At 39.7% G+C, this 288,358-nt stretch overlaps 3 protein-coding genes across 6 annotated transcripts; 1 reads left to right on the top strand and 2 right to left on the bottom strand.

The window, feature by feature from the left end:
- Positions 1-1,736: 1,736 nt before the first annotated feature.
- Positions 1,737-26,015, bottom strand: smap2 (small ArfGAP2). Its single transcript, XM_017693144.2, has 11 exons — positions 25,839-26,015; positions 25,338-25,516; positions 9,744-9,877; positions 7,177-7,262; positions 7,001-7,079; positions 6,846-6,905; positions 6,637-6,712; positions 5,963-6,072; positions 4,619-4,802; positions 4,112-4,410; positions 1,737-2,256 (listed from the first exon to the last, which is right to left on the bottom strand). The coding sequence occupies exons 2-11, from the start codon at positions 25,438-25,440 to the stop codon at positions 2,131-2,133; spliced, it is 1,257 nt and encodes a 418-aa protein (XP_017548633.1). The 5' UTR covers positions 25,441-25,516; positions 25,839-26,015; the 3' UTR covers positions 1,737-2,130.
- col9a2 (procollagen, type IX, alpha 2) lies at positions 24,275-60,566 on the top strand. Of its 2 annotated transcripts, XM_017693133.2 has the most exons (33): positions 24,275-24,337; positions 27,423-27,674; positions 28,977-29,051; positions 30,052-30,087; positions 30,265-30,327; positions 30,848-30,901; positions 33,216-33,251; positions 33,552-33,575; positions 33,664-33,717; positions 35,431-35,484; positions 37,149-37,199; positions 38,183-38,239; positions 38,403-38,456; positions 44,699-44,752; positions 44,865-44,918; positions 46,251-46,304; positions 46,388-46,441; positions 46,533-46,586; positions 46,755-46,808; positions 48,181-48,234; positions 48,773-48,817; positions 49,010-49,063; positions 49,235-49,288; positions 50,052-50,105; positions 50,249-50,320; positions 51,762-51,797; positions 51,916-51,960; positions 52,058-52,090; positions 53,149-53,295; positions 54,720-54,774; positions 55,478-55,666; positions 57,569-57,646; positions 59,348-59,553. In XM_017693133.2, the coding sequence occupies exons 2-33, from the start codon at positions 27,612-27,614 to the stop codon at positions 59,551-59,553; spliced, it is 2,067 nt and encodes a 688-aa protein (XP_017548622.1). In that variant the 5' UTR covers positions 24,275-24,337; positions 27,423-27,611. The 2 variants fall into 2 exon arrangements, with proteins under 2 accessions (XP_017548622.1, XP_017548613.1); XM_017693124.2 differs by lacking the exon at positions 24,275-24,337 and having other exon boundaries at positions 27,348-27,674; positions 59,348-60,566.
- A 1,464-nt stretch (positions 60,567-62,030) lies between these two features.
- col16a1 (collagen, type XVI, alpha 1) lies at positions 62,031-202,670 on the bottom strand. Of its 3 annotated transcripts, XM_017693156.2 has the most exons (71): positions 202,461-202,670; positions 195,149-195,246; positions 181,626-181,694; positions 179,309-179,426; positions 165,198-165,321; positions 164,550-164,831; positions 160,436-160,516; positions 157,650-157,724; positions 140,612-140,644; positions 137,629-137,664; positions 132,774-132,830; positions 131,697-131,732; positions 131,512-131,556; positions 131,340-131,378; positions 129,157-129,219; positions 128,378-128,422; positions 128,171-128,266; positions 126,859-126,897; positions 126,620-126,664; positions 126,308-126,343; positions 123,981-124,103; positions 123,008-123,043; positions 120,415-120,450; positions 118,560-118,652; positions 118,219-118,263; positions 117,011-117,046; positions 116,870-116,923; positions 116,319-116,354; positions 115,903-116,061; positions 114,377-114,412; positions 114,164-114,271; positions 109,292-109,414; positions 109,039-109,092; positions 107,821-107,862; positions 107,333-107,368; positions 107,110-107,163; positions 106,949-107,017; positions 103,633-103,686; positions 101,746-101,772; positions 99,767-99,817; positions 98,846-98,875; positions 96,857-96,928; positions 95,739-95,789; positions 92,693-92,737; positions 87,187-87,306; positions 86,837-86,884; positions 86,622-86,699; positions 85,131-85,175; positions 84,504-84,548; positions 81,892-81,945; positions 81,658-81,711; positions 79,159-79,212; positions 79,013-79,057; positions 78,783-78,836; positions 78,501-78,536; positions 78,358-78,420; positions 76,793-76,864; positions 76,401-76,454; positions 75,762-75,806; positions 75,481-75,525; positions 75,278-75,331; positions 73,793-73,846; positions 73,651-73,701; positions 73,462-73,551; positions 73,302-73,337; positions 73,075-73,119; positions 69,570-69,767; positions 69,310-69,373; positions 66,353-66,529; positions 66,182-66,259; positions 62,031-65,267 (listed from the first exon to the last, which is right to left on the bottom strand). In XM_017693156.2, exons 2-71 carry the CDS (start codon positions 195,222-195,224, stop codon positions 65,071-65,073), a joined length of 4,821 nt encoding a protein of 1,606 aa, XP_017548645.2. In that variant the 5' UTR covers positions 195,225-195,246; positions 202,461-202,670; the 3' UTR covers positions 62,031-65,070. The 3 variants fall into 3 exon arrangements, with proteins under 3 accessions (XP_017548645.2, XP_017548654.2, XP_037391330.1); XM_017693165.2 differs by lacking the exon at positions 137,629-137,664; XM_037535433.1 differs by lacking the exon at positions 95,739-95,789.
- Between the last annotated feature and the right edge of the window lie 85,688 nt (positions 202,671-288,358).

Below are 288,358 nucleotides of genomic sequence, written 5' to 3' on the forward strand. Positions count from 1 at the left end.
TGTCCTGAAGCTCCTCTGCCACGAGGGGGCAGTGATATGTCAAAAAAAAAAAAAAAAAGAGAGAGAGAGAGCTATGTACGAGAGAGAGAGATAGATAGAGAGAGAGACATACTCTGTTCTGTTAGCTCTGTATGAAAGAGAGATAGAGAGATATAGAGAGAGATAGAGATAGAGACATACTCTGTTCCATTAGCTATGTATGAAAGAGAGAGAGAGAGAGATAGATAGAGAGAGGGAGAGAGAAGGAGAAGGAGAGAGAGAGAGGGAGAGAGAGGGAGAGAGAGAGAGGGAGAGAGAGAGGGAGGGAAGAGAGAGAGAGAGAGAGAGAGGGAGGGAAGAGAGAGAGAGAGAGATAGATAGAGAGAGGGAGAGAGAAGGAGAAGGAGAGAGAGAGAGGGAGAGAGAGAGGGAGGGAAGAGAGAGAGAGAGAGAGAGAGAGAGAGGGAGGGAAGAGAGAGAGAGAGAGAGAGAGGGAGGGAAGAGAGAGAGAGAGAGAGAGAGAGAGAGAGAGGGAGGGAGGGAGGGAGGGAGGGAGGGAGGGAGGAGAGAGAGAGGGACGTATTCTGTTCCGTTAGTCGAAAGAAAAGAAATGACTTGAGCCTTGAGCAACCGATGCGTTTGTCACAGATGTCACAGTGGAAACTAATCAAATATTGCCAAACCTATTTGTAGCAGCACAGTTTCATAGTGGGCTGCTTTCGCATACCACGCTTGTCATGTTCTTCCTGCATAATCCCGTTTACCTGTACATGCAGTCACTAGGCATACATCTCTACAGCTATGCATGACATCTCATACATCCACACAAACAGTTCCAGACGAGTCTGTAGCTGCTCTATGAAAGAGTCATAAATGCTCTTAGTGCTTTTAGTGAGCCAAGTCTCACTGCCGTGGTCCAGACACATTAGTGCATGCAGTATGGCCCACTCCTTCGATCTGAAATAACTTCCCCCAGGGACAATGCAAAAACTGCTGCAAGATGCAGAGGAGCATGTGAGAGAGACATTCAACTGGTCTCCATACAGACTGAAACAGAGAGGTACTGGTGATCTATTAAAAACCCTGCAGTTAGTCAATTAAAAAGTCCTACCTTCAGCTATTACAGAGCACTACTGCACCACACCGTGAGGGAAGAAAACAGTGCTCAGTTCATACAATCAAAGGTGGTATTGAGCGCTTGTGAGACTTGGATACAATCAGATATAAATCACAGGACTAATTAATACCTCCTAAACATGTAATAATTCTTTGTGCAAACATCTAAACTCGTTATAGATTTAAGCTAGTTCGTCAAACATAACTTCTGTAAATCTTTGGCTAAGACAGATTTCTCTCATTTGAACTTTCAATACCAGCTTGACACGAGATCCCTCGCCTTCCCCTGCTTGTGAAACTCCTGAGTTGAGAGAGAGAGTAGGAGGAGAAGCAGAGGGTAGATCCACTACAGTTCCACAGCAGTACCCTGGGTTACACAGGAAGAAAGGGCCAATATACTCCAATCATCTTCTGCAGGCTTCAACATCCACAACAACAGCAGCCAACAGACAACTCGGACAGCAGCAACACATTACTTAAGGTTGAAACTCTACATACCTATCAAATGCTCTCCTTTTCACCTTATAAATCACCTTTACAATCGCATGCATGTTCATGGGTGATTACAAGTGCTCCCCACTAAGTAATATGTTACAAGCATTAAAGATAGTGACTCTGATGAAAGGAAACACACACAAAGCTTATCTCAGAAAGTATTCATGACCCAACTACTGAGGTACATCTTCCCTCCCACATGCAACCAAAAGATATAGCTAATGTGAGTCAAGGGAACTGAAACTGTTGCTGTGGGTTGGGTGTAGCTGAAGAGAGCAGTGAGGCCCAGAATAACATGTTACAGATAAAAGCCGGACATATGGGCCACATCACACCTGGGCATCAAACAAGAAAATGGCTATAACAAGGGGGGAGGTAGAGACTCTTCCTCTTAATTCTCTCAAACAGCGTTCCCTCTTCATCATGGACACAAGTCTCTGAATGTTTGATGAAGAGTGTGTGCAGACTTCCCACCATTCTCTTACAGTTTATTGCGCAGCCCCCGAGCCCACCCATTCTGACTTCACGACTTGCTTACACTCATTTCCATACATGTGAGCCAAGCACATGATTGGTGTTGGGAGCAGATGCCCCTCCCATGGGCTGCCCGTATCCCATTACGTTGTTGGCACCGTAAAAGTTCATGCCTGCCATGTGGTGAGTCATCTGAGGAGAAACACAAATAACCAGCCTTGTAAAATAAGTCTGTATTCTCTTAGTGTCTTTTATTGCATTAACGACAGGTGAACTTCACTAACTGCCCATCTTTCAGTAAGGTCTGTTCCATGCATTGTTATTCAAACATATGGATATTCATGGACATATGAATTAGTGTTGGTTAATTTTGGCTATAAATATCAAACCTGTCAAAATTGGGAATTTCCTTTACAAAAGGGATTTCTTGTATCATGTTAGGGCTACGCAAACAGTGGTACATGTGGACATTATTCTTTGTTCCAGATTAAACACTGACATTTGAAGTATGTGAAAGACCCTCCATACATTTGTTTTGAAGCTTGTAGCAGACATTAGCACACACTATATTTCCAAAAGTATTCAGTCACCCATCCAAATAATTCAATTTGGGCATTGCAATCACTTAAATGGCCACAAGTGTATAAAACCAAGCACTTAGGCCTGCAGACTGCTTCCACAAACATTTGTGAAAGAATGGGTCGCTCTCAGGAACTCAGTGAATTTCAGCATGGTACCATGATAGTGTCCAGTCCAGTCGTGAAATTTCCTCGCTACTAAATTTTCCACAGTCATCTGTCAGTGGGATTATAACAAAGTGGAAGCGATTGGGAACGACAGCAACTCAGCCACGAAGTGGTCGGCCACATAAAATGACAGTGTGGGGTCAGCGGATGCTGAAGGGCATAGTGCACAGAGGTCACCGACTTTCTGCAGAGTCAATCACTACAGACCTGAAGTCCTGACCTCAACCTGACAGAACACCTTTGGGATGAATTAGAGCAGAGACTGCGAGGCAGTCCTTGTTGTCCAACATCAGCAGAAGAATGGTCAAAAATTCCCATGAACACACTCCATAGATGCCACCCATTCCAGAGCTTCTTCCCACAAGCAGTTAAAATATTACACAAAAACAATTCCAGCTTCAAACTGCATTTAAAAAAAATATATATATAGTATATAGTAATAACATATAGTATAAGTTCAACTCCATCCTCTGGACCTGCCGTCTCAAACCAGTATTTATTCTCCAACTTACTTGCAATATTTCTCCACTTATCTGACTGTCACCTCATTGATCCCTTTCTCTGCCACTATACACCCTTTAACTATACACTGTGAGCTCCTGTAACCAAAATCAAATTCCTTGTATGCGTAGCATACCTGGCCAATAAAGCTTGATTCTGATTCTGATTCTAACCCTTGTGGAAAGCGTTCCCAGAAGAGCTGAAGCTGTTATAGCTGCAAAGGGTGGACCAATATCATACTAAACCCTATGGATTAAGAACAGGAGCTCCCTCAATTTCATTTGCATGTGAAGGCAGACGAGTGAATACATTTGGAAATATAGGGTGTATTTCACCTCGGTCAGGTTCACAGTGACTCCTTCACTACACTACGCCACAATAGTCTCACGTGGTGTACTGGTATAAGTGTTTATAGATGTTTATTTAGGTTTATGTCAGCTGTCATGAAGGGCTTATGCAGGGGTCATGTAACCTTATGAACACTGTCCTATAGAAAAGTGTTGTATTTATTAGCTCCCAGAAATCATTAGGTCTTCTCTGAAGGCCTAGAAGGTCCTGAGGTCCTCTGGTTTATTCGCTCTGGGTATTTGAATAAGTATGTGAAGAGCAGTAGTTTTGAATGAAATATAAATTAAATAGTGTATTGTCTTGCAATTATTGCAATTAAAAATATGTTTTTGACTGATCATGTAACATAGAACAATATAAAAAATATCATTGGGAAATTCATCTCATAATCCACATATTCAAATAGAAAAAGCATTACAAAGCCCATCCCTAGCACTGCATGTTGGTTTTACCTGTGCAATGTTCCACTGCAGCTGCTGGGCCTGGTGCACTGCATATGGTTGCTGGGGCAGTGGCCCTACACCCCCCATCACGCCACTCTGAACTCCCATCATGCCCCCCTGCACTCCCCCCATGTAAGGAGTAGGGGCAGCCACTGCTGACTGTGCCATGATGCCTGGCTGTCCCATCATGTTCACTTGTGGGGCCATCATGGTTCCCATCATGCCTTGCTGAGTGGCCAGAGCCTGGTAATGTCCGTACCCAGCAGCAGGGGCATAGCCCATTGGGGCTGCTCCCATGTACATTCCAGCTGCAGACAAAATACGCACACAAAAGGTACATCTTGAGGCAGCATGTTTCCCAATCCTACCTCTGGAATAACACTAGCTTTGCACATCTGAGTGTTGTAATCACGTAATAATGTCATGCATTTTTCAAAGTATTGTAATGCATTTTTTTTGAAGGAATTGTTACTGGAAAAAGTAACTGAAGACGAATTCTTAAGACTGGATTCTTACCATGAGCAGCCATGTTAGTCTGAGGTGTTACGCTGCTATATAGAGACAAGATGGAGTCTTTGGACATTTTCTTGCTGTTCTCCTCACTTTTGGCAGGTGGGTCCAGGAAAAGACTGAGGTTCTCTGGTACTGATGCTGCTACCCGGCCTTTGGGCATGGAGCTGGAAACGGAGCCAGATGCAGGCTGCAGGAGGACAAAATACTCCTTTGTTAGAGATGTAAAGATCGATTATCAGTATCGGCTGATTTTCAGCCTACATATGCAATTCAGCCAAAAATGCAATTTCTCTAACATAGCCAGTCCTGAGAGCTGATCAGTGATGAAAAACATATGATCCATATTTCACCTCAGGCACCAGAATGTAACTGCTGCACTATTAAAGGTGGAATGGTAAATTTAAACAAGAAGCTGGCAAATGGGTAGCCAACTCCAGCCTTGCATAACATTATATTACACATTTGGCTCCTATTTCACTGTAAAGTCTCTGTGTGAATGGATTCAGCTGTAATTAACATGGTGTGTTGTCAAAGCACTGAGGATTCGTTTCTGTTCAGCATGAACGATAATTACACTGTACTAGGCTTTATGACCTACAGCTCTGGCAGGGACTGAAAATAAAAATGTACAACTAAAACCGATCAGTTGTCAGTCCTTTCAGCCTTTTCAGTACATTTAAAAACCCATCCAGGAAGCAGGAATTGTTCTTTTAACTGCTGCACCATTTAAGGTGGAAGGGAAAATTCTAACAAGTAGCCGGTGAAAAAGATGCTGACTAAAGCTTCATGGAAAGTTGAAAGGCATGAACATGATGCTGCTCTGTGTCAACTGGACAGACGGGTAACATTAACTCATTTTTGCTGTTTCACAGAATCAATAGTTGTCCCGTTGGCTAATTTTTGTAGTTAGCATCGCAGCAGCAACTGCAGTGATTTCGCTAACCTACAACCTAGCTAACGTTAGTTACATTACTTGCGATGTTGCTGTTTGCAATGTTATCAATTACTACATCAACAATATCAGTTATAACAATAGCATTTGACTGTTTGTTTGCAAAAGGCTTTATGGCCACAAAGAAAGTGTTGTTTAACTTGGCAATGCACATCCATGAATTTGGAGGGGCAGAGCTTGTCTTGCTGTTAAGGCTTACTTATGCACCTTTAAATATGGTATTCAGCCCCTCCCTAGATCGACACTGGCCATTAGCTGATGGTATTGATAATCTTTTACCAGAGTAAAGTCCCATTTATTGATAAACATGACTAAATTAAACTTGTTTATCAGGTCAAATCTTGGCTTATAAAAAGTTTTGCCTCAGATCCTGTACAGACAAGTAGAACCCTTACTGTACTCTTGGCAGAGTTTGAGTTGGCAGCAGGCAAGGAACTGAACAAATCCAACGCTGGGCTCTGCTCAGGACTGGCCTTTCCATTTGCCACAGGCACTGGAGGAGCATCTATGAAAGAGATATCCATTTAGAGTCAAATTGGTGGAGATAGATGCAGCCATAGTTGTGATAGGCTCTGGTGTTTCACAGTAAAACTGAATGAAGAAATTGTACAGCAACAATAAATAAACAGATTCATGCAGAGGAACATCTACATGGCCTAGACAGAGACCTGACTGAAATCATGAGTGAAATAATGTGGTTTGATATGAAGCAGTCCATTCTATAATTTATGCAGAGGAATGTCCCAAAATGCCTTCTACCACAATCATTGGACTGATTAGCAATGTATGGTTGAGGAAATTTCTAATAAAGGAAATTCCACTAGTTATTAAATATGAAGATTGGGCCTATTTCCCATCAATAACCTTGACTTTTTAGACCACTAATTTAATAAAGACGTGATGATACAAAATACTGTGTGTTTGTTAAATAAGGCTGCCTTTGATTATAATTATGACTTACATGAAGATCACAACATGTTCAAGACTCATCCTGAAAAAACTGTTTAAAGCTTAACGCTTTAAACCTTTTTCTTACAACCATAAATACGTATCAATGTCAAAATGTTACCTAGTCCTAAAAGGTCATTTACAGAGTGGGACTGCTTCTTTGGAGTGCTCTTGAACTGCTGAGGCTCCTCCCTCTTCTACAAGACAAGACAAGAAGACACAATTAGAGATATATTACGTTTGCTCTAACAGATCTACTATAATCTTCTTTTAAAACTGAAAGTAAGAGAATGTCTGATACATTCTTCAAACTAAACAAACATAACTAACCAGCTTCATCTTCTCAAAAACAACAGGCGCCTCTTTTGTTATTGCCTCACTCTTCTCTTTCTGGAAATTGTGAATGGGAAGACAACAGACATATTTAATTAATTAACATTAACATAAAACAAGAAACTTTTTTTATATAAAGATTGTGGACTCACTCGAAAGGCTTGGATATCAATGCATTTGTCCATATATTTCTTCTTTTCATACTTGTCCCGGATGAATACCTCTGCAGCTCTATACAAAAGTGTTTAAAGAAAACAGTGGCATCGGAATGTTAAGTGTCCGAGTTCATATAATTGATACTACACAAAGGATTAACAGAGAAGGATACTGGTCTGTCTCCGGACGCTGGAAGCACTCAGGTAAAAAAGCCTCATAGAGCCGCCGTGCCTTGGCATTCCCCATTTCCTGCACACACTAAATAGAAACAACACCATCCAGCAGCATTCATACATTAGCATGAGGCATATCCTATACAGAACATGCAAAGAAAGAAAGAAAAATACAAACGTCCAACAGTCCCCAAAAGCAGCATCCTATGTTATCTTGCAAAAAGTCTATATGCAAGACATTGCTCTGGTCTGTCTAAGAAAACCTAACACTGCAGATTTCTTGCATTGTATGTTATTTTGCCATGCATTTGAATTGAATGACAGTAAAAAAGTGCTAAAAAAAATAGATGTTCCAAAGTAGATGTTTTTCCCCATGCATGTCACAGGATTATGAGGTTGAAATACAATTAGTGCTACATACATGCTACAACTAAGCCAACAATCCTGAGTATTGAAAAGACTTGACATTGGAGATGCACCGATCCCAGTTTTTCTCTTCCGGTCCTGATTCCGATACCTGAACAAAATATTGATTTCAATTCTGTATACCTCATGGTGTCTAACCCAAGGGCCTAACTAGAAGAGTAATACAAATGAAAATGAATGAAAAGGATAAAATAAACAGTAATTATCATTCCAGTGTAAACTTTTGAGTGCAACAAAAATTGTAACATCTAAAAATTCAAAGAAATTGAGTTTAGCCCTCACAACTCTTGCTTTACAAGTATTACAAGCTGCTGTGCTACTTGCAGCTGTGTCAGAAGTAAAATACCTCTAAATTACAGAAGTTGGCCAGCATGAGTCATGTTGCTTGTTTTGTTAGCTGACCTATAAATTGAGTATATTTAAACTGATGCAAACATTATTATTCATTTCATATTTAACCACATTACTCAAATCTAAGTATAATTTTTAGCCTACATGAAAATTGATAAAAATGCAAGCGTAAGAAACAGGTTTTCGCTCATGAAGCGATACAGTACATGGACAAGTTCTTGCATGGGGCTTTTGTACTGATGCTTAGAGTAACAACCGAGGCAGTATTCATGCTTCCTATTCATTTATTTCCTTAAACAAAGGAAATTTGATCATTAATAATTATTACATGTATTTTTTTTGTTCTGTTAATAAAAACAGAAAATGCTGCTGATGCTGAGAAGGATTTGGAATAATACACTTTAAGCAAAGAGCAACCGCGACTAATGCTGCAAATCATGTTTGAAAAAAGCATCATTCCACCTTACGCACCTGACAGCGGCATGAAGTTACACAAACATTCCGCAAGCCGTCAGACTTCTCAACTTCCACGGACCCCCACACACACATACATAACACCCATATGGACCCACACACACATATACATAACATATGACAACTCACTCCCCACTACTTACAGTTCCAAATTATGGAACATTCTAAAAATATAGTTACTGCATTTCACTGAAACACTTAATCTATACACTTTTTAAGCTGCTGGAATTACTGTATAAGCCAAATACTGTATACTGTATATTGCTGCTCTGGTTGATACCTCAGTGACTACTATGCTCGTATATGCTAGACTATCTGCTAAGCTGCTAATATGTCATAGTATGTTACATCCTCCTTTGCACAACTCCACATGCTCTCAGTACTGTGTACTGCCTGTGTTCTGTTGTGTATTTATTGTCAGTCTTTGTTTTTATTGCACTGTACTGTCTGCACTGTGTATATTGTATTGTCTCGCACTTGTGTTCCTGTGTTGGTCTTGGAGAAATGTTGTTTCGTTTCACTGTGTACTTGTATATATAGCTGAAATGACAACAAAGCCTGACTTGACATGGTGACTACGCTGCCAGTGAAAATGGACGAAAATCAGAGGAGGACTTTAGCAGTATAGATTGTTTATTTCAGGGTTCACTGTGCTCTTTTATTTTTGTTGTGTAACACCGAGTTTATCTGGAATTCAACAATGAGATGTTTGGTGTCTATGGCTCCCCCAAAAACCTACATCTGGTTTACTCCACTGCTGCAGTCAAAGATAAAAGTTGGGAAAACTGCGGTATGTGGAACGTTTTAGCTGGCAGTGGATCAATTTTCCATCGCGGTTCTATTATCAGCATTGCTGCGTCACTACTTGACATCACATGAAAGCATTTACTCAAATTGTAAGCTCCTACTGTCAAAATCACTTAGTTGACAGAACTTGCTGGTTTGCACTGGGTGTTTCTTGATGTTATTAGTCTAATATCATCAATTCATTGCGCATGAGTTTTAGCTTTCATGTAACAATATTCGTATTTCAACCCTGTAATTCAGAGGCTCCAATGACAATGTACACCTCTTCACAAGGTATTTCCTTGGTCTGCCTGCCAAAACTAACATTACAGACCTGAGTGAGCACATCATTTTGCACAAATAAGGAATTATGGGTCTAAATTTACACTCACACTGCTAGGAAACGTGACCTGTATCTGATCATCTTTATACATGGCACAGCTTTGTTTTTCATTAATCTGAGCACGTTTTTTCTGACTGTTACAAATACCCATATTCGATCTAAGTCTAGTGCCCTGGCTCTAGATACCTGAATTTGCTCCTGGGTCCACTGGTCCAGGTTAACAGACTTGACACGTGATATGTGTACACCGAGATTCCGGTGTATTCCTGCACATCGGATACAGATAAAGATTCCCAAATTCCAGGATGCCCATCTTGGACCTGATGAAAGATAAGAAGCAAGAAGAAGGACATAAGAGAAAAATAAAAGTATTTGGGATGACTCAAACGCAACTATTTTTGGCTCAAAAAAGAAGCACGATTACCCAGTGCAAAGTACACTGTCGCTGTCTACAGATAAACATGCACCTTCAGTTTTCCAGATTTTTACTTTTCTACATTATTCGAGCATGGCGGAAGTCCTTTACACAGTGTAGAAAAACTACCTGGAATAAAATCTCTTTAAAATAACTTACATTGAAAGTAAATACTGTTTTTGCTCTCTTCTGTAAAGTTACTATTTTGCAGATACTTATTTTTCTTTGGACAGAAATGATAATCATAGACAGGAAGGCAGGAGTCTGTCACGCTTTCTATCATACACACCGAGGCAAATATAGAAATTATGGAGAACAGTGAGTGAGTGAGAATGAATGTCACGATTTTGCTAAAGTCTGGCTCTTCCTCTCTCACTCAATCCACATGGCACAGCGAACTGAGTGACTCTTCACAGGCTTGTAGGAGGACCACTGCGTTCCACTCTATCCTCAGCCCCAGTGTGAGCCGTGACTCAGACCGAGCTGTGGGTTTGTGTGGGGCTTACACAGTGCATCTGTCTACTGAGGGTGCGCTGGGAACGCCAGCTGCTCGAGGGAAGAATAATGATCAGTTTCTCTTTTCCTTATTTGCCCCCTAAAACAAATTATGTAACTGTCCTGTTCCAGGACATGAGGAGGCTTCAAAGAGAATGCTGGAGCTCGTCTCTTTCTGAGTGGGATTTGCAAAGCTCCTCAGCCCTGGCGGCAGAGCAGTGGTAGTGGCCATTAGGTGGCAGCACTATGTAACTCATTATTTTGTTGAAGGGAACACAATGCACCAGAGTTTTGTCTTATGACGGGTGATGTCACAATTCCTTGAGTGTTGTGGCAACAATATTGTTTGTTGGTCTTTTTGTGAAGAGAGACATTAAGCACACTGGGCCAGCATAACAAGACTAGTGCTTAAACAGATTTGCTCTTTTTCTTTCATGTCTGCCAAGTAGGCAAATATAGACACACATATACATAGACAGACAGATATGTACATATCTCTCTCTCATCCATCCACCCACCTTCCTACCTACTTACCTATATACAGCAGAAGGAAAAAACATGCTTTACTTCTAATGCAAGGCAATGGAACCAGAGTCACCCCCCCCCCAAAAAAAAAATTATAATAAAGAAAACCAGTGGCCAAATCATGATAGGCATCATGATAAACAGCCGCTCATAGCAATTTTGTGACAAGAAATTTCTATAAATAAATAAATAGTTATAATATAACAAACATTTGCTATCCCCCCATACCATTACCTCTTTCTCCCAGAATACCTTAAAACTGTAAAACTAGGCATCTACATTTTGTCAAGTTCATAACACTGAAATCTACACTGTATGAGTTGGTAAGAAGCTGAATAAAAATTTAAATACTTTACAAGTGAACCCAAACTTTTTGAGAGGTAGTGGATATGCAGTCATACACAAAAGTTTAAACACTTGTCATCAAAATACATATTTAACAGATTTTATAAGTACTTAATTGAAAATAAGCACTGGTCTATATCAAAACACACAAAAGTGTATTGCCTGTAGAGGATGTGTAATTAATTTCACTTAGAAAAACATAGCGATGCAAAAATAACTCCTAGCTGAGGCTTGACTGCTTATCGTAAAGATTATATATACAGTGGGGCAAAAAAGTATTTAGTCAGCCACTGATTCTCCTGCTTAGAAAGATGAGAGAGGTCTGTAATTTTCATCATAGGTACACTTCAACTATAAGAGACAAAATGAGAAAAAAAATCACCTTGTAGGATTTTTAAAGAATTTATTTGTAAATTATGGTGGAAAATAATTATTTGGTCACCCACAAACAAGCAAGATTTCTGGCTCTCACAGACCTGATACTTCTTTAAGAAGCTCTTCTGTCCTCCACTCCTTACCTGTATTAATGGCACCTGTTTGACTCGTTATCTGTATAAAAGACACCTGTCCACAGCCTGAAACAGTCAGACTCCAAACTCAACCATGGCCAAGACCAAAGAGCTGTCAAAGGACACCAGGAAGAAAATTGTAGACCTGCACCAGGCTGGGAAGAGTGAATCTACAGTAGGCAAGCAGGTTGGTGTGAATAAATCAACTGTGGGAGCAACTGTAAGAAAATGGAAGACATACAAGACCATTGATAATCTCCCTCGATCTGGGGTCCCAGGCAAGATCTCATCCCATGGGGTCAAAATGATCATGAGAACGGTGGGCAAAAATCCCAGAACTACACGGAGGGACCTGATGAATGACCTGCAGAGAGCTGGGACCAAAGTAACAAAGGCTACCCTCAGTAACACACGACGCCGAGAGGGACTCAGATCCTGCAGTGCCAGGCGTGTCCACCTGCTTAAGCCAGTACATGTCCAGGCCCGTCTGAAGTTTGCCAGAGAGCATAGGGATGATCCAGAAGAGGACTGGGAGAATATCACGTCGTCAGATGAAATCAAAATAGAACTTTTTGGTAAAAACTCAACTCGTCGTGTTTGGAGGAAGAAGAATGCTGAGTTGCAACCATACCTACTGTGAAGAATGGGGTTGGAAACATCAGGCTTTGGGGCTGTTTTTCTGCAAAGGGGACAGGATGACTGATCCGTGTTAAGGGAAGAATGAACGGGGCCGTGTATCGTGAGATTTTAAGTCAAAACCTCCTTTCATCAGTGAGAGCATTGAAGATGGAACGTGGCTGGGTCTTCCAGCATGACAATGATCCCAGCTCGCGGCAACGAAGGAGTGGCTCCGTAACAAGCATTTCAAGGTCCTGGAGTGGCCTAGCCAGTCTCCAACCCCATAGAAAATTTGCGGAGAGAGTTGAAAGTCCATGTTACCCAGCGACAGCACCAAAACATCACTGCTCTAGAGGAGATCTGCAGGAGGAATGGGCCAAAATACCAGCTACAGTGTGCAAACCTGGTGAAGACTTACAGGAAACGTTTGACCTCTGTCACTGCCAACAAAGTTTATGTTACAAAGTATTGAGTTGAACTTTTTTTATTGACCAAACACTTAGTTTCCACTATAATTTACAAATAAATTATTTAAAAATCCTACAAATGTGATTTCCTGGATTTTTTTTCTCATATTGTCTCTCATATTTGAAGTGTACCTATGATGAAAATTACAGACCTCTCTCATCTTTCTAAGTAGGAGAACTTGCACAATCAGTGGCTGACTAAATACTTTTTTGCCCCACTGTGTGTGTGTGTGTGTGTATATATATATATACACACACACACACACACACACACACACATCTTTCCTATATTGCTCAGATCAAGCTGTTAATGTGACAGGGCACAGAACAATTACAGAGGGAGAAACCCCCGAACGGACACAGACTGCTGGCAAGGTCTAACCCAGAGAGAGCTCTTCCTCCTCCTATCCCATTTCTATCTCTCTGACCCTTGCTTGTGGCCCAGGGTAATCAGCTTGTAGGGCATTACTGAAGGCTATTGGCTGGAAGATGGTGACATGCGAGGCAGTGTTAGTGAGAACGTGTGTCTCTGTGTGTTTATTTACTGGAGGAAGGCAGAGACTGCCAGGAAAGAGTTGTTGGACAGAACATGTGAGCCTGTGATCAACTCCCACGTGGATTCCAGCAGGTTTTCGGCTGACTCACGGATCAGCACAAGCATCACACAGCACTCAGGAACACTGGCATGAGATGCAACACACCGTGCTTGTTATCAGCATGTGGACTGTATTAGTGAGCACCAAGAAGAGATTCAACTCAGCAACCCAACACCTTTCAGAACATTCTTTCACTTTAATGAATAAGGGAACTCTGAGCTTAGAACGTCCAATACAGCCACCAGAAAGAGTAGCAGGGCAGCTATCGATGATAATTTTGATAATCAACCACTCTCTTAATTACTGCTGTCAGTTAAATTTAAGTTATAAATATAATTAAAAGTTTACAGTGTGAAACTTTACTGGAATTCCTACACAACTACAAAAACATTTAATAAACATCATCCTTAAACAAATACCAACACATTTGAACATTAAAAAAAAGGAGCTGCCAGAAAGTATAAACAGTAACAAAGATGAAAAATTAATTAACAGAAATTATAATTTAGAAACAGCTCTTCTCATAAAAAAAATAAAATAAAAAAAAAAAAAAAAAAAAAAAAAAAAAATATATATATATATATATCTCATTATAGATGCACCTTTCTGAAACATAATCAAGCCAAATTACAGACATGTTTATTTCAATCATGGTTGCATTAGAGACATGTCCGAAGTCCTGCTGGTGACATCCCAAATAAATAAAAACAATGCGTGGCCAGGCTATATTAATATGTGGTAACGAGATACTAACGCGTGGCCATGACTTCGTAAGGCATGGGAAACAGATCATGCCTTATAAAGCTGTGGTCAATCTCATTTCCACACCTTACTAAGTGATGGCCTTGCATTAGGATCTTGTTCCTATGCCTTACTAAGTCATGGCCACTGATTATTTTTATTTATGTGGGCTTTCACCAGCAGGGCTCTGTAGATGTGCATTCATCACATAAAAGACCATTTACTGGCAATGAAAAATGCTAAAATGTGAATTCTCATAACAGGATTCGAACGTCAGCCGTCATAATTAAGCCTTTGAATATCTTGTTCTGCCATTATAAAGTCCTTCAAATTCCTATAAATAGGAATTTCTATGCACTTGAATCAAAACTACAAAACCATGAATCACCTTGAGACATGCATGCTTAACACTTACAAGTCAACCTTCTAAAAACTATTTTGTAAGTATCATAAACTCATATTCCAAGGCTTCCCACAGACTTTCTTAGTAATGATTTTCAGAAGTTTAGGAAACTATGAGTAAAAATAAATATAGATGATAGATAACTGTGCCCTATGTTGTATGTGCTCCTTTCTCTATAGCTGCTCAAGACTCTCTGCTATACATGTCGCTGTTGTCGGAGCAAAACCTTGCATCTCCAAAATGGTAACTTTACAGAAGAAGGAAAAAAACCTACTTTACTTATAATGTCCGTCAATGGAACCAGACGTTTCGGGTCATTTAGTTTGGGCCATTCATCATGAAATGTACACACAATATAAAGGGCAAAAGGCATTTTCAAATTATGTAAAAAACCCTGAAAAACGACAAAAATGGAAATACGAGGTTTTGTTCTGACAACAGTGATATATTTATTTCAATCAGGGTTGCATCACTTCCCACGGGTGTAGCTTCTGTCTTGCACATTTTCCTTCCTTCAATGAAGTTCCACAGCAAACTGGTCAAACATCCATTGCCTGCTTTTTTTTTGTTGTCAATGTTGTCAGTGTCATTGATTAGTTGATTCAACTCTACAGTAGGTTGTGGTGCTGTTGCAACAGAGGCTTTTAAATATTACTGAAAGACTAAATTGTGTTAATGGTCATGGTGCTGTACTGAGAACTGAACGGGAAATCTTTTTTGGCACTTTCCACACACTGCAGTTGATTTGATTTGAGCAATCTAGTGAGTGACTTCCTCTTTTTGCCCTGGTGAGGGAGGTTTATGGTCTGTGGAAATTCTGAGGCAATTCACTGCAACAACCAGAAGTCATAATACTGCAGCACTGAAAACCGAATGGTCGTTCACTGATGCTCAGAAACTGCTGATATGCTGTCAGTAGGACTTCTGCAAATGCTAATTCAGCAACAGGTTGCTATAAACCCACAGGATCAAATAAGAGGATGAAACCGGAAAAAAGAACAATGGATATATGGGCTTCCTATTTTATTTATCTGTAAAATTAATCAGGCATGGCATTACGAACTTATCCTTATTAAAATGGCTACCTGACTAAATAAAGGAAGAGACAAGAAAATGGAAGTAAACCAGGATGGACTTTAGTAGTTGTTCTCCGTTCACCTGCTGTGATTCAGAGACAATGTGTGCTCAACAAACAGTGACCTTCACAAACACACACACACACACACACACACACACACACACACACACACTACTGTTTAAATAGCCTAAGCCCTGTTTCCAAGAGATGGATACACACATAAAGACTCAGCGCAACTCACTTTGGCCACGTTCACATTACTACAGAGCCCCTAAGGGGCTGTGGTTATTAATTAATTAATAAATAAATAAATAAATAAATAAATAGATAAATAGATAGATAGATAGATAGATAGATAGATAGATAGATAGATAGATAGATAGATAGATAGATAGATAGATAGATAGATAGATAGATAGATAGATAGATAGATAGATAGATAGATAGACAGACATCATGTTCCCTCACAAATGTTTTGCATTACAAAGCAACGGTTTGCATCCACTTACAAAAGCTGTGCTTTGCAAAAGCTCAGCCATGAAGCAGCTCATTGAATTTTATGTTGATCTTGGATTGAAATATAAAGACATAATATCGCTTTCCAAAATCAAACTTCATTATGTTATTAGTGACCACAAACTGCAACTGAGACCGAGTGTCCTTGTGCAGTAACAGCTACATTTACAGAGACTGCAGAGGACAATTGCTGAATGAACTCCGAAGATTTCCGAAGCAGGAAAAACAGCTTTTGACGTTAGCTGTCCTAAAAACAAAGCTCTAATGTAGCCAAAGTTGTTGGGCACCTCTGGTGCCATGTTTGCTTGCTGTCTGCTGAGTGTATATTTTGCAAGGGAATGCAAAACATTTGCGAGAGAACAAACCCACCCCCTCCCCCGCCCCCCCACCCCACAGCACCTCAGGGCCTCCGTACATTACCAGGTTGAAGTGGCACAAATCCAATTTTTCGCCCTAATGTGTCTCAGATCTGATGTTTTCAGGGCTGTGTGGACAAATCTGACCTTTTCAAATTTGACCTTAGCCACTTTCATATGTGGTCCTACATCGGATACGTATCTCATTGGTCTCCATGCGACCCTAACGTGAACATTCAGATCAGAATTAATTTACCAAGTATGAAAGAGTCTGTATTTTCAAACATTTCAGCAGTCAAACAGCAGCAAAAAGGAAATGACCATGAGGACCCTCAAATTCACTACAGACAGGCAAAGTTTATCTGTCCAGTCTACTAAAGCAGAAACTCTACCGCAGCCATGAACAGGCTGCCCCATCGCAATTCATTTCCACAGTCATTAGACTTAAATATATTGTCGTAACAAACAATGTGAATTGGGTGTGTATTCACCGGTGCATTTGAGACAAATAAATAAGAAGGCAAGAAACACTTTTGCTGACAAATATTTAACTAGTTTACATCACATTTAGAGGACAGCACTCGGGAATGTTTTTCCTCTAAATGTGATATAACCTAGTTAAACATATAGCTCTACATAACTGTAGACATTTGGGAGTGTGTATTGTGCTGTACAGTTTGTGTTACAACAACACAGTATTCCCTGCAAAGCCAAGACAGTTTGGAAGCAAGATCACTAATAATTAGCCTATTTGACCACTTCAGACTTGCACTTTAATGGTTGCAACTCAAGAACGAAAAAAAAATTTATTTATATGGAAATTAATCAGATAAAATTGACTGTGACAGGCCTAGCTACCACATGCTGCATGAGAATCTGCAGAGCTGACAGTACAGTGAGCAGCTATAGCACACAGGAAGCAGTGCAGAAAAGTGACAATGAACAAGCTCAAGATCATTTAACACTCTACTTGTGTAGATTTAATGGAAAGAAACTTTCAACAATGTCTAATGAACTTATCAGGTTTGGCACCAGCTAACAAGCTCTTCATAGACTCACTGTTTTCTAGCTACAAAGCACCAAACAGAGACTTGGCTTATAATGTTAGCAGAGGTAAAAGCAAAAAAAACTGCACTTATCTGCTCATCTAGAAGACTTTTGGTGCCCTTCTTTAAATTTGAAGCCATGTCTCACCTGCTATTAGTCTGTCATTTGGGTGTAATGACAATTATAGCGATGCTGCATCTCGTTCATCATGTTTCATTAAAACAGCCATTTTTATTACAACGTTTTTACAAGACATGCCAATATTGTCCAAGAGTCCAGATCCCACGAGGCTTTCAAAACTCACCTCCACAGGATCAAACCATGGGCACGCACAGACACCTGCTTGCAATACGCATTAACCCATTTCCCACCAGGCTCAACAGGTCAGCACATGCACAGCCATGAGATAATGCCAGTAATAATCCCAGTGGCCCTGCAATCTAGACAAGAGACAGCAAAGGAGTCATGAACTGCAGGCCCAGTTTCTCTAACTGGGCTGAGAGATCCTCATACTTCACTTGATATTCTGCCAACCGTTATCTCTGTGCCAAAGGGGTTCTCCAATCTAGAAATAACCAGAGGACAGAAAATGACCCAGAACAAAACAGCATGCATCCTGAGTAGCAGATGGACTTCATGGTTTATTCATAATAATAAAAAAAACAAATAAAAACCCCCACATAGTTAAGAAAGTGCCTAAATTATGTAAACATATGCTGGCTATTTACCATCAAGCCTGAGCCTGTGAGGAGGGCAGCGTATGGATTTGTCCTGCAGCCAGAGCTAAGCCAGTGATCAGACTGTGCTCTCCATGACGCTAATCTCCAAAGCTGCTATGACACCTGGACACCACCACCGGTCATATCTCTGTTATGACATCTCTTCAGCAGTGGCAATCTGCCAGAGCTATGGACTTGCCCGCTGCCCACTTCTACTGTATTCTTGTCAGTACAGCACTGTAACAATCATTAACATCAGCTCTGTTTGCATCTTAAAAATATCTTTGCAACTTTTACTCAGCAAAATCTATTTAAATATTCCAACAATAAATATTTTTGTATTATGCCATTCATGCATAAAACTCTACAAACCTAGCACAGCCTACACCAACACAAAAAACTGGACGATAGCCAAGTTAGTTCATGACTTTTTAATTTGTCGGTCATAGAAACATTGGCTGGCTGTGCACTAAATTATACAGTAGGTTTAATGTAGAAACCCTCACTTATAAGTAGTGATGCATCAAAACCATTATTTTCAGACCTGCCAATACCGATTCCAATACCATGCTGAGTAACCGGTTTAAAATTAAGTAGCTGTTAGTGGGGGGTGGGCGATATTGCAAAAATACTTTATATCTTAGGGCTTCAAGACGTTTTCACAATATTTAGTTTTAAACAGAATTTGTAGTTCCACTCTGTACATACGATAATAAAAATACATCTACATCTACAAATGATTTGTATTCATTGATGCACTGCACCAATTCCAATTAAACAAACCTAATTATGCTTTGTAATGAAACATAATTAGTCAGTGCTCTTTATGTATTAACAATATCCATGATATATAACATCATTTATGACAACAAGAAGATATACTCAAATGGTCCACCCCTATTTGGGAGAGTAAATGAGTGCAATGTACCTTACAGTTAAATAGTTTAATTTTAGCTGGTTTAATGAAGAGTATTGCTATATCAGTTACTTTGTATTGAGCAGCACTGCAGTGGAGAACAGTGGGTTTTGTTCCACATCATAAAAGCCTGTACAGCTGTAAGTAAAATACATTTCATAGTTTTGATCCTATGCTCCTCATCTATACCCTTCAACAAGTACAATGACAGCAGGAAACACATCCGAGTTAGGAATCACATCCGAGACAGGAATCACATTTGAGGAGCTCACTTGCTGAGGTTTCCTGTTGGAGTCTTTTGTTTAGATGGTTGAGCTGTAGTGAAATGTCTTCTAAAGGCAGGCGTACACTGTGCGATTTTAGTAATCTTGTTCTTTGGGGTCTTGTTCTTAGTATCCATTTGAAAAGACCATCACGTAAAACAAAAAAGACAATTTACAGTGCTGTGAGAAGTATTTGCCCCTTCACAATTTCTTCTATTTTGCGCATATTGGTCACAAACAAATGTTTCAGATCATCAAAATACTTATAATATTAGACAAAGATAATTCATGTAAACACAACATGTTCTTAAGTGATCAATTCATTTATTGAAGGAAAAATGCTGTTCAGTCCTAACTGGCCCTATGTGAAAAAATAATTGTCCCTTTAGCTACTAAATCAACCAGTTAATCAATTTCAACCAACTACTGGGTTCAGTTTCAATATCCACACAAAGGCATGATTACTGCCAGACCTGTTGATTCTAAACATCACTTAAAAAGAATTTCTCTGGCAATGTGAAGCCGGCTATGTCTCTAAAAGCAGCACAAGATGTCACAATCTAAAGAGATTCAAATGCAGATGTGAAACAAAGTCTTTGACATGTACCAGTCTGGAAAGGGTTTACAAAGCCATTGCTAAATGCTCTGGGACTCCAGCGAACCATAGCAAGAGACATTATCCACAAATGGAGAAAACAAAGTTTTGTCTCGCATTTGCCAAAAAAATCTAGATCACATCTAGATGACCCCCAAGACTCTGGAGATAATATTCTGTGGATTAATGAGTCAAAAGTGGAACTTTTTGGAAGACATGGGTCCTGTTACATCTGCGTTCCACCACAAGAACATCATAACAACAGTCAAACATGGTGGTGGTAGAGTGATGGGCTGGGGCTGCTTTGCTTCTGCAGAACCTGGATGATTTGTCATAACTGATTGAACCATCAATTCCGCTCTCAGAAACTCCTGAAGGAGAATGCCTGCCTGCAAGTTTGTTCATGAAATATTACTAAAGGAGCCTGTTAGCCAATTAGCCGTTTGCCAAGCAGGTGGATAAGCAAAAAAATGATGTAATGTAGGTTTAGTATGGTTTCAGGCCTTTCGCTCCATACAAGCTGTAAGAAATGTCTTCCTCTGTCCCTGTCTGAACCCACCTTGAGCTCTTTCTCTGGTTATTCTCCATCAGAGCTCTGGGAGTGCTCAAGAAGCAAAGACACACACACATACACACACACACACACACACACGTGCATCAAAGTTCCAAGACACACTCATTTATTTTGGAATGGAAGGGCCTTTTTATACACTTGGCAGTTGATCAGTATAGAGATAAACAAAATTTCTAAAAACAATAATCAAATGACATGTGAAAGAAACAGGAAACCATGGCAAGACGTGGCTGCCAAGAAATGTACTTGCAGATCAAGATGTTCTGTCCTGACACAGACAGATGATGATTAATTTAATGAACTTGGTGTGCTTGTAGAACAGCTTTGTACAAAAAAAGATTCTCCTTTTAAGAAAATCTATGGAATTTCCTTTGACTACAAACAGTCCATTCTCTGCTCTTTTACACTGCATACTCAGTCAAAAGCTGTGTAAAAATGATAAATACTCTATTTATTCCATTTTATTCCAAACTACATGTCTTATTCGAACACTCGATTAGGCAAGACGCATATTAAAAGGAGTTTGGATTACTACGCCCATCCCTACACTGCACAGACCTGCATTTGAATAGCTCCATGAGGAAGACAGAGAAGGGGCAGCAGCACCGTCCCCTCCTCATCCTCATTACGCCCTCCGCTCACTCCTCAGCCTGCAGGGTGATATCTCCATGACAACCATGGAACAAGAGAATGCAAATGAGCATCCATGCTGAGGTGTACTGGCAGGAAAGGTCAACTGCAAAACCACTTCCTTCTTCCTAATGTCTGTTTCACTTTGAATACAGATGCACTGCCTCAATGCTGAGAATCAGTGAAAAAGGGGAAGAGCAAAATAACAGCAGCAGCACTTTAGAAACAGCTGAGACAGGGAAAGCTCAGCTAAACACAACTTCCCACTCATAAATTTTACTATGTATGCCTACATACATCAACAAAGCCAGGGCACCAAGCTTATTCTAAATGGTGAACTAAAGAAGATTTAGTAGAGGTACTCTGGGAGAACTCTGTAGTCCTGGGTTAGACATATAGAAGTTAAGCACACCTAATAAAGGCGATAAACAAGCTGAATGGCACATCAACTCACTACAAAGCCAGTTTGCCCAATGATTAAAAACTCTCTGACCAAAGTTGGTTTGTTCCAATTTGACCAATGACACTAACCCTGGCAACACAGGACGATGCTTAGGTTACATTCCTTCCTCCGTACAGGCTATGCGCTTCCCACAGCATCCCTGCCATGACAAAGCACGGTGTACAGAAAGGAAGAAATTAATGGCATCTCCACCTCGCAGCATAACACCTCGCAGTACGATTTGCTAATCAGGTTCAAGGGCGGGGTGATGCTATAGTAACGCTGCCAAAGCAGAGGCGCAAAGACATAATACTACTGCAAAGCTTCTTTCACAAAAAACCCAGAAAAGCGATATTTCAACTGCATACAAATAGGCCTAGTTAGGCTGAACCCTATCTGAGGTCAACTCCTGGTGTCTAGATGCCTGCAGATTGCCTAATACCACTGGATTTGGCACCACAAACTTAATTAAAAATTCAAACATAGGCTTTGCAGTCACCATTCATCTTTATTCTTCCCTGAAAGCTTCTATTGTACCTATATAGGAAATTGAAGCCTGAGTTTTGCATTGAAGTGACCGGTCTAATCCTTCTCCGATTGCAATGTAATTGTTTTTCCTCTGACCTTATGCATGGGACTAGATCCCAACCTGATCACACATGGTGTCTCAACCACAGGCATGTAATTTGCAAAGTAGCATCAGTTCACATCTGCTCTCGTTCTGATCTGCTTGGCTTCTGGGCCTCATCATACTTCAAGAAGGCCTAACGCAAAACGTGTGTTGCACTTGGGCTGCACAACTTTGTATTGTATTCCTTTGCATTTACACAGAACTGGTAATCAGTAAGTATTGATAGACAATGTAATTATTTCACCACTGGAGTTAAACTGATATTGCATTACATTAATTGAAACCTTTCAATGAACCTCTCATATTTCTTTATAACCACAATAATCAACAACAATTACATTAAATATTAAATTAACAGATGAGGGAATCAGATTATAACTGTTTAAAAGAGTTGCACATGTTTTGAAAGGAGACTGTAACAGCAGGCTTGTTTCCTTCTACCATCTGATCAGTCATAGTCTTACTGACATATCAGAATTGCTATCATTTGAAACAGCAGGGGTAAATGGATTTGCACTGACCAATAGAGCCAAGAAGCCAATTAACCCTCTTGCCAAAATTAAGATTCTGTGGCCATAACAGTTAGATTTGTTCAGGACATATGAACCTTATTTCACTTAGAAAATCAACAAAACATGGAATTTACAGTTGTACAAACTTTTGCACATCAAGGTCATTATATTTATATGGACATAAGGCATACCAAAAAACAGTTAAGTGCTGCTTTGAAAAGCAAACATTTGTCAAAAACTTTACAGTAAATTGCCTCGGTGGTCTCTGTGATGGTCCCTCCAGCTACGTCTGCCTGACATCATTTAGCTTACTCAATTATAGCACTAGCATATTTAATACCTTATTTTATTTAAGCCTTTACGTCATATTAATATTAGTCCATGGAAAACTAGCAAAGATGCCAGACAGACCAACTCAGCAGGTGGGACAACCATAGTCAGACTGCCACTTCAGCTATCGTGGTGATTACGGTTAAAGAGCTCTGACAAAATCTGAACTAAAGACGTCTAAAAACTAAACACGTCTTCTAAAAGTGAAAAGTAAGGCTAGAAACCTCAAAGGCTCAAAATATCAAATCTCAAAGTCTAGTGGCCACTGCAGTAGTAATAGATAATGTCTACTCTTGGGAAATTGGAAGACTGTTCTCGCCATTCTTACTGTCCCATTCATCTAACAATCTTAGATCCCCTTGATTAATGTTCTGTGATGTTCTCAATGCCAGAATGAAATTACACAAATTTTCAACGCCATTACAGAAGTTATCGTGTCTGAAATGTGTTTAGACTCTGCAAGGGACGACCCTATGGTTTTCCCAACTGCAGTTGGTTGCATAGCTGTGCTGGTACTTGGCACTCTCTCCTAAAGGCCCGCGGTCATTGTGCACATGGCCCAAGGACTGTTGAGGACACGAGGGGTGCACACAGTGTCCTAAACTTAAGTGAGCACATGGCCTGTCATGCCCCAAGGCCAACAGAGGACTTTACTCAGTCTACCAAACAGGGAGCTGAGCTAGCAGTTTGACAGGACCTGAATGTTAAGAAAAGTTACAGCTGAAACTACTAGACTCAAACAGTACTGTTTACAGGCCGTTTGCGTATTGTGTTCAAACTGATACCAAGAGTTTGGCTCAGTCAAAAGATTTGCAAAAAAAAAAAGCACATTATTGTGGTCCTTGTTCTCAGAGGTGCTTTTTCATGTCATGTATTGTGCAACAGCCTGTGCTTGAGTTGAGTTTTAGTATTGCTTTTCTCTCTAGAGCTTACTTTCATAAAACATCGCAAGTGCAATGACGACACTGCTCATCTGAAGTAAACAGGATGTGGGCTGTGAAAGGAAGTCTCAAAGAAGTTATGCCATTGATTCTACACGGTTTCTTCTGAAATCAAGGTAATTAATAGAGAGTCTGCCCCATTATTGCAGCAGTAACAACCTCTGCTCTTGTGGGAAAGCTCCACACTAGATGTTGTAACATTGCTGTGGGGGCCTGATTGCATAATTCAGTCACAAGAGTGTTAGTGAGCTCAGGTACTGATTATGGATGATTAGTTCTGGATCGCGTCACTTCAACTCATCCCAGAGGCACCGGATGGGGCTCTATTTCTCCAGAGAACGCAGTTCCACTGCTCCACAGCTGAGTGCCACGGGGCTTTATACCCCTCAAGCTGTCGCCTGGCACTGGGCATGATGATCTCATACACAGCTGCTCCAGAGGCCCATTCTATAGGCAAGGTTTTTCTATGGAGATCTGGAGGGTTGTGTGTGTGTGTTTAACTGAATGCAATATGGCAATGGGTGCCCCTTAAAGTAGCTACAGTCATTAATCAGACAAAGTGCTGGGATACGTCTGGACATACACTGCACCTACAAACTGCAAAAGACTAAATTCACAAATGTTACAAACTGGGTTCTGCTTATCCCGGCTTGGTCTGATTATCTCAGCCAGTCCTTCCACTCAATTAGTACAAATTCACATATGTTCCTACTTGGGATCTGACTGTCTTAGCCTATTAGGCACATTAGACGCAGCTGTTTTCCCAGTCAAAAAGGCTTAGCTCGGGTGAAGCATTAAAAAAAAACTTTCGTTCTTGCAGACATTTTATTGATTATACACTGGATCGATTTCCCTCAGCAGGTCATCCAAAGATGAGCAAAGCACCTGCACGGGAAACGACGCAGCAGCGTTACTTCCTTCATGCATCACATCCCTTCAACAACATCTGGCCAGTTCATCATGTAACTTACCTGCTAAGGCCTATATTTCACCTATATTTTATGTAATGAGTTTCATATCCGCATGTGGATGTGCACACAGGGGAAAACAGCCCATTAAGCCTACTGTGGTCAGTTTTATTTGGCTGCCGGGGGTGTAATGCCAGGTTTCACTCACCTTTGGCTCGGCAGTCAGCACAGAACTTGTTCTCCTCCAAGGCGAGCAGGGACGTGAGGACAGCCTGGTAGCGGTCAACGTCTTTCACAGATTTGCCCGTCATTCTCAAGCCAGCCGAATTACTTCTCCTCTCCTCAAATCCCACGGAAACTCCTCTCTCGTTGGTTTCAGTCGCAGCTCTTCGTGTAGGAAAGAGAGAAAGTCCAGTTTTATGAGGCGCTGTCAGCGTAAACAGCTGATTCTGTTGGTCGGTTGGGAGATTTCCAAATTAGCTACGAGCGGCTAGCAAGTAAAGCAGCAGAGCGGAGGAAAACCGTTATGTGGACTTTGTTAGTTAGCTTCAGCAAACAAAAGGCTCCCAAACAAGCGATACTATGAATGCCAAGAGGACATTATTCGGCGTTAAAGTGGCCGTTCCTTGCGGTTCACCCTAACGTTGCTACTTCACAGCGCCGAATTACAAACGCCTCACAGCGGCTTTCTCTCACACACACAACCAACCGTCTTCCTGTTTCCGCTGACAGCCACAGCACAGCAGCCCTTCAGTTTTCTCCGTTAGTCTTCGGCGCTGTGCGCTTCTCCCGAACCACTCGGAGAAGTAATAAGACCCACAGCTTATAGCAGAACACATATGATTCACAGTAGTAGCTAAATGACTGATTTAAGACGTCTAATGTCAATGTGTTTCTGAAATTGGAGAAATTGGGCCATCTGCCGGAGAGACTGTGTAGTGCAGAGAACCATGGCTTAACTTGCCTTGAGTGGTTTTGTTAAAACGGTTTATATTTCTAAACGCTTCGTGACAACTTTCATTTCATGTGACGCTTGTTATTATTACTTCTTGAAACTAGCTCGGTTCTGTTCCCAACTTTTCAGCGATGAAATGTGCCAAGGCGAATATTTGTCGCAAAAATACTACAACACCCATGTTGCATTGCGCCCATAGCTAGCGTTTTACCTGTTGAACACTATGGCTCAAATGATTTATGAAAATGTTATTTTATCATGTTAAAACATTATATAATTTTATATTACACAATAAATGATAACTTTATGAAAATATTAAAATGTAAAAAATAAAACTCAAGAGCCTTTCCGTCACAGTGGTCATTATTGGACAGGAGTGGGAAAAAAACACTGGGCCTCATTCACTAACCGTTCTTAAGAAGTAATTTCTTCTTAAAAGAAACGCAGTTTTTACTCTGACAGATTCTGACATTGACCAGTGTTTTCTTATTTGGGATATGTTCACGCACAAAGGTGCAAACAGTTCTGTGGTTTAAGAACATGTCAGAAATCCTACATAAACCTTTTAAAGAAGTAATTTAAGAACAAACTTGGCAAGATATTGGTAAATGAGCCCTGATAAAATGACACCTTTTCTCGATGTCATACTAAATTAAAAATAGACGTATGAAGTAAAAAAAAAATACTTGAGTGAAAGTTTTAAAAAACGACATTTAAACACACAAAAGTGAAAAGTAAACGTTTTAACAGCACATTTTTATTGTTTGGTGTGAGGTTCCTAAAAGTTAGCAAAGTTGTGTGCAGTTTTATTTTACAGTGATATCAATATAGTTGGATATTTTAATAAAAACAATACATTCAAATGCACAGGAACTCTTTGGCTGATTAGCAAGAGAAAAATATTGGCCTTTGAGACCGAGTCCTTTGCAGGCCTTCATGAAAACATGAAGATTATAAAGAATGTGTTTTTATTTCCTCTGGAAAAAGAGATTCAGAGAATTTAAGTGTAGTAACTAAGTACAGGTTCCCAAGTGTTTTCCAACTGTTTTGTTCAATTAATAAACTGTTTAAAAAATAAAAATAAATAAATAAATTGCTTAGCAGAAGCTGCAGTCAGCCTTTCACTCTTTTCTGATATATATTTTTTATTGGTGAAGCAATTAGTTTCCCAGTGTTCTTTTAGTTGTTTAATATTCATGAGAATGATAATTAGACGAATGCTCCACCCCCTCAGGGGTCCTCAGGTCTGTCCGGTTCTCACAGTGCTGAGCTCTGAGCTCCCTGAGTTCTCAGGGGCTGGCTGTACAGTTGGGTTACACCTCTCATCCCCCCTCTCAGGTCCCTGCAACTGTGTTTTTTCTCTTCCGCTCTGGGCACCAAATACTCTCGCACACATACGAGCACCTTTCTCTTGGCCGGAACCCTTCCGTCCTGGGCTCAGAGGCCAGGAGAGGAGAGGAAAGGCAAGGAGCAGACCCAGGGAGCAGTGTTTCCGAAGGAGAAAGGAGCCAGAAGTGAGCCATCACCATGGCTGGGCACTTTACCATCCTGGTCCTGCTGCAGATGCTGTGCCTGGCTTTGGCTCAAGTGGTGAGTGAGGCTGAAGATAACTGTTCTTTGCTGATGGTACTGGATGGCTTGCATGGTCTGAGGTTGGCAAAAAGAGAGAGAGGGAGGGAGGATAGTGCATTACTTTGAGCTTTAAAGCTCAAAATAAACATTATATTATCATTAGAGTCATTTTACTGCTGGATTCAGCAGATGGTTCACCACACAAACTAGCAACAGTTAGATTGCTGCATTGTTGGTGCTGGTATTATTTTCATGTTTACAGTCATTAGACACTTCAACAGTACATTTTCTTTAGCTTACACTACAGCTTACTCTTCAGCTTTCCAGCAATGCATTCCTGTTGCTGTTCTTCAATAAACAGTTCGACGTCAACACTAGGATAAGCAATCTCACATAGGACTGCATTGAGTGAGATGAAATGGAGGATCAGTATGTGGCCTCGACAAAGATGGAATGTGGTGGGAACAGTCAACAAGGACCCCTTTCAGGCTTTCTGTTAGCAGTTACTAACCTGAAGGTGCTCACAGAGAATCACACCTACATGGGAATATTAGAAAAGCAGCAGAGACACAACATATGGATTTGGACATTGAGAGACCTTGTATTTTTGTTGTCTAACTTATGGATTCCTAAAGGTATATGATTCAAGTCATTGTTGTAGTCATTATACACGAATGTCTGCTGCTAAACTGAATCAAACTGAATTCTGTAAAGGGGGGTGGGGGTGTGAGGCCTTGGTAAACATCACCCTCCCCCATCACCACACTGTCCCACCAAAACGAGTTTTTTAATTGTAGTCTACATTGCTGCACCAAGATATATGTTTTTTTTAAATACATTGAAAATCAAATAAATGATTAAAAGAAATTTGATATCCATTGCAATTAAACTATACAAACAATATTAAGTTATATTGTATTTTGAAGCAGATGTGAGGTTCACAGGAGCTTATCTTTTTGTTGACACTGAATACCTTTATTGGGTTTGATAAATAAGTTGGAATCTAGATCTTGATCATGTTGAGTTAGTGCAATTAATTTTGATACTGTGTTCACGTTCAGAGTGTCTCATTGTTAGTGATAATTGTTGATATATAGAATACTGTCAATTTGTACAGTCTGGAAACTCTACATAACTGTAATGTCCTGTTTCTCTTTAAAGATTTATAGTCATGAAACATTGATTTATAAGACACTCTATCTATATAAATTCCTTGAATGCCCATCTTCAGGCTGTTATTAAGTGTATTAAGGCCACGAATGCTGTGGGTTTTTAAAAGGCTGAAGCTGAGAGTATCTGTTTTACTGTGTTTAATTTCAGAACGGTCCACAAGGACCACAGGGCCCGCTTGGCCCCCCTGGCCCTTCAGGTACCCCCGGAGCCGACGGCATTGATGTGAGTATTGGAGCCGCTCTGTGGTGCCACAAGTCCGAGCCGTACAAAGACAGTCATTGTGTGCTCAGTTACACGGAGAGGGCTTCCACTTGCAATGGCACAATTTTCTCAACAGAGGGCGCCAGAAATGAAAACAAGTGTACAATAGAGTCCTGTTAGTGCAGAGAACTAGCTTTACAAGGTAAAGCTGTGAGGAGGCCACTAGGTAAGAATCTGGCAATTTGATACTCACTGGGCTAAGAGTGGTAGTGGACTTGCACTAAAGGAGTCTAAAAGAGACCAAATTTGATATGTTATTGTGTGCTGATGATTAGCAGTGACCTTAGTGCAGTAATCAGCAGTGACCTTAGCACAGTGTAATTATCATATGCATCTCTAGATGACGAGGTCTAATCTAATGAGGGAGAATGGTGATCATTATTATGTTGTATGCCTAAGCATAAATGAATCAAGACTGTGGAAGACTCACCTGGGTATAGACTAGAGCTCATTTTCAAATGACAGCTTGAATATAAAGCCAAATACAGGGAGGTCTCTATCTGAGGGAGGAGCGTGTTGGTGGGAGGAGTCATTCAACACATAAATAATGATACATGATGAAGTAGATGACCCTGCTACACCCCTCATTCAGTGTGCACTTTTTAAAAGGGAACTGAATCCACTTTAGAATCATGTTATATAGTATTTTGTAGTGCTTAATTAATATGTTACACTATAAAAAGTGTTATTGTTCCTCGGTTTGCACCATATAACCATAAATTAGTTTTTATTTTAGCATTAATAGAACATTTGACAGTTTCCAAGTGTTTCACTGTTGACTATATGTCAGATACAGACATCTTGGGTGGTTAAATATGATATTTATAGTTAGTATACTAAATAGGACTGTTAATATTCTAAAATATAATATATTGATTAAAATATTCATATTCTGTCTGTTATTTCTTATTGGAAATAAGGTTTGATCTGTTCTGATATTTTCTCTGATTGCTTTTTTCAGGGTGAAAAGGGACCCCCAGGGCCTCCTGGACCAATTGTAAGTAACTATCAAAGAGAAATGGTAATGTAATTCCTGCAGAAGCTCCTTCTGAAACATTTTTTAATTTAACTATCATTTTTACTTTTCTAGCCGCCAGTCTGCTTAATATAACTTCTGCACAAGATATAGCAAATCAATTTTTTTTCAAATTTATAACTATAATTCACTTTCCAGGGTCAAAAGGGGGAACCAGGCGAGCCGGGTACAGACGGGCCTCCTGGGGAGGATGGAATAGACGTGAGTTCACCTCTAATCTTAAACTGCTCTGGTTCCATAGTCAGTATTCTGATATAGCAAGAATGGTAAAAAAAAGATTACAGTGCCTTTTCTCACATTGTGCAAGCTGATGGATCTCTTTCATTGATTTCTTGGTGCCTGTCCTAGTGTATCATGGGTACTTTATGCATTTATTCACTGTCCAGCTCAGTGGTCACAGATGCAGGTCTTGCTGGCCTGGCCTTTTCCCAGTCACATGCTAAGTATCACAGCAATACCGCAGGGATTTTGTCAGATAATCCGCTTTGGAATGTCAGTCCAATGTTGTCTTGCTCAAAACTGCCAAAATTGGTCAAATGTGAATTGTTGGTCTTGTTATGGTGTCAAAAAAGAAAGAGAACTGGCGGCATGTTGATGTGTTTTCTGAAGCTGTTACAGCATTTGCGTAGAGCCTTACGTGAGCTTTGAAATTGCAGCCAAATTTCACGAACCTTCTGCAGATGATTTGTCTAACACTCTTCTCTCATTTTCCCTTTTGAAGGGGCTGATTGGAGGAAAAGGTGAAAGGGGTCCTGTTGGACGTCCTGGAGCAAAGGTTAGTAAATAGACAAATCCAGTAACAAATGAAGTGTTAAACTAAACGTGTCATTGATTTGCTTCACTCTGACGGTCGAGAACAACATGTACAGGTGCTGCAATGCACCATTAATCCTTAAAAGTCTGTTAGAGTTGTTTTGCTATGTATATGTTTTCCATTACATAATTAGTCATATATAAATGCATAATTACATACTTAAATACAGACTTATGTTAATTACATTCACATTTATTTGACATTCTGTATAGACTTGTTCAAGTCTATGCTGCTGTTCGTTTGTTCCAGTGGAAAAAAATAACAAAAAACACAAAATTGTGAAGAAGATTCTTTTCAGCAAAGCCAGACTGTACATACTTGAGCACCCCACCCCACCAAACTTCACTCCCCAAATACATTGATGGCCAGCCAAGTACATTTTGTACCATTTTACTCTCGGGGAGTAACCAATTGCAATTTTAGCCCATTTGAACAATTTCAAACAAGAAAACATTTTATATATTTATATTTTTGTTACAAATAAATGTAACACACAGCGTCATTGATGCTAAGGATCACACCTTTCTCCATCATTTCCACAACCTACACTTTCAGCTTAAAAGAAGCTTCTGTTCATCTGATTTCATTGTTGTGATAATGCTAATTGTGGATATCATAATATTTGAAATAGCCCCCAATCCAAGGTACTTAACCCCAGGCTTGTTTCGGAATGCTGGGAAAATGCTGCAAGTTTAATAATCTCATTTTCTAATTGCAAACAAAAAAGTGGTATTTAATAAAAAAAATGTTTTTGTAAAACCAGCAGGGTTAAAAAACAAAGACCACTTATTTGCTGTTGCAAAATCAAACAGCCAACAACGAAAACCATAATTTGGGCACTAAACCTTTTATGAAGCCTGTACAACTAACAGTATTTACAGGTGCTTTTTTGATTGTAACTCTTCTTGTAGGTGATTTTTACTTTACTCAAGAATTATTGAACCTGAATGTCGTCATTGTCCAGTGAAAAACATGTATCTCCTTTTTTTAATTATTTATTTTTTAATTTTTCACTTTTCTGCATCATTCGAGCTCAGCAGCTCTTTACATTGTGTGATATCTTGATGATTGGACCAATAAGAATCCTCCAAAATTGCATAGACTAAAACCTCATTCCTTTAACTTACATTGAAAGTAAAGAATGTTTTAGTTCCTGTGAAGTTACTGTTTTGGAGATACTTGCTTTTCCTTGGACACGACAATATGTGTTTTCCTACTCAATTACATATCAAGTAGAAGAAAAATATTTTTTTACTACTTACATTTTCCTTTAAAATGAATTGCTACAAATGTCAAAACAATTTGATCCTTTTTCTTTTGCCAAGAGAACATTTGTCTTCAAATTCATGTAAATTCACAACTGTGCCAGTTGCACTACACTATGTACTGCCAGTCACCACACTACACACATGGTTGGTTAAAAAGCGGTGGATTTATTAGTCTGTTACACAGCTTGTAATCAGCATAAGAATTGCATATTCTGATTCTTAGTTTTATGTGTAAGACCATTAAACCTTTATGTTTTTATGCTTAAATATGTTTAAATGTAATATGTTAGCTCAGTATTGTGAGTGACGATTGTGACAAAGTACTCAGAGTGAATTGGGAAACATAGTGTGTTTTTCTGCATCAGGGAGTGCGTCCGAGCTAGCTGAGTGTTTCTTCTTGCTGATAGGTGGGGGTGTTGAGTACAAGGTGCAATGCGATGTTAGTATATTATAATAATATTATTTTTCCTACAAGTGGCACAATCAAAATCTTTAAAGATGGGAAAAGTCACATTTAGTCTTTTAAAAGACTTAACATGATGAATCCTGCTTAATAATATGATTAGGAACTAACAAGGTAACATGTTTTGATTTCAGCTTGACTTTAATTGTAGTTTTTTCTACTGTACTTTTTCCACTCCTGCTTGCATTTACATTTATGGCATTTGGCTGACGCTCTTATCCAGAGCGACTTACAATTTGATCATTTTACACAGGCAGGCCAAGGCGATGTTAGGAGTCTTGCCCAAGGACTCTTATTGGTATAGTGTAGGGTGTTTGCCCAGGTGGGGATTGAACCCCAGTCTACAGTGTAGAAGGCAGAGGTGTTACCCACTACACTATCCCAACCTGCTTCTTCTTCAATAGTCTTTCCACCACAGAACTCTTCTCATCTACTACTGACAGCACAAGAACTAAGAAGGAACTGGAATTAAAGTAATGTTTGGTGTATATTAATGTATGGAACTGCTCTATTTGAACAAAGTCACTCTCTCTTGTTTTCACAGGGTCAACTAGGGCCTACTGGTCCAACAGGACAACCTGTGAGTGAAATATTAATGTATATTTAGCATTTATTTGATGTTGATACAAAAGCATCAATGGTGTGCATCATGGACATTAGTCTTTCTTGTATTATGCAAAACTGGAATGAAGCGCCTACGAGTCAGTCTGGTCTATGGGTGATCTAGAAAGATTTCTGTTGTATACAATTTACTTTGTAATTTTAGGGATGTACTTTAAATCATGTATTAAATGACCTAATATGCTAGAAATTGTTTTGTTTCAATAAATAAGACACATTTCTACATTGTTGTGACATCTTTCTCTAATTATTCCTATAGGGCATTGGGCTTCCTGGACTACCTGTAAGTACTAATCATTTCTAATCAAGCCTTGACTCTAGATGTTATTCTCACGGAAACAGTACATCTTTACTCTGTTTTCTGTCTACAGGGAGCATTTGGCACGATCGGGCTTCCAGGGCAAATTGGAACAACTGGACCAAAGGTTAGTCATACTCGTTTACCATGAGGATTTATCATTACAACTTGACTTGACGTGACAGCGATACATTATCATTCCATGTATTCCCTTGTTTTAAGCAATAGACTATAATTGCTGCCATGTACTGCAGGATAAAGATTAACATAGCCTTGATTAGTTTCAGGCAACTAAAGCTCCTGAAGAAGGCACAGCTATAGAATCAGCTCTCCCGTTTTGGGATGCAGAGCATGTTTTCAGGAACAAGCCAGTCATTTTGTTCTGTCATATGCGACGAGGCAGGATTTACTGCCTTCTGTCTTGTGTGCATCCAATCAGAATTTTACTCTCCTCAATTCCATAGTCAAATTAAAGTGCTGGTGCCTCGGCAGAATTCACATTGGCCCCTATTAAAGGGGAGTTCTACTGTTTTTCATCATCTCTGCACAATTCAGTTGTTGAAATGTGAACATTTAGAGTGCAAGTCATGCAGAAAAATCTGATAATAAATGGTCTGATTGATGAGTCTGATTTCTTTACAGTGGTAGTGATAGGAAGCAGGGATCACAACATCTACGATACAAATATAGTCATTTATTTACTATCCAAAATGACCAGTAAAGCTATGAGTGTCTTCTGTTTTTTTGTATGTGCTGGTAATAATTGTAAAATAGTGATAACTCTGAAAATGATGTTTTATTAGGATACTATTTTACATGAACCTGCCTTACATGAACCACTCTGCTAGCAATAGATTTAAAATAATTATGTTTTAGGCCAAAAGCTGATCTAAGAACTTTCGTAAAACAATGTCTCAAGCATTAGGAAATATTTCTAGCCTTTTAATGCAAAAACTGCCTGTAAAGTAGCTTTTAGAGGCAGTAAACTACGCAGATGTCTGGTTGTTATCACCATCACTACGAACAGTTCTGACTGGTGATTTTTTCAGATTAGCACATTTCATACAAATCCACTCACAAAATCGAATTAAGCAGAAATCAGAACATCATTATAATGCAGAGAAATGTGAAAAGTCAGGGAAATTCCCAGTTTAACTACTGTCCCAAAGTATCCAGAGACCCCTCTTGATTAGTGAATTCAGCCACTTTAGGCTACTGACAGAGCTCTACAGTCACAACTTCTATAGTCTCCATAGAAATGGGGTGCTCTGTTGCTGCCACACATGAGCCTAAGGTCACCATGCCCAATGCCAGGCATCAGCTAGAAGGGTATAAATTCCCCCAGCATTCTCTGTAGGGATGGGCCTCCATCCAACACCTCTGGGATGATCTGGAGTAGAGGTTGTGATCCAGTACTAATTATCCAACATCAGTACCTGATTTCACTGATACTCTTTTGACTGAATGATATCAAATCCTTACAGCAATGTTCCAACACCTAGTGTAAAGTCTTCCCAGGTTAGATGGGGATAACTTCCCAGTTAGCAGGTGGATAACTTTTGGATGTATAGCGTGTTATAGTGTGTAAAGCAAAGAGACATACTATTCTTCCTGTAAGATAATGAAAAGGAAATGATCATTAAAGGAATAACTTGGCCAAACATGGTAAAATGGGGGCATTTAATGTAAGCTAGTAGTCTGTCATTTGCATAATGTTAGTTGGTATTACTATTCACCTGCATTCATTGCTCGCAACATTAGCTTTTTTTAAACGTTTCCTGTCCCCTAGACACATTTCACAAAGGCCTTTTCTTAGTAATCTCTGTAATGTCCTTTTCAGGGAGTGATGGGACCACCTGGACCTCCAGGATTGCCAGGACCTCCAGGGAAGCCTGTAAGTCAGTCAGAACAGGACAATGCGTCTAATGTACTAGCATGTTAAGACACTGGAACAGGCTAACTAAAGGGTTTACAGGTTGTTTGTTTTGTAAACTCATGTTGGGACAGGACACAACCTAACATGGGTTAAAATGGACTTTTATATGGTCAAAGAAGTGGAAGATGCTTTTAGTCACTTACCTGAATTCTCAGAACATTAACTTCATGAATTCTGACTGTCATTGGACAGATATTTCTCAATATTCACCTTGAAGACTTTTTTTTGTTTGTTTGTTTGTTTACCAGAAATATAACTTTTTTCATAAAGCTTTTTTTTAAACAATTGAATTGTGAATATTAGTCACAGAACATTTTATTCATCTTGGTGTTTAACATGGCACCATTTTAAAGCATATACACAATTAACAGTGAGAGCTAGCCAGAATAAGACCTCCGAATAAGATTTCACAACCATTGACCAAATGTATTCACACTCTTAGGAATTTGACCTCTGCATGTAACTCACACTAGTGAACGCACACACTAGGGGTGGGCACCCCTGTCCATAGCGCCCATGGAGCAATTGAAGCTCAAGGGCACTTCAGACATTTTTTTGGGGGTTCAAACCAGTGATCATCCTGTCACAAGGCTGATTCCTAACATCCAGCCTATGACTGCCCACATAGCAGGGTTAGTTGTAATATAGTGTTACAACTAATCCACCCGAAAGTCCATATTTCCCTATATAAATTACAAAGGTAATTTTATACAGATTTATCTGAAGTGTCTCAAATAAAATTTGCATGTATCTGCCACAGCCCTTTTTCAGTAATCATATTTATTTTTACATATATCGCTGCTGTCGGAACAAAACCTTTGGTCTCCGTTTTTGTCGGTTTTCAGTTTTTGACATAATTTGAAAATGCCTGCTGTCCTTTACATTGTTTGTACATTTCATGACAAATGGACCAAAAGAAATGGCCCAAAATGACTTGGAAAAAAGTCTGGTTCCATTGACTTACATTAGAAGTACAGCTGGTTTTTTCCTTCTCATGTAAAGTTACCATTTTGGAGATACAAGGTTTTGTTCTGACAACAGCGATATATTTTTATGTATTTAGGATAAAAAGCTTGTCTGGTTTAAATAACACAAAACTATATTAAAAAAGTTGTGTTTGCATTGATTTCAGGCTTTTTTTATGACTTTCACGACTGGTTCCTCCATCTGTTACAATTAACCCCACCTATGGGGTAACCATGGCACTTGGGCTGCTTTCAGCTTAATTGTTTCAAATGTTAGTTGCTCAGAACAAAGTTTATATTTGTGTTTGTAGCAGAAATGTACATGTATAACACAATTATTAATTTTGCTTAGGTATTTAAAGAAATAAGTTTAGGAAAAAACAAAACTCCTCGCTCATAAATAGTAAAAGACATTCAGTTTGAGGAGATTCATTTGAGTAGATATCATTATGAAATACCTAAATATAGGTTACATCAGTCATGCAAGCATTTCTGTGCTTTGAATTGTAAAAGCTGAATAGCTGGTTTACCTTGGTTTCTCAAAAGACATCACTTTTTAAACCAATGCTCCACAGTAAGCAGCATGTGATTATATCGTCCCTGTCGCTCTCACTGTGCGTCTCCTTTTCAATTTCATTATCTGCTTGTCATATTCAGGGTCCGCCTGGAAAGTTCCTGGGTGGAGAAGAAGGCAGTGCTGACTTGCAGGTGAGATGATACTGGAGATAAAGCTGCCTCAATTTCCACAATATATCTACACCATGACAGAGTGTCAGAGGCAGTGTAAATAATATAACCTTCATTCTTTGCTATGTCACCAGGCTTTTATTATGGGCTACACAGTTCATATTACTGCTTATGTAGCTCATACACTTTAGAGAACTTCTCTGTGGTCAAACTTACCCATGTAAGTTCACTTTATATGGAGCATGGCAAACTTTTGCTGTACTCCTTCACCCTCTGTGCCTCTTACTAGGCTGTTTCTTGCTCTTATTGATCTTAGAGTTCATGGATTTCCTTAATGAGCTCCATTAAACGATTTTCATCAAAGTCTTGTGCCCATTAGCACCCACTTGGATTCAGGTCCATGGCTGGATTCAGGGCAGTGAAGCTCAAGCTAACTTGCCAAGAGTTTAAGAGCAAATGATTGTTACTGAAGGTAGTCTAGAGGTTCATCTTCACTGCTGTTCCTCACCAGAGCCCCCTAGAGTCTCAATCTAACTTCATCTTTCTTTTAATTACTTGCTGGGGCTCTGATGGGGATGTGGGAGGCAAGAAGAACTAAGTTCAAAGAGAAAGACAGAGAAATGCGTGGGTCCTCCTTTAACCACTCATAGATTCTTTCATTCATTATGTCATTGTATATTTATATTGAACATCAGTTGAGATACAAACTGCTGAGTTAGTGTAAAAGTATTTTAGCAACAATAGCAAAATAATTCAATACAATATACATGTAATATAGGTCACTACTATAGGACTAGACCCACATAGAAAAGTAATATATTAAAAACTCACATACTATTTTACATTTATACTTTGGAGTATATGTCAACTATATTAACTATATATATATAATAATGGAGGGGGGGTGTGTTTGACAACATCTGTTGTAAAAAGCGCTATATAAATAAATTTTGCTTGCTTGCTTTAAAGTTTGAGAGTAGTGAAGCACATGTTTTCTGTTGTAGTGCCCAATCAACTGTCCACCTGGCCCTAAAGGTCCCCAAGGACTGCATGGAGTCAAGGTGAGTTCATCATCAATATGAAGAGAAAGCTTTGCAAGTTTGTTCACTTTTACCTCACCTAGTGTAGTTCATGATAACACAGGTGATGTGGCATTACTTTGAATTTTGTCAAAGCATTAGTTCACTGCATGGTTGAAAGATGTGATGGATTGGTTTCTTACAGGGACATAAAGGTCGTGTTGGGGTGCTGGGAGATCCTGGAAGTATTGGAACGACGGTACAGAAAGTCTTTCATTTTCTTTTCTGCCGTGTTATTTGATCAGCTCTTTGGCAAGTAGTAGTCCACTTTGGCTCATATAATAAAAGAACAAACTGGAGGCAGACAATATAATGGAAACACTTGGCAAATACTTGTGAGCTGAGCCGCCCGACCAGCCTCAATTCTTCGGAAAATGCTGTTAATGCACATTTTGAACCACTTCAAGTGGAAAATGGTGCAATTCTGTAAGAAGGACAAAATACTTGTTAAGTTAAACAAATGAGTTAAAGGCTCCTTTTGGCTTTCTGAAAAGAAAAGCCCATCCAAGACTGAAAAAGTGTAACTGTGGTTGTTATTATTATTATTCCCAGAAAATAGTTTATATCTGGATGGTTTTTTAAAAATGTTTTGTCTCTACTTGTCTAGGCTAGCTTTTCCAAATCATCATATGGCAAAGATCTACAGCGTTTTTGCATTAAATGCTGTAGCATTAAAAGTTGTATTATATATATTACTGTGATATGAATTTTACATAACCAACACTCATGGCATGTTTTTCAATCATTTGTAATTTTAATTGTACAAGTATTTTACAAAGCTGACCTTTCAATTCCATATTATCACAAGATTGTATGTGACTCACATCCACAGTTATGAGGCTATGAAGAGGGGCTGAGAGACATCATCTGCCTCTCACTGTGTGTAATTGGTGGATTCATCTGTCCATCTACATTTTGTGTGAAACTGACCAACAGACACTTAGGAAATCACTAAAAACGTACCCATCATGTCAGAAACCCTCCATTGTACATTCAGTCAACATTGGAGACACACGTGTCTACATGTGTTTACAGCTGCTGAAGCTGCAGCAGTTTTGGAAAGTAGTGATGAAGATAACGGAGCATTTTGATATTAAACATATAGGTGTCATGCTATATGCATGTACCTTTAAAGACGTATTTAAGAATATTTTTGTCTAAGATTTATGTTTAAGGGTTAATATCTATAATGAACTGTCGTATAATGTATGACAGGGTGCACTTTTTGCCATGAAGTCTTGTTCTTTCCCTACTAGTGATGCTACTGGTATCAGAAGTGGGTAGAGTAACTTAGACCCATAAATAAGTAAAAGTATTACTACTTTGATTAAACAACGATTTAAGCAGCAGTGAAAACACCTTTCCAAAAGCAGCAAACAAGTAATTTAGAGAACTTCTCAGTATATCCATCTATAAGCATATGAAGTTTGTTAGGCTCTATTTTTCTATTCTTGGGATCCTTTTCATTTAAAATAAAATCATACAACTTCAAAGTCAGAGCCATGACTAGACGCAAAGCAGTACAGATGCTCTCACCAACAAAACATAATGAAATCAAACACACAAAAAAGGAACAAAAGTACATTACTTACTGTAAAAAAGTACATTACTTTCTTCAGAAATACAATTGAGTTATCATTTAAAACACTGATGATGGTACAAATTCATCAAATGCAGTAATTCATTACTTGAATAGCAGGATCTATGTAAATACATCTAGGTCCTACCTGATTGGTCATTCTGTGTAACTAAGACAATAATAGTCAGGTTTGATGGCTTTTCAGCTTTACATACTGAAACGATGTGAATTCTGCAGACAATGTGTTTCACGTTAACTTCTCTTTCATAGAAGCCTATGTATGTACACAATGTTGGTGTCTACTGAAAGAATGGAAGGGTTGTTTGAACAGGTAGCCAAGCAGAAAAGTACCATGACAGTGCAATTGGCTTGTTGTTACAGTGATCTGGTGATTTCTCTTCTGAACACAGACATATGCTGACTTCAGAATATATAATATATAGAGCCATCATCCTACATTCACTGTCCACAGTGCTGTTTAACATTGTTTTAGAACCTTAAAGCAGAAAGGAATACTGTTCAGACTGATGGCTGGTCACAATATTGGATGGTGGGTCCTGAAAAAGCCATTCCCAGCTACAGCAATGAAGCAATGACATGATCTATCTAGATATCTATTCTACTTAAAGGGACATTTTTCAAAATTTCTACATTTTTTTATCACTGAGATGTTAACAAGGTCATTCAAGTGGTTTGATGTTGAGAAACTTAGCAGCTTACCACATTCAGGGGTTGTGACATCTACAGCCCAAATGTATGAAAAAAACTGCCAAAGAACCAACACATTGGAAAAACTAGGCAGATTGTAGCACCATCACTGTGAACAGTTCTGCCTCTAAGTTTCTCTAGAATGGAGCACTACATATTAAACCACTCTGACTGAATGACTGACTGTTTCCATCTTAATGATTAAATTATGCAGAAATAAAAGAAAAACAACATAAGCAAGAGCATAGGAAGATTTAAATCATCAATGAAGGCTTTCAGTGCTACCAGCTCCAAATGTCTGTGTTTGACTGTTATAGCACCACTGTTAACTTGGTGCTGCTAATACTACAAATCTCATTAGCACGTTTTTCATTAGACATTTTTGCAGTGGTAAAAATCTGATAACCACAGGCTTTTTATGAAGCGAGTGAAATGTTTCTGCACAAAACATTGTCAGTTAAACAGGTGCTCACATTTTGGCTGTATCTGACTTAAAAAGTACAGAAGATTTTTATGACCTTTGGATGGTGCTATTGTTCTTGTTTCCATGGAAGTCCAAAATGAGCTTTTAGTCATTTGTTAACAGCAAGCAAAACTCTGTGGATGCCAAAAGTGAAACCTTGTATTCATTCCTGTTTTTCTGTGATAGAGAGAAAGGGGGGTTTAGCCATCTTAGGCCACTAATACCAACCGCCCCTGTGTACAGAATATAATGAAACACTATTACAAGCTACAAGCCTGCCTATGTAGCATAGCATGAGGCTAAAAGATTTTTTTATATTATAAGGACTTTATATTGTCTCAAATAACTGTGTGGTTACATGTGAACAACATATGCAACAACAATGTAACTACAGATGTACAGCTTATGTAATTACACATGTGTACCAGCTTCAGGTTTGCATCATGTAATGACACGTGTATCTTAATGGTTGTAATAGCCTATTCCCTCTTAGGTAATTACATAAGGGTAATAACACAAATGTAATACCATTAGTAATCAGATTGGAATAGCATTTTTTTTTCTTTCTCAGCAGAAAAAGGAAGTATATATAACTGACAATAAGACATTAGTTGCACTGTGTCTGGTAGTTTTCCCAACATTTAGGTAGCATTTATGTCGCTAGTTCTGTGACAGTTTCAACTTTACACCATTCTGTTTATATATGTGACAGTACAGCAGACATCTCCTTTTCTTAAAATGTGACTTTTATGACTTTAATTAAATATATTGTATTAACTACAAAGCAATGCCTCTATTAGCACTCCATAATTACTCAGTACCTACATAACATCTACACAGGAACTGCACTACAGGAATGTTCCTGTGTAGACGATACACTTGTGTAATTACATAAAACGTGTAGTTACATAGGCTGTACTTCTGTAATCCATCTGTAATATTTACTAAATCATCAGTAGTTACAGTGTTGTTGCATATGGTATTCATGTGTAACTACACAGCTGTTAGAGACACTTAATATAAAGTGGGACCTGCTAAAAATAGCTAATAGTTTGCATGTCCAGTTCAGTCTAATGCAATGTTGTGTGTTCACATTGCCTAACAAATTTCTTGAAAGCATATCATCACTGTCAAAAGAAAAATAAAGAAAAATATATACTTCCAAAATCTTAGAGAAGGCAAAAAAAAAATCCCAGCTTTCAGTGTAAGTTAATGTAACAAGAAACAAGTAATTTTGGAGGATGTCTGTTGGTCCATTTATTTTGAAATTTTCACAAAATGTTAAGAGCAGTTCTGTGTTCAAGTGTCCTAGAAATGTAAAAATCAACAGAAATGTAGAGTGAAAAAGATCAGATAGCTTGCATTTGCACTGTTCTGAGTATTGAAAAAGGAAAAACACACTTAAGATGGTTCTTCAAGGGTTCTTTAGTGGAAAAAATGGTTCTATAGAAAACAAACACTCAACAGACCCTTTGCGTAACTAAAGGGTTCGTTTCATTCAGATTGATGGGAAATATGCTGCAGATGGTTCTATATGGCACTTTTATTGTCTGTTGGTTGACATTGTAACCTTTGTAGAACCCTTTTTGGTGCTATGTAGAACTCTTCAGATATATCTATATAGAACCTATGTAAAAACCTATATAGAACCTATATAGAATCTATGTAAAACACATTCTCCTTCAATTTGAAGAACCCTTTCATGATGCAAAGAACACTTAATCAGGTAAAGGGTTTTTGGAGTCTTCATGATAACTAAAACAAACATACAAACAAACCTAGCCTAAAACAAACATACAAACAAGCATAAAAACAGATAAATCAACAAAGAAAAATGCTCACTCATCCGTCCACTCACTCATCCAGGGCAGGATTAGCTCTAATGAAGCCCCCTGAGGTGCATGAGTGGCAGTAATCTGCGTGCGATTAGTCAGAGCTAGCCCAGCTGAAAAGGCGAGAGAGGGGGTCAGGTAGTGCAGGATGAGAGGGAGCTGCAAAACTGGGCATTAATCAGATTTAATGAGCGCCCCACAGACAGAGGGGCAGAGAATTTGCTCATAGTGCTCTGCATGGTGGCGTTTGTGAGTCTGAGGACTGTTACACAGCACTGAGATCCAAATGCTGAAATCACTGAAATGAAAACATCCAGGCTGCTAGGCCTTTTATTCCTGTTGAAATGGACTAACAACAAGTGATGAGCAGTTTCAGTGTCACTGTAAAGCAATGGCTGATAAAGAAATCAATGCAGACTGGACAACAGTGTGGTTTTCATTGCTTTTGCTGTCAACCAAAGCAGCAAAATAAACTGAATGTTTATTTTTATTTTATGAATGCCGCACTCGGTTTTAGGCAAATAAAAAAAAAAGAAAATGCTGCAGAGCATCCTTCTGCATTTATTTCATCTTAGTAATAAACAATAAAATGCTCTCTTTGATATGTATCCATATTTACCTGCTCCGCTGTACGGCATGGAATAATATCTTTGTCTAGAACCAAGAAGTGAATACAGCATAACACTACATTTACCTGCCTTTGTATCATGAAAAGTGTAAGTCGCTCGGAAAAAGAGCATCTGCCAAATGCATAAATGGAAATATGCCCTAAATTTGTCTTTATTTTTATCCTGTGTCTGTCACACTTGATCCTGTTTACAGTGCTATGCAAACGTTTAGGCCCATGTTTTGTTGTGAAAGTGAAAATAATCTAAATATCCTCTGCAGAGAACACACTTCTGCACACTTTAATGCATAATTAAACAGTTTATGTGCTGATTTTAACACAGTGGATAAAAAAAATAAAGCATAATATCTCAAAATTTAAGTAAAATATTTATTTTATTTTTTATTTTACATTTTAAATTTTACGTTTTTTAAATTTTACGAGCAAGAGGAAGAAAGCTTGAGAGGACTCAAAAGGGGAACCCATCCTCCTCTGGTCAAAACCAGATAGCAAATAAATAGAAATTGTGCACTGAAATATGTAGGAAAAATGTATAAGATGTTTACTTATTTTTCGCTTAGAAAATCAACAAAACCTTTGCATATGACTGTAAATAAATTAGATTTCTATTTCTGTCTAAGGTTTTTTTATGCTGCTTTTATTTATGTAAAGCACTCTGAACTGCCTTTTTTATGAAATGTACTATGTAAATATACTTGCCTTGCCATGAGATGAGGACATATAATGTAGGCACACTTGGTATCACATTTGTTGCTGAATATAATTGTTCATGTGTATGTTTTATATATCACCGCTGTCGGAACAAAACCTCGTAGCTTAATTTTTGACGATTTTCAGTTTTTGACATCATTGGAAAATGCATTTTGGCCTTTATTTTGTTTGTAAATTTCATGCAGGGTGGACCAAAATAAATGGCCAAAAATGACTGAAAAAAGTCTGGTTCCATTGAAAGTAATGCATGTTTTTTCCCTTCTCCTGTAAAGTTACCATTCTGCACATATGAGGTTTTGTTCCGACAGCGCTGACAGGCTGCTTTGGCGTTTCTGCTTATTTTGAGTCATATTAGCACAGACATTGTTTCATCTGTTGGCAGAATATGTCAGTATATTGTTAGTCTGTTTTTATAAAGAACTGAAAGTACTTAAAGTCAGAGCATTGATTTTTTTCATTTCAATTCATTGTGGATTTAAAAGTCATTATAATTTTCTTACCCTTTTTTTTTTTTGGATAGGGCACCAAGGGAGATTTTGGAATCTCTGGTGAGCAAGGAATACCCGGCCCTCCAGTAATGTATTCATTTATGTTTCTCTTTGTCATTTTACATGAGAAGAAGCTTCTTGAAGTGCTTCATTTAACTTGAAGACTGACCTACTTCTTGGTTTCTATGTCTGTTCCAGGGTCCACAAGGTCTGAGGGGCTACCCAGGAATGATTGGGCCAAAAGGAGAGACAGTGAGTCAGCTAACATCCGCAAACGGACCTAAGAGCACCTAAACGCTAGCCGCAGTGAAAGCATATCGCCATGCTTTGTGTGTTATTTTCTTGTTGGCTTCTTCCACAAACACAATCAGTCACAAGCTTTTAGAAACAGACGCAAACCAAATACTGAATTTTCACCAGTAACAGGCAAAACTGGCTGAGCTCCATATTGGTCCATCTGTAGTTAATGGTCCAGTGTAGTCATTTATCTTAGCTTGACCGCCCAAACATTATACCCGCCTATAAGCATTTATCTGTTATTAGTGAAACAAGCCAGCTGTAATGCCTGCAGTGCTTTATTAGCATACAGCTAGCATAGCAGCTGGGACTGCTGGGAAAGGCCTACTAACTCTGTTTCTTTTCCCAGTGATCTCTCAGCCCTTACCTGTACTGTGTGAAAGTCTAAGTTAATTTCTACTCAAAACGGCCATTCATTTGTTCGTTTTTCAGCATCAGGAGGAAAGGCAGAAGACATATTTAACAAAGCTCTACACAGAGGCCTCGACAGATACATATCTCATCAATTTTTTCAGTACTTAATGTTTCCATCTTTTTTCCAGCCTTTTTTCCCTTCTTTTTGGGAGACCTGCTTTCAGTTTTTCACAGAAATCTGCCGCCTCCAAAGTTCAGTCGTAGAAGTTGGTTTTGCTTTTATTTTTCTTCTCACAATCCAGACCCCACACACCTTCAGTGATGTTGAGGTCTGGACTCTGTGGTGGTCAGTCCATTGTCCGGAGAACAGCAGCTACTTCTTCCTTTAATTTGCAAATTTTATTTATTTGATCTATTTCTTCTCAATAAGGGCTTCTTGATTGCTACACATCCTTTTAGACCGATAGTGTTGAGTTGTCTCCTCACAGTGGAAAGATGGACAGAAACACCTGTGGATTTTTTCAGATGTGAAGCAAGAGTGGAGCTTGATTTTCTCTTCTCTCTCAAAGATGAAAGTACTGTTTAAATGAGGTTGAGGGTTTTGGTGTCTACCACGTCTCACATAGTTGTTAGGAGTCCATTTGTCTCGGCATCTTTTACCAGTTTTTTGAAATCCCGTTTCGGAAACTCCTGTTTTTGTCACTTATTTTCCTTCGACTTTCCTTTATGCATGAAGAATCCTCGTCTCCTCAGAAATATTTCCTCACAAATGATTAACATGCATCTAATGGCTGTTCTGGCGACTTATGGTGGTGATCTCTGACTTTTTCACCATACTGTAGACCACCCATTGTAATTCAACCTTGAGTTAAATCACTCTACACAACACACCTTTTTACTTTGTCATAATAACTCATTCATATTCTTTCTTAGGGCCCTCGTGGTTACAAAGGCATCACCGGTCCCATCGGCATTCCTGGAATCCCTGTAAGTTTGAAAATCCGTCTCCCTCTCTTTTCCAATCACTGAAATAACATCTTTACATCCAGATTTCTTCCTGTGTCACATAGGGTGAGGAAGGACCTCAAGGACCTCCCGGAGATGCTGGTGACAAAGGTGATATGGTGAGTAGTATTTATCTGTATTCACCTGTCCTCCAGTAGCCAGAGGCTTTTTCCAGGATGTTTCCTTTTATCCAAATGTGTTTCCTTGTAGGGAGAACGAGGCATTAAAGGGCCACAGGGAGTGGTGGGAAAGAAGGGCGAGAATGTGAGTAAGATCTGACACTTTTGGTAAAAAAAAAAAATCTTTCCACATTGAGGAAAGCTTGTGAATTAACTTTCAAGGGGATTACAGATGTGAGCATGTACAGCTTCATTTGCAAAGAACATTCAAAATGCATGTCAATAATGAATAAACTTTTGTTTGTATTGTCAGGGTCTTCCAGGGATTGATGGAAAAGATGGTACACCTGGCATCCCAGGAATAAAGGTATAGACAATCATTTCAAATCTGCTAAGCCCAAGACTGTCGTTAGTTGTTATGAGGCCTTGTTTTACATTGAGGTAATTGTTACCAGTGAAAAAGCTGATTTTTAGGCCATTTTACTCTGTTGCGCTTTTTTTTTTAAACACTAACAAAGAAGACAAAGGAATGAAATAGCCAACTACATACTGCTCATGAACTGATTGTGCCCAAAACTAGTAAGTAATATACAGTATGTGACCAACATGAATTTCTCCAGAGCAGCAAAGATATTGACTCTGGTCAGTAGTGCACAGCCAGAGCAATGCATCCCCGATGTAGCCACTGATGTAACCACGTTTTCATGCAGTCTACTTAATAACCTTGACTTTAATCTTATATGGATACATAAATGAAATGATCATTTGTTCTGCTATTGCGGTGCTGAAGCCTCATCAGTTTTCTCTGCAGATCTTAAAACTAGGTTTCTTACTTCATCTATTTAATAAAGCTTACTTACTGCATCGATAATTAAATTAGAACAGTTAGTAAAATTAGTGTCTTTGGAACCTGGAAACAGGTTTACCACATAGACAGAACCTTAGATGTTTTGTTTTTGTTTAGTTTTTTATTTCCTTAGTTCATTTGTGTCTTTGGGAATGGGTAGAAAACAACACTCCACTCTGTCATGGGGTCTTTCAAAACTAACAGGTCACATCTCTTAATCAAAATATACCCACATGTTCCACTAAAAGTGGCTAGCAGTGGTCGCTAAGCAGTGACTGGAGGGCTTAAAAGTGGGGCAGATCTTTAGATCTTGAGCACATGGCTTTAGTCGTGTACTGGATGCTGTACTATGCACTGCTGATGAAGAGTAGCCTGTAGTATACAGTATAAATTAGTGCAGTTATAATTTTCTTTTAATCAGTGTGCAGACGTTGGTTAACAGCCCATTCTGCTTATATGGGCTGGTAACCAGACTTAAATCCTAATGCTATGCAGAGTCTAGAGAGGCTTGAGGCTCTGCTTCAGCTCAGAGCATTAAAAGGAGAATGATGAGGAAACCATGAAACGTGGCTTTAGTGTGTCGTATATTTTGACATGTTTTTGTTTTGTCTGTAAAACTCAGACGGACGTGTGGCACCAACTGGAATTGTCCTGATTCTTAAATTAAAAGACTCGTAGTTTTAAATAATGAAAATAGCTTAATTTATTGACAACTTTGTGCTGATTTATATTAATAAATGAAAATGACCGGCCACCGGTTGACACTGCACAAATGAGGCCATGCTATTTTGTAGTCACTGGCTTTTATTCACTGTAAGGCACATTAGCATGTTTGGTCAATCTACTCCTGTAACAATGAAATGTTCAAAAGTATTTTCTTGTCTCTTTCTAGGGTGCTCCTGGTCAGAGTGGCAGACCTGGTCTGCCTGGCCACCAGGGGACAGCGGTAAGCACCTATTTTAAATCTAAATGACGTTAGCCTTGTTAATACTTTTCTACAGCACTGCAGTTTTGGCCAGCCCATGCCTGAGGACATAAATTCTCATCCTGCTCATGTACACTTACTCTGCATTGCATTTTGCTCCACCACTCTCAACAGGATAAATGGGAAATAATTAAACAAAAAAGAAGGCAAAGTGTCTGTGTGTTTTCTAGGCACAGGTCCAGACTGACCTCTGGGACCTCACTACTTTAGAATTTATACTAGCTTGAAATTGCCCTCTCTCTCGTTCTCTGCAAACAATTCATCATCATCAAACATAACTCTTTGTCCTGGTGGCAGTGGGTAATGGAGCATACGGATGGAGTATGATCCACACCATCACTGTGTGCTCAGCACACAGCATAATGGAGGAGCCCTCTCCAGCAGCACCAGTTATCACTACCTCTTTTGGGCAGTTGTTTGCATGGGGAGTCCTTAGAGGAGGGACACAAGGATCATCTCCCTGACCTTTTCTGTTCTGTGTCGTATTGTTTTTTTTCAGGGTTTGCCTGGTAGCCCTGGGACCAAAGGTGGTGTGGGAGATAAGGTAAGACAAATAAAACCATGTTGCCTAAGTGCTTCTTATTAATAATAATTATACCCTATGGATGTTTCAGTGTCAGATATTGCTGATGTCTTATTCTGTGGGTTACCCTGCAAGGTACACAGTGTACTGTCACATAGATTCAAGCAGGCATAATCTAAAACACAGACCAACTCTAGTTCCCTTGTTCTGCAGGGTGACCCAGGACCCAGAGGTTTGATGGGAATGTCTGGTGCCCCAGGCCCACTGGTAAGTCATTAGAACAAAAGATTAATTTGATATATACTATATATTTGATATATACTATATAACGCTAACATAAGAATGCTGTAAACATGTCATTAGCTGTCATAAGTTGTCATGACAAATTAAGTTCAGTAATATAATACCTCTCTTATGTGCTCTTTCTCTTTCTCTCAGGGTGAGCCTGGGCCTCCAGGTGAAGCTGGTATGGAGGGAGTTCCAGGACTAAAGGTGGTTAACTTCTCCTAAATGCCTTGATTTTTGCCCAGTTATCACCTCAGTGATCGTCATTACAAATTCCCACCCTTTCTCACAATTTCCCTTATTCTATCATGAGATGGACCCATCAGAGAGCTCAAACCGTTGCACATGCAACATTGTAGTTCAGCCGAATAGGCTTGAGGGGTGCTTACTGCCCAAAACTGTGTACATGAGCACAACTTGCCAGTACCACTGTGCAATGGATTTTGTCTTCTGACAGTATGAACATCCAGTAGTCCTACCTGGGAGACCTAGCCAGCCTTCTTAAAAGAATGGTTTGCTGAAAAATGAATGAATGAAATTTAAATCAGCCTACTCCAAACATAGTCACTTGGTCAAACTTGCAAATATATAGAGGCTAATATAACAAAGATCACCAAAGGTGATTGACTCCCATTGTTTGGTAGTGTCATTAGCCTTTAGCACCAGTGTAAAACAAACCTCAGACACAAAACATGTCAGATCGACGATGCGTAGTCAGTGAACCATTTCTTTAAATCAATATTTTGATATTTAGGCCAAGGCTTCTGGATATCTTCAACTAAATCATCAGTTAAACCAAATAAACAGCCCTGTAGATGGAGGTTATTAATGAAAATGTTTAATGTAGTTTAGGTCTGTGCTGAAGCAGTGTCTGGAAAACCAGCTCTCACTAAAATCAATGTCTGTTCTCTCCTTTTTATCAATTCATTTTTATTCATTTACTCTCTGTACCGTGTTCCTCCTTCTATAGGGTGACAGGGGTGAGAGAGGACCAGTTGGGCCTCAGGGGATTGTTGGCAAACCTGTAAGTTAACTACATTACATGTAAAACGTCACATTTTGTAGTGTTTTTGGTCATCGAAATCCATCTCCGAGTAAAACATGGCAAACCTCAAAGTTCCTCATTTATGAGTCCTGCTTTTCTTAATTGGTCATCTGTGTCTGTAGGGAAGCAAAGGAGAGAGAGGGCCAATGGGTGTACCAGGACCTCAAGGCCTTCCTGGAATCAAGGGCGACAAGGTGTGTGCATGACCAAGACATCTACATCTAAGCATATTTGTGAATATGCAGTGCTGTCACACTTGAATGTTTTAGATCATCAAACTACTGTTAATATTAGACACAAATAACCCAAGTAAACACAACATGCTGTTTTCACCTGATGGTTTCATTCATTGAAGGAAAAATGCTGTTCCATGAAAAAATATTTGCTCCCCTTAGTTACTAAATCAAGTAGTTAACCAAATTCAATTGAGTGTTGGGTTCAGTTTCACTAGTCACACCCAGGCATGTTTACTGCCAGACCTGTTCATCTAAAGATCACTTAAATAGAACCTGTGTATGTGCAATGTGAAACAGGCTACGTCTCAAAAAGCAGCACATAATGCCACGTTCTAGAATGAGCTTCAAAGCCACTGCTAATGCCCTGGGACTTCAGCGGACCAGAGTGAGAGCCATGAGCCTCAAACAGAGAAAACTTGGAACAGTGGTGAACAGTAGTGTCCACCCATCAGTTCATGACCTAAAGCTTAAGCTGGGTTGGGTTATGCAGCAGGTCAATGATCCGAAGCACACAAGCAAGTCTGCCTCTAAATGTCTCAAAAGAAACAAAATGAAGGGTATGGAGTGGCCGAGTAAAAGTACTGCCTCGAACCCCTTGGAGATGTGGCAAGACCTTGGATGGGCAGTTCATGCCGAAAACCTTCCAATGGAGCTGAATTTAAACAACTCGGCAAAGAAGAGTGAGCCAAAATACCTTCGCAGTGATGTGAAGGACTCATAAATGTTTGATAGCAGGTATAGCCAAGGGTGCCAACAGTTATTAGGTTAAGGGGAGCAAATACTTTTTCACACGGGTAATATAAGTTTTGAATAAATCTTCATCTTCAGTAAATGCAGTTGTCTTATAGAATCTGCATTTTGAGCTTACTCATGTTGTCTGTATCTTATATTAAAATCAGTTGGATGATCTGAAACATTCACATGTGATAAATTAGCCAAAATAGAAGAAATCAGGAAGGGGGCAAATACTTGTTCACAGCATTGTATATGTCCAGAATGAAAAGATAGCTGAGAAAAGCTGATCCGTTAGATGTTGCAGTAATATATTATGGCCATACAGTGGCAGTATTACCCTGTGCATCAGCAGAGAATTAGGTACTGTGCTTTTTCACCAAAGGCATCCCTGTAGCTCCTGGGTAATTTATCCCCTGGGTTGCCAAATAATTCCCCTCTATCAAAGATGAAATATCCTCATATGGGCACTTTAATGTTTGTTGTCTTTTTATCTATAATACCCTTGCCATTTAATGTAAGCTATCGGGCACTGCCAGTGATAATTTAGTGTGGTGGTCCTCCAGTATCTGGTTAAACAAAGATATTGCATACAATAAATTGTCTGCCTGAACCATTAGGCCACATGACGGATGATCTGTAATCTGGTGTTGCTTCTTTCTCTTAGGGATTCCAAGGCAAAGTGGGGACAAAAGGAGGCGTTGTGAGTATATGCTCAGATAAATGTTGATGCAGCATAATGGAAGTCCTTCCTGGACAATAGCTGAGTGACTTTAGTAGAATTTTTTAGGTGACTAACCAATCTTTGCTTTGCTATACAGGGAGATCCAGGGGTTGAAGGATTGGGTGGCGAGAAAGGAGAAAAGGTAAAGCTCTTATGATACAGTGTCTGTTAGAAAGTAAAAGATTTTCTTACATTCAGATCTAGATGTTAATACAGTCTTGTCTCTCATCATTCAACAGGGACAGTCTGGTGAACCTGGACCCAAAGGACAGGTAAGAGGAAGAGAGTGCATGTACAGTAGTGAAGATTCTAGAGGATTTCTGCAACGTTGTGACTGTAATTACAGACGATTGAAGGAATACTTTACAATAGAATTGTTTAAAGGAATTTGTTACAGCTTTCTGTATATGTTAAATGTAGTCAATCAGCCAGGATGTGCTTGCTGTTTGAAATTTGCTTCTTTCGTTGGGCACTGGAGCTGGACAGATAAAAAGTTTCATAAATTTTACAATTTTACCCCATAATTAACATTGTGAAGAGGGCGGGCCGAAGATTGGGCCCCACTGGACAGCTTTTTTGCAGACCAAGGCACCTGTTTTCAATTGTTTTCAAAGTCAAAGACACACAAGAAAGGTCCTTTGAGTTGCAAAAAGATCAACTCAAATTGAAATTAGCATGACAACAGCATAGGGATGGGCAGCTGATCAGAAAAAACAGCAGCCAGAAGCAGTGCTACAAAAAAATGCAATGTAAACCCACAAGAAAAAAGGCCATGCAGTGCACCTCAAGTTTTATAGCCTTCAGGAAAACAAAAAGCTTTCTGAACCTCACTAAACCAACACATGCTTGCCTCAAACTGCATTGAGTTATGAAGTAATCAATCAAATAGACTTGAATATTTAGTCTCTGACACTTTAGGACATATTGTTAGTCTTAAAAAGGTTAAAATATACAGACAAAATGGTTGCTATTACTATCTATTACTGTAGCTAACCATACAGCAGACCATGTCAGAAACTACATAAGTAAGTCAGTTTGAAAACAAACACATTTTGAGGCAAGTGAGATGCCAATTGGTGGGAGTATAAGCCGTTAGCCACATTAGCCTTGTAGCTCCAGTGCAAAGTTAGAGATTCAAACTTTGCGAACATGTCTTCTACATTTTGGGTAAGAAATATTTTTGTGAAATTAGGTTTTAGATTAGAGAAAAATGTATTAAATGAAATTAGAGAAGCTTACAGAATAACATACCGTCGAGAATTTCCATAGACATTCACATGTTCTCTCAGTACTGAGCATCTTCAGCCATTTTCTTGCATTTAACTGACAGCAAGGAATAAGGGGTGACCAAGGACGCAACGGCCCCACGGGTGATCCTGGTAAACCTGGAGATAAGGGTCCTCCAGGCCTGCCTGGACCCCGAGGTCTCAGCGGAGTGAGAGGAGTGCCAGGCATGCCAGGAATACAGGGACCAGCTGTGAGTATCCCTCTCCCATTACAAAGTGTGATTTCACACTGTACAGCATAATTTTCTCCAGCTGTGCAGAGACAGCACCTCCAATTATCATCTCAGTATATTTCTTATATGTTTATATCTTCAGACTTTTCTGAGTAGTACAGTCATGAGTAGTACAGAACATGGAAGAAAATACCAAATTACAATGATCAATTAGCACCCTAATTATGGATAAGGACAGTTCCATTGTGGGCCTATTCAGGTGCTTTACTTTCAGTGCTCGCATACACACATAAATACCTATTTACATACATATACACAAACCCATTTTTCTAATCTTTGCTCCTCAATATTCCTTTTAAAGAAAGAGATGAAACTATGTAAATAATAAGGGAAAAAATTCTGACTTTCCCTTCAGATAAGCACCTTGAAAAAAGAGATTTAATATTGGTTTTATCCTCTTTTTGTCCTCTTGGCATCCCCAGATCCCCTTACCATTACCAAGCCATAGGCCTGCTGTCAGGCCCAAAGTTTTATTACTTCTGTAACCTAAAAAAAGCTCCATTAGTTTGCTTTGAAGTGAAGTTTGTAAGAGAGAACTTCTTCCTTTTCAGACCTTAAAAATTGGTGGACAAAGTTGTGGATAAGCCAATTACTATTCAAATACTTAAAATTTACAGAATATTTCCAAACTATTACATTTGGTGTGTTATGTTTAGAATGGCTTAGGTAGTAAAATGCTCAATCTGTTATGAATGTTGATAAAACTTTACTTGGCTAGCCTGCTAGATGGCAAGCTAAAGCCTACGGAGCTAGTGATAACAAAAAGAAAGGCAATGCATCCCAGTTTTGAACTAAAGCATATTGCTAGACAAAGCAAATAGTCATAAAATGTATTTGCATTATACTCAAACTTCTTAAACATTTTGCATTACAAAGTTAGCATGGCTAGCTATACAGCTTACTAAGGTTAATCTAGCCGTTGGGAGCTGTATAGCTATACAAAGCACACACACACATCTTCGAATCTGCTTCTCTTTCTGGGGTGGGGGGGGGGGGGCGTTGGGGGGTGCTAGAGCCTATCCCAGCTGTCATCAGGCGGAAGCCAGGATACACCCTCAACAGGTCGCCCCTCCATCACAGGGCAGTCAGATACATTTGCTCACACACTCACACCTAGGGGCAATTTACCATGTCCAGTTGTTCTAACTTGGGAGGAAACCAGAGTACCCAATATATATATATATATATATATATATATATATATTGAAATGGGTTCTAAGAGGTTGCTAGTTTTGCAGGTGCTGTCAATACAGATGCAAAGTCAAAAAGCATGTATGAAATGTTAAAAGTTCTGATGATTAAAACAGCAGATTCATAGGTTATCCTCGCTTATCATTCTCCTTCTCTCCTCCCTTCTGTCTCTCTCCTCCCCCCTTCACCAGGGCCGTGACGCCTCAGATCAGCACATCATTGAGGTGGTCTTGAAGATGCTACAAGGTGAGTATGAGGCATTATGTTTCAAAACAAGAGATTGCCCTGGGCTTCAGGATAAAGCAAGCTGCAGTCACAATGTCAAAAAGAGGGCAGCTGAAATCTATGGAGCTAAACCCATGATGCACTTTTTATCCATAGAAATGAATTAATGTGAAAGTCATCACTCCTCTGGGAGGTCTTGGCTGTCAAAGAGCGTGGATAGTGCAGACTGCAGCTATTTTTCCCCTCCTTTCATATTGACTTTTTCTTCCCTCCCTCTCAGTTTTCTCAGGGTCTGTAAGTCTGTGCTATTTTGCTGGAGATGACCAGGGCTGACTCATGATAACCTCTGTTAGGCCTTATCATTTCAGTGTAATCCTTCAGCCTGCCACACACACACACACACACACACACACACACTCACGACACTCACATACACACACTATTTGACACAGTCAGACAAACAATTTGAGAGAGAGGAGAATTTCTACCTTCCTCCCTGCAGTGAAGGTGATTAGATTTGGCCACTGAGACACCTTGGGAAGTGGCCGCCAGGTTAACACTTGCAGTGTCATCCTCGATACACCTGCCTAGCTCTATGCGGTTATCTTAATGACATTTACCCCAATGTCATTGGATGGCTGATATACAGAGATGTACATACAATTCCATCCATATTTGCACACTACTTAAGCGATTGTAAGATTGTACTGTTATCTCCTGACAGAGCGGTTAGCCGCTGTAGCAGTGAGCGCTAAAAGGGCAGCGCTAGGAGGGGCTGGAGTGATGGGACCACCAGGGCCTCCAGGACCTCCTGGACTTCCAGGGCCTCAGGGACCTCATGGCCTTACTGGCGCCCGTGGCATTCCTGGCATGATTGGGGCTGCAGGCCAAATTGGAAACACTGGCCTTAAAGGTAAAGCACCTGTAAAAGGCTAGAAAGCAACAACAACAACAACAACAACAACAAGCACAGATTTAACATGAGCACACAGGCTTTACATGAGTTGTTAGAGTCCTGGCTCTCATATCTACATAACACCAACTAATCTACGCACTGCCAATGGCAGTGTAAAACTGCCAACTCATTCTGTGATGATGGCTAAGTAACATAATAAAATATATTGATATTTTATTTGTAAATTGGAGAAGGTGAGGAGAGTGAGGTCATGGGTTGCTTTTAGGCAGTGGTGTAGACTACATGACATGCAGAGATTTGCCATATATCCACTAGGAAACCAATAAAATTTGAAACCAATAGAAATGGTGACAGCAAAGTACTGAATTAACACAAAGTCAATTCTGAACAGCCAGTCCTCATCAAGCTGGCTGACAACTTCAAACCTTAAAATGTTCTACAAATAAAGCCTTGGCTAAACCCCTCCCCTTAATGCTGACTGGCCAATCATAACTTAGCAAGATTTATTTTTTTCAGGATTTATTTATATACAACTTTTTAGAACGGACATTGTCACAGAACAGCTTTACAGTCCATCCAGGTCCAGGCCCCAGATGAGCAAGGCAAGGGCGACTCTGGCAAGGAAACCTCCCTAAGAATCCTTGAGACCCAAGACTCAAAAGCGGAGCCCATCCTCCTCTGATCAACACAGGATAGCAAAACAATAACATGAGCAACCGCAGAGTAGCCAATGATAACCAGTGATTACTGTTAAAATACTATCAGGGTAACAAATGCGAAATAGCTCCATGAAAAAACTGATTACTGTTAGAAGCACATCGCAGTAAAAAGATGGGTCAATCCATGAAAACCAGACTATCGTTAGAAGCCTGTCATGACGATATGTTGTTGTAATAAGAAAATGACTATTTTCTAAGACACATAAGGAGAGGTCTAGGATCTGGACTGAACAGGATCTGGACTGAACAGGATCTGGACTGGACTGAACTCCATATTACTCCAAACTTGTCAGTTGTAGCAACAGCAATCAAGTGATAACAGGGCTCTACCTTCAAAACAGTTGACAAGGTTGTTGTTGGGAGAAGGAAAAAAGTAAACAGTCCTAGAATCTGTAAGACTCATATAATATTACCAGAAAAATGCTCTTTCCCAACTCTGACTTAACTGAGTTAAATATTAGTGGCAGCTACCTGAAGTCTTGTAGTGTGCAACTAAATGTACACCATCACAAACAGTAGCAATACTTAACATTAGAAATATGGCAATTCATTATTTATGTAGAGTATTGATGTAAGTTGGTTAGCATTTTAGTTGTGTTTCCATATGTTAGCTAAGCTACTCTTGCTAACAGCTGGTCACAGAATAGCCATTACTTCAGACTAGACTGGCAGTGTTGTGCAACATCGACAAATGCTAGTTTTATACTGGGATTATAGGATTATACGGTTTGATTGCAGTATGCTTTGCACTGTGTTAAATATGTATTGTTCAGCCAATAATGTGACATGATTGAAGACTGGACTTATTTTGACCAAAATCATTTAACTTTGTTGGATTACATCAATACCTTGACTGATAGAAACAGCCATATGAAACAGTGACTGGTCAGGATGCTCACAGCACACAGTGAAACACACTGTCAATGACTAGAGGGCTCATTCGCGCATGGGAGCCTTCTTTTAGCACAGGCCAATATTCCAGTAACGATTTACAAATGGTACTCTGTGCTGCTAGCAATCTGATACATTTAAGGGTTAATGTACTGTGGAGCCAATGCCTACGCTTAACCTCACCTGGCTTGGTACAAGATTGAGCTTGTGTAAACTCAGGATAGAATAATGCTGGGCAAGAGGACTGTAGATGAATATCTTTGCCTTCTTTTTGTGCTGTGCTTTACAGGAAAGAGAGGTGCAAAAGGAGACAGAGGAGATCCTGGCCGTCCACATCCAGGCCAGATTGGGCCCCCTGGCCTTCCAGGTACGTTATATAGAGGCCCCTGAGCTATCTATAGAACACGGGTGTCAAACCCAACCACTATTAGGACCATATTAAAAATAGCAAATCTGTAGGCCAGCTGTGTTTTCATTTCATTTTTACTTAACATTTTGTTATGACCCAAACCGGCCATTGTTTATTCAAAATATGCCAAAACTGCTACAGCAAAATAGGCATTAAATACTTATTCAAAGATAATTCTAAATAAAAACAAATGGTTTTAGATATTTTTTTTAAACTGCCCATTTGCTTGAAGTAAACACCAGGCTGTAGTGTATTTCAGGGTGAAACAGGCTAATAGAATAGAAAATTAAAGTATTCCCATGGGCCTAATAGGACTCTGTCACGGGCCTGGCTTGGTCTGCAGGTCTTGTGTCCGTAGAACTTTCAGATATGGTCATATGCCAAAGTTTGGACACCCCAGTCAAATTCCAATTTGTTGTTTTTCCAAGTGAACATTGGCAAGTACACATACTCTACAGAGAGCTAATGTCTGCACATTTTTATGCCCAATTCCATGAATTATATGACCATGAAATGTTAATAATATCAACAAAATGTCATTTAAACAGTGTTGTTCAGTCTTTGGCATACAGGCAGATTTCCATGTGTCCTCAAAAATGGACTTTTGAGAGATGACAGTGATTTAGTAAAGCTAAGAGCAAAATCACAACTATTATATTTAAGGCCATGGAAGTCACTACTGCTATGCCTCAGGCTTAAACTACAGAAGAAAGCAGTGTATACATGTACAGAATACTATTGAAACAAAGTGAAGTTATTACAGTTGAATGTGATAGTTCAAGATTTTTGCAGCACAGAGTAAAGAAGCATTGTGATTGGTTATAGGTCATATACCAGTATTGCAAAGGCCAAACATGATTATGATTAACAAATAATGCACTGTACAATCGAGTCAACACATTTACTGATTTCTACTTTGACTGAAGTCCTCACAATCTTTGTTGATCATAGTTCCTTACACTCAGCAGTTTTTAATTATTTCCAAACTCCTAATTTAACACGCCTGATTCAGTTCATCAAGTCATCAGGAGCAGCTGAGTGGTGGAATGAGGTGGATGTGATTAGAGCTGCAATAAAACTCTGCAGGAGAATCACCAGGAGCAAAACAGATTAAGACCTAGTTAGATATGGACTATTGCTGCAGACATTTAGCCAACCCTTGTGTTCTACACTAAGAAACATATTGCTGCCCATTATCTTGTTCTCTCATTATCTGTCTATCATCATTCAATGTTTCTTCTGAAATCAAGGGTATTAATCAGAGTTTGCCTCCCTTTGCTGCAGTAACAGCTTCTACTTTTCTGTGAAGGCTTTATCGTAGATATTAGAACAGTGCTGTGATTGCTTTTGATTGCATTCAGCCAAAAGAGCATTAGTGAAGTCTGATGTTGGATGATTAGTTCTGCGTCACAAACTCCACTCCTGCTCATCTCAAAGGTACTGGATGGAGCTCTATCACAGTTCCACTGCTACACAGCCCCAATGCTGGGGGGCTCTATACCCCTCCAGCCGACCTACGTACCCACCAACTAACCAACCAAACATATCTACCTACCTACATACCTATCTAGCAACCAACCAACCCACAAAGAAGGCTTTGTGTCACCTTTATTCAAAAAAGTTTAAAGTCTAATTGAACTGTACCCTGCTTTCTCTCAGGTCCTCCTGGTCTGGACGGCGTGGCACGGGATGGTAAACCAGGAGAGAGGGGGCCACAGGGTACGCCTGGTGAGGCAGGTCATCCTGGAAAGGCTGGGCCTCCTGGCCTTCCTGGCTTCTGTGAAGCAGCGGCATGCCTGGCAGCCTCAGCCTACACTTCCCCCAGACTACAGGAAGCGGGCAGTGTGAAGGGGCCGTCCACTTAATGCAGGCCATTCACTACAGCCTGAGGACATCTGAGAGAGAGCCAGGAAAAGACATACAATCTTCCACCAGACGTCATCACAAAGCAGGTGGAACGGTCCAGAGTGACTGACTTTGCAGTTTAGTGTGTGCATGTTGTGTGCGTTTGTGTGCGTTTGTGAAGGATGACTTGAGACGATTTGATTACATCACTAAGAGTGGCGACCAACGTTAATCGTAATAGTAATCTGGGCTAGTTGGGGGTCGACGGTTTGGCAGTGTTAATTACTTTGGTGCCATCCCACCATGAAGACAGCGAGATGTGAAAATATTTCAGTATCATAGATGACATCAAACCTGGACTAGACAATCTGTGATACGCAAGTCCAATCATTGGTCCTTCTTCTTATTCGTCTATCGTGGTCACTGCATACATTTGTTCAAATATTTTCTAAGATTATTGCAGTTCTGATTTAAAGAACAAGGTCAGTAAACATTCCCCTAAAACATGTACTATTTTTTCTAATAATAAAAAAAGTCCAAAACTTTAGTCTGTACCTTTGTAACTTATTGTTAATTACCTCATGGAAGTGCTTGTCTGCTCTTGAGCACACGGTTGCTATGTACATTATGTCCCGTTTGTACTTGCCTCAGCTTTGAAACAAATGATCTGTCCTTCAATTTGCCCAGAAACAGTACATTATGCTGAATATTATCACTGATTCAGTGCTGTAAATCTTTGTAAATGTGTGTTAATTTTATATGAAGGGATGGGTTTAGAAATATGAACAGAAACCCACATTTAATGAATATAATCAGCATTTGGGATCAATCTCCAACAGAACGAAATGCCACTTTCAGGTTGTCATGTGTTGTTTGTTTTGCCACAAAACAAAGGAGAACTGATTATCTTCATTAACACTATTTATTGGTGATTATTTGGTTCATCTGTAAAGGCATGAGGTTTCTCCGTTTCTTTTTCGTGGTTGTTCAGGACAATTCAAATCAATAAAGAGGAACGTTTTGTAAGACTGAATATTCTTCTGCATCTTGTGAAAAAGAAAGCAAAGATGAAAACCCTGCACCTGGCTTAATTCTTTTTCCTTTCCTTTTTCTACTTCCATTGCATTATCTTTCTTTATAAAATAAAACAAATGCATCCATTTAGATGTTGTGTAATGCCGACAAGTCATCATCACTCCCATTTTAAGGCAAGATTTCTAAGTGTAATCCTGTCCCCTGCAGCTTGTGGACAAGGCGAGGAAAATAATGTAAGTAGACCTTGTTTCTTTAGCTACAGTGGCCAAGACATGCTGCACTGTGTAGAGGTAAGAGACATGTTTTCCCACTTCCAATTAGAAAGGCCATCAATTCAGACATTTCAGCAGCAGGACACATTTTAAAAATATATTAGACTGAAAATTTGGCCAAAGTGTCAGCAATTAAATATACACCAACTGGCCACTTCATTAAATACACCTTGTTTCTACACTCACTGCCCACTTTATCAGCCCCACTTACGATATAGGAGCACTTTGTAGTTCTACAGTTACAGACTGTAGTCCATCTGTTTCTCTGATACTTTGTTAGCCCCCTTTTACCCTGTTCCTCAATGATCAGGACCACAAAAGAGCAGGTATTATGTGGGTGGTGGATCATTCTCAGCACTGCAGTGACACTAACTTGGTGGTGGCGTGTTAGTGTGTGCTGTGCTGGTACGTGTGGATCAGACACAGCAGTTCTGTTGGAGTTTTTAAACACTGTGTCCACCCACTGTCCACTCTATTAGACAGTCCTACCTTATTGATCCACCTTGTAGATGTACAGTCAGAGACAGTAGCTCATCTGTTGCTGCAGTTTGTATTGGCCATCCTCTAGACCTTCATCAGTGGTCATGGGGCACTGCCCACAGGATGATGTTGGCTGGATATTTTTGGTTGGTGGACTGTTCTTAGTCCAGCAGTGACATTGAGGTAAAACCTCCAGCAGCACTGCTGTGTCTGATCCACTCAGACCAGCACAACACACACTAACACACCACCACTACCACCACATCATCTTCACTGCACTGCTGAGAATAATCCACCACCCAAACAATGCCTACTGCGTGATGGTCTGCCAGATGAACTACAACTTATGCTGCCAATGTCGTTGTTCCATTGCAATTAATTGGAAACACAATAGTCATTCAATAGAGATCTAGGCAACTGTTGCCTTGATGGTAGTGTTTTCCTTGCTATCACATGCTCAATTTAAATCAGCCATAAGGAGAATCAAAGCAGGGATACACCGTGCAGTTCATCTGGCCTCTGGGACAAAGCCTCTCACCCTGATGCTGTAATAAAAAGTAATAAATAATAAGTCACAGCAAGGTAATACCACAATGTTCCCACATCAGAAAAGGAAACAACAAAAGGGATCAATAGTCAAAACATGAAAAATGATGCTTTGGGTAACAGCCTGCTTGGAAGAACACTTAGTATTCCATTGAATCAATCAATTCCAGTCTGCTTTAAAAACTTTATTGCTTTCCTTAATTTTCTTTAAAAAAAAATATTTGCACACAAATGGCTACAACATGAAGAATGACACAAATGGATCTATAAGTAATGGTGGCTTTTTTCTCTTTTTAAGCTTGACGTTTGTTAAAGCACTGCAAATTGAAGTGAAACAGCAAGTCATATTTGATCACATACAGGCTCCGAGTCATTTTAATGTACATTGGGGTAACAAACTTAACAACTGAGAGGACTGCAGAGATTATAGCTTTAATGTGCTAAGGGTCAGCTTTATAGGTGCTTTATGTAGGATTTTAACCTGAAACAGCATCAGAAAAGATCATAAGTTGGTAGCAAACACTAGTCACTAATGCCGTTTGTCACAGAATGAATGTCACAGATGTTTGTCATATACAAAATAATCATTTTTCGCTGTAAAATAGATGGACTTTGGGGGCAAAAGTGATATTTTCTGACTTTTATTCCTACAAAGTGCACCTTTAAATGGTCCCAGATTCACCCCTCTGCCACACACACAGATATACATACAGATGCTTGGCTTACTACACTGTAAAAAATAAGTCAGGTTAACTTTTGGGTCAAATTTTAAAGCAACCATCTGCACAGCTTTTCTGGCTCAACTGTGTAACTACCCGATCAGGAGAATGAATCTGTCACAGCCATCTGTGGTTGGGGGACTAAAAGGAGAAAATACTCAGCCTCACCCCCCACACCCCCCAAAATACCTGTCACCCAAACAGGGGGCATCGTGCAATAGCCTGTAGGTGGGAACTGGAAATGACCAAATTCAAGGGAGGTAGAAAGTGAATAAAAATCTAACCAAACTGTAAACAATTTCAGCTTGTAAGGACTTGACCACATTCACTCTTTTTATCGAGTAGGTAAGTTGGAATGTAAGTCATTCAGATTGGTTTGATGTGAAATGCTCCATTCTAGAGAAACATGCTAAATAGTACCATAAAAAAGTTATGGTTAGGAATATGCTGCCTGAGTTTTATGATAGGTCGGAAATATAATTTTTGAATACATTTATGGCAGAGAGGTACATGCAAGGCAAAATAGTAGCCAAAAAAACATAAAAAGTTAAATGTGTAGGTTTACTGGTCACTCTGGATAGGAAATAAAATGGATATATGTGTTGTAGACATTGCAACCCCTGGTTCCCATTAGCACCACTGTAAAGAAATCTGTTTCTCTACAATTAACTTTCACATCAAATGACTTTGTTTACACCTCAACGACTGAATTATGCAGAAAGTATAATAATTTGGTACAATTCCCCTTTCAACTATACTGTTTACCTAATAAGTGAGATAATTGTGCAGCTGGTTGCCTTCGAATTTAAAGTTGACCTGAGTATTTTGTTTATGGACTATATTTGTGAGCACCAGGCACTGACCTAAATGTAAAAAGTAAAACGTAGGTTTAATCTCTAACTTGCTTTTGACCCAAACCCCTGGCCCTGCAGCTAACCCTAACCAAAAACAAAGACCACAAGCAGTGGTTTGGCTCTTTCAGTTCTAAAAATCAAAAGGCATCACACAAACACCAAGACACAATAAAGTTATGAAGGTCTGACAGAGAGAGAGGATAAAGTGCTGACTGTAAATGCATCAGGTTGGCGTCGGGCTGACACAGCAGTTTGCGGAATGGTGGTATCAGAAGAGCTTTCAGATTACTGGATGAAAACTACAAACTATGGCTGATGGGGAAGCTGACGCCTCTCTCATGATGATTATGAAAGCACAGTAAATTCTGGAGGCTAAAAGCATCGCAAAAGCAACTGAGTTTCTGCGAGGCTCTATGTGGTTCACCTGAAAGTGGTACAGCATATCAAATCAAGGAGTTCAAGTCTAAAAGGCTTTGGAGTGGTGGAGGTTTGAAAGGTTAATGATATGAGGCCATGGATGGATGGATGTCGCTAAAAATGGCTCTAAAGATTTTCTCCCTATAGGATTCTGTAGTACAAAATTTTCCACTCAAGTAAACAAGTTACTGACTTCAATTTCTATATAAAACCAACAAATTTTTACAAAATTGATCTGTTTAGCACTTTTAAAAATACCACAATATCTGAGATGACACTAGCAAATATAATAAGGACTGTCATGCTGATGCCAATCTATTACAAATGTATAAAAAGCCATTACATATAAACACAAATATGTACAACACAAGCCCAAAGGGAAATAGGAATAATTATATCTCGTCTGTACCTTTGCAAGTGCCGGTACACGAATGCAGTGGACTAAGTATAGACGTCCACAATATCTGGCAAAATAACATTGAAGGGACCTTTTTTAGGACATCTTGAGTTATTAGGTTCATGTAAAGAGAGAACGTTCCAGAAGGGACAATGGGAAATGTTTGTGACACATTGACTCAGCAAAGCAGTAAATCAACAGAACGCAGCAGCTGCCAAAAAGACCCAAAAAACTAGAGGATTATTTGCAGCAGAAGCATTTCAGCACAAAAAGAAAAATGGTGCAAATAGGTAATGTTGGTAGGGAAAGCTGGTTCATAGTTGATTTTCTCACTGATTACACCATTGAAACCAATAAAGCAGGTGTGTTCAAGGTAGTGGAGTTGGAAAAGGAAAAGCTCTTTTTATGGTCAGGGCACTTAAATCCAGGAGTCTTCAGTCAGGCATTAGTAAACAGAAACTCCATATCAGATGGTAGAGAACTCCAAATAAAAGAGAGGCATGATTGATGATAATCCAGGTTTTCCAAGAGAGTTTGTAGCCTTGCTGCACTCGTGGTAGTGGATGCAGGGAAATTCAAACCTTTTCACACTGGTTCACCTTTAACAGATAGCTTATAGAGGACTCCTTTGGTGGTAAGCCAGCAAACTGGCCCTGTAGCATTGGTCATTTTATGTTGACAAATGCCCCCTAAATTCCACTCATTCTCCAAGGATCTTCTCAGGCGCAATAGCAGGCAGATTCATTTGGTGTGATGAGAATGCTGATCTTTAGGTCTCATCCAGTCCCTCATACTCTCTTGTTCCCTCATTCTCTCTCTAGTACATGGGGCCTTTGATTGGTGGGCCCTTAGGATTGTACTCCATAGGCATACTCATACAGTCAGAGGGGTGACAACGGCCATCTTTGCCCTTCTGTCCAGGAGCCCCTGGCGGTCCAGGAATTCCAGGAATACCCTGTTGACCAGAGGGGCCTGTTGGTCCCATTTTACCATAGCCAGGGGGTCCAGGAACACCTGAGGGGAAAATGGGGAAAAAAGGAGTGAGGGAGATCAGACTGAAGGACAAGAGAAATGTCCCCAGAATGTCCCCCAGAAACACCTCTACTCTGTTATGACTGACTTTTCAGTGTTTCTGAAGTTGCATGTGTTTCTGTATTTGCAGTGCGTTTATGAAATGTAGCATTTGTGTTGTCATTTTGATGAAAGTATTTTCGGCGTATGCAGCTAGTTTTTTTATTTGCAGTTTGTTGGGTCTTCTCAGCCACCGTAATTACTTTAAAGGGTCCATATCTACATTGAAATGAAATTAAACAGGCTGTTTTTGTTACTTTGTCTTTAAGACTGCTATATGCAGATGATCTTCATTCTGATTGGCTGCTCTGTATTGTGTCTTATTAAAAAAACAACTTTGGCTGAAACACTCCTTATAATTTCAACATTAATGGGAGGAGCTAAACAGATGTAGACAGAATAGGTAACTAAATTAAAAGCATTGGTTGACATCACGAAAGCAATTCATTCAAAACAAGCTGCTATTGCAGCTTAGCTTCCAAATGTGGACTCTATGTGTTTTGAAACTATAACAATGTTTACATACCACATCAAAAAAATATATACTGTATATATGTATGTGTACACACACACACTTATATATATATATATGTATATGTATGTGTGTGTATGTGTGTGTATGTGCTTTCCACAATATGAGCCCTTTACCATCTCTAGGCCCTTTCTATCACAATCGCTAGACTGCATGGTTTAATAAGTTTTAGACATTCTCTTCATGTATAGATGCTGGCATCTACAGCATCTGACTGTCTGGGTAAAAACGTTATGAAAGACAGGCCAAATATATGTAACCCAGACAAGCTGATGAGGTCTCTGTATTCTGACCCATTCCTTCTAACACATATCTGAGCTCTCACCTGGAGCACCTGGTGGTCCGGAATCTCCCATCTCTCCTATACCCTTATCTCCTTTCTCTCCCTTTACGCCAGGCAGGCCTGCAGAGACATTCCAGTGGTGAGTAGAATGTCAAGCTCTGGGGGTATTCTTGTGTTTTTTTCTGAGAAAAATGAGGACAGTGCTGCTCTTACCTGGAGGACCAAGAGGTCCCTGTCTGCCCTCCCGCCCGATCTGTCCTGGACGGCCTGGCATACCCTGGGGTCCGGGCATTCCTGGGCTTCCATCTTTTCCTGGGGGTCCGGGTCGGCCAGGTGGTGCTACCATCTCCACTGGCATCTGCACGCGTGACATGTAGTAGGCCATTCGTTCTAAGGAGACATTAGTGAACATTAGTCAAAGATAGACCTTAAGGTTTATGACAATATGTGGTAGAATAAAGTGACCATTGCAGATTTGTTTACTTATTTTTTGTGTAGACTGTTACTGTGATGATGATACAAAACAGAAAACCAACATTTTTTTTTTCTGCTAGCACATGGAGTTGGGAATCACCATAGGCCTCACGATACACTATTATCATACTTGAGATATGATATAATTCTATTGCGATATTAATGATTTGTGACACGCTGTGTATTGAAATATGACATTATTAATCCAAAATAAAACTTTGTTTCATATAATGTAGCTTAAATTTTACCTTACTTAAACCTTTTTAGTTGTAGGGAAACAGAATAGTGAAGTACAAAAATCAAACAGAACTCCTTATTTATTTATCTAGCAGATGTTTTACGCATAAAGTGTACAAAGGAGACAGCAAGGACCTAAACCAAGACAGCACATGCCTATTCAGGTCAATAGGGCGATGGAGTGATATAGTTCCTGTCTGTATAAGTCTCGCATCATCCGCTTCATCTCCCAGGGCAATAACAGCAGACTATGTGGAATCACCAGGTAGCTAGCTGAACATAATCAAAACAAAACTGCTTTTCAGCCCAAAAAAAAAAAAATCAGCCCTTCAGAAAAAACATGCTCAGGCTTAAAAAAGCCACAAGACTCAAAATATACTTTACAGTGAACTGGTGACTGGATATCGTTAAGTAATCACGAAGGAGAGAAATCATTTCTAACGTTTGGTGAAATGGGCAGAATTCCCTGCTGTCGTGAATGTGGTTCGGGTCTCGGTCGCCTTCATGAACTGAGAATAATCCCCTATGGAATCTATGCATACAGTAAGCAGGAATCAGAAGCACCAACATAATATACTAATAAGAGTCACTGGGCAAGATTTCTAACATTCACTTGCTATTATAAATTACATACGCTAAATTGTTGATGTTTGTCAACTTTAACTTATGCTTACCTTAGGATACCTAATGTACAACCCCAATTCCAATGAAGTTAGGACATTGTGTAAAGCATAAATAAAAATAAAGGATTTGCAAATCCTTTTCAACCTATATTCAATTGAATACACTACAAAGACAAGATATTTAATGTTCAAATGTATAAACTTTGTTTTTTGCAAATATTCACTCATTTTGAATTTGATGCCTGCAACACGTTTCAAAGAAGTTGGGACAGGGGCAACAAAACAATGGGAAAGTTGAGGAATGCTCAAAAAACACCTGTTTGGAACATTCCACAGGGGAACAGGTTAATTGGAAACAGGCGAGTGTCATGATTGGGTATAAAATCCCTGAAAGGCTCAGTCGTTCACAAGCAAGGACGGGGCGAGGTTCACCACTTTGCATAACACATAATACCACTTTGTTATGCAAAGCAAAGGCCATATATCAAAAACAACCAGAAACGCCACCGGCTTCTCTGGGCCCAAGCTCATCTGAGATGGACTGACGCAGAGTGGAAAAGTGTCCTGTGGTCTGACGCTTCCACATTTCACACCGTTTTTGGAAATCATGGACGTCGTGTCCTCTGGGCCAAAGAGGAAAAGGACTGTCCGGATTGTTATCAGTGCAAAGTTCAAAAGCCAGCATCTCTGATGGTGGGGGGTGTTAGTGCCCATGGCAGGGGTAACCTGCACATCTGTGAAGGCCCCATTAATGCTGAAAGGTACATACAGGTTTTGGAGGAACATCTGCTACCATCCAAGCAGCGTCTTTTTCAGGGACGTCCTGCTTATTTCAACAGGACAATGCCAAGCCACATTCTGCACGTGTTACAACAGCGTGGCTTCATAGTAAAAGAGTGCATGTACTAGACTGACCTACCTGCAGTCCAGACCGTCTCCCATTGAAAATGTGTGGCACATTATGAAGCACAAAATACGACAGGAGACCCCGGAGTGTTGAGGAACTTAAGCTGTACATCAAGCAAGAATGGGAAAGAATTCCACCTACAAAGCTTCAACAATTAGTGTCCTCAGTTCCCAAACGCTTATTTGTGAGACAGACTCTCCAGGCTGATTAGAATCCATATTCCCATTTAACCCAAAAACATAAAAACCAGAGTCAAAGTCAAAAAAAGCCCAAAGGTCAAAACACTAGAAAAATCCAAAAGCATGGGAGATCCAGAAGAAGAGTCAAAGAGTACAGAAAAGGGTCAAGGCAATCCAAAAACAAACAATGAGGAGACAAGGCTTGGTTTGCAAACAGATTATTGTCTATTGAAGGTCCTTAAATAGTCAGGTGAAATGAGCTGCAGGTGAGGGGTCAAGGTGCAACAAGGGAGAATGTCAGTATTCAGGTGAGGCTGACCCCTGGTGGCGGGGACAGGTATCACACCTGACATTATTCAGTGTTGTTAAAAGTAAAGGTGATGTAACACAGTGGTTCTTTGGAACGTGTTGCAGGCATCAAATTCTAAATGAGTGAATATTTGCAAAAAACAATAAAGTTTATCCATTTGAACATTAGATATCTTGTCTTTGTAGTGTATTTAATTGAATATATGTTGAAAAGGATTTGCTAATCATCGTGTTCTGTTTTTTTTATGTTTTACACAATGTCCCAACTTCAATGGAATTGGGGTTGTACCCGTAAATAAAGTCTTTCTATTTCTGGAGCCTTGTCTGAGGATGTTTATGGTTATATAAATATCAGTTACTTCGGTTTTCTCCAAGAAATGTGTCGTTACTTTTTATTTGAGGAAAACAATGTGAAAGCCAAGTGACAGCAGGTTCTCTCACCATCAAATATCTTTATGACCTGCTGTCTGATGAAAGACCTGATGTCCTCATAGTTGACAACAGCCTGAAAAGAGAATAAATAGCACATAGACAGCGCTGCTCTCTACAGCCAAACAGATCCATCACATCTATTTTTACACATGCTACTTTTGGAAAAGTTATTATATTTCTCTATTTATAAATACAGAATGTATAAAGTCTGTAGATAAAGTTCTGCAGATAAAGTTTGATTTAGATAAGTTGCTGGCAGTTGGCCTTACATCATTTCCTGGGATTCCTGGTATTCCAGGGGGACCGGCCTGTCCAGGGGAACCAGGGCTACCTCTCTCTCCACGTGGCCCAGCTGGCCCTATTATTCCACCAGAGTCCTTCATGGAGTAGGGTCCTCCACCTCCTGGTGGTCCAGGACGACCACGCTCTCCTGGTGGACCCCGTGGTCCTTGTGTTCCTGCTTCGCCCTGAAGGGACAATGGACAAGTTATGAATTATTAATGTAACTAGGAGCAAATAATAACCTAATGACCATTGCTACCCATGAAAGATCTTTGCATCAAAATTATGAGCACATGCACAGTAAAGGTATAAATCTCAGACATCATAACAGTTGGATTAGATCATAATTCTTTAGGAAATCATTACATGCTTCAAGATTTGATTAGATTCTTTTGGTACAATTTAGAGTTTGTTTTTTTAATACATCTAATATATGAGGTGACCAGAGGAACAAGGGGATATAGACAAAAAAAAAAATAAAACCAATAACAATAAAAATACAAAAATAAGTAATAATTGTAGCTAAGGCTGAAGGGTTTGTAGGAAACATCGAATTGTGAATTTTCTGACCAACACTGCAATTTGATTGCGACTATTTTCTATAAATTAAGCTCCTGGCATTTCTTTGCCATGAACACCAGCACATCCATTGTATACTGAATACAGACAGCCAGTTCAGGAGCTCTACGTTAATATGTTACATTCCACCAATTAAAACTTGTTAAGACAATTTTGAATAATAAAGGTTGTAATTAAAATTGCAGCTCTTGTGATTTGAAAACTGCACTCTTTCAAACTGTGATATAAAGAGGATTACTCAGCCCTACATGTGACTAAATACAGTATTCAACCTGATACGTTCTCTTTGGATGGGTTCTTTATGTCACGGTTCTTCAAGCACTGTAATCTCCACGACAAGCCTCTAATCTCCATGGCAGGGCTGATGAACATTAACACACTTGAAAGCAGCATCAATAGCATTAGTGAGACTAACTCTGCTGAGCACTTGTACGCTGACAGGCTCCTGCTGTGGGTTTGAGAGAGTAGAAGCTGCAGTAAGACAGATAGAGACAGCCACTCTGCATGAACGTGTGACTTCACATGGCTGAGTAAATGGGCAAATCTGGAGAGGTGTAGCTCAACTCGGGGAGGACAGGATGAGGGGACAAGCATGGCTGACACTCTATAATGTTACAGAGGGATTTTATTTGCTGTGTAAGCAGAAATCTAACAAAATGAAAAAGGCTCTGTTCAGTACAGTAACAAATAAAAATGATAAAATACTAATAGAGATACTTTAGGGGGCGGCACGGTGGCGTGGTGGGTAGCGCTGTCGCCTCACAGCAAGGAGGGCCTGGGTTCGATTCCCCAGGTGGGTGATCAGGGTCCTCTCTGTGTGGAGTTTGCATGTTCTCCCCGTGTCTGCGTGGGTGTCCTCCGGGTTCTCCGGTTTCCTCCCACAGTCCAAAGACATGCAGTCAGGTCAACTGGACATGCTAGATTGCCCCTGGGTGTGAGTGTGTGAGTGTCTGTCTGTGTCTCTGCCCTGCGATGGACTGGTGGCCCATCCAGGGTGTATCCTGCCTTCCGCCCGAAGACTGCTGGGATATGCTCCAGCACCCCCCGCGACCCTGACGGAGAAGCGGCTTAGAAAATGGATGGATGGATGGATGGATACTTTAGGAAGCATTAAAAGCTATTTGACTACTAATGGCACCCCTTGTTGAGAATTTACAGCCTGTCAAGATTCCAGTGTGTTCCTTGTGGGAAATCACATTGCCATTTACCATTTATTGTGTTGTCTTATTGGCAAGTATTGATGTCCTTAATACATTTCAACACCCTATGTAGATTTCACTGCATTAGGTCAGGTAACCATTCACCAGAGTGTCACCACTTGACCGCGGTCAACTCACTGAGAAGACACTAATCATACTGGACAAAAGTATGAAAAAAAAGGGACAAAAAGAGATACAATGAATCAGAGAGGCAGAGAGGTACTAGTATTGATCAAAATTAAAGACATGTGCAATGGAAATGAAGTACACATGCAGCAAAATAACTACGCACAGCCACTAAAGGTGAGAACTGTACACTGGATTAGGGTTAAGACAAAAATTGTAATACACTATGTTTAGCATGGGCTATATATCATGATAATATCAAATTTCTCTGTGATTCCTTTCCTGGGTGAAAGCACTTTGAGCATCAAGTCTAACAGGCTGCACTTTGCTTACTAGAAACCAGAATTCAGAAGGTTTCAGCTGGGGGAAGGGCTTTTTCTTATAAAGCCCCCAAACTCTGGAATGATCTTCCAGAAACTGTTCGGGACTCAGTCTCAGTCTCAATCTTTAAGACTAGGCTGAAAACTCACTTGCTCAGTTTAGCTTTTGGTAGCTAATGTTCCCCATTAGATAAAGGCGGCAGATCCAGGGGTCCATGGACACAGCGAATTATAGTAAACTGAGACGCTGGTGCTGTCGTCCCGCTGCTCCACCTGCCACCACCTGCCTTGGACTAGCTGCCCACCCTACACTGATGTTCTCATAGACTCCTAGCTATTCCTAATACCAATATTACTGCTATTAATATTAGTAGTATAATCACTTGTAGGTAGTTTGACCAGAGGAGGATGGGTCCCCCCTTGTGAGCCTGGTTCCTCCCAAGGTTTCTTCCTCAGTTCTGAGGGAGTTTTTCCTTGCCACTGTTGCCCCTGGCTTGCTCACTGGGGGGGGGTTTGTACACTCTTACAGTCCTGTTAAAACTTTGTCTTTTCCGAAATTCTGTAAAGCTGCTTTGTGACAACATCCGTTGTAAAAAGCGCTACACAAATAAATTTGATTTGATACTACAATCCTGTAAAATACTCCCTAGATCAGGGGTTCTCAATGCACACCTGTTGACCCCACACTGCACATTTTAGTGCTTCGTCTCATTCAGCACACCTGATTTTACTTGTTGACTAATTAACAAGGTCCTCGCAGGCTGGACCAACAGGGATTACATAAAAATGCACCAAGCATGGAGTCACCAGGACTGAGACTGGGCACTCTTATTTACTGCCCTATATCACGCAATGCTACCAAACTGAGAGGGTGAAGATCAACACAGGATCTTTTGGACTCCCAGCCTGTTGCCATGACTTGAAAACAATATCTTAGACAACTGCACTACTCAGAAGCTTAAATGCTGTTACAGGGAGCTGTTAACTAAGACAAATATTTGAACATGCAAGAATGTGCAGTACCATTGTTAGCATAGTTGCACTAATTATCCACAAACGTTTGCCCTAAACAGACCTATTATTAATGGATTAGGTGTTATTTGTAAAATAAGAGTAATTAAAAAAATACTATTACATCCCCAAATGGGATATGACGGTGCGAAATAAGATGAAAATAACAGGATAAACAGCATTTTTCTGTATTTTCACATCTATTCTCCTGTGTTTTCTTTCTTCCACAGTGTGTTAAAACAACAAAACAGACACACCTTTTGTCCCTGTGAACCCGTCTCCCCTGGCAGGCCTGGTGCTCCCTAAGAAGCAGATTTCGGACAAAAAGAAAAATTATTCTGTTTAAATGTTTGTATTTTTTTGGAAATGTTCAATATGAGCATGATAAATGGGCAGATAAGCAAAAGGTTAGTTTCGTGACTGAACTAGATTGTTCTGATCAATCAAATGTTCTGATCAATCAAACTGATCAAACGTGACTTACATCTTTTCCTGTGCCACCGTCACTGCCTGGTTCTCCCTGAGTGCAGAAAATATTAAACTTTCTAAATAGCTTTTTGAAATAAGTATTTTAAGTATTAAGAGTGAAACACATAGGTTAAAGTGTGTGGGTCACAAATTTGTAATGAATTGCAAGTACAGACCATCTGTCCTGGATGCCCAGGGGCCCCTGGAGACCCAGGCATTCCTGGCAGCCCTCTCTCTCCTGCCTCACCCTTGTCACCTTTAATGCCCTGCAGATTGACAGGAGGACACAGTCAGTTGGATCAGGATGAAAACCAGCAGGGTGGGATATTGTTGGTACAGTGAACACTTTTGTTTGTCTTCCTCACCACGCCAGGAGATCCAGCTTGTCCTGGTGGACCTGGGGGACCTGCAGCACCCTGTAGAGTGAATTACAAACAATTAATATCCTCATCATATTTTTTTGGATTACAACAGAAGAACACAAGAAAAGAATTTCTAAAGGATTACCAGATGTCCTGGTGCTCCCGGTGGTCCTTGTGGCCCTGGTGGTCCAGGGTCACCCTGAAAACACAGGCCAAGGAAGGTGGAGGTCAAATTGATCATACAAGCAAATAAAACCAATTATTCTGGAACTGCATATGTCAAAAAATACTTATAGCAACAAGCATAAAGTATATCACTGTTGTCCGAACAAAATCTTGCATCTCCAAAATGGCAATTTTAAAGATTAAAAAAAAAAGAAATTTTACTTTTAATGTAAGTCAGTGGAACTGGACTTCCCCCCCCCCCAAGTAATTTGATTTCTTTTGATCCATTTATCATGAAATGTACACACAATGGGCAACAGACATTTTCAAATTATGTAAAAAACTTGAACAAACCTGAATCAGATGACACTAAAATGTAATTATAGACAGCTGTTCCCCTCCTCAGTTATTTAAAGTGGCACTCTGTCCAAAAATCTAATTTACACAACTTTTTACCTAAAATGGACAACAGACAAAACTGAGTCTTCACTGTAGCTACTATTACCAGTCTGATGTACATTGGTTCATTTTTATAAATAAAAGTGTACCACATACTGTCAGAAACAACATTTAAGCTCTTCAACTTCTTGAGACCACCGGTCTGTAACTGTCTTCTTTCCAGTCAAATAGATGGTGAAGTAATTTTAAACCCTTATAATAAAAGAAGCTGAACTTACAAGTTTTATCTACTGAAAGTCGACCCATTTTTCCACAAATCTGGCCTATAAACTATAAACTCTTCCGTGATCTGCTCTGAAAAATTAATTTCATAAAATAACACAAAGAGCGTCAAAGAGTTTTGGTATTCAGCAGTAAATTGTAAGCATATAGCAATACGCATACGATCATAAAACACGTTTTCTGTTCATTTCAGGGGAGCTTTTACAAAAAATAAATAAATAAAATAAAAATTGACATTTATTTCATGTAGTTACTGAATAATTTGCCTTCAATTTGGTCATATAAATTCAGATGGACAAACCAATATATACCCTGGAGGTGAAAAAGCAGCATTAGCCTTGTAGCTTCAGTGAAAGCAAAAGAAGCAAACTTTGGACACTAAATATCATCACTGTCCAAAGAAAAACATGTATTTTCAAAACAGTAGCTTTACAGGAGAAGACAAAAATATTCTTAGATTTGAATTTAAGTTAACGTAAAGTGATTTTGGAGCATTTCTGCTGGTCCATTCATCATTTAATATCCACACAACGTAAAAGACAGCCGTCATATTTAAGTTACATAGAAAAATAAAAACAACAGTGACAATATACTGATACTGATCGAGATTTGTGGTACAGGGTCAAATCTTTTGCTGAACTATCGCTTTAAAAGACTACTGGTTACACTATTACTTTCACATTGATTTTAATGGAAAAAAAACAAGGTTTATGGAATCATTTCAAACTTATACCACTTCCCCTCTTGAGTCTAAAGCTTTAAGGACAGCTACAATAGAGCTCACCTCAAGCCCTGGTCTCCCTGCTGTCCCAGATGGGCCCTGAGGTCCAATATCTCCCTGAAGAGTACAAAGAAAGAGAGATGAAGAAGCAAAAAACAAGGACAAAGAGATGAAGCAGCAAGCAGAGAAGAAGGAACACAAAGAAAAACGCACTTTTTACAGTGTTCAGTTCATCTGAATGAAAATTGTGAAGAAGACTTTTCTACCTTTTGTCCTGGAAGGCCTGTATGACCCTTTAAGCCCTTGAATCCCTGCCATGAGAAAGAACATAGTGAGAACTACACAACATACAGAACAAGTCTAAATCTGTATGTTTGAGAAGACAAAATCAACATCCAGACACTCAGTGTTTCCATTTGTTTAGATATTCCAGAAACAGAAGCCACATTGAGAACTGCCTCAACTACCAGTTCAACTTTATGAGGGAACATCTTCAAAGAAATGTAAAGACAAAATTATAAACATATAGACAGATTCTTGTTCATACCGGTATTCCCCTGGGTCCAATAGGCCCAGCTGGACCTGGATCACCCTGCAAGTTTAAGAGACAGAATAATTAAATTAATAATTATTTTTAGAAGCAATGAGGACACAGAAATAAAGTAAAACAGCAAAAATTATTTTGGAAAATTTACCTTTAAAGCACTCATAAAAATCCAGCGAAAGACATGCTAATGGAAGCGTCCTTGCAAATGTGCTAGAAGTACGGCAGCCCTGGTCAAATGATTTTCTAAGTGAAAATAATTGAACACATTTTCTTTTTTTTTTTCAAGTTTAATGCTGAAATGCTAAATGCTAATGCTACAAAATAAAATATATGTGCCATAAGACTTGCACCATACATTCTGCAAATGCCAAATTTTATGTTTCATTTTTTCCCATTAAATAATTGTCCAGTAAAGTGTGCAGACGTGTTCTTTGTAGAGGATGTACAACTTTTTTTCACTTAGAAAAGCAACAAAACGTGTCATTTGACCAGAGTTGCCAAAACACTTGCAGGCATTTGCGTAGCTCCATAAGTAACGTGACCCCACAAGCCATGTGATGATATGTACCGCTAATGAGTTTAATCAATGCAACTGAATCAAGAAGCAAAATCTAAACTAAAACATTTGAAATATCTGACCCGTGATCCTGGTTTTCCGTCCTTTCCATCGTTTCCTTCTATCCCAGGAGGACCCTAAAAAAAGGATTCAAGGATTCAAGGAGATTTTATTGTCATTCGCATCACATGGTACATGAGGTGGAACGAAAAAAGACAGACCAAGTCAAACTTGAAGTTTATAAAGAAGTATGCACGAGTGGAAAATAAAACCGCAGGGCTGAGTTCTTGCAGGTAGAGACATTGCGTCGTGTACATCTTCACTAAATGCTTTTCTTGGCCTCTGTGCCAGGGTTGGGCTATTCTCCTGAGGCTGTGGAGCTGGCCTTGCTCCCAGCCTCCCACACAGGCACAGATGCTACATTAGCTTTACAGATGCCACAGATTTACAGATCGTCCTGGGTCTGTGCCCTCACCGGCATGCCTGGGCGTCCTGCAGATCCGGGAGGGCCTGGGGGTCCCTGTGGGCCTTGGGCTCCAGAGCTGCCCTGCAGGAGTACAGCATAGAATCAATTATCCAAGAATCCAGTGAACTATCAACTAGGAGATTTCTGTCAATTCAACTATAGATGTCATGTGCAGTCCTACCGTAGAGCTACAGACTATATAGCATTATGATTATTGTGCTGTATTGCAATTGTGATACACTATACCTTACAATCTATTAAAAATGAATTAGTGGGCTAAAAATGTGACTCAGTAGAATTTAAGGCTTTAATTAAAAGTAAAGGGAGTGGTTTAAGGCCAAGTTTCCATATAGCTGCTACCATCATGATAAAGGTCAATACCCTGATAATTAACAAACAACACTGTGTAACTCTTCTGCTGTACCTGTAGGTGTGTCTATATGATATAAGAGAGAGAAACAAACTGTATGTGTAGATTAAGTGTGAATACATATGCATTTTCATTGTGCCAGCATATTTTTACTTATTTGGCACTAAATAAGATTAGATTAGATACAGTGCTGTACAATAGTGCAAGAGACCATTCTTCATTTATTTGAATTCCAGTCGTAACGGGCATTCCATTTACGGTCATTCATTTTTTAAAACTTAACATAAAATTACAAAAAAGCCTCAACAACAAAATATACTGTCATTTTCAGTATTTAGTATATCCACACTTTGCCTTTATTACAGCTTCCATTCTTTTCAGGAGAATCACTTTCAGTTTTTTAAAGAAATCTGCAATTTTTCCACACCTACACAGTTCAGTCTTCGAAGTTGATTGCATGATCCAAGTAATCCAAAACACATTCAATGATGTTGAGGTCTGGACTCTGGGGTGGTCAGTCCATTGTTTTGAGAACACTAACACTTCTTTATTTGATTTATGATTTTTCTTTCTTTCTTTCTTTCTTTCTTTCTTTCTTTCTTTCTATCTATCTATCTATCTATCTATCTATCTATCTATCTATCTATCTATCCATCCATCCATCCATCCATCCATCCATCCATCCATCCATCCATCCATCCATCCGATATGAGCATTTTTTCTTTTTTATTTTGAAAGAACTGCTCTGTATCTTACAGGATAGATTTTAAAGTTCTGCTCCCAATTTTTAAGATCTTAAAGCACCTATGTGCCACTCAAACTGTTACAACATGTGATGTTAGATCTGCAGACTCTGGCCTTCTGCAAATACCTTCCCAAAATACAAAAACTCAGAGAGAGAGAGACACTTTCAGTTATAATCCTTTCAATTATAATTCAACATCTCTTTGATTTTTCTTTTTTTTTTTCGTTCATTGCCTTATATATTACTGTAAAACATTAGCACCTGCCTATGAAGCAGGCTGAGCTGCCACTGGCATGAAAAGTGCTCTATAAATAAACATATTATAATATGAAATTTTATAAATATCTCCTGAAAAATAAATCATTTGTAATTAAAGGCTATTTTGACTGGAAATTTAAAAAATGAAAGGTGGTCTCTGACTTTTGCACAGTACTGTACAGTGTCAAAGTTGGCACTTGCCGGCTCTGCTTTTGGACCTGGTGGTCCGGTAGGTCCGGCTTTCCCTGGGAACCCTGGTTGTCCCTGAAAAGACAGTCAGCAGTTAGACTATGGAATATAGGCAGCTATACAATGACTGTAAAATCTTATTAAGCATGTCCTACCTGTTGTCCAGGGAACCCTGGTGGTCCTGGGAAGCCCTATAGTAAAATAAAACAACAGAAACAGTTCTTATTAAATGTTCTGTACCTGTAACTACAACACTGTTCAGACTCTTGGGATTCTTATTTTTTTGTTTTGCTCGAGCTATAAATATGTTGAGAAAAGCAACAGAGATAAGCAACTTTGATATTTTTAAAGTAAGTGGTATCAAGAGATAACACCGCTATAGACGTCTTTTAAGATAAAAGTTGTTTGGTAAGAGTTGTTTGAATGCGTTTTCATACCTGATCTCCCTTCGGTCCCATGGGTCCTGCTGCTCCTGCTTCCCCTTTGGGACCCTATAAGCACACAGGCATCTTTACATGGAGCATAATAAAACATACTGAAGAAAGTACAGAAACCGTTAGCAGTGCTGAAATCTGTATACACAAAATCCACTATAAAGCAGACAGATGAGCACAAGCAGATGGGGATTTAATGATGGTGGTTGCAGGCAGAGGGGATGTTTTCTTACAGCTGGGCCTTGTGGTCCCTGGTAACCTGGAGATCCTGGCGGACCCTGCGGAGACAAACCACAACTGAGATGCCTGTTTTCTTTGAATGTTCCCTTGTGTACATTTGCATTATACTTGGATCTGTTGCAAGGAGAATGTTTCTTACTGATTCTCCTTTTTGTCCCACGTTTCCCGGACTGCCTCTCTCTCCTTTCAGTCCCTGAAGCAGCAAACAAAAGCATGAATTATTCATGAACAAAAAGTTCTGAAAATGACCACTACAATTAAGTTGCTAAAGATGCCACGATACTACACCAATAATGAAGGCTTGCATCAGCTGATAACAACATAAATTCAATATTTTGTTCTTTAAATCCAGTGGGCTATTTTAATTGAAGCATTTCATTTAAGAATGCCACTTAAAAATACCATCAAATTGTTCAAACAAACACTCTACTACTGTACAGGAAGAAATACATCACTAACTACTTCACTTATGTGAACGAAGGGATCATATGAACTTGAACATAAAAATCCTGTGATTTCCATAGAGTGAAGATAGTTAGCAATTTTTTAGCACTGCTGTTCAGTGAGTACAAGAGTGTCTGCGCATTCCAAATGACTATATATGATGCGTATGAAATGTACACAGTTATCGGCTCATGGATTCTTGTTACAGTGGAGGCTCTCAAGACAAATTGGAGCTTCTCAGCTATTGCTTTTGTTAGTTTGCTGCTCACTGATTTATTCATAGGTTTGCTGTCCACTGTCCTGCATATATTTTAAATGGTTCTCTAAAGAAAAAACTAAAAAGAAAGACCCAAAAATAGTTCTATATAGCACTATGAAGGGTTCTAAAGAGAACCCTTTTTGCTAAGAGTGTAGAAAAACACAGTGCATGAGCAGCAGGGCATCAGCCTACACTACTATAGATAAATCAAGGGTCAAACTAGAAAAATGTGTTAACAGCAATAAAAAAAAAAATTGTGAAATGAATCATTTGTTGTATTACCTTTGGCAGTCCAAAATAAGCCTATAAAAAGCCAGGAATCTAGTTTACAGTGCAACTAAAAACCCAATTCCACAAAAATAGGAACAGCAATGATGTGTAAAGCCATATTTTAAAAGAGCTAATATAATCATGCTTGGGTATAAAAGGAGCATCCAGGAAGGCCTCATCCATTAAGAATGAGTTGAGGCTCGCCACTTTGCCAAAAATGCTTCTGCAACAATTTTAGGTATTTCACCCTCTGCAATCTCAGAGGCAATCCAGAAAAATCTCTGCAAGTCCAAAAACCACAACCGAATGCCTGTGACCCCTGATGGCACTGCATTAGGAATCAATATGGTTCTGTGATGAATATCATGACATGGGCTCAGGAATACTTTGACAAACCATAATCAATAAAAACAGTTTGTCGCTGCATCAACAAATACAAATTAAGACTGTGTTCTGCATCCAGTCGTCCATAACATCCGGAAGTGCTGCCAACTTCTCTGGGCCCAGGCTCATCTGGAATGGACTGATGCACAGTGGAAATATGTATTGTGGTCCGATGGGTCAATCTTGCAGACATTTTATGGAAATATAGAAGAAGAAGTAAAGGACCACTTAGGTCTGTCATGGTACAGGGAGTATTAGTGGGTAACTGTTACACCATTAACGCTGCCTTTTAGATGGCGTCTTTTTCAGGGACGTCACTTGTTTCAACATGAAGTCAAGAAGCATTCTACCTGTGTTAAAACAGCACTGCTGAGTGTGAGTGCTAGACTGCTCTGCCTTTCTCCTACAGAAAATGTGCTATTAAGTGCAAAATGTGACGGCGAAGGCCCCATACGGTTGTGTAGCTGAAGACTTGTATTATAGAAAAATGGTAAAAAAAAAAAAAAAAAGTTACTTTCAAAACTGTATCAGTTGTTGTCTTCAGTCACCAAATGATTATTAACTTCTGGTAAAATAAGACATGTGACATAACACAGTGCTAAACAGGCTCCTGTCCCAACATTTTGGAACATGCTGCAGGCATTAAATTTGGAATTAGCATATGCCACTTAAAAAAATGGTTCTTCAATCATTCTTTAATAAAGGCAATGGTGCTTAAAAGTTCTTTGCATGGTGAAATGGTTTTTCAAAAACATATGGTTTTGTACTGTTTTGAATTTTTTGTTTTGTACTTTTCTAAACTTTTATATGAGTTTATACTGTTTTGAATTGCTTTCATTTTAATACACATCAAACAGAATCTAGTGAACACTGTTTTCTGTTCTATTGGCATACTGTCCCAACTTCTTTTGAACTGGGTTTGTATTTAGACGAAAGGAATTGTAATTGTAGTATAATTCCAGTATTAGTAATTCTAATACTACTAATACTAATTCCAGTACTGTTCTCATGTGACCTACTTCACTTCATTTCAAGCCCTTATGTGATATTTCATGTTAGGTTTGATAGAGAATCAGATCAGATTTTTTCTCTGATATTCAATCTAGTATTTTCTGCTTATCAACCCAATATCAGTACTAGGTGTGTGATCAGTGCCAGATCAGTAAATTCAACATGTGATAACAGGATAAAAAGAAATCCTTCATGACAGGAAAGCAAATAGTATATATAAGATCAAAGGAGACATGACATAAACACAGTCTGGAAGTTGACACTACATACAGGAAGTCCAGGTTGTCCCATAACTCCTGGGTATCCTGGTAATCCAGGTGGTCCCTGTTAAGAATAAAACAGAGATGATGGAGTGGAGGGCCAACAGCTTTGCTTAGAGATCTTGAACACAAGCATTAAAAGAAACCTTAAGAGAAAAAAACTCAACATGTTAACCCTTCAAACCTCTTTGATCTTTAAAGCATCCTCATATTGCCCAAAAAGAAAGCAATAAATCAGACCTACCTGTTCCCCTTTCAGTCCAGGAAGCCCATGTGATCCTCTCTCACCTTGCTGACCCTGCAATATAAATGATAATGGAAGGGCAGTTGAGAAAAAGTATGACACAATAATGGACTACGCATGAATATATGTGTGAAAAGGATGCACCACTGCAGCAATGTGACCATGAAGCACAGTTTTAAAGTGGCTGTTTACAGCTTTCTCAGATAGCCTATGTTCTGCATCATGATTTGAGGGGATTATAATGGTGCCGCCAGACTGCCTTGCAGTTCAGATCTCATTTCTGTGAGCTCGGTGCTAATGTGCTACGCTGGATCCTGACACCATCTCATTACTTACTTCCTAAGCGAGACCTGGTAATGCGGTGAATGAATTATTGATCTCTCCTCTCTTGTCATCTGTATTCCATGTAAACAAACAAATGATGCAGAGATATTACCTTTATTATCACAGGACAAAATGCGCCCATTGGCTATTGGAGATGCATAATGAAAGATATGTGCACCTGCGCTGAATCGCAGATAAGATTATCCATTAGAAGTTGCCACGCATGGATATGTCACTAACATCGCTTAGCGTGTGTGCTCTGAAATCACTTCTGCAAAGAAATCGGCATGGGAATTCTAAGCGGGGAACGCTCAGTAGTGCAAAAAGGTGGTATTTTTCCCAAGCCATAGATATTTGTATAAAGACAGGTCATTCCTTGGGTCACTCTCAGTACTCAAAAATACTTTCCCCACAGTTTAAGTATAATTAAACAAACAAAATGTTAAAAAAGCACTGATGAACGCAAATTGTTTCACCACAGATACAAATGGAATGTACAAATGGAAGCACTAAATTATCATGAGCATCACTGCTGTTCACTTTTCATATTATAATTAAGTGAATGTGTCATTGGGTTCACTGCTAACACTGTCTTGTACATTCATTACAGGTCACACTGCATAAGATGCAGCAAATGATTTCTTGCTCAAATTCTGGGACAGACTGTGCGAAATGAGTTATGCACACACGTACAAACTGTACAATAAAGTGTTCTCTTATTCTCTTTGTACATTCTGTTTCTTAATAAGAAAAAGCGGCTGTGCAACCAAAAAAGCCTTCGGGATAATAATGTCGAAAAGAAAAAAGATGTAAGTGGTGAAGAGAATTTGGAGTCATTTACAGCTGGGAAAAACCATTAACACCAGGGAGGGACAACAGTGGGGCAACACTGAATGTCCATTTTATAAAGTAAGCTTGAGGTAAATAGGTTCATTTCTCTGTCCATTATGTGGTAGCTGGCTGTCCCATTTCAAGGCAGGTCACTGTCTATGTGAACTAAAGGCTGGGCTAAGAGTTATGTACAATCTTTGAACTAGCTCCTTTCATTGAATCAGTCGGAAGTCTGGCTGAATTATTCTAATACATTTCAAACAATAATCTTCAACTATTTTTCATAAAATTACATATATCAGAAATTACAGTCACCGCCGTCAAATTGCATCTCTGATGCTACTATTACAACCCTATGGAGCCCAGCCGGTGACACTGTGTAGAAATAAAAATACATGGCCATGACTTAGCAAGGCATGGGGACGAGATCCTAAGACGTAGCCGCGATTTAATAAGGCTCTCATTCCCATGCCTTTTTATTTCATGGCCATGCCTTTGGGTCTTGTTCGCATGGGTTAATACAGTGTGGCCAAGCATTATGTTTATCTGTATGGGATGTCACAAGCAGGGCTCCATATAATCCTATATAAAATTCACATATGTATTCATGCCACATCACACATGTATAGGGCAACTTTAACTCAGGGTCAAAGACTTTTTTTTACATATTGTGATTCACGTCTGCAACATCATTATTGTGGCATAAAGTGTGCATTGTAAACCCGACTTAAATCAAATTTGGTATAGTTAATATTTGGATTTAATACTGCGGCATATCATTAAAACAATTCCATCTCTTGGAGATAAAGATAAACCAAACTGCATTTAACAGCACTGTGTTTTTGGCAGCTTCTTTGCTGTCCTAAAAGCTTGCTGACTGTACACACTGCCCAGGGCTTCAGTAACACGTTCAGTCAATTTGCAGATCAATGCTATAGAAAATTTCAATTCCGAAAACAAGAATCGGCTCCACAGTCCTACTGTTCTGCTTTGCTGCGCTAATAGGAAAAGCAAAAACAATGAGAGAAAAGATCAACACTCGTCAGGCCGGCAGGTTTAAAAGATTTGGAAAGAGACGGAGGGAAATTAGAGGATACAGATAGTGCACACCAGGCACAAAGCTGGCCCGCATGGAAAATAGAATCCATGCTGAACTCATCACTGAACTCAAATCACTGCTAAAACAAGGCATTCAGCGCAGAAGAAAATAGCCTGTCAACAACGCAACCTCACAGTTCAAGCAACACATTTTCAGCAGAGAGAGGTAATGGAACAAGCGTGCAAAACAGAAAAGATTCTCTTTATCTTTTTCACGCTGAGTTATTGAGTATGCAAGATATGAAATTTCTGATTAGGACTGGAGGCCTGGCAGACAGTAAGATAGACAGAATGTGTTTGTATGTTTGTGTACAATGTGATTTGTATTCATGTATTTATGAAGGGTGTAGTACACTTACAGATAGTCCAGGGGGGCCTTGCGGACCAGGGAAACCAATATTACCCTAAAGAAGGAGGTGGGTAAAGAGAAAACAGCACTTAATGATAATCACTCTGCCAAATATATAAAAAAAATTAAATAAATAAATAATTGAACATCAGCAAGGTGTGCCCAACTGGCATATCCCCTGCCTTATCTTTTAATTAGCCCTTATCTCATTCTACAAATCAGGTTAATGAAATACCTATTCACTGAGTTTGTTGCAATTTTAAAGCCCGCCACTAGAGGGCTCTATGACCTCACTGTGAAAAGCAAGGGGCGTTTTCTTTTTTTGATCCTTCCTAATTGAAAACACTGAACCTGAAACAAAGTAGCCCCTGTAAACAAGCGGAGCGCTCCGGGACTAAATGTTAATGGCCAAATCAAGGCATGAAGAGCACTACGCACATCTGCGCCGCTTCTAAAACAGGAGCACTTTTGCTCCGTAATGGCCCGTGTTTGCACCAGAGACATCTGGTCTGTGGAAACCATGGGAAGGAGGTAAATACAATAAATAATCCTCCTTCAAGAAACACAGGAATAAGGGGGAAAATTCTCAGTCTCCAGTGGTGATACAAATCATGCCAACTCGCAAGAACAGACTTACAGGGTTTCCAGGAGGACCAGGAAGACCCCTTTCTCCCCTGTCGCCCTAGAAAGAAGAACGCAATGGAGAACAGACGGGGTTAAAATATGAAACAATGCACAGCAACACAATATGTACATAAAACTATTATAAAATCAAGAGTATGCAGATCACAGACTGCAGATAAGATCAGACATGGCACAAAACCACTTTTTTTTTCTGGATACAGATCCTGAAACTTGAGCCTTGGCTTATAAGTCTTCTTTAACAACTACCAGACTCAAAAATGAGCTATTTTTAACCAAAACGCTTCACTTAAGACCTAAAAGTATCCAAAGGAGGGCTATCATGCTCAAACTACCCAAATTACAATCCCACAGGACAGGAAGAAATACCATCAGTGGCATCTCTCCAGAACATACCATAGAGCCAAGCATGCAAGTAACGTAAGTAAAGTAAGTAGGGCTGGTCCAATTAGCATTTACAGTCTTCAAATACTGGTTGGTGTTTTCTAAGTGCTTGAATGCTCAAAATCATTCCTCTATACATTTTTTTAAGTATGTTAATTAATACAGTTCAAAATGTATAGACTGTGTAGACAGTAGTCTGGCTGAAGCCCAGCACTCGCACACAGCATGCTGCTATACACACTGCCGACTGTAGCCCTCTCATTCAAATACAGCTTTAAAGAGTCATGTAGATGCTAAGGGTGAAATAAACTAGAACTATTGTTTTATTTATCATTACCACGGTTATAGTGTCTGTTTGTTTGGATTTGTTGTATTTAGCCAGGTTGTGTCTTGCTCTCCAAACAATGACCGCTGGGATAGGCTCCAGCTCCCCCTACGATCCAGAAGGTTAAGTGTGTGTTTTATTTCGCCAGTTCTCCATTTTTTTGTAACATGAAAAGCAGCAGTGAGGGTGACATGCAGACTGCGCTGAGCTCAGTCATAGCTCAATTACAAACACTGGAATCGAGGACTGGGGAGGTTTTGAAGCTACAGGTCTGTCTGAAATGTGAGGGGGACCACCCTAGAAGCAGCTGTTGAAGCCTGTCCTTCTTTTACTGGAGGCATCTTTGCTCTTTTAGCTTCAGTGAACACATGAACAGCAGTGAAGTTTGTTGCGAGGAAATTTATGATGTATTCAGCTAAACCAGCTATATTTTCCATATATTAACAATAACTGTTTTATCTAATTAACTATTTTTAGGCCGCAAATGAATACTCAAGAATCTGAATGATTAGGACCAGCCCTTACTGTAACCAGTTAACATACTTTATAGTAAGAGTTCATAGAAAGCAGACTATACAGCATGCAAATACTCTACTGTAAAGGAATAATGCGGATAACATACTGTACAGGACAGTACATTATGCTGAAAGCTCTCATTGTCCAATAAGAGACCATATGTTGAAATCATAAAAGACACAGCATTAATGTACTGATAATGAAAAAGCCTCGGTCGTGACAGCGCAAAATTGGCACGTCTTGCCAAGCACTCTCTCTCACCGGATCTCCTTTGATGCCTGGTTGCCCTGGGATACCAGGAGTCCCTGGAACACCTGTGCAAGCATTGTTGTCGCTAGCCTAGGAGAGATTAAACAGGCACAGGACACTACATTACAAACATCCTAGGTTGACTTAAGGACATGCTGAGGCAACGGCTGCTTCGGAGGATGAAAGAACGCTGTGGTTAAAGATAGCTTCCGGATAGCTTTGCTTACACTCGCAGGCCCTCTAGGTGGTTCCTCTCGCTGCAGCCTCTCGAGACACTGTAAAAACAAGCAGAGATTGTATTACAAGCTCATTCGTATGCAACTGCAAAATGAATCCAACCTGCGCAAGGGTATATCAAGAGAGAAGTGTGACCAGAAGCTAATTTGAATGTTTGTTGGATGGCCGGCTGCAAAATAACACACTTCGTATCATCGCTTGCATCATCTAAGTCTTGATAATGCACGATGTTGCAGCTTTCAAGTACATTATCAAAAAGAAAGTTAAAACAGCCACGCCAACAGAACCCCAAAAAACCCTCTGAATGAAAAAAGAAACCCACACCAAAAGCCCCCCTCACCCGCTCGCAGCCATCTATGGAAATGACGCCAGGCTTGCCCTGCTCTGCCTTCTCAACCTTAGTGGAGTCAGGCACACCTGGCACACCTGGCAGGCCTTGGGAACAGTCGCCACACACCACCTATAGCAGAGCACACGCATATCACACACACATATTAGCAAGTACACACACATTGTTAGGAGTCTCTTTTTTCACACTTTAAACTGCAAGCTTATGATTCAGTTAACCATTTTAAGACTTAAAGAAAGGCTGTGATGGAAAACGCACACAATTTTTCACTCATTCTAAATGTAGTCGATCAGCCAAGACATGTTTTTTGCTTTAGAAATGTCCATAGTCACCTAAATATTTTCTGTAAATGCAATATCTCACAAAAGGTGAGTATACATTTCTCCAAATATTTTATTTATTTATTGTATCTTTTCATGGGACAACTCTATACAAATGAAACTTGGATATAAAGTAGTCATTGTACAGTTTGTATAGCAGTGCAGATTTACTGTCCTCTGAAAAGAACTCAACACACAGCCATTAATGTCTAAATAGCTGGCAACACAAGTGAGTCCACCTCACAGTGAACACGTCCAAATTGTGCCCAGTTGTGTCGTCGTCCCTCTCTGGTATCATGTGACTCATTAGAGTTACAAGGTTCCAGGTGTGAATGGGGAGCAGGGCTGTTAAATTAGGTGTTTAGGGTATAATTCTCTCATACTGGACACTGGATGTTCAACAAGGCACCTCATGGCAAAGAACTCTCTGAGGATGTGAGAAATAGGATTGATGCTTTCCACAAAGATGGCTAAGGCTATAAGAAGACTGCTAACACCCTGAAACTGAGCTATAGCACGGTGGCCAAGGTCATACAGCAGTTTTCCAGGACAGCCTCCACTCGGGACAGGCCTCTACAGGGTCAAACAAAGAAGTTGAGTCCATGTGTTCAGTGTCATATCCAGAGATTGGCTTCAAAAAAATAGTTGCATGAGTGCTGCCAGTATTGCTGCAGAGGTTGAAGAAGAGGGAGGTCAGCCTGCTAGTGCTCAGACCATATGCCGCACAATGCATTAACTCGGTCTGCATGGCCGTCGTCCCAGAAGAAAGATTCTTCTGAAGTTGATGCACAAGAAAGCCTGCAAACAGTTTGCTGAAGATAAGCAGTCCAAGAACATGGATTACTGGAACCATGTTCTGTGGTCTGACAAGATCAAGATAAACTTGTTTGGCTCAGATGGTGTCCAGCATGTGTGGTGGTGCCCTGGTGTAGAAACATGAATTCCAACACGTACTGTGACATTCTGAAGCAGAGCATGATCCCTTCCCTTTGGAAAACTGCACCGCACGGCAGTTTTCCAACTCAATAACGACCCTAAAAACACCTCCAAGATGACAACTGCCATGCTGAAGGTAAATGTGATGGACAAGCCAAGTATGTCTCCAGACCTAAACCCAATTGAGCACCTGTGGGGCATCCACAAGCAGAAGGAGGAGGAGCGCAAGGTGTCTAATATCCACCAGCTCCATGATGTCATCATGGAGCAGTGGAAGAGGATTCCAGTAGCAACCTGTGCAACTCTGGTGAATTCCAGGCCCAAGATGGGTTCAGGTAGTGCTAGATAATAATGGTGGTCACACAAAACATTGACACTTTGAGCACAATTTGGACATGTTCACTGTGAGGTGGACTCACTTGTGTTGCCAACTACTTAGACATTAGTGGCTGTGAGGACAGTAAATCTGCACTGCTATACAAACTGTACAATGACTACTTTAAGTTATTTCCAAGTTTCATTTCTAAATCTGATACTGTACATTACTAAAGCTTCTCTCAACCTGCTCAAACTGCATCCAGGTCTTCATTAAGATTGTACAGACTAGACTTGCTGTCTAAACAGGCTGCCCACAGCATTCAGCTACACAGTGACGTTTTGTTTATTTTCATAATTCACAGTGAGCCATACTGTATCCTGAACCACCACAACCAGTCTGTACAACCTTACTAAAGACCTGGATGTGGTTATAGAGAGCAGAGATACGCTTCAGGGATGTATTTGCACAAATTATTTAGGTAACTATTGACTTTGTGTTTGTAAGAAGGATAGCTTGTAGCTTTAAACTACTTTAAACTACTTTTTAGCTCTAAACTAAAAAGGCAAATTTTGGACACCGAATATCTAGGCTGTTTAGCTAGCTCTTGGGAAAATAATGATAATTGCCAACAGTAAGTAAGCTAAAAGAAATTGATGTACACCCTGGTTTCCAGAAAAGTTGGGACAATATGCAAGATAAATGTAAACAAAAATGAAATGCAGTGATGTGAAAATCATTTAAATGATCATCTTTTCTATTCTTGCTTGATATAGGATTTCCACTACAGAATCATGTCTGTTTTTAATGCAGTGCCACCTGAGGGCCTGAATATGAAGTCCTTCCAACACTGCTTTTCAGCCTTGTCTCTTGCATACAGAGATTTCTACTGAGATGGTCTAAATCTTTTAATCTTTATGTTTGAAAGCCTCTCTGGGATGAAATTAACCCAATTAGTTGTGAGATGTTCCACCAGGCATTTTTGTTTACCATTACACACTTTTGCCCCTGTTCCAATTATTTTAAACATGTGCTGGCATCAAATTCAAAAAGTTTTTCGAGATAATATAAAATTTCTCTGTTCCAACATCTGATATGTTGTCTTTGTACTAATTTAATTCAATTACATGTAGGGTTTAAATGATTTTGACATCACTGTATTTTTTAATCATATTCTGCAAAGCAGTGCAACTTTAAATGGGGTTGTAATATCTTCTTTGATGTATACTTCTGAAGTCAACTCAATAGATGATTATTTTTTAATGTAATATGAGATGTTCAGTAACTATGACATTAATATGTAGCTTTAATGATGTAACTGGGATCTCATGGACATCACTGCAACAAAAAAATATGAATAATAATAATTACCTAAACAAATAAATGAAAAAGACCATTCAATCGTCTTGTTCACTTGATGCCGCTGTGTATAAATGTATAAAGTATATGTATAAAGTTTTTTGTAGGTATTTGTGAATCACAGGTATAAAATGTGTAGGTAGCAATATAGGGGTCCAAGAAAGACATTAAGGGGGCCCTGTCACTATGCCCACTTCTGCACTGTCAGTAGTTTTGACTCTATGCAAGTGACAGTTATGAGAGTAAGGAACCGAAACGTGGGTCCTCTTACAGTTTAAGGGTTAAACATAACAAACACAGGGTACATCACTTGACTGTATGTGTGAGAAGGTGAATTGTGAACTGTGAGTCAGACACATGGACATATTTCATTAATTACACTGTCCAACAAGCATGAACAAGTAGAAAATAACATGCACCCATTTACTGGCTTTGAGATGCAAGCAATCACTCAAATAGCACAGCATGATTAACAGAGCAACCCGAGGTTCATAAGTGTCAATGTATGAAAGATCCTACAATGACACTCAATAATTTCTGTCTTCTAAAGGATTTATAGCAAATATTTAGATGTGTGCAGCTTTATCTTAGATAATCAAAGCACATATTTCTGTACACAACAAATATTTGCTTAAAGGAATGATTTGGCAAAAAATACACAATTTTCCAGTTACCCTACATGTAGTCAATCAGCCAAGACACGTTTGGCATCCAAATTCTGCTCCTTCAGTTTTGCTACAGGGTAAGCGTTTCTAACAAAGTCTAGAATCAAGGAAATCTGTATCCAAACACCCCATTGTTTTGTATGGCTCTTTGCTGTGAATACGGCTCTCACACTGAGGTTTTATTCATTTTATTCATTCACTGATCACTAAACTGTGTATGCCAAGTCACTGCAACCTTAATGAAGAGCTGCATGTGGTTTGAGTAGGTTAAGGGAAGTTTTGTGGATGTATTTACAGAAAAGATTTGAGTGACTATTGACTTCTAGTGTTTGTTAATAACATGTCTCGCAGCTCCAGTGCTGAACTAAAGCAGGCAGAATATGGACGCCAATCTCGTCTTGGATGATTGAGTGTATCTGGGGTAGATTGTGTAAATTGGAGTTTTCACTGAACTGTTCTTTTAACTATATGCACGTGATGGAGTACAATGATGCAATCTAATTTTGTAAAACAAGGCACATAACTGTGAACGATAATGCTGAAGCAATATCCACTGGAATTCAAATGTACAGCAGTAGGCTGACAATTTTGGGTAACCTACTCTTCAGTCAGTGTTGGGTATTCATGAATAATAAGAAATGTTCACAGAAAATTATGGGAAGTCTTAGATCAGTACACAGTCTAATGTCTTAGATCAGTACACAGTCTAATGTCTTAGATCAGTACACAGTCTAAAATTCCATGTTTCTCTTAAGCTCTCTAATAAGCTCTGGCTTACTAAGTAAAACTGAATTCATCTTATTAAGTCTCATCGACCATGTTCACATTACCAGGCTGAAGTAGGACAAATCAATTTTTTTGCCTTAATATGACACAAATATGATGTTTTCACAGCCGTGTGGACACACAAATCTGATCTTTTCAAATCAGATTTGAGTCACTTTGGCTATGTTCAGACTTCAGGCAAATCAGACTTGTTTCTCAACAGCTTTTGAGACAACTGTTTGCAAGTAATCAGATTGGATTTGGGTGTCCACACATCACTAACCTATCTGCATGGGTTGATGTGGTAGCAACGCAGGCATCAGTAACGACATAGCAATGCTGGTTATGTGGATTTCAAACACGGATGCAGGAGAGATGGAGGTGCACTCTCTCATCCACCAAACGCTTCAAAATTCTCAGGCATAAGCAAGACTCTTTGGTGCTCTTCTTGAATCCCAGCACTTCATTCACTCTGGATTTGACATCATTGTTTGTAATGCAAATGCAAAGTACACTCTGAAATGATATTTGAGCAGCCAACACGTCCAGATTAAGACGGTACATCTGCAAAAATTCGATAGGAATCGCATTTCAAACCAACCCCCAAGTGTAGTTTGGATGTGATATGGCAAATATTGGATTTTGTGTGTTTTTGCTGCTTAGAGCTTATAAAATCAACCTGCATACAATTAGGATATGCCAGAAATTGGCTTTGGGCTGGGTGTCTGAACAAAGCCTTTCATAAGGGGGCCTAGATCAGATACATGTTCAATTTGTAGATCAGAATCCATGGTTTTTTGTTTGTTTGTTTGTTTTACTACACATGTGGGTCATTTCAGGATGCAGGTTCATTCAGATTAATGACAGATTTAAGTCCCTTACCTACACTAATGTGAACCATCATGTCAGAAAGATCTGAGCAAAAAATCAGAATTGAGCACTGAGGTTTGTAAAGTGAACACAGCCAGAACACAGAGGAATAAAGATTACAGGCTGCTCATGTTATTCCCAGTGGGCTGACATATCTTGCAGAGGGACAGACTTGCTGCACTGAGGTCAACTGAGAGGACATAACTGGTCACAGGCCAGTTTACAACATGTTTACAACATGAAATCAGTCTCACTTTATTGCTAACCTTTATGTTGTGAGCGGTGTCATCCATTGGAAGTGGTAGCGTGATCTACAAAACGGAGTCAAGAGAGAAGAGAGTTGTGGTGACATTATATCAGTACATGTACTGTTCAAGTTCTTTTACAGCCCAAAAATCAAGAAGTTCAACATAACAGTCAATGTTTTACTTGGTAAATTCCAAGCTCTGTTTCAAATATCTGGTTATAAATTGGCATTAAAGTGTGAAAACGAAGATAATCTATAATTCAGCATCAAGAATAAGCCTATTTAATACTGTAGCATGTGTTTAATTACCAACAAAAACAATGCCTCCGGTTTTTGTTTAATGATTTAATGAGAAACCTCTACTTCTCCAGAAAATGACTATTATATATTACACGGTTTAGCGGTTCTGTTTTTACAATTACAGTTTGGAAAACAAGTGTTTCATAACACACAGCAGTTCAGGAGGTCATACAACTCACATCTGCCTACTAACTTTCCCAAAAGCTCTGTATTCAAATGACTGAAAACACAGTGTACCCCCACATATCTCAGCGGCTCAGGTTCAATAAGCCCACACATCACTTTTAAGCTTACAAACAAACAGGAGCAGCAATGTTAATGTCAGCCCCCAAAGTAAAACAATTATTTTGGCGTAATACAATATGTATGTAACCGACAGTCACGACTGGCAATGAACCAGAGAGCCTGCCAGAAGTTGGCAGGGTGGGCTTGTGGGTGTTAATGTAGCAGGTGTGCACAGTCACTGGGCAGATATGCAGTTCATATTTCTCCTGTCACTGCTGGGTGGTCTGAAGCACATACCTGTGACTTCACAGTAAAGAGCAGTGCTCTGTGAAGTGGTTTCACAGTGGGGTCTTTCTGAGGAAGAGAACCTGCAAATTACACTCTGCTTCCTGTGATATCTATCGAGTAGCCTGCTTGCTCTGTTTAAAACGCTGTAATCAGTGAGAGTTGTAATTTGTGCTTAGCAACGATATGATCTGCAGTGCCTTCAATTACAGGTGTGTGCAATTACAGGATCCCTTAAAGTGACAAATCTCCGTAATTACGTGTCATTCTGCAACTAAGCGCAGTTCTAATCTACCCTTGTTTTTTTAACCATTACCATTTCTATTTTTTAAGATAATTCATTAATTTGAATATTTTTATCTATTTAAAGGCTCTGAGATTTTAATGAGATACACTATATGTCCAAAAGTATCCAGACGTCAGAGCTTCAAACAGGCCTGAAACTGTAGCATGAACCCAAATTCCCTTTGTGACCAAGTCTGGCCCGACTCACATCATCAAGCAAACCCAACCTGGAGCTCGCCAGGTTATCAGACCAAACGACACAAGCCCAACAAATTTCTGTCAAAAACTGACCCAAACAGGCCCACCATGGGCAAAAAAGCTGAATTAAACCTGACAGAATATTACATTACCACATAGTGACACTAATGGCTGTAATTAGATCACAGATAAATGAAATAAAAAATGTATATACATGAATATGATGTAATAAATTTACTCACTGGCCAAAATCAAGCTTGAATTATGGTTTAACAAATTTATTCATCAAGCAATGCTTTCAAACAACATCCAACACCCAAACATTTTTATGTCTGGATAACTTTTAATAATTCACTGCCTTATCATGCTACATTCACATATGGATGGCTTCAGCATGCTACAATAAAACTGTTATAAGGAAATGAAAGTAGAGAGGAAGAATAAAGAGTAAAACTAAAGTGGGGTGAAATGCACCCGAATGCGTTTAATCCAACTCGAGGTTGACTTATATTCAGAAAATGATGTCTGGACCTGTCCATGAACAATCAAGTCCTGTCAGGTTTAGGCATATTACAAAGTCTGAATAACTCCTTCTAATTAGTGAATTCAGCTACTTTAAAGTGCACCCATTGGTGACACACATCTTCTATAATCACCATGGAGAGCTGCCAATAAAATGGGATGTTCTGGAGCAGTCGCATTTGAACCTAAGGCCACCTTACCAAACACGTAAATGTCGACTAGAGGGGTGTAAAAAAAAATCCCAGCACTGTACTGTGGAGCAGTGGAACTGTATTCTCTCAATGCAGTACCTTCAGGATGAGTTGGAGTAATGTTTGTGATCCATAACTAATCTTCCACCTTCAATAACTGACCTCACAAATGCTCTTGAGGTTGAATGCTATCAAATCACCACAGTAATGTTCCAACATCTACTCTTAATCTTTCCCAGAAGAGTGAAATCTGTTACCGCGGCAAAGGGGGACAAACTCCCTATTAATACCCTTGATTTCAGAAGAAATGTTGGTGTCTACAACCTTTTGGACATATAGTGTAGCATAGTGATTAGGTCTTCTCTGGTGGATGAATTACTGGAGTATTTTACTAAGAGGCCGGATGTTGCATTGACATAACAGATGTAGTTTGGCTGCTAGAGGAACTGGTGGTTGGACTCTGGCGATGTTCGAAGTGGAGCAGTACTTAGTGGGTGGGATTCTGAAGTCTGGCCAAATTTCCATGGCGAACAAGAGAGGACTGGAGATGAGAGGCCAGCGTGGGCCTTTGGCCAAAGGAGAAAATGAGCCTGCCAAAGCGCTGCTCTCAAATGGAGATCTAATGGCTCTTACTGTAGTGCACATCAGGCACCCTTAATAGCCATCCTCCCTGTAACTCAATGCAATGGCAGTGTTTACTATTCCAAAAAGCCAAGGAGACAAAGTTAACACTGAGAGGGCAATGAGATCATTGGCGTCCATAAAGTGTGCAGTGCAATGGAGACAACTCACAATGTGCTGAGTTAAGACACTCGTAAGTGCTTACAGGTTCCTTTCGAAACCATAAAAAAAACAGATGGTATATTGCTATTGTTCTCAAGATGCAGCTATAGTGCGATTAGTCTCTCCATGCCATTAATTCCACTAACAGCTCCCACTACCACCTAGCCTGCTCCAGTTCCACACCAGATGTCTACCAACCAGGCCTTCCAGATTTTTCTGTAACCAATTACAAAGCTAGAGCACTCTACTAGCTCCTCCTCCTATCTGGTTACTCACATGGCCGGGCAGACCCGGTTGCCCTGGTAAGCCATCGTTGCCAGGGAGACCCTGTAAGAAGGAACTGAGGTTGAATTGGTTTAGCCTTCGGCCACACTCTGGTCACCTCCTTCTCCAGCGGGGGTAAAGGGGAAAAGTAGCCAAAGCCCTGGGCCCTCTCCTGGTTTGTGTTCCAGCTTGTAGTCTACATTTAGGTTTAGCTTGTGTTTATTCTTGCTTTAAGTTTTAGCTCTTCTGATTCAGGCTTGGGAAATCAACACAAGACCAGGTTAAAGACCAAGCAGTGCCCACAGTGAGGTCTCACTGAATTAATACTTTACCCAAAGTTCATTATCAGCTGCTTTAGAAAGCCATAAAATAACATGAAAAACTACTTTGGGTGAAATTCCACCTTTAATTTATAAGCAGGTCTTAAGCTTAATGAGTAAGGACATTAAAAGGGGCACCTCACTAAGCAGCTTCCAAAACTTCACAGAGAGCTCTGCATGGTTTTTAAAAAGAGAAAACAGAATGTTATTCTCAATTACATACATTAAATTACTTTTACGTCTTCATCAAAATTACTTTTAAACTGTACTTTTATTCATACATTTAATTTTATTTTAAAAATGGCATAAATCTGCTGTGATCTACATTTACTTTATCTGTTTATTAATCACAGCCAATTCTTCTGTAGAATACCCAGGCCCCATACCCAGGCCAAGTGTTAGTGCAGCATTAAGAAAAGCAGCTACATTAAAAATTACATTAAACATTACAAAATAAGCTACTTTAAACTGTTTTCGCACATATTTATAGTATTTACTTTAATTAAACATTATTACATTAGGATTTACATTATATTTCTATTTGATTATTTAATATAATAATGGTTTAATTCATTTACATTAATGGCAGAAATACTACGAATGTACTTTTATCAGCTTTAGCCAAAGCCCACAGCTACCCATGCAGGCCCCACCCCGACAAAACAGAAGCCACACATATGACTGCGAGAGAGGTAGAGGGACAGTAGCAGAGCACAGCGAAGCTCACAAAGACACAGGGTCCAGTCCCATGCCAACATGAGTATGGGTGGTCCATGGCCATGTGAGCCAGCCAGCCCATTCCACACTTACCTGTGGGCCTGGAAAGCCTACGAAGCCTTGGGGCCCTGGAGGCCCTGGGGGGCCCGGAGGTCCTGGAGGCCCCTGAAGCACATTCAACATATTACAATGAGTTTTAAGGTGGGTTACATGAGACAACATTGACATCTTTTTTGTTTTTCCCATTTATGACAAAGTCAACTACATACAAGTTCCAGTACTGATGAAAGTGTTACAGTGGATTGAATTAATTAAAAAAAATTCATTTCCACATTAATGAAATCTAACACTTCGGTATAAGAGGGCATTATAATGACCTTATAATATACGTATTAAGCTTTATCAAGCGAGCAGCGGCTCTTTTGCTGTCTGCTCATTGCTACTTTACTAAGTAGTAACTAGAATGAAATAAGCAATTTCTGCGACACTTATTTATGCATTTATAATATTTAGTACTCAAGACTGAATACCACAAATTGATGGCCTCGGTTGTTTCTCAGTCTTGGTGTAAAAAGGAATGTTTTCTTGGGTTAAAGGCCTGCTTTATGTTCTTTCCATTTTTAGTTTTCTGTCTTCCCAAATGAGAACAGCTATGTAAAGTGACGTACATTTTAAACCAAGGGGAGTAAATATGCCATGCTGTGCTGCGCCACATTTATCCTAGTTACTTTATATACGTTTGTAATGCTTTGTAATGTTGCAACATTTTATTCATAGCTATTAGTTTGAGAAGTGGGTTAATAGTCATTGGCTCGATAAAGCTTAATAACAGCATCATAACGTACCTAACGTGTGCAAATGATTGTAATGTGCAATACACAAATAAAAATACTCTATGAAATTCATAATTGACCCTTAATAAGCACATTACAAGTAACAATGCAATTACATTGTAATCCCCTTATTGAATATAATATATTACATCAATACAATTATTGGCAAAAGTAACAAATAGTATATTGTGCTGATGTAATACATTTTATCCATTTGGCAATGATGTATACATTTGAACCAATCATCACTTTTTTAGGTGTATATATTTCAGTATATATTACCAACATTCAGACAAGCTAGACACAGAGGACAGAATGTATGTATCAGAGTGCTGATTTGGGCTCAGTTTTTGACCATAAAGGAACAAGACATTAGCCAAAAAATCGAATTTTCTAAGATGAAATAGATCAGCCAAGACACGTTTGGTGTCTGAATTTTGCTTCTATAGTTTTTTTAGTGGAGCTACAAGGCTAATGAATTAACGAGTGATGGACCCTACTGAAAAATACAGCATAAACCAGCATGCATTCCATGCTGGTCAAAGCTGATGTATACTGCTTTATGCTTTTCTAACGCTGGTCTAGTGCTGGGGTAGCTGGGCACCCAGCATGGTCATGCTTGTTGACCAGCATACCAGCATCCAAAACTCAACATATGCTGGTTTTGCTGGAGACCAGCATATTAACTTCCATTGCTAATGACCAGTATTTCAGCATCCAAAACACAACATTTGATGGTTTTGCTGGTGACCAGGCATGCTGGTCTATGCTGGTTTTTCTAGCAGGGGAGGCTTATATAATTAGCATGGAGCAAAGTGCATACCCAAATGATCACACACTCACCTCAAACAACATTAAGCCATCACAAACAGACCTGCACTGTAATTACTTTGGACACTCGTAAAATACTGTACAACATGTTATCTACAAAACTCAAGCTTGCAGTTTCCACGATGTGTTAGCAACATTAGCCTTGTGGCTCCAGCACAAAACTAAAGATGTTAAACTTCAGACACTAAACATGCTTTACCTGACTGACTACAAAAAAGCTAAAAAAAAAAAGAAGTTTGTAACCAAACTTTTGTATTAATGCCTAAATGACTATAACTGTACAGTCAGCAAGAGCTGATTTTAGCCCTGCACCCTATTTGAAGAAGTCTGATACATATGAGCCTTTAGGCATCCTGCTCACTGCATGTGTATCAGCTCATAGCTGATTAGGGTCAGACAGTAAGACCTGAGGACCTGCCTGCCACATGTTCCCACCACCAGGGACACCCTGTAAGACAAAAACAGTCAAATTCAGAGCAAACACAGCCCATGCACAGCTTATCACCAACATTACAGGAATGGGTCACTGAAAAATCATAGTTACATAATTTTCCTCTTGCTCCAAACACAGTCAATCAGACACATGCTGCTTGCTTCTGTAGTTTTGCACTGGAACTCTGAGACTAACATAATAGGGTGACTTTCAATATGATTAAGCTACATTTTCCTCATAGCTCCACCGCAAATCTAAAGAAGCAGACAGAAGCTACATTCATGACAAATGGGATTTCAGACTCTTCTACTTCCCAGATGCTCACAGAAAGCTTACTCTCATTTGGCTGCTGTGAGCATAAGAAAAGCTCTTAATAAGTGTTTACAATTGAATTAAAAAGTGGTTTATTACTGCTTAACTTATTTTAAATGGTTTATATCATGGGAATCTACATTTCTTTTTTGATTTATTTCAATTAAATTAGTTTGATACGGCATGAAACATACTGTTCACTCCCTGGTAAATACAGTGCATGTATGGAAACACATATACTTGCCTGTTCAGCCTATAGCAATGTAGCCCTGTCCATTCAGGGTGAAATTATAAGGAGTGTGTTCATTTAACCTCCATTTGCAACTTCCAGGTGTATATATGAGCTTGAGGACTCTTCAAACAAACTTTTTCCACTTTGAAGCTGGAAACCTCTCAGTTCCCATTTGGCCATTAAGGATTGTCTAGCTGACTGATGACGTTTGGAGTAGTCGTGCAAATGAGATTTTTGGGTGACCAATCCCTTTAAGCATTTGCAAGCTAAGGCCTGTATGTGTGTGGGAGTCTACAGCTCATATGGGTAAGCTGGTTTTTACAGCATCATGATAAAATCACTGAATGTGTGAAAGTACTCACAGGTACTCCAGGTAATGGATTATGCACACAGTTGCAGTCTCCAGGTTCACCCTACAAAACAGAAGACACACCAAACTGTCTCTTGCTGCAGCATTTCACCTCTGTCATATCAGAACCATTCACTTAAATCGTTTTTTTAACACTTTTCAAAAATGTAAGCTGTTGTTTAGTTTAGAATACCGGAATAAAAATCAGGGTTTATGACGTCTACAACACAAATACAGCCAACATGTCTTTTTGTTTAGTTAGTCAGACAACAGGCAGCGGTATTCATCACCATGTTATGTAACAGCTTTCTGTGATGTAGCTAAAGGCATTACACTCTTCAGACATCTGGTTCCTATCGCTACCACTGTGAACTATTCTGACTCTAAGTTTCTCTAGACCAAAGTATTCACATCAAAGCACTCTGATCGATTCTGTTTGCATCTTAAGCGTTTAATCATGCAAAAAAAATTGAAAAATTGCTGCCATTCCCCTTTAGGTCGTATTAAAAGTTAGGAACATTTTCTTTCTCCTGTAAAACTACCATTACAGAGATAGAGGGTTTCTTGCAACACCGGTGGTCTCTGCTCACTCACTTAAGAGTAATATTGGGGATATCAATGGAACAACTGAGCATCATCACAGTGTTCATATAGAAACACAAAAGGCTCTTTATCCTTTATCCAAGCACTCAGCAGCAGTGACAGAGCACTCCATCACACTTAAAGGGAATATGCATCATTAGCTATCAGACACAGCTCTCCTCTCTGTTTAGCCTGAGTCGCCTCAGACATAAAGCAGAACATTAGAGAATGAAATATTTCAGCTTTCTCTCTCTCTGTTTCTTTTCCTTACTCTTTTCTTCCTTAATCTTTTTCACTCCTCTCTGTCTCCGCTTCTCTTTATCTCTCTACTTCTGTTTCTCCTTCTCTTTCCTTCTTTCCCTCACGCTCTTTTTTTCTGTTTCTTACTTCTGTCTACTTTTTTCACTCCTTTATGTTTCTCCCTTTCACTGTTTTTGTTCCTATCAATCCTCTCACTCTCTCTTTTCTCTCTTTCAATCATTCTCTTATCTTTCGCCATCGCTCCCTACATTTCTCTCTCCCCCAATCTGTTTCCCTCTTTCCTCTGTCTGTTTCCCTTTGTCTTTCTATTCTCCCTCCGTCTTTCTCTCTATAAACTCGCTCCTTCTTCCATTCTTTCTTTCCCTTACATTCTCCCTCTCTCAATCTGCTTTCACTCTTCTTCCTCTCTGTCGTTGACTTTCTCCCTTTCTTGTTCCCTATTTCTCCCTCTCTCTTTCTGTTTCTCTCTCTCACTTTCTGATTGCCCTCCCTCCCTCTTTCTTTTCCTGTTTCTATATCTCCCTTTGTTTCCTTCTCTCTTTCACTCTTTCTGTACGTCTGTTTCTGATGCTTCTTTATCTCTGTCTTTTTTCTTTATGCCTCTGTTCATTCTCTTGTTCTCTCTCCCACTCTTGCTCTTTTTCTCTCTTTCTTACTCTTTGTATATCTTCCCTCCCTCTCTCCATCTTTCTGTTTCTTCCTCTCACTCTTTTGGTATCTCCCCTCCCTCTCTCTCTTTCTCTCTGTTTTCCTCTCTTCATGTAGTTTTGTTTCTGTCACTCCTTTATCCCCTTCTTTTTCTCCTTGGTTCTCTTGTTCCCTTTTCTCTCTCTCCCTCTGTCAGTAGATTACAGCTGACAGCTAATTAATAGCCTCATTCCTGCTCTTAAGGGTACTTTTAACTTCTTTCAGTGCAGTCAAACTCTTTTGTCATCCTCCCTCTCTCTCTCTGTCTCTCTCTGTCTCTCTCTCTCTCTCTCTCTCTCTGTCTCTCTCTGTCTCCAGGGTGGACACATCACTGTCCATATAGCCAGTCCCCTCTAGACGGCTCCTCCATCTTTTTATGCACATTCACACAAACACAAGCTACTTTTGCTTTGGAGGACCTCCTCCAGATTGTCTCCTCAGCCCACTGAACCAGAGACTTACCTTGTCACCCTTAGGTCCACTGGCTCCCTGAAAGACAGAAGACACACACACACACACACACACACACACACACACGTGACGGCTCAGTTTAACTGTGTTATTGTGCATAAAGCTCCTGGGCGTGTGGAGAGGCGACAGTTGATGAGATGAAAGCAGACAACGTGTTGTTATGGATCCAGGCAGAGTTAGAGTCAACCCTGCCCGTCTCTGCCTCTACTCCTGCATCCCCCCATGATAAAGCCCCCGGTAATTAACATCTGATGCAGTGAAAGCAGACGGCACCGCCTTTGTTTCTTTAATGAGGAGAGCCTTGCCAAAACAATAAATTCCCACTTCCTTTCTCTCCGCTGCTGATGAAAATTCATCCCATGCCAACCTTACAAAGGATATTGTGATTAATTGTAGACTACAGCAGTTACATAACAAGGAAAAATAAAAGTGCCTCTCTTCTTTGGAGAGATGCCCTAGAAGAACCACTTTTGGATCCCTAAAGAACCTTCTAGTGGATGGTTCTTCAAAGAATTATTACTGTAAATATGAGTCTGTAGAACTTTTTTTTACAGTTCAAAGAACTTTCACATAATATAAAGGTTCTGTGCTGTTAACATTCACATCTACAGTACTGTGCAAAAATCTAAGACGAAGCTTTGTTTTATTAAAGTCTCAGTCAAAACAGCCATTAAGTTTTTCTTTTTTTCAAATGAAAAATGAGTTTCCAAAAGTGAAGTTCAAAAAATGATTAAAAGCTATAGAGAAAAAGAAACTCCTAACATCTTCCAAGACACCAAAACTGCCCCCATCAGATGAACAGAGCTTAAAGTTTAAGCTCATTTTCAAACGATTTGTTGTACTGAACTTAAACACTAATCATACGTTGTCTAAATAGCACAATGATCATTCGAGGCTGAAATTGAAGTGGACGCTTGGGCCAAGACATTCATTCACCCCCAGGCTTTTATTCCAGAACATCAAATACAAAAGAAAATGTCAAATAAACTAAACTGCCTGCTGTTTTGGGGGGTTACAATGTGTGCATGGATGCTGGGGATAAAAAAAAAAAAATCAGTCAAGTTCTACAATTCTTGCTTCAATAGGGTCTCGTGCTCTAAGAACAACGGACTGACCACCCCAGAGTCCAGACCTTAACATCACCGAATGTGATGTTACTTGGGTTGTGAGAAGCAGAAAACGCAACTAACTGAACATTGGAGGTAAAATATTCCTGCAGATTTCTTTAAAATACTGAAAGCATGTCTCCTGAAAAGAATGGAAGCTGTAATAAAGGCAAAGGCAAAAGATATATTTTGATATAAAAACTGACATAAGATAGTTGATCAGGCTTCTGCGTAATGTTCTGTTTGCTTTCTGCTCTATTTTTTCGGATGCTGAAAAAAGAAAAACATTCTTAATGGCTGTTTTGACTGGAGTTTGAAAAAACAAAGGGTGGTCTCTGACCTTTGCAAAGCAGCATATATCAGACTTTTATATTCTGTTTGGTACATATGTTCTTTGAGCCCATCACACCATATGGTCAAATAAGTTCAATCACTTATCACATCAAACTCACTCCTTTGGTCTATTAATCACAAAGGGTTGTTTTTTAATGAGTGCAAATTTGATGATGAATATCAATGTGAACATTACAGATTATTAACACAATTCAAATGAGTACCATTCATCCAAGATAAGACCGTACAAAATTTTATCACAAGTTCTGCGGCCTTTTTTCTTTTCATACTAAATTAGGCTGTTAGCCATGAATGAGCTCAAAGAACCACACAAACAAGCCAAGAACAATTTAGATTCTAAATGAGCTTATGGAGTGAAGGAATGTTTGGGAGAGAAAGACAGCAGCTGAAAGGGTAAATGCACTGGAGTTTTACTCACAGGTCTGCCATCCTCCCCAGGGATTCCATGCGGGCCAGGAGAACCTTCCCTACCCTGAGACACCAGACACATAATTCACATTCTGACAGGCCAACATTCATATTCAGACACATTTATTGGCAAATTCATTCTATTAAACAAACTCAGCTCTCAGTTACACTCAGCAGCAGATATTCCTTTCCATATACCTGTATTCAAAACCTGGCAATTACTCGCTATGTTACAGATCTTTATTAGTATTTAGCTACACTAACTAACACCATGCAGATTAAAAGACCATGAACTACACACCAAAATGTATTAGATGTTTTGTTCAATATTTCAAGTATGTTGTGATTAATAAGTTGTTATTACCTAAATAATAGACTAATTATCTTCTTAAAATATTTTTCTGTCAATATTTCATCACCATTTTTGAAGCACCAGGCATTTCATTTTTTATTATTATTATTTTTAAGTTTATTTTCAGTGTTATATGGCTTTCTCTCCTATTTAAGCAATAGAAACTCGAGGTCATGCATTATTATGAAATAACAACACGGCTCGATCACGCCTCGAGTGTTCTATTGCTTTTATACAACAGTTAAATAAATAAAGTAAGAAATTAATAAACTAGGCGTTTAATATGTTTTAATGTCAGCAGTTCCTTCCACCAAAGTATAGTTCCTAAGCAGCTTGTTGCTACGTCACAGTGACGAGCTCTGCCCACTCGCTGCACAGCCGGCAGTTCGCTCTCCAGCTCCTTACACTAAATTCACCACTGAGCAGCTTTTCATTTTTTTTATTGTGGCAGTTTTATGGCTCAGTCCGATTTGGTCAGACTCTGAAGATCAGACTACACGTTTGGCGAATGGTATTCGGTTCATATCTGGCTGATTCCAGGTTCTTTAGGTGTTCTTTTGTCACAGCTGCCAACTGAAAAGCTGCTCAGTGGTGATGACAGTTTGGGAATGTAGTGTCGTCTCATCTTCAGAGTCTGACCAAATTGGCTGTCCGTCAAATGTGATCTTAAAAGTATCCATTTTCTGTTTGTGCGCAAAGTAAGAAGTAAAAACATTCAAATGGCTTGAGCCTCTCGTACAGCTGTCAAACCTGTTGCTTAGCAACGGCTTCTTAGCGGAGCAATGCAGTGTTTGTGATAAAAAACGTGATGTTATGGCGAAATAACAGCATGGTTAGAACACCTCTCAACCAGTCATCCTGCATGGCTGGAGCTAACGGCTGTATAATTTAAAACAATCTTCAGATCATCATATTCTGGAACATAACATTTCTGTAACACCTCACCTGAACTCTACTGCATGCCATAAAAATGTAATGGCAGATGTTATGTGCCTTTATGATTTGTCATGACAGATTTTGTCTAGTAATATAACAATGGCAAGTTACCATTACCATTAATTATCATAGCAGATGCCATAATGTTTGATGTAATGATGGCTAGCTAGATGATCAGCATAAATGATCATGTGACATAATGCATCATGGCATTCATCAGTAATGGTAACAGCACAGTGTTATATAACAGTTCTGACTTCTGCCTTGACATGTTTATGGCATGGTTATGTCAATGCAATGGAACAGAGTTCAATCAGAGCATCACCAAAATGTCTCAATATGCATACAGACAGGTGATCAATTAAAAAACCAACAGAATGTGTCCAATGAAGGTGTTTAGTCACTACAAACTGCCAGGACAGCTTCAATACGTTTTGTCAGAGACTCTACATATCTCTGGAACACCATTATTCCTAAATGTATCCCTTTAATTGCTGTTTTGATGAGAGCGATGGAGATGCTCTCCAAAATCTCCCTCAGGTATTCAATTGAGTTGAGATCTGGTAACTGTGAAAGCCACAGCACATGATTCACAGCATATTCATAGTAATCAAACCATTCAACGACCCCTTGTGCCTTGTGGATGGGAGCATTGAGATCACTTCTATCAGCACAGAAATGTTTCATCTCAAAATAAAGGTGATCAGTCAGATTAACTTTGTACTGATCTTCAGCTGCCCTTCCCTCTCAGAGGACAAGTTTACCCAAACCACATTAGCAAAATGCCCTTGAACAGAGCCATCTGACCACCTCACTGCAGGTGTCAACATTCAGGCCTGAACTGTTTTTGTCACCCACTTGAATATGGTGATTCATCTGACCACATTGCTTTTTTCCCACATCTCTGTAGATCAGTGTCTATGGATTTTCCACCACTGAACTGTGCATTCATCTTTGTAATGGAAAATTTATACTCTACAATAATATCCTTCTTTATGTAGTTGTAAATGGACTGATCTTGCTGACACATCACTGAATATCACAATCAATATATGTGAACTTTCAACTAGAAATTTCCAACACTGTTTACTGACATCTTCCCCATACGGTCAGATGCAAAAGTTTGGGTGCCCCTAGTCAAATTACAGGTGCTGTTGATTTATTAAGTGAAAATATGTCAATAGGGGCTCCCGAGTGGCGCAACCAAGCATTGGCCCTATCATCAGGAGATCGCGAGTTCGATCCCTGGGGATGCTACAGTCATCCATAGCCGGGAGTCCAAGAGAGAACAATTGGCCTCGCTCTCTCTGGGTGGGTAGGATGGCCCCCCTTCTCCCCCATCACTCAACGCGATACTAGTCAGAGCAGGCGTCTGTTAGCTGATGTAGCAGATCTGGCAGTTGCCGATTTCATCCGAGTGCGTTCGGCTGTGACGTTGCATGAGAGGCAGTTTAAAAAGAAGCGGTGGTTGGTTTGATGTCAACACATTCTTTGCAGTAAACACACTTCTGCACTATGACTGTTATGCATATGAAATATTTTATATATTTTTTTCCAGCCAATATGTTAAACTCAGTAAAGAAATAAAAACCATACACAAAAAAAAAAGTTCTATAGAGGTTCCAACTATTTGCACTCAAGTGTAAATACTAAAGGACCAGCCAGCTGAGCAAGCCTTATAAGTGAAGCTCCTTCCATCCATGCCCTAATAACCCCCTTTACAAAGTCACTTGATCTTTTCCTCTTGCCGCCTTGATTCAAAGTCAAGGTCACCTGGGCCTGCTCAGCATTTTTATACTCTACTACATCCTAGAGCATGGTAGGAAGCATCTGCCTTCATTTATTTAAAGCTTTTCTTTAATTTGTCACCTGTCTGTTTATACACAGCTTTCTATTAATTATTTGAAATGTATGAAGTAGTATGGAGGCAGAATATTAGTATCATTTTACACATGTATTTGCATGTATCTGCATCTGGTTTCATATTATTGAAAACACTGATTCCAAACTTTTAAACAATAGCTTGCTGTGTCCTTACCGGAGGTCCGACTACACCAGTGCCCATTGGCCCCTGGGGTCCCGGTGACCCCGTGTCACCCTTCAGGCCCTGTGGAGGTCACACAAAGTCAGGCAGTTGTATGAACAGCCTTGAGGCATGGCTGGCCTAAAAAGTGCATAGTCATCATGGCAGCCACCTACCCTCTGTCCAGCTGGTCCCGTCAGCCCAGGGGGTCCCTGAGGACCTACAGGACCCTGTGGCATACAGTTACACAAGTTTGCACTCATTATATGCACAGAATGGAAATGCATTCGGGCTTGGAGCAAATAATGTGGTAATGGTTATAATTAGGTTGCAAAGCTATCACTATGAGGACATATGCATTTTGCATTAGCTTAAAAATGCAAGATTTAGACCACTTACAGCAGCTCCAGGAAGACCTCTTGGTCCTTGTTCCCCCTAAATAGAAAAGCCGAAGGTGTGGATTAGCGATATAATGTGCACAGAGTGTGTTTAGAAAATGATAAGGTGATGTGTAGAAACAACAGCTTCTTTTGGCACGGCAACAAATGGAGGTAGAGTAGGTGCACCTGCTGTTCTCATATTTAGTGCAACAGCTTATAAATGTGAGACCTTCTGAAATCAGTTTAGTGAAATGTCTGCATTCAAACAGCACTCCATGTACAACACCTAAATGAGATTTGCTTTTTATATTACCTTATCGGATTTGCATGTTCAGGCAAAACATTAGAATGTGACATTACTTTTTTTTTGCCAAAATGGCTATGAAAATACATGAATGGGAATTGGAAAAGGTCAAGATGCAGGTGGCTTTAGCAATCTGAATCACATTAGAAGCATGAATAAAATCTTGTCTAAATGTGGCCTTATACTGTTCTATTTAAATATACCTGTGGTCCTGGGAGGCCAATTCCTGCAGGTCCAGGATCGCCCTAAAGGGGAAAACATACTGAAATGATCTCTCATAACATCTGATAAACACACACAAACCCGCACACACACCTGCAGACACACACATTTTCTAAGCTGCTTATTCTCCTGAGCCTGAGAGGGCATGATTCTCTTTCGGGAGATTCACAATGCTTCTAGTCTTAAAGCACCTCTGTAACAACTTTGGGTTTCAAAATGAGTATATTTATAAAAAACAATTGTTGATAGGACGAAACACTACACATCTGGTCTTTGTACTACTTTGCACTAAATACAGGTCAAATCATATTTATAAATCAGTGTAGTCTGTTTTTATCTGTATTTCAAAATCTGTCTCAGCTTTTTTGGAACTGGGCTTGTACCTTAAGGCTTTTTACCCCTACCCCTTGTTTTCGAGTTTAACCCTCCCCCTTGAAACTGAGTTACAAGGGGTAGTGGTTGAAATCTTCCCCCTATGAAATGGGACAACCCTTTAAGAACCGGAAACTTCATCAGTTGTCATCAGCGACTGACATAAACAGACGAGACAAGGTTTTCCAACCATTCCAACTCACGATTCATTCACAACTTCAGTTTTACGCATCAATCAATCAAACGAGTCACTGAGTAAAAAAGAGCACAAACAGAAAACTACATCACTTCATTAGCAGCTACTAGTGCTGCTCTGTAGGCGACCCTGCCAGTCTGCAGTGACAGCAGAGGGTAAAGTTCAGCTCTTCACTGGTTAAATACATTTAGGGCATCATACGTCTTAAAAGAGGGGCATGACATTTATTACTGCCACCAAGAATTCTTTGGTGATATGAAGCTGAGCTTAGCTTTCTAATCGCCAGCTTCATGATCAAATGTTCCAGTTCCACCTTAAATGGTGCAGCAACCTCGGGTACCAAAAGAAAATACTTACATTTATGTGTCTCTTTGGTTGTTTGTGCAGCCATCTTGCTGATGATTCGCATAGCATTCTGGGAATTTTCTCATAACACTCCGTTTGAAGGGCCATGTAGCCCTAACACTTCACCCTACCTCTCCATCTCAACAACAATCGGGACACCCCTACCCCTAGACGTGAACGCGCAAAACGGAGGGGTAGGGCTAAGTGTTAGGGGCAAGGGGTGAAATGGGATAGGGCCCATTATTTACATTATATTACTATCACACATACTGAGCACCCCACTTACCTGACTTCCTTTAGGTCCTCTAGGCCCCTGGTTGCCAGGCAACCCTGGCATACCCTATAGATCAGGCATAAAGGACAGATAGTAAAGTCAGCATCCATTCAAAAGAACACGTTTGGTACCGAGCAGTTTGTTTTGCTATGAAAGTCACACGTCTTAACAAGTCAAATTCATCTGAATAGCGAGAAGCCTGTTTATGTTTAAAGTGAAAGAAGCATGCAAAGCAGGCATATCTGACTAAAACACAAGCACTCACATGTTTTCCCGCTTTCCCCTCACCAGGTGGACCAGGCTCTCCTCTCTCTCCTTTGGGTCCAGGTAAACCCACCACATCACCCAAGTCTTTGGGAAGTGATGGGCAGCTGTCACATGCATCACCCTGGCAACAGAACAAAAAGACAAGAGCATCCATGAGTTCAGTGGCTCAGTCCCCATTTCAGAGGCTTCGGCATTTGCCACTTTGAAATATAAACACAGTTAAAGTCATTCCATTTCATTACTGCCATGCTTTATTTATTTCATTTCCAAATCTGTCACAATCATCTCTGTTTACACATCCGAAAGCATAATCTGTCAGCACTTCCTGCACAACACAGATTATTGTTTAATATTTCATAAGAAGTTTTACATTTCACGTCACATTTAGCATTTTTACAACTCGGCTGCGAGAGACTGAGCAGCATGCAGGCTGCTTATTGTATGTTTTCTTGTTGTCAGCTCAGAAACATCTCTATTTCTCAACACAAAGTGGATTAGTCCATACGCTTTTTCAAAATCAGTGATATTGCTTTATATGCACTCTACGGTGAACGACCAGTGCACTTTCCACCGCATGCTTTAGGTAATATTACATTGTTTAAATGAAGCACAGAAACATTTTGTTTGTTTACATGCAGTGCATTTGAGCTATGTAGTGTCTTCAGAGATGCATCAACAACTTTAATATAGCTGTCAGAAAGATCTTTTGAAAATGTATCACTAATTTTACTCCTGCTCATAATGTATGTGAATCATTTCACATCAGAACTTGACATCTGATGACTCTGCTGTCTAGTTGTATAAGAGCAATACAGTATGACTCAAGACTCAAGACCCAATGGGCTACCGTTCTGACAGATGGATCCAGATTGCTTGTTAAAACTTACAGCACATTCATCAATGGCTTTGGGCTTTGTGTTGCTTTCTGCATACCAACTTTTCTACAAACAAAACCTCATCTCAGTGTTACTAATTCTCAGTCTACATCTGAATCCCCAGTACTTTATGATATCAACCATTTGGAAGCATGAAGGAAAGCATATGCTCCTTCAGAGGCATGTGAAGCAGCTATAAACAGACACAACCCTCAGCAAGCTCAGAAAGTGGTCATTTTTTATTGATTAGGTCAGTCCGGAAGTACCCTGCATGTTGTATGTTTCCTTGCTTGACTCATGAAGAGCTTGTTCATTAGCTCATTAGCTGCATCAGGACTGAGGGGATCCGGAGAAACTCAAAAATGTGTAGAGCAGTGGTCCTCAGGACTAAGAACAGAGATACAGTAGCACCAATCCGATAAGTACCTAGAGATAGGCCGATATGGGAGTTGTGGGAAGTTTTATTTCATATATTATATATTATTTTTGGGGCATTTCTATCAGTGTTTTATTATATAATGTTTTATTTATTATATAATGTTCTGTCAGTGTTTTATTATATAATGTAAAGGACAACAACAACTGGACAGCAATGATTTGTCTAGCATTATCTAAACATTCATCAATACGTCATCAATATTGGCCAAGTGATCATTCGTTTCTATAAGGTTATAATTACAGTAAAATGAAAAAAAATGCAGAGATTGTAGTCCAGAATCATCTGAACAGTAATCAATATGTCCTCAAACACTGGTTTGGAAATGATGATCAAATCTAAACATCTGTCCGATGCTGATTTTATATATATATATATATATATATATATATATATATATATATATATATATATATATTTTTTTTTTTTTTTTAATTTTATTTTATATATATATATATATATATATATATATAAAATCAGATATATTGGATCAGATATATATTTTTTTAATCTGCTGACACTGATTTGATTCCAAAATCATGGTGTGTCTCCACAGGTATCAGTATTGAGCTGACATTAGCAGAAATTGTTGGATCAGATATTGGAGGGAAAAAAAGAATGAATTCTCTTCTTGTGGTGTAGAAGAGTGTTTAAGTAGTTTTAGCATGATGGCCTACTTTTAGATGCTCATCTTAAGTGAAGGGCTTCAATTAAAAACAGCCTTTATTGTTTTTAGCCTTTTAACTGTGCTATCTCTAATTGAGAGCCACTTGCTTAGGTAAGCACCATGTTTTTAAAATAACAATGACAAATACAGACAATACCAGATCACAAAGGAATTCTGATACTTTACCAGATACTCTGGGATCTACTTAAAGGAACCTAAGTGGGATGTGGAAACATGTTCCCTTAGCCTTTTCCTAAAAGCGGTGGCACTATCAGGATCCTATGGATCCCAAATCCTAATACTTCATCTACATTTGATTAAAAAAAAAAAAAAAAAAAAAAAAAAAAAAAAAAAAAAACCTGACATAATTTTCTTATTTACTTGCAATGTCTCAAACAAGTTGGCATATGACTTTAGCCCCTAACATCTACGGATTAACCCCTTAAAGGGTCAGGACCCAAAGTCTGATCAGTTCTATAACCTAACAATAGCTCAGCCAAATTGCACTGCAAGTTCCTTTAGAAGTTCCTTCCGTTGGATCTGTTGTAAAACTTTTTCCATGGATGAGCTGCACTACGAACTAGAGGGAAATAAACAGAAGTCAGTGCTGTCTGTGTAGGACTGATTGAACTAACTGGTGAAGCCTGTCGTTGGATCCTTCCATCATAAGTGTAAATTTTGTTAGCATCTACACGAGGGGCCCAAAAATGATTTTACAGGCCTGGCCCCCTTTGACATGGGCGCCAGTTAAACAAACTCTGAGCTCTTCTTTCTCTTTGCTACTTCTCACTGTCCCTCTATTTCCCTTTCTAATACCTCTAATGATAAGGTAGTGTGTAGGGCATTTTCTTCATGCTTATTTATTTAGCGATGGCTCAGCATCTTATTTTCTTCTGTAGGTATGACATGCACTGTCTGCAATTTAGAGGAATTATACAATGTATAAGTAAAGAATGTCCTTTTACAGTAACAACTGTCAATGCTGCGCACAGCAGTCATTCAGGAGGCTTTCTTTCATTACTACACAAATTCACATTATTATTTAAGGCCAATGCAAATGATGGCTATTTCTGCTGTTTAACCCTCTGCAGTCCAAGGGCCTTTTTTCAATATCTGTGTTTCTGCTTAAATTTGCCTTTTATAGGCACTTGCATATGACATGATACCCACATGTTTCATATCACAATGCTCTGTTATCTTTGTTGCTACTTTACAAAACCGCTGCAGCAACTTCAGAGGCTCTAAACTTTTTTGCATGCCATTTCATCTCTTTGAAGTCAAGAGTATGAAGAATGAAGAATGAAGCAACTTCAGAGGCTCTAAACTTTTTTGCATGCCATTTCATCTCTTTGAAGTCAAGTGTATGAAGAATGAAGAATTGGTCAGTTTCACACAAAATGTAGATGGACACATGACTCCACCAATTACACAAGGTGAGAGACAAATAATGTGTATATCAGCCCCTCTTCATAGACTCATAACTCCAGAAGTGAGTCGCATACGAAATGAAATGTATTTCTGCACTGTATTATCACAAAATTAGACAATCATAAATAGAAACATTGAATTTAACATACGGCAATGAATTCAAGAGGGCAATTCTACACTTCTCCATTAATAGAGTGATGTCTCAATGTTGCATTGATTTGTAAAATAACGTGGGCAATCTAACAAAGCTAAAAATTCATATTGTTTATATTTTTCCATGTTATTTCACACACTGGCTGTGTTTAATCACTACTCTGGTTAAACCAGTTAATAACCATCACTTATCAAGTTGAATTCTATTTTGATTCGGACCTCACAGAATCATAGTCCATCTAGCAATAAAGGCAGCATGAGGCTTCTTTAACACAGTGATAGAAAACAAAAAGCTCCAATACCAAATGGCGAACGTGGGTTACAGAACTGTTATCACGACTGACCAAATGGCCATGTTTGGGCATGAACAGCTATGAGAAACAGTCAAAGGGTAAAAGAAGCCTGCGTTTATGGGATGCCATTGCATTTATTTTTGAAAGTCACTGCTCACTGTTGTGGTACAATCTGGTCATCTGCTATTGAAGAGGCTCATTCATCACCCTGTACGAACCAACTGTATTCTTTCAAATCTCAGTGTCAGCAGTGAAAGTGTATGTGATTACTATTGCCAGATATTGTGCAATGTCTATAATTTCCTGTTTAGAAACAAAAATATAAAAAATAGAAGAAATATTTTACTGTTTTCTACTGCAATTCTGCATTAGCCCACGCATTAATATGCCAAAGTCATACCTGTTTAATTTGAGGAATTGTAGCAAATCTTTGTTTTTCATCATACGATTTCAGTACAGTATTTTTTAAGACAGCACACGGACATGTTACACAGTCTTACCCACTGATCTAGCATTACCAAAATCACAGGGCCAGCAGTCTCACTCAGAACCATTTGGCAAAGTAAGTCCTATTAATAAAACTGAAATGAGCAAGCTGGTGCACTAGATGGGAGCAGGAAAAAGGCCCTGGCCCACAGCCTGTCCAAGCAGGAGGATTTTCAAGGGACTGCAGGACCTCTTCACTCGGCTCTACAAAAACAGTGAGCTTATCATCTGATATCTGAGGGATAAATCTGTTTTCATCTCCAGCAGGAGATCCAGGAGTGAAACTCAAAACGAGTCAGTGCCAAACCATATGTGCCTTAGATCTCCAAAAGGAGAGACTTTTACCTATCTATAAAGCTATCATAGCAAATCCTTGTATATTGTATATATACAATAATATATAAAGAAATAAAGTATAAATATAATATATAAAGTATAAAGAAATAAAAAAAACAGTTTCGAGCTTTGATATCACAACAACAAAAGTAATTCCAATCAGAATGTAGTCCACAGAGTATATAATGCAACCAACCTTCTCGCCTTTAAGTCCATTAAGGCCATCTCTCCCTGCTTCTCCAGGCAGTCCTGGGGCTCCTGATGCCCCAACCAGGCCTGGGTCACCCTGTAAGCCCTGCTCACCCTGAAAACGCAGATGGGTTTTCAGAAAGTGCTAATCTATTGTCCAGAATGTCGTTCATTATGAATCATGCTCTCATGCTTGCTTTGTCTTATAACTGTAACTTACTTTTTCTCCTTTTAGTCCTTGAAGGCCTGGAGGACCCTGTTCAGACAGATTAAAAGTCTGATTAATGCAAGAGTAGCTCAGACATTGATTAGTCTGGATTACTGCTGTCATCATGTCCACAGTGATGGCTGGATGAGATGTGATTTCATTGAGGAACTGAGAAGACCACCAGACATAAATAGACAACTCTTCACTGATGGCGCTACCCAGGAGGGTTGCATGATTAATGTTATTTTAATGAAGGGCACAATTTTCTTCTCTAAACTGAACAGGGTCGACTGTGATACTAGTGAATGTAAATAAAGTTAGCTATAGACACGTGCTGTTTTTTCCACATCTCAACACCACTTTGTGAGTATCCTGGGCAAGTTATTGGATCATGCAAGAAAGGTTTCTTAAACTTTGTCAAAATAATCTGAACCTACATGTTATTTATATATTATTTGTGTTATTTTTTGTTTCCTTTGTAATTTATAACACTAATAACAACTGTAATTGTAACAGGTGTTGACTGTTAAATCTATGCCAACTACTTGTAATTCTTTATGTGTTGTACCGTATATTTTGCAGTGAAATTCTGGCAACTACGGCTGCCGGTAATTTACTGTAGAACTTTGCAATAAAATACTATAATGTGTCACACGGTTGTACTGTGTTTTATCACTGATAGACTGTAATTATATTAACAGTATATGTGTTGTTTTTAATGTAATTTACTGTATAAGGATTTACAATGTTTTTTTTCACAGTAATTAACCATAAACAAACAGCAGTGAAATTTACGGTTGCCAAAAAAGCATATCGTAATGTCTTATACGTTGTCACTATATCTTATTCTGCCAACCACAGCTGCCATTATTTTCCTGTACTGTACTGTACATACATTTTTTTGTAAAAAAGCAAATGAACTGTGAAGAGATGAAGCAACAAGCTAAATTAGTGGCTCAAGCCAAGTTCTTCAGACTAACTGCAGTCATTAAAGGTTCCTGGCTAAACTTTTTGTTCTTACTAGCAGTTCATTCTTGCTCCTTGTAAGATCATACAAATAATGAATAGGAAGCTTATAAACTTGTCAACTTATAAACTTCAGTTCATATATTAAACTGATTATAGTATATATATATATATATTTCACAATTTCCTGTCAGAAATATGACAAGAGCCATCTCAAACACACCCACAAGAGACAAACCTGAGCTAACATTAGCAACCCCTAATGTGAACGTATGGCTTGATCTAAACAAGATTTTCAATGGTGAAATACCACCACTAGGTGGCACTAGGCTTAATACACGAATACATGAAACTATGAAGCCCATGATACTTGATTTTGTTAATATTTATCATTTTAAACATACAGGAACTTACTCGGATTCAATCTGAAGGAATAATGGCTTATAATTTCTAATAAATGCATTTGTTATTATTTCACCTAGAAAATCACAAAACACTTAACCAGGGTGCCAAAACTTTTGCATACGACTGTACATGTAAACGACACATAGAGTAGGACCCGGCAAGCTCACCTGTTTGCCCTCTACTTCCTCTCCCGGAGGTCCTGGAGGCCCTGGGGGCCCTTGAGGTCCTGGGGACCCCGGTAGACTGGGCTCTCCTAACACTTTGACAATATTCGGGCCTTCTTTCACCTCAGAGGCCACATGCTGGCACACGCCACACGAGTCTCCCTGAGATACATATAACAGTTACAACATGCCACAGAGACACTCACAGAACAGATCACTACAAGTTCCACCCACAAACCTGTTGTTTCATTACAATAACCTTTAAGGAACACTGTCAAAAATCGCATCCAACCTAAACAGAAACTGTGGAACATTTTGCTTTGAGTTGCTAGAAAATGTTGAAGTTTAAGGTTTATAATACTATGCAACTGTGATGCACAATGTCATTGTAGCTAACTGAAACTAGGCTGGCCACTCACCTTTTCACCCTTGAGACCAGGGAAACCCAAGTCCCCCTGCATAAAACACAAACAAACTCTAAATATGACAGTGATGACCACCATACTGACAATTTAAACTTTAAAATATGTTCTCCCTGTTTAGGCAGCATTTGTGGACATCCACAGGCTCCAATTTGTCAATTTGGAAGCCACTTTTCCACTGAGCTTATTTTCTACCTTTTTTACTCAATCTGAATCCAGGTTCAGTGATAAAACAAACTGTTCTTTTGGCTGCAAGATCTGGTAAAGCTTAGTCAAGGTGAAATTACCCAAGTGGATCTATTTCACTGCTGGCAAGCTTTAATATCTAGCAGAATCCAATAAAATATTCCTTCACAGTTTGTATAACCGAGGACACGAATTTGCTGATCTTATGCTGAGCTTCAATTCTGTTTGCGGGTCTAAGAGAGAGTTCAGCTCCAAACCCACTTCTGTAATTTAGCTTAAAAATGTTGACAGGAAATCTTGAGTGTGTCAATAAAAATTTATGTTTTCTGCAAAACATCCTTTAGTCCAGTGGGCTTCATCACCTTTAATCCTCTCTGTCCATCCTTGCCACTGGGACCTCTTGGACCAGGTTTGCCCTGAAAAAGATGTTCTCTGAAGTGAGTTAAAAGTGTCTTGGTCGTTCGTCATAATCCAAGCGCCAAAGTGAAATACGCCATACTCACTGCTTTCCCCTCACTGCCTTTGCTACCCGCATTACCCTAAAACCAAACCACAATATTAGCCATGATCAACACACAGGGCAGTCACAGATAACTAAATGTAAAATAGTCACATTTGTGGCTAACTTGGTCTAAACAAAGCCATCTGTCTGATAAACAACAACAAAGACAGAATCACAGTTCAGCCCTAATGGAGCATTAGTCTGTGTCATATATATTTTCACTTTGTTAAACTTAAAAGTTTGATTTTCAAACGACTTGAAAAAATGCCTTCAAAGCTTAATTCATTTGAGGCAAAGAGCTGCCTCTAAAAATCTGAGTAAAATGAACTTGTCAGGGTTTACAGTGTGGCAATTCCACTGGCAGAATGGAAGTCAATTAGGATTTGAAAAAATAATGATCCAAAATTTTTGTGACTGTCATCAGATTAACTAGGAAACTGTATTCTGTCTGTGTTGAGACTCTGTGGTGAGCTGCTAGCGAGCAATGAGGGGTGAAAGAGGTGGGGTGAGAAAACAGTTCACAAGTTTTCATAAAAATAGACATATGGCAATAAGACATGCAGTGAAACTAACAATTTCTTTGTATGAAAAACTGTTAATAACTGCCATTATAAAAATGTAAGAATTGAAATAAATTAAAATTTAATTTAGGTACAAACTTTAAATTTTGAATAAACAATGACTTGCTCGCTGACCTACAGAGTTGCACATTGCATCATACAAACATTTCCATTAACAAGACTGAAGACGAAATAATGCATAGCGCAAAAGCTACACCCAAAACGGCTGAAAATTGCATTTATGGGTGCAAGCATTAATCCCAATCATATAGTCTCACAGTAATAAGTGTGGAGTGATCTTCTGTAAGTGGATGAACTTTTTTGAAAGTTGGTAATAAGTAATAGTAAGTAATAGTCTGACTTTCCTCTTGTTAGTAATCCTGCTTGAACTGCCCCTAATTGACCCTAAACACTAACAGCATCTGCTAATGAACACAGCTGTGTTGTTATTGTTATTGAGAGTGTCCTGTGGTGTATTGCCAATGTGAACATCCGGACTTTGACCTTTCAATTCGGCCCCTTGTGAGAATTTGGGGAGTTATATGCATACTCTAATCTGTACCAGCTGGCCATTCAAATACCACAGATTGTATGTGATAAAACTAATCCAGCTACAAAACAGCTCAAGTAGACATTCAGCAGGGCCAACCTTCTCCCCTTTGAGTCCAGTCAGACCACTGGGCCCTGGCTCTCCCTGAGAGAAAGAAAGAGCATGAGACAAAAAAAATAAATATAGAGAGAGAAGATGGGAAATAGAAGTGAGAGCGATTAGGAGAGGAAAATAGGGTATGAGAAATGCACAGCACAATAACTAAAGAGTGAGAACAACACAGGAACATTAACATACGCAGGTAAATGAAAGCCATCTGTAGCTGATTAGGAACAAACAACCTATTCATTTTTAACAACACATTCTATTTATGCCAACTTGTTCCAAATCAGCTTCTAAAACAAACAGCATCTTCAGCTCCACTCAATAAAATGACTCACCTGTTCTCCTTTCACCCCCTTCAGCGTCTGAGCTGCTGCAATAGGGGCTGGACCAATATCACCAAAGGTAGGACATGCAGTGCACGGCTCGCCCTGAGGAGAACAGAAACAGGTGGGTAAGTCTGGAAATAGCCCTAAAAGATATGAAAATCGATACCAATTTAATGGAACATTTCAAATATTATCAACTGGTATATTTTACATGGTCAAATGAAACAGAAGCCAACAATTTTAGTTAAATTGTTCTGAACTCACTGATATGACTGCAGTTGGTCTGTTATGCATTGTCAGATATGAATATTGCTTCTTAACTGTCACATTTCTTCAACTCAAATTAACAGCAGAAACTTAACCTGAAAAATAAAGCTGTATGAAAAATTTTGGGCACCCCTAGATGAATTACATATTTTGAAAAAAGAGGCAAAGAAGTAACCACGACCTCTGCAGCAATCTATTGTTATAAATTATATATATAAATTTTAATGCACAGTTACTTCAGATTGGACTTTTAATTTAAAAAGAGAATAAAAAATAAATATTAATAGTGGCATGGGTACATTTTGGAACACCATTCCATGAGTGAAGTCTCACAATTTACCTGACCTCACTTCACTTCTCTCTTTCTTTGCCACTTTAATTGCTTCTGCACTCAGCACTTTAATATAAGACACATACTTTGCACAAGGTTTGCAGGTATGACTGTGTGTGTGCGTGTATATGTGTGTGTGTGTGTGTGTGTGTGTGTGTGAGAGATGGTAGGAATGCATGTTTTATTTTATTTTCTTTACTACATGTAAATGTTTATCAGATACTGTGCACTGCGAGCTCCTGAAACCAAAACCAAATTCCTTGTATGTGTAAGTTTACCTGGCCAATAAAGCTTAATTCTGATTCTGATTAAATAACTTGTAAGTCCTTAATTAACTTGTTTAGACTGGACAGACAAGTCAAGAACTGTCATTAGTAATCTGTGTAATGAGCACATTTACTGCAGTGTCAGGGTGGAGCTTCCCAGCCCTCATTGCAATTATATTGCTTTCTGTTAATTAGCTCTTACTTTTCTTACATCAGTTCTTCGTACAATTTGACATGAATGCATTTTGAGTTTGCTAACTCGGCTTTTATTACTGTAATAAGTTTGAGTATCTTAAGAAGTGAGTGACTTTGCCCCTATTATTATTTTCCCCCTATCATCCTACTATTTACAATTTATTTGGACTTGTACTTTATAGATGATTAATAAACTTCTCATAGATTATCAGTAACACATCAACAATATATCGGTGAAGTAGCAGTAGTGAAGCATGTGAATATATTGAAGTATCACTATCTTGTAGATGTTATGTTGATACATTACATACATTAAGTAGCTATGTTGTTAATACTTATATTATGCAAAAACATTATCCAAAACCTAACCCTGGCCCTAATCCTAACCCTAACCTCAACCTCAACCCAAAATCTAATCCTATCCCTCATATATTTTTGACATGTTACTGTGAGTCTGTCAAGGGTTTGTTTAATTGAAAAAGGACCACTCAAAATAAAGTGACACCTTATTTAGTATGAAACAACCCACTTCAAAGAGATTTGGGAGCAGTATTGGTGGAATTTATGCTGGGCCTGCATTCCTCCAGTGCAACAGAGTAAGAACACTGATCTGAGATCAGGTCCATGCATCAGTCCATGTAGCCTTACTGAGCGCTGCTTTGATAAATATTGGCACGGGAACTTTAATAATGGTTGATTTTATTGACTGAAATTTCAAAAAGGCCCTTGTTTGAGATACAACCTGACTGTATAAACGGAAGAGTGATGCTTCATCTCCACAACTTTACAAAAAGTCCAAACTCACCTTTTCCCCTTTGGCCCCACCTGACCCGGGCTCACCCTATAAAACATTCACAACACCACAAATGAGAGGCAGCTCTGAAGCAGGCTGCTTACACTGTGAAACCTTTAGCCATCACTTCACAGCTTAAATCAGCAGAAACAAGCAAGGTGTGAAAGACACACTGGACTGTCAGCACTGGGGCTGTCACAACTCAATCTTTCTGGAGACTCAGGTGTCAGGTATACTACAATCAACTGGTGAAAGAGCCTCGGGGATCTGTTTAAGGTACTTAAGAGTGTGTATGTGCATATATAAGTGTGCCTGCTTTGTGCTCTTTGAGTAGCCATGAATAATTAAAAAAACACTTTATGTCAAACTGCAGCCCCAGAGAGCGGCAGTGCTACAGTTCAGTGTTTTCATTTATTTAACCCTTAGAAGTCTAGACTTTTTGTCATGTTGCAATACATGCAATTAACATTGCTATACCAATGTGTCATTAACTATTGCCTTCACTAGCTTCCTGTAGCTGCCCACATCAGCTTTAAAACCCTGATGCTTGCACTTGCCTACAAAGCCAAAAATGGGCCAGCCCCTCCTTACATAATGGCAAAACTCAAAACTCAATCTGTACTATGAGCCCTTTGAGCTTCGAGCACAGGTAAGCTTGACCTGCCATCCTTCAAGGACAAATGGAAGAAAAGCATCAAGTCTCATCTCTATCTTGGCATCCAGGAGGTGGAATGAGGCACTAATCTAAATGCTTATTGAAATGCACTGTATTGCCCTCATGCTTTGTCTTAACTCTAAATCTTTCTCTCTAGGTATTAGCATTGGATTTTGCATCTGGCAGTGTCTCAGCTCACGGGCAGTTTGGACTCTAAACTATGTGTACTAGCTACACACTTAAAAAAAGATGGTACTTCAAGGGTTCTTTAGTAAAGAAAATAGGTATATATAGTATTTAAACACTCAAAAACCCTTTGCATGATTAAATCATTCTTTGCATCATTAAAGTGTTCCTCAGATTGCTGGCGAATTGTTTTACATAGTTTCATATAGAACCTTTTTGAAGTAAGTTCTATATAACACCAAAAAGGGTTCTTCAATTGACATCAGAAAATTAGAAGAACTCTTTTTGGAGCTATATGGTTTAATATAGAACCATTTATAGCACATTCTCCACCAATCCACCAAAAACCCTTTAATGATGCAAATAACCCTTTAATCATGCAAAGGGTTCTTTGAGTGTTCATGGTTCTATAGAACCATTTGCTTTACTAAATGACCCTTGAAGTACCACCATATTTAGCACTTTTGTAACTTGCTCTACGTAAGAGCATCTGTAATGTATAGTGTATAGTTTCATAATGAACCACATACATAGTTACTTATGTAATGATCTTATTGATCTGTGGAAATGTTATAGCCTTTCCAGACTCCTCTGCTCAGCTGAGGTAGGTTTACTGCAAACTCCTACCATCACCTAGTTCAGTTGGTGGAAGATCATGTATACAGCTCCAGAACTCTGGAACAGCATTCCAGAGAATATTCAGCATGAAATCCAAGGTCTTTTTTAAATCCACATTACAAACACATTTGATTAGGCTGTCACATGCCTAAAGTATTGTAGGTAATTGCGCAGTTATTTAAGTTAGTGTTTTACATACAGTGTTAGAAATAAAGGTTTTGAGCAGGTATGTTTTTGTCCATCAAGGTACAAACAGTGTAAATGTGCCCTCAAAAGGTACAAAAGTGTTTTTATGGTCCATTTGTGTACTCTAAGTTTTTCATGGGTGAAAATGACGGATTTGTATCTTTTCCTAACCAAATGTTTTAAAACAGAACAATATAAATTAAAACAAAACAATAAAAAAAACAACAATAAAACAATACAACTTAGAAAATATCATTTCAATGGATTTTGGTACAGTTATGTTCCATGACTAAAGGTACTGAGATGTACCCTTGAGGGTACCACCCCAATGACAAGAGGGGAACTGCCCCCGTGACAGTTTACTACCTTTTTTTCTGTGAGTGTATAGTCACTATTCACAAAAACACAAGTATCTGTTGTGTTTTTAATTTATTTATTTACAGTAGCTGCCCTATCTAAATTTGGACCAACAGAAAGACTGTATAAAGAATTATTATATACTACAATACATACATTGTCATGAATTACATTTACATTCAATTTACATTCATGAACAGGTCAACCATGTAAAGAGTGGTTTTACACTTTTCATCTAATTCAAATTATAATAAAATAGCCCCTCTTCTACTGACGAACACATTCGTGGTATTGACTAAAAGCTTAGAATCTGGACTTCATACCAGATAACAGAATATCTCATCTTGCTTGAATTAGCTACGAGTGAGAAATAATTAAACAAAATACAAGTAGAGGCAGAAATGCCAGGGGGATCCTAGGAGACTTAACACACTTCATTCAGCTCAGCAGGTGATTAAAGTGCTCTGTGGTCTCAAGCTTGACAGGTTTTACATGGCACCCTGACACAAAACTGTTGAACCCGTTGATGTAAGTATGGGTTGAGCACAAAAATAAATACGAGTGTTAACCAGTAACAGGCAAAAAGCACAAAAGCACACAAACCTTTTCACCCGTCTTGCCATCTTGTCCTGGAGAGCCCTAGAACAGAGAAGACAGATAAAAACAGGATCAGTCTCCGAGGCCGTGCCATGAAAGCCCACCATGCTCTCTGCTACTGCATCGCTTTACACATCACACCTTTTCATTCTCCCTCTGTTTCTCACTTTCTCGACGGCCCACGCCAGTGTGTGTGTGTGTGGATTGACTCTGCTGTTATTGGAAATCACTACAGAGAAATGCACACAAGCGCTTTATGGTGCACTACATAGTCTTATTTGGCTGATTTGATCCCTCTCAAACAGGGCAGGAGACAGTAGAGGTAAATGGGTAAAAAGATGGAGGAGCTAAAAGCACACATTACGCTGCGATATTTCATCTTCCACTTCCTAGATGCGAATAAAAATTGCTGATATTGACAGAGGGAAATAGGCCTTGCTTAGAGAAAACTCACCAGGCCTCAGAGACAAGATATATAAGCGGTCCCAGCAGCTATAATTATAGAAGATAGAATATGATTCTGTGGCTTGCTTGGTGGGGAGTGGTATAAGGACATCATCACTCATTCAATATAATGCCAGCGGAGGCAGAAGAGATGTTCCAACAGTTCAGGAGAAAAGAAATGTACTGCACCTTCTGAGGTGAGTATTATCTCTCACAAGGGGACCTCAAACTAAAAAATGAAGTTGTGTTTTTACCACAAGAAAGTGATGACAGAGGATCGCGCACATACAAGACACTATATTACCTCTTCAGGGTCCATATAAAACACTACAGCTAGACTGGGACATATAGAGTAATATTGATTATTGCTGCTCATGAAAACATCCCATGAAACCCAGGATACAGAGAGCAAGAGAGTGATGTGTTATTCTGCTCTAAAGGAAACCATGTTAGCTAGGGCTCATAGGGTTCTGAGGTTTCAGGGTTTAAGCTGGAGAGCATAAGAAAAGTATTTATTATTAAAAATCAAGCTCACAGGAAGACCCTTCCCTCCTGTCCCCGGGGCTCCAGGTTCGCCTTTAGGCCCCGGCTTCCCCTGGAGGGTCACAGTGTTGTCCAAATCTGTTGGCAGCCCAGGGCACACTTCACAAGGGTCACCCTTTAAAGAAAACGGATGGTTCAGGCAATGTTTGCTGAGTCAATATGTAAACTATTCAATATACGCACATATTACTGCACATGTCAACTAAATACTGTATTAACACAAGTTCACATGAAACATTTTACCATTCATGGAATAATCTTTGATCAGTGTGTTGCTTGACAACCATAGCAGGCTGTTAACAAAGTATACTGGCTGGCTGAAGAGTTATGCGTTTAGATTATTATGAATAATTCAATGTATTATTCAATGTATTATGAATAATACATTGAATTACTTATTAAACAGTGGTGTCATTTCATGAAAACAGTGCCATTTACGTTCACAGTATTTGACGTGTTGCATAAAAGACAAAAACATCTTATTAAGGTGTTATTGAGGCTATTAATAACAGGCAAAATATAAAATATGCAGAAGTAAGCATAAATACAGCAACAAAAAAAAATCTTGTTTTTCAAAATGGTAGTCAATGTCTTGTGAGCGGGTTAAAAGAACATAGATTTGGTACCAAATTTCTCTTGATTTACTTCAATAAAGCAATAAAGCCCAAATTAGGGACTGAATGAAAACTACAACAATAAGAACAATGGAACAATGCTACAAAAAAAATAAATAAATAAAACAAACATACATATTGCTGTTGTTGGAACAAAACCTTGTATATCCATTTTTGTCATTTTTCAGTTTATGACATAATTTGAAAGCCTGGTTCCATTACATTAAAAGCTTGTTCCAACAACAGCAATATAAAATTATGACTTACTGTATTAATGATATTGGTATTTAATGTATTTTTTTTTTCAGAGCAATGAAACACATTGCCTAATTAAATAGCTTTTAATTCTTAAAAATATAAATAATTAAAACAATTTCCTATGTGCCTAAAACTATATATATATATATATATATATATATATATATATATATATATATATATATATATATATGATTATTCAAATGGTCATACTCTGACCTAGAAATCCAATAAAGAGAGCTGGATTTTAGCTTAATAATCAGATTTCTCAGCGTATGTATACTCTTACCCTGATTTCTTTCAGATCAGCATCAAGTTCAAGTTTACATTAGGTTGTATGTCTGTTTGTCTGCCCTGTGATGGACTTGTGACTTGTCCATGGTGTTTCTTGCCTTCTACCCAATAAAGCTTTTAGATGATGAATAAAGGAAGGAATGAATGAATGAATGAACGAATGAATGAATGAATTAAGCACAGTTAGTAGGATTATGAGCTATGAACTATAAGAAATATTAATATGAGCAATAAGTGAGCGACAATTTAAAAAAAAATGTAAGAAGAGTCATTCACACCACCTAGGAGTGTTAACACACTTCACTCTGCTCAGCAGGTGATTAAAATGCTCTGTGACCTCAGGTTTGAGAAACTTGCTAATGTACTGTCATACTGAGTGACGTTTAAAAATTGACATCTTAACAGCCAGTAGAGGACATAAGCTCAGTTATTCAGGATAATATGTTATTTTGGCTATCCTTGACAGGGTCCAACAGACATAACATCCACCCGTCATAGAAAACAGAGCTTTCTTTTACTGACTGTCTTCCAATATTCCCAAAAAGTCATGCAATTTACTGATGTGAGAAGGTCAGTAAGCTTACGGCAGTCAGTTTAACAAGACATATTCCACCCAGTCTCAATGTGACGGGCTGTATGTTTCATTGTTATTTGGATCAAACAGCAGTTTTGGTTTCTGAAGTATTGAAATGTGTTATTTGGTAAGAGCTGTATAAAATGAAACATGAAAAGGGTGGACAAAAAAAACGATTCCTTGACATTAAAAATCTATTTCCATTTGGCACTGAATAACCTTAATGAATTACACCATATTTGACTTTGGTGCTGTTTTATAATAGGAATAAGCCACCAGGGGTGAGGGTGGGGGGGTGGGGGGTGTTCATTACAATCATTTTTACCAAGGTTAAAGGGTGTTAATCACTTTTAACATCACTTAACTGCAGTAAAACCACTATGACACTTTGCCTTGAGCGGCTTATTTCTTTCTCAGCAACTACAGAATAAAAACACAGCTTTATATCAGCATCAAGCAGAAATGTGTCTATATCTAACCAGCAAGACTTAACAGATTAAAGACAAAAGACAGAAATGCACTGTTTTCCATAGAAAGGTGGAAACAGGGGTTTGTGTCTTCATACACAAGCTGACTCACCTTTTCACCTTTGAGACCACCAGGCCCTCTCGGACCCTGCAAAGCAGAAATATCAAAGTGTCCATCACATTTTCACCAGCGTTTCCATTTAGCCACATTTACGTTTGCTTGTAAATGATGATTATGGTGCTGATGCTGATGGTAATAGTGGTAATGACGTTAATTATAGTGTTGTTCAAGCTGAGCACATTTTGTCCCCTTTACACTGTCAGAGTAATGGAGGGTTTGAAAGGAGTTCTCTCTTAAAAAGACACTCCAGGTCAGACCACTGTTTTCCATCTCCACAGCTAATGAAATGATCACTGCACTTACGGGATCGCCTGGACTGCCATCTTTCCCAGGTATCCCGGCATCCCCCTGGGCACAGCGAGATACAGTCATTACTTTCACTCTTCAACAGGTACAGCTCTTTGAAATGTCTCCTGATGTAATGACTAGTGGCATTAGCAAAATTAAAAAGGAATAAGTGTAATGGAGTCCACTGAAGAGAAACTATTGTACCTCGGTCTAACATATTCTTACAATAATTAGCCAAAATTTATGCCACTCACTTTGTCTCCTTTTGATCCAGAAGGTCCACCTGGGGTCCCCTGTGTGAAAATAACAGGAAGAAAAAGAAGTTTCAGCAGCAGGACTTCATTTAATGATGGAAACACACTACAAGCTATTTCACAAATTGTGTTTGGTTTCCATAAAGTCCATTTATTACAAAATTACTTATTTTAATTAAGCAATTACGCATCCATTCGCTGATTTTTGTAAATGTATTTTCCATAGCTTTCCTCTGAAGTGATGCAGAAGCACAAACTGATCAAACAGCAGCATATTTACGCATGTAAATGCAAACACAAGGTTGCAAAATTAATGATATTTCAATTAAAGAATTTTTGTAGGAAAGTCATTAAAGTTTAAGAAATAGTAAATTCGTAAACCAGAATTTTTAATAAACCATTTAGCTTCTCTAACATTATAAGTCATATTTATAACTTAGAAGACGTCTGAACTCTATACTCCATCCAAGGGCAGCGTAGAGCTGCATCTTTTGCTTTGGTCAGAGTTTCTAATCTAAACTCCAAAGGAAAAAGACTACTGCAGCTGGCTAAAGGTTACTACACACCGGATGAGATGCACCATACAGCAAATACTACAAGTAGTACAAAGCACTGCTACTGATCCTAAACTCTGAGGAAAATGCTTTACAAGAAGCTCAGGTTTTTTGCTTGGTATAAAACCTGAAGCACAGAATCTGAGCTCTGTTTTATCCTGCATATGCAAAGTCTCTAATGTAGCTTTGTATAATTTGAGAAATGTTGCTAAATTTGGGCCTTTTCTAGCTCAGAGTGACGCAGAAAAACTTGTTCATGCATTTATTGATACTGTGATGCTCTTTTTACTGAGCTTCCTAAGAAAACAATCTATCCAAAATGCAGCATCATGGATTCTAACAAAAACAGAGTGATCATATCACTCCCACTTTGAAAGACCTACACTGGCTGCCTGTATCTTTCAGGATAGTTTTTGTAGTTCTGCTCCTAGTTTTTAATGCTCTAAATGGCCTTAAACCTCTGCTTACATCACAGAGTGCCTGTCTGTCTAACTCAGATCTGCAGATACTGGCCTTAATCAAATGCTTTAAGGAAAACACACAAAACATGGTGAGACTCTTTCAGAGCGGTGATTCAGATTTTGAGTGGTGTTGCATCGTCCGCCGATAGGGGTCTTACTAAGACCTTACAATTTCAAATATCAAATATGACTGAAATGCCCACCACAAATTTTAAGACGCTCCAGATTTCTGGATGATATTGGTAAATTAAAGCTAGATAACTGGCTAACATACGATATCAATATCATGTATCTTACCGGAGGTCCTGGCTTGCCGACGCCAGGTAGCCCAGGAGGTCCTGGTGGGCCTGGTTCTCCTGCAAGCCCCTCTGGACCAACTGAACCTGTAGCTCCCTGTAAAACAAATGGCAGAAGTTGAAGGGCTCACACAGTGAAGTGAAATGTGCAAACTATGAAATCAATTTTCCATTTCAGAATCAACAGCAAAGGATCGGTCAGTTTTACCTTCTGCCCTTTAGGACCCACTACACAAATAGAGCCAGCCCGACCCTGTAAAGAAGCAAACCATTATCTCGGAAATCCACAGGATGAGCTCACAGAGGAACTGACACTGATAGTAATGCCACATCGCGGACACAAATCAGAAATAAGCCGAACAGCTATGCAATCTACTGCAATCCAGACCATCACTGAAGGTTGCTTTAAACCAGATCAACAATTTAAAAGCAAAATTCTAAACATGCATTAGGAGCTGAGCTGCTTCTCCATCCTGTTAGCATAGTTGTATACTGAATGAAAAAGATTAGAGTGTTTAAATCTTGGTTAATACGCTCCGACTATCCATTTAAAAGAATCAATGAGACTGCATTGATTTACGGGCCTTTGTTGGTCTAACCTAATCTATGTGGCATTAAGAAGATTTAACTTCTAAAGAGATATCTCAGGAGGAGAATAGGCACAAGTGAGCAGCTCACAGGGAGTCTAATTCTTCATAATGCTTTTAAAAGCTTCTATCGGCAGCATAGTATGCATGTGTAGAGCCATTTTAAACACCCTAGCTGAGAGACGCCAGCTTCAGTGTGCTTACCTAGAAACATAAAGTATGTGGTGCATATTGATGAGACAGTTATTACAGGGGATATTGCCTCATAGTCATAAAATAACCCCTTAAGTACTGTGAAGTATGAAAGGGATTTTGGAATGAAGGTGAGTATAAATGTATAAACAAAGCGGAGTGCAACTTTGTGCTCCGTGTGCCTCTCATGTCAGAGATTTCTACGTACGTCTTTGCCCGGATTTCCGGTTAGACCCGGGGATCCGACCTCGCCCTTCTGTCCTTTATCTCCCTGACATTGAGAGAAGAAACAGATTGAGAAACAGAGAAAGAGCTGAACTCTGGGTTCTGCCTTGAGTGATAAAATACATTGAAGACTTTTAAGCCTCAACTATGCTCTTGTGTTCAATTTACAATGACAGTTGGGCCAAAAACACAAGCTTACAAAACCACCTCCTACTCCAAATGTTGTGAATTAGCTAAGATATGTTTGATGTGGAACATTTGCTTCTTTAGTTTTGCACTGGAGCTATAAGGCTGATATAGTCAACAAATACTGACACTTTCACTTCACTAATTAGCAATGTGCAAAGTGCACTTCTAAATCATCTTACATTTGCCTCAAACCACACCGAGCTGTTAAGGGATCTCAAATAAACATGTTTATGTGGGTTCTGACACTTTAGAACACAGCTATCTATAAAAATGAACTAAAGTATATCTCATACAGTGTCAGAAACCATATAAATACATTCATCTGACATTATTTAACAATCTGATACGGAGTGTCTGATTATTTAAGGCCACTGAACATGCTGTGATGCATTGAGATATTAAAAAAAGATCAGAACCATTGTTTTTAACAAACTACTAGGCAACTCTGAGCACTGCTCCTTCTCTCTGATCACCATAGCATTTTCCTATTGCTGCTTTAAATTAAACCCTGAAAAAGACAACATGCTGGCTGAGATTTTCCACTACAAAGGCAGTCAATCTTAAATCTTATAAGATAAACAGCAAATGCTAATGCTAACACCATTAGTAGTCTTTTTACACCTTGTAAATATTTGATTGAAAACAGTGAGTTTGTGAAGTGTTACTTAGCTGATATCATGTTTTTAAATTTATAAAACTATATAAAATGCTTGACAAAAGTAAAAATCCAAAATAATTTCATAATGTCCACAATAATTCAGATTTGCCATGAGGTGCTATTAGCACTTACATAGCATTTTCCTGCATCTATAAATGCAACAATAGCCATACCAGCAGTAATGCACATATAGTTGGAGTCATACATTTGAAAACAGTTCAGTTGTTTTTTAATGATATGATTTTAAATCAATCACCTTAGTATTATTAAAAACAAGCTAAAATTCCGAACTGTTGCTGGCTTTATGTATGACATTTCAGCCCCAAAATAAAAATTACTTGGCCATTTTGTACATTGTGAGGCCTTTTGTTTACATCAGGATTCGTTCTCTAGCGTTCACATTACCCGATGGACTGCAATTACCATAAATACTAAAACTAATACTAATACTAACCTATGTCACTGCTCTCAAGATTGTGCCTAGCAGATGACTTAGGCAGTGGGGGAATATATGTTTGATACGGGGGCAGTCGTGGGCTGGAGGTTAGGGATCTGGCCCTGTGACCAGAAGGTCGCCGGTTCGATCCCCAGCTCTGACAGCACATGACTGAGGTGTCCTTGAGCAAGACACCTGCTCCCCAACCCCCAACTGCTCCCTGGGCGCTGTGGATAGGGCTGCCCACCGCTCCGGGCAAGTGTGCTCACTGCCCCCTAGTGTGTGTGTGTTCACTAGTGTGTATGTGGTGTTTCACTTCATGGATGGGTTAAATGCGGAGGTGGAATTTCCCCGGTTGTGGGATCAAAAAAGTATCACTTATCACTTATAATGCACATGCCACATAGTCAGAACAGCTCAGGAATGACGATGAATAATTGAGCACAACTTCCATAAGCACTTCTGACTCAACAAAATACTGAATGGAGATGTACATGTGCACACAGATCTTTTTCTTATGTAAAGGCCACCACACACTATAGCCTTACATCACACTGAATATCATTTGATATTCATAAGCAGTTTGCACAATGCTAGCTAGGTGGCTAAAGGCTTCCACTAGTTGTTAGCTACACAAGCCTTGTAGCTTCAGTGCAAAACTAAAGAAACAAAGTCAAGACACCAAATCTTGGCTGATGAATGGAATTTTGAGGAGGTAATGGAAAACTGTGGAAATCAGATCTCTGTTTTAATGGTTTTAGTATGTCTATCATGTAGAAATGATACAAACTGTGAGAGTTATCAAATATGGAGACATACATAAACAAGAAGTCTGTGCCAGACTGTTATTGCTTATTTACTTATTCATCCATTCATTCATCACCTTAATTCCTATAGCGTCCCCCCAATTTCCAGACAGGCCCTGAAATATAGGAGAATAAGAAACAGTTAAATCAATGGGCAGAAACAGGAACAAGATATCCCCTGGGCTTCAGCAGATCCTGTTAAACAATCCATCGATCGCAGCCCTCACAAGCACTGTAGCACACACTCACCGGCTCTCCCTTTACTCCTTTCTCGCCTTTAGCTCCTTCTGAGCACTGCAACACACACATACACACATGCAAGTACACAGAGAGTCCAAACAGAACCGACTGTCCATCATGAAGTTTCCCTATATTTATACAGCAATCAGTAGCATAAAAGGTCCTGAGAGAATTCTAGCTAAAGACAAACTTACTCGGCCTGGAACGCCAGCTCCAGTGCAGTCCAGACCCTGCAGACACATTATCAGCATCACTGCACAGTGGACAGAGGCACTATCCTCTTAAAATACACACAGGCATGTAAACAGTTTATACCGAGAGGCGCCCGCACCAACTTTAATGTCCTGATCACCATTAAGGAGATGCTTTGGTGGGTTCTGCTAATAATGCATCAGCAGATGATGCCAAAAATAATGAAAATTTAAGCAAGTCAGCCCATCAAAAGGAAGCTTTGGCCAGTCACTGGTAAATGATGCCAAATGAAGCTTCCTATGCACTTCCTGACTTCCTCTTTTCATCTCAGTGGGTCTGGGATGGGAACACGCAATTTCTGCATTACTCAATCGTCGAGATGTAAACAAAGTCATGCAGAGTGGTTTGATGCGAAATGGGTCATTACAGAGGAACATAATGGATCTGATTTCTTTACAGTGGTGGTGATAGAAACCAGCATGTCTTCAGTGCATACAGGAACATTTTCTTTACTATCCAAAAGAACCAGTTAACCTACATGTGTCTGCAGAGTTTTTATGTTAAACACCAATAATAGTAAAACCTGCTTTCTTTGATTTTGCCTCACAGCAACCCTGCATGTTCCTCTCCACTGTAAATATATTTTAAATTATGTTTTAAACGTTTTGCAAATCAAATAGTTCAATGTAGTATGCAAACAATGTTAAAGTTCCAAGACATGGAAATATATCTGCTAAAAACAGTCACAGTACGTATATCTGCCTATTCGGCGTATTAGTTTAGTCCATTTACACTGACGCTATAAAGAGTTTTTGAGCTTGTATTGTTTATTGAATGAAGCACAATTCAGGGTGGCCAATCAAAACAGAGATGACATACATATACCAGCATTAAAGGCACAGTAAACAAAACGAAATATCCTGCTGAATTCCAAAGGATAAAGACAATGGTCATATAAATCTACATAAATGTCAAGATCCCAAAGTAAAATACAAGAAAATTTAAGTTAAAATATCTGTGGAATTCCCCTTTATAGTAAATGCTTTTCAGCATCAATGTGTATATTGCCTGGTTCCTACCGGCTCTCCTTTCTCTCCTTTAAGGCCAGGCTGACCCCCATGCCCTTCCTGGACAAGCTGCAACAAAACAGAGATTAAGTTACTCAGTGTCTCAGTACTTAAGTCATTCAGAGTTCATAAATACTACATAAAACTCACAGTGTGCATACAGAGCGTGTCCACGCAAGCCCATGTGATGACAGCACAAGTGCATCATGCAGTACAAAGGAAGAGACATTATAATAGGATTGTCAGGGAATAGTTCAGCAAAAAATGTTCGCCTTAGGTAGACATTCTCATGACCAAAGCTTTCTTTTTCAGTTCTGCACTAGAGCTACAGGGCTAGCACAGCGAGCAAGTAATGGAAGTTTATATGACAGCAGTAAGCACTGAGTACACTTTGTGCCTGAATTACCACACACTTGTATCAAACTGTGTTGGGTTGCTGAAATAATCCCAAAAAGACTTGTTTATGTGTTTTCTGACTGTATGCACCATATCACACAGTGTTATCTATCAAAATAAAGTACAGTACTGTGTCCAAGACCACCCTTTCCTTCATTTCATTGCCAGTCAAAACAGCCATTAATGGACTTTTTTTTTCATTTTTCAGTGTGAGAAAGAATTAGAATTAGAAAATGAACGACATTCAACTCTGTTTCCAAAAAGGCCAGGATGTTGTGCAGAATGTAAATAAAAACAGGATGCAGTGATGCGCAAATCATTTAAATCCTATATTCAATTAAAAACAGCACAAAGACATATTAAATGTTGAAACTGAGAAGTTATATTGTTTTTTGTTTTTTTTAATATATGTCTAATATATGCCTACTTTGAATTTGATGCCATGATGTTTCAAAAACATTGGGGCAGCGAAATAAAACACTGGTAAAGTTGTGTAATGGTAAAATAATAATAATAATAATAATAATAATAATAAGCTAATGGACCTATTGGAGCATCTCACAACTAGATAGGTAACGATGAAGTAAAGATGATGAGGAGTTCACCACTCTGAAAGACTGCATAGACAAATAGTGCAACTATTCATGAATAGCATTTCTGTTGTAATAGCAAAGAGCTTGGGAATTTCATCATATACTACATACAGGTCCTTCTCAAAAAATTAGCATATTGTGATAAAGTTCATTATTTTCTGTAATGTACTGATAAACATTAGACTTTCATATATTTTAGATTCATTACACACAACTGAAGTTGTTCAAGCCTTTTATTTTTTTAATATTGATGATTTTGGCAAAAAAGTAAAGAAAAAACAAAAATCCCAAATCTCAAAAAATTAGCATATTTCATCCGACCAATAAAAGAAAAGTGTTTTTAATACAAAAAAAGTCAACCTTCAAATAATTATGTTATACTTGGTCGGGAATCCTTTTGCAGAAATGACTGCTTCATTGCGGCGTGGCATGGAGGCAATCAGCCTGTGGCACTGCTGAGGTGTTATGGAGGCCCAGGATGCTTCGATAGCGGCCTTAAGCTCATCCAGAGTGTTGGGTCTTGCATCTCTCAACTTTCTCTTCACAATATCCCACAGATTCTCTATGGGGTTCAGGTCAGGAGAGTTGGCAGGCCAATTGAGCACAGTAATACCATGGTCAGTAAACCATTTACCAGTGGTTTTGGCACTGTGAGCAGGTGCCAGGTCGTGCTGAAAAATGAAATCTTCATCTCCATAAAGCTTTTCAGCAGATGGAAGCATGAAGTGCTCCAAAATCTCCTGACAGCTAGCTGCATTGACCCTGCCCTTGATAAAACACAGTGGACTAACACCAGCAGCGGACATGGCACCCCAGACCATCACTGACTGTGGGTACTTGACACTGGACTTCAGGCATTTTGGCATTTGCTTCTCACCAGTCTTCCTCCAGACTCTTCCTCCAGATATATATATATATATATTATCATTAAAATATTAAGAGAATCTGGAGAAATCTCTGTATGGGATGTAAGGGATAAGGCCAAAAACCCGTACTGGATGTCTGTGATCTTTGGGCCCTCACAGACACCATTTTGTAGTGGAAATCACTGCACGTGCTCAGGAACACTTCCAAAAACTGTCTGTGAACACAGTTCAACGCTGCCTCCACAAGTGCAAGTTAAAACTCTACCAAGCAAAAAAGAAACCATTTATAAACAGGATCCATAAACACCACCGCCTTCTCTGGGCCTGAGCTCATTTAAGATGGACTGAGGTGAAGCAGAAAAGTGTCCTGTGGTCCAACAAACCAAATTTCTATCATGGACACCACATTCCTCAAGCTAAGGAAGAAAAGGACCATCTAGCTTATTGCCAATGCAGTTCAAAAGACTTTAAATAAATTGCACATCATTGCATTGTTTTTGTTTACATTTTGCACAGCGTCCCAACTTTTTTTTAATGTGGAATATCTTTAGTTGCTGAAGCATCCGTTCCTTTTGTGATTTTTTTTTCAAAGAAATCTGCAGGGATATTTTTCAACTCTTCCAAAGTTCAGTCTGAGAAGCTGTTTTTTTCATGATCCAAGTAATCCCAAATAAAGATTTAGACCAAAAAAGATAAAGATCAGTTCATAAAAACTTACTCCTGTCCAGTTTCAGTACAAATTTCCTTCTTTATTGCCTATTCCCTTTCCTTGCTACCACCTTCCTAACCTGATGAGTTGTCCTCTCACAGTGGCAGGATGGACAGAAATACCTTTTTATTAAAATTTTGAACTTAGAAATTTGCAAGCCAGCTAAGGCGTGTTTGAGTAGCTGCTAGTGTGAATGTTAGTGCCTCTTTGAAACGAAGCACTATGTCGGTGAAAAATCTGGGAACAACTTTTGTTGGGAGGACACATCTGGAACTGGCTGGTTTAAGATTGGAAGGATGGAAAAGTTAAAGTGGCAGTGGTGTGCACAAAAATAAAGCCGGACAAATTTTATATCGATAGATCTGATATGTTTAGCTGTTGAGGCTTCTGTGTAATGTCTGTTAAACATGTTTTTTGCTTTATGGCTGTTTTGACTGGGAATTTAATAAATGTTGGGTAGTTTCTGATCTTTGGACAGTACTGTATGTCATATAGGCAGGGGTTAAACTGGGCTGGAATGCACCAGATCAGGGGGATTAAGTGATTTTGGGGCTCCAGGCAAAGACAGGAATGGGGCCCCCTGAATGCACATTTTTAAAATAGTTGGGGCTCTGAGCTCCTGAGTTGGCAACCATCTACACTGCAGAAGCTGGCAAGTGAAATTCTAAATGTACTCAATATATCTAATATTTCTTATTTGAGACTGCTGTAAGAATATTATAAAACATTCCAGACATACCTGACAAATTTTCAAATGTAATTATCTCACTATAATTTGCTGTTTAAGTTTGCTTGTTTTAAGAAATAATATGTAAAACAAATGACTCATAAAACAAAGTCAGCTTTGGCAGTGTTGTAACAAACTTTATGCTTTTCTCACTATTTTTGCATTTCTATGCTGTACTTGGAAGACTTTTATTGATTTTGCCACCCAAAAACACATGGAAGAACCTCCTCTCATTGATGTACAGTATCACGTAATTGTCTTGTTCATACCTGTCTGCCTTTATTCAGTTGTGGCATCACATAACAGCATGGAATAGTGCACTTAACCATGTTGGGGGGAAGGCTGCATCGACATAGCTGTAAATATTCACTACGATCACAAATAATAGCTATTTTAAAATGTACATATATTTCTGAATATATAATGTAACATCAACATGTACAGTATATTTAATTGTATTTGTACTTTAATTGTATTTTCATGGGACCCTTGGCTGATGGGGGTCCTGAGTGGCTGGCTACCGTTGCCTAATGCAAAAACCAGCCCTGGACCAGATTCCAAAACATTCAGTTACATAGCTATCTAGCTGAATTTGCATAGCCAGATTCAAGTAGCTTACCTTAGTCATGACTCTTTTCTTCAACATTTTTTACAACATTTATAACTTTAGTCTATTGTTTTGCCAGTTGACTTCTGCTAAATGTACTCAAGGAAAACATTTGCACCTCACTAGCTCTTTAAGAGTGTCTGTAGATTAAGACCACCAATCAGCTCCATCAGTTCAACAGAGGTAAACTTGTTAGCGATGTTCGGTAGGAAGAATGGGTTTCTAGTTTGAGAAGCAGTTTCCCAATCTGATGGGATGACACTGAAAACTTGGCAGTAAAGTGTTGTGCAGAGACGAACTGAGGATAAACTGTGTTGTTTCTACCACCAGTCTCTTAAAAAACAGGAGGCGCTGTTTTAAGTACTGTACATAGTTATAGAAAGAGGTTTTGAGGTCATTTGGGTGGCATCATTGTTTGAAGCAGTTTATTTTGACAGTTTAAAAGCTTTGCGGAGACTGTAAGAAAAGAATCTGAAGATGTTCTGGTTATGACACATAAGGAATACTAAATGCAGGCAAGTAAATGAATGGAAACAGATATACACCTATATTCAAAATTACTTACAACTCAGCATAGTTTGTGCCAAGTGTGTAATAGTTAATAGGGTCATATCTTCCAGTATTTGGTAGCGACATTAGCCATGTAAATCGTACTGTAAAAGCAAACTTTGGACAGCAACCATGCATTGGCTGAGGTAAAGAGAAAATTATGTATATTTTGCACCAAACTATTCCTTTCACACTCTCCATACCCACTTTTCTACCTTCCAAACATAAACACTAAAAGGCCCTCTTGAAGCTCAGCTGAAAGCGTAAAACTGTTTCCAAGGAGAAGACAATGACCAGCTGCAGCCTTGAGGTGTGATGCTCTCACATGCATATTCATGCATATGCTGCACTGCTCCCTACTTCAGCAATTATATCTACATAACATGCTCCATGTGTGGCAAACCGTATGGGAGTACCCACATTCTGATCCTCACTGATCAGTACACAGCCAGCACACTAGGAGAGAAAGCAAAGACCAACCATTTCATTCTAGAATTTATACACTTTCCAGTGCTTGGCTCATAATACTGAGCATAGCACTTTGAGATTTTGTAAGTAAAATGAACAATGATATGTATTGTCCTTTCGTCTTGGTCAAATGGCATATTTTGTCCATTTTCTAAGTGGAAATAAGTGCACATCCTCTACAGGGAACAGACTTAAACATGACATTTTTTCAGCACAATTCCTAATCTATTTCTATTTGTTTCACAATAATGGGAAAAAATAAGGCATACAACATATAAGGTGCCATAACATTTACACAGACCACATTTTAAGTTTTACTTCTTTTTCTCAACATGTTAAATTCAGCAAATAAACAGCACATTAAAATGTGAAAGATGTGCTCTCTATAGACTATGTACATCACCGCTGTCAGAACAGTTTTTACATAATTTGAAAATGCCTATAGCTCTTTGTAGTGTGTGCACATTTCATGATGAATGGACCAATAGAAATGACCCAAATTTACTTAGAAAAACGTCCGGTTCCATTGATTTACATTAAAAGCGTATCTTTTCCTTCTCCAGTATAGTTACCATTTCGGAGATATGAGGTTTTGTTCCGACAACAGTGATGTACTTATTTTCACTTATAAAATCAATAAAGTATTTATTTGACTAGGGACACCCAAACTTTTGCATATTACTTTTAATGAAAATAATACTGATTATTATTCTTATTGATAAACGGTAGCGGTTTGGCGCAGTGGACAGAGAATTTTACTTGTTGGTCTGTGGGTGGCAGTAAAACACTACAAAAGTGTTTCAGTAGAGGAATGCAGACTGAAGGGAGTTTGTGCGTATGAGGGGGAGTAGACTAGGGGGGCTGCACTGGTGCGTCTCTTTAGCGCACCCCATCTCTCTCAGGGGAGACAAAGATCAATAGGAACAGAAGGATCTCTACACCAATGCCGGCCCGCGCCAGCTGCACAGCTACGCAGGAGGGGCACATGCGAACTATAACAACTCATAAATAGCTGGAGCTTTTAGTGGAAGGGCGTAATTAAAACAAAATCTACCACCCGTCGTGTCGCTAAAGTCCCGCTCAGACACCATGCTGACGACGTATACTGATGTGGTGAGCAAATGGAAAGAGAGCAAGGAGAAAGGGGAGGGGGAGAGAGAGAGAGAGAGAGAGAGAGAGAGAGAGAGAGAGAGTGCAGGAGGGGAAAAAGGCCTTTCCACTCCAGTGCTGCTTTGCTGTGGGATGGCTGGAGTGAATACTACACTTACTCATGCTTTCCAGTGGGGGGGGGGGGGGGGGGGGGTGCACTATACCATTTATTGTACACGTCAGTTGTTAATCATTGCCAGCCTTCACTCTTTCTTCTCTTTCAGCATAGGGATGGCTCTGAAATGGCTAAAATGGCCATCCTTTCTTCTTTGCTCAAATATTTCATCTTTTCCAGCGTGGAAGGGAGGACAGTGTGGGCTCCGCCATTGTTCATGTCAATTGTTATTCACTGCCAGGCTTTAATCTTTCTGCTAGTCTTCACTTTCAGTACTTTTATGAAGGGCTCTGTGATGATTCTGCATGGTTCATATATTATATTCTTTCCAAAGGAGAGAAGAGGTAAAAATGTGTCATTATTCTCATACAATTCCAGTAGAGTCTGTACGATACCACTTTTTCTTTTCCAATACCGTTACTGAAACCTTGACTATTGGCCAAAGCTGACAGTGGGCCAATACTCCTTCACCTTGACTATGCTATTTTTCATTGAAGCACTTCCCTTAAGATGAGCACCTTGAAGTAGGCTATCCTTCAGACTACAGACTTAGATCAGATACCTTTAGGGCCGGGCGATATGACAATATATCATTATTGCGATAAATTATGTCACAATACAATATGCTTTTCTGAACACATCATGCGTATTGCCAGTACTTGTAGAACCAAGTGCATGTTTCATTATAAAAATAGAAAAAATTTGTCCTGTTCAACTGGATTTAGTCCAACACTTTATGCTAAATATTGAATACAAATCACTGTGTTCAGTTTTTAATAATATTTTTTATAATATAGCACTAATACTAGGTGTTTCTTCTTTGTCCCAACTGATCACACATATAAAAAAAAAATTATAACATATCGTGTATCATGAATTATTTTTGAAGTATCACAGTATTATATTTTTGCCATATCGCCCACCTCTAGATACATTCTTGACTCAATATTCCAGAATTTTCTGCTGACCTGCATCGGACTGTCATCTCTCGCTGTTGGCCTATGCTTATGAACTCACTTCCACAGCATTAACATGCATTAAAGTGTCCTAAGACATGCATATTATACTCTGACAAAATAAAACTTACTTTCTGTTCATGAAAATGAGGTTTTACACTTCTTTGATTTCATTTGAATTCACTGAAGCTCACTGAGGCAAACAAATTCAAGCCATTATAGTCACATGTGCACGGTGTTTTCCAAAGACGTTTTTCATTCATCCAAAAACAGGTTAAAAAACGCTTCTCTCCAGCACGCCATACGAGACTGCGAGGCCTACACAAAGGAATTGTGTAATAGATTGACAGGAGTTGTTTTGTATGCTAATTTGAAGCACTATTCTGTTATTGTACAAGAGTGACGAAATTAGTAGGCACCACACAAGCCCCTGAAGATCTGCGCTGTATAATAACGTACAAATCGCTCTGCTGTCAGTGTATTATCCCAACTTTCTGTTTTGGATGGTGTTAGCATCTCTACTGAAACTCCATACACATTTTATTTACTTACTAGATAAACTGGTTTATGGCTTCTATTTAAGGCCTGTTGATGCATTTTTTGCAAAGAAGAGTTTCCGGACTGAGCTCTCACTAATGGAACACATGTGGCCGATTCTTCTCCTCTACAGAGAGGACCAAGTAAGGTTTCTACTAGCTTGGATGATGAGACTTACTTTTTCTGCCAAATCTTTTGATCCAAGGATTGCCTGTAAAAAAAAGAAGAATGGAAAACAAAAAAGCGGTCAGATTGCTGGAAAAACACAAGATAAGTCCCCTGGAGACCCACGTAGGGTCCTGCATGACCACATACACCTACCCCCTCTCCACTGATGCCCCAAACAGAAGTCAGTCAGTGCAACTAACCTGTCCATGCTCCCCTCACAAATGCATGTCCTGCTGTTTGTATAAATGTATATATCACAGCTGTCTGAACAAAATGCTTGTTGATCTTTACATTGTGTGTAAATTCTGTAAAATTTGTCCAACCTCGCGACAGCTGCATTTGTGAGTGGAACATGGACGGATCAATCTCATTTCAATTCAATTCTTCTGTGAAATAACTTTGCATCCTTTTATACGCAGGCTGTTCTCACATAGTGCCATTTATAGTTACCATACATGTACATCTATGTTGCATGGACAGATTTGTTGCAGTGGGTTGCATCACTATGATAAACAGCAGAAATATGAGGAGGGCTCTTCAAGCCCTAAAAACTGAGAAAACAAGGGAGGAGAGAGGGAAGGGAAAGAGAGGGAAGGGAAAGAGAGCAGAAAAGGAAAGAAAAGCAGAGAGGAAGTGATACAGATTAAGAAGCTGTGCTGGAAGATGGCATGATGTGATGCTGGGTTGACATTAGGGCTGTCACGATTACTTGATTAATCATCGGTTCAAATTTACTGTCTCATTTAGTTGGCAGTGAACAGTTGGCAGTTTGCATGATGATGATGACAAAGCCTACTTTAAATTCTCTTACTGCTCTCTCCTGCATTAAGAAACAGGGCCTGATGAATGCACGCATTTAGATGGGCACTGAGTGCCAGTTTCCCAGGCCCAAATTAAGCCAAGATTTTCCAATGGTGATTCACCATTGGCACTGCAATTTAGTGCAAGACTAGGCTTAATCCATGTCTGGGAAACCGGCCCCTAATGTTTTCATATACTTTGAATTAAGTTTTTTTAAAGGCTTCCTAGTTTATCTTTTTGTAAATCTTTGAAAGGATTTGCATTTGTTGTTGTTGTTCAGTTAAGTCCATTTTTATTGTTTGTATTTAATCAATAAATCATCAAAATAATATGTATAAATCTCAGTATATATTATATTACATATATAATGCATAGTTGACATCACCTACAAATTTCTTAAAAAATGTTACTGCAGAGTAGATATAGGTAGGCACTGTGCATGAATTGTTACTCTGTGCAGGTCTACTCATTCTTCATTCTTCAGTTTCAATATATTTTTGGAGAGCTTCATTATTATTTTCAAAGATTGATAGTGTGCCTATTATATCACTTGCACAGCATTAAAACATGCATTAAAGTGTCCTTAGATGCAAAAAGTATATTGTGATTACCTAAAACATAAATTGTGTTAGTAAAAAATGAAATTTTCCATTTATTCCACATTGTGATTTGGCTCAAATACTGTTTTAGTCACCTGGCAACAAGTATAGTCCCCTTGTAGGCTTTTAACCTACAGTTTATCAGCATTATGATACATGATTCCATGATCAACACATCATTAATTGCAGTGGTACACAAGCACACAGCACAAGAATGAAACAATTTGGTGCAATATGCAAGCAGTGGTATGTTTTCCTGAGCTGGGCTCAAACCCAAGAGAGTGTGACTTAGCCACTTTGCTATAGAGCCAATTACAAATTAGCACAAAGTACTCTGTCTACAAGCCTTTAAAAAACCGTGTCAAACAGTGCTGTGTGGTTGGTGTAGTGTAGTGGTTAACACCTTTGCCTTCTACGCTGTAGACTGGGTTTCAATCCCCGACCAGGGCAAGCACCCTACACTATACCAATAAGGGTCCTTGGGCAAGACTCCTAACACCACTTTGGCCTACCTGTGTAAAATGATCAAATTGTAAGTTGCTCTGGATAAGAGCGTCAGCAAAATGCCATAAATGTAAAATATGTGCTGCAGTTATGGCTACTGTTGAAACAAGCATGCATCAACATAAGGAGTTTTTTAAGAAATTATACATATATTTTAACATTATTGCATGTCTATGTAAAAAAAAAGCTGATTTTTTAACAGCCTTGAGAACAATCCTGTTGTCATTTTTAATTTCTTACTTAAAAGATTTAATTTACACAGTAAAAAAAGTTATAATATCACAATTGCAATATTCAGCAACGTACTGAACATCATATTTTATTAACATAACATGCAGGGCTACATTTAGGTGTCATGAAATAATCCCCATTCTCTCTTATAACAAGGATATTTAGCTGCTTTTGGAAAAATGGGCCCAGGCTGGCTTTGCAGAAAACAACCAGGCAGAAGACACTGTGCGCTATAACGACAAAAAAAAGCTCAATACCTAATCTCCAGTTATGCCTGCAGGACCAAGTAACATATTAATGGGCCAAGTAAAGCAACACACACGCTCACAAACTCTGCAGCAGACAGAGACAGAGCACACAGCAGGAAAGTTGTCCACACAGCTCCAGGCATGCACAAGACTGAAGAAAATTACAGTGACCTGTTCCAAACGCACTAGCGTGGAATGCAGGCATTAATAATGCAAGCTGCTTTGTTTAGGGTTTGTTTAGACTGGTTGTGCCGCCTGCTGATGATGTCACTCATGCAGCCGTGGCAATGCTCCGCTGTATGAGAGGAGGGGGTTAATGCACCAACACTGAGGTTATATCAGCCACCAGCACACTGCTGGAACTCATTAACCCCCCTCCCCACACATACACGTGTGCATAAACACCATGTGCCACACAACACAGGCTGCTCTGCTGCACTACAGCAAAGGAAGTATGTCTGTTCTCCAGGTCAAGCTGCTGCAATCTGATGTAGCTCACACTGTGCTTTTACTTCTGAGATACTAGTACTTAACCTTTACTTTCAGCCAGAGTTAACACCTAGACGTCAGTGTGTTCAAATCCTGGCGTAGTTCCATATACATTATTTCTCACCCATAGCTTAAGCAGAGAAATTCCCAAGAAAGTGTAGATTCTAAACTTTCAATCCATGCTGATTTTATGTCTGTAAGTGGGTCTATGAGACATAAGGCTTTTGAAGTGATCATTTCAACAAATCTTTTTAAAAATGACAAATGATTCCCATTTTTATATCTGCAACAATCTTTTTAATCTATTCAGACTATAGCCTCTTTCCACTGTCCAGCCAAACGGTTCTCATGGCCATCCCGTGCCGGTCCAGACTCTTGAGGCCAGTTAGGATCTATTTTTCCATCTGTTGTGTCACTAAATTAGAACCAGGAAATATTGAAGACAATTACACAAGCGAATGGCTAACCGCTAACAGGCTAATAGCCACACAAACGCACCATCCAATACAAAACCTGTTTGATTCCGTCTGTCACTATACCAGTCTCACAGCACGCTCTCATCTTCTTTATCCTCTAAACACGTGGTATTTGAGCATGAGTTACTGAAACTGAGCCTGTATAGCAACGGGTTTCACGTTTAACTATATTAGCATTAGCATCACCCCCAGCATTAGCTCAAAGCCCCTGTTTTTTAAGCAGCGGTTTGCTGGACCCAAGTCTGTATGGGAGGCACCAAACAGAACAGGTGACATTTTGGCTTTCTGGTCACTCCAACGTGAAACAGTAGTTTTTTATCATCTACACTTGTGACAGTAGAGCACCTGTTAGTCAAATCAAAACTGTACTGGGGTGTTTGGAGCTCTTTAACGAAGCTACATTAGCTAGAGGAGAGGAACCAGCTAGCACTACACCAAGAACAGGTTTCATTTCAGCTTTATATCCCTGACACCAGCCAGTCGACCTCATTTCCTCAGATTTGAGTCATTATTATCTAAACCTGCACTAGTAAAACTTCTGTTAGAGTACTTTCATTCACTTGCTATCTGTGTGAGTGAACTGAATTTGATTGTGTTTAGGGTTGAAATAACAGCAAGATGCTGTGGTGGAATAGCAATGTAAACATAGATCCAATCAACAGACAGCTAACCATGCCTAACACGACATGCTGAGCCCAGTTTTTAAGCATTCCATGTCAAACTATGCCTGTGAGGAAAAGCCACTGGAGCGGTTACCATCCAAGCTAAGTGGAGAAGAAAATGAAAAAGAGGCCTATGGTATGCATTTCTTACTTTTATTTATTTACATTTATTTATCATGCATTTATTTATATTAATATATAATAAATAAAGTATATATTTGTAACAACTGTTTTTTTTCCTGGTCACATCACCTTACTTGGTAAACTGAACTAGTCTAATTATGACTCAAAAATTTCAATTTTGTCAAAATTCATAAATGGACCTTGGCATTTCCCCATGAAGGTCACTTGGGGTCTTCTTTATGATGCAGCAACATGGCCACCGTGCTCTTTACTGTTGCTTGCGCCATATGACATTTGAAGAAATCACAATATACAGACAAATTTTAAAAATTATTTGAATACTGCACTATTTTGCAACATCCTATGATTTTGAATGTTTCAAACACAAAATTATGCAATTTTATAGAATTTAATATGACTAAATTAATTAAATTAATTCTAATCTAGATCCTAATCTTCATATGTGGTTGGATGGTGGCTGTACCTGACACTTTTAGACTTTGGGAGGCATAAATGCCCAAAATGTATTTTATTTTATAGCAATGAAAATGTATTCACATAAAGTAGGTATTAAAGAATACGGTGTTACACATTTTTTTTTCTATTTAAAGGGTAAATAATACAGTTGGACACAAACATGCACCTCATGTCAGTGAATCAAGTACCACAACAGAGAAATATGTCCACATATGCAGTTTTACTGGCATGTTTCTTTTTTTCTGAATTCATACAAACACTTTCATTTTATAGTAAATTAGTTTCAGTTAGTTTCTGTTTATGAACAGACGCCTACAGATCAACACAGTAAAGGAAAACTTATTTGTGATCCTGAGTTTAAAGCCAGTTTTTATTCAGCTTGTAACTAATTTACAAAGTAATCTGAAACTGAAACTTTGCTTGTGTGTAAAAAGTGATTTCAGAGCCACTCGGTTCTCCCTGATGGAAACTGTTTACCTTCAGTGTTTTGTGCTTCTGATCATTTTAATAGACGTCAGCGTCACTAATTAATGACGTTCTATTCAAAGACTGGTTTACCAAGAGAGACGCTGGAGGATTTTCACCTAAAATGAGTTCAGGAAGCGAGTCTTTTATAAAAATGATAACAGGACATTAGTCATAATTACTCTTTTAGTACTTTTACTTTATACTTAAGTACATTTGAAGCCAAATACTTTTGTACTTTTACTCAAGCTGAGGTCTAGAGTAAGGACTTCTACTTTTACTGGAGTAATATTTTATCTTGGGTATCTCTACTTTAACTCAAGTACATGATTTGTGTACTTCGTCCACCTCTGAAAATCACCTTTTACATTTTTTTTTTTTTTTTTTTTGTTTTTTTTTTTTATTGCTTGACATAAAAAATGGAAAATGTCAGAAGTGCAGACTCAAAGCAGTCACATGCAATTTACACTCAAATAGTGCAAATTGCATGTAACTGTAATTCACTGTGTAACTGTGTAATTGAAAGGTTATGTCAATTACGATAATATTCACTGACCCAGATCCGTCCCTCAGGGCTTTGACATAATAATAACTTAATTACTTTGCATAGTTTCACTGTTTTCCATGTTCCAGGAATAATAAGCCTTAAGATGTGGATGTCTCTGAAGTTAACACCTTTAATTCACACCAAAAAAGCAGCTATTTATGTCACTTAATCTACTTTTCAATGTAAATAAAGGCAGCATCTTTTATATATTGATAGCACAAAGAAAGCTCTAAATCCACAAGCTGATCCTACTATGATCAGCATGGACACACAGACATCCCAACTAATCTGGGGTCAGACTTTAATGAATTAAAAGGGACAAAGGCAAAGTTTCTGAATGCATCACTGAACTAAAGCGAAGTGAATAGTTAACAGTGGAGTCTGAATAAGCCTGTAAACAGCAGATAAAGTCCCAAATCAAAAGCTGTAAATATGCATGAGCACCACTTTGCTCTCTTCTATGGGACTTTGTAAGCCATGCAAAAAAACTGCTTGACTTTAGTCTAGTTTAGTTTAGGTGTTGCCCACAAAGACAGTTTTTCCCAAGAAAAACAAAATATATAATGAATGTATAACTAGAAACAGCCTGAATTAAATAAATCTTCGAACAAAAGCCTGGGGAATATACATTTTGGTCGTAATGAAAGTGTTTTTATTGCGGTTTGGTCTTGTTGCAATCTTAGGACGGCGCATAAATTCACAAAATTGCTCGGCTCACTTGGCAGGGTCAAACATTAATCACGATGCTGTTGACGTTTTATCAGTGGGACGGCAAAATTGCCAATTATCTGAACAAGAAGGACCATGAAAACACACGCTGAAGCGTGCCCCCTCCATGCTTGAGTCTACCAACTCTTCTCACAGCACATCAGAGATTAAGAGAAGAAACTGTTTCCATATACAGACATGGACAAATTTGTTGGTGCCCTTGCATGAAAAAAGAACCCACAATTTTCTCTGAAATAACTTAACCTGAAAAGTAAGTGGCACCCATCATTGTATATTCCATATTTAAAAGAAGTAACTCTTTGTCTTTGATGTTTGATTCAACAGATTAACTTAAACAAGTAACGAAAATGGCATGGACAAAAATGATGGGATCCTTAAGCTAATATTATTTTGTATAACCTGAAGAGGCCATTTCCACAAAACAAACGATTTCTGTAGCTCTCAGTTGGACTTGGTACTTGTCAACATGTAGTTTGGCTCCAGCTGTCTCAGGCTTGAAGGTTTCCTTCTCCAGACTGCACGTTTCAGCTCTTTCCATAGATGTTTAATAGGATTCAGATCAGGCTCCATATAAGGCCACTTCAGAATAGTCCATTGTTTTGTTCTTACCCATTCTTGGGTGCTTTTAGCAGTGTGTTTTGGGTCATTATCCTTTCTCAGGAGCCATGACCTGCGACTGAGACAAGGCTTTCTGACACTGGGCAGGATGTTTTACTGCACAATTCCGCAACAATCTTGAGATTTCATTGTGCCCTACACAGACTCAAAACACACCATGCCAAACCTAGGAAAACATAAGCGAACCATGTTTCACAGAAGGTATGGTGTTCTTTTCTTTAAAAGCTTCATATTTTCATCTGTGCACATAAAGCTGAGCGATTTGCTAAAAGCTACAATTTTGACTCATCTGTCCAAGAATGTTCTCCTAGAAGCATTGTCACTTGTCAATATGCATTTTAGCAAATTCCAGTCTGGCTTTTTTATGTTTTTCATACAACAGTGGCGTCCTCCTGGGTTTTCCATGGAGCCTACTGTCACTTAGAAAGCAACACATGATGCCATTAGACAGTGATGTACCTTAACCTTAGAGTTCAGCTTGTATCTGTTTGGTCTTTCTTGGATCTTCGTCTACCATTTATACAATCCTTCTGTTCCAACTGAGGCCGATTTTCCTCTTGTGGCTGTGTCCAGTCCAATCACACGGACCTAAACTTCTTAATAACATTTGCAACTGCAGGTCTTATGGCTTTTACTTTTAACACACTTGTCTTTCATTTTCTTTCTGATCACCTTAGACAGCTCTATCCTTTGCTTTCTCTGGTCTATGTTCAGTAGGGTGCAAACAATGACACCAAACAGCAGAGTGACTACTTTCCTACATTTAAATAGGCCGATTGAAAGATTAAAAGATAACCGCTGATTTGAAATATCACTACGGGTACCAATAAATCTTTCCAGGCCATTTTAGAACATCTCTGTAGAACAAGCAATATTTGATCTCATTCATTTCACATTTTCTTAGCTTCACTGTGAGACATACAAAAGCATGAAAGTATATATGAGACAATGGCTCTTAATTTCATCATTTTTCAGGAAAAATATAGCATTGTCTCAATGAGCTGTATGGGGACCAACAAACACAGATGTGGCCTGTATAAACACATTAGAAGAAGCAACAGCTTTGGTGCAGCCCAGGAGCACGACACCAGCTCTTCTACAGTCAGCCTGAGTTCAGTGATCAGACCCGCAGAGTGATAAGACCCTCAGAGAAGTAAAAGACAGAGAGGGTGAGGGAAAGACAAGAGAATGAAAAAAGAAAAACCAGAAACTGAACAAGAGGGACAGGGAAAGACAGAGAACAAGAGAGAGAAAGGGGAGGGGGCAGAGAAAGATAGAAATGGGGGAAAGACAGCAAGAGACCATGACACAGAGAGAGAAAAAGAGAGATAAAGAGAAAAAACAGAAAGAGAGCAAGAAAGAAAGAGATGATGAAAGTGTAAGAGAGATACAGAGAGAGAAACAGAGAAGAGAGTGGCAGAAAGAGAGACAGGGAGGGAGAGGGAGAAGTACAGCAGAAAAAGAGAAGGAGAGACAGAGAGAGAGAGAGAGAGAGAGAGAGAGAGAGAGAGAGAGAGAGAGAGAAGTGAAGCAGAAAGAGAGAGGCACAGCTGGAATAGAGAGAATGAGAGAAAAAAAAGTGATAAAGTGTTAAAGACAGCAAATCAGGAAAAAAGAAGGAAATAGAAAAGAAAGGAAAGAGAAAGAGTGAGAGAGACATAGGGAGAAGGGAGAGAAAGAGACAGACAGGCAAAGAGTGGGAGGTACAGCTAAAATAGAGAGAGAGGGAGAGAGAGAGACTGAAAAAAGAAAGAGCAATGTGGCGAGAGTGAGAGAGGAAAAGATGGAAAGACAGAAAGAGAAAAATAGATGGAGGAAAAGAAGGAGAGAAATAAAGAAGAAAGAAAAGACAGAGCAAGACAGAGTGAGAAAGAGAGAGAGTGAGAGAGAGATACAATTGCAAAACAGGGAGATGAGAGATGGAATAAGAGACAGGTAGTGAGTCTGAGAGAAAGATACAGCAGAAAAAAGAGTAGGGGAGAGAGAGAGGAGAGAGAAAGGCAGAAAGAGAATGAAGATACAGTTAAAATATAGAGAGTGGGGGGGGGTAAACACAACAGTAAGAAACACTATACATACACTACATGTGTACGTGTGTGTGTGTGTGTGTGTGTGTGTGTGTGTGTGTGTGTGTGTGTGTGTGTGTGTGTGTGTGTGTGTGTGTGTGTGGGTATCAGTAATGGGCTGAATAAATGCCGGATGTCGGGCTGCAGCTGAAGTCCACGTTGAAGAGCTCTCTGATAAACACGCATCTTTATTAACCCACTAATGACCCACACACATGGCTGCCACATGTAGGAAACACGGGTCCATGTCGTGACTAACCCCCACATAATAATCCTGTTACTTGTCCCTCATCCACTTCACTCTCTTCTGGAAAATTTAAGAGAGGCAGCTGTGTCGCAAAGCAAGAAGGGAAATGAGAGAAAACAAAAAACTACAGGTGATGCACATCCACAACAAACAAAGGAGCCATATCAACAGTTCAAACTCAACTCAATCAAATCTGAACTGTTGAAAAAAACGGTTAAAAGGTTTCTTTAGTAAAGAATGTAGAACCATGAACACTGAAAGAACCCTTTACATTGTGAAATGTTCTACCGATTGATGGAGAATGTGCTGTAGATGGTTCTATAAAACAGTTTTTGAAAAGGGTCCCACACAGCACCAAAAGGTTTCTGCTACAGTTACAATGTCAAGTTTTTAACAATAGAAAAACCTCTTGCAAAAACACGCTATATAGAACCATCTACAGCACATTCTCCATCAGTCTGAAGAACCCTTTCACAATGCAAAGAACCCTTTAATCATGCAAACGGTTCTTTGAATGTTCATGGTTCTACATAAAACACTTTCTTTACTAAAGAACCCTTGAAGAACCATATTTTTGAAGAGTGTAGGATATTTACCTTTTTCTTCCCATATTTTTAGACATTAGGATAACCGTGTAGTCTGAAGTGGTGGGCATATTATGTCCATTCACCACATGCAAATTCTAAATCGGGGCTACTGGATCTCCACAGGCATTCACTTCTTTAATGATCTGTCTCCCATTTTCCCCAGAGTGAGAGCATTTTTCATTCAGCCAGTTACATCAGTGTGGACATTTTTCAATTACCCAACTCCAATTTATAACATTAAAAAAACACAAATTTTCAATCATCCAATCAGTTTAGCAGCAATGTAGCAGCAGTTGGTTTAAACCTGTACTCACAATCACGCTCCCTTTTATGATTACAGTGTAAAAGGACTTTGACGTTTCGCCGTTTTGTGTCTGTTCCACTTCTCCATAAGACTGTGTTCTCACTAGGTGATTTCTGGATGGTAAAAGCTCTGTCTGGACCGCTTTTTGTGCTAAAAGGAAAAAGTGGCTCAACACTTATCACCGATTACGTTACTCGGCACATTTCAGAAAAGTTGACCTTTTTATTTTTTTTGAAAGCATTCCACACTGACGGAAAAAACGCAGGCTGCTCTTTCTAAAAGCACGAACATTCTTAGGATTAAGTATAAAATATGGGCTGGTGGCTGAAGGAAAGGTGCCCGTGATCGAATAAATGTGAAACAGTCTCAAACTTTTCTGTTTAATCCCCGGCACTTCAGGCGGAGGTTTCAACACAAGCGTTTTCTCTATGACATCATGTACTGAATTCAGCGTGTAGTGAATGCTCCATTCAGAATTGTGCATGCTCCTGCCCAATCATGAGTGGCCGGAACAGCCCATCAAAATAAAGAAATAAAATTTGTTTTATCATTTTTCAGCACAGAAATATAATGCATTTTATGTAAAATAAAAATAGTCCCATATAAAACTATTTTGAACCTTAAATATAATCTTGAATGCATCGATTATAATTCTAAGGCCAGTTAAAATAGCTACGGATAGCTAACATTAACTTTAACTGACCAAGATTCATGAGGGATGATGCAAACTTGAACAAATGCCTAACTCACCAATTCTGAACTTCAGCGTTCAACAAGATTCTAAAGAGTCGCTGGCCTTTTCCGCCCAAGGCAATCAGCCTGATAGCGGCACAACTTATTATAGCAAAACTATGCAACATCTTATAGTTTTGATCTCCATGGCTGTTAAGGATTAAGTGTTAATGTAAATTTCTTTTCTGTGCTGTAAAAAAATTCACATATGATGTAGTGACAGCTAAAGAAGTGAATATTTTAAGTATAATTGTGCAGTTCATGCATGCATACACAAAATATACCTGTGTATTTTGTAGACTAGACTTCTGTGATATGGAATATTTTTCCTACACTGCAGCCCACAGTTTTGAGTCTGCACTTGATAATGTTAGTTTCCATATGTAATGATAAAGTGCTTCCTTGCTTTAAATCTACTGCCCCTCGCTCACAGCCCATCACGTACCCTCTCACAACCACGCAAACACATTCATCGCAATTATACCCCTCCTATCACACAAGCTGCATCGCGCAACACCATTCCACATGGCTACTTCCTGCAAAACAGCACTTTTGATCATTTAGGAATCCAAAGTACCATAATTGTCCGTCTTAAAGCAGTTTTTACACCTGGTTTCTATGTCGCTGCTACAGGGCTGATAAATGGACTTTGGCAGAAATAATATACACACACAAATAAACAGAGTTAGCCTGGCTGGAATGACTTTACGCAACATGGAAAAAGACAAAAAAAGGCCTGAGCAGAGGAGTCAGTGATGAAATGAGAGAAAAAGACAGTAAAAGAGACAGAGAAGGAAAGAAAAAGAGAGAAAGACAGACAAAGAGGTACTGTGAAAGAGAGTGTAAGAGTAAAAGAACGACAGACAAAGAGGGACAGTGAGAAAAGACAAGACAGTCATAGATGGTGAGAAAGAGAGACAGAGAGGGAGAGAACATGCCAAAAGAAAAAGGGAAGAAGAGAGAGATGGGGCAGAGAGAAAGAGAAAAAGAAAAGAAAGAGAAAGAGCTTGACTGATATAGATAGGAGGGCAGAGAGAAAGCAAGAGAGACGAGACGAGAGAATGAGAGAGAAAAGGAGATAGAAAGATAGACATAGGAAACAGAGAGAGAAAGAGAGAGACTGTGCCAAGAAAAATAGAAAGAAAGAGAGAGATGGGGCAGAGAGAAAGAAAGAAACAAAGAAAGAAACAAACAAACAAACAAACAAAGCCCATTTGATAGAGACAGGAGGGACAGAGAGAAAGCAAGAAAGAGGAGGAGACTGAAAGACAGTGAGAAAGAAAGCGAGACAGAGAAAGACAGAAGGGGTACGGAGAAAGAGCAGGGGCAAAGAGAAAGGGAGAGAGAATAAGGGAGAGATAGGAAAGAGAGACTGAATGAAGGTCGGCGGGTTTACATATGTTAGTCAGTGCTGAGCAGAAGCCTTGCTCAGATCTCTGAAAAGCTTGCGAGTTAAGGCGCAGCTTTGTTTGCAGTGCATGCTGGGCCACTGGAGGACAAACAAACTGCAGCAGGGAACAGGGCGCACACTCAAGTCATTAACAGACGGGAGGAGATGAGCTAGGACCAACAATCCACTCTGAATGCAAAATAGACACAACCAGCAAGCAACAGAGGGAGAACGAGAAGGCCAGAGAAGTATAAAAGCTGAGCTCATTGTGAGTCAGAGCGTACGAGGACAGGAAAAAGCAGAGCTGCCTGTTTGGACAGGGCCCAGTAGGTGTAGAGGTTTAATTTGGCAATTCAGCACTTTTGAATGAGCTCCAATCCATTGTTCATCTCAATCTATGCATTGCTAAGCATCTATTGTCAAGCAACTCATTCAGCTGCCTGTAGGTCTGATGCTAAACATTTGCTAAGAGTGCTGATTAGGGTTAAATACCGATTTGTATGTTATGAGCTGCGTCTTCGTCTCATGCCTCCTCCTGTTTCTGCTCTAACCTGGTGATACAGCATCTTCAGTCTTAGCCACAGCCAATGTGGCTGCAGGTTTTGATTCAGAACGAACAGAAGCACAGCTGATTCTACTTATTTGTTCAATTGATTAGTAAACAATTGATAATGTGATCTCCTGCTTTGTCAGTGTCACGATTGGCCCCTCCTAGTCTCCTCATGTGCTTTTGTTTACCTTTTAGTCCTGTCATGTGCTTTTGTTTTGATTTATTCACAGTCCGGCCCCTTGTTTTCTGACTCCGCCCCTGATTCATTCCACCTGTTTTCCACCTTTCCCTCATTATCCTTTTGTTTTTAAGCCCTGTGTTTGCCTCTTGTGTTTGTTGGTCTTTGTTTGCTGTTAGATGCACTGTATTTGGGATGTATCGTTTGCTGTTTGTTATTCTAGCCTCTGTTGTAATTTGTTCTCTGGGTTTAGTCTTGGTTGTGTTTGGTCATGTTTGTCCCTCATTCTATCCCTGTTGGATCTTTGAACCTGGACTGTCATGACCACAACCCTGGATTTGCCCTCAATAAAAGTCGCTTATCTCAGCGTATGCATCCGCCTCCTTGCTCCCCGGTGTTACATTCAGAATATAAACCTGCACTGACCCTGGCCCTTTTGCGGATAAGACTGGACAGTCCTGCTCTTAGCACAACATTTTGATTCAATCATAAAACTACAGGAAACAATTCAATCGTAAGTCTACAGTTCATGCATTACTCACAAATGTCATTTACAAAGACTGAAAGGTTCTTCAGGGATATAAAATTGGTTCTTTCAAGCTATCATTCCAAAAACCTTTTACCTCAAATGCTTTGATTTGATTCAATAATTTTGTTTTGATTTAGGACCGTTTAAAAAACAGTGATGGGGCTCCTGAGTGGCGCAACCGTCTAAGATTTGGCTCATCCGGAGATTGCCAGTTTGATTCCTGGTGATGCTACAGCCATCCATGGTCAGAAGTGCAAGGCCCAATCCCATTTCATCTTTGCCTATACCACTTAGTCCTTATCCCATTGATTTGTGCATTCATGCTGAGGGGTAGGGTGCCATAATTCTTGCTGGGATAGAGAGGTAGGGTGAAGTGTTAGGGCTACATGGACTTCCAAATTGAGTTAAAAAAAAAAAAAAAAAACACTCCAAACAGAATGCTATGAGGAAAAAAAAAGAAGAAAAAACGTCAAGATGGCTGCACAAGCAAAGGAACCCGCAAATGGGAGTTAAAATTTCTCAGTTAAAGAATTACAATAACCATGATATTATCTTAGTTTAATGCCATTTTTTCTAACCAAGCTTTAAAAAAATCACTAGAAGTATCCTGATGATTTGATAGCTAGCTAGCTAATTTACCAGTTTGACCTTAAATGGTCCAGCAGTTACATTCTGGCATCTCAGGTGTCAAAAATTTGAGCAAGAAGGTGGCGAATAACTGACTTCAGCTTTGTATCGCTGAAGAATTAGGGGTGTGTGATAATAATTCCCAGCAGTGAGGAGCTGAACTTCACACTCCTCTGCTATCACTGCAGACTGGCAGGGTCGCCTACAGAACAGAGCTAGTAGCCTGTTAATGAGGTAACGTTCTTTTTTATTTGAGGGTCATTGCTTTTCAAAGGGGAAGATTTCAACCACTATCCATTGGAACTTAGTTGACCCTCAAAAACAAGGGGTAGGGGTAGAAATAAGAAATGGGATTAGGCCCAAGAGAGCATAATTGGCCTTGCTCTCTGGGTGGGTGAGGAGGATCCCCCCCAAAATCCACTGACCACATATGTGTGTCTGAAGGGACTATTTACAAATTAAATAAACAATAAAAACAGTACATCATTTTTTATGAAGAAAAAAGCCTGAGAAATGTATTTTTGGCCAAATTATAATCAATTAAAATTGACTCCAATGTTCCAAAATCGATGCAGTTTAATCAACACCTTCAGATTCTGCCTACTCAACAGGAATAACACGGGCCATCATGGAAGATCTCCTCTGATTTCTGTACACTTGCCTCACAGCAAGGCCACACATGGGCCTTGTTTTAGAGATGAACATCTGCAGTCCTAAAGCTGTGCATCTGAACACAAGCTAACTCAGCCTAATGCAGGTCTTTGTTCTCTTCCTTTGGGAGGAAGTGGCCTGGAATCTTTAAACAGAGGGTTTATCACAACCTTCTGGCAGCAGACGAACCTACGTGTAAACAGTTAGACCTTGGTTTAATTGTTTTCCATCATTTTCACTGCTCTAATTTGCACATATGCAATTGTGAGCAACAAGAGAAATGTATAAGGTCACTTGTTATTGATGCAGGTTAATGATGTTGTAATAAGAACTAGGCATACAGTAATTAACACACTAGTAATCCACAAGGTATAGTACACTAGACTCGCAGACACCTGCTTATCCAGCTTCTTCTGAAATCGAGGGTGTTAATAGGGAGTTTGTTCTTTGCTGAGGTACTGGACTTTTGAATCCAGCTCATCCCAAACATATTAGATAGAGCTCCAGTACGCCAGAGAACACAGTTTTACTGTTCTGCAGTCCAATGCTGGGAGTTTGGGGGGCTTTACATCTCTCTGGACGATGCTTGGCACTGGGTATGGTGACCTTAGACTCATGTATGGCCGCATCAAAGTGTCACATTGTACTGGCAATGCTTTTCTATGGAGATTATACAAACTGAACACGTGCAACTGAATACAGGTGCCACCAATTCAAAGGGCTGTCTGAATAGTTTTGGATGTATAGAGTATATTAGGAGGTTGTAGCTTTAAGACCACAGACATTAGGCAAGATAAGTGATTCTATGTCCAGGTCCTGGAATAGACCTATCTTGCAGATTTTAGTCTTTTCCTAGCTCTAACAAGTTTATAAAGGGTTAACTAGCCAGTGAGTTAGACCAGATGCGATCGGAGCAGGAAAACACCTAAATATGCACACCAGAAGTGCTCCAGGACCAGCACTGAGAAACACTGGACTACACTCTTACAAATAACGATGCCAGATCAGATTCTTTGGAGTGACGCCACAGAAGAACCACATTTGATTTCCTAAAGAACTTTCTATTGAATGGTTCTTTAAAGGATTCCACACAGTTTCAATATTTTTGCATTATTGCATCTTTAAGATGTAAAGAAAGTAATTCCGAGTGGTCTGAATGTCATTCAGGGTGGTTTGAAATGTTCATTTCGGAGAAACTTATTGAGTCTGAATTGTTCACAGCTGTGATGCCAGGAACCAGGCGTTTACTGCCTCTAAAAGCTACCTCATCAAACTGAGCATCTCACCAGAGATCTACTCTGAGAATCTGGCAACGGTCCTTTAAACTTTCATAAAATCTGCCATCAGAAAAGTTACAGCGCATACATGCGCACAGCAGCCAGTCAAAAGCATATGGGGCTTAGGAATAGGTTTTGGGTTGAGGTTAAGGTTAGGGTTAGGATTAGGGCCAGGGTTAGGGTTAGGTTTTGGGTTGAGGTTAAGTTTAAGGTTAGGATTAGGGCCAGGGTTAGGGTTAGGTTTTGGGTTGAGGTTAAGTTTAGGATTAGGTTTTGTGTAAGGATTAGGTGTTGGGTAAGGTTGGTTTTGCATAATGTAAGTAACATATTAACAATACATCTACTGAATGTAAGTAATGTATCAACCGAACATCTAAAAGACATTTTCTTCAGTGTATTCAGATGCTTCACTGCTGCTACTTCACTATATATAATGCAAAGGGCCTCAAGGATATCAAGAACCACTTAAGGACCTCTATTTTTAAAAGTATACACACTCAAAAATTAAGGTTCCTCAAGTGTTTGGTAAAAAAAAAAAAAAAAAGTGTTTGGTAAATAAAAAAAAAAGAACACTTCTATAGCATGAACACTCAAAGAACCAAGTGCATGATTAAAGGGTTCTCTGCATTGTGAAAAGATTGTACTGTAGACAGTTCTATATAGCACCAAAAAGGATTCAACTATTATTACAAGCCTAGTGCTATATAGAACCCTTTTCATAAAAGTTCTATATAGATCTATATCCACCTACAGCGCATTCTTCATCAATCTGAAGAACTTTTTCAAAATGCGAAGAACCTTTTAATCATATAAAGGGTTTCTTAAGTCTTCTTGGTTCTATATAGAACCATTTCCTTTCCTAAAGAACCCTTGAAGAGCCATAATTTTTAAAAGCATAGAACTGGACTTGTTGAAAGAAGTTCAAGCTGAAGCCCACCAACCTGGCTGAAGGGACTGGGCACAAACTCCACCTGATTTTCTGCTGCTCGACGACTCTTGGGCACATCTGGGGGGCACTGAGAAGAGACAGAGGTCAAAGGTCATACAACAAACTGATAAGACGGTCACAGTCTCTCATTCCTGAAGCCGAGCTTGAGGAGGAGTGCGGGAAGCTGATCTACCTGGCAAATAAAAATAGCACACCGACTGTCTCGGATGAGGGTCCAAAAGACACATGTCCTTTAGAAACGTCTGCCGCACTCCTTACCACATCACAGACACCTCCTTCCTCCCTTTGTGAAACTTGTCAAAGCAATGTCGGCGCGTTTGTTCAGAGGCAAGTGTTGCCCTTGTTTCCATTTTAAACGCCGCTCACGGGGAGCCCTGAGCAGACACCCCCAACTCAACACCACACGGGGAAGACTTGCCAGCTTCTTCCTCATTAAAAGGGCTCATTAAAATGTTTGACTGAAAGGAGTCTTAAGAAAAAAAGATCCACACTCCTAACAGCTTTGGCGACATGATTACGATGCTCTTGCGTCCTCTCCCAAATAAAACATCCTCAAACTGCTTCGCTATTAAATGCTCATAAAGATGAACCGGGCATGTCATGCCAACTGTTCCTTGTTTTATAAGAGCTCTAAAATATCTTCTGATCCAACAACACACCCCAGCTCCAAACGCCAGAGTGGAATTGGCTGTGCATTTTCTCCTGTGGCCTTCTTTCCTCTGATATGTCTTTCTCCTGAGTTCCCCTGAGCGCTTTATTTTTACTATTCTAGACGTTATTTTGGAGGCTGGATGCATTTCAGATAGGCTGAAGCAGCGTGAGAGCAGAACGTTTTCTCTGAGTCGAACCTTGCCAGAGCTCTGATCAATTCCGCGCGCGAGAGAGAGACGGCACATTCCGACGCCTGAAAAAAGACACAAAACAAAAAAGAGTAGCTCTTCACTCCTGACAATTCAAGCCCAGTTCCAGCACCTGGGACGTCCATGTTGGATCGCAGCTTGAATCATTGTCTGAAACTTTAAAACGGATGTTTTGACATTTTGACACCTTTTTTTTAGCATCTTCATCTTAAAAAGCACTAGGTGAGCTTCTGTGGCTCCATATTGGAGCTTTTTAACCTGTGCGCTACTGTTTCCCCAGCTGTGCTGAATGTCAGATTTATCACCTAGCAACTGTGGAAAAATGAGGACCCCTGGAGATCCCTCCCCCCAAATCAAAATATATATCAACCTACATTCCTTCCCACATGCAGCTAGGCCACAAATTCTCATCTTACTGCATAATTCAGCAGCAACTCTGTGCATGTCCGATTCATAATGAGACCCATTGCTCTCCTGAAGATGGTCTCGCTTTCTCTCTTAGTCTTAAGTGAAATTTTGGGTGCTGTGTGCTCAACCGAAACTGTTGAAATATCAGGGCAATTTGCCTGCATTGTCGCACTATGCTTGTAAAATGGAGTTTCAGTGGTACATTAGCTGCATTCTCATCCACTTGTCAAATAGATTTTATGCCAACATTTCTCTGGAAAAGAGGCCAATATGAATGTAGCTATGAAAATGTATTTCCATGAAAAAGACTGATTACAAATAAAAACAACAGTTCAATCACCTCCATCTACACTTAAAATATAGTTAACAATAATTTCTTAATTCAACAATTTATCACTCTTATTAATAAGGCCATAACAAGTCTGGGGAGCGTATGAAACAGCTTTTAAAAGATCTGTTGCGAGAGAAAAACAAAAGTATAGTCATATGAAGCAATTTGGTCACCCCCGGTCAAATTTCAAGTTCTGTTGATTTTCTGAGTGAAAATAAGTAATAAAAAACTTACGTTAAAACATACTATTGTATATTTAATGTTTATTTGCTGAATGTAACATATTGCTGTGATTCCTGACTGAAACTACAGCTGCAACAGCCATCTTAGACTACAGTTCCCAGAACTCCTCGCTTCATCGCATGACTCAGGACTCTGAAGAGTCGAACCTTGCCAGATAAAAAAAAAGAGATTTTCATATATATTTTGTAGAAATTTAGATGCAACATAAGCTAAAAAAGGATGTGTTGCTGTACCATATCGTATTCATGTGGAATTGATGTACACATATAATTATATGTGTACATCAATTCCACATAAATAAGATATGGTACAGCAACACATCCTTTTTAATATAAAATATAATGTATTGATTATAATCAATACATTATATTTTCAGGCTAAAAAGCTAAAGCAACACAGCTGTTTCCCCTGTATATATTCTGTTTGTTTAGAAGGACTCACTGTAAAGTATCGTCTCCTTGTTGAGCATACCCATATCTCGTTTCTGACCTTGATTTTTGCCTTGCCCTTTTATCTATGTTTGGACCACTGGTTTTCACCTTTATGCCTCTGTTTTTCGACTGTGCTTTTGGATCAACCTTTTGATATTAAGCTTCATAACTCAGGCCTCGTCTGTGAGCGTCTGGTTCTGTCTGCCACTCTTTCAATAAAATATAAAATGTGGCCAGTGTGATAGTTTTAAGATTGCACATTTTACATTTCATATTTTTCCAATATATTACAAATAAACAGGAATTGTGCGCTAAAAATTGCAGAAATTTTGTTCCCTGTAGGTGGTGTACTGGCTTTTTTCATTTAGAATGTAATTTGACCAGGGGTGCTCAAACTTTTGCATACAGCTGTAAGACAAGCATAACACAGCGATTTGAGAAAACATAAGCATTTCAACACTGACACACATAATAAAATTAGACTTTAGGTTTTAAAGTCTCTTACTCGAGCGCCAGGGATTTCGCAGCAAGCCTCCTGGATGGCCAGAGTGGGGTCACAATATATCATCACCTGCTGAATGTCCACCTGACAGAGTAAACAAAAAAACAGCATTACACACAGCTCACATGAAAAATGTAGTCTTTGTGTTAATGCATTTACATTTATGGCATTTGGCAGACCCTCTTATCCACAGCAACTTACAATTTAAACAATTTACACAGGTAGGCGAAGGTGGTGTTAGGAGTCTTGCCCAAGGACCCTTATTGGTATAGTGTAGGGTGCTTGTCCAGGTGGGGGATTGAACCCCAGTCTACAGCGTAGAAGGCAGAGGTGTTAACCACTACACTTATATATGTAATGGTGTAACTGCACTACACTGAAAAAGCAACTTAATTCACATGTCCCTCAATCCCTCATGAATAAAATCTATTGCTGTTGCCAGAACAAAACCTTGTATCTCCAAAATGGTAACTTTACAGAAGAAGGAAAAACATACTTTACTTTTAATGCAAGTCAATGGGACCAGAACTTTTTCCAAGTTCTTTTAGGCAATTTCTTTTGGTTCATTCATCATGACGTACACACAATGTAAAGAGCAACAGGCAATATGCCAAATATGTAATTTCACATTATACCACATTATGTCAAAAATGGAGATACAAGGTTTTGTTCTGATAACAGCTATATGGTCGCCCTTTATTTAGACTTTATCTACTGATATTTAAAAGATTTAAAATTCCTTTTTTCCAATTACTACAAAACTCATTCACTAAGATTTAAACAAAGTTGTTCAGAGTAGTTTGATGTGAAATAGGCTTTATGGAAAATAAAGGAGATTTTCATATATATTTTGTAGAAATTTAGATGCAAGATAATCAAAAATGGATCTGTGTTGCTGTACCATATTTTATTTATGTGGAATTGATGTACACATATGATCTATACAGTATATTTTCAGGTTAAGCAGTTAAAATCAGATGCACAGCTTGGAGAAAACATTGGTGCATAAAAAATTCTTTATGATGTGAAGCAACAGCAGCACAAAGTGGAATGCGTGGAGAACATTTGGACAGAGTTAAGGGAATGGTTCACAATGTTCCACTTACCTCAAATGCAATCGGTCAGCACAGACATGGGGCCTGGAATTTGCTTCTTTAGTTCTGCACTGGCCCTTCAAGGCTACGGTAGCTAACAAATACTATATTGAGTGATTTAGGCCGCTATTACTTCTTACATGTATTATTTCCATTTCTAAAAAAGCAAACTTTGGACACTAACCATGCCCTGACTGACTGACTACATTTGGGGTAAAGGGGGAAAATTGCGCAAATCTGATTTTTATCTGAAACATTCCTTTAAGTGCCCGAGTGAAAGAGCCTGGAAGGCTGCTTGATGATGCTTTACATATGACCACTTCACTCATCATTCAACTAAGTGCTCGGGTTGAGGAACTGATGAATAAGCAATTGCTGAAGCTCGTTACGGCAGCCTGTTAGGCGCAGGATCTCGTTTCATCATGCTCTTAGAGAGCTGCTAACACTAGCCCTGTGGACTAGTGCCTGTGGTCATCCTCCTCCAGACTTTTACTGAGGTAACTCACAAACACACACACACACACACACACACACACACACACACACACACACACACACACACACAAACACATCCCTTACAGATATAAAGCTCTTGGCTCAGCCTGCAGGCAGCAGCACACAGGAAGCAACCATTCTTATTACAGTATTAGAGATGTTCTACACAATTAGCAATGGAGAAGAAAGGGAGCTGCCGCAGTGCCTTCAGTCATTCAGGTGGGACACACACAGTTAACACACAGTTCATCACATTAACCCCTAATATTGTGGGCTCATGATTCAATTATCAATCTTAGGACATAATTTATAGTAGTTACTGAGAAATATTTTGTAACTATTATGAACTCAATATGTACAGTGTGTAGTTATTAGTAGGGATGCTACTCAAACACCCATCATATTGTATGATGAGTATTCAGTCACCTCAGCTTGAAAATGTTTTGTTGCTGAACCCCAGTGGACAGTCCTGTTAATCATTTTTCATAAAAGTGCTAAAATTCAATTTCCATCTGTTTTAGAGGTCCGTCAGTTGTATTTTCTCTTCAATAACAATGATGGAGTATATTTATTCGGAAATGTGCATGTCTGAAAATAAACTGGATTGTTGTCTTTCTCTGAGCAAATAGGATAATATTGTGTTTTTATTGTGTTTTAATGTGCTTTTATTATGGCAGTTATTGTGGAGAGGTGTCATCTGTTTTCACAGGAGTGGGTTTTCACTCCTCCCACTGTCCCTTCATTGCTCACTAGCAGCTCAACATACAATATTTCAGATACACAAAGACAACAGGGTCCTAGTTTATCTGATAATCAGATAAATCAGTTATTTTCCATTTCACCAGCAGAATATCCACTAAGAGACCATGCAGAAAAAGTTGCATATGTTCAGATGTAACTTTGGAAAGAACCAGAGTGATTATTGAAAAGGCTCTCTCCACTGAGACAGCACAATATCTCTAATTTGCACTACGTAGCACATTTTTAATTAGAAATCTTGCTCTGCTTAGTGGTTGCCATTTCACTTAATGAGAGATGCAACATCAGCTGCTTGTGTCATGAAGCTCTCATAGACTTTATCAAATGCTCAGATTTGCATTTGCGAGATTTACTCTTTCGTTTTTGTTCAAAACTACACATTAGTGCCATTTAATATGGACACAATACTCACAACATAGTATGTAGCAATTAACACTTTGACATTCCAGGCTTATTACACACTAGGACTTAGTATTCATTAATTACAGGGACTGCAATGCAAACTAATGGAGCTGTTGTTAGGTTATAGAAGTATGTACTAAAACTTCGGGCCTGCTGGCTGACCCATGGTTTGGTAAGGGGTTAAGTTGTTACATACTATGACTGTGATATACTTCATAACATACTGAAACCATACTAGTGAACCAATAATGTAAGGCACTGCACCATTTTGACTCAAATTACCTTTACACCCACAACTGTTGCAAAGTTGGACAAGCTTTACAGAATACAGGCAAGAGATCACAATTAAGTATTTGTCCAAACATCCCGATTTAGAGTGTATTACTAGCTTCAAATGATATCGATTTTTAATAAATATGAATAGTTAGACTGATACAGCCCTGCGATGGACTGGCGACCTATCCAGGGTGTATCCTGCCTTCCGCCCGATGACTGCTGGGATAGGCTCCAGCATCCCCCCGCGACCCTGACGGAGAAGCGGCTTAGAAAATGGATGGATGGATGGATGGATAGTTACACTGATACAATATGCTGGGTGTAGTTTCATTATCACGTAACTTAACGTTAGCATGGTAGCAAAACCATCACTGACATTTATCTCACAACAGTTGCTCTAAAAGAATGCATTTTCAGGCAGAGCATGGATAGATCTACTGGTCGGGATGCCCACAGCAAAGAATCAAATATTTAGTGATTTGTCTCAAGGTTTATTCGGATATTCCACACCTAAGCTATTTCACCATTTCAAGAGGCAAAACTGGGATAACTAATAACAAATAATGCATTATCGAGCCCCATTGCACATGCCTTATTTGTGTACCTGATTACGCAAATGAAAAAATTTGGAAACTGTATGTCTGAATGACCATGCCTACCCCAGAAATGACCCAATCCAGAGACAAGACTGTTCTCTGTCTTGCACCCAGATGGTGGGACAATCATCTCCCAGTTGTTTCTTGCTGTCTTCAAATATCAATTGAAGACCTAAAATGAACACTAATCTTGCACTTGTACCTGCACTCATGAAATGTCTCTGTCTTGTGTACTATTTGTATCTATGTGTCTTTGCATCTAGGGATCTGGCAGTATCTTAGCTCATAAACACCTCAGGACTCAAGCCTATTTACCCTAGCCAAGAGCATATTTTCTGTGCAAACAATAGATCACTTTTGTAAGTCGCTCTGGATAAGAACGCATGCCAAATGCTGTAAATGTGATTGCTATGAAAGTGAGGAACTGATGTGTTTCCCGTTCCTTGTAGCTTAAGTGGTTAATATTCTCCACTTCATCATAAATCTGGCACTAACCTCCACAGGAGCAGCATCGTTGGCCCTCATGACCAGCAGTGTGTGTCCAGTGGTAGTGATTTGGCCCCAAGGCTCCAGGGGCTTGGTCTCGATGGAGCTGCAGTCCACATGCAGCGAGGCTGCTCTTTTCTGCACACTCAGAGCCACTTTATGCCAGTGCAGATCCAGCAGAGACTCAACACCTTCCCCACTAAACACACACCCCACGGATGGGGCCTCTGCACCCTCAGCCCCTGCGCGCAGAGCCAGCGTACGCTCAGGCCCGTTCAAGTCCAATGACAGCTGCAGCAGGGAGAGAGGGAGAAAAAAAAGAAAGAAAGGAGCTTTATTTTCTGGGTTTTATTTCCACTTTCTAATGACACAGACTGAACTACAGCAAAGGAAATCAGTGCTAGCTCATTAGTTTTGGAGAGGTAGTCTTTAACTTCTTATTATCAGCCAGGCAATAAATGGACACTAGTTACGTCTCAATTCAAATGATGAGGTTTAATGGAAGACTCCTTTAACACGCTCTGTAGTGAATGCTGGAGGAAACAATGGCCCATGGAACCTGTAACCTGTATCTGTGTCATTAGCAAAAGAAATTGGTTTCAAATATAAAGGAGCGAGCTGCTTGGGAAAAGAGAGAAAAGACTTCTGTGGCTGTACCTGAGGATAACCTTGTTCATCAGATATTTGGAAAAGATAGATGTTATCCCTCAGACTCTTTTTCTTCAACAGCAGGGTGAAGACCAGAGTGAACTCCTCGGGCAGTCCATGAGGAAACACCTGGCTATAGAGAGAACAGATAAAGCAGGGTTATACTGGGTTATACTGACTGTTGGTCAAAAGTTTGGAGACAAGGTTTTCTGTTTTCTGAAATTTGATTTTATACAGTGCATCCGGAAAGTATTCACAGCGCTTCACTTTTTCCACATTTTGTTTTGTTACAGCCTTATTCCAAATTTAATTATATTAATCTTTTTCCTCAAAATTCTACACAAAATACCCCATTGTGACCATGTGAAAAAAGTTTTCTCGAGAGTTTTGAAAATGTATTAAAATTAAAAAACAAAGAAATCATATTTACATAAGTATTCACAGCCTTTGCCATGAAGCTCAAAATTGAGCTCAGGTGCATCCTGTTTCCACTGATCATCCTTGAGATGTTTCTACAGCTTAAATGGAGTCCACCTGTGGTTGATTGGACATGATTTGGAAAGGCACACACCTGTCTATATAAGGTCCCACAGTTGACTGCATGTCAGAGCGCAAACACCAAGCATGAAGTCAAAGGAATTGTCTGTAGACCTCCGAGACAAAATTGTCTCGAGGCACAAATCTGGGGAAGGATACAGAAAAATTACTGCTGCGTTGAAGGTCCCAATGAGCACAGTGGCCTCCATCATTCGTAAATGGAAGAAGTTCGGAACCACCAGGACTCTTCCTAGAGCTGGCCGGCCGTCTAAATTGAGCGATCGGGGGAGAAGGGCCTTGGTCAGGGAGGTGACCAAGAACCCAATGATCACTCTGTCAGAGCTCCAGCGTTCCTCCGTGGAGAGAGGAGAACCTTGCAGAAGGACAACCATCTCTGCAGCAATCCACCAATCAGGCCTGTATGGCAGAGTGGCCAGGCGAAAGCCACTCCTTAGTAAAAGGCACAAGGCAGCCCGTCTGGAATTTGCAAAAAGGCACCTGAAGGACTCTCAGACCATGAGAAACAAAATTCTCTGGTCTGATGAGACAAAGATTGAACTCTTTGGTGTGAATGCCAGGCGTCATGTTTGGAGGAAACCAGGCACTGCTCATCACGAGGCCAATACCATCCCTACAGTCAAGCATGGTGGTGGCAGCATCATGCTATGGGGATGTTTCTCAGCAGCAGGAACTGGCAGACTAGTCAGGATAGAGGGAAAGATGAATGCCGCAATGTACAGAGACATCCTGGATAAAAACCTGCTCCAGAGCGCTCTTGACCTCAGACTGGGGCGACGGTTCATTTTTCAGCAGGACAACGATCCGAAGCACACAGCCAAGATCTCAAAGCAGTGGCTTCAGGACCACTCTGTGAATGTCCTGGAGTGGCCCAGCCAGAGCCCAGACTTGAATCCGATTGAACATCTCTGGAGAGATCTGAAAATGGCTGTGCACAGACGTCTCCCATCCAACCTGATGGAGCTTCAGAGGTACTGCAAAGAAGAATGGGCAAAACTGCCTAAAGATAGGTGTGCCAAGCTTGTGGCATCATATTCAAAAAGACTTGAGGCTGTAGTTGCTGCCAAAGGTGGTTCTACAAAGTATTAAGCAAAGGCTGTGAATACTTATGTAAATATGATTTCTTTGTTTTTTAATTTTAATAAATTTTCAAAACTCTCGAGAAAACGTTTTTCACATGGTCACAATGGGGTATTTTGTGTAGAATTTAGAGGAAAAAGATTAATTTAATTCAATTTGGAATAAGGCTGTAACAAAACAAAATGTGGAAAAAGTGAAGCGCTGTGAATACTTTCCGGATGCACTGTATATCACACACACACACACACACATATATAGACACACACACACTCACACACACACACTATATTTCCAAAAGTATCTGCTCGTCTGCCTTCACAGGCATATGAAATTAAGCGAGATCCCATTCTTACGCCATAGGGTTTAATATGTCGGGCCACCCTTTGCAGCTATAACAGCTTTAACTCTTCTGGGAAGGCTTTCCACAAGGTTTAGGAGTGTAAACACAGGAATTTTTGACCATTTCTCCAGAAGTGCATTTGTGAGATCAGACACCAATATTGGATACTCTAATTCATCCCAAAGGTGTTCTATCGGGTTGAGGTCAGGACTCATCCATGTCTTTATGGGCTTCGCTTTGTGCACTGGTGCGCAGTCATGTTGGAACAGGAAGGGGATCCTCAAAATGTTGGGAGCATGAAATTGTCCAACATCTCATGGTCTGCTGAAGCATTAAGAGGTCCTCTCACTGAAACTAAGGGGCCGAGCCCAACTCCTGAAAAACACCTATCAAGCTTTACACTTGGCACAATGCAGTCAGACAATTACCCTTCTACTGACAACCGCCAAACCCAGAGTCATGTTTCGGACTGTCCGATGGAGAAGCGTGATTCATCACTCCAGAGAACACGTCTCTACTGCTCTAGAGTCCAGTGGCGGCACCTTACACCACTGCATTCGACACTTTGCATACTTGAAGTTATATACTGGTCAAAAGATGTGATTTTAAAAATAGAGTGGAAACTGTTGTTTTCTACCCATTTCCAAACCCAAAAACACACTTATTAATAAAAGTATTAGCTTTTGAATTTGTCTGTGTGGTAAAACTATGTGGCTTCCAGAAACACCTGTGTTTTCCTGTTTGCTTAAAGGTCAGTCATTTCATTTAAAATTAAACTCATAGTTGGTGATATTAGCTAGTTTGACTCAATAATAAGCAGCGTGACTCCACACATCAGTGTGAAAAGCTGGTCCGTGTTCGGCTGAGACTAATGTAATGTTATTGTTTCAACCACATCATCTATGCAGTAATTTAACTTTATTAAAGACAAAGTAATAAAAAGTTAGACAAAGTAAGCAAACCCACCTCAGGCCTACACAAAAAGTGTCATCACTTAAATATTCATTGAGGGCTGAAACAGAGGCTATTAAAAACATTCAGAGCAAACCAGTCAGGTTCATCAGTGGTTGCGTTTTGGGATGCAGTATAGAGAAGATAGCTCTTGTTATATATCGGAATATTTGGCCAGAGCAGAAACATCCAGGTATCACTGGCATTCTGGCAAAATTCATGTTGGTCACATATACTTAATACTTCCGGGCCCAATCTGTACTCTAGCAGTAGGCTACTGAACAGCTGTTGAATACAGCTACTTTTTAAATGCTGCTTTTGACTGCACTTCTCTCTGTTTATAAGCAATGGTATGATAGCTATGGTAGTCATAACTGTCAATCAGTTGTACTAGCTGGTGCTAATTTTGATCAGTGAAATCATACAGCTCAGGGTACTCTGTTAAGGCGACTATCACTGAAGGCCCACTTTATCTTTGATCTGCCTGGTCAGCAAACATGATCTAGGCTACATTGAATGCTTTGAGATGTACTCAGGATAACTGGAGCGCTCCGCTCAGAGACAGCCATGCAGGGTTCACAAAGCGTGAAGGGTACAGCATGCACTTCACTCCCTTTAAAAACAATAGAAAAAAGCTGCCTCTGTCTTAAAAATTTGTCTGAACTATCAGGCTTGGACAGAATTCTGACACTTGCAGACCAAACTGAAGTAAAACAGGTTTATTAACAAAAATCCAAAATCAGGGTCAACCTGTCCAAGCCAAAAGCCAAATCAAGGAAACAGTAACCATGAGGGAAGTCCAAAAAACAGAGCCCAGTATGCAGAAAAGAAGGTAACAAACAGTGTAGGCCTGGAAGATGTAACAGCGGAACCGAAGAGAAGCATGACATGAACCCCCATTAAATAAATAAAAAAATTCCCTGTTTAATACTGAGTATCTCAAACAGTCTTGACGCAGTTTGGGTTCATCTTGCTTCCCTCACAGAAAAGTCACATACATTTTACATGAATAAAACAGCTTTTGTACATTTCACGTGAAATAAATGTGATCATGTGAAAAATTATGATATCACATATGAACATGAAAAATGTGGGATCACATGAAAAACTGTGCTTACTTGTAAACACATCTGTTTTTTGCACGCTTTATATGTGAAATATATGTGAAATAGACTTTTCAGCAACAGTTGGAAATTAAATTGTTATTTAATAAATAAAGAGTTTTCTTGTACAAACTATTGTTAAAAGCATGAATTGGAAGACTTTTGCCCCAAAGGTGATTTAACTGTGAAGGGTTTGACTGCTGATGAGTGTTAACACTACAATAAGGGGGTATCATTAGGCATTATTCCCACAGCAGCACTGTCACAAATATTAACACGTTATTTTGTTTTTGCCAAGATACTGCTGGTTAGTCTTTAAAGGTGATAGGTTATTGCAAAAGGTACAAAAGGGAACATACTCATTTGTATTAAAGACATATTAAAAAGTTAGGTGTCCCCAAACTTTTGAAAGGCAGTGTAGATGAACACAGACATACACCAGACTGCTGTTTGTGGGGATGAGTGATGGGGTGGGTGGTGTACAGTGGGGTTTCTCTCTGCTTGCATGGCTTGGATGTGGAGAAGACGATAACCCCTGACACTGATTTTCATAAGAAACGCGATTCGGTCGACCTCATCTCTATTCCCATCTCAGGCCCTCTCTGCATTCAACGTTTGGCTGCTTCTCAACAGGTCAAGGGCAGGCAAACTGTGAGAATGTGTTTACCATAGCAAACATGCTCTCCCTCTCTCTCGTACTGAACTCAAATGCACTATATGGGTCATGAGGTGAGAGAACTCACAGACACACATGCTTACCCACACACACACACACACACACACACACACACGGTAGTAAAGCAGCTGGTTCATCTCTTTACAACAGGCAAGTATGACAGTGATTTACAACAGACCAGGAGAATCCAAGGAAATAACAGAGCAGCTGCTAACCTAGAGGCCCCGTCTAAACACATACACAGAGAGAGAGAGAGAGAGAGAGAGAGAGAGAGAGAGAGAGAGAGAGAGAGAGAGAGAGAGAGAGAGAGAGAGAGAGAGAGAGAGAGAGAGAGAGAGAGAGAGAGAGAGTGTGAGTGAGTGAGTGAGTGAGTGAGTGAGTGAGAGAGAGAGAGGGAGAGAGAGGGAGAGAGAGAGAGAGAGAGAGAGAGAGAGAGAGAGAGAGACAAGAATAGGAAAAAGAGACAGGAGATAGGAAGAGAGGAGAGAGACAATGAGGGACAGAAGAGAAAGAGAAAGAGGAAGAGAGAAGAGAGCAAGAGCGATGGATGATAAGGAGAGGAGGAAGAGAAAGAGAAACACAGAAGAGGGAGAGAGAGAGAGAGAGAGACAGAGAGAGAGAGAGAGAGAGAGACAAGAATAGAGAAAAGAAAGACGGAGAGATAGGAAGAGAGGAGAGAGGAGAGAGAGTGACAGTAAGAAAGAGTGTGGGGGACAGAGAGAGATAGAGAGGACAAAAAAAGATAGAAGGGGAGAGAAGTAATAATATACAGAGTTAAAACTCAAACGATGCTCACTCTCCTTTTCATTCACAGGCACAACACACACAGTGAACTCAGTGTGGTAGAGCTGGAGACAAAGGACACTGTGGATCTGTTCCTATTACAGGCTTTAGTCTGAGTTCACAGCGTGACTCACACTGGAGGCTGGTGGCCAAACATTTTACCAGAGTGTATGTCGGGTGGGGTGGTGGGGGGAGGGGGGGGGTAGTAAGGAAAAAAAGAGAAAGAGAGAGAAAGTAGTGTTTTAAAGCAGGCTACATTCTGCGTACAGGAAACAAGTCTGTCAGTGTGAATTCGGAACATAGACTCCCAGGAAAGACGAGGAGGGGAGAGCGAGCTCTGTTTTCAAATGGGAAAAACACCTGCGGCTCTGGAAAACCCATATTGAAGGAGGGGCGTTCTGATAGTGTGGTGTCTCTGCGTGTAAATATATGTCTACCTGTCGGTGGCCTTCAGTTGGAGATTCAGTTGTTTCTATAAACTTCATTATTTTCAAAAGTTTTGTACAGTTTTCTCTGCAGCTGCAGCACAACATAACAAGCACCACTGATGTACCTCTATGAAATCTCCATATTACCAAAGTTAAAAAGCAATATCGCCAAAAAACTTATTCTTACATTAACAAAGTTCAGTGACTGACACTATTGTTACTCCATTATAGTACACCAAGTTGAGATTTTTTGAGATATTGACACCGAACCACTGTTTAGCCTATGGGAGTGATGGGCTTGGAAAGTGGGAAGTGGGAAGGTGTCCTGTGGACCGACAAATCAGCATTTGAGATTCTTTTTGGAAATCATGGACACTGTGTCCTCCGGTCTAAAGACCACTCAGCCTGTTATCAGTGCACAGTTCAAAAGCCAGTATTCATGATGGTATAAGGGTGCATTAGTGCACATGGCATGGGTGACATGCACATCTGTGAAGGCACCATTAATGCTGAATGATATATACATGTTATGGCAACATATGCTGCCATCCAGATGACGTCTTTTTCAGGGAAGGCCTTACTTGTTTCAGCAAGACACTTCCAAACCACATTCTGCATGTATTACAACAGATATTGTCTCCTCAGTTCCCAAACTCTTACAGAGTGTTGTTAAAACAAGAGGTGATAAAACACTGAGGTACCTCTGTCTCAAACTTTTTGAAATGTATTCTTGGTATGAAATTCGAAATGGCCATATATTTAAAAAAAATAAATAAATAAACATTCCTCAGTTTTAAGATTTGGTATGTTGTCTTTGTAATATTTCCTTTAAAAATATGATCTGCATATTACTGCATCCTATTTTTATTTACATTCTGCACAGCATCCCATCTTTTTGAAATGGGGTTGTACAGTAAATTCAGATATAACAGACAAAACACTGATAATAATGGTAAAATCTTGTGTTTGTGTACTATCCTTTTGAGGGATCTGTCTAACACTTTAGCAAATTCTTCACTTTTCCAGATTGTGGGATGTCTGGAAGGATTAGACACCAGTGGAAGAGGGTTTCGGTTTAAAAGTTTAATAAAGAAGCAAACCAATAACAGAATCCAAAAACAAGCCAAGGTCAACAACAGGACAACAGGCCTGTACAGGCAAGACAAAAACAAAAGCAGGTCAAAAAGCAGGTAAAAAGGTCAGAACACAAACAAGACAAAACAGAGTCAAAAGGGGAAAGGCAGAAGTCGAATACAAGACAGCAGGCTGACAAAATACTTTGCAATGTGAGTGTGAACACAGACAAGTTATAGGGGGTGGCGTGACACAGATGCAGATGAAATTGGTAAGCACTATTACATGCCCAATTAGTGTAAACCAGGACGATATGTTGATAAGTTAGTTGCTATTTTAAAATAGCAATTTGTACTTTGTAGATAGTTCAATGCAAGGCGACATAAACTATAAGAAGCTAGGACTATTTGCATTTATGCTCATGTTTCACTCATATTTTACCACTGGACAGAGATTAATTAGGCTTTGATTCTATACATAATTCTACGAAAATGTAGGCATTTGTGTGCAGAATAGTGCAGTACTTAATATCAGCAAACGAGGTAAGTAAACTGGCAAACAGTGTAGTTAATTAGCCAAATTAGAATAAATAAAATAAAGTGAAATAAAATGACCAAAAAGACAAGTAAATGCAAAGATCATGTCATCAATCTCTCTCTATGAGCAGGTGGGAAATAAACTCAAACTAGAACAGTATGTTCAGTTTATGTTTGGGTCAGTTCTTGTATTTGAATGTGCAGTGGGAAAACACCCCTATAAAGTCATGCCTCTACAGTAAACACTGCCTTTGTGGCTGGTGCACGTTCATGGTTATATGATAAAAATGAAACAAAAAATGTTGTGAAGTTATTGACTTGGAAAGATCAGCTTTTGAAACCTTTACATTTTTGTGATAACATGGTTAAATTTGTCTTACAATTAGGACAACATACTGCTGTATCAGTGCAGTAATACTTGTGTTATCCATGCAAAAGTGAGTTCTTTGCTGTTGTGATGTAACCCTGTCCTATACACATTCTGGACCAACAAGTAACTATCTAACAACCACGTAGCAAAACCCTAACAACCACGCAAAATACTCTCGTATTAACATAACAGTACACTAGCAACATCCTGGAACACCACAGCGACACTCTAGCCACCATCAGTAATATAATAGCAATCACTTAGCAATACCTTGGCAACCACCTGTCATATCACTTTGCAACACTATGGCAAACACCTAGAATACTGTAAACATCAACCAGCAACTGCCTAGTAACCAACAGTGATACCATAGCAACCAGTTAGCAAAACCCTAGCAAATACTTGGCAAACAATAGCAACAACCTAGCAGCACCATAGCAACCACTTGAAACAACACAGAAACCACTCAGTAATACCCTGGCAGTCACCTTAGATACCATCGAAGCTGCCAAGCAATGTCTTGGCAACCACCTAAAACATCACAGTATCTGATTAGCGACACCTACACCACCAACAAGCAACAGTCTAGCAACTGCTTGGCAAAACCAAGCAATCACCTAAGACACCTTAGCAACTACCTGGAATACCATAGGAATCTGCTAACAAACCACTAGCAACCACCAGAGACCACCTAACACCTTACAACACCCTAGCAATACCAGTGAATTACTTAAGCTGTGTAATCACTTTTCTTCAAGAAATCCATCCATCCATCCATCCATTTTCTAATCCGCTTCTCCGTCAGGGTCGCGGGGGGGTGCTGGAGCCTATCCCAGCAGTCTTTGGGCAGAAGGCAGGATACACCCTGGACAGGTCGCCAGTCCATCGCAGGGCAGACAGACAGACACAGACAGTCACTCACACACTCACACCCTAGGGGCAATTTAGCATGTCTAATTGACCTGACTGCATGTCTTTGGACTGTGGGAGGAAACCGGAGAACCCGGAGGAAACCCACACAGACACGGGGAGAACATGCAAACTCCACACAGAGAGGACCCTGGTCACCCAGCCGGGGAATCGAACCCAGGCCCTCTTTGCTGTGAGGCGACGGCGCTACCCACCACGCCTTCAAGAAATCCACTTTTCATTATTTATTTAATGATTTCTTTTTTCTTTGTTTCTTACTGAGATATCTGTCTTGCACGATGCCATGGCAGCTGAAAGAACCCCTGCCTGTCTCATACGTAAGCATTTTACAGCAGTACACGCACATGCCCTCAGGCCTGTTCTAGAAGAATCTACTTCCACTCAGAATGCAGCTTGTCTGAAAATGCTGCATCAACATCCAGCTTAATACAACTAAAACCAAAGCAATAAGCATTCGCTTTTGCTCTCGCAACTACTTATTTATTTACAACTGTTTAAAAGCTTTCTCCTAAGAGTCAGCCAGCGGACGGCCTCCATCGGGGTGGGGGGGGGTGGTGGTCATAGAACACAGACACAGTCAGTTCACATACTCAAGTATCTGCAGACAAAGAGGAAAACAAGGAATAGATGGAAAGTAACAAAGATTGCAGTTCTAGCTGGGAGGCACTCAGTACATCATGAATCTTGTGTGTCTCTGTCATCTAAGGGCACTGATGTCCTGGAAAACAAACAGCATAAAATATGTAGAGCCGATAGAGGGTGGAGTGATGTACTTACCTTAGGAGATATTTTAATACGATTTGAGTTTGATTGTTGTATGTAATTGCTCTTGTTGTGTGTACAGTGTGGCAAAAACATCTTCATATTTTAAGTACAGGCACTAACGTGCATAAAGGATGTAAACTGACTGTAATGAAACATGTGATTAGGGTTGAAATTGAGAGTTATTAAATATGTAATTAGGGTTGAAACTGAATGCAATTAAACATCTGATTAGGGCTGAAACGTTTATTCAAACAGAGCCCTGCTGGTGACATCCCATATAAATAAAAAGTCATGACCACAACTTAGCATGGCTTGGGAATGAGATCCTAATGTGGGGCCACGACTTAGTAAGGCATGGGAATGAGATCATTGAGCCTTGACCACAGCTTAATAAGGCATGATCTTGTTCCCGCGCCTTACTAAGTTGTGGTCCAACTTTAGTTTTCCAATGTTACCTTTAACCACCAGAAAAGAAAACAAGCTGGTGTCGAGTCTAATCGGTCAGTAAACGTTAGCTTTATTACTATGCCAGTGTTCTGACCAACTGAACTTTACTGTTACAAACATCTCCTAAGTTCATCATGTTACATTACTAATGTTCGTCAGTGGAACGTGACTAATGCTAGTAACGTAAGCCGTACCAGTTTCAGTTCATTAGAAGCATTTAGCAGCTACTTCAGAAAAACTACTGACAACTGGCACTTTGTTCTGTTACAGCTAACTACGTACAACTGGTCAGTTCGCTTAAAACACAACTCTTTTTGGAAACATAGTTTTCAAGCGAAAAATGAACAAACATCCACTCGTCCTGGAAACCTGTTCGCACAGAGCTTGTCCAGTTAACTAACATGTAAAAATGCTAAACCAAATAAATGATGCGACAGCCTGAAGAGCTGTAATGTTAATCTACACATTTATTATTATATCACTAATTTTTGCTTCACTATTAACTATTAACTAATGCTTATTGATTACTGTAGCACAAAAGTGTGAGCAGACTTTTAAAAAAGTGAAATTATTTTCACTTGTAGTGAATACAACCTAAATTTGACAGTGAATGCTAGTTTATTAGTGAATGACTATCACAATATCAGCTTTTTGCATCCCTAGACATACACATGCATTATTTAAGCCGCTTATCTTTCTGGGTTGCTGGGTGAACTGGAGGCCATCCCAGCAGTCACTGGGCAGAAGGCAGATAGCACCCTGGACAGTCCTCACAGGGTGCATGCCTAGACACATTTTTTGAATACTACAGCAAACCTAGAGTAATAACTGACTTAATATCACTGATAATTGAATTTTAAGAGCTAACCCTCATGGACTCAGCCCCATTCCTCACCTCTTTATTCAGTAGTAACTCAGCAAACTAATAATAGTGCTAGTTTTGCAATGTTTTCCATTTTTTATTATTAAATAACAACTTAAGGATGTGGACCTGAAGTCTAAGGGGTTGATGTTCATAGCTAATAGAAAGCTAGGGAAAAAAACTCTGTGCTACATGTAAGTATATTTTAAAGTAACAATACATTCAGGGTAATAAGACGGTAACAATTCTACTTCTATGATTTAAAAGACAGCAACAGTGTCATAAACTCTTCCTCTTCAGCCAACTGTACTACTTATCTGACCTACTTGGCAAATGTTCCACCCTTTCTGTTATGTGTAGAAAAAAAAGCCCAACACAATAGGGATGTTTAAAAGGGAATCTGATGTGTAGTCTCAGCTTTCAAGCCCTTGATGAGAATCCACTCTAGTCAGAAATCTCAGAAAAATGCATGGTCACATAAAAGTGTGTCCATAAAAGAGATTGGTTTATGCAGCGGTTTACGGTCACACCCAATGACCATGGGTACTTATTGTTACTGTTAATAAAATTTTTACCACCCTAGCTGTATGAATGCAGAGACGTGTGTGGACGCTAGCATGCTAATGGACACAGTGTAGCTAATGAGTCCAGCTGGAAGAAGCATTTTTCGCTTTTCTGTTCTAATTATTTTTTTTCGATGCTTGAGGCTTAAGGTCTTAATTGACATTCAGTTGTAATGGCCAGACATTTCCAAAGACATCTTAAGAAGAAACAGGGCTTGTACTGGCCTGCTGATAATACTTTGGCAGCGATGTGGCTCCAGATAGTTATGTACTGCTACAGCATGTACCACATGAGAGAAGAGAAAGACAGAGACATGTCTGGACTAATGCTGGGAGATTATACCTTTACTCATCAATACATTGTGATGCTGATATTCAGATTTAGCAGTGTTTACAGATAATTAGTTTCACAGTAAATCTCTAAAGTTCATTTCACTTGTGTTATTGTTTGCTATCCGGTGTCAACCATAGAAGGATGGGTTTCTCTTTCGACTCTTGGTTCCTTTCAAGATTTCTCCCTCTTGCTCTTAGGGAGTTTTTTCTGGCCACTGTCTCCATTAGCTTACTCATGGGGGCATGGACCCAGATTTTTCTGTGAAGCTGCTTTGCAACAACGCCAGCCTGTAAAAAGCACTTATAAATAAACTTTGACTTGACTTGACATCTCCGAGATGGAATTTTATCAAAAATCTATGTAGTACAAGTCTTAACTATTTGTGTAAATGCCATTAACCTCTAAAAAAATCCCAGGTCTGTTACACCCTAAGGTCATTTTCATAGATAATTACTATCATAGTAAATCTACCTCCATATTTACATTTAATACCTTAAATTCAACATTCTGTGTCACAAAGCGCCCTTGGACCATTCAGGATGAGCTTCTCACCAATCAGGGAGCCTTCGGGCAGAGGTGGACCTTTACGGTCCTTTTTGGGTCATAATACAAGCTATGTCAGATCTGAAGGATATTGGTTAGATGGACTTGCCGCAGTCATGAAACATGGGTTCATTAACTTAATTATTGATGCAAACTTAAGTATGACTTTAATAAATGCAAACTTAATTGGGACTCAGACACAGCTACAGTCTTTAAGTCCAGGCTATAAACCCGCCTGTTTAGTCAGGCCTTTGGTAATTAGTTTTTCCCATTAGATAAAAGGAGCAGATCTGGGGGTTCCAGGACATAGAGTGTTGACAGTGGAGTGGAGCTGATGTCTGTTACCTTCTGTCTCTCCCTTTTAATTAGGCTGTAATAACTTGACCTGCTGGAGTCTCTGCTGCACTCTGTTACCACTGTATACTGTAATAAGTCTCTTAATAGAACTAAGTGTCTGTGTGTTTCTTTGCTGAGCTGAACAGGTGCCCATCCTGTGCGGTCTGATGCTGTTGCTTCATCTGCCTTGATCAGGTTCCCACTGCTCACCTATCTTTTGGACCAGCTTGACCACCATGGAGCTTCCTGCTGTACAATACTGTGCAAATCCCCTCTGTCCCCCACTGACTCTCCTGATGATGATGCTGCATACACAGACTCAAACTATTTAATCATAGCCATAGCTTCATCTCCTTTTCCTCTTTTCTGTGTGTTAATATTTTATACTAATGTTAAAACCTCATTCTCTGCTCCTATTGCTCATGTTATTGTTTGCTATCCGGTGTCGATCAGAGGAGGATAGGCTCCTCTTCTGAGTCTTGGCTCCTTTCAAGGTTTCTTCCTCTTGCTTTTTCCTTACCACAGTCACCACTGGTGATGCTCATGGGGGCTTGGACCCAGATCTTTCTGTAAAGCTGTTTTGTGACAACACATGTTGGAAAAATGCTAGATAAATAAACTTTGACTTGACTTGACCTATCTGATACTGAATTTTATCAAAACCATCCAGTAAGAGTCTGAACTATTCATGTTAATGTCCTGAACTCATACATATCCTAAACCTTTACACCTCGAGTCATATTATCAGAAACTGCATAGAAAATAGTAGAAACTTGCTGTTATAAGTTATAGAAGACCCTATGTCATTCATTTATTCATCATCTGAGCCATATACCCTCCTGGGTCGGGGGGGGGCTGCTGGAGCCTACCCCGGCACTCATTGGGCGGAAGGCAAGAAACACCCTGGAGAGGTGAACTCAATAAAGGGCTGTGGTCACCCAGCTGGGGATTCAAACCCAGGCCCTTCTTGCTTTGAGATGACAGTGCTACCCAATGTACCCACACTACCCCATTTTTCAACAGTTAGCACTTTAAGATATAGGTCGCTCTAGCAGATTTATTTCACACTGGTAATTGCCTGCTGTGTGTGTAATGCATGCTGGGTATTGCAGAGAGAGAACAATGATGTATGAAAATACAAAGACACAAAATCACGAATCCTGTAAAACAGATAAGGCTGAGGGATGCATTGCTACACTACACTATAATACACAACATCCTAACTTTAGACTGAAAGGCCCATTTAGTTGAACTTGCTGACTTGGTCCTTGGGCTTTTTTGAATTCTGGACATGTGAACGTTTAACTGGACAAAGAACAGAAACAGAGCGAAAAGCTTTCCTGTGTCAGTAAATGGTAACTTCAAGCAGAAAAAAAACAAGAAATTTTAGGAAAAACTTGAAGGATGGTGAAAGAAAAAAAAGAGAGGGAGGACAAAGGCTTACTCAGTGGGCTGGATGAGGCGGACTTTTCCGAGGCGAAGGATGACAGGCCCTCGCGGATTACGAATCTTCTTTACCTCACTGTTCTTCAGCAGGGAAAAACGTCGCACCAGATTGAAACCTGCGAATCAATCGATCAATTCATTAAGCATCCAGCAGGCTAATCAATCAGCCGTCTACCAGGTGACACACACACACACACACACACACACACACACACACCACCCGGAGTGTCACAGCAGGAGCTCAGCTGCAGTAGAAAAGCCTTTAACTCACAAAGAGATCAGAATAAGATCTCTAACGACAGAACTCTATAATACTGAGTGTTTCTGCAGCAGTTCCCCCAGGGAGCTTAGATTTTAAACAAGTCTTTTTTAAGACAAATGTATGCAGAAACACTCATAGAAACACAGCACCAGGAACCAAACATAGACTACAAGTCAAAATTTTGGTATCAATTTTTACCAATATAAAACCAATTTGGTTGAAAGTAAATGTATACAGTGATTCTAAAATGCCAATCATGCCCAACTTTACCAGTTTCCAATAATCAGACAGACACTAGGAATATACAATAAAAATAAAAAAGTAAGAAAAGAAGATGTGTCCAAAATGATGAACAGAGATGTGGATTATTCTAAAATGACTGAAGAAGCTGAGAACGCTGAGAAGTTATTATAAAATTAATATGACAAAATCCATCATAATTCAAAAGTGTAGATCAAATCTCAAGGCAGACAACTGACAAAAAATTATGTATATAGATCATCACAGTATGTTATCATTTCATTATCGTCATCAACACATCTGCAAACACCATAGATCGGTTTGTACAAATTAAATACATATATATACATACATAAGTTATTTTTTGCATATTAAAAAAGTATTTATATGGAAAATGATTCCAAATGTTTGAACTATAGTGTATATAAAATTCATGATCATGCTATTACTGAATATTACAGTTACCTTCAGATTCAGGTGCTTAAATTCATACACAGGGTAAAGAATTCTTAAAATTAGGGCTGTTGACAAAGATAATGTTGACCTAGTTATCCCAGAAATATATCTTGGATAATATCGTTTATCTTCGCACCCTGAGAATAACCTCTCTTTAATTTAAATCAACTTCAAAACAAGCAAATACAGAGAATCAAGCAGGAGTCGCTGATTTCAAAATGGGCAACAACAGAATCGCACAACAAAGTGTTTCTCAACCCCTTACTTCCTGGAAATTCTTTAAATAAGCTGTTGGATATTGGTTCATTACTTTCCCCAGTGAGGGTTGTAGCTTAAAAACATTCAAAGCATCTACTTCTGTAAACACACATCAAGCGCAACATAAGAAAGCCTTGTACCAGATCACAGCACAACATTAGGTAGCCGGGCAGATCACAGAAGCGTGTATTAGAGCGACTCAAATGCTTTTAGTTTGCTTGACATGCTCTACAGGCACAAGGCAATTTCCATAAGAATTCTTTAAGAAGCTTAAAGGGCAATTCTACGTTTTTAAAAATTTCGGCATCATTTAACAGTTACAATGTAAACGAAATCACCACAGAAAGACTGATGTGAAATTCTAGAGAATGGAGCTGTACACAGAGGTGCTGATAGGTACCAGACGTCTGAAGAGTTTAATGCCTCTTAATGTTGCCTCACAAAAAGTTATTACATTAAATGGTTATGAATACTCTGCCCAATGCCTGAGACACTGTTTAATGATACTTTTGCTGTAAAATCTTCTAAAACTTATTTCAGATTCACCAGTATTTCGCCATTATCAACATTACATATTGATGCTGTTATTTTTATCATTTTTGTGTGGCAGCTGTCCTTTACAGAGTCTGAAAAAATAATGATGAATGAAGCAGTAGAAATGCTCATTTTAAATAGAAAATAAAATGGTCATATTTGTGTTGCAGACATCACAACACCTGGTTCCTATCAGCACCAGTGTAAAGACATCAAAACATTTCTCTACAATGAACCATTTCAAATCAAGCCCCTCTGAATGACTTTGGTCACATCTCAATGACACAAAATCAGGCGGAAATACTCCCTTCTAACAAACTACAGTTCAGTTTCAGGCTTACAAGGCATGCAAGTCTAACAGAAGCCTGGAATTAGTGTACAAACAACATGCTTGCTAACAGTCACTGATCTGGCTGTCAACTACAACCATTAATCATATGTTGCATTACGGAAATGTTACATTTCACAAAGAATCACTGTCACTGAAAATGTATAATATTCAATAAATAGTGATATTGCTTCATCACTCAGTCCTAAAGGCAAAACATTAATAGGAGTACTGTACCAGTAATGTTGTGTCTGGCTGTCTGAGGAAACTTCCAATCTTCAACCTGTAGTGATGGGCAGGGCAAACCTATCAGAAGAAAAGACACACAGACAGACAGACAGACAGACAGACAGACAGACAGACAGACAGACATGTCATTTGAAGCACATCCATCCACTATTTTGAACTTCCACTGTAAAAGTTTCCACATAGAACAAGTTGAGTATCTGGCCAAGGACATTTCTGTCATACGCTGGACCTCAGCAAAGGGCGAAAGTGTAGAGGTGATCAAAGCTCGTCTGGAGGAGACAGACGCCACCTCAGATACAAAGCTAAAAATAAATTCCGTCTGCGAGAATCGCTCCATAATCCAGAGACAAGGTCTCTGACAGCTGGCCTGACGTTCCATCGACCAGTGGACATCACATGATGGATCTACTCATGCTGCCACTCACCACTGTGGTGCAAAGTGTTGCCTGTCATGCAGGCAAGGCTTTACCTCAGAGAGAGTTCAACAGAGAATTCTTCTATGTGTCTATTAGTATGTTGATACTTTTTGATTTTAGCTCTGCCGTAGGTACCATATTTCATGATCTATTACTCTCTTGCATTGGTATTACTGGATCCACCCTTTCCTGCCTTTCCTCATATCTCAGTCACAGACATCAAAATGTAGCTATTCAGAATAATAAATCCTCTATGGTGTCTGTGACTAAGGGTGTTCCACAGGTCTCAGTTTTAGGTCCATTGCTCTTCACTATTTACATGCTGCCACTTGGGCAAATAATACACCTTCATGGCTTAGCTTTCATTGTTTTGCAGACGACACTCAGATCTAGGTTAGCGTTAGCCCTGTTCAGACTACACCACCACCTGTTCCATCTGTCTTTGAGTCACATGAGTTTGAATTTTTTTAAAACTGAATGCTAGAAAAACTAAGTTGCTTTTAATTGACTCCAAGTCACTGATATCTAGCTCATCTTTCCTTGGCATCAGTATTGATGGGATTCTGGTAACACCTTCTCCCCACGTCCGCAACCTCAGCATTTTTTCATCTTCGCAACATTTCTCACCTCTGATCACTTCTCAGCCAAGCTGATGTAGAAACACTTGTGCATGCATTAGTGACATCACGGCTAGACTACTGCAATGTTCTGTTTTCTGGCCTCCCTGTCAAGACCCTGACTAGGTTACAGTATGGTCAAAACGCCACTGCTAGGATCGTCATGGTCAAGTTATGGAATACTCTCCCACAGTCTATTCGGGATGCAACCTCTCTGTCTTCATTTAAATCTCTGTTAAAGACTTACTTGTTTTCACTGTGTTATCGTTGTTATACTTGAATGTTTACCTGTGTTGTCCTTTTGTTTAATGTACTTAATGTGTTAATGTTCTTTGATAGTAAAGAATCCTTGAGCATGGGAAAGGCACTATATAAATAAAAGTAAAGATGACGATAATGATGACGAAGGACTAAATACGACTGTAGCAGAAGATTAATGATATTAGCCAGACAGATATTAGACAGAAGTAGAAACGGCCAAATATCAACTCAATTGCTTCATAAGACATATAGAAAAGAAGAAACAGTAAAAATATATTTTCTCTGGCACATCTTCCACTGAGGAGAAAAGACCTCACACAGAAGATGACGAGTTCACACCAGCATCCAATACTGTACTTAGTAGTTGCTCATTAGCTTATTTGAAAAGGAAGCTTCTGTTACTCATCTGACATAAAAACTTACCAATGTACCAATATTATGTCTGAATAATAAAACATGTCTTCAAATTTGAATCTTCAGTGCACGCCTTTTTCCTTACCTGCGGTTAACCAGATATGTGACTAGCAACATAGCAACTCCTATGGATACTGAAATTTCCAAAATAGTCAAAACACAAATCCCTAGCCCTTATGTGGTGTTGGGGTCCACGGGACCCATTTTCAGTGTTTACCAAAAGAAAGAAATCTGCTTTATGTGCTTAGCTGGAATGGTAAAATGTCATGTCCTTTTGGTTACATTTTCATATATGTAAATATTTAGCTAGCTCGCAGTATTTACATTTTTAGCTAGTTCTCAGTGAATTGGGTTTTAGCAGGATGGCTAGCTCTACAACAATCATTACCTTACATTCAGCTTTCACTGGCTAACATGCCAATCGATCGTGAACATTTTAAAATGAGTTCACTGGCTAAAATATTTAACAATAAAACAAACGAATCATCCAACATTGATCACATAGCGCAGACTAAATATGTAAACTATATATATATATATATATATATATATATATATATATATATATATATATATATATATTATGTACTATATACACAATTTATTAGATCTAGAATTTATTAGTTTTTTTTTTCACCTATATAAACAGATAAACAGTTCCCTAGTTGTTTGAAATCTAAACTGGACCTTTACAGCCTTCAGGTGCATTCCTACCCATTTCCGACTCTGGTTCTAGATAGGTCAGTGCAAGTTTTGAGTTCGTATTTAAAGAAAATGAATTGTTTGGAAACCACTTGATTCCTTGGTCTCAAGCAGCATGTCTGCTCAATGTGTCTGAGACCAGAGGGCTTTTTAATCAGCGCTGTTCGATGAGCTCAACGCCCTGTCCATCAGTCAGCAAGTGTTAGTGAGTTAGCAAAGAAATGCTCTGAGTGCAGCTGTCACTTAGATGTTTCAAAGATCACATGAATGTGAAAGACTGCAGCAACATAAGTGAGAGCAAGGAGGTTGGTGAGGTTTTCAACAGGAGGTGAGTGAGGAAATAATGAGAAAACGAAAGAGGGGGGTATGAAATAGACGCCTTCCAACCCCCTCCAACCTGCGTCTCCTTGTCAAGTCCGATAAAGCTCCTTCTAAACTCGAGACACCTGAATCTCTTCTCAGCTAACTCAGCAGCCTCAGATGAGGGGGGAAATCTCTCGCTCACAAAAAAATCTGACAGACAAAGAATTCATTGCACACTTTTCTCACATTTTAAGTGTTTTGAAGTTGAACCGTACCCGGCTAAATCCCATCTCTTCACATCTCTACAAAGCTCTCCCTCATTCCTCGCTTTCACAAAAGGCGGAAAGCAGAATTAAGATGCGGCACTGTCGGGGAGGAGCCAGGGAGCCTGAAGGCTGAGTGGCTCCTGGGGGAACCATGGAAAGCTAAACGGAGAAGAGGAGGAGGGAGAGGAGGAGAGTCGTGAGCCGCTCCAGGTTTCTCAAGCTCCAACAATAGACAGATGGGACTAAGTGTCTGATGAAGGCTGATGGGTAATATTTCCAGGCTTTACAGCACCATGTGATTCCACTGATCCAATGTCAGTGACCTCCATTAACAATGGACATTCTGCCAGGTTTAGCCATAACAGGTTTTTAAATGCAAGAAAACATTAAAAAATTCTGAGAACAAGCTTGGATAATTAAGAACAAAAACGGGTTTCATGATTTTCTAGCCTTGTTCTACTGATGAGGGGACACCACAGTCAGCACGGAAGGTTTAATGACTCCTGGCCTCTAAAAATGATACCATCACTATTATTTCTATAATGCTCAAAGACGCTTTCCAATCAGAAAGTAACAAAATACGTAATCAACAATACATATAACACAGAACACACACACACACACACACACACACACACACACATCTCCATGTGTTTCCACAGCTAGCGGGGGGTGGGGTGGATTTCACTGACCACAGTATAGGCTACATTCACAGCACAAGCCTCATAGCTCAAATTCAATTTTTGCTCAAACCTAATCTGTCTGACACGATGGTTCACACTTGTTTAGGTTCTGTTAATAAAGTAAACGAACCAGCACACATCCTACTCAGTAACGTCACGTGAACGAATCACTGCATCATCAGCACAAACTAACGAGCAGAACGAGCTTCGCTGAGAAGATAATTAACTCTGATCAGCTCTCGGCTTCATTATTAGAGCCAGACGGAGGAGAACAGGTGAGATGAGCTGATTTTCCACCATTTACAGGCTTTAACTTCTGTTCGGCGCTGCTGCCATGGTAACGCTGAATGACGGCACACGAGCAGTGGAAAAAGCACATTCCGATCTGAGTGTACATTAAGGTCACGAATCGGATACGTATTCAATCTAGGACCACATATGAAAGTGGCTCAGGTTGGATTTGAAAAGATCAGATATGGCCACTCAGCCCTGAAAACATCAGATCTGAGTCACATTAGGGCAAAAATTTGATTTGTGCCACTTCAACCTGGTAATGTGAACGAGTCACTTAGCTAGCCCAGAGTGCTTAGCTGCGGGGGAAAGTCTTACAGCATAACTTCAGTGTCATTTTTTTTTAATTGCATTATTAAGCTTATTGTATTGTAACTCTGTATTAATCATAGTATACTACTATATTAATAATAGTAAGTACTGTATTAGTAGTCTACGTTAAGTTTGGGTAAAAACAAAAGGGTAATCACACCTCAGGAAATTATCAGATTTTTTTCCTATGCTATCTAAATAGATAGAGGCAAGCGAGCTCTCCCATTGGTTAGGAGTAAGGCCTAACATTCAAATGAACTATCAACATAATCATGAGGTGGCAGCAGAAAAAAAAAAAAACCACAATTGCATTTTGGAGCAATTTTGTGAGAAAAAAATGTTTTTTTTTTCTGGAAGTCCTAGATATACCACTGACCATGACTACAAATGGTAGCCCAACCAAGTTTGTCAGTTGTTAATGGAAAACAGTGGCAGCTCTACGCCAAAGCTCTTTACAGAGCCACTGCCAAACTGCTACATATAAGGTCAATATATCTTAATATGTCTGCTACAAGCTTTAAATAAAACATCTAGAATATCTTTCACAAGCTCCAAATGTCCGTGTTTAATAAAGAATGTCAAAAAGAATGTTTGTGCAGATTCCCTGCTGAAAAATAGACTAGCAGAACTATTTGGATTCAAATCTGATGGCTTTGTTTTCTATCAGGAACTGGCTTCATTGTTACCAGTAGAGACCATTTTCCTGTAGAACAGCTTTCGATCCTATACTGCAACCATCAACTGCATTAACCCCTGTTAAACCCTGAAATCCTTTACATTGTGGTATCAACACATCAGGAAAACACAGAATATCTATGGACTATTGGACCATGAACCAGCAAAAACGTTTTAAAAGGTTTCTATGATGGTTTTTTTCATTAGTTAGCATGAGCACAGAGTTAACATACTACTAGAAACCCAACAATGGCACTAGCAGACATTAGCATAACTGTACAGGTGGATTTTTCCATGAGTTTCGACATTTGAGGCCACAATTTGCACCATAACCTTCATTTGACTCAGGCAAAGACCCTTTTAAAGACAAGCATATTCAAAAATACAGTCGCGACTGCGTTCAGTCTGAACTTTGCCCAACCTCGTTCAATACGGCGCTCCTGGGGGTTGCGAATTGAGTGTCTCTGCTTTATTTGTCCCAGGCTACATGCTGTTTACTTCCATAGCTGACTGGATAGAGTCATTATGGAGAAGGTCAATGGGTGCTCAGCACAGCAGGGGAGGTGAAAAGGAGCTTCAGAAATGTCCGATCAGCTTTATCGGCACAACTTTGTAGGCTAATTTGACTGGGTTCCAAAAGTGGAGGAAGGCCTGTTTGTGGAATTACTGGGATCTGAGCTGTACATTCTAGCTGATGCAGTAAATAGTGAAGGGCGTTCAACATGACAAAGTGGAAGATGAAAGGAAAGCCTTAGATTTCACCCATAAGGAAGAAGTTACATGTTCACATTGGCTTTAATAAGGTCTCTCATAAAACTGAAGCACGCATGTAACAAAACAAAACAAAACAAACAAAAAAGGTTTCAAACCATACAAAGAACATCAGTTCACTGAAATTGCTTCAGTGAATCCAGACAGAAGTGAACAAGACAAGAAAAACCCTGCATAGCTCCATTCACCCTGCGATAGCTGTACTGTAATTCCTGCTCAAATCAACCTGCAGATATGTGTTAATGGGAGGGAGGCTAAATTCGAAAAGGCAGGCGTGTTGTTATTATATCTAGAATACACAACGCATGGATGTGCCAACAGACGCCTTCAGGCATGTCTTTTTCGCCTCTGTTTCAGAGCCCAGAGGAGACGTGACCAGTTTGAGCCAAACCTGATGAAAGACAAAGAAAGAGCCCAACCTGGAGGCATGAGGAGCTGACTGACAGCCTCCGACAAAGGTTAGACTGGAGATCAGGTTCCTCAGCAGCCATTCTCCTCCACGCTCTGTCTGATTTATCTGCTTCTTGGTGTTAGTGAGACTGACCGGCATGAACTTTGAGAACTGAAAGTCATCATTAGTTTTTAACTGCACCCTACACTTCACCATCAAAGCTTCACCCTTAATGTTGCTGACTTTTATGTGACGCTTTCATTGGTTTTCGGCACTTCTTTTCAAATAATAGCCAATTAGACAGTTTTTTTTTTCAACTCAATTACCTTTTTGCTTGATTGATTTGTTGCTTTACATGTAAACAGATCAATAGCAGGGCTTCACATTACTTTTATACTGTCTATCAAAAGGAAATAAAGGTTAAGATTTTAATAAAGTCATTCAGAGTGGTTTGCTGTTAAATACTCAATTGAAGTGAATCGTTTCCAACAATGGTGTCAAACACCAGAGTTAAAAGCTTCTAAAAGCTACAACAAAAAGTTTATATAAAATGGTTTAAAATTAAATACTTGGATCACAATGGCAGTTTTGACATCTTTTGGCTTAAAACATTAATTAAGATATATTCACAGAGGATAGGTACATGCAGGGCGAAACAGAACCTAAAGAAAACTTTTTTTTTTTCAGATTTACTACTATTGTACCACTATTAACATTTCATATATAAACTCAGAAGATGTGAGCAGGTTTATTGGTCACTTTAGGCAGCAAACAGAATGGCTGTATTTATGTTGTATACATTGTGACCCCTGGTTCCTATCACTGCACTGTAAGTGAGTACAACATCAATAAGTACAATGAATCTGTGCAATGAATCACTTCACATCAGACTAATCTGAATGACTGTTGTTTTAGGGTTGTTTGAAGTTTGAATTATGCAAAAATGTAGAAAAATCAGTGGAATTTCACTTTCATTCAATCATTATTTGATTATATATATATATATATATATATATATATATATATATATATATATATATATATATATATATATATATACATACATACACACATATATATATATATATTTGAATATGAATATCATATGATGAATATGAAGCAAGTGTGGAAGCAAATTATACCCAAATTTGAGCTGTTTATGATAAAATCTCTGCAGGTTGTTTTTCTTATGTCTTACTGAAAAGAAGACAAGATGTCTATAGGTAATGTATATGTTGGATAACAGCTTACAGGCTCTATTTATATGAATTAAACAATGCTGCACAAAAAAAACACAGATTTTGAAGCAAACAAAATCAAACATTATTGCTTCTTCCATGCTTGTCCCCCCAAAACCTTCCACTACTCATTTTTTCAGTCTGTTGTGAGACACTTGAAAGGCTGTTTCCAGAAAACAACCCCAAAATAAGCTATTTTCTCTCAAAACACACAACTTTAAATTATATTTATTATATTATTTATTGTATCTGAAGGTAATTGCACTACATTATGTAAGCAAACCACCATCTTTTAAAGATTCCTGCAAAAGAGTCCATGGAAAAAGAACCAGGTTGGCTACATTCTAAACCTCAAGCTATTTTCCACAATATCCTCCCCTCACTGCTCTCCTTTTTCTCTTCTAATGTATTAGCAGGCCTTGAGAAAGTACAGCATGGGAAAGGGAATTATACTCTGAGAGATGATGATCACTGTGACATTGCATGTTGGCTCCAGTTTAGTCAAAGCTGCCCTCAGTGCCCAGACAGGCTCTCCAGAGGCCACATAGACACGCTTAGCCCATAGAGGATATGGCTAAGGGAAGGATTTCCTACAAGAAGGAATCCCCTGTGGACCACTCTGAAGTCCCATTCCTCAAAAAAGACAGATTTGGTAAGAGATCTGTACCTCAAGTGACTAAAAGCACAGCATTTTGTAGTCCCAGTGCATTTCAATAGCAGCTCAGCATTACAATATCTCAACTATGAAGCAATATAACAGAAAATAAATACATCTATATATATATATATATATATATATATATATATATATATATATATATATATATATATATATATATATAAATTCTGTTTCCTCTCCATGGATCACCACCTTATCGTGGTGGAGAGGTTTGTGTGCTTGAAGGACCCTAGGAGCTATGTTGTCTGGAGCAAAAGCTCCTGGTAGGGTCTCCCATGGCAAACTGGTCCTAGGTGACAGGCCAGACAAAGTGTGATCCATAACCACCCCTATGAGGACAACAAAGCAGGACTCGTGTACCCTGCCCGGATCAGGGTTACCGGGGCCCCACCCTGGAGCCAGGCCTGGGGGAGGGGCTCGCCAGCGAGCGTCTGGTGGCCGGGCATTCACTCATGGTGCCCGGCCGGGCCCAGCCCGAAGGAGCTACATGAGTCCCCCCTCCCATCGACCCACCACCGATGGGAGGGGCAGTAGTAGGGGTGCGGTGCATTGTGGATCGGGCAGTGTCCGAAGGCGTGGGCCTTGGCGTTCTGATCCTCGGTTGCTGAAACTGGCTTTTGGAACTTGGAACGTTACCTCACTGGCGGGGAAGGAGCCCGAGTTGGTGCGCGAGGTCGAGAGATACCGACTAGATATAGTCGGGCTCACCTCAACACACAGCTTGGGCTCTGGGTCCAATCTCCTTGAGAGGGGCTGGACTTTTTTCTTTTCTGGAGTTGCCCATGGTGAGAGGCGGCGGGCAGGTGTGGGCTTTCTCATAGCCCCTCGACTCGGCGCCTGTATGTTGGGGTTTTCCCCGGTGGACGAGAGGGTAGCTTCCCTACGCCTTCGGGTTGGGGAACGGGTCCTGACTGTTGTCTGTGCTTATGCACCGAACAGCAGTTCAGAATACCCAGCCTTCATAGAGTCCTTGGAAGGGGTGCTTGAAAGTGCTCCTCCTGGAGACTCGATTGTCCTACTGGGGGACTTCAACGCTCATGTGGGCAATGACAGTAAGACCTGGAGGGGTGTGATTGGGAGGAATGGCCTCTCTGATCTGAACCCGAGTGGTGTTCAGTTTTTGGACTTCTGTGCAAACCACAGTTTGTCCATAACGAACACCATGTTTGAACACAAGGATGTCCATAAGTGCACATGGCACCAGGACACCCTAGGCCGCAGTTCAATGATTGACTTTGTAGTCGTGTCAGCGGACTTGCGGCCATGTGTACTGGACACTCGGGTAAAGAGAGGAGCTGAGCTGTCAACTGATCACCACCTGGTGGTGAGTTGGATCAGGTGGTGGGGGAAGATGCCAGTCAGACCAGGCAAACCCAAACGTATAGTGAGGGTTTGCTGGGAACGTCTGGCAGAAGAACCTGTCAGATTGATCTTCAACTCACACCTCCGTCAGAACTTTGACCAGATATCGGGGGAGGTGGGGGACATTGACTCAGAATGGGCCATGTTCCGCTCCTCCATTGTTGAAGCGGCTGACTGTAGCTGTGGTCGCAAGGTAGTTGGTGCCTGTCGGGGCGGTAATCCTCGAACCCGGTGGTGGACACCCCAGGTGAGAGATGCCGTCAAGCTGAAGAAGGAATCCTACCGGACATGGTTGGCCTGTAGGACACCAGAGGCAGCTGGCAGGTATCGACAGGCCAAGCGATCTGCGGCTTCAGTCGTTGCCAAGGCAAAAACCCGGGTGTGGGAAGAGTTCGGTGAGGCCTTGGAAAGTGACTTTAAGTCGGCTCCGAAAAGATTCTGGCAAACCGTCAGGCGACTCAGAAGGGGAAAGCAGTGTGCCACTAGCACTGTATATAGTGGAGATGGTGTGCTGCTGACTTCGACTGAAGACGTCATTGGGCGGTGGAAGGAATACTTTGAGGACCTTCTCAATCCCACCGACACGTTCTCCAGTGAGGAGGCAGAGTCTGGGGACACGGGAATAGGCTTGTCCATTACTGAGGCCGAAGTCGCTAAGGTAGTTAAAAAGCTCCTTGGCGGCAGGGCTGCAGGGGTGGATGAGATCCGTCCCGAGTTCCTCAAGGCTCTGGATGTTGTGGGGCTGTCTTGGCTGACACGCCTTTTCAACATTGCGTGGACATCGGGGGTGGTGCCACTTGATTGGCAGACTGGGGTGGTGGTGCCTCTTTTTAAAAAGGGGGACCGGAGGGTGTGTTCCAACTACAGGGGAATCACACTCCTCAGCCTCCCTGGTAAGGTCTATGCAAGGGTACTGGAGAAGAGAGTCCGGCTTATAGTCGAACCTCGGATCCAGGAGGAGCAGTGCGGGTTCCGCCCTGGTCGTGGAACACTGGACCAACTCTTTACCCTCTCCAGGATTCTCGAGGGTTCATGGGAGTTTGCCCAACCAGTCCACATGTGCTTTGTGGATTTGGAGAAGGCATTCGACTGTGTTCCCCGGGGTATTCTGTGGGAGGTGCTTCGGGAGTACGGGGTACATGGCTCTTTGCTACGAGCCATTCAGGCCCTGTACAAACAAAGCAGGAGCTTGGTTCGCATGGCCGGCAGTAAGTCAGACTTTTTCCCAGTGAGAGTTGGACTCCGTCAGGGCTGCCCTTTGTCACCGATTCTATTCATAATTTTTATGGATAGAATTTCTAGGTGCAGTCAGGGGATGGAGGGTGTCCGGTTTGGTGACCTCAGGGTCACATCGCTGCTGTTCGCAGATGATGTGGTCCTATTGGGGACATCAGGCCGTGAACTTCAGCTTTCACTGGATCGGTTTGCAGCCGAGTGTGAAGCGGCCGGGATGAGGATCAGTACCTCCAAATCCGAGGCCATGGTTCTCACGCGGGAAAGGGTGGAGAGCCCTCTCTGGGTCGGGGATGAGCTCTTGCCTCAAGTGGAGGAGTTTAAGTATCTCGGGGTCTTGTTCACGAGTGATGGTACAAGGGAGCGGGAGATTGACAGGCGGATTGGTGCTGGGTCAGCAGTGATGCGGGCTCTTTACCGGTCTGTTGTGGTAAAGAAAGAGCTGAGCCATAAGGCAAGGCTCTCGATTTACTGGTCGATCTATGTTCCCACCCTCACCTATGGTCATGAGCTTTGGGTAATGACCGAAAGAACGAGATCGCGAATACAAGCGGCTGAAATGAGTTTCCTCCGCAGGGTGGCTGGACTCTCCCTTAGAGATAGGGTGAGAAGTTCGGTCATCCGAGAGGGACTCGGAGTAGAGCCGCTGCTTCTTCACGTCGAGAGGAGCCAGTTGAGGTGGTTCGGGCATCTTGTTAGGATGCCTCCTGGACGCCTCCCTTGGGAGGTGTCACAGGCAAGTCCACCGGGGAGGAGACCCCGGGGAAGACCCAGGACACGCTGGCGTGACTATATCGCCCAGCTGGCCTGGGAGCGCCTCGGAATCCCTCCCAGGGAGCTAGTGGAAGTGGCTGGGGAAAGGGAGGTCTGGGCTTCATTGCTCAGGATGCTGCCCCCGCGACCCGAACCCCGGAGAAGCGGAAGATGATGGATGGATGGATGGATAAATTCTGTTTAAAACAAATGATAATATAGACAGAGCCTCTGCACTCTACAGTTCCCTAGAGTGATTTCATGGTTACGATGTTAAGCTTAGAATTATATGAAGGAGCGGACAGTCTTGCTTTTAAAAACAGCAAAAATGTCAATATATTCAATACAGAAATCAATTTGAATATGGTTTGGCCAATCAGCCATTGCAACTAAAGATATGCATGGGTACTCCAGTATTTGCTTAACACAATGTTGCCCACCAAGCAACTCTGTTGCCAGATTTAGTGACTTCTCAGACCTTTATTAAAGTCACTTTATTTATTAAATAAAGTGGCTTTATTTTTTTTTTTTTTAAAAAGCACCTTGTGATAAATCTATCAACTTTTTCGACAAACCTTAGCTACTTAGACACAACATAGAAGTTGCCAGAACTGCCCCATGAGTGAGCGGCGTGTCTCTCTCTACATCTACTCTGTTCAGTGAGTGACAGAAAGGAGGAGCAGCACATTTATTCCACATGGCAGCTGACACAGATAAATCAGTCACTCATATCTATTGTGTGCTCAGTCTGTTTTATTTTAAACAATTTAACCTTATTGTTTTGACCATAATCACTATTTTATCACCCGCTATCATCCTTCTTATGGTTTGTTACCCAGATGGAAGCTGGGCTCTGTGTGAAAAAATAAGAAAGACATTCTGTCACTTCAAATTTTCTCTCTGAATGATCGTTTTCCATGTAAATACAGCTGAAATCACAGCACAGCAGTTGACTTTAAATTATGTGTGTGCTGATTTTGTCAGACGACGTCGCAGTTATAAAATCTGAATATTAGCAGTGCAGAGCAGCAGCTTGGAAAAGCTTGCTGGTTAACATGTAGCCTTAATGGGCTGCATTTCAGTGACTATTTTATACTCGTCCCGTTGTCTGACAACAGAGAAAGAAAAATGTGTAAACAAGCAGCTTTATTGGGAATTCAGCAGTATTAAAATACAGTACACATGCGCACAGAGAGTAGGAGAGAAGTGACCTGATGTAGAGCTGACACCGTCTGACACTAGGCAGAATGCAAATGTGACATGATGATGTCACAAGTATGCTAATTAATGCACGTCATCGTCATCTAGTGACATTTAGCATCTTTTCAAGCAGAAGGCGTTAGCTGCTTTCCTTTGAAGGTAGTTGGCAACACTGGATTAACTGTTCCATGCGCTACTCAAATACTATTCTAAAGGTTCGACACTGACACAGAACATCAGGGAGAAAATATACCGGTTAGCAATTCAGTAGGATGCCTAAAGAGTTTTAACAATTGCAGTTTTGCTCATATTTCTAATTAAATAAGTATATTGCATTGTATTTTGCTAGCAGAAAACATGAGTGCTTTATTGCTTTTAATATGAGTGCAATATCATGAAATAATTGGCAAAGCTAACTACTGAAATGGTTAGTTAAATTGCAAAATTGCTAGCTGCCCTAGCAATAACTAAAATACGATGAAAAGAGCTTTCTTCTCCCAAAGTTAGCTTGAAAAACTATGAAAATGAAGAGAACATGAAGAAAGAAAAACTTGTGTCAAAGTGCAAAAGTCATCACCATCTACTGCTGGATCAGTTAGCTCTAGTGTTAGCACTTCAGCTCATTTCAATAGGCAGCCTCCACTACTCGCAGAAACCTACTGGTTTAACCCACAGTGACCTAAAGACTGTCCTTGGCTACTGCTGAATAAAAAAAACCTATACAAGTATATATCTGTTTACTGTTAAATGTTCCTTTGTCCTTTGTGCTCTTCGAGTTTTAACCTGCTAACACCAGAGCAGCAGTTTACCATGTTTGCATTTTATGAGCAAGAACTATGATCAAAATCAAATTTAGCTGGAATTCACATCCATATTTAGAACTGGATAGATCTGTTTTGTAAGTAATATCTGAGGGATCCGTCAATTGAACTAAAGCCTCTCACCTTCAGCGGATGCCAATCCACCCCCATGACCTGACCAGATGGTCAACAGCACAAGGGAAGACAAGATGACCCTCATGGCTCCCCCTTTCACCTCCTACCTAAGAGAGAAGGAAAGAGGGCACAAGTGAACATTGCAAAGTCAAACAGGCGGGACAGGAGGCAGCATAAGGAGATCAAAACCACCAGAATCAGTCACAAAGCTTAATTGTAGCAGTCAATCAAAGAAAAGAGGAAGATTAAAGTTGATAACATGCTGGGTTATGGCACAATAACTGCCCACGTTCAAGGACATAACTGCTAATGCTATGTGCTTCACGCAGTGGTTCCTACTAAGGGGAAATTTGAGGGTGAAATAATGATATTGGGTTTAAGCTTAAGATGAGCCCTTAGCAATGTGTAAATTGGCCTAATGGCCCATAGTGTCTCCAATAAAGCTTTGTAACCCATGTGGTTTGATGATCATCATTACAACGTCCATCTGCACCTCTCTGTGACTATCTCAGCTAGGCCTGGCACACACAAACACCTGGTGTATGTTTCAATGGAATGGTTGTTTAAAACACCACATAACAATCTCATGAAGCTAATAATAAACAGCTCTGAAAAAGGGTCATAAAGGTGTCAAAAAGACACATTTGCACCATCTGCCTCTTGCCTCATGTCTTGCAGGTACACTAGAATCATTTCAATGCATAGCAATGCACTTACATGACATGCCAGTCAAAAACTCCATTAGGGCTGTACAGCATGTTTTCCGCTAATGGTTAGCACAATTCTGGCCTTTGCGATGCTGATATTGCAGAAAGTTTATTTGTGCAAATCAACCCTGAATAACACACACACACACACACACACACACACACACACACAAACAAATACACACATATCACTGCTGTCGGAACAAAACTTCATATCTCCATTTTTGTTGTTTTTCAGTTTTTGACATAATTTGAAAATGCATGTTGCCCTTTACACTGTGTATAAATTTCATGATGAATGCACCAAAAGAAATAGCCCAAAACTACTTGGAAAAAAGTCTGGTTCCATTGACTTACATTAAAAGTAAAGTGGGTTTTACAAGCTTTACAATCTTTTGTTCCGACAACAACAATATGTATGTATGTATGTATGTATGTATGTATGTATGTATGTATGTATGTATGTATGTATGTATGTATGTATGTATGTGTGTTTTTTTTTCTCTATGTGCCATGAGAATCCTAAACACTCACCATTCCATATGAGCGTTCCTGGGTGTCTGGATGAATGAAAGGTTTCATGTAATCCACTAGAAGTTATTTTGGCCACAATAATGTAGTTCGATCTTTAAGAATGCCATGTTATTGATTCACTAAGCTACAACCCCAATCCCAATATGTAGCAATATAATCACAATAGTAGTATTTTGTCCACATCATGCAGCTCTAAACACCAATCTGAAAGCTAATACTCCTGAAAGAGGAATTCCACCTACTTTTAAAAATTCCCACATAATTCAATCCTAAAAAACATGTAAAAAAAAAAAACCAGAGTAGCTTCATTCTAGAGAAACCACTATTTTACCATTTTATTAATGGGGAACCCTCAGGGCCTCATAGTCCTTCAGAGACGTCCTAATGATGTCTGGGAACTTTCTTGGCATTACAGTAGTCTTATTTCATTGACGGTTTGCCATAAACAAAAGGGTTAAATTCTTTAAACATTGAAAAATGAGTGAAACATTTTCAGGAATAGTTTTTTTGCCCATGGTATCTAGGTAGGCACAGTTAACTGAGCTCTTCTATTGGTTAGGACTTCAAGAGCTGAAGAGAACGCTGGATGCATTAGCTTCATTATCAGGAAAATTTGGAAATGGCAAGAGTCAACCAATCACATTTTGCTTTCCAAAAGGCAGGACCACAAAACAAACAAAAAAACATCATTTTCTGCCTTTTGGAAGTCCTGGATAAGTCACTGATGTGAAGCCTAATCAAAGGGTCGTTAGAAATGGACAACAGCAGCGGCAGCTCACTATTCCAGACCTCTCCACTGAAAAAGTCACTGTGAAACCGCTAATATATCTCTCATAAGCTAATCATTGAATGTCTTCCAAAAGCTTCAGATGTCCATGTTTAAAATAAAAAAAAGGTCCATGCAAATCACCTTTGGCTTAGCATTACAAACTATTACAATTCCATAGGCATGCTAGCAGAAATTATCATTGGTGGTTTTTTTCCTCGTTTTGACCAATTTTTAGCTCAAATTAAAAGCCAAGCTCTAACAGTCCCTGTTCACCACTACATTATTTGACTGTCCACTGGATGTGTTGAACAGTAATTATATTATATAGCAAATAAAATGCCTATATTTGTGTTGCAGACATTGTGATTTCAGTGCCACTGAAAAGAAATCAGAGTCTGTAAGATTCTCTACAATTAACCATTTCACATCAAAATTAATGTCTTTGTTTACATCTCAACAACTGGATAACGCAGAAATCTGAAATACTAGTGGAATTCCTCTTCAAAGTCTGAGCGCATGTTTTTGTATTTACATTCACTGGCAGTCTGGCAGTCAAAGTGACCCCTACTAATGCACCAGCATGTCTCAACACACACCTGTCAGAATGAAGGATGGCCACAAAACCCTGAGGCATGATAGCTTGCCGAAGCTTTTATGGCTTTCTTGTATATTTCAGCCTGCCTGGGACGGCTCTGCGAGGGACATCTAACCTGCATCTCTCTAACTGAAGTCATACCGCCTGAGGGAGATGGTATACAACTACCTACTTAATGCGATCACAGCAAATCAAACTGCGCTGGCCCAGAGCAGGCCTCCCCAATTCCAACTCAATGTGTTGATCTTAGGAAACGCCTCACTTTGTGACCTCCCGTCAGCTCTCGTAGCTTTTGTAGTTCGTATATGCCACTCAGATTCAATTATTCATAGGCCAACTCCTTACTCCTCACCTCAAAGTCAGCTCTGGTCCGTGTAAACAAGACAGCATCCACTATATTGGTGAAAGGCAGCTCCGGCCTATCACCTGCATTCAGAGCCTCCAAGCCATTTCTTCATTACCTTTCGCTTCCATGAGCTGAAATAAAAGCCCATGGCTGCTTTGTTCTCCTTCACTCTGCTTGCCATGTTAGAGGTAAAGGAGCATGCGGCTGGTCTGCACAGATAAAGCAGAGGAGTGTCTCGCAGACACAGCTCTGGCTCTCCGCCCAGCAGGCTGCTGTCTAGTCAGTGGCTCCAAATGCACAACCACCACAATGCAGGACCATTCGGCTCCCACCCTACAGTTAAAAACGATCACTTCCACGCAGAAACCACTTTAAAAACAACGATTCAGCACCCTCAAAGAGACAGATGAGAAAAGCAACAATGAGTTCAATCAATAAACAAGCAGCAGGACGTAATGAGCTGCTGTTTGCAGTGTTTTTTTTCATGCATTGGTTTTGTTGTTGCAGAGAGTTGGCCGCCACACGCACCTGTCGTGCGTGTTGCTTTCATGTTGGAGCGTGAGCATCACTCAGTGTGCTCTTGACTTGTTGCCAGGTGACAAATGCGAGCAAATACAAAAAAAAAAACACTTTCACGCACACTGTTTATTCTGAATGCTCTGTAATTCTGATGGGTTTCAGCACAAAAGAATATGCAAAGCGGAATAGCACCCGCAGAAAAAGGAAAAAGGCTTGTTTATCCATAATCAAAAGCCTCACTATTCACATAGTGAGACACTCCTGAAATATCAATACATCTTTGCAGGGCCATGTCATAACAAAATTTTCCTCACTTTTATGAGAGTTTGATGTAGTATGCGAACATTTAAGTGTCAAAATGTATCATTCACTCCATTTATGGACCATGCAGTCTATATATGGAAACTAAGCTGCAAAAACAACCTGTTTTAAAATTTGCATGTTATCCACCAGCCCCGCCTAGTCACGGTGAAGTTAAAAGAAGTGTCTTAGCTTCTCGATTGAGGGCAGCCAATCAGAGGAGTGCTAATTTGGTTAGCCAAAAGTCTGATCAACTGACTACATCTGGGGTAAGTGAAAATATAAATCATTATGTATGTATATATATATATGATTTATATTTTCACTTACCTCAGATATAGTCAATCAGTCAAACGTTTGGCTAACACTGCTAACAAACACTAGAACTCAATAGTCACCCAAATAGCCAAATCGTTTCTGTAAAAATACATCCCCAAACGTTCATCAACGTTGTGCAGGCTGTGGTTTAGAGCACACTATGACTTACTGTAAGCTATACAAACAGAACAAAGCTTCATCGCTACAAGCAGTCATTTCAGGGCTGGTATTTACAAAGCAGGACTGATCTTGAAAAAGATTCCTCTGTATTTACAATAGTCTTTCACATGTACTGATTCTAGATCAACGCTTCTACTCTTGAGGTGGTTTGTGGATACAGGGTTGTAAGAAGTCTTGTAAGAAGTCTTAAGAGCAAAACTGTGTAAATGTATTTTTTTGCCGGACCATCTCTTTAATTCTAAGGCATAAAAGAGGGTGGAAAATGTCATGTGAAGATGAATTATGACTGTTTTAATACACAAAACCACACAAACATCATAAATGGAACTCACAAAAAAAGACAGTAAAAACGCTCTAGTACTCTCAGAGACGTTATGACACTGAAAGCAAATGCAAATAGTCCTGGGAAGAGAACTGACCCAGATAAGGCCTCAGTCACAAATGGAGGATCTAATCCACATGTGACTCACTATGAAAACAGATTTTTGTATGTCTAGTGAAGCATGAGGCCAAGTGAGGTGCAAGTGAATGTGAAGCAGCCCTTTTTCATTTCCAGGGACACGTCACTTCAGCCTAGGCTGCATGAGGAGGCTCCATTTTGCACTGAGACTACATTATTGTTCCATTCATATTCAATCTCCCATTTATCTGATGGCATCTGGCTTCACGCCTACACAAGTATTCCACAATTAAATGTATTTTTAGAAGAATCATCATTATCTGGATGTGTGGGCTTCATCTGTTCTTTAACTGAAGGCATGCAGCAGTTTAACTGAAGGTTCATAGCACAGAAGAAACATCTTTTCCTGTTGAGGCTAAAGGCAATGATGCACTCTGCAAGACCCAACAGCACACTCGCTGCACATTGGCTTTAAAGTGTCGTATGCCGTCTGTCGTAGACACTTTCCACATATAAAATGCATGCCTGACAAACCTGGAGACAAGGATTACAAAAAATACCTTTAACTGTGGATGACATGCAAGTCTAAAAGTCAGGCAGCATCAGGAACTGAATCTGTGAAACCGGCTCTATTCTGTCTCATTCATCACTACACCTAGAAATCCTGACTTGTTGAGCATTTTAACTGTTGCATCTTCTCACCTCCACCAAAAGCCAGAACTGAGGAGCTTCTGCTTAAAGGAAGGTATCACTTTACCCCAAACGCAGACGACTCACCAAGTAAGGGTACGCACTTTGATGGTATTGATGGTTATTGTAACAAATCATGTTCAATTACTTCACCATTAGCTTGTCTAAGCAAACGTAAAGCTACTTTGTGTAAGTTCTGGTGTTTCCATCTCCTCTCTGATGGAAATGTGTAACTACACCCAAGGTGCCGTAGACCATTTTGTGACGTGACGTTGTCCGTGTTTTTGACCCTTTCTCTGAGCTTAACTCAAAAAACCAACCCACTCCCCCCCCCCACCCCCACCCCCTGCAAAGTCCAACCTCTGACTTTAAAATCATTTATTCAGACTTTACAGGGTGACTTAAAGCAGCAAAAATATTTTAGCATGTTTGTCCTCCTGACTCAAATAATGCTACTTCTTCCAATTTTGACAAACAATCTTACATAGTGCAGCTTTAAAGAACACTGATCCACTGCATTTATAGTTACCTAGAGGGCATAAACAGGCCTGGAAAACTGGAGTTAGGGCAGTGTGGTATGTTTAAGGTAGAACGAAAGTCATTACTTACTTAGTATTAGTATTAATTAGTATTCATTTTCTTTTGACACTATTTTGAAAGTATTATGTGACACAAATGGTTACTTCTTGCCTGTTTCAACTTTTCAGACAGAAAAACTAAATATCGTGATGCATATCGGTTATCGAGAAAATGTCGTTAAGTATTGTAACTGTATTGTATACCTGCCATATCATCCACCTCTATGGCTAAGACATGTTTGGTGGTAAAGTTAGGTTCTTTAGTTTTACACACAAAGCTAATTTAATAGAAGCCTCTTTTGGGTGACTATAGACTTCCATTATGTGTTAGCTACATTAGCCTCACTGCGTCAGCACAAAATGAAATATGCAAACTTTAGACACCAATGTCTTGGCCAACTGACTATGTTCGGGCTAAAGGGGGGAATTGTAAAAATGGTTTAAAACACAGTGAACCATTCCTTTAAGTCTGCACTGAGCTCCATTACTTTTCCAGCAATGTGTGGTGGAGTCCTTAAGAGCAGGGCACGTTTCCTCCATTACCTTAGTGACCCCCACGCCACACCGTGGGGAAAAGTCATATATCAGGAATAAGCCTATGAACAGATTCACCCTGAGGCATAATGTGCGCTGAAAATTGTTTTGCCAGGAGGCGAAGGACAGGGGCAGAGTCTAGGTCATCTTTCAAAGAACCTAGCCAGAGGACAACAACCAAAACATATCCCTCTGCGTCGTATTCATTTATTCATTTACGTATCATTTATTTTTATAGGCTGTATAGAAGTGTGGTTGGTGTAGTGTAGTGGGTAACACCTCTGCCTTCCACGTTGTAGACTGGGGTTCAATCCCCCACTTGGGCAAGCCCCCTATACTATACCAATAAGAGTCCTTGGGCAAGATTCCTAACACCACCTTCGCCTACTTGTGTAAAAAGCCGCTCTGGGATAAGAGCGTCAGCCAAATGCCCTAAATGTAAATGTAAGCTGCTCTATAGAGCTGTATAGGTGCCGTATCGCATTTCGCCACTGGAGGGCGCGACTGTGAGCAACAAGTTATCTAAATTTGATCAGAATAAGCGCCTAATGACCCGCAGAGCTGAAAAACCTCCAATCTCACTGCTCAAGGGCTGTTTCAGTGAACTCAACGTTTGCTGAAGCGGCGCCAGTGACGCCAACAGTCCATAATATGGCTGTAACTGAAGGACAACCCATAATTTTCACTAAATTAAAGGAAATTGGGATGCAAGGGTTAGAAAGTCCAGGTCAACAGAAGGAAAAGTCTGCCAGTTAGCGCTACACGGTAAAGACGGTCCTGCCTCCTCGCCGAGGTAAAAGCGCACAGTAAAGACTTCCAGCAGTGCAGTGATGTAAACAGTGCGTTCATACCTATAAGCAACGATAGTTCCTCTCAATCACGACAACATGAATCCAAATCAAATCCCCATGCGTCCAGAATCCCAGTCTGAGTTCTTGAGTAATCCACAATTTGCTCTTCCAAAACTTTCCCCGAGTCGTCTTCAGGGGGGAAGGGGAAAGTTATAGCCCAGCTCTTCCCCTAGTCCAACTTCTGCTCTCCCCTCCCCTCTCACAGCTGCCCTCCCTCCGCCTCTGAGCCGAGCTGTGCTGGGAGAAGCTCCAGGGCAGTGTGTGGTGTAAAGGGTTAAAGGCCTGGAAAGTCACCGCCTGCAGATGTTCACATATCAGGAGAACATTTTTAACGTGTTAATCAAGATGCAAAACTGACACGTGTACACAGAAACGAGCCGAGTCATATGCACACTGCACCAGTCAGTCACGATTCCAAAGTTTGGGATCACTGATTTCAGTTAAAACCAAAATGCAGATAAATGTGTTACATGACTGTATTATTATGCAGCTGGTCTACAACTTCACAGACGTGAACTAATTAATATGAACACAAAAGAAATGTTGGATGACAGCTGTGGGTGACTACATAGTAACTGAGAAACTGTGGAACAACAAGAAAAGCTGCATGAAGTGTTATTTATACACACACACACACACACACACACACACACACACACACACACACACACACACATATATATATATATATATATATATATATATATTTATACATATATATACTTGTTACCCTTTACATTATATGAACGTTTCATGATGAATGGACTAAAAGAAATGACCTAAATGACTTGGAAAGTCATCTGGTTCCATTGACTTACATTAAAAGTAAAGTATGTTTTTTCCTTCTCCTGTAAAGTTCCCAGTTTGGAGATACAAAAATGTTTTCTTCCAACAACAGCGATGTGTGTGTGTGTGTGTGTGTGTGTGTATTACAGCATATTTCTGCATTATTTATTATGTAGTAATTCTTTGGCATTCTCAAAATTACTGAAATATTTAATAAACCATCTTACCTCTTAAAATATGTTCTGGTATCTAGCTTTAAAAAAATTTCTATTTAATCAAATGACAGCAGGTTTTTATATCACAAATGATATGTATATGTTTTTCTTACCACTCGAAGGCCTTCTCATTAGTTATTTTTATCCATTTCATTTATTAATATTGTAAAACATACGAAGGAGCACAAATTGAATTATGTAGTGAACAAAAAAAAGTGTTAAACAAAAACAGAATATGATTTGGACTTTAGATTCTTCACAGTCACCACCTTCTGCTCAAATGACAGCTTTACTCACTCTTGTTATTCTCTCAGCTTCATGATTCAGTCACCTGGAATGGTTTTCAGTTAACATGTGTGCCTAGTCAAGAGTTAATTTGTGGAATTTCTTGCCGTCGTTTGAGACCATCAGTTGTACTCTGCGGTAGTAGGTTTGGTACATAGTTCTATACAGTTAACAGTCCTATTCAGCTACTTTTCAAATCCATATTATGACAAGAACCACTCAACTATGTAAAGAGAAATGACAGCCCATCATGTCTTTAAGACATGAAGGTCAGTCAGCCCGGAAAACTGCAAGAACTTTGATTGTATCCTCAACTGCTGTCACAAAAAACATCAAATGCTATGATGAAACTGGCTCTCATGAAGACCACCCCAAGAAATGAAGACCAAGAGTTATCTTTGCTGCCGTGGATAAGGTCATTCGAGTTACCAGCCTCAGACACTGCAAATTAACAGCATCTCAGATTCGCGCATAAATGCTTCAGAGTAGCAGACACAGCTTAACATAAACTGTTCAGAGGAGACTGCATTAATCAGGCCTTCATGGTCAAATCGCTGCAAAGAAGTCACTACTGAGGAAGAACAACAAAAAGAAGAGTTTTGCTTGGATCAAGAAACACAAGGAATGGACATTAGACCAGTGGAAATCTGTCCCTTGGTCTAATGAGTCGAAATTTGAGAGTTTTGGTTCCACTCACCATGTCTGTGAGATGCAAAAAAGGTGAGTGGATGGTTTCTACATGTGTGGTTCCCACTGTGAAGCATGGAGGAGGAGGGGTGAAGGTGTGGAGGTGCTTTGCTGGCGACGCTGTTGGTGATTTATTCAAAATTTAAGGCACATTTAACCAGCATGACTACCACAGCGTTCTCCAGTGACATGCCATTCTATTTGGTTTGCGCTAAGTGGGACCATCATTTGTGTTTCAACAGGACAATGACCCCAAACACTAACCCAAATAAGGTGGTTTGGGATGAGTTGCACCGTAGAGTGAAGAAGAAGCAGTCAACAAGTGCTCAGCACCTCTGGGAACTCCTTCAAGGTGGTTGGAAAACCATTCCAGGTGATTTCCTCATGAAGCTGATTGAGAGAATAAGAGTGTGCAAAGATGTTATCAAAGCAAAAGGTGATACTTTGAAGAAGTCTAAAACATATTCTTTTTTTGTTTAACACTTTTCTGTTTACTACGATAATTCAGTACATGTTCCTTCATAGTTTCGATGTCCTAGATATTAATCTACAATGTAGAAAATAAGAAAATAAAGGAAAACCCATTGAACAATGATAATACAATCATTTAAAACATTCATCTGCATCTGGTGTTCAACTGAGATCAGTGATCCCAAACTTTTGACTTGATTCCAAGTGTTTGAATGGTAGTGCACACAAAATGCTCCATTTCTGTGTGTACATGTCAGTTTTGTATCTTGATTAAAATGTAAAAATGTTCTCCTGGTATGCGAACATCTGCAGGCGGTGACTTTACAGGCCTTTAACCCTTCATACCATACACTGCACTGGAGCTTCTCCCAGCACAGCTCAGCTATAAGAGGCAGAGGGAAGGCAGCTGTGAGAGAAACTTCTCATATACATCTATATAATATGTATTTATTTTAAATGTTTGAATGTCACATATTGGGAATAAAACTTAAAATATGAAATGTGTCATGTACCACATTTTACCTTTTTTTTTTTTTGTCCCAGTTTGTTAAATTCAAACAATAATTGTACATTAAAATGTACAGATATATGTTTTATGTAGAAGATGAGTTAACTTTTTTTTTAAACTTAGAAAATCAACAAAACATTGTTCACTTACTGTATAGATGCAGTCCTTATGTTTCTCTGCTTAATTATTGGGCTCATCAATGGTCAACACTCCCACAGGCCCACCCCTGAGCAGGTATTATTTGGCTGATGAATACTTCTGTAATGCAATGACTCTGACATGTTAGTATCAGATGCTAAGGATGCTACAGAATCTGTCAGCTCTTAATACAGTGCTCTGTACGTCATAACTGAAAGTAGAAGTAGGATGTAATGGGCTTGGTTAATGCGAAATTAACAGGTAGAGACAGATGGCAGTATAGCTCAATTGTTGCTCCTGGTCTACCTGCTCATATTATTAGTGTGTGAATGGCTCCTGAGTTCTCACTGTGGATGGCACAGCCTTGGCAGGGAGTAGGGCGCAAGCATAAGAAAGCACAGCCAGCTTTACCTTTTGATAACATTGCAACTTTCCTGCTCCGTTAGAAAAGCCAAATCCAGTTTTCATATCTGACCTACTGATATGAAGTTTAGCTGTCAACTGGTGAAATATTAAATAAAGAGGTGGGAATATTGCTATTAAGATTCTGAGCTTACTCTGTTCCAAAGGCCTACTTTTGATCCCATGTCAGTAATTTTTAATTCCCTACATTTTATTTTTATGAAGTTTATAAAGTAGACCTTTAAAGTTGAAGTTTAATAAAGTAGGCCTCAAGATAATGTTTATTTTCAAGTCATTTATATGTGACATTTAGGCTCATATTTTATAGTTTTGACCAAATTAACCATGACATTTTAAGAAGCTGAGAAAGATAAGGCAATCATTCCAATAAAGCCTTGAAGTCAATTGCAGTTTTTTTTACAATTAGCTTAATAATACTCACAACTGAGAATACAAATAGTAAATGGCCATGTAAAAAACTATGACAATATGTTTACTGTACAACTGTAACTTATCCAATTAGCCTATTTTAACATTGGACTAGTCCAAGCCCAATTTATGGTGGAGCTAATGATTTAAACGCATGGTAATGGAGTTGAAAAGCACAAAAGATCCAACTGCAGCAAGTATTATTAACTGTTTTTTTTTCTTTTGAGAAAAGTAAAAAGTATTAATATTTTTCAAATTTATTTATTTAGTTAATTACTTAGTTAGTTAGTTTTGTGCCAAATTATGATTGCCATGCAGTAATATTCTTCCACACATACAACCAACACTTTTTTGGCTGCTTAGAACCTTTTAAACTTTAAACTTTCACTATTTCACTTTGAAAAGAACATCATTGCTATTCTTGCAGGCTATTAAAAGACCCTCAGATGGTGGGCATTCCAAACATGAGTGCAAGTTTTCTTTAAATTAATCTCAGACATTCTGTGTCATCACAATAGTGAATGAATGAAAGATATTTAATAGAACACAGACCTTGGTGTACAGCGTTACAGTGTAGAATTCACAGTTAAATGAATTGTAATAATGAATCATAGCACTTCCATAAAAGCATCTACATTTGAGTAAAGGTGACACACCTCGTCCAGCAGGGTGTGTGGAACACATTTGTGATAAGAGCTACAATAAAAATGTGCTGAACAATAGACATGAAGACAGGGTAGCCTTGAGATCAGAGCCCCCTGGCATTACATCATTGCATATACAGTAATAGCAGAAAGTGTTGTGGGGAAATGCAGGTGTCGGCATTGATGATTTTCTGTAAGCAGCACACAGTGCACGGCTGAGCACTTTGGCATCTTATAAAGTTTCATGTTCAGGTGGAAGTACAAGTCCTTGTTAACATGGCCAACTACCTTACCAGCTGTACATGGAATTTCCATTACCGGTGCCTTACCCACCTTCTCCAGCATCCTAACAGTGACCTCGTGCTCCCCCTCCCATCCCCTCAGACAGGATACAGGGTTTACATAAACAACATCATGAATGACAATAATAACAATAATATAATAACAACAGTAAAACAATAATATACTAATAATCGCAGCCCTGGTTAAATTAAATCAAATCAAATTTATTTGTATGGCACTTTTTACAACAGATTTTTGTACAAAGCAACTTCACAGAATTCCAGAAAAGTTTTAACAAGAATATAAAAACACCCAAGTGAGCAAGCCAGGGGTGACAGTGGCAAGGAAAAACTCCCTCAGAGCTGAGGAAGAAACCTTGGGAGGAACCAAGGCTCACAAGGGGGGACCCATCGTCCTCTGGTCAAACTACCTACAAATGATTATACAACCCCAATTCCAATGAAGTTGGGACGTTGTGTAAAACATAAATAAAAACAGAATACGATGATTTGCAAATCCTTTTCAACCTATATTTAATTGAATACACTACAAAGACAAGATATTTAATGATCAAACGGATAAACTTGATTGTTTTTTGCAAATATTCAATCATTTTGAATTTGATGCCTGCAACACGTTCCAAAGAAGTTGGGACAGGGGCAACAAAAGACTGGGAATGTTGAGGAATGCTCAAAAAACACCTGTTTGGCATTGTCTTAATAGTAGTAGTATTAGTAGTAGTAATAGCTAGGAGTCTATGAAAACATCAATGTAGTTTTCCGGGCAGCTAGTCCAAGGCAGGTGGCGGTAGCTGGGGCCTGGGCAGCTGGTCTGAAGTGGGTAACGTCCTTCAGTGTCCGGCTGGACATGTGGGCGGTCGTATACTCGGAAAAAAGGCAGGCAGTTGGAATTAGTTTTATTCTGTTTGTTTGTACGTAAAACAGGGAATGTGAACATTTCCAGAGTGTGGCTAATGACTCTGGCAGATCTGACTATGACAGCTTAACTAAAAGGAGAGAACCAGAAGGATGCCCAGACACCGGAGCGCTCTGAATCAGTTTGGCATCCCTCCACCATCCACAAACCCGAGTGACCGCGTGCGAGCAGCGGGACGACAGCACTAGCATCTCAGTTTACTATAATTCCCTGTGTCCATGAATCCCTGGATCTGCTGCCTTTATCTAAGGGGGGACATTAATTACCAAAAGCTAAACTGAACAAGTGAGTTTTCAGCCTAGATTTGAAGATTGCCAAACATTTTTTGGAAGATCATTCCAGAGTTTGGGGGCTTTATAAGAAAAGGCTCTTCCCCCAGCTGCAGCCTTATGAATTCTAGGAACTACTAATAAGCCAGCACTCTGGGATCTGATTAGTCATGATGGCTCATAATAGGAAATAAGGTCTTGCAGGTACTCAGGAGTGAGCCCATGTGGGGCTTTATATGTCAATAAAAGAATTTTATAATCAGTATGGAATACATGTTGTGTTGATTTTTTAAGTTAAAATAAGGGAACACATCCTCTATAGGCAACTTAAATACGACGTTTTTCTTTAAACTTTTCTACTGATTTGACTTTAACATATCAGAAAAAATAAATCCTAAATTATAACATTTACCATAACATTTGTACAAGCCACATTTATGTTTTATTTTGTCACAATGTGTTAAATTCAGCAAATAAACAGTAACTGTGTAGTACAGTACAGAAGTGTGTCCTCTGTAGAGGATGTGTTCACTTATTTTCCCTTAGAAAATCAAAATACATTCAAATTAATTGACCAGGGGTATTTTCATCTCAACAAATGAAGGTGCCAAACAGAGTTCTTTGGAGTGCTTCTTTAATCATTTGTTGCATTCAACAAGAACCATTTAGAACCCTTTATTTTTAAGAGTGTGCAAAAGTAAGAGACCATTCTTTTATTTAATTTCTAATTAAAACAGCCAATTAGTACAATTTATATATTTATCAGCACCAAGAAAAGTAGAAATATTCCGGGTGAAAGCACCATATTTTTACAATTGTGAAGCCCCTAGGAACAAATCACATACCAATTGAAGAGGGTTTCTGACTGTCACTGGAAGATGGATCCCTTCAGTATGCGAGGAGATGAAGACCCCTGGGGAAAAAGCGTTTTGCTTTCTCCGCCTCAATGAGAGTGAATCTGTCGTAAGTGTGCAACATGATCTTTGTTGCCAGTGAACCATCAACAACTCAAAGCATTCATCATTCCCCAACACTGGATGATCTCCTATATCGCACTGAAAGAACTGTGAGTGCGGTGACACCTGACATGCTCAATCGAGTAGGGGACGACTTTGACTATGGCATTGATTTTGTCGATACAGCTGGAGGAGGTTCATATTGAGTTAACATAAAAATGTTTACGCTCAGCTAAACCACTTACATTGAGAACCTTTCACAGAAGTTAACAGCTAAATATAATACATATTTTTCAGTATTTAGTATCTTCCATTCTTTTCAGGAGACTTGCTGTTCAGAAATCTGCTGGACTGTTTCTTCCAAAGGCAGCTCCAGTCTTCGAAGTCTTCGAAGTTGGCTACATTTTCTGTTTCTCAACATACCACACACATTCAGTGATGTTGAGGTCTGGACTCTGGCAAGGATGGGGGGGTAGCGAAGTAGTACGCCACATTTTCTGTAGGTTTTACCATCTTGGCTGTATGTATGTCTCCGTATGTGCTGAAGTTGTAGTACAGGCTAAAAATATAAACACAAACTCAGACTTAATGTTACTTTTCTCTGCTTTAACCTTTAGCTCAGCTGTAGCCGCTTTTCTCGCATTTCAGGAAACTTCTCCATGACTTTCTTGTAAAATGTTTGACTTTTTACGAGGTTGAAGTCACTTTTCAGGTTGAAGTCACTTCTCAGGTTGAAGTCACTTCTCATTCTCATGAAGTCACTTCCAGCTTCTCGTTCGAATTCTCGTTCCACCTTAAATGGTAACTGTTGTGCCAGATTGTACTGCAGGCACCATTAAAAGTGGAGTGGGAGAATATTCAAACGAGAAGCCAGAGAAAGAGAAGCTGACTTAAGTTTTCCAAGATGCTGCAGATTAAGTGTATCAGCAAACCAGAGTGATTTATAACTGTGAATTCAAGTAAAGTCCGTGTCTGTGTGGCAGTCTTTAGCGTTTAAAGTTAGTGACTTAGCAGTTATGCGTTAACTCCAAAAATCCTGTTCTGCTGTGGAGCTGCAGCAGTGCAGATATTATTCAGGCCTGATTCTCACCCCAAACAGAGTCAGAGTCACTGATGAAAACTTTGAGGCTAAAGTGTTGCTGAAGTTTAATAGTCTCTGAATGTGCATGTCTGTACATACACCAATCAGACATAACATTATGAGCACCTCCTTGTTCCTCCTTGTGTCCACTCTATTAAACGCACTGCGTGGTCAGTTCACCCTGTAGATGTAGAGATGACATTGTCATCCACTAGTCATTCATCAGTGGTCACAGGACACAGGTTGATGGACCATTCTCAGTCTAGCACTGACACTGAGGTGTTTAAAACCTCCAGCAGCACTGCTGTGTCTGATCCACTCAGACCAGTGCAACACCCACTAACACCACCACCTCCACCACATCAGTGTTACTGCAGTGCTGAGAATGACCCACCACCCAAACAGTACCTGCTCTGAGGGTCCATGGAGGTCCTGACCACTGAAGAACGGGGGTAAAAGGGGGCTAACAAAGTATTAGAGAAACAGATGGACTACAGTCTGTAACTGTAGAACTACAAAGGGCCCCTATAAAGTAAGTGGAGCTGATAAAATGGAAAATGAGTGTAGAAACAAGGAGGTGGTCATAATGTTATGCCTGACCAGTGTATCTTGCTGAAATGTTAAAATTGGAGCAGTTTTATTTCAACAGTTGACAGAGCTTTACACAAAATTCTCTGGTTTGTATTCAGTTAGATTTGTTGATTTTTGTTAAGAAAAGTCTGGAATGATCTTCTTGTACATTTGCAGCTTTTCATTTGTATGTTTCTTTCTGGCACATGATTGAATGCAGTGTCTTGTTCACACTATCAGTTGGGCTTGTTGGGTGTGTCAGGTGGAGAGTGACAAATGTTCTGATAATTGTGCTTTGAAAGTACCTAAAAAGTAATGCACTACTTTTCAAAAAGTAGTTAAAAAGTAGCGACTACTCTTTCTGGAAAAGTAGCAAAAAAGTAGCGACTACTCTTTCTGGAAAAGTAGCTCAAAAGTAGCGATTACTCTTCCTGGAAAAGTAGCTAAAAAGTAGCGATTACTCTTTCTGGAAAAGCAGCTGAAAAGTAGCGACTACTCTTTCTGGAAAAGTAGCTCAAAAGTAGCAACTGCTCTTTCTGGAAAAGTAGCTAAAAAGTAGCGACTACACTTTGTGGAAAAGTAGCTAAAAAGTAGCGACTTTTCTGGAAAAGTAGCTAAAAAGTAACGACTGCACTTTCTAGAAAAGTAGCTAAAAAGTAGCGACTACTCTTTCTGGAAAAGTAGCTCAAAAGTAGCGATTACTCTTCCTGGAAAAGTAGCTAAAAAGTAGCGATTACTCTTTCTGGAAAAGCAGCTGAAAAGTAGCGACTACTCTTTCTGGAAAAGAAGCTAAAAAGTAGCGACTGCTGTTTCTGGAAAAGTAGCTAAAAAGTAGCGACTACGCTTTGTGGAAAAGTAGCTAAAAAGTAGCGAGTTTTCTGGAAAAGTAGCTAAAAAGTAACGACTACACTTTCTGGAAAAGTAGCTAAAAAGTAGCAACTACTCTTTCTGGAAAAGTAGCTAACAAGTAGCGACTACACTTTCTAGAAAAGTAGCTAAATAGTAGCGACTACACTTTGTGGAAAAGTAGCTAAAAAGTAACGACTGCACTTTCTGGAAAAGTAGCTCAAAAGTAGCGATTACTCTTCCTGGAAAAGTAGCTAAAAAGTAGCGATTACTCTTTCTGGAAAAGCAGCTGAAAAGTAGCGATTACTCTTTCTGGAAAAGCAGCTGAAAAGTAGCGACTACTCTTTCTGGAAAAGAAGCTAAAAAGTAGCGACTGCTCTTTCTGGAAAAGTAGCTGAAAAGTAGCGACTACTCTTTCTGGAAAAGTAGCTCAAAAGTAGCGACTGCTCTTTCTGGAAAAGTAGCTAAAAAGTAGCGACTACACTTTCTGGAAAAGTAGCTAAAAAGTAGCGATTACTCTTTCTGGAAAAGCAGCTAAAAAGTAGCGACTACTCTTTCTGGAAAAGAAGCTAAAAAAGTAGCAACTACTCTTTCTGGAAAAGTACCTAAAAAAGTAGCAACTACTCTTTCTGGAAAAGTAGCTCAAAAGTAGCGACTACTCTTTCTGGAAAAGTAGCTAAAAAGTAGTGACTGCTCTTTCTGGAAAAGTAGCTAAAAAGTAACGACTACTCTTTCTGGAAAAGTAGCTCAAAAGTAGCGATTACTCTTTCTGGAAAAGTAGCTAAAAAGTAACGACTACTCTTTCTGGAAAAGTAGCTCAAAAGTAGCGATTACTCTTTCTGGAAAAGTAGCTAAAAAGTAACGACTACACTTTCTGGAAAAGTAGCTCAAAAGTAGCGACTACTCTTTCTGGAAAAGTAGCTCAAAAGTAGTGACTACTCTTTCTGGAAAAGTAGCTCAAAAGTAACGACTACACTTTCTGGAAAAGTAGCTAAAAAGTAACGACTACACTTTCTGGAAAAGTAGATAAAAAGTAACGACTACACTTTCTGGAAAAGTAGCTAAAAAGTAGCAACTACACTTTGTGGAAAAGTAGCTAAAAAGTAACGACTACACTTTCTGGAAAAGTAGCTAAAAAGTAGCGACTACTCTTTCTGGAAAAGTAGCTCAAAAGTAGCGACTCCTCTTTCTGGAAAAGTAGCTCAAAAGTAGCGATTACTCTTTCTGGAAAAGTAGCTAAAAAGTAGCGACTCCTCTTTCTGGAAAAGTAGCTCAAAAGTAGCGATTACTCTTTCTGGAAAAGTAGCTAAAAAGTAGCGACTACTCTTTCTGGAAATGTAGCTAAAAAGTAACGACTACTCTTTCTGGAAAAGTAGCTAAAAAGTAGCGACTGCTCTTTCTGGAAAAGTAGCTAAAAAGTAGCGACTACACTTTGTGGAAAAGTAGCTAAAAAGTAGCGACTTTTCTGGAAAAGTAGCTAAAAAGTAGCAACTACTCTTTCTTGAAATGTAGCTAATTTTTCATGAAAAACTACAGATTTTTCATGAGCTAACCCAACCCTGGACTCCGGAGTGATCAGTCCACTTTTGTTAGAACACTACTAGCTTTTTTGTTTCTTTTGCGAAATTTCTTTATTGTCTATTTCTTTTTCTCAGTAACAGCTTCTTCACAGCTACAACATAGCGCTGAGTTGTCTTTTCACAGTGAAAGGATGGACAGAAACACCTGTGGACTTTTCCCATCTGAATCACGAGTGCAGCTTCATTTACTCCTCTCTCTAAAAGAAGAAAGATGTAAGAACTGTTTATCCGATGGTGACAGTCTATAGCCCTAAATCAATAGAAATATCTCAAGAAAAATAATTGTCACTTATTGTCCTTTTTTACTGGAAATTAAATAAATGAATGGTGTTTTCTGACTTTTGCACAATACTAGTATCTGATACTGCTCATCTCCAGGGAAATCAGAGCGACTGCAAATCAAATAATGTAATGTAATATTGTTTGTACAAATCTGTTCCTTCAGAGGTGCCAAAGAAATGAGCGAGAACAAAAGGAGGAGATGTGGAGGAGGCACAACAACAACTAAAACCATTATAACTTTATAGCATCATCCCCGCATGGATAACTGGGAGCATTTTGCATTCATTTTTGCCAAGACAGATAAACTCACTTGCTTTGACTGACTCTGTGTGGCAAGTTTAAAGCCTGGAACCACCCAAATATCAGCAAGACGCTTAATGTTCGACTGATCCTATCATCTTAGCATTATATGTGAGGTAGCATGCATCATAGGTGCTGCTGTTGGTCTAATACATGGTTGTATTGCTTCTATCATGCACTATATTTCCAAAGGTTTCCAGACACTCTTCTACTTAGCAAATGTAGCTACTTTAAGGTGTATCTATTGCTGAAGCACTGAATACATGTGTGCCCAAAGCATAATCTCCACAGAAAAGCACTGCCTGTAGAATGAGACACTCTAAAGCAACCACACGTCAACCTTACCCACTACCAAGTGTTGGCTAGAGACGCATACGGCCCCCCAACACTGGGCCATAGAGTGATGGAAGTATTCTCTTGAGTGTATGCCTAAGATATACTGCACCTCCACCATTGCCACAGATAATAATAGATAATAATAATAGAATAACCAAATCTTCTAGAGTTCTCTGAGACTATTCTAATGATTTTAAGGCTGGAATGGTTGTTTAGACTGTCAGTGGCTCTACGGAAAGTTTAAGAGGGAAAAAGGATTTTCCTGGTTAAACAGTTGCACAATCTTCCGCATTCTGCCAAGTTTCAACAGATGAAAGTTTTTCATCACCATTCTCATGCCAAAGTTCTGGCAGCATCTCCAGGCAGCGCGCCGTTAAAAGAAAGCTGAAGCAGGATGGGTGGGATTTGCTGTCTTCACAAGTATGAAGGTTTTCCACAGAGATCATCACTAAAACACACTGAAATGAAGTCAGTGTCCTTCAAAATCACTGGCAAGTCAACAAGATTACATTTCTAATCATCTGTCCCCAAGCTTGTGACTCACAAATCTAATTAGATGGTTAAAAGTCTCAATCACACAAAATATTCCAGGGCCTGATTTACGAGTCTGCCAGTGTTCTGAATACTTCTAGATAATGCACAGTTTTAGCAAGGCGATGAAAAAAAGGAGACATGGGAGTTTGCATGAAGCTGTATAGAGTGAAAAACCTTATCTTAGCCTGTAGTCTATTAGTTTTATCTAACATCAGATTTTGAGCATATGCAATGGTCTACCTCTCATAAATAATGAACATGGTGCTTTATGAGTTTATTAACTTACAAGATTGTCATTCTTTAGTTAAATGTAGTTGTATCTATAAGACAAATTGCTGCTATTATGCCCTGTGTTAAACAAGAAAGTCCCAAACCCAATACGCTTTGACATATGGATGTTTTTCCTCCAACTGTCACTGGATCCTTTAAATTACAAATCATTTAAGGGGCCGAAATATGAAAAACTAACATTGCTATGCACCGAATACCCCACACAATCTAGCAAGCTTTGTCAAATGTGCTTTTAAGTGTCTCTAGCAATAGTAACCTTCAGTTTGTGTGCCTGTTGGTGCTGAATAATGGTGCTATAGTATTAGTAAGTTCTTAAGTTCATGCAATATAGCAACCCGCAAGAATGTTAGCTTGTTTTAGCATGTTTGTAGCAAGCAGTATTCTTTTCAACCGCTTTTATTTTTAAAAAATTTAAATGAAATTTTCTCATGGATAAAACCAATTGATAACTCCTAAAATGCTTAATGTGGCGCAAGATGACGTTTCCAGAAGTCTATTGGCTCGTTGCTTTCACTTAGCACTAACAACTTTCCGTTACAGCTACACACTCAGAAAAAATGGTACTAACTGTCACTGGACTGTCACTGGACCAGCGCCCCTCTTTCCTCTGGATCCTCAAACGTACATCTCAGTACCTTTAGTCTTTTCACTTGGAATAACTTATTTAAGCTACACAACTGGACCTTAAAACCACTGTTGTACCTTTGAGGGTCCATTTACATTGTTTGTACCTTAATGTTGAAAAATATACATGCACACAACCTTTATTTTTAACAGTGTATAACTTTCTTATGGTGCAACTGAATTTATGTAATTGTTTACCTTAAGGCATTTCAATATAAAGGACTGCTTTTTTGTTCTTCATATGGTTTCTTGCTATTTCACTTGGAGTGTCTTACGGAGAATAAGATTCCCGAAATTCTGGATCTTTTTGGACCACCCCCCAACCAAAAATGGTCATTCTAGTTTTTACAGCCTGAAGTTTCTCCTGTTTGATTGCTTTCCCTAATGTTCCTTCTGTTTCAATCACATTTTCATGTCATCAAGTTCTCCAGTGTGTAAAAGAACGGTGTCTATTGACTGAACTGAATTCTTGAAAACCATCAGTAAACACACACACACACACACACACACACACACACACACACACACACACACACACACATATATATATATATATATAGACCCATTCCAAAAAAATTGAATATCATGGAAAAGTAGATTTCCATAATTCCATTCAAAAAGTTAAACTTTCATAGATTATAGATTCAGGGCCCACAATTTAAATGATTTAAAGTATTCATTTGTTTATTTTTACATAATTTGGGCTTCCAGCTCATAAAACCCATGAAAACAGGAATTTTCCAGAACCCTAACCCTAACCCTAACAGGAAAAAACTTTTCCATGCTATTCTATTTTTTTGGAATGGGTCTATATATGTATAAACAATATAGTTTTATTAAAATAAATAACTTTGCTTTTGACCAAGTAACATGTGGACCACGAGTGAAGAGCCTGTGGGGGTGTTCTTGGTTAAGAGCCCTTTGCTTTGTATCATGTAGGGAGACATCCTCCCTCTCTCACTCGTTTCACTCCCAGTTGAAAAAATAGAGCCTGGCAGCCTTTTTATTGGCCCTTTATTTTCATTCCATGCAGTTTTGGACTCTTAAGAGGATGAGGGATGGGGGACATGGGAATAGGTGAGGGCATTAGGAGATGGAAAAAGTGAAAGAAGGAGGGAAGGGTTCTTAGTCTCTGATGGATTTCAAAATAGGATTCACATAGTAGTCAAAAGATCATGAACCAAGCAACCTGAGCTGACGCTCGGTGGGATTTCATTTCGAGAGTGAACATACGGCACAGGATATGAATTGCACAATCGATTCATATGGACACAGACACGAGTGCGTGAGAGTATCACAAAGAAAAAGAAGCAAGCGGAGAGCCGCTGCGGAATAGAAATAGAGAAACTGCATAAGGCTTGCAGTATAAACCCTGGGATCAATATCATGGCCATGGCCGGGTGGGTTTGTGTAACTAAGACAGGCCGGTTGCCGGTAAAGGAGAAGAGATCATGCTGCAGCTCAGTGGACTGAGTTATTGTACCAACAGACAGAGCAGTTAACACGGTGGCTCCCCGCCAAAGCACAACATCAGCAGCACCAAAGCAACACTGAGCCAGCAGCCACAGAGCCAGCCCATATGAAGCAGTGTGGCCCTGCATTAAGAGAACGAGGGGAATACGAAGGAGGTCGGGAGAGTGAGAGAGAGAGAAATATAGTGAGAAAGAGACAGTGAGAGAGGAAAAGAAAGAGAGAAAGTCTGACAGAGAGAGACGGGAAGAGACAGGGAGAGAGAGGCTGAAAAAGAAGAATGGAAAGAGACAGAAAAAGTTAGAAAGAGGAAAAGAGGAAGACAGAAAAGAAAAAAGACAGACAGACAGAGAGAAACGAAGAGAGATAGAGGGAGAAGGAGAGAGAAATAAAGAGAACATAAAAAGAGCAAGAGAAAATGAAAGAAAAGGAAAGAGAAAGACAGAGAGAGGGATATTAGGCTAAAGAGAGACTGAAAAAGAAAGAAAGAGCAAGAAAAAGACAGAGGTCGAAAGACACACAGGCAGAGAGAGAAGGACAGAGAGAGAGACAGAGAGAGAGAGGCTGAAAAGAACATAAAGAGAGAGAGAAAAAGGAGAAAAAGATAGAGGGAGACCGCAAAAAGTCAGACAGAGAGAGAAATAGAGAGAGAGGTAGAGAGGGAGACTGAAAAAGAGCAACAGAAAGAGAGAGAGAAAGAAAAAGAAAGGGGGTGAAAGAGAGAGAAGGAGATTGTGATAAAGAGGGGCTGAAAGGAAAGAGAAGGAGAGAAAAGGAGAGATAAGGAAAGAGATAAAGAGGCTGAAAAGGACAGAAAGAGAGTGAGACACAGAGAGAGACACACAGAAAGAGAGGAAAAGATAGATATAGTGAGAAAGACACAGGGAGACAGGAAAGGAAAGAGAGAAAGTCAGAGAGAGGCTGAAAAACAAGAATGGAAAGAGAGAGACAAAAGACAGGAAAAAATATAGAGTGAGAAAGAGACATTCAAAGAGAAATTCATGAGAGAGTAGTAGAAATAATGAGAAAAAAGAAAGTGTGAGAGAGAGAGAGAGAGAGAGAGAGAGAGATGGAAAACTAGAACCCATTCTTCTCAGCTGCATGGTCCACATCCAGAGCAGTGGAACATGGGACTCTCATGGCAGGCTGACAACCAGCTGAGCTGTTTTTTTTCCCCATTCATCCATCCAGGAGGAGAACGAGAAGAAAGAGGGGCCTGTGGAATATGCTGAGTAGGAGGAAAGCAGAACTGGATGTACAGTATGAGTCAGAAGCCAGCAGTTAAATGTGTTGGAGTTGCATCAGTTAGAAGATCACTGTGTTACGAGGCCAATGACTCAACCACGCTCTCCTAGCAAAAACTGCTTTATATTATACCAAACAAGGTTCTGTGACTTACAGTAGAAGATTCCCTTTTAAAGCTATATAGAACCATTTTCAAAAGGTTCTTTAAAGAACCATACACTGGTTTACCAACTTGGAGAAGAACAATTTAACAATGCAAGGAGCTATGTATAAACCTGCAAATGGGTCTTTAAACTATCATGGCACTATGAACGTCTCCTGGCTGAAGGACACTTGAATAGGCTCTTTTTATGGGTCTAGTTATGGAACAGGTCTGAGTGCTAAATATGACTGAAAAGAATTTTATCTTGTAATATATTTTTCCTGTACTTGGACCATGCAGCCAGTAGCAGTTACACAATGCAACACAGTTATAATAATAAGGGTGCTACAATAATAGGTCACTTCATACTGGAATAATTTTGTGGGTGGAGGAAATTGCAGATTTGAAAAACATACATTTGAAATAATGTTCAGGGCTTGAACATTACGTTGACTTTGCTTTACCTCTCAAAGCTGTTGCTTTAAAGGGCCCATATCTTACATTCTTCTTGTGTTTAACACAAGAGACCAAAGGCCTACTCCCAGTTTATTTGAGACGCTCAAATAAAAAACATCATTATCTCATTAAAAAGGCTACTAGTGGTGCTCTGTACGCAACCCTGCCAGTCTGAAGTGATAGCAGAGGAGGGTAAAGTTCAGCAACCTGACTGCTGGGCTTAAATTGCATTTAGGGAATCATATGCCTTCAAAGCAGGGTAATTCTTTATTATCACCCACCCCTGATTCTTCAGTGAAATGAAGCTGAAGTCAGCTATTCGCCAGCTTCTTGTCTGAGTTCGGGGGATTTTCCTATTCCACCTTAAGCGATGCAGCAGTTCCAATGTCCGAGGTGGCAGAAAGTAAGTGCTGCACCATTTAAGGTGGAAATGGAAATTTAGCTGACTAGCAACCAAGTCATCAGCATACTACTAGTGATTGTTTATGCTTGTTATGAAGAAAACGACCTTAATACACTGAAACAACATTAAACTAGGATGGCTATTGTATTTTTATTAACACTGAAAATGTTCACATTTGTGAGCATTTGTGCAGCCAAACAGATTCTTCACAACCTGCAAAAGGATATCTGACAATTTTTATGTCATTTTTTCACTGCAGCCAATAATCACGAGATCCTAGTTGCATCACTGGCCTACATCATCACATCCATGATATAATATGTGGTAACACACAACATTGAGAGCTCTATTGCTCAATTACAAGAGAGGCATTCCCTGAATTACAGATTAGAGATTCTGGATTACTCCCATTACGACATGTCAGAATCTTGAAGTGGTTTCACACAGGCTGGAAAAAAATTGCTGACAGTCCATAAACTTTACAAGCACATGATCTGTTCTGCGTGGAAAATCAGTATGCATGAAAAATATAAAACATGTCAGTTAAACTGATGCACTGTATATGACTGATTGTGGTTGTCTGTCTATGCATATGAAAATGATTCCATGGAATATGTGTCACACATGTGTTGCTAAGCACCAGAGAGGGGGAGGGGGGCTTAAGGTTTAGTCTGAAGGAAACAAATCACATGACTGCCAGACATCCCCTCACAGCCACTCCGAGAATCAGTTACTCAGTCACAGTTTCTCCACTTTCCACAGAGCTCTCCAAACATGCACCGCAATGCCGAGCTCAGCTCAACATGGATCGCCGCTCAACCACGCTAAATGCATTTTCCAGGCGAAATGTAAAACAGCCTGCATTCCTTACAACCTCTTTTACTGTTTGTCTCAACTTGTAACACATATCGTACATGAGCATATTTAAAAAAGAGAATTTTTCAATTGACCTACATGTGCATTCATTTTTTTTCTTGCCAGGATAGACAAGCTTTACAGAGTGTTGTTCAATTATTGTGAAAAATCAAGGAGCACCTCTTTTAGAGTCTCTGAATACAGTACATTTGAGTTTCCAGTTTAAAATCCCACACTACCGAAATGAATTATGTGGTTCATGACAAGCGTTAGCTCAGCTATATGATGAAACTAATACATCTACACTATTTTATGTCTGCTATCTTAAGGTGCAGCTATTTCTGACACCAATTCAACTGTGCACATACAACTTGTATAATTGCCATAGAAAAGCACTGACCAGTAGAATGAGATGCTCTGGAACAGCTGGACACAAGTCGAAAGTTATACCCATGGCTATAGGGGTATAAACTGTGTGAGCTCCATCCACTACCTTTGGAATGAATTGGAGTGACATTTTTGATCCAGAACTAATCACGCAACATCAGTGCCTGGCCTGCTAACACTCTTCTGACTGAATATAATCAAATCAATCTCATGCTACAGTCCTCATTAGATTGAATGAGATTTCTGCCAATATTCTGTAAAGGACAAGGTGACAGTAAATTTGTCAGAATTATTCGACGGAAAAATGGTGGAAAGGTCTTACTAAGGAATGTGTGATGCCTGATACCAATACCTGATCACCTGGAGGGAGATATAATATTTTGGAAAATATTTCAGATCTATGCAGAAGTAGATCTAGAAAACTTTATCAGGGCTGAAAAATGGGTTGTTCTGCCAATTGCTGATAGCGAAACAACTCTCTACTTAAAAGCACAAACATCTACCCCACAATAAGGTGGAATCCAAAGGCCAAAAAAACCCACCGGAAAATTTTGTGGTGGCAGCTGGGGAGGCCAATCGCTGCCATTCTGGCTGCACCTTTAAAACTGCACATGAATCAACTTGACTAAATTGTCAGCTTTGTGTTTTTTTAAGAAGCAATGTCATCTTAAGAGCGGTTGGTGAATGGAGCCCATTGAGTTTCCAGTATAAAATGCTACATACTGAGAAGGACTACATGTTTTAGCTGATTCAAAGTAAATGAACTGAAAACAATGACAAATTTGCTACAATGCTACCATAATCTTGACAACAAAAGTCTAGAAACGTCTTTTGAAATTAAGAACATACAATAAATGTAAGCTTTTACACAACAACATGTAGATAAATGAGCTTCACTGCAAACCTCTTTCTTACTACACTGAATAGGACTGTTTGCCAACATCCTGCAAAGTTTATCATCAGAAACAGTTATGCGAAAGAACACATTTGTGGGTGGTGCATGGACGTCAACTGCTACACAACAACGACCAAATACTCATAACTTGCTGCAAGTAGGGATGGCATCAGGAGAAACCTGGCCTATTTCCATCTTACCTGTCTGAGCCTTAGTTCAAACATAGAGAACACAGGGAGAGGACTATGCCAATGCCTGTTCTCTCATCTGACTCCCTGAAAAGAGAGAAGGAGAGAGAGTGAAAGAAAATAGCAATAGAGAAAGGGAAGAGAACAGAATCTCATATCTGCGGCTGCCAGATATTTTGTTTTTGCCCTACCCTGGTAGACTATAAATTGTCTACTTCACTTGCTGCCCCACTGCAATACCAATAAAAAAAGCCTTAAAGGTCCAAAAATGTGTCTTAGTGTACATATTCATCAAAGCAGAATACAAAAAACAGTTTTGACTTGCCAAATGTGCTTCTGCTGCCCTGTAAAACTACGCTTTTAAGAAAAGTTTCTGCTTCTCACATCCACTTTATACCCTAAATAAATACTGTTCACAAACACGTCAGCAAAACCAAAGAGAAAAGAAGATTTTGCAAAGCCACTCGAGCCCTAGCAGACTAAAGCACACAGGTGGACGACATGTTATGTTTTATGGCACTTTATGTTACTCAAATTTTATGTTATTTGAAGTAATTGTCAACCATTTCTATTGGTCCAGTCATTATTAAATGTTAGCAAGCTAAAGGGTAACTTAGATAATTTCCCAACATCTGAAATTGTTCCTAAAAACCTGAAGCAGTTGAAAAAGTTTCATGTTGTTTTCCTATGAGGCACCTGTTAGCCTTAAACAACTTAGCTGTCCAGCTGAAAATTAAAAACTTGGCTGAAGCCGTCTGCTGATGCTCCTCCCTAATTACCTGGAGGCAGCGTGAACACTCAATCATCTTAAAAATGCAAAACTACTGCACTTAAAAGAATTACTGCGATGCACCTGGAATGCAGAGAGCTGCTTTTGGCTCTCCAAGTAAAAAGATCTACCTCATGTGGATGAGCTAATGTGACTGCGTGGACACCACACAGATGCAAACAGTGAGGTGGGGGGATGGTAGTAGAAGGTGTTGTGGGGAGTAGAGTGAGGGGAAGAATGGCAGATAAAAAGGCAGAGATGAAAAGAGGGAGAGAAAGAGAAAAAAGAGAGAATAAGTAGAAAATGAGAGAGAGAAAGTGGGAGATACAGAGAGAGAGGAGATAGAGAAAATGGAGAGGGAAGGAAAGAGAAGGAGAGAAAGAGAGAGAGAGAGCGAGAGAGTGAGAGATGAAAGTGAGGGGAAAAATAGAAAAGGGGAGAGATAAAAAGATGGGGAGAAAGGGAAAGAGAAGAAGAGAGAAAAAAATGGAGAGAAAGAGATACAGAGAGAGAGGAGAAAGAGAAAGTAGAGGGAAGGAAAGGGGAAGATGGATGATTAGACAGAGAGAGAGATGAGTGAGGGGAAGAAAGAGAAAGGGGAGAAATAAAAAAAGGGATGATGAGAGAAAAGAGAGAAGGGAGAGAAAGAGAGAGAAAGAGACACAGTGAGAGGGGAGATAAAGAAAAACAAATAAAGAGAAAAGAGGGAAGGAAACAAGGAAAGAAGAGAGAGAGAGAAAAAGGGGAGAAAGGAACAGAGAGATAAGAGGATAGATAGGGAGAATGAGAAAGAAAAAGAGGCAGATAGAGGGAGAGAGAGAGAGAAGCCAGAGAGAGAAACAGAGAGGGAAGAACGAAAAAAGAGATACAGAGAGGCTGACTAAAAGAGAGACAGAGTGACAGAGAGAAAGAGAAGTAGTAAAAAGAAAAAAGAAAGAGAGAAATAGACACAGAGTGAGAGATGAAGGGATACAAAGAGAGAAAGAAGGAAAAATAAAGAGAAAAGAAGGAGAAAGAAAGAAAGGGAGAGAGAAAGAGAGAGTGGAGAAGATGAGAAAGGTAGAGTGAGATAAACAGAGAGGTCGTGGAAGGCAGAATAAGACAGACAGAAGGAGAGAAGGGCAGACAGAGAGAGAGAGAGAGAGAGAGAGAGAGAGAGAGAGAGAGAGAGAGAGAGAGAGAGAGAGAGAGAGAGAGAGAGAGATTCATGCACAGATGTTCGTGCAGACAAAACAAATTAAACTCAAACAATGAATGAAAGCCTGTAATAAAACGTTACTGAAACACCAGTCACAGGGCTGCTGATCTGAGTGCAGCTGTCCATCTCTGTCCTGCAGCCTATACAACTTACACGCAGCATTTAATCAAATCAATATGTGTTCACTTCAGTGTGCAGCAGGAACGCTTTCCTGTCTCCTTTTGTTCTCCCCTTTGGGTGGCCCTGCCCTGCTGGTGGCTCTTTCAGTCCTGCGGAGCTTCTGATACCCCCTTCAAACAGAGGCCCTGATGAAGGGTCACCTTCTCCAGATGCTGCAGGATGTAATCTTAGGTTTAAAGTCTAAACCATGAATGACAGCCAAGGGCTGCTTATTGTTATTACTTTTTTCCTTTCCTCCAGAAAAGCTTTTCATTGTTATTTATTCTACTTTTCCTTGCTGAACTGATGTCTGTGATACTGTACAATTTCCAGATTGACTGAGATATGTACATTTCAGATGTCACATAAAAATGCTCAATTACAATTTCGGATAGTAATAAGATACTGGAAAGACACCAAAACTTGTGATGCCATTTTTCTTAAGTTTGAAGACAGTGGCAGCATTCTGGCAAATAGTCTCCAGTTTCACTTATGTGTTGTGAAAGACATCTCATATAATGAGATTTTTGACATGAGCAGCTTCTTCTGAGATATTTATTGTAGTTTGTCTTTATAATGGAATCTAAGGGAGCCAAGTGTAACCGAGCGGCTTCCAAATCATGAGAAATGGTATTATTTTATGAAAATGTAAAATCTCTGATAAAGCAACACAAGCCTGCTGTGTTTTTACACAAGCTGATGACTTAATAATGTTTGAGTTTAAGGCTTATTGCATTGTTTTTTATGCTTCATTACTCTGGGGAGATGTTGGCTTTTACATTGATGTAGCTCCAGGTCTAGCTACCAAGAGCTCTACAGTAACATCTGGACCAGCACACTGAAAAAAAACTATAGCAGTGCATTGAAGTAATTCAAGTACACATTGGAATGAAATAAACTCTGCTAATCCAAATATTTTCCACAGTAATAAAATACATTATGTAAATACAATTTTACTACTTTCTATTGGCAGTAATTGTAATGCGATGGTACTAAACTGCATTGATGTGGAAATTATGTACACACTTGAATCAGGTGAACGTAATGCATCACCTTTACCAGTGTGCTTTACTGTGGATCTGAGAGGAGTGAGTTGGCTGTGGACAATATGATGGAGAGAAGCTTAAACCAGAGCAGTCAACAAGGCCTCTATGGTAGTTTGATTCACCACAATTCTGTTTTTGGTCTATAGTTTTTGGTCTATAGTTTTAATTACCCTTAATAACATATTTGGCCATACATCCATGGCGTTTTCAGACACAAAAATCATGTATTTGTTTATGTCTTTGTGATTATTTGTAATTATATATATCCATGTGTGTTTGATTCACTAGAATCATATATTTCACCATATATCCGTGTGAGTTTGATTCACTAGAATCATATATTTGGCCATATATCCATGTGTGTTTGATTCACTAGAATCATATATTTCACCATATATCCATGTGAGTTTGATTCACTAGAATCATATATTTGGCCATATATCAATGTGTGTTTGATTCACTAGAATCATATATTTGGCCATATATCCATGTGAGTTTGATTCACTAGAATCATATATTTGGCCATATATCCATGTGTGTTTGATTCACTAGAATCATATATTTGGCCATATATCCATGTGAGTTTGATTCACTAGAATCATATATTTGGCCATATATCCATGTGTGTTTGATTCACTAGAATCATATATTTCACCATATATCCATGTGAGTTTGATTCACTAGAATCATATATTTGGCCATATATCCATGTGTGTTTGATTCACTAGAATCATATATTTGGCCATATATCCATGTGTGTTTGATTCACTAGAATCATATATTTCACCCTATATCCATGTGTGTTTGATTCACTAGAATCATATATTTGGCCATATATCCATGTGAGTTTGATTCACTAGAATCATATATTTGGCCATATATCCATGTGTGTTTGATTCACTAGAATCATATATTTGGCCATATATCCATGTGTGTTTGATTCACTAGAATCATATATTTCACCATATATCCATGTGTGTTTGATTCACTAGAATCATATATTTCACCATATATCCATGTGAGTTTGATTCACTAGAATCATATATTTCACCATATATCCATGTGAGTTTGATTCACTAGAATCATATATTTGGCCATATATCCATGTGTGTTTGATTCACTAGAATCATATATTTCACCATATATCCATGTGAGTTTGATTCACTAGAATCATATATTTGGCCATATATCCATGTGAGTTTGATTCACTAGAATCATATATTTGGCCATATATCCATGTGTGTTTGATTCACTAGAATCATATATTTCACCATATATCCATGTGTGTTTGATTCACTAGAATCATATATTTCACCATATATCCATGTGTGTTTGATTCACTAGAATCATATATTTCACCATATATCCATGTGAGTTTGATTCACTAGAATCATATATTTGGCCATATATCCATGTGTGTTTGATTCACTAGAATCATATATTTCACCATATATCCATGTGTGTTTGATTCACTAGAATCATATATTTGGCCATATATCCATGTGTGTTTGATTCACTAGAATCATATATTTCACCATATATCCATGTGAGTTTGATTCACTAGAATCATATATTTGGCCATATATCCATGTGTGTTTGATTCACTAGAATCATATATTTGGCCATATATCCATGTGAGTTTGATTCACTAGAATCATATATTTGGCCATATATCCATGTGTGTTTGATTCACTAGAATCATATATTTGGCCATATATCCATGTGTGTTTGATTCACTAGAATCATATATTTGGCCATATATCCATGTGTGTTTGATTCACTAGAATCATATATTTGGCCATATATCCATGTGTGTTTGATTCACTAGAATCATATATTTGGCCATATATCCATGTGTGTTTGATTCACTAGAATCATATATTTGGCCATATATCCATGTGAGTTTGATTCACTAGAATCATATATTTGGCCATATATCCATGTGAGTTTGATTCACGACAATCATATATTTGGCCATATATCCATGTATGTTTGATTCACTAGAATCATGTGTTTCATATGCATCTGCATGTTTATTTGATTCATCTATTTTATGTGTCCATAACTACATGGCTATTTGGTTCACTTGAATACTGTTTAATTTGTTGAATGAGACTGGAGGACATATGACAAGCTTTCTGACACCATTCTCCAATACAGAATCTCTGTAGATAGTTCAGATTCCAAGGTTTAAACTTGGGGACTCCTCTCTATTAGTTGTTTAATTCACTAGAATCATATATTAGTCAACGACTACTAAATTATTGAATCAATAAAATCATGTATTGTGGTTATTTAATGCTCCAGAATAATCTATACGGACATATCTCCAAATTTATTTAATTCACTTGAACCAAGTATTTAGTCATATCTCCATGGTTATTAAATTCTCAAGTGTCATGCATTTGGCCGTATGTCCAAGGTTATTTGATATAATTCAGGTTGTATTCTCCAGTTCTTGCAGGCAGAATCTCACAGGTTTTCTGGGGGGTTTAAGTGAAGCGACCTGGAGGGCCATAGCAAAACCTTGATTCTGTGGTCAGTGAGCCATTTTTGTGTTGATTTTGAGGCGTGTTTTGGATCATTGTCTTGCTGGAAGATTAGACCATGGCCCATTTTAAGCTTCCTGGCTGAACCAGTCAGAGTTTTCATATTATTTCTGCTGATACTTGGTGGAATCAATGATACCATTTACCCAAACAAGTTGTCCAGGGCCTTTGGAAAAACAGCAACCCTTGGTGTCTATGCTAAACACTTCTGGTGTTTGTTGCCCAAAAGATCTATTTTGGTCTCATCTGACCATAAAACATGGTCCCACTGAAAGTTCCAGTAGTGTCTTGCGAACAATAAGTGCCAAAAAACAATACGTTTTTTGGTTCTTGGTTCTTCTGGGTACCCTCCCAAACACTTTGTGTACTGTAATCCTCTCCCACACACACACACACACACACACACACACACACACACACACACACACACACACACACACACACACACACTAACAGCAGGCCACAGGAGAACAGAGTGAAGCACCTACACACTTTTATTCTCCGTGAGTTCACCCAAGACCACATGTGTAATATAAATGTACAGATTTACAGCTCTTATCCAGAGCAACTTACTATTTGATGATTTTTTTTGCAATAATGTCTGGGGGTATATAGTGTGAAGACTTTAAAATTTTAATGAAAATTATTTTATATATTCTACACAGAAAATGATCAAAGGCCAAGAATTCTGAGGTTGATATAATAAAAAAATCACAAGTCTTAAAAAGTCTTTTAAAAAATGTTTGCCCGAAAAGTGAATTTTCAACAGATTAGCCATTTTCTTGCAGCCATTTCTGGATTTATGATGCTCAACAACCTTTTGGTCGCACATCATAGCTGTATTCTCTGGTCTTTCTCATAACAATGGGAGGATTGAGGAATTTGGCCTGAGTGTCCTCTCATATTTACACCCCAGTGAAACATAGTCATTGTACATTAAACAAAGGATGGATTATTATTTAGAATGAAAGATCAAAAGGAAATGTAATAAAGAATGTTTTTAACAGCCCACTTGCTCGTGCTCACCAGGAGCGCCAATATTTGTGGAAGACACTATATAAGTCACAATGTTCAAAAGCACAGCTTCTCTATAGCTTGCATGTAAGCAAAGATAGCTACTGCATATGCGTCTCATAGCTCTACAGCTGTAAGTGCCTGGGGAGGAATATTCTTTTGCTAAGGATCTCTTAGAAAGTCACGTTTATTCCAAGTGAATGGAGATTTAGTATTCAGTGCACGTCAATTAAGTGAAGCATGAACAGCCTACAAATGACGCTGTTTCCTGGAAGGCTGCATGGTCGTCTTTGTCTGAACAAACCTAATGACGCTGGCAGAGAATGTTTGCACAATGAGCTTTTGAGAGTAATTCAGGAATCAGGGCTGAATCTATAGTAGATGAAGTTATATGCCCTGTCATCTTAACTGACCTGTATGAAATGGATATTAAAATGTTACAGTTCACTTTTGACTCATGAGAAAGTGTCGTAGCCTCCAGCAGCCCAGGTGGTTAAATGAGGCATGTGATCCCCATCCAGAAAAAAAGTATTCAAACTTATTATTTAATTGGAATTCTGAAAAAAGGGTCCACTTTGTCCAAAAAGACATGCAAGATGCTGTTTTGGGGAAGGTGTCTATTTTCAGAGGACTTCAATGGTAAAACATATTGTGAGTGAAAGAAAAATGATCGGAAGCTTTTAGTTTAATTGAAGTGTCTTGTGTGTAAATAAGCTCAGGGCACGCGTTTGAAACAATTTTTGATGGCAAGCAGCCGCTGGCACGGCAGTGGAATTTACCAGGAGACTATGCTTTTCATTAAAGTCCTGTCTTATGCAGAGCCATCCACCAGAAATGCAATAAACGAGTGCAAATGAGTGAAAACCGCCAGGCCTGGAGGGAGGAAGAGAGGGAGAGAAAGAGAAGGAGAGAGAGAGAGGGAGAGAGAGAGAGAGAGAGAGAGAGAGAGACGTGGAGACCGATTCAGCCATGGGCTATAGAGCGAGTGGGACAGCGTGAATGCTCATGTCAGATCCATATCTGTCTCAGCAGTAGGACAGCTGCCAAGCAACAGGCGCAGTGAAATCCATGTGCTGGGAAATTAAACAAACAGGGAAGGGAATGAAAGCAATGCTGGGCTGATTTCCTCCTAAATCACAATGGTGTCCTAAATGAGGACACCTTACCCTCTTTTGAATTTTCTCATTGGTACATTTCAATTAAAGCCATTGTTTGGCCAACAAGCAAACTGACAAGTTTCCTCTTATCCCTCAGGTAGTTGACCAGCCAAAACATGTTTAGTGTCCAATGTTTGTCTTGGACAAGAGTATCTCACACAGCTAAACTTAGTAGTAGCTGCCATCATAAAGCCTGTACTTTGTCAAGTTTTATAGAGAACAGTAGGCAGCATTGCCAACTTTGTTGAGGAAACCGGAGCGAGTTTCTCGTTTTTTGGATGAACTATTGCGTATCTTTTGTTACACTAATCTGAGCCACAGTTCAAAGTCATTAGTGTCAGTGGTGTAGTGTACAGCATACAGACTTTTTGCCAGGCTGTGTCCATTCACTGACTTCTAAAGATGCATTTTTGAATATGTGAACTTATATGTTTTACTTCAAAATGACAAATTTGTCAATTGCTTGATTAAGAAAAAAACTTTAATTGGTTTATTCTTGTTTCTACACATACCACCACAGGATAGCACTAGATTTTTGATAGCACACATTTTTGAACAAAAGGGCTGTGAGCCTGTCTCTGGTTCATCCTGATCTCTTCCAAACAGGTCTTAAAAAGGAAAAAATACTGAAGTTTTATTTTTAATATGTTGAAATTTAGGGGTCTGGGTTTGGGACAGCCACAACAGAAAGTATTTCATAAATGAAGATTTTGCACATATTCCGTCTTATTATTATCTCAAATGGGTTTAAATAAATCAAACATAATCCTTGTACATTTCTAAGGTCTGAATACTTAATGATAATATAAACAATTAAGTAAAGTCTGTTATATAAGACATATACATTTTTTATATGATGAGATTGGTCCAATAGTGTTACAGACAATGACTAGATTTATTTGAACCAAACAGGATTGTTCTTCACTAATATTATTCTAATATGGGTAGATTATGGACCTTGTCATTTGTAAAAGTATGGGTGTGTTTTGGAACTATATTGTTATACATTTCTGCTTTTTATGATTTGACTGTTCACATGTGAAACATTTCATCACTGTCCAAAGAACTTTACAGAAGAGAGCAAAAACGCTCTTTCCTTTTAGTATAAACAACCCTCACTCTGGCCCTAATCCAAACCCTAACCTTAACCTAAACCCAAAACCTAATTCTAACCCTCACCTTGGCCCTAATCCTATCCCCAACATTAACCTGAGCCCAAAACTTAATCATAATCCTCGCCCTGGCCCCAATACTAATCCTAACAATCATCTCAACCCAAAACCTAATCTTAACCCTCATCCTGGCTCTAATCCTAAACCTAACGTTAACCAAAACCTAATCCAGTTAAACTCCAGCTACAGAATGGGTTCAGCAGCATGTCTATAACAACTTGTTGGGGATGTGGAGATGGTCTGTTTTAGATTTCGACCGTGGCCTGATTGTTGGTGTCAGATGGGCTGGTTTGAGTATTTTGAGAACTGAGATTTTTTACACACAACATCTCGACGGTTTACTGAAAATGGTGCAATAAAGAAAAAAAAACATACTGTGAGCGACAGTTCTGCAGACACCTTGTTGATGAGAGAGGTCAACAGAGAATATCAAGACTGGGTCGAGCTGACAAAAAGGCCAACTCAGATAACCAGTCCAATTGCAATAAATTGATTATATTACATTTCATTACATTACTTTCTGCACAATATCTTAACATGTGCTTATTAGCATTCGTCTCTTTGTTCCTCCATGTTCTTATGAAGTGGAGCACTTGATCCCGCTGTAAATTCGCTGTGGCGTTTGCTGCCGGGTGAGAGGCCGTGTGTGTAGAGGGCTGGGGATAGAGCTCAGGTGTTAAGAGGTCACGGTGAAGGTTAGCAGAAGCTGGGCTCCAGGCAATAGACTGTACTGTGCAGATAAATGGAAGGTCAAGGAGACAGAAGAGATAAGAAAGCATAAGAAAAGCTGTAGCCTTTGCAATTATGTGGTTTGCCTTGATTAACAGACCGTCGTTTGAACACAGAAACTCAGACAAAGCTGTAATATTAGCACAGGTTTTCCATTAAAATAGGACTAACCTGTCAAGAAGACTGTAAACAAAGTAGTGTGTTTGGAGTGTGTTAACATTGATTAGCTACACTTTTAAAACATGGTTCAAGGGTTCTTTAGTAAAGGGAATGGTTCAGCTTAGAACCATGAGTTCTATGCAGAACCATGTGATGCTTAAATGGATTTTCACATTTTTGGAAAATATGCAATATATGGTTCTATACAGAACCTTTTTGAAAAGGGTTCTATATAGCACCAAAAAGAGTTCTATTGTTATTATGTCCAGCTTGACACAAAAGATCATTTTTGGTGCTATATAGAACCCTTTGCAAAAAGTTTCTATATGGAACCATCTATAGCACATTCACCATCAATCTGAAGAACACTTTTAAAATGCAATAATTGTTTAGTCATGTAAAGCGTTCTTTGGTTCTGCATAGAATCATTTTTTTTTACTAATGTACCCTTGAAGAACCATCACTTTTATATGTGTATTGATACAAATTTGACATTAGAAAAAATGAACTAAATCTAGTTCAAAAACTTGAGGAAAATCTCCTAGACCTTGAAATTTGTAACAAGCACTTTGAAGGTCTAAATGAAGATCTAAGAAGAAACAACATGTTTTTTGTCTTTTGGATGTATAACTGAGTAAAAATACAAGTATTCAATTTCAAAAAAGAGGCACTCTGAATATACTCAATATATCTGAAAATAATGCTTAACTAGCTGCCTGTGTGTTTCTTTGCCGAGCTGAACAGATACCGACCCTCCTGCGGTCAGATACTGTCGCTTCATCTGCCTTGATCGGGTGTTCCCTGCTTGCCAGCCTTCTGGACCAGCTTGACCACCTTGAGTTTCTGCTGTATAACACTGTGCAAACCTCACCTGCATCCCACTGACCCTCCTGCCGCTACATTTTTAGTCAAAGGCATTCTCCTGCTTTTCCTATCTAATACTAATGGACAGATCTCATTCTCTGCTGTTATTGCTTGCTATCTGGTGTTGACCAGTGGAGGAAAGGTCTTCCTCTGAGTCTTGGGTCCTCTCAAGGTCTTTTTTCCTCCTGTCCCTTGGTTGTTTTTCCTTGCCACTGTCACTTGCTCGTGGGGTTTTGACCTGGATTTTTTTTCTATAAAGCTTTTTTGTGACAATACCTTGATTTGACTTAACTATAGTGGCAATTACTAAGCATTAATAAGTTATTAATAATATAATTAAATTATATTATAAATTATTTATAATAATTTAATTAACAAATTATTTAGTACCTGTCCTTCCAAAAATAAGTTTTATATAATACAAAATGAATTTTATATTAAAAAAGTACATTATATAAGATGAAGAAAAAGAACATTACAAAGGAAAGTGGACGTGATGGGAAGACCTTATAATTTACAGTAATTGTTGTCATTTTTACATTAATGATTTCTTACCCACAGCAAATCAAGTCAAGTAAAGTCAAGTCAAGTCAACATGCCTTTATGTTATGGTGTGGGGAGGTGCATTAGAACAGTCCTTGTGAGCTTAAAAACCTGATCGCTTGCGGAACAAAGATGTTGCAGAGTCTGGCAGTGGTGGCACGGATGCTCCGGTACCTTCTGCCAGACGGAACCAGTGAAAAAGGTCCATTTGCGGGATGGACGGGGTCGTCCACAATGCTAGTGGCTTTCCGGATACAACGTGTGGTGTAAATGTCCATGATGGAGGATAGAGAGACCCTGATGATCTTCTCAGCTGTCCTCACTATACGGTGTAGGGTCTTGTGATCTGAAGCGGTGCAATTCCCAAACCAAGCAATGATGCAGCTGCAGAGGATGCTCTCCACAGTCCCCCTGTAGAACATGGTGAGGATGGAAGTGGGGAGATGAGCCTTCTTCAGTCTCCGCAGGAAGTAGAGGCACTGCTGGGTTCTTGGCTATGGAGTTGATGTTGAGGGACAAGGTGAGGTTCTCTGTGATGTGGACTCCAAGGGACTTGTTGCTACTGATGATTTCCACAGAAGAGCCAGTGATGTTCAGCAGAAGGTGGTCACCTCGCACTCTTCGGAAGTCAACAACCATCTCCTTAGTTTTGTCCACATTCAGAGACAGGTTGTTGGTTCTGCACCAGTCTGTTAGCCGCTGCACCTCCTCTCTGTATGCTGACTTGTCATTTTTGCTGATCAGACCCACCACAGTCGTGTCATCAGAAAACTTGATGTGATTTGAGCTGTACTTTGTAGTACAGACATGAGTCAGCAGAGCAAACAGCAGTGGACTGAGCACACAGCCCTGAGTGGTGCCGGTGCTCAGTCCACTCACTGAAAGGTGGAGAAATTCAGTCAATAGCGGAGATTCTTAACTTCCACATGTACTATATTTGAGTAGAAGAGGAGATATTGCATTAAGACTTGACATTTTGAACTTATCTTTCTGTACAATATTATGTGAGGCGAAAAAAATCTAGTACATTTATGCCACATTTTTAACATCAAACCAAATCAAAACAGCCAGCTGTGCAGACTCAAATATGAAAAAAAAAATAGAATTTAGGTTGAGTGCAAACATAATTCCATTATTTCTGTTATTAACTATGTAATTACGATGTTATTCCATTTTAATAGTACTAACATGTTAATAATAATTGTGAACTTTTAGGTAGAAAATAAGTCTGAACTATACTTTCTCCTACGCAATCATGGCCAAGCTGTACAGCTCATGCTACACTTCAGCAGGCTTTAAGACAGGTGATAATAACGCTAGAGTAAAGCTGTGTGTGGAACAGCACTATATAAACAGCAACATCTCTTAAATGAGTGCGGTGTTCCCTCTAGAGCGCTGGATGGAACTGGGACGCTCCAGCGTGAGATTGCAGCATTGGCCTAGTTCTGAGACACACACTCCAGCCCAGACACAAGCAGCACACCTGTCAGCCCCTGATCAAAGCCAGCTTGTAATCACTGTGACAAAAGCAGGAGGGACTGCTCTGCTGAAGGAGAATGGGCCATCCCTTCATGCCCCCGGGAGGAAAAGGTAAATATCCAAACAATGCGAGAGAGTTTGGAGGGTGGGCAAGGAGGACATAAGGAACGCACTTGTTTCCTGCACCGTTGCTTTCATTATGTTCGATGAGCAAGTGAATAGGAAAGTGACATGTGAAGTATTTATTAGCACATCATTTCATTATTTAATACTCGCAATAGAACACTGCAAACCTTGTTAATTATGTACGCAGTACATGTGCACATATAGCCAGACTATACCCAGACTAAAGCATACAAAGCCAGTCTCACAGTTCTAAAAGCACGCCAGCCTGGCCAAGCACCGTCCCTCTCGCCAGTGTAAGAGAATCTGATTTATTAGGCTGTTGTTCTCTCCGATTTTACTGCTCACTGTTAGTTCCAGAGGGAGCAGATTTACTCTCTTTATCTCCAGGAGAATCCAACTGCGCACAAGATCAAGGCATCATTGATTTTCTCTCAGCTATTGATCACATCGAGCTGACTGTTAAATAGTTGTCCCTGGCATTGCTTAAAAGAAGTTGAGAACGCTGCAGTTTTATTGGAGATGTGCAGGTGGTCTATTGTGCTGAAGGCAAGAATGATCTGTGATTTTTAGTTGGATCTTGATAAGTCTACGATTGTTGTTCCCTTAGCAAGAGAAATTGTGTTGGATTTCAGCTAATTGACCTACCAGTATGCTGCCTACAAACTTGTTCTTTCATAGCTGCTGTTGATAAGCTAGATAAGCTTACATAATGTTGGCCAAAACCCATTCTACCTAATGAGAACCTGTAGCACACTTTCTTTAAAACCGCTACATTGGTCACTGAGTTTCCTGGTATGCTATAAAGTTAGACTTTGTTATTGTTGCCAAACAAATCTAGTTTGGTTTGAAATGACAATTTCGCCATCATGCAAACGTTAGCTCCAGTAGTGCAAACTGGCCTTGAGGAATAAGCTTTTACAACCCCTGTGTAGAAAGAGGGTGGGGTGGGGGGCTACACATAAGAACAAAGCATAACATCTGACTGAAATGTGCTAATAAAGTAACTGTAGGCATATAACACATTCTGAAGACATCCCTCAATTATCATTAAATCATTAGAATTTCACTCCTCGCCATTTTCTATGAACTCCTCTCAAGTCTCAAGGGTCCGGTAATGGGCCTAAAGTTTGCTTTAAATTGAAATTGAGTTACTGAATAATAAGCCTTCGAATGTAATAAGCCTGGGATTTTAAGGGGTTAACTTTATGTCCAGTGTTTCCCAAACTTTTTTACACCAGGACCTCCATGTAGAGGCACCGTTTATCCTGAGACCTACCAAATATTTTATGAAATGATAAAAGAAAGTCCTTAAGCTTTCAGTCCACTTTTACACAATATTCGTTTTCTTTTAAACAAAACATAAGGTGGCTGACAAGACCCTTTTCATCCTACAATTAAAAACACATAGCAAACTCATGAACATGCTGCAAACACAGAAAACACGTATCAAAATGACGATACCTAAACTACATTTCACGAATGCACTGCAAATGCAGAAAAACGTTTAATCAACACTGCAAATAAAGAAAACGCAGGAAAAACATTGCAAAGCAGGTTACGACACAATGGAAATGTTTCTGGAAGAAACCTCCCAGGGGGATGGGATGTCTATTATGGAAAAATCACTGACAAAAGTAGAAAACCCTCACGGACACTCATACACTCACATCCCAAGGTCATGGTTAAGCTGGTTGGCTACTTTGCTACCTGACATGTTACAGCTGTACTGTGGAAGTTTTCTGGTATGAACAGTTAAACCTTTACAGTTAGACTCAACAGCTAACCCCCATTGTGATACAGTGACAGTCATAATCGGCTCAAATAAAAGTTAACTTACTTTTACTGGTGAATATTTGCGCTGCATGGATATAAAAGTCTGAATGACTCTGAATTTGTTTTGGTCCATGTTGTCAGCTAATTTAAAAGCACAGGTAGCTCTCTGGACACCACTGCTTTGCTTTAGCAGGAACTGATGTTGAAATACTGGTTATAAATAGCATGACATAAAAAAATAATGCTACATTACATATTTGATTGTTTTTTGAAGTGAACATTAAAGACAGTACAGACAACCTCTGCAGCAAATTATTAAAAAAATAAAAAATACTTGCCCTACGAATCTCAATGCACACTTTAAAAAAGTTGCTGTGGCACATACAAAAGTTTGGACACTGTTCTAGTTGGATTGAGATAAGAACTAGTAATGTTCTGTAAGGTTGAAAATTTCTTAAAACAATAACAGAAAGATTTTTAGCTGTTTGAAAGATTTCTGCAACATATGGATGTTAATAAATATTAAGTAGGCTATTCGAACTTTTGCACCTGCCACAGTAACTTTTTTGTTATTTATATACAGGGAGATTCACTCGAAAGAGGCCCTGAATATTCTATAATAACTCTCTCTAGGATGAATCAGTCTGAACGAAACAATGTGCTCCTCAGAATATGAAGCTTTGAACAAGCCGGGATGCCCCTGTCAGGGTGATGAGGTAGGTGCCAGACAGCCATCACAGCATTTAATCTCTGTTTGCAACTTCCGGGTGCAGACCCTCATACCCCTTCATGTGTCCGGCAGAAAACGGAGATCACTTCCAGCATCACATGTAATGCAATCAATTACACATACGTCAAGGTATGTAGTGGATTTTTCTTTTTTTTGGTTCAGACTGCTTCATCCTAACAGGAGTTAGAATATTTGGGGCCTCTTTTGAGTGACTCTACCTGTAGTTTTGTATAGTTTGCTACAGAGGTTGTGTTTATCTCCTTTACACTTTAACAAACAACAAAATATGTAATTTAGCCAGGAGTACCCAAACACTTGTTTATTATTGTCCTCTGTAAATAAGAAAATAAATATGCATTGCTGTGGCATTTTTCCTGAACTGCTTGTCCCCACACTGTCCCACGGTTTGAGAACCAATGATCTGTAGCACGCAGAGTTGCCAGGTTCCCTGACTTCTCACTTCTTCCTCATGATTTTTTTTTTTTGAACAGTCAAAATGTTCCCCAGCCCACAAAATGTCAGATAGCAGAGTGAAAAAGAGCGCTGAGGAAGAGAAAAGTAATCCACCTCGTAGCTTAAGCTCATACGGAAGAAAAAATATGCTATAACTTTGGTGCAATAACAAACAGATGTGAAGGTACATATAATACAATTTACAGCCTGTTACTTCTGCTATTAGTTCAAACATATTTTATGTATATATACAAACATACTTTATATTTATATATACTTTGTGGCTGAGCAGCTGGCAAGATGTCATGATTTATATGTAAACAGGCAAAAAAACCAACCTTTATCTCAATTACACAACAAAACTCTACCTGATCTACCCTGACAGCAAGTAACATAATACATTGAGATAAACAGTAGAACAGTACAGTAGAACATCAACTACCATCCATTTAAAACATAGAGGTGAGTCTTCCTGCTGTACTAGCCAAACCTGCTGAATAGAAAAGTTTACTGTATATAGATATATAACTTAACCTCTCTTCAAGAATTTAACAGCTTCCAGCATAATAAAAGCTGGGTTCTGCGACCATAAGGTTGCTCAAAAGCAGAGGAAAGTGGATTAGAAAATAGTTCTCTGCTCAGTGAAGAGATCCAAACTTATATAGCTTCTAAACTAGCAATGTGGGTGCCCTGCAATTTGATTGCATTAGGCAAACACTTTCCGTTTTTTTTTTTGTTTTGTTTTTTACTACATTTACAAACCACCAAGTGATACGGAAGGTTAAAGCACTCTCAGTAAAAGCTCCGTAAACATCTTCCATGTGGCCTGATTACCATTAAAGGAAGGCTTTTTGAGAAAATAAAGCCTTTGCTGTCCTTCTTTTAAATACATTCAGATCTGAACATGTAAACAGAGCAGCACCCCCTACAGCACTCTGGGCTAGTATAAAACATGTCTTGATGCGACTGCAATATACACCCACAGTGCGTCTGAAGCTAACATTCAGTTTACTAAAACTATATAATATGAGGCAAACCGTCTGTAGCCCCACCCACTAACTGCTTGTTTGTGAGGCACAGGGTTTTAAAAGCCATGAGACGTCAACAAGCTCAAGACAACATAACAATTGAAAGGTAAGTGCTGAAGAGACAGAAGTATTGATGAATAATGTTGTGTTCTACCAGAACATTCTTCAGTTGTGAAATGATCACAACCATCATGGCACATTTTGGACTGCATCTTCTCACATAAGTGAAAGTTCATTCTGATAGTAAACACTCAATTGGTATAAAGAGGATAGTATACATAATTTTTTTTTTTAAATGTTGCACTTTTCCAGTGTTGTTATGTCACTACCGAAACACAGAGAGTTTTAGTCCATAGGTGGAGCCTTATTTTAGCTGCATGCCTACATTTTAGAACAGGAGGTGAAAGTACATCCCATTGATTTGAAGTAAATATTTCCCAAAGTCTGAAAAGTGCGCAACCTTAAGAACTGCCACTACCAAAACACATTTTCCATTAAAATAACAAAAAGGTTTCAGTAATGACAATTCTTAAAGTTACAAACTGATTTTCAGACTTCAGGACACGCCGACTTCAAACGAATGGGATCTAACTGCTCATCATGTGGCCATGAGGCACGTTTTCATGTCACTACCAAAACACAAAGAGTTTCAGTCCATAGGCAGAGCTTACTGTAGGCTCACCCCTGCTTTTTAGAGCAGGATCTGAGACTGTATCCCTGTCCCTCATGGCCACATGGTGAGCAGTTAGATCCCATTGATTTTAAATAAATGTGTGCAAAGTCACATCAGTATGTAACTAAGAATTGTCACTGCTGAAACACATATTTTCTGAAATGATGTCAACTTGTTTTGCCTTTTAATGAAAAACACTGATGATTTTATGTGTGTACAGCTGTTCAATGCTGTATCTGCCAGTCACACTGGCCAATTTTTTTGAGTTACACTCAAAATTAACTAAAATTGTCATTACCGAAACAGACACAGCTGTAACATTTGGTGAAATTTTGAAGGCATCATTAATGCATTGGTAGTGAATAAATGAAATATTCCATCCTTTGTTTTGATAATATATGCATGACTGAGGTATAGGGTCACTCAATCAAAGAATATAAATCTAAAGCCCACATCCTAAATTAGTTGTCAATTCTTTAAACTATTTTGGTAGAATTGTTCAGTACATCAATGCATTAGGTACTGTGAGATGTAGTGTCTCGTTAGGTCGGGTGGGATTATGCTAATGTCCTGTAAAGCTTGTTCAACATTATAAGAGTTACTACAAAAGAATGTGTTTGTATGTGATGCACAGATCAATTTTCGACTCATAAAAAGGAAACGCTCCACTCTACATAACTTCAGCGCATTTAGTTCTTGGTCTGACACAGTTCTCATTAGTCCTGAAGCTGCTTTCATTTTCACTGCTGCGGCTATAGAGTCCCAGAAATGATCTATCTGTCTCTCTCGCTCTCACACAGACACACACACACACATACACACAAACTGCAGTATATTTGTGTTCATGCCTGATGAAATGGGATGCAGCCACTGGGGGATTTCAGTAGACTTCAGGCCGTCTGATCTCAGCATGTATTCTAAATAAGCTAAAGAGGTGTGGGGTATGCGGGTATATGTGTGTGTGTGTGTGGGGGGGGGTGGTATAATGAGAGGACATGGCTTGCAAGAGTGTAAATAATATACTGCGCCATAACCTCTAGCCAAATACTGGACACACAATGAGATCAACAGGACACAGCTATGAGCTACAGATGTCCTGCGGAGTTTAGAAGACTTGCAAAGGAATACGTGCAAGATAACGTCTTCCAAGGATGTTATTTGCCACTTACTGGATTTTGAGGGCATCCACAGCACTGAAAAACTTCTGAAAAACCAAATGCACTTTATCCTCACAAGACTGCATCTTTCCTCATTTTCAAATGTACAAATATTTTTCAGAACATGTACACTTTGTGTGTATGTGAGAATGCTATCTGAAGTATAGTGCTATCAAAAATACAAAAGGATATTATAACAAACTCTCATGGGATGCAACCCAATCTACTGTAGTTAGCCTTAAACATAAAACTTCAACAGTCTTCTCTAGTCTTATTAGCCCAGTGAGAATATAAAGAGGCTTATTACAATTCCCACTAGCACAATAGTACATTTAAGATGGGAGTTATACATTTCATCACTCAAGCCCTTTAATCACTAATATTTAATTTACTAAATCCTGTTTGAGCTTCATTACATTGTTACACTGATGACAGCTTCATTACTACTTTGCAGTTGATCATGCCTCTAACTTTTGAAGCTTGTCTTTTTATTTTAGATCAAAAGAATCGCAAAAACTTGAAGAATAGAGTCTCACAAACTTCAGGTCCTGCAATGATAGATGCTGCATATACTATGATGTTGTACCAGAAAGACTCAAAGACAAGCATGAAGGAAGAAAATTTCACTTAACATAGGACTTAATTCATTTGATAGATAAGATTTTTTTGTAAGTCAAAGTTCTTGGTGCAGGCCCTGTCACTGGCCCACGGCTTAGAATGGTCTGACCCTAGCAGATCCTGCTGTATAAGAACGGCTGGGGCCGAGCCTAACCCCTGGGCAACTGGGCTTGAACCACATTGGTGGCAGTGGGGAGGAAGGACAGGAATGACGGAAGAAAAATGTTCTCTAAAGAACCTTTTACAGCAGCTTTTCCATCATAGAGAAGAACCACTTAACCGCACAAAGGGCTCTCTGAGTTACCATGGTTCTATACTGTATAACCATTGTCTTTACCAAACACAATGAACCTTCTGGAGAACCTGTTGTTGTCAGAATGGTAGCAGAAGGGACAGTTTCAGTGGCTGATTGTAGTTAGTAATTAGGCCACAGACATTTGCTCACATCTGTAACTGTTGGTTGCTTTATGTTCATTTTTCACAAATGTGGGAAATATGAAAACAGATCAGCTCAACTAAACAGTGTCAGCAGTCATATGTTTTCTAAATATGCACAGTTTCCTTGCATACTCAATGTATCTGATTACAAAGCACTTAAATTACTTCAGAATTATCACTTTGCAGGTGTGATTCAACCATCTGATGACCACATGAAGGCAGGTCTGATTAATTCAAATGCTTCCCCCCAAAGCGCGTATGTAACTGACACTCAAGCGGCCTTTACAGATGTTGACTTATAGCAGACTACATGCTGTACTGCGTCAGTTCGCTTGCTGAGCAAACACTGAAATTGGGCTAACACATGAGTCTCGAGGGCTTTCACAGACGAGCTGGACCGAATGAATCCAATGCTGGTTCATTGCCGTGCAAAGGATGTTCAGCTTGGTGGGACTCAGCCACCTGTTCGATTCCAAGTCTGCCGCAGCATTTTGAGAAGGTGCAAAACAGTGCAGTAAGTACAGGGGTTTGGCTATTGTCACTCATATGCAAGCGGAGCAGCTTGCGGTGGGCGCGGTGGGAAGGGTGCCTGTGAGAGCCGCACGGTGTTTGGTCTCTCAGCAGCTGCTACATTAGCGAGGCAGCTGAGATTCCTCACTTCAATTTTTCATGATGTTTACCCAGCTCTTTGTACTTTAGGGAAAGATCAAGGCGACGTTTTCTGACAGAGGTTGGAAATATTTATTACTCTTTTTTCCCCCACTGCATATCATGGTTTGGGAGGTGAATATTTGGAAGTGAGGTTAAAGCTAGGTGATGGCCCTATCTTGATATTGTACTATAATAAAAGCATTTCACAGATATGACTTGATTATTAAAGTCTAAAGAACTTGAAATTGTCAGAGGACTGGAATTGGCTCAGAGTTTCCTAACAGACAGTGTAGCCAATGTACATTATTATACAGGCCCCCTTGCATTGATCTGGTTCTGCATCACTGAAAACTAAAGCTACTTACAGGGTGACTGGGGCTTTAGAACTTATTTAACACTGATGCCTGAACAGAATTTAGATTACAATGTCCTTCAGTCACTTTTGTTGTGTATTGTTATGTTGACAATATGCCTGCTTCACTATGTAGTCATACCAGAATCAAGTTGATACCCTTAAGTTACCTGCATTGAAACACACATGGTTTTCGTATAGTTTTTCAGGTATGCCCTGACCAAAATGAAAAATATAATCTTTGCTACATCTGTTGTAAACAAGCTTAATTACATCCTACAGCAGTCCCACAGTAGTCTCTAGAGTGAGATTTTAGTTTAGTCCTCTGGGGTCCACAAACTTACCCACGCGTCAAATGCTTCTCTATCTTTGTGATAATACAGTGCAAAAATATGGTTCAAACATTTCCTGAATCTGTAGAGCCTACACTTCACTTTCGCTTCTATTTTATTGTGAGATTGTGTCTGAAGTTATGAGGTTATTAAGAGGAATTAAGATACACTTTAGCTGCCTCTCACCATGTGGGTGGATTTGTGTGTCCGTCTACAGTTTGTGTGAAAACTGACCAATGATCACTCAGGAAGTTGCTAAGGACTTTCCCATCACATCAACAACCCTTCATTCTTCATTCAGTCAATATCAGAAACACTTGTGAAATGGTGTGCAAAAAACGTTTACAGTCACTGAAGTTGCTGCAGCTGTTTTGGAAAGAGGGGACGAAGAAAACAGAGCATTTTGTTTTGAAATATATGGGTATCATCAATGTGAAATACCCCCTGTTGGCTTGCTAAGCCAATGTTGGCTACTTGCTCTCCTGGCATAACAATGGCGATAAAATGCTTTGTTTAACAATTCTTCTCCTAGAAATGCTTTTTTTCTAGTTTGGTTTTGCTTATCTCCACACATTAATTCAAATCTTACACATCTCCCCTTGTGTCTTAGGTTTGAGAAACGAGTAGTGAAACACAATTGTAACCAAACTTTTGGAACTAAACTCAGATTTACAAATATGTAACAGCATATTGTAAAGTTTTCCAGGGATATCCCTGGCATAGTTACACTTGCTAGGCTTCGAAGGACCAACTGGGTCAACCAGTTTGCTACAGCACCACCCTGAGGCAGATCAGTGCTGCATGTCTACTGAAGAATAACAATGACAGAAGCTCACCAACTGTGGGTAAAACAACTAAACCACGACAGCATAACATTCTGATAACTTTATTTTCAGGCAGCCCCCCAGAATTTTGATTTTGGGACATCCATAGGGTCCACGAAGCTAATCAGGAGATCCTGGACCCCCCAGGAACCCCTATATTTCACACCTTGGGTGTGATGTTATGTTCAAGTGACTTTAAAAGGAGAAGAAGATATGCAAAAATCGATAAAATACCCATAAACCCCAGTGTTTAATACTAGGACAATCTCTCTCTCATGATATGTCTTCAAGGTGGGAAGAACTATTGGAAAACTACAAGTGGTTTGGTGTGAGGTTTTGGGGGCTCACTGTTTTAAAATACTGGGGAATGCTAACTTGAACCACGTGCTAACTTGAACCACAGGGATTCACAGTTCTTGTATGATGTATTTGTACAATGCATGCTGGGTATTGTAGTGAGAGAGCATGAGGAAACAAGGAAAATTATATAAAATGGCAAATTCTGTCAAACGGATGAGGCTGGAGGGATATAATGCTGCACTACAGAATACTACTTAACACAACTAATAACTTATTAACCTTTATCACGGTCCCATTACTGTTTGATTCCATCCAAGTTCTTTTACACTTACTTATTATAGCCCATTATCAGATCTGCCTTCAGGTCCACGACTCTGCAAAGCTACTTAGAAGGCCCTGCCTCAGTCATTTGTCCAGACTGTGAAAAGTCTCTAGGCTCAGCTCTGCAGTAGGGAGAGGAAAACCTTTACTGCTACAAGAAATGCATTAGAGTTCAAATACCCCACCATAAGCAGATCACATTTACACAACTGCCCGCTCCCCCAAATGTAGCCAGTCAGCTAAGACATGTCAAGTATCAGAGGTTTGATTCTAGTTTACTTCATTAGTTACATGGCTAGTGTAGCTAACATATCACTGATGTCGGAAGAAAACCTTGTATCTCCGTGGGGTATGTGGGTATATGTGTATTTGGGGGGGGTGGTATAATGAGAGGACATGGCTTGCAAGAGTGTAAATAATATACTGCGCCATAACCTCTAGCCAAATACTGGACACACAATGAGATCAACAGGACACAGCTATGAGCTACAGATGTCCTGCGGAGTTTAGAAGACTTGCAAAGGAATACGTGCAAGATAACGTCTTCCAAGGATGTTATTTGCCACTTACTGGATTTTGAGGGCATCCACAGCACTGAAAAACTTCTGAAAAACCAAATGCACTTTATCCTCACAAGACTGCATCTTTCCTCATTTTCAAATGTACAAATATTTTTCAGAACATCCATCCATCCATCCATCCATCATCTAAGCCGCTTCTCCGTCAGGGTCCCGGGGGGATGCTGGAGCCTATCCCAGCAGTCTTCGGGCGAAAGGCAGGATACACCCTGGACAGGTCGCCAGTCCATCGCAGGGCAGACAGACAGACACAGACAGTCACTCACACCTAGGGGTAATTTAGCATGTCCAATTGTCCTGACTGCATGTCTTTGGACTGTGGGAGGAAACCGGAGAACCCGGAGGAAACCCACGCAGACACGGGGAGAACATGCAAACTCCACACAGAGAGGACCGCCTGGCCGGGGAATCGAACCTCCTTACTGTGAGGCGACAGCGCTACCCACCACGCCACCGTGCTGCCCATTTTTCAGAACATCCATCCATCCATTTTCTAAGCCGCTTCTCCGTCAGGGTCGCGGGGGGATGCTGGAGCCTATCCCAGCAGTCTTCGGGCGAAAGGCAGGATACACCCTGGACAGGTCGCCAGTCCATCGCAGGGCAGACAGACAGACACAGACAGTCACTCACACCTAGGGGCAATTTAGCACGTCCAATTGGCCTGACTGCATGTCTTTGGACTGTGGGAGGAAACCGCAGAACCCGGAGGAAACCCACACAGACACGGGGAGAACATGCAAACTCCACACAGAGAGGACCCCGGTCGCCCGGCCGGGGAATCGAACCTCCTTACTGTGAGGCGACAGCGCTACCCACCACGCCACCGTGCTGCCCATTTTTCAGAACATGTACAAAATATTTCTGAGAACTGTGAGAATGCTATCTGAAGTATAGTGCTATCAAAAATAGAAAAGGATATTATAACAAACTCTCATGGGATGCAACCCAATCTACTGTAGTTAGCCTTAAACATAAAACTTGCCCAAAATTCTGGTTCCATTGACTTACATTAAAAGTAAAGCAAGTTTTTTCCTTCTCCTGTAAAGTTACCAGTTTGGAGCTATGAGGTTTTCTTCCAACAGCAGCAATACAATGGATGCTTATATGTACCAGTTAGCATCTAGATGCCTATGTCATTATGCACTTGCCTCAAACCATATTGAGTTGTTATCTCAAATAAACTTGCTTTTGTAATTGGCTTCTGACACTGTATGACATACTGTTGGCTATAAAAATGGATAAATGTACAGACAAAATTAGGCTTCGATATGCCACCTACTGTTTGTAGCTATGCAACATACTATATTTTCATTTTCATAGATAACTGTATATTAGCCCCAGAAACTTCATAAACAAGCCCATTTCTGACCAACAACATTCAGGGGAACATTTGGGAAGCACACTCACCCAAATGTGGTGCTACAAAGCCTCACCTGCTTGCACCGCTCACCCTTCTGCTAACCAGGAAGCCTCACCTGTGTTCGCCATCACCCTCCTGATGCGACTGAAAGCCTCAGCTGGACTTTAATGGAGACTTTAATGAAGTGAATTGAGTCCAATCATGGATTTAATTCTAGTTAGCACTCTTTTTAGATAAGCTTTGATGGGCTTCTAGCATTAATCATTTGTTTCATTGTTTAATCTAAATTACGTCTAATGATTAGCCTAATTTTGTTCCTTTATTCATTATTCTTATAACTCTTATTGCTTTTGTGGTTTCACCCAGTGTTGACCGGAGAAAGATGGGTTGCCCTTTTGAGTCTTGGTTCCTCTCAAGGTTTATTCCTCTGTCGCTTAGGGAGTTTTTTCTTTGTCACTGCCATTTATTTAAGTAAAAAAAATAGCCTTTAAGTACAAGCTGTTCTGAAAAGGTTAGATATAAGACGACCCACTTGCATAAGGAAGGGGAAAGTCAAAGGAAAACAACTGGTTTTTTAAAATTGATTTAAAAAATGCAGAGAAAATGAGACTCCTAACATCGCGGAAGACCTGGTAGACCATCAGATCTGTCCCCATCAGATAAACAGAGCTTAAAGCTTTCACCTTTGAGAGAGAGGAGTAAATTAAGCACCACTCTTGATTCAGATCTGAAAACATCCACAGGGCTTTCTGTCCATCCTTCCACTGTGAGAAGACAACTCAACACTACGGGTCTGAAAGGATGTGTAGCTGTCCGGAAGCCCTCACTGAGAAAAGGAAATGGACAAAAAGAAAGAACATTTGCAAACCAAACAAAGAAAAAGCTGGTGGTCTCAGAACGATAGACTGATCACCCAGGAGTCCAGAACTCGACATCACTGAATGTGTTTGGGATTACTTGAATTGTGAGACTAAAAGACTATATATAGAAAAATAAACATCCCTGAATATGTCTTTAAAAAACTGAAAGCAAGTCTCCTGAAAAAAAAAAAAAAAAAAAAAAAAAAAAAATATATATATATATATATATATATATATATATATATATATATATATATATACATATATATATATATATATATATATATACATACAATTATATATATATATATATATATATATATACACTATATATACACTATATACTAAATATAACAATAAAAAGTTATAACTATATAGTTATATTTAGTTATTGATGCTTGTGTGTAACTTTCTGTCAACGACATGCTTGCTGCTTTTTTCTTGATGCTAAAAAACAAATAACTTGTCCTTATTAGACATTTTGACTGACTTAAAGGGCGGCTTCTGATTTTTGCATAGTGCTGTATTTAGAAAAAAAAAGTTGATTTAAACTTTTGCCAAACTATCCTTTCATCGCACATAACTCATTTTGTAAATAAATAAACAAACAAGCAAACAGAGGAATTTCTGAGCACTTAAAGTGGTGAGAACCCCACAGGCTCATTCAGCTCATTGTCCAGCCTGTGAAGAGTCTCAGCTCTGCGGCAGGGAGAGCAAACCCTCTACTACCACTGCAAACGTAGCTCAGATACCCCGCGACGAGCTGAGCTCTCTTCTAATGCAGATAATGCAAAACTCTAGGAGACGGAGTGCCGCATTAGTATTCCTTAGAGCAGCCTCGCTCTCTCTTCTCCTCGTTCTCTTCCTCCTCCGCACTTCTCCCTTATTGATAATTGACATTCTTAGACAAGATCAGTACCAAGCCAAAAGAAAGAAAAGGGAGCGTTTAAGCTGCAGTCTATTCACAATGTGCCTGTTGTTCCTGCGGTAATTACACGGGGTGCGAAAAGATCACCGCTGCTTATTGAATTCATATCAAATGAAACGTAGGTGGCAGCCTGGCTGTCCCTGCTGCTCGTCTGCGCGGAAACTCTAATGACGGAGTTAGTTCCTCTCACTCTTTCGCTTGCTTTCATTTCTTTTGTGTCCTTTTGCCCTCTTTTTTTTTTTGCTGCTTCCTTCTTTCTCCCTCCACCTTCCTTCATCGTCCACCTCTCTGTGCCAGTCATTTTTCAGTCCTCCACCCTCTTATCTCATAATGGCCCTCCTTTCTCTATATCTTCCATCTCTCTTCTGTCCTCTCTGTATTTGCGGGCTTTTTCAACACCCAGCACGAAAGAGCCTTTCATGTGCACTTGCTGTGTGATATAAATAATGACGCAGCCATTGGCGGCCATGTGACGGGAAGCCTGCCTCTGATCCTCAGAGGGAGCTGTAGAGCTGCACCGCTGGGCAGTTTCCTACACAGACTCAAGATAATCACTCTCTGGGTTCTATCTGGCCATATTACTCCACAGTACGTGTCAAATTTGAATCAGATCAAACAGGCTGCCAAAGCTGCAGTTCCCTCGACGTCCACTTGGAGGTGACATTTCCATAGTGAAATGAGTCTCCGGCCGACAGGGCCGCGCCGGCCTAGTAGTCGCCCGCTCTGCGGCCGGCCACACCGCGCTGTCAGCCGCCTTTAAATCAGGCCAGATAAAAACAGATGCTGGATTGAAATGTCACGAGCGTATCTCAAACTGCCAGCACATTAACCTCCTCACCTGCCGTGCCTCGCTCCCCCAGGGCCTCCACTGAACTCCATTGATTAAAAACACTAGCAGGTTACTAGAGATCCAGGGGCATGGATAAGAAAGAAGGGAAAAATGGCAGAGTAAGCAAACAGGCAGGCCTTTAGCTCCTGACGTTGCCAGAGGTGAGAGACAGAGACAGAAGAGAGAGGAGGAGATATTTCTGGAAAGAGCTGGAGAGAGAGAAAAGGCTCGCTTACTTTCTGCCGTTTTGAACTCGTGCCCCAGTGTTGCTTCACAGGGACACAAAGAAGGAAGAGGATTTGTGATGGAATCTTCTGGTGATTTAGAATGTGATGGGGAATGACGTCTGGCCATGATAAATCTCCATGTTTAGCTCCACAGTTGGCACTCTCACTTTCTCATATCCTGGAGCAGGCATATGACCACCAGACCTCCAGGCTTTCCCTAGTAATTCATGGAAATGTTGTGGAAGTCTCTTAAAGGTCCAGCAGGCCTGATACTGGATCACACTGCAATCATTCTAAGCGCTTTTGCATGGGTTTTATTCATTTTTAATTTAAAGGTCATGTATATGAATGTGAATTGTGTTGAACGTGTCATGTAAACATAAGGCGAATGAACATGACTCTGATTCTCATTCTTTCACAAAGCTATCAAAAATGTTTGCCTTCCTGCTTACAGGTCCTGTGATTTGCCACAATAGTAAGTTAAAAGGCTTATACCCTACATGTTTCCCCTTTAGGTTTATTTTTTTATTTCATTTATGTGGTTTTAGGTACCAAAAATGGTCATAATTCATTTCCAATTGTTACTGGGCCTTTAAGATGAATAAAAGATGAATAACCCCATTCTGTTTGGCTGTGTTGTGTATTATGCCTCATTCAAAGCTTTATAACTTGAATATAAATGGGCAGGGCTAAACTGCTGTAGGCTAAAGGATATATGTAAATAAGTTGGTTCTCAAGACCTAGCAGAAAACAATGAATTGAAAACTGTTTCTGATTCACAGTTTCCATGTATGGACCGTGTGCATTAGGTAGTGAACGTTTTGAAACTTTAACAATGTTTACATATTCAATTTTCCATAATACTGATCCTTTAGATCCTTTAAGCCCTTAAAATCTCAAGTGTACTTGCATACTAATGCTTAGTATTGGTAACTACATGTACCACAATGGAAACTGGATCCTTCCTTCTTGAGGTGCAATAGAGGTCTCAACTCACTCCGGTCTTTCACACTGTAGTCAGTTAAAGGGCTGGTCCCTGAGCTCTGAGCCCCCTGCCTCCCCCTCCTCACTTACTTTCGGTTCACTTCTAACCACACAACATCTTATAGAGTGTGTATTTGTAGGAGAGGTTAAAGGGCCACTCTGGCCAAAATGAAAAATGTAACTGTTGTAACTGCATCTGTTGTAAACAAGCCTGCTTGCTTCCTACACCAGCACCACAGGTTCTAGAATGAGATTTTGTAGTTTGAAGACTTTTGGTGGGGGGGGGGGGGGGGGGGGGGATGCACTACTGCTGACATACCATGAAGATGAGAGAAACTTTGGCAAGCACTTTTTTTCTGTTTGCTGAAGCCAGAGAGCTGATGTTTACTGCCTCTAAGCCAAATGTCACATCTGTATTTATTAGCCATATAACCATTTACATCAGAAACTATGCTAGCAGTCAAGTTTTCTTTCACCATGGAGGAAAATTCTCAACAACTGTGTATGACACATTTTCATAATGCACTCTGGGTGTTGTAGTGAGAGAACACCACTGGATGACAACACAGAAAGACTGAATTGTCTCAAATTGTCTATAGAATCATATTATGTAACATGACAAATCACATGATAAATGCCGGTTTTAGGCCTGAATGCCCCTTTAATGCTAAGCCCTAACTGCATCTGAATTCTGTATTTTATTAAAACCTTTCCACAAACATGACTTGATTTTTAAAGCTCCATCTAGCAGCTCTCAGAAGTCCAGGACTGACATCTGTTTCCAGGTCTTGTAATTAGGCTGCGCTAAATATTTAGCTCGCTAGGCTAAATATTCCCTCTTGTGGTGCAATGGAGGTCATAAAAATCACAAGTATGCATAGTGGACTGTCTCAGTTTTCCACACAAAACAGCTTAATGTGAGCTCCTCAATCTAGGTTCAGTTTTTAGTTATATGTTTCACCAAAACTGCTCCCTTGACCTCTATAGATCAACATATTGCCCTGCTTGGGGGACGAAATTACAGCCGCAGTTGCAACCAATGTCCACAGGCTCAGTAACGGGGCATCATGCATTTGTACATCTTTGTGTTTGAGTGTCTGCAGGCAGAACAGAGTTCAGCCCTATCAGAAGCCCAAGGCCATGAACCAATGGAGACACGGAGCCCTGGAAAAGGTGGATGGCCAGTGCCCACTGTGGACTGCTGGGCTGAGAAATGGAGCAAGGAGCTGTCACAGTGTGCTCAGTGACTGCTATTACTGCTTACTGTGCAAGGTTTAGCTGAGCCTAACAGTTACATTAGCCCTGCACTGCAGCAGATGCATGGGGTTCCGAGGAAATGGTGCTGTACTTTGGAATTTTTCTGCTCTGCTGGCACCACCAGCTTTGTATTTTCACCTGTTTGAAGCTTAATAGAATATGTTCCTACATGGTAAAATCCCTATTATTGAACGAACACCTACAGTGCTGAATTAACACCTACAGGGTTTATATCAGGCCAGTCGGCCAAAAATGAACGCTGTAAGACTGAAATCTACACTGCAGGAGTCAATTTAGTGCAGCGGATTTTGCTTTGTTTGTTTAAATCAGGAATGTCATCTATGCCTGCACAAAATGGATAAGGTGGCAGCTCTAGATCCTAGCTGACTTGCTCTGTGCTTGCCTCCTTCATGTCCAATTTCATTCATGTCCAAAAGTATTCAGTGCTTCTAATGTAGCTACTGCTGAGACATATTCAACTGCACACAGATAGTTTGTATAATCTCAGTGGAAAAGCACTGACCAATAGAATGGAACAATCTGGAGCAGCCACACATGAGCCAAGTGTCGGCTAGAGGGGTACACATGCCTGATGTCATGCATCAGCTACAGGAGGGCTTAGCTAGAGGGATATAAAGCCCCCAGTACTGGGCTGTGGAGCAGTGGAACTGCATTCTCTGTAGTGATGCAGTTTCAACCAGTACCTTTGGGAAGAGTTGGCTTTGTATTTGTGATCCAAAACTAATCTTCCCATGTCAGTGCCTGACCTCACTAATGTTATTGTGGCTGAATCCAATTAAATCGTCACAGCAATGTTCCAATATCTAGTGTATCTAGTGCAGTGAGCCTACATTCCATAAATGTCTACAAATTTTTGGAGTGTAGCTCTCACACCAGTTATTCCTCACTCCACAAAACAGAGAGGGGCTCAAAACCACAGATGTTCAGCCTGGTGCCCACCACAGAGGAGTGAAGAAACGAGATGATGTCTTACTGAATCCAGGTCACACTCTACCATCCCTTCACCCTCCCACCCAACAGGCTTTTTAAGGATGGTGACACAGTCATAAATCACCTGCCAACGAGGCCTGTTTACGGTGGGGGCAAATTATGCCGCCCGTATGTAAGCCATCAGCACCTTGATGAATTAGCTGCCATGAATAGGTATTCCTGAATGACACCGTCAGTGCGCATTACAGCGCCCTTCAGCACCGAAACACAGGTACACATACAGCTAAAGCTACACCACTGATACTTGACACAACACCACACTGCATCACCCTCCATCAACTGACCACGCACCACAGAGAGAGAGAGAGAGAGAGAGAGACAAAGAGTCAAAGAGAGAGAGAGAGAGACAAAGAGTAAAAGAGTCAGAGAGAGAGAGAGACAAAGAGTCAAAGAGTCAGAGAGAGAGAGAGAGAGACAAAGAGTCAAAGAGAGAGAGAGAGAGAGAGAGAGAGAGAGAGAAAGAGAGAGAAAGAGAGAGACAGAGTCAAAGAGAGAGATAGACAGAGAGAGAAAGAGAAGAGAAAGAAAATGAGAGAGGAAGACAGTAAAAGAGCATGAGATGGGAGAGGGGGAAATGAAAAGAGAGAGAAAGATAAAAAATGAGGCAGCATAGGAGAAAAGACAGAGAAAAAGACATAAGTAAAGAAAAGAAAAAAGAAAGAGGAGAAAAAAGAAAGATGAGAAAAAGAAACAGTTAAAAACAAAAGAGAACAAAAGAAAAAGAAAGCAAGAAGAAAGAAAAAGACAAAATGAAAGATAGAAAGAGAAAGATGGGGATAAAAAGAGAGAGGAGGAAGAGAGAAATAAAAAGAGGTACGCCTAAGTAAAGAGAGAGGGGAAGAAAGGACAGGATAAGAGAATGAGAGAGAGAGAAATGAAGAGAAAGAAAGGAAGAGAAAGATAAAGAGTGAGAGAAAGAAAGAAAGAAAGAAAGAAAGAAAGAAAGAAAGAAAGAAAGAAAGAAAGAAAGAAAGAGAGAACACAGAATATAGATAAAAATGGAGAGTGAGAGAAAGAAAGAAAGAAAGAAAGAAAGAGGAGAAAACAGAGAGAATACAGATAAAAATGGAACATAGAATGGCACAGAAAGACGAGGAGACCGAGAGAAAGACAAAAGAAAAAAGAACAGTAGAGAGAGAGAAAGCAAGAAAAAAGAGAGAACAAAAAAGACAGGGATAGAAAGATGGAGGAAGGAGGAAGAGAGAGAAATACACAAGGGAATAAAAAGAAAGAGGGAGGAGGAAGATATATAGGTAAACAAGAAAAAGAGAGGAGGAAGAGAGTGAGAAATAAAAAAGGAAGGAGGGAGGCATAGGTACAGAGAGAGAAAGAGAGAGGGAGAGAGGAAAGGGGGACAGGAAAAGAGAATGAGAGAGGGAGAAATGAGAAGAGGGAAAGAGAGAGAGAGAGAGAGAGAGAGAGAGACAGCAAGAAAAAGAGAGGAGTGACAGAGAAAAAGATAGAGAAAAAAGGAAGAGGAGGAAGACAGAAATAAAAAGAAAAAAGATAGAGGAGAAAAAAATAAAAAAGAAAGCAAGACGCACAGGTACAGAGAGAGAGGGGGAGAGAGAGAGGGGCAGAGAGAGGGGAACAGGGGGTGGGGATGATGAATACTTCCTGTGAGATATAAATAAGCTTTAATTTTTTGTGTGCGCTTTGTGCGGAATGCTTTAATTCACGGCTGGTGAGACGTCTGCCTGGTGAATAATACCCAATCTGGAGTAAAGGGGGAGAGAGGGAGCAGCGAGAGAGAGAGAGAGAGAGAGAGAGAGAGTTGCTTTAAGGCACACTCGTGGCCATGAAAGTTTATTTTCTAATCATTGCAAGCAAGGCAGAGTCTATGACGTGAGTAAATCCGTAAAGAATGTATGTGCACAATTTTCCAGTCATTTCACCTCTTTTGAAAGGTAGGCTGGAGTAATGAATGCTGGCTTAAAGGTAAGCATTACTTCCTCTCTCGCCTCACTCTGTGTTTTAGCCTGAATGGTGAGCACAGCCGTGGACACAGTCACAAAAACAGCCAGGGTCACTCATTAGGATAAACATTTTCCAACTGAAAGAGGAACACTGAGTAAGTGACGGCAGCTGGTCAGTCAATAGAGCAAAAGATTTCAGCAGATTCCAGCAAACCGATTATTTATCATAGGCCGGTAGGCATTCACTCTCCAGTGGCTGCGTCATTGAAGAGGTGATGTTTACAGACAGTTGTGGGGAAAACAAGTAAAAAAAATGTGAGGGAGGTAGAGAAAATAACAATAACAGACCCAGGAAAAAATCATCCATCACCGGCCATTAACCACAGCACGGATACTGCCGCGCGGCTGTCAGCCGAGTGAAGAGCGGATATGACAGAAGCCCTGATTTCATTTGGTCACTGCTAACTATGAGTGATGACAGCACAACTCACTTTCACAGCGACTGACTACAGAGGACACTAGACTGAGTAAGGACAGGTTTTCACACTGTTTTGGTGAAGAAAAGCTAAAAAACGCCATGGACGCTATAAAAAGTGCAGTATTAATTACTTTGACTGAACATTTATTATTTAGTCACTGGACATGAGCCGGAGTTCCATCTTTCAAAATTTCTGAGGAATTGTGCTCATGTGAACAAATTCAGCCAGTGGTTTCATTTCATGTGAAATAGTTCAGTGTAGAGAAACCGACTGACTCCCATTTTATTTACTATACATTATAACACCACCAGGGAAGCTACATGTGTTGGCATGTGATATATATATAATTGAATATTTGTATATACTGTATATCACTGCTATCTCCAAAATGATAACTTTACAGAAGAAGGAAAAAACCTACTTAAATGGCAACTCCACAGATTTCCCTAAATTAATTAATCATTCGATGGTTTAGATGTAAACAAAATCATTCAGGGTGGTTTGGTGGGATATGTGCCTTTCTAGAGAAATTTACAGAGTCAGAATTGTTCACCATTGTAGTACTAGGAACCAGACGTCAGAGGCATTTCGTGGCTCTTAAGGCTTCATCCGATTGAGTTTTTACACCAAGTGGTTACAAACGCGCTGCTTGATACCTGAGACATTGTTCTGTGATAGTTTTGTTAATATAAACTATAAACTACTGGGTGACTCCTGTGTTTCCTTTCAAAACTGTATTCTCAACTCAGATCAATGCACTGAAGCTAGCATGCTTTTGTAGTTACTAGCCTGTAGCTACAGCCGATCAACACGGCTAACGCTGGTTATGTCCAATTCAGTTCCCCCTCAAATTCACATTCCTTTGACAAATCAGGTCCTCACATGTGCATTCACTCAACAGGTAACAATGCCAAACAACACTGGATCTATGCAAAGGGGAACGGTTCAAAAAAAGTTTGTAAGTTTGTATGGCAGCTGTATTCACCCAAGAAGCGGCTTAGAAGATGTGTGTGTGTGCGTGTGTGCGTGCGTGTTTGTATTCACCCAATCAGTGAGTATTTATCAGTATGATTGCTTAATGTTAAATTGATATATGTATATGTATTGATATATATATATAATCTCACAGAATCTCAACTTTGCCATGTTATCTTGGGGGAATTTATATCAGGGATTGGGTGAAAACACACTATTTTTGATGCTTTTCACTTTATGTAGTTCCAGTTGCTTGGCATTGTTTTCTGTTCTATGAATGCACCCCTTTTGTCAAAGGTAATGTGAATTTAAGGGGGAACTGAATCGGATATAACAGTGGCAGAAGCTTTTATTTAGCTGATTTTTACAGTTTTCTCACCTTTTTTGGAAGAAGGTAAAGTGTGTGGAGGACTTCGAGGAGGTCTCTTTCCAAAATGTTGTAGAGACACATAGATTTGAACCAGAATACACAATTGACTTGCAGTGGCTTCAAGAAGAGAGAGCAAACAAGGGAGAGGGAGAGAGAGAGAGAGAGAGAGAGGAGAGAGAGGCGAGAGAGAGAGAGAGAGAGAGAGAGAGAGAGAGAGAGAGAGACAGAGACAGAGAGAGAGAGAGAGAGAGAGAGGAGAGAGAGAGAGAGAGAGAGAGAGAGAGAGAGGAGAGAGAGGAGAGAGAGAGAGAGAGAGAGAGAGAGGAGAGAGAGAGAGAGAGAGAGGAGAGAGAGGAGAGAGAGAGAGAGAGAGAGAGAGAGAGAGAGAGAGGAGAGAGAGAGAGAGGAGAGAGAGAGAGAGAGAGGAGAGAGAGAGAGAGAGAGAGAGAGAGAGGAGAGAGAGGAGAGAGAAGAGAGAGAGAGAGAGAGAGAGAGAGAGAGAGAGGAGAGAGAGAGAGAGAGAGAGAGGAGAGAGAGAGAGGAGAGAGAGGAGAGAGAGAGAGGAGAGAGAGAGAGAGAGAGGAGAGAGAGGAGAGAGAGGAGAGAGAGAGAGAGAGAGAGAGAGAAAGAGAGAGAGACAGAGAGAGAGAGGAGAGAGGAGAGAGAGGAGAGAGAGAGAGAGAGAGAGAGAGAGAGAGAGAGACAGAGACAGAGAGAGAGAGAGAGAGAGAGAGGAGAGAGAGAGAGAGAGAGAGAGAGAGAGAGAGAGGAGAGAGAGAGAGAGAGAGAGAGAGGAGAGAGAGAGAGAGAGAGAGCGGAGAGAGAGAGAGAGAGAGGAGAGAGAGAGAGAGAGAGAGAGAGAGCGAGAGAGAGAGAGAGAAGAGAGAGAGAGAGAGGAGAGAGAGAGAGAGAGAGAGGAGAGAGAGGAGAGAGAGAGAGGAGAGAGAGAGAGAGAGAGAGGAGAGAGAGGAGAGAGAGGAGAGAGAGAGAGAGAGAGAGAGAGAGAGAGAAAGAGAGAGAGACAGAGAGAGAGACAGGGAGAGAGAGGAGAGAGAGAGAGAGAGAGAGAGGAGAGAGAGAGGAGAGAGAGAGAGAAAGAGAGAGAGAGGAGAGAGAGAGAGAGAGGAGAGAGAGAGCGATTGAAAGGGAGAGAGAGAGAGAGAGAGAGAAAAGAGAGAAGAGAGTGAGAGATGGGGGAGAGACAGAGAGAGAGAGGAGAGAGAGGAGAGAGAGAGAGAGAGAGAGAGGAGAGAGAGAGGAGAGAGAGAGAGAAAGAGAGAGAGAGGAGAGAGAGAGAGAGGAGAGAGAGAGAGAGAGAGAGAGAGAGGAGAGAGAGAGAGAGAGAGAGAGAGAGGGGAGAGAGAGGAGAGAGAGAGAGAGAGAGAGAGAGAGGAGAGAGAGAGAGAGAGACTAAACCTGCCAGTGCTGAAACAGAAGAAACCTGACAGTGTCAACAATAAACTACTTGCTACTCCGCTCACCAGTTAATGGGGTAGGACAGCAAGGTGCAACTGTGATCTATCGCAGCTCCTCTGATGAATAACATTACTCATGTAAGCTGCGTGTTTTGCCACTGTGTGATGCAATGACATCAACCCAAACAACACCAAAAGTACATGGTGGAAATTTAAATACAGAGCGTTGTAAGAAATAAATAGTACCCAAAAAGTACGCATTTTTTCAAATTTACCAGTATTTTACCATCATCAGAGAGGCATACAAAACCTTATAATAATGGTGATATTTGTAGTGTAGACATACAGACACCTGGTTCCTAGTACGATAATGGTGAATAATTTTGAATTGATCAATTTCTCTAGAAAAGCGCATTTCACACTGACCACTCTGAATGATTTTATTTACATCTAAACAGTTGAATCATTAAGTATTTTGTAAAATCAGTGGAGTTTCTCTTTAACTTTTAAAGAAATGGAACCAGAAATTTTTCCAAGTCATTTTGGGCCATTTCTTTTAGTCATTTCATGGTACAAATTACACCCAATGTAAAGTGCACCTGGCATTTTCAAATAATGTCACAAACTGAAAATAAAAACAGACAAAATAGAGATACAAGGTTTTGTTCCAACAGCAGCGATATACTATTTTATATGACCCCCCTTGCTATAGCTGTACTGCACCACATTTACATATCTGCATATACTATTCTGTACTGACTGCACTATCCCAACCACTGTGGCTGTTTTCTATTATTACACAACTACTCTTTAAAGTGACATGCATCCTCACACTGGGACTGTTTTCCTTATTTATGTCCCTACCTCCTACATATGATTATACTTGTACAGTGACAATAAAGATATTTTATTTTGATAATGGTAAAATAGTGGTAAATCTAAAAAAAAAATCTTTCTCTGTACCTCCCTGACATTAATGGAGTATGTCATTTTATGTCAACTATCATAACTATCTAGGCAGCATATTCATAACCATTGAATGTAACAGCTTTCTGTATATAAGGTTTTAGAGGCATTAAACTCTTCCAACGTCTGGTTCCTATCACCACCGATGTAAACAATTCAGACTCTCTAAGTTTCTCCATAATGTAGCATTCCCCATCAAACCATTTTAAATGAATTTGTTCACATATTAATAAGTTTATCATGCTTTTTTGAAAAATCAGTGGAATTCCCCTTTAAAGGAATACTGCAGTGTTTTTCAACCCAATCTGCTGTGTCTTTTATCGGTTACTGATTACCATAGACAATATGTTTTCTCTACCAGTCTGATTTATCTGTACGTAGTAAATGAACAGAAAGGTTATTCACTCAAAACACACCTTTCAGGCACAGCTTTTGTCCACAGCTTTCAACAGGTTCCTTTACTTGCGTCAAACGTATTCTGCTTGATACAGAAAACCTGTTGTCAATGGTAGTAAACTGTACAGATGCAGCAGACAGTGATTCCAATGGAAATTCCTTTAAAAAGTATAATTCAATAATGACACTGAATTATTTGTTAACTAAAATGAAACTGTTACATAAGTTGTACGTATAAGGAATTGTATTATCGGGCCAATTATGAAGGTTTAAGGGGCTAAAAATGCTGCACAGCGAAAGTTAAAAGAAGGCTTAAATAAATGGTTCAGCAAAAAAAAAAAAAAAACAACAACAACAACAATACTCAGTGTTTTATCAACAATTATCAGGACAGAGTATGACTTACTGTGAGCTTTAAAAATCAACGTCACTGTGTAGCTGAACGCTGGAGACGGCCATTTCAGACAACAGGTGTTGTGCTGAATTCCAACTACCCTTTGTGTGCATCCATGTCACCCAGGCATACGGTGGCTATTTTACATTCACAATTTTGGATTCTGCAAGGAATCAGGATCTGCTACACCACCTGTTGTCTAAACAGCTCTGCATTCAATACTAGCACTAGTTATTTCACTAAGCAAAATTTGGACATGTCTTGGCTAGGGAAAGTGAAAAATACTGTAAATCCTTTTCAAAGGGAAAAAAACCCAGCACAAATATTATAAGCTTCAAAGAATATTTTAGTCAGGCCCTATTCAACACAGCAGTGTAGCTGGAAGGGATACTTCATTTGAAAAAATTAACTCCCATTCTCAAAGCATTTAGAACAATGTCATCACTGCCCTGGATAAAATAGACTGCCCTTAAGACTCAGAGGCCTGAACACCAGCTGGGTACTGTGTGTGTGTCTGTGTGTGTGTGTGTGTGTGTGTGTGTGTGTGTGTGTGTGTGCCAGAAGACCAAAACCAGTTCATAGACTCATGTTGTGGGGACCTTTCTTACTGGTGGGACCAGCTGTGTAGATTATTACATGTTAAGGTATAGAACATGGTATGGGATTAGTTCTGGTTAAAGTTTTGGTAAGTCTCCAGGAAATTAATGGAAGTCTATGTAATCAATCAAGAATGTTGTTTTTTTCCTAAGGAAATAAATTGACTTCTACACATTTTAATGCACATTACTCTTTCTTTGCCGAAAATTGTTGAATAACATATTGAAAAAAAAACAGAATGTGGAGCCTGTGCACATTCTTATTTTATTTTTTCTATTTTTTTAAACTCTGTAAACAATAAGGAGTAGTGCACTAAAAATAGGATAAAATGCTATATGCAATATAGCTTGTGTTTATATATTTTTATTATTTTATTGCTACTACTAGTACTACTTTTACTATAAAAATAACACCAATAATAATAATAATGATGATAATAATAATAGTAATGGTAATAATAATAATAATAATAATAATAATGACAATGAAGAAACAAACTCTAGTCATCTTTTTTTTAAAAAGATGCAATTATATAGGTCTCTTATTATGACAGCAGTGGCAATCATGGCACTATGTTTTGCAATTGTTACCCAGGCAAAGAACAGAAATCTCCATGGATTGATAATTCATTTCAGAATTCCATCAATGGTCTGTCTAATTCATTGACAAACAAATGTAACTTTAAACAGAGATCATTCTAAAAATAATGATCAACACTGTCATCCTTCCTGGTTCTCAGTTGGACACCATCAAGGATTTCCCAGAATCCCTCTGTCAGTCATGGGACTTCTGCATCCAGTCACCTGAAATCTAATCTCCACCACCTGTTGAACTCTGTATATATGCTAGTCTGTCTGGTTAATGTCTTTGTATTGCCATTTACTCAGTGCATGCCAAGCTGTTTGTTTATCTGATTGCTGTGCTTGGCCTTTGCTTTGTTTCCTCCCATTTTGGCTTTGTTGTTTTATGTGTGTTCTGGTTACGACCCTCGCCTGTTTTTCGACTCTGTTTTTGCCTTCTCTTATGTATTGTGTTTGGTTATTCTGGTTTTTGATCTGGTCTGGTGTTAACCTTGCTCATCTCCCTCTAAATAAATCTTCCGGGTTCATTTTTATTCGCTTGTGTCTGATTTGCAAACCCAGCATTACAAGCACATCAAATTATCATCAAATTTGCCTTCTGGGGCACTTCTTGGTCATGTACTAGTGGTTAATGACTTTTCAGCTTTTATTTGCGAAATTTTAATGTGCTGGAAAATTAAAAAAAAAAAAAAATTATATACAAATAAATAAAGTGGGGCCTGTGCAAAACTTAATAATGCACAATGCAGTGGAGCTAAATATGGACAAAAGATCATGGAAAAAATCCAGCTGAAGACAGAAACAGCTTGAGCTTGATTAGAAGTACTCACTGCTGTGTTACTTGAGCCATTGTAAGGTCACTGTTATTGTAAGGTGCATGATGCTTTTCAATAATTGTGCTGTTCAAGCTGTTTTTCCATTATTTGTTAGCTTTATACTGACTGTGTTGGAAGAGAATGAGGGCAACGTTAATTTATGTTTAGCGCCACCTGATGCTCTCAGGCGATTCTTGTCTGCTTGTTTTTTTTTGACAATGGTTGTGAGTCAGTCAGTCAATAGCACACAGACTCTCACTGGATTGATGGTGGACAGTCCAGCAAACTTATAATTCACGTAGTTAAGATTTACAGCATGACCAAAAGTATGTGGACATCCCTTCTAATTACTGAGTTCAGGTGTTTCAGCCACACCCACTGCTAACAGGTGTATAACATTAAGCACATAGCCATGCTGTCTCGATAGATAAAAAAAGTAGGAGGAAGGGTTGGACTAAACATGGCACTATCAAAGGATTCCCCTTTTGCCACAAGTCAGTTCTTGAAATTTCTGAACTGCTAGATCTGCACCAGTCAATAGTACTGTTACTGTGCAATAGAAGCACCTCGGAGCAACAACAGCGGGTAGACCGAACAAACTCGCAAAGCCGGGCTGCCAAGTGATGAAGCGTGCAGCATATAAAAATAGTATATAAACAGATTTTTGCTGTATGGAAAGGGTAAAAAAGAGTAAAATAGCATAAAATAAAAATAATACAAGTGAAGATATCTACTGAGTTTTGCTATATTTAAAAATGCCATAAAATAAATCAAAAAACAATGTGAATAGTGAAGGTATCTATTGATTCTTACTGCAAGCATGAAATATACACATATTGACAGACTGAGAAATGATCTCTGTTTCTCTCATTTTTATTTAGCCGCTTTCTCCTGTGCTTTGGAATATGAGTTGTGTGTGCTTGATAAACAGAGACCATTAAATACCTGAGGCTATTTTCTTTTTTCTTTTACACTATTTGAACACAATGGACCAATAGAATGGTCCTAAATTACCTCTATTGGTGGACAGTGATGAAGTAAATGTAATTTGTTACTGTAATTAAGTAGTTTTTTTTGTGCATCTGTACTTTACTGAAGTTTTTCCATTTTGGGCGACTTTTTACTTTCACTCCACTACATTTCAAAGTCAAATATCCTACTTTTCACTCCACTACCATATGCAAAATCTGTTGTTTCTTTTGGCTTATATGTGTATAAAAACATAACATGTCAAAATGAAAGAAGTGTGAAGCAAGAACGGCAATCAGGGCACAGCGTACACTTTATTTCAAGCTAGTTTTGACCTGTTGGTCATACCGACCCAGTGCAAGCACACAGTTCAATGTCAGTGCAGCAGCGTAAAATTTTGAGAGTGTCTATTCAACATAAATGATGGAAGAAACTCCTGACTTTAACCTAACTTTGTGTAAAGGGACCACAGTATAGAAATAGGTACACATATGCAGTTGTGACTGGCATGTTTCTTTTTATACAGACATTTTTTCATTTTATAGTAAATTAGTTTTGGCTACTTTGTGTTTATGAACAGAGGCCTACAGATGCAGTCTAGTAAAGAAAAACTCATTTGAGATCCTGAGTTTAAAGCAAGTTTTTATTAAACTTAAACTGGTAACTAAATTGTAAATAAATCTTAAACTATGGCGGCACAGTGGCGTGGTGGGTAGCGCTGTCGCCTCACAGCGAGGAGGGCCTGGGTTCGATTCCCCGGCCGGGCGGCCAGGGTCCTCTCTGTGTGGAGTTTGCATGTTCTCCCCGTGTCTGTGTGGGTTTCCTCCGGGTTCTCCGGTTTCCTCCCACAGTCCAAAGACATGCAGTCAGGCCAATTGGACATGCTAAATTACCCCTAGGTGTGAGTGTGTGAGTGACTGTCTGTGTCTGTCTGTCTGCCCTGTGATGGACTGGCGACCTGTCCAGGGTGTATCCTGCCTTCCGCCCGAAGACTGCTGGGATAGGCTCCAGCACCCCCCCGCGACCCTGACGGAGAAGCGGCTTAGAAAATGGATGGATGGATGGATCTTAAACTGAAACTTTGCTTCTTTCCAAAAAGTTACTCGGTTCTCCCTGATGGAAACTGTTTACCTTCAGTGTTTTGTGCTTCTGATCATTTTAATAGACGTCAGCGTCACTAATTAATGATGTTCTATTAAAAGACTGGTTTACCAAGAGAGACGCTGGAGGACTTTCACCTGAAATGGGTTGATACAGCAAGAGTCTTGTTACAAACATGATAATGGGACAAGTTTTAGTACTTTCACTTTTGATACTTAAGTACATTTGAAGGCAAATACTTTAGCACTTTTACTGGAGATCTAAAGGGAAGAACTTCTACTTTTACTGGAGTAATATTTTACCTTGGGTATCTCTACTTTAACTCAAGTACATGATTTGTGTCCTTCGTCCACCTCTGTTTAATTTAGACTAAAGTTAAGAATCCTTTCCCTATAAATTCACCATTTCTGAGATACAATATTTTGTTACAACAGTGATGATATATGAGTGGCTTCTTACATGACAGAATGGAGTAGATGTTCATTATATGCTGAGAATCCAACAAAAGCATCCTCCAGCATCGGGGAAAAAGGGAACAGGCCTAAAGCACATCCTTCTGTGAAGCAGTCTCTATCACCATTATCATCATCTCCAGCATGAGGCATTCACACAAAATATTCCATGCTGCCATAACCATAGTTATAGACAGTGAAGAGCGCGGATGCACCTGAGTATGATTTGGTTTCTATGGCCATCATCATTCAGTCTGCTCCTGGTAGAAAATGGAACGAGGCTTTTTCTAGCAGTCGCCATTTCTTTTGGAAACAGAGCTAGCAAGAGACGTCAATGAGAAGTCACAGTAGGAGGTCTTGTGGTCTAAAGCCTTGTGCAAACTGTGAGATAAGAGCAGTCTTATAAGTTTATTGGACATCACACTGTACAAGATGATGCCAATAAAATCCTGTGGCAGACTGTGTGATAGCGTTTATGCTCATGTGTGCTGCAGGCCAGATTATATGATAAAGATTTTCTGACAATAGGCCTACGAAGCTTGAAAATGACCACATTCTGCTTGGGTCAGCCGTCAACAGCTCTTTCTTATAGTTGGAGAGCCATGTGACAATGTATGATACTTGTATTGATGGCATCATTGCTGGTGTCAGATTGTGAGATGTTGATCCAAACTTTCTGATTCAGTGTAAATGGAATGAACACTAGGGAGAACATTCTAGAATAGCGTGACTGAGGTAAACATTCTACGACAGCATGAGTAGCATTCTACCACAATGTGTATGGGAGGAACATTCTAGAATAGTGAATGAGAAGATAGTAATCTAGAACAGTGTGAAGGGGAGAGCACACTAGAAGAGAATGGAGAACATTTTAGCACAGTGTGAATAGAGGAGAAAAACATTCTACAACAACACGAATGGAGAGAACAGTGTGACTTGTCTAGAACAGTGTGAAAGGGGAGAACATACTGTAACAACATTAATGGAGAACATTCTAGAACAGTGTGAACAGGGGAGAAGAACATTCTACAACAGCAAGAACAGTGAATAAGAAAGCAACAGTCTAGAACAGTGAAATGGGGGAGAAGGTACTAGAACAGCATGAATGGAGAACATTCTAGAACAGTGTGAATAGGGGAGAACATTCTCCAGCAATATGAAAGGGGAACAATGGGAATGAGAAGACAACTGTCTAGAATGGTGTGAAAGGGGAGAACATACTAGAGCAGCATGAATGAAGAACATTCTGGAACAGTGTGAACAGGGGGAGAACATTCTATAACAGCATGAATGAGGAGAACAGTGTGAACTGTCTAGAACAGTCTGAAAGGGGAGAACACACTATAACAGCATTAAAGGAGAACATTCTAGAACAGTGTGTGAAGGGAAGAAAAACATTCCACAAATGCATGAAAAGGAAGAACAGTGTGAATAATAAAACAACTATCTAGAACTGTGTGAAAAGGGGGAGAAGACACTAGAACAGCATGAATGGAACATTCTAGAACAGTGTGAACAGGGGAGAACATTCTACAGCAGCATGAATGGGGGAACAGTGTGAATGAGAAGACAACTGTCTAGAATGGTGTGAAAAGGGAGAATGTCCTAGAACTACATGAATGGAGAACATTCTAAAACAGCGTGATAACTTCCTATAATTACATGAACGAGGAAAACGGTGTAAATGCAAGGAAAACATTCTAGATTAGCACGAATAGTGTTCATTCTACAAATATGCAAATGGAGGATAGTATTAGAACAATGTGAACCAGTGAGAACATTCTAGATCATGTAAACGGGGGATGCAAATATTTTAGAAATGTAACAATGAGAATAGAACGTTCTAGAACAGTCTAAATAAAGGCTGGAATTTATGAACAGTGTAAATGAGAGAACATTGTAGCATGGCCTGAATGGAGGATAGCAATCTAGAACAGCGCGAACAGACAGAACATTCGGAGTGAGTTTGATTGGGGGAAGCATTCTAGATTAGTAAAATTGAGAAGAATGTTCTAGAACAGTCTTAATAGGGATAACATTCTAGAGTGAGATGAGAACATTCTAGAACAGACTGAATGGAGCCTAGCACTCAAGAAGAGTGTGAATGAGAGAACATTGTAGCATGGTCAGAATGGAGGAAAGCATCTTCTAGGACAGCGTGAATTGCAAGAACTGAATGAGTGTGAATGGGGGAAGCATTCTAGAACAGTTTGAAGGTGGAAGGGCATTCTAGAACAGTGGCAATGAGAGAACATTCTATAACAGTGTGAATATAAGATATAAGGCAGCATGACTGCGGCAGAATAATCAAGGACATTGTAAAATGAAGAGAACATTTTAGAGTCTCCCAGCAATTACACAGGTATGGTACATCAGTCCAGCGTCTGGGCTTGTTGGAGAACATTTAGTGTTTTGCCATTTATGAACAAAGAGTGCATGAGTTTTTTCTGCAATGTCATAACTGGGCAAAACATGTAGACTGTATACCTGCATTAAGATGATAAGTTGAGCACTTCTCCCGCAATGTCACTCAGTTAATGTGCTTTCCAGAACGCCGCAGCGTATTACAGCATTTCATTCAGAAGCTAAAAGTGCATTTACTTTACTTCTACAGGCACTACAGGAGGCAGGTGGGTACTTATGTCTTAGCAAAGCTATATGAGGGGACATGTTTCAAGTGAGCGCCTTCATGGCGGAAACCCCAGTCGTAATGCATTCTGTCATTAGGGTCTCGTAGCATTGTTGTGTGTTTCGCTCCAGCCTCTTTTTGTGCGCATAAGCAATTTAGTCCTACATCTAAGCCACGTCATAACCAAAGTGGCAATCAGCAGAGGAGAAAAAGAAAAGGCCAATTTTCTCCAGGCTAATTAAAGTGACGGAAGACAAGATGAAGGCCAGGACCTTCTGCACCACTGCACACGCGCTAAAGAACCCTCCAAAGCTGCTCTTTCATGTGCCTGAAAATTGGCCAACATTTTTTTTTGTAGCACTTCCCCAAAGAGGCAGCTCTGCGTTTTTCCTGTTTGTTGAGTGAAGAGATATGTGAAGGTTCCTCCTCATGCCAGCCAGTCAGTGAAACAGACATGCATTATTGAGCGTAAGAGCGGCTCTGTGGACATTTTTTTTCACTTGTTTTGAAAGGAATCTGACTTCAAACCATCTGGCTGATTTAAAATGAGAAAATGATACATAATGCAAGGGTATCTCTCAGTTATTAGGAGGCACAAAGCTTAACGGTCTTCCTTGCCGCTGTTGACTTGCATGCGACTCTGTTCTGCTGTGGGTGAATGCACACTTTTTCACGCCGACACACGTGCGGGTTATCAAGATTTCTCTAAAGCCATGGCACGGCAGCCATTTTTCAAATCTCAGATTATTTGCTTGTGGAAATTCTGAATTATTACATTTCATTTCACTGGCAGGAGCGCAGAGAGGGATCTCTTTTCCATGGCAACGAGTGGTTGCCCACACTATCGCTGACATTATCAGCTCAGTCAGAGCACTGCAGCTAAAGAGATTTGGAGGTGCTGCCGTGTTCCTCAGCGCAGGAGAAGAGTGGCAGGCTGCTCCAGCATAATCCACTATCTCCAGCCTCGGCCTGCTCTGTCTCTGCCGTATAGCACCCTCCTCAAAACAACAGACATAGTTAAGCAGGTTTTAAATATTTATTCAGTCAACACAAACCACAAATCCTCATGGAAAAGGGAGGAATCCGTGATAGAGAAATTCTGGCAGTGTGATGTAGTGGGGAGAGGACTGGAAATGTCCTGAGCACATTAACTATATCTTGGCATGTGAAAGCATCTTAAATATAGGCAATGTATCAAATGTTTCACAGTATGAGACTGCTGCAGGAATATCATAAGCTTATTTACCCTGATTCTAAACACTGTACCTATATTAAATGAAAATAATGGTGCTCCCAAATGGTTTTTGGCTTAAATTTATCATCCAAAAAAAAAAAGTTACATAATTGGCATTTGTAAGATTTTTAAAGTTTAAAAAGGTTCTTCACAGTTACTGATCTCATGTACGTCAATGGGTCTTAACCATTCAATGAAAGTATTTTAGTATTTTTTTTTTAGGCCAAAAGGACAGGGAGATTCACTCGAAGGAGGCCCTGAATATCCTGTTGTAGTTAGGATGAAGTAATCTGAAGCAAGAAACTATGCTAAATATCTTGACATGTGTACTTGATTGCATTACATGTGATGCTGGAAGTGATCTCTGTTTTCTGCCCGACACATGTCGATGCAGCACTTGTTCTTAAAAGTATCGGCAAGCATTAGAGAGGCTGAACATTGCGACGGCCGTGCAGCACCTACCTCATCCGAATCTGCCTACCTCATTCTGAATGTATACAGTCACAGATAATTTCACTTTCCTCAAACATAATTACTTGAGTAATTGAGTAATGAGTATATTATCTGCAAATGCAGTGAGATAATTTACTTCAAAAGACTTAAAGGCAACATGAATTGGCAACCATAATGCATCTTCCTTTCATACTGTGACATGTATTCCTCAGTGAAACACGGTATCAGGGAGGATCTCAGAGGTAGCCGAGCATGTGATATTATTGTGATGATAGGAGGGGATGGTGGGGGGGAGGAGGTGAAACATGATATTATTTGTTATTAGTATTTTTCCTTCCCCACTGGTGCAAAATGATGTATTTAAATCACAGAAGACATTTCAGTGGCAGGTTTAAAATCATTACATTCTGACCAACGATAACAGGGAAACAATAATACTTTCCTTTAAATGACAAGATGAAGCATGTTCAATATGACCACAGACTAATAAGGTAACGGGTCAAAAGGGGTCAATTTTGACTTCAGATTGGCTTTAAAGCAAGAAGAATGTCTAGAAGTGGATTGAATTCTTATAACCGTCTCAAAATATGATATCTTAGTTATATTGTAACGACTAGAATATAATCTTTCCCTTACTACACCCTGTTGGGTGAATGCTATAGCCTTAAGTAGTGAAAAGGAATCAGTTAACACAATACGATCTGCCCAAATGTGTATTGATATTTAAAGAAATTCTTTACAGTAGATTTATTCCAGCATGAACCAATATCCATAGAGACCAAACACTCCAGCCTAAGCCAACGTCCACACATATCAAATGCGCAAGCATGAACCAGTCTTCATTGAAATTCATTGCTATAGGCTTTCAGCCCAAGTCAAAAATAGGAAAAAAGTTGAAATCACAAAATAACAAAAGTAAGTCTCAAAACAAGAAGACAAAAATGTACCAATATAGGAAAAATGAGGAGAAATAATTCAACTTTTCTATGTGTAATGGAAAAAAACATGCAAATAAAAAATAATAATCTAGAAAAAAAAAGATCTTACCAATTCCCAGGTCAAAAGATTATCCCCAATGTGGGTAATGCCCCTGCTTGGCACATGAGCACCCATCCAGAGGTAACAGTAATAAAGAAACAAAACTCTCTTTGTTCACTTTATCTAAAAGAAGTCAAGAAAAGGTCAAAGAAATGCTAAAATAAACTCAGATTATAAGCCAAATAGACACCAAAGCCTACAAAAACACATTGAAGATGATCATAATCACCTTCAGAAGTCAGACAAAGGTATTTCAACTTAGAAGTGTGGCAGCGTCACAACATTGTCTACAATTGCAAAGATTCTTTTGCAGTGGAGAACACTGAGGGGAAGGAGAGCAGTTGGGCCCTGTGTGTGAAGCTCTGTGATACAGTGTAGGAGAGTCCTTCAGAGAAAATCAGCCAGAGAAAGAAGAAACAAGGGAATGAAAGAGAAAAGGTCAGGAGAGGACAGGATGACCACAGAGGCAGTGCTGGCCAGAAAGATAGGCAGTAGGAAAGGAGCTGGAGTGTGCTGTTGATGTACTGAGTGGTTCTGGGTTTGGCTAACTCACTCAGCTTCTCCATAATTCATTGAAGCTCTCCACCCAGGCCCAGCCTAGAGGCCACCTGCCACTCAACTCAGGACTTGCTTTAATTAATTGGAGGTGGAGAGAGAAACCCCACACACTTACACACTCTCTCCCTCTGTACCTCAGTCTCCCCAGGGCTAAGCCTTTTGGGGGCTCACTCGCTTTTGTCAGCTCTTTCCTACTTCCCGTGTCTTTGTGTGTGTGTGTGCCTGTGTTGGGGAAGGCTGGTATCTGTGAGTAGGCACAGGTGATTGCTAGTGTGTTTCACACTCTCTGTTGCACCTCTATATATCTTTTATGTCATTGTTTATAACTTTCTGAGGTGTTTCTAATGCTTTCCTGTTTGTGCACCGTCTGCGTTGTTTACTGAGGTTGTTGTGTCATTTTTTGCAGGTGGCCACAGGCACAAATAACTCTGGGTCTAAGCCAGTTTCTCTATAGGAAAATAAATGTCACCCTATTGTACACTGTGCTAAACAATAGCGTTCCCATTTTCCCCCTGAATTTTTACAGGGTGCACAGAATTACACTCTTATTGAAGCTACACTTTGTCAATTTTGGGGATTCGGAGACCTCTGTGGTAGAAATATGTAAGTGCACACAATGTACAGAAGAACACTTTGAAACACTGGATGTATTTCAGAGCCCTTCCTCGAGTGGATGAATTTGATGATTGTGAGCACATTGAAAGAGTAATCAATGAGAACTCAGTCAAAACCTGGTGAAGGACGTGTCTTCCGAGGATGTAAGTGAATGATCTATTATTATTATCATATCTTCATCAGTATAATGTTTAAGTATCAAATGCAAAACCAACATCCAGCTGGATTTCCTTTCCAATCCTGTACATGTGATGTTTGCATGTAAAGACATATGGCATTGTCTGGAAAACTCCCATTCTGTTTTGACACCTCTGACTTTTAAATGATTATATCAGGATTTACAGGGTTACAGCCTTACAGCAGCGCACAGACACTATATTTTATTATTTTTTTGTTTTCTCCTGACTCATTATAAGCTACTTATAATGCTACTTCTTTCAATTTTAAGGAAAACAGTCTTATATACTGCAGCTTTAAGTAAGCAAACTACAAATGTTTCTACATACATGTTGCACTCAAGCTAATACTACTGCACAGCAGGGGTTTAGCTACAGGGGAGCCTTGGGGGGCTTAGACCACCTCACTTGGAAACGAGGCTCCAAGTAAAAAAAGTTCTCTGATAATGGAAATGTTAGAAAGTGCAATCACAGTTTTAAACTAAGGCACAAAGCAACACCTGTTTTTGTATGATAGCTACAATGATGTAGACCAGTTAGTGGTTGCCAGCATCACTACAACAATGAGCATCATTTAATATCTTCTTAAGTTTTTTTTTTGTTTTGTTTTTGAGAAAGATCTTAAGAACAAGTCTACATTAGATTCATGATGTGTTCACTGCCGAATTGCCCTACCCAATATCAAATCCCAAATAGGGAAACATTACTGAATGTCAGAATCTTCATGAAAACTTCATAAGTGTATTTAAGAAGAAAATTCATGAAGATTTTTACTAAATTTACTCTAGTTAGCCATCCTGACAACAAACATCATGACGTGTCAAAACTCTGCTTGCATAAGTATTCCAGTCCTTCAGACTAGTACTTTGTAGAACTATCTTTTGCTGCAATAACAGCTTTAAGTCTGCTGGGATAGGTTTCTACAAGCTTTGCATACTATTTGGAAGAGATTTTCACCTGTTCTTTTTGCCAGGCTTTTTCCAGGTTGTTCAGGTTGGTTGGATGACCCTTAAGGACCTCAATTTTCAAACAATGCCAGATTCTTGATTGAATTGGGCTTGGCTATTGTAGAACATTCATCTTTATCTTATTTAACTGCTCCTGTGCTGTTTTGGCCTCAGGATCATTGTCCAGCTGAAAGGTAATATTTCTCCCAAGCTTTAGAGCTTTAGCAGACAATATCAGGCTGTTTTGAAGTACATCCCTGTATTTTGCACCATCCATCCATCCTTCATTTTAAAAAATGCTCAGTCCCTGCTGAGGAAAAACATCTCCTCAACAGAATGCTGCCACCCCCATACTTTACTGTTGAGATGGTGTTTGCTGGGGAATTGACAGTGTTAGGTTTTTGTCACATATAGCATTTTAAATTTTGGCCAAAATTAAAATTTATTTTATCTGACCACAAAACCCACATCTTAGCTTGGCCATGACATGCTTTGATGTGTTTAATCTCCAATAAAGGCTTCTTTCTAGCTGCCCTCTCATACAGGCCAATTGTGTGCAGAGAGCTATCATTGACTGGTGCACCTTCACTCCAGTCTCAGCCACTGAATTCTGCAGCTCTTTCAGAGTGATTTTGGCCCCTCTGTTGCTTCCCTTTCAAGTCCCCTTCTTGCTCTGATGGCAGTGCCTGAGTGGCATGATGCCACTTCCATTTCCTTGCAATTGATCCGACAGCACTCACTGGGCTATTCAAAGACTTGGATATTATTTTGTAGCCTCTTCCTACTTTGTGTATGTGTATAACTTTATCTCTAATTTCTGTAGAATGAGCTTTAGTCTTTATTTTCACAGCTTTCTTGTAGATTCACAGTCTAACCAATAGTACTTTTTTTTTAATAATTCACAAGTTGTGTCCTCACTTGGGCAAGATTTTTCATCTGTGTAAACTTCTGCGTCACAAGAGCTGAATATTTATACAAACAGCATTTTTCAGTTTGTCATTTTTGTCACGGAATATTTTCATACATAAAACCAATATCACTATTAATTAATTTTGGGGGTCAGTCTTTTAAAATAAAATACTGATCAATGTAATGACTTTTAAGGTGGTTGAATACTTTTGTAAGGCACTGTATGTAGCAATATCCCTATTTGACTACCTAATGACCTCATTCAAATGACACAGTGATTCTCAGAGGGAAATGCATGTATGAGTATGATGGATTTTCAAAAATGCCATTCATTTTCCCCAAAATGACGAAAATGACTTCTGGGTGTTAACAGCCTACTACAAAATGATGACACATAGGTCTGTGCCACCAGTGTTGTGAGGTTATAAAGGATCTTGAACCTTGGCTCTGGAAAGAGATATTCTATCAGTGTACACGTCTTCATACAATACAAGTATATGGTAATGACAGAAAAATAATGCATATGTAGGCATGCATTTTGCTGAGGGTATAGAATGGCAGTATCATTCTCTTTCAGGTCGCCGGGTGAAAGCTAATGATGGACTCAGGGTTTCTGATTGCTCCATTAGACCATTTGAGCTGATTGCCTCAAATCAAAGAGCCTCACTCCAGAGCTTTGTGATTGGACCAGAGCAGTGAGTCATTAGTAAGGCAATCAGCTCATATGGCTCAGTTCCCATGGTAGCCCCACTTTCTCTACCTTAGGAGTGATAGAGAGAGAGGAAAGGGGAGAAAGAGGCAAGTTGAAAACAACAGCCCTGTTCTATCTAGGTGTTCATCAGATTTCCATTTACTTCAATCTCATCTTTTCTTTCTTTCACTTTATATAGTGCTCTCCTCCCCTGTTTAATATATGTCCCTATCAGAGACTCTCTGGACCCCTCCCCTTCTGCCTCCACCACTGGAATAGATACCAGCCTCAGCTCCACTGCAGCCAAGGATGTTCAGATAAAATGTCCCTTCCCAAGTGCTTTCTCTCCTTACCCCACCAACCAACCCCCAATCTCTTTCCACCTCATAGCCCCCCTCTTTCCTTCCCTCCGCAGGTGATGCATAGCTCCTGTCACTGATGGAATCAATGGGACGCTGGTTGTTTTAATTTAGCACTGCTCTGAGAGGATACTGATACTGCGCGTCAGGGAAGAGGGATCACCGTGGCCTTTTGCCATCTGTTTTTACTTTCCCTCCCTGTTTCCCACATTGATCAGGAGGAACCAGCTCAGGAGCCCACATGCAGCTGTGCCCCAGAATGCATGGTGGTGGAGACTATCTGCTTTAAGTGTAGCCACCAAAGCTATGGTGCTAATTGCAGCCTCATTGTCACTGTTCATTCGGTGAACTTCAGTGGAGGCCTTGGAAGGGGATTTTCGAGCAATGATTGGACCTTAATCATCCACATTCACCCTGACAGCTTCTCTTCTCTCACTGTCGACTATCATTTTACCTATCATCATTACCTTTGTCGTCGCCGTGATTAATATCCCTCATTTGTCTCTGTAGTTTGCATCTGAGGGAAGTCTCAAAAGGCAGGCACTGGAAAGACTTCAATAATGAGAAATGACAGTAGAAATGGCGAGGGACGGAGACTATATGGTGTTACAGAGCCCAGAAGTGCAGGACTATAAATCAAGACCACGCACAAATGATTCTGACCACAAAAATGAACAGTAGGATTTGGAATCTACTGTGTATACACACTGAGAGGCCAGTTTATTAGGCATGTCTCACTGAACCTAATTGTATGCTCATTTGCCATTTACCCAGGTACACAAATAGTGCTGTGAAAAAGTATTCACCCCTCATGATTTCCTTTTTTTTTGCATATTTGTCACACTAAATGGCTTCGGATCGTCATCTAAGATGTAATAGAAGAAAAGCAGAACAAAAGAAAACACCAAACAGAGTTTTTAAAGGATCTGCTGAAGAAAAAGTTTTGCAACACCTACACTATATTGTCCAAAGTATTCGCTCACCCATCCAAATAACTGAATTCAGGTGTTCCAATCATTTCCATGGCCAGAGGTGTATAAAACCAAGCACCTAGACATGCAGACAGCTTCTACAAACATTAGTGAAAGAATGGGTCGCTCTCAAGAGCTCAATGAATTCCAGCATGGTACTGTGATAAGATGCCACCTTTGCAACAAGTCCAGTCGTGAAAATTCTTAACTACTAAATATTCCAAAGTCAACTGTTGTTTAGATGCAGCCTAATAATCCGACTAATAGCTCATTCGGAATAGAATACGTCTATGTAAACACCTCAATCAGAATTGTCTAGTCCGATCAAGGCCTTTCGAAATACAATTTCTATCTGATTGAACGAGGTGGGTAAACCTCTAAATAATCAATCGGTTAAATAGAAGAATAATAGCCATGTAAACACCTGAATCCGATTACACTCCAATCGGAATGTGTAAGTAGGTTCTGCGCATGTGTGTCGCGTCATAGCGAAAGGTTTATGTTCAACAAGGTGGAGCAGAAACTGGTCTGGAGAGCAGACGAAAAAGAAAAGACGGTGGTGGGACAGACGTCCAGCTTATGTGTCTCAGAACACAACATCTTCCGCCCGCCACTTTCTTTATAAGTACATGTGAAGGACATTTTTCTGAGTCTGACGTCAAAGCAATTAAAAACACAAGCGCGCCAACTGGAAACTCATCTCACGCTGACTGGACCTCAGGTGCTGTTCGCTGTCATGGTACCATTTACTCTAAGCACCACTCCACGCATTTGCATCATTTTGCATCGGATTACTTGTAGTGCACATGTAAACAAAGATTTTCCATCAAATTGTTGAATAGAGTGAGCATAAACACCTCAGTCTGAATCTGTATACAATTGGATTGGCAAAAATCTTTGCATGTAAACACAGCCAGTGATATTATAACAAAGTGGAAGCGTTGGGAACGACAGCAACTCAGCCACGAAGTGGTAGGCCACGTAAAATGACAGAGCGGTGAGCGGATGCTGAGGGGCATAGTGCGCAGAGGTCGCTAACTTTCTGCAGAGTCAATCACTACAGACCTCCAAACTTCATGTGGTCTTCAGATCAGCTCAAGAACAGCGTAGAGAGCTTCATGGGTTTCCATGGCCGAGCAGCTGCATCCAGGCCTTACTTCACCAAGCACAATGCAAAGCGTCGATTGCAGTGGTATAAAATGCCACCACTGGACTCTAGAGCAGTGGAGATGTGTTCTCTGGAGTGACCAATCACATCCATCTGGCAATAGAGTCCAAATGGGAGAGGCAAAACACAGAGTCAAAAAACACACAAAGGTCAAACACGAGAAAAATCATAAAGACAGGGAGCACTTCATTAGGCTAGTCAAAACTTGGCAAAGGACTGGACAGCAGAGTGAGTATATATAGGCTGAAGCACAGGTAAAAAAACACTCAATAATCAGGAGACTGAGAACAAGGGTAAGTCATGTGACTCTGGTTAGGAGTCATGTGAGAGTTAGTAGCACTCTGGGAAATGGAGTCCTGTTTGGCTTGAGAGCCAGAGGGAAGTGTGGCAGTAAAAGTAAACTGAAATGTAATAACTGGTTGTGCCAATTTTAGCATCTCTCTGTGGAGGAATTGTGGCCCATTTTTCTTTTCAGAATTCAGACATTCTGGAGGGCTTTTGAACATAAACTGCCCAATTAATGTCCTTTCACAGCATCTCAATGGCTTTTTTTGTGGAATGCTTTGTTAGCTTCACAATAGATGTGACACATGTAACCCCTGTCTCCCATCAGTCCAGAGAACATTTTTGTAAAAGACTTGAGGGTCATCAAAATCTGAGAAAATCCTCTTGGTTCCCATGGATACTCTTGGTTAGCAATGGTTTTCATCTTGCAACACTCCCATGGTTTCTTTTTAAGTGTAAAATCATGACTGCTGACCTTTTTGAGAAGTGAGGCCTGCAGTTCCTTACAGTATTTTCTCTGACTTCTTGGCTAAGTCCTTGATGTGCTCTTGGAGAGATTTTGGTAGGCTGCCCACTTCTGGAAAGATTCCCCACTGTTCCACGTTTCCTCTATTTGGAGAACATGTCTCTCAGTGTGGCTCGCTGCAGTCCCAGGACCTTAGAAATGGCTTTGTAACCCCTTCCAGGCTGCTATTTCACTGCCCTTTTTCCCATCTCTTCTGGAATTTCTCTTGATTGTGGCATAGTGTGCTGTTTATTAATACCTTTTAGCCTACTTCCCAAATGTTCTAAAAATGTGATGGCAATAATATGCCTGGATGGTTATTTATTCAGGTTGTTTTGTCTTTCTTTGAGATCTGAAACAACTGTGACAAATATGCCAAAACAGAAGATATCAACCACATCATAGAGTCTGTCATCACCATGTCTCCGCAGACTGCAGCATATCATCAGGTCTGCAGAGACTACAACTGGGGTTAAGTTACCCACATTGCTGGATCTGCATGTCACCAGAACCAGGACGCGTGAAGAGAAGATCTCCACTGACGTGTCCCACCCCAGCCACCACCTGTTCCAGCTCCTTCCCTCAGGCCGTCACTTCAGCCTGATGAGGATCAGGACATCCAGGTTACAAAGGAACTTCTTCCCATGAGCCATTACTCTCCTGAACAGTTAAAATATTACACATAAACAATATTCCAGCTTCTAAACTGCAATACTAGTATATAATATCAAACTCAACTCCATCCTCTGAAACTACCATCTCAACCATGTTTATTCTGGTATCTTACGTATCTGCCTTATTATCCCACCTATCTTGATTGTCACCTCACTGATCCCTTTCTTTGCCACTATACACCCTTTAACTGCTGCTGCACTTTAACTTTAGAGCCATACTTTGCACAATGTAAAGGTTACAGGTATGACTCTGTGTGTGTGTGTGTGTGTGTGTGTGTGTGTGTGTGTGTGTGTGTGTGTGTGTGTGTGTGTGTGTGTGTGTGTGTGTGTGTATGAGTGAGTGATGGTAGGAATGCATGTTTTTATTTTATTTTATTCACTACATGTAAATGTAAATGCACTGTGATCTGTAACCAAAAATATATTCCTTGTATGTGTAAGCTTAACTGGCCAATAACGCTTGATTCTGATTCTGACTCTACAGTTTCATGGCAGTGTACTGTAAATGTGTTAATTCTCACTAATGTTTATACTCAAGTGTCTAGAATTACTGTAGAGTTACTGAATGGATATCCAGTTAATCATGGGGAAGAGATAAAAACAGGCTTTATGGTGGATATTAATGTACTGCGGTGACTTTGAGCTCTACATGGTCACTAGCTTATTTGCATTCTCCCATGAGCCCCTGCAAGCGCCTCTAACTGTAAGCTTAATGTTGCTGTTTGTCCTCCGATTTCTGGCATAGTTCCATGTTTACTGTCAGAGGAAGACCAGCGGCTTCAGGCAGCCCCCTTATAGCCCTTTAGCTAGCGATTTTGGAGCTACATGCAAGTATGTGCTAGCAACTCAAACAAAGAGCATTTCCATGCCAAGACACGTTCTCTTCCTTGCTGACGTCACAGTACAATCATGCATACACACAGCACTCTAGTGAAAACATGTCTTTTTATTCTAAAAGAGCCAAGGGAAATATTTTGGCCACTGTCTTTGAGTAAGGTTGCCTTGGATAAGCTACTGAGCTAAAGTTAACACTAGAACTACTCTGTGCAGCACTGGAATGAGACAACTGTGTCTTTTTCACAAAGCGTTTCTCTTCAGGGGATGTGATATGCTGATGATGTGCTAACATGTTTAGGAGCAGTGAGAAAAGAAAAAATATCTTGTCATTGTTTCTGGTTCTAGCTAAGGGCAAGGGAACATTTTATTGTACAGGTACATGAACTGACAGTAATTAAAGCATTTACTATGGAATAATTAATCTGAGAGTAATGAGTCAATAAGCAGGAATAAATGAATGTCATACCCACTGGCAAAGAAAAATAGCTGTAATTTCCTGCTGTGGGAATAGCTGTAAATGTGCAATTTTAATTGAGAAATGGCTGTTATGGTGAATAAAAACACATAACAATTTACATTTTTGCAGGAGTGAAACTTGCTTTTTCAGTATATAAGTGCAAGCAAGAAATCCTGTGTTGGTGAAAAATCTGACAGTAAAAGAAAGAATATGTAGATGTATATATGCTGTATATACCGCATATGTCCGAAAAGAATCTCCATCTCTGTTTTTATTTTATCATTTGTATGATGCAGCTGCAATGTGAAAATTTCATAATGAATGGACCCATATAAATGCTCCAAAATCACTTGAAATAAAACCTCTTTACCGTCACTTACATCAAAAGTTAAGAAAGTTTTTGCCTTTTGCTGTAAAGTTTTTTTACTTATTTATTTTTAAGAAAAAAATCAACGTAGCCAGATAAATCACATCTTTACGAGACCACACATGTGTCATGAACATTTATTGTTTCTCTTGGTATTTTTTTCAATATTTTCTAAACTGCACTCCTATACTGACAACATGACTCAGTCTAGATAGGAATCTGCTGCACACATGAGTTTCCTTCGAGTTTCCAGCCTCTTTATCAATTCTGTCACTAATATTTGCTCACTGGCCATAAACCTTCAACACTGCTTACATCTATGTGTTAAGATAATTGCTAAGTAGCTATAAACCCATTTTCTCTCAAGATGTGATAATGTGCCTGCCACATTTTGTTTGCAGTCTGAATTGGAGCATATAGCTTCTACAGAGCAGTGAATTGATGCTGTCCCTTTCAAAAGGCTAATTGATGGCAAGTGTCCATAAGAGAGGTAAACTAATAATTAGACATTTCACAAATAATATCACTATATTATTAGGGTCAGTCTGTATATTTAGTCATGGTTACATTACAACACAAGGATTCATTGAAACTCTGTTATAGGTTGTCATAGGTTGCTATATAAGTTACTACTGTATATGATTTGACTATGATATGACTACAGCAGGACCACCTTTGCTTTCTCAATCATGTCCTTAACAATGCATCTTTGGTGATATGCTGGGTTTAAGGCACTCATATTTTTTATCACGAAGTATAATGCACTGTAAACACACTTTGCAGCCCTGTTAAAACTTAACAGCACTAATTACTGAAACATGCAGTTGTTCAGTGTTGATATCCATGATATGCTCAGTAAAGCCTATTGTGCATCCAGAGGCCAGAGGGATGGCCAGAGGTGACCATTGCCATCCTAGCATGAAGCAAGGCCATCCTTCTGGCCTGCCTTGTTGATATAGTCAACCATTATCAGCCAGCCTTCATTAATAGGGCATCAATTATAAGAATCTGATGATGCTGCATTTAACAATTAGTGTATCTCGCTGGCTAATTTACTCAGTAAACAGATGAGTTCATGTGCACTTGCTCCTTTCAGCAATGCTGCTCTGTGAGCTGCATTAGGAAGTAGGCTATTCAATGGTTAGTCAATAATAATCCTTTATCATGCAAATAATTACTGTTTTCAGCTGAACATACATGTGTTACCTTGCAGCTTACCTTATGCAGTGCTGTCTGGCTAGCTTTCTACTCCTAGACTCATGTACAGTGAAGGCAGCCTAAATGAATAACTTCTATGGCCTGCCTATATGAAATGTTTTCTTAAAGGTGATATTGTTTGCTGAAAAAGTGCTGCTTTGATTTACTTGATTCAAATACATAATTTCCTCATGAATGACTAAAATATTTCACCAACATGGGTTTCTCTTTCAGGTTACTTATAATTGTATTGATGTAATATTTCATTCATGTGGAAATGATGGACAGATGTGGTTATGCGCAAAGAAAAACCAATGGGGGGGTTTTCTTTGCTCAATTTCTTCCCAGTTTAGTTGCATTCCACCCACTTCTTAGGACTAGCATACCACCAGTGCTAGGACGGGGGAAGGCAAATGTCATGGCCTCGTGCAAAGCCAGTCGCTGCATATTATTGAACTGCCATTAACATAACACACTGCGAAGCTAGTCACTGTATTTTATTAAGCTGCTGCTAACATAACATCATTGGACAGCTGAACATGCTTAGAGGAGAATAACTGCCAGTTCTGCTACATCAGCTTACAACTGCATGTGTTGGCTAGTGTGTGGCTGAGTGACTGGGGGAGACGGTGGGCTATCTTACCCACTCTGAAAGAGTGTGACCAATTTCTCTCATGGACTCGGCTGTAGCATCACCAGAGATCGAACTTGCACTCTCCTAATGGGTCAATGCTTAGATGGTTGTGCCCCTTGGAAGCCGTTTATGTCATTATAATTTTTTTTTTCCTTGCAGTGTGCCACCCCAATATCTCTGGACTATCCCATTTTAAAAGTTCTGGCTATGACCCTGTGTGTGTCACAGCTATAGCATTTATCACAATAACAATAAAATATAGTCATATTGCTCACCTCTAAGAACAAGGTAGGTGTAAGTAATAAACTGGCCACACAGCTTACCCTTAAAAAGCTTATATGCACATCAGTAGCATTTATGAATCTAATGCAGTGCATGACCGAACATGATTTTAGCAGACTGGGCTCTTCCCTTCTGTGTGTGAAATGGAAGAGCAGAGGTAAATGGCAGGTGGAGGAGTTTTAGGACATGGGAGGCCCTCTGTGACCCATAACAGCATATCTTCTGTAGCCCAGGGGCAAGAGCAGAGAAGCTGTTAACAGTTATTCCAGCCTGTCACTGGAGATCTGACTCATGCCAAGCCATGTAGCCTGTTCTTAGCCATGACACGAGCCAAAGAGCTGCAAGGAGGAGTAGAGAGACAGAGAGAGAGACAGAGACAGGGGAGGGGAGGACATACGCGACGCACTGGGTATTTCACGCACCTTGGATTTTGCAGTGTGACCATTATGGCTGGGTAAAACTGGATCTCTTTCAGGCACCTTCACGATAATTAGCCGATTTTCGACCTGCCACGTACCTGCCTCACACTTACTCCCAATTCCACTCACTCATCTCTCTATAAAAACCTGTCCTCCTTTTGCCCTGCATGTCTGACTCATTAGACTGAGCCGCAGCTGGAGTAATGACGCAGCTTGCTGCAGACAGGCTGCTGACCCCGAACTGATTTTAAATTCACACTAGTTCACTGCTCATTTCACTGGCTGTCCTGAGACAAGGCCACAGCAGGCAATCAGAGAGTCCGGCGCCTAACAACCCTTCAAGCCCTCCCTCATCTCCGTTCCACAACAGCATTATACACTCCTCTGCTCAGTTAATGGTAAAGCAAAGGTTAATTGAGCTTTAGACAAAGACTCAACCTTGTCAGTGAGGAAGAACTGCAACAATAAATGACCATAATCATCCCATTTGACAGCAATTGCAATCGCTTTCAGCCTATTTTCAAGATCACAATAGGAAACGGTCTTGGAATCTATATTTACTACATTCTTGTTCTGGGGTACAAAACAATTCCATCTAGCTTGACCTCACTGGCCTAAAGTCATAGAGCATATACATCGAGGTGGCAGTTTATTAAGTACATCATTAGCACTCATAAGCCATTTTAGAGGAAACTACCTACCACAAAAGTGCAAATTGTAGGTTTGCAATAACTGACCCATTTGTTGCTAGCACAATTTATTACCACCTTCTACCCTGTCCATCAATGGAAGGTGAGAAGTGTAGGACCACAGCTGACCAGATATTATATGAGTGGTGGACCATTCTCAGCACAGCAGTGACACCAACACAGTGGCAGCATGTTTCCCAGAACAGCATTGCTAAGAGTTTTAATCACTGAGAACTTGTACTGGCTACTTTATTAGAAACACCTACTTTGTTAGTTCATGTTGCAGGTTTACAGTTAGAAACTATAGGTCACTGAATGCACAATGTGGTAGACAGTGCAAAGCACAACTATACTACATATGAAGCATAGTGCATTGATAATACATTGATAATAGTACATTTGTTTTGATTTTAAACAAGTTTAGTGAAAGTATCATAGTTGGTATCAGCTGACTAACTCTTCACAATTTTTTTTTTCATATGAAATTTATGAAGTGGAAACCAATGGAACAACACGAGTAATGTTAGCTGAGGTAACACATGATCACCATTTTAAAGAGTTTGGATTGACTGCTTTTCTTGTAAATGTCAAGCCACATGTCATCCTGTCATAAAAAGGGTACTGCACAGGTAAATTTTTGTTCATCAAGGCACAAACAATATAAATGTACCATCCCAGGTAAAATGTTATTTTTTTTGTCTTAAAAGAGTTTTTAAGGGTACACAACTTCCGAGTATCCAGGAAACGGTGCGTATTTATAGCTTCCATGGTAGTTCCAGGGTAACTAAAGTAAATGTTTTAAAAAACTCAATATATAACAGCAATGCATTAAGGTACAATTAGGTTCCCTGAAGTTTTACCCTTGAAGGTCATCCCAGTGATGTGAGGGGTACCCACAGTGACAGTTTTTTTCTGAGAGTGTACTAAGGCTTTTTGTGGCCTTGTTTTGGGTTTAATATAATTTAATGTGTTGCACTGAATAGCTCACATTGTTACACGCACAATAAGTGTCAGTCATCCTCGATGACCACGTGACCTTTGTTGAGCTGGTTATTTTTTGGTTGGCAGGTTGTTCTTGAGCCGCATGACAAATGCATGTAAATAGGAGCTGATAACTTGCAGCAGCAGCAGATGGGCTATATATATATATATATATATATATATATATATATATATAATGATATTTTCTAAGTTATACTGACTCCACGCACCACGTCTCATCTCCAGTCTTTTTAATTTATTGTTCTGTTTTAAAATATTAGGTTATTAAAAGATATATATATATATATCTTAAATATATATATATATATATATATATACACATCTTTTTCACCTGGGAAACATATTTAAGGCACACAGTTGGACCTTAAAAACACTGTTGTGCCTTTGAGGGAAGCAAGCAAGCAAAGTGTATTTATATAGCGCTTTTTACAACAGGTGTAGTCACAAAGCAGTAAGAAAGAAAATGAAAAGAGAAAATCCGGGTCCAAGCCCCCCCATGAGCAAGCCAGTGGCAACAGTGGCAAGGAAAAACTCCCTAAGGGCAGGAGGAAGAAACCTTGAGAAAAACCAAGACTCAGAAGGGGAACCCATCCCCCTCCGGTCGACACCGGATAGCAAACATTGTTAGTATAAAGTATTACAGTACAAAGCAGGAAAAACAGGTGGGCCAGTGGTTAATTTGATTGTATGTACAGTGTTGGTGTAACTAATGAACTTGCATCTCACTGTAATTATGAACAGTTCTCTCAATCAGTGTAATGTAACGTGTGGTGAAATAAGAGGGTGGGACGCGGGGGCAGACTGTTGGTCCAGCATTTAATTTTTCAGAAGGAGGTAGCAGAGAGAAATAGACAGACAGAATGGCAGAGGGATATAAAGGGAGGGACAGTCTGACATTTCAAGATCAGCTCCTGCTACAGAGAGAAAATGTCATAATGTTCAGTCAGAGGTATTTATCACAGTCAAAGCCAATTATATCAGAGAGGTAAAGAGGGATCCACCATAATGTGTCCATTAAAGAGACATTCCATCTCTTTTACTATGGCTCTTCTTAACAGACACGTTACATTTGTAAAGACTGTTTTTTGTAAATACAATGATGTAGCATTCACACCAACTTCTATTTGCACTCATCGAATGCTGTTGCTGCCTAAAATCTATTGAGGAAATCTCTTAAATAGCTTATTTTTAGCAAACATGATACACCCTTCATTTATTATAAGAGATGTTTGCACACAATATTGACAGACTCAGTATCACTAAGGGGCTTGCGATCATCTGCCACTGAAACTTTTCTTCTGCTTGTCACTCGTATGCTTTGAGTACTTTGAGTCCTGCTGAGAACTAAAATAAGAACAACTATTTTCTACACCTCCAAGTGGGCCACCATGTCCAACCTCTGACGACTGAATGACAAACAGAAATGAGGTCAGAAGAGATGTCATGATAGGGAGAGAGAACAGCTGCTTTTTAAACAGACATGAAGCGCTTATACTGTGTTTAGCGACAGGGGGTGTTTAGTTTAGGCTCATCACAGGATATCAGCTCCTTTTCAGTGGAACTTCTACCCGTTAGAGAGCCATCACAGCAACACTCATTTTCCTTGATCTTGTCTCTACTTGAAATCTGTCCTTGACATCAGTTTATGTCAGCAGTGTAGATCTCCACTGAAAAGCCATTTGGCCTTCTAATGCCTTTGAAAAGCTATTAGAAGGTCAAAAGATTGCATTTCTCTTTGTCTCATTCTTATCTTGAAGATAAAACCCTTCCATTGAGGTATGACAGACCAACAGCAACAATTTCTGTGCTTGAAAGAGAAAAACCATACACTTGTACATTGCAAAGGATAGTAGGTCATCAGGCACTGGTCAAACACATCATGCCTTTAAATCTGTCTAAACACAAAATATGAAAAAAGCAGTGTAAGGGGTAGTGTAAAGCAACAGATTACAGAAATGTAATGACTTGTAACAAAATAGTGTAACACATTAAAGTTTACTTTTAAAGCAATATTAAGAAGAAAGGGAAAGTTTGTGAACACACTAAGTTGACGATGGTGTTGCTATGAGGTTGCTATGGTACACAAGCTTGTTGTTAGGACATTGCTTGGTGCTTGTTAGGTGTTTAATAATGTGTTGCCAGGCTGTAGCTATGGTTTTCCAGGTATGGTATTATGGTACACTATATTTCCAAAAGTATTTCAGAAGCACATTTGTGAGGTCAGACACTGATGTTGGACAAGTAGGCCTGGCTTGCAGTCTCCACTCTAATTCAGCCCAAAGGTGTTCTATCGGGTTGAGGTCAGGACTCTGTGCAGGCCAGTCAAGTTCTTCCACACTAAACTGGCTCATCCATGTCTTTATCGACCTTGCTTTGTGCACTGGTGCGCAGTCATGTTGGAACAGGAAGGGGCCGTCCCCAAACTGTTCCCACAAAGTTGGGAGCATGAAATTGTCCAAAATCTCTTGGTGCTGAAGCATTAAGAGATCCTTTCACTGGAACTAAGGGGCCGAGCCCAACTCCTGAAAAACAACTCCACACCATGATCCCCCCTCCACCAAACTTTACACTTGGCACAATGCAGTCAGACAAGTACCGTCTCCTGGCAACCACCAAACCCAGACTCATTCATCAGATTGCCAGACGGAGAAGTGTTATATGTCACTCCAGAGAACACATTTCCACTGCTCTAGAGTCCAGTGGCGGCGCTTTACACCACTGCATTCGACACTTTGCATTGCGCTTGGTGATGTAAGGCATGGATGCAGCTGCTCAGCCATGGAAACCCATTCCATGAAGCTCTCTACGCTGTTCTTGAGCTGATCTGAAGCTTGGTTTTATAACCTGTGGCCATGAAAGTGATTGGATCACCTGAATTCAATTCAATGATTTGGATGGGTGAGTGAATACTTTTGGAAATGTAGTGTATTAAGGTGTGGCATTGTGTGATATGGTTGTGGAGTGGTATTATGTGGTAGATATGGTATTAAGGGGTTGTTAGGCCATTGCTATAGTATCCCAGGTGGTTGCTAAGTTGTTGCTAGGCCATAGCTATGGCAGACAAGATGCTTACTACAGTGTTGCTAGGCCATTGTTACGGCAGCCCAGGTTGTTGCTAAGGTGTTGTTTTGCCATTGCTATGCTATCCTAGGGGGTTGCTAAGTTGTTGTAATGGTGTTATGATGCTATCCCAGGTAATTGCTAAGGTGTTGCTAGGCTATTGGTATGGTAGCCAAGATGCTTACTAAGGTGTTCCTATGCCTTTGCTATAGAAACCCAAATGGTTGCTAAATTGTTGTGAGTCCATTACTATGCTATCCTAGGTGGTTGCTAAGGTGTTGTTAGGCTGTTGCTATCCTATCCCACATGTTTCTAAGGTGTTGCTAGGCCCTTTGTAATGCTATCCCAGGTGGATATATATATATTATAAACATCATATGCATTAAAATTACATAAGTGGAATGACCAGTTTCAAGATGTTAAGCATTCCACCATTCACTCCTGTGGAAAACTGAATGAACGCAGTTTGAACTGCGTAAATCCTCTGGGTTACAAAAGCACAAGTGACCTATTTAGGTATATGTTCTCTGATCCTTCTAAACTTTGTGATAACTTTTTAACCGTAGAATAATAATAAGAAGAAAATAAAGAACATTGAGTTTATTTTTCAAGCTGACTTAATTATGTGCAAAGCATTTAAACTATGAATTTGCTTTATACAGATTATCTGTCTTGTCTTGGTAGGTAATTGTGTGTGCATGTACTACTTGGGACAGCTAACTTCGTGATGTTCATTGTGAGTATGAGTAGCACAGTGTGAGTATAAAACTCTTAAACTCAACGATCTGAGCCACAACCTTACCTAAACAGACCAAACTCGAGTTTTCATTCAGGGACAGCTGTGAAAGCTTTCAGAGACAGTAAGACTAAAGATTACTACTGGGTTTTCCTGTATACTTTCCAGTTGGTACAGATTTGTGTAGGTATTATAAAGTAATGCGTAATGCATAAATGTTTTCCCGTAAGAGTTTAAGAGAAGTTATTAGTCATTTGTACATGATTCATTTTTGACTATGCCCACATTGCAAAAAGGATCTATATTTTCAAATAATGGTGTCAAAAAGCTTCTTTGGGATGATTCCACAAATGAACCACTTGTGTTTACCTAAACAAAACTGAAAAAGCTCAATTGAAAGGTCCTCTAAGGAAGCAAAACTGGTTCTTCAATGGAATCACTTCAAAGCACCCTTTATGATAAGAGTGGGCACTGAAAGGCATGACGAAACATATTCTGACTCCACTGGTGTTCAGGTAATTTCTCATTTCCAGACTGTGTGAGAGTGCTAGCATGGGGCTAATGCAGACGCTGGAGCGATCCTCCACAGGTTCAGCTGTAACAGCCAGCAGGGCCAAAGCGGGAAGCAGTAATAATCGTGAAAATGACTATGGGCAGGGGAGAGGCTTGTGCAACAGAGAAACATCTATCATTCTCTAAAGCTTGGGGAACAGTAGTCTATCCATCCAAAAGAACCAACATCAACAAAAATTAATCCTGGACCTTTCAAGCCTTGAGGATGTTATTTTGGAGCAAAGGGGATGAGAGCCGGTTCACCTACCGTTTTTCTTCCAAAGTAGCATTCAATGCTTCTGTGTCCTTGGCTCCTCAGGCTGGGGTTAGAAGCATTAGGCTATTAGTGCTGGACTCCACTACAGCACGAGAAAATTGAAGGTACACTCTAACAGGGCCAAGAAAATAGAGACACCATTTTAGGACAGGCAACAGGGTATTGCCTAAGGCACTTACTCTCAAAGAGCATTCTCTCTTCTCAGTTCACTGATACACTCTTAAAAATCAAGGGGTCAAAAATGGTTCTTTACAGGAATGCCACAGAAAAACACTTTTGGTTCCCTAAAGAAACTTTCAATGGAAAGTTCTTTAAAGAATACTTGTAAAAGGGATGCACATGAAGAACTATATGGTTTAAAGATGTAAAGATGTTTGGCGCCAGTTAAAGGTTTTTCTTACAACCGTATTCTAGAGCTTCAGACCGACGGGACCCAAATGCTCACAACCCAAATACGCTCAGGTCGAGCTGAAATTCTCCCAGGATGTCATCCACATATAGATTTTATGCTTCATTTCCTTCTGCTTTAGTTTTTCTTTTTACCTTATTCCTCCTCTCTACTTTCAACATCTTGCTATACCAGCACTGCACAGAGAACTATGCAGCATGG

This window comes from Pygocentrus nattereri, chromosome 27 (genome assembly GCF_015220715.1).
Source record: "Pygocentrus nattereri isolate fPygNat1 chromosome 27, fPygNat1.pri, whole genome shotgun sequence".
NCBI classification, from domain to species: domain Eukaryota; kingdom Metazoa; phylum Chordata; class Actinopteri; order Characiformes; family Serrasalmidae; genus Pygocentrus; species Pygocentrus nattereri.

Coding starts and splice junctions, on each gene's coding strand:
- smap2 (XM_017693144.2), bottom strand. CDS start 25,440: ATGACGGGCAAATCTGTGAAAGACGTTGACCGCTACCAGGCTGTCCTC. Junction 7,080..7,176: donor CAGCGTCCGGAGACAGACCA/GTATCCTTCTCT, acceptor ACTTTTGTATAG/AGCTGCAGAGGTATTCATCC. Junction 4,803..5,962: donor CAAACTCTGCCAAGAGTACA/GTAAGGGTTCTA, acceptor GTCCTCCTGCAG/CCTGCATCTGGCTCCGTTTC.
- col9a2 (XM_017693133.2), top strand. CDS start 27,612: ATGGCTGGGCACTTTACCATCCTGGTCCTGCTGCAGATGCTGTGCCTG. Junction 37,200..38,182: donor AAGGCAGTGCTGACTTGCAG/GTGAGATGATAC, acceptor TTTCTGTTGTAG/TGCCCAATCAACTGTCCACC. Junction 50,106..50,248: donor AGGGGATTGTTGGCAAACCT/GTAAGTTAACTA, acceptor CTGTGTCTGTAG/GGAAGCAAAGGAGAGAGAGG.
- col16a1 (XM_017693156.2), bottom strand. CDS start 195,224: ATGAGGGTCATCTTGTCTTCCCTTGTGCTGTTGACCATCTGGTCAGGT. Junction 126,665..126,858: donor CTGGATCAAAAGGAGACAAA/GTGAGTGGCATA, acceptor CGCTGTGCCCAG/GGGGATGCCGGGATACCTGG. Junction 99,818..101,745: donor GTGGACCTAAGGGTGACAAG/GTAAGTCTCTGG, acceptor TCTGTTTTGTAG/GGTGAACCTGGAGACTGCAA.